The following is a 281,644-nucleotide window of genomic DNA, read 5'->3' as shown; positions in this document are numbered from 1 at the left end:
AAAACCCCAAAAACCAAAAAAAACCAAAAAACCCACAAACCACTAACCAAAAACAAACAAACAAACAAACCAAAACAAAACAAAAAGTAAAAAAACCCCACAAGATGCTTAAGAGAAAAAGGTGCTTTTAAAGTTACAGTGGAAAGTCTTACATGTCTCTTCCAATGCTGGGAAACATGCAAGGATGCAGACCTGGACAGTTCTCTCTGGTAGAGCCACTGCTGTGCAGAATTCTTTGTGGGGAGGTTCAATAGCCTCATTGTTCATCATATCTTCACAGTATTCATCCAAGTAAAACAAATCCATCAGTCTCTTATTGTACAATACTGAATGTTCCAGAGGGTACACTGAGGTTTGCTGGAAGTGTTACACTTTTACACATTCCCGTGGGAACAGGCCCTTACATTACAAAGAGTACACACAGATCGCATTGTTAGTGGCAACACATTGTATACTCAAGTTCAGCAGTTCCTCATGCTAACACACACGCAACCCTACAATCAAAACCTAGTTAAATTCTGCCTAAGATCTCTTGAAAGCCTCTTCTTTACAATACCTTCTGTGTTGGCCCACTGCAGCATTCTTTTTCACCATGTCCCAGCCTCATTCAGGAGTGGGTCCACATTTCCTATTGTAGAAGCATTGCTTGTTTTTCACATCTCTTTACCAGATTCAACTCCAGATGGATTTGGCGTTCCTAACCCCCATCCTTGCACAGTGGCCCTATTCCTTTTGGGTCACCTGTGCTTGTGTCCACCTCCTGCATACTTCCTTTCCATGCTTGAGTTCAGTCAGGCTCTCTTTGCACATCCATGCAAGCCCTCCTGCCATCTTTACAGGTTGTCCTGCACACCAGAATGGACCTTGTAGAAAGTGATTCTTTGTGGGGTAAAAAACCCCAGAAAACCCAAAAAACAGTCAGCTCTTCTGGATCTGTCTTCTTTTCAGGATCATATTTAGTGGATTCACACAAGTAGATCCTTGAACAGGCTGAAGTCTGGCCTCTTGAAGGCCATGACAGTAGTCCTGGCTTTCATCTTCTACCCTCCTTTCAAGATCCTAAAGTCCATTTCAGTGGAGTTCACTTCCAGTAAAATCACTCTTCAGTGGTGAAGAATGCTGAAACCAGCCTTACCAACAATCCTAAATTAATCCCATCACAGGGATATGAAAGACAGACGATTCCTGACAAAGACTGCCACTGAAAAGGATGTGAAAGATGGATGTTTACAGAATGAGAAAAACAAACAAGTGACAATATCTTATTTAAAAATAAAGCACGTTCTCTTGAGTTGACATGACCATGGCTAACCTAGCAACACATGACTGACAACAAATGACTTTGTACTATAAAAGCATGGTCCCATTTTCCAGCAGGGAGGACTTCTAGGATTATGTGTGGAGATTGCTCCCTTAAGGAGGGATACACTTCAAGGTAACTCTGAGTATGAGCAAAAATATTTGCCCACAGTCATCAGCGTGGGTGAGTAACATCAATCCACTTGATAATTCTTAAGACAGCTTTAAAACTACTGTTTTCATAAGTAGTGCACTGTAATTAGTTATAACTATCTATATAGTGTAGTAGAGAATTCTGCTTATGATGTTTTCCTTTTTAATAATCACTGGCATCACTACAATTAAAACACATATTGTATTCATGTTAACATATTTCATTTGCCATATTTAATCCTGCAGAACAAAGTTGCATACAGAATCAATTAGACTTATCACATTTGGGGTTGGAATAGATCCAGGCACACCTAGACCCCTCCTTGAAGTGTTTAAAAATCAAGGGAGTCCTTTCTGAAGCTTGTGCTTATATGCATGTACTTCAGTGACACCCAAGTTGATGATAAAGTCCCCTCTGTTTGCACAAGCCCTCATCTTTTGCTTGATAACCTCATCCACAACTTCTTCATTTGATTGTCATCCTTTCTTGCCCCATCATTCTCAGTTTAAAGCTCTTCCTACCAGACTGAGCAATCCTGTTGGCAAATATGCTCTCCTATCTTAGTCCAGTGTATCCCAGCTCTTCCAAGTGACAGACACTCATCAAAGAGCATCCCATGTTCATAGGAACTAAAACCCCAACAGTTGACCAGCAGGACTAGGGACACACCAGATGGGCCCTTATGCCCCTGACCATCAATCCAGAGCTGTATCATGCTTGATGCTATGCAGGTCTCTCCAGTAATTGGAGAGCATTTGATGATTACATGAAAAAGCAGCAGGGATCAATAATCAGATAGCCAGAGGTGCCTCTGCAGGCATTTCATGCTATTGTAAATCACAGACCCTCAAAAGCAGCAAAGTCCCCCAGGCAACAGGTCAGCAGACAGGCCTGTTCCCTACAGCAGAGCTGTCAGCATCAAGGAAGCAACCCTTAATGCCTCCTTCTGGTGCTCCTGTTGACTGAAAACTGTGTATAAAGAAACTAAGACCCTTTTTTGAGTTTTAGGAAGCAAAGCATTCTTTTATTTTAATTCAGCGTGCTGGATGCACAAGAGAATATTTTCTCTAAACTGTGCAGACCTGAGTTAGAAAAGCCTCCTGCCTTCATTCAGTTACCTGATTAACAACTCCAACATTACCTAATCCTGTCCCTCCCTTTGACAGGAATCCCATTTTGAGTCAGTGGTCCCTTCAGGTACTTGTTCATGACCACCTGGTGGTTGTGCCTCATCTTTTTCACATTATACTTCTCTTGAACTCTCACTTCGGCACATCTTTGTGCCCTTTCGGACTGCGTCAGAGCACGAGGCCAGTTTTGACTTGACCTGCTAGTTCTGTGTTTCTTTTACCAGTTCCACTTCAAAATATGGAGACCTTCTGTCACTTAAAAAACTCATTTCTCTTAAGACTACTGACCTCTAACCACAGGCTTTATAGGTCAAGCTACATGGTTTGCTACATAGTTTTAAGTTACAATCATTGTTCTATACAGATTCATTCCTGCAATGCTCAGGCTCAGCCAGCTCAAATGGTTTAGTTACAAATCATCAGGCAGCACATAATCATTCCTCCCAGCAGCAGGAATCACAGGCTTTCACCATCCTGAGAGTTTTTACTTCTCACCCTTACAGATAGGCTCAGCCTGCCCCTCCTTCAATACATACCTCCACGATTTCTCAAAGCTGGAGCATCTCAGAGAAGATTCAGTCTCTTTAACCACCTCTGATGATGCATAAGCACACCAACCTCATCCTGTAGCACCTTTGTTTAACAAAACACCTCAAAAAGCGTGCTTCTCCCTTCAGGCTAAAGGCAGGGAGACCAGCACCCTCCTCCTGAAGTTCTGTCTTGGGTTGAGACCTCCACTGTTACGGGGGAAATTTTTCCAAGAGCTGCTGAAGACAGCAGACTATAGCACACCCCAACTGCTGCTGAGGAAGTGTGTGCTGTTACAAGATAAGGCATTAGCCCTTTCCCCACCAAATACCCCCAAAGCCTTTGTGCTTTATGCCCAGCTCTTATATAGCCCTCAGCCTGAAAGGGTGCCAGACCCTCCTCAATCAGCATCAGCTGGAACTGAAGCCTCCAAGGGCCATTTAATCAAAGACAGCTGGCAGGGGTTGTTAGCCCTGCTAGACCTTGCTGCCAGTCAGGGCCTCCTGCAGCTCTCTGTTCCCAATAGCAACAGGCAATCTCAAGCTCCTCAAAGGCTTCCCAAAAGGGTTCCTGGAGGTCCTTTGACAGTGATCCCAGAAGAAGGCCCCAGCAGATCTAGAAGCAAGATCCCAGAAACTGCTGTGCTGTTTGCTGCCTCTTCTGAGCTGTACCTAAGAAGGAAGATTTTGCGACTATTAGGTTTTATTAGCAATGGTGTTAAATTTTGTTATTGCTCAGTATTAGCATGACTGAGAATTAAGTAAGGAACAAGGTACCAGAATGCGTGTTGGAATAGTAATTTTAAAGAGTTGAAATGGTTGGAAAGGTATATTGCAATATTATCATGATCTGATCCAACTGGTAGCCTGTGCTGACACCTGGGTACAAAACTAGACTGCCTTGGGGGGATGTCTGACACTGAGTACAGGCAGAGGGTATGTCCTGGGTTTGGCTGGGATAGAGTTAATTTTCTTCATAGTAGCTGGTACACAGCTGTGTTTGGGGTTTAGAAGGAGAATAATGATGGTAACACACTGATGTTTTTGTTGCTGCCAAGCAGGGCTTACATTGACTCAAGGCCCTTTCTGCTTCTCAAGTCACCCCACCAGTGAGTGGACTAGGGTGTGCCTAAGAAGCTGGGAGGGGACACAGCCAGGACAGCTGACCCCAACTGAATCAAGAGATAGTCCATAGTGTCATGCTGAACAATAAAACTGGGGGAAGTTGCCCAGGGAATGGTGGCCCACTGCTCCGGACTAGCCTCAGGAGCTGGATACTAGATCCTACACAAACATTTGTGGTTTGTTTTCTTTAATGATAGCACTTGCAAACAAAACATTAAAGAATGTCAGAGTGATTCTGCATACCTAGTTCTGAAACAATGGCACCCACATTAGTAGTTCATTTTGGAATATAGAGATTGTGCTGTTCCAACACTTGTTATACAATTATTCTTGTCCAAAAGTTATGTGACTCTTATACACTGGCTGGCTGATTTTCCAATAGGGAGTGCCTTTCTTTCTTAGACATCCATCAAGTTATGCTTTTCTAATAACACAGAGTGTTTTCCAGATGTGGCATCTTGACAATCTTTGCCCATGCTACTTATTCATAACGTACATTTTTGTTTTAGGGTCAGTGAAAAGGTTGTGCATGCATTCTTGCCCAAGGTTTGTTAAACTTTTTTAGAGAATATGTACATACACAATGCTTTTGCATTATAGTTATTTCTGCCTACTTATGGCGGTGTTAACTGTCACGTTGATGTATTAGGTTTACTTAAATGTGTTTGATTCCCTTCAGGTTCTGACACCAGATGGACCTATAGTGAAGTGAGTAATCATAAATCTTACTTCATTTGCAATTCAGAGCTCTCTTTGGTGCTTCAGGAGCCAGGAGGTCACTGAGCTCTAAAAAAAAAAAAAAAAAAAAGTTGACAGATGAGTTTAAATATCAGTAAGAGAATTTTATAATTTTCACTCTGTCCTGTTTGAAAGCTTTTTTTTTTTTTTTTTTTGTTTAGTGACAGAGCATTTTGGCTTGGGTCTCCATGCACAAGGTGAGGACATCATTTTCCATGACTTTGAACACCCATGCTTGTGTTGAAGATGAGAGAGCATGTTTTCAAAAATATTTCCTCTATGAGAACAACTCTAGCAGAGTCTTTTGTACCTTAGTTAACAATTGAAAATTCCCTTTGTTTTTCCTGTCTCCAAGTGAACTGTGCTGTGAAAGCTACTGCTTTCACAGGTATTTAGCCAGGGGAACCAACCAGTAGAGTAGAGCTGTGAAGGGGAGAAAGATAGCAAGATTGCAGTGTTGACCTGGATACTTAAAAACAGTTTCTTAGTTATCTCTTCCAAATCTGATAAGCAAGTGAGGGGTCTTGAGAGCTGTAGCCACCCCAGGCAGCTGCAGAGCTTCAGAATGACAGCAGTAATGAGGGACCCACACAGGCATCTCTGTGTGGGAGACTGCACTTTTTGGGCATGGTTAATGCATCACATATACAGGGTGCCTGGAATACTTTGTTGTGAGGGATGAAATCTTTTCCTGTCTCAGAATAAGATACACAGATAAGAGCACATTTGGCTAAATGGTCTCTTAGCAAAGAAGATGCATTTAGACCCCCCAAAGTGATTTTCAACTGATTATTTATTTACAGCTGCCAGACTTTAATTATTCAACAGATCGCATCTTATTCATCTGTCATACTCAGCTTGAAACCTTCAGAATGGCTTCCATTTCTTTAATACTGCAAATCTTGTGACTGTTAACTATCTATTTATTACAGTATTTTTCTCATTTAGTGTCTTTTAGCCCATAGCATGTATCTTGGGAATTTCTAATTTCCCAAGGAAGTTCTGGTTTTCTTGGACTACCCCATATAAAACCACCCTGAGTTCTTCAGAGTGATGCAGCCACTGTAACATGCTCAATTATATTCTTTGAGGTCAAGCAGTGTGGTCTCACTGCACAATTTCATTTTGAAAACAATATTTATGATGCTTCCACGGACAGTTCATCACAGTTCATGTTGGTGCAAATCACATGGCTGCAGCTGTGCTGGCCTGATGAATCAAGGACAGCAGTCCTCACCATCCTTACAAACACTATTGTAAGACAGTGCTTGAACGAATGGTTGGAGAAGTCAGCTTGGTTTTGGTTTTGCAATATAAAATACAAATAGGTCACCCCAATTACTTGCCTAATTACTTCTTAGGGGGCTACAATTGCTCTCTTAGTATCGGGTGTCCTAATTTGATGCATTATCACTTCTCGCATCTTCTTAGCTCTGTATTCTCTGGTCCAGGCAAAACTACGTTCATTGGTCCTGATTACACTACATCCACTGAATCCAAGTACTGACTTGGGCTTTGAGAAGGATATCACTCAGTTAGGAAGTGATTTCAGAAAGCAAGACTGATGATAAACCTGACAAAACAAGAAAACAAAGATGACAGGCAGCAACTTTACTGAAGGCCTAAGGATGCTGTAGGGAGACACGTTCTGAGGCAATCAATTGCTTTTTCTAAAATTACTGCTGATTTCTACAGGATCTGTGTAAAAAAGTAACCAAAGCTGCTGTCATAACAAATCAAGAGGAGGAGCCCAAGGTCAATTAAGAGGAGCCCAAGTAATGCAGAGAAGTCTCCGTAGCTGTTTTGTGACATGCTGGTGATTATGGCGAGGTCCACCCTGATACATCTTGTGTGCTTGAAGTATGAAAGCATGTGTATAAGTGAAATAACTTTTAAATAAAAGTACCCTCCCCTTCCTTAATGTCTCACTGTGAATTTATACATTTATTTTTGGTATTAACAGCTTACAACATAGTCACATAGTGTATTTGATAAATCATCTCAGCTCTTGGACGCTTCCATAACCTAGGAATAAGGCAGCAATGTGTACTATAACTAATCAAGCAATTAATTCTTGAACATTTACTGCTAGGTGAGCTCTGCTAGGCTGGCTTGTACTGACTCCCAGTTCCTGATAGTTAAAGGATATATAGGATGTACTTTATCTCTGATGCCAGAAGGTTTCTCTGCCTGGCAGTCACTAACTGTTCCTGCTTTCTTGTTCATTAATCTGTATGAATTGTAAAATGTTCTTTCCGTGCTAACAGGTAGTATTTCTCGTAGGACACAGCATCTACTGTTCTTAGCCAGTGCAGTGTGTGTCTGATCACGGGACTCTGTCACTTGAAACTGGACTTGATGCACAGCAGTAAGAAAGCAGACCTTGTGTCCTGCTTACTGCAGGTAATGGGAAGACAGTTTGTACAGCCCTCATTTCAGAGCTGGAGCTGGAGCTGAGCTGAGGTGATATTTGTGTAGGAGACCACAAGCACTGCTGGGGTACAGTGAATTTTGCAGTGGGTGAAGTATAGTGTTTCATGTTTTTTATCTCCAGCAACTCCAGTAATGGTCTAACCTAAAGACATAAAGTAAACAGAACTATGTTGGCGAGTAAATGAGAACCTCATTATTCCATACAAAGAGGAAGTGTGGAGAAAGAAGGTGTGATGATACGGAATTTGAGGTGGAAGATAAGTGTTGAAGGCAGACTGTGTTGTGTGTATTTCCCTTTGAGTGGTGTGGAAGAAGATTTGAATGGCTAATCACTGTGTTTCTGAGGAGTTTGCCTACTCTCCAGTAACATATTTATTCGCTATCTACATCACAAAAAATGTGCTCAACTGCAAATTGTAAGTGCCATAAGCCTTTAAGAGGTTGATAGGTGTTCATGAATGGCAAGAGGCTCCTGGAAGATGGAAGACAGTGAAGCAAGATGTGTTAGCTAAAAGGGGGGTTCTCTGCACAAGAGTGGCAAGATCTAGGTTGGAAGCAGCTTTGGATACCTGGAGGCTGAGGCTCAGATTTGGGAAGGATGAATAAGAGCAGTTTAACTAGCAAGTACCTGATATGCTTTATCAGAGGTCTAAGGCTTTAAGGGAAGGGTTTGCAGTTTAACAGTCTGCTGCATAGGGCTGGTTGGCTGGAAGATTTAGCTGAAGAAACCCACTCAATATGCTGAAAGAATTTGTAATCAGACTGAGTAAATAAAATTTGACTTGCAACCCCAGGATATAGCCTCTGGGACTCAAGTTTCTACAGCAGAACTTTGCATAGAAGTCTGCAGTTAGAAAGTTCAGGTTGTTAAGTAGTGTGAATTTTAATCAGTGTGCCTTTAAGATCTGTTTAGAGTAAGTTCAATTAATTAAAGCAGTTTTACATAGAAGAATTTGTGCCAACGTCATTGACTGATATGCAGCAGACAGTAAGAAACCAAGCACTAATGAGTTGCTTAACGCTGGATTGTTTAGCAGTAAGAGTTCAGGTACGAAATTAGGGCAAGAACAGTTCAGAGAGCCAAAGAGCTGAAGCTAATGGATGAGACCAGCAGCACAGAGAAACGTGGCACTGAGATGGATTGTGGGCAGGGCTTGTGAGGGAAGGCTTTGCTGGGGCAGAAGCTGATCAGCCATCCTGAAGCAGCAAGTGGTGTCAGTGTGGTGAGATGTTATAGAGGAGCTGAGGCTCCTGGAGTAGCTTTTCTCTCCTTTCTTCTTCACTCATTTTCCCAGTGGTACCTGGGAGATGTGCTGCACTTGAACTCCTTCCTGAAGCTTTGTGCTCACCCCAATGGTCCTACACACACGCTGTATTTTGCATAATCTCCTTATAATGGTGCAATCAACATTTATCACCCTTGTGCATCTTTAACACACATTTTCCAGCTGTTCTTGTCTCCTCTTATTCTGTAGGTGTTTGACCACTCATGCTGTAGCCCTCGCTTAAAATGCTCAGCCTCCCCTAAACACTTAGGTTCACTCACAAAAAATAGCTATAAGTGCTCCACTGCTTTGTCCAGGTGGGAATATATAATCTACTTCATTTTCATGAGCCCCTGTTGCCAGATGAAGAACTATTTACTCAGCTGGTGTTAATAGAATGCCAATTTTTCAAAACCTCTAGCCTATGGCGACTGCACAATTAAAACTATGTTAAACATCAACCAAGAAGGGGAACAAGATGCTACGCTTTGTTGATCAAGGGACTCCCAAATAATGGACCATGCTGATTTTGCCAACTCTTCTTCATACTTGGGAGGTAACATTGAGTTCATTGAGTGCTCAGTGATAACTCTGGGATTGAACAACCACCAAAGACCACTGGAGGAACACTCAGGACAAGAAGATGCGTGTGCCAGTGGGAGGGGAAATATGCTAATAATTTCAGGGAAAATTATTATCATATGTATATTTCTTCTGGAAAAAATCAATGAATATGTATGTAAAGTATAGGATATAAACACGAGTCTTCTCTGAGCCTTTTCTGTATTTGGGATATGCAATATTTCAGAGGATATATCCCTTTGTGCATCTGGCACCAGATGAAAGATGCCTGTTTCTTAACACTGCATTGGGGTTAAGGAGTTTTTAGACTGTTTTTCAGTAACACTCTCACTAATTCACAAGCCATTGATTGTTTTCTGTCTAGTAAATGACACTGTCTCTGAAATGATGATAAGATGACAACTATAATAATCTCTGTGGTGGTCTGCATTGTAAATGTTTAGATTTTATTTGAACCTCTCTGTTGGGAGTTGATCCCTACAACCACTCATAATTCTTGTGAATTCTGACAAGGGTGTAGAAAAGAGGGCTTTACCACTGAGAATAATAATGTAACTGGCTGTAATGTAAAAGTAGAACAAATTTAAAGCAAAACAGTGTAAATGGGACAGATATGAGAAGGGTCATCATGCAAAGATGAATATGAAATTTAGAAAATCTGCAGTGTCCAGTGAGGGCTTGGAGCTGGCTGACATATTTCTCCTTCCTTCTGTGTGGTGATGTAAATACTGGGGCTGAAGTGTCTGTCAGCAGGAGTGTGTAAGAAGGGCAGCTCCCCAAGACACTCTTCTTGAAACAGAGCAAGGTCTTAAAGGATCAACTAGGATAGGATTGTTACCATGCTCTGGGAGATGCTCTGTTTATGTTGAGCCATAACAGAGATGGCCTGTTCTGTTGTACTGGCTGTATTAAAGTAAGAGCAGCCATAAATAAAGATAAGGTGGGCATCTGAAGGAGATAAGAAGCCCATGAGTCTGGCGGTTTTGCAAGCTCCAGAAACTAGGTTGTTGAACAAAGAAAATTGAAAAGCTCAAGCAAGGAAGAAAAGTGAACGACCCCCAAAAGTGAGGCTGAAGAATGGAACGACCACCCAAAAGTCCTGCCAAAAGACGATTCTAGAAGACTCTGCCTCAAGCTCTGCCTAAACCCTGCCTATTATGAATATGATGATTAGATGTCAAAATCAAATGAATATGTATGTGAAGATATTGTAACCACTCTGTGAAAACTGTATAAATTACCTGACTTTTCACTGAGGACTTCAGAGTTATTTTGTCTGGTGTGAACAGCTAGTTTCCCTGTGCTGCACGAAATAAATACCTTTGCTGCTTAAAGACAAAATTCACCTCTGAGCAGTTATTCTGTACCTTTTTGGCATCATTCTCCCCGGCTGCAGCATGTGGCTTGGGTCATGGGCCCAGAGGTTCCCAGTGCTGAGTGGTAAACAAAGTTTTGTCTGCTAAACTGTGGTTTAGATCTGCCTAGGCACTTCCTAATTTTTCCAGTGGTGTCACAATGTTTAAGTGAAGTGTTTGTGGTTGTTTATGAAGCTGGTTAACTTAAGCTGAACAAGATGCCCCTGCTGTTCAGGTGTTTGTGAATGACAACAGGCAGTAGTAAAGAAACTGTTTGTGAGGAAAATGTAGATCTTCTGTCTGGTTTGCAAGTCTCAAACAAAAGCAAGGCAATGCTGCTCACCTTGTGTGCAAAATATACATCTCCTGGGAAAAGACATGGGCTACTGCTAGGAACTATGCAAGCAAAAGTCAAAGATGATTGAGTATTTGGCACACTGCAAAGGCTCTCAAAGGAGTTAAAACTTGAAAGGCATACCATGTAGATCTGTGAAGGAAGTGGAGAGTAATTGGAGCAATGCAGGTCTTTTTCCATGTTGCTCTATAATTATAAGTCTTAAAACACCTCTAAGAACAATTTGAGGGCCTGATACTGGCTGCAGGTGAGTTCTTCTGATCAGTCTTTGGAAAAAATAATTTCTTTGTTCTGTTCTTTGTGCTTCGCTTGGAAACTGTCAAAGATGACGACGCTTGAGAATTCCTGCAAATAAAGTTCTGTTCTTTAATTAAAATTAGCATAAATCAAACTTTCACCAAACACCCTAGAGTTTACAAGTGATTGCAGAGAAATTGCTGGCAAATTCTGTTGGCTGCCCAAATGGCATGTGAAGCAGAGAAACACGCTCTTCAACATCACTGCTTCTCTGAGGATGGCATCTATCAGGAATTTCTGCCCTTGTCTCCACTCCCCTGCTCTCTGCTTTGCCTCAAGAGCGTTTCTTTAGCTTAAGCTTAACCCTTTGAGACTGCCAGCCCAGCTATCATGTCCTTGCCTTCCCCTTTTAAATCCAATTAGCTCACATACGTTATGTTATGGAGAGAAATTGCATAAGGATCAATCATACTTCCAGACTGATTTGTTTCTGTTAAGTTGGCAGCAAACTTGTAACACTTGCTGCTGAGGGAATAATACACCAGAAACACAGGGAAAGGTGGGTGATGCTGCCTATTCATGCCATACAGAAATGTACATTCTGTGCCAGGTGTTAATACAAACATTTTTAAGCATTGAGTGGTTTCTGGGATATTCTGATTAAAGCAAAAGACAAACTTGCAGAAACAGGTTCTATGGGATGTTTAGTTAATGGTTGCTGTGGGAAAAGCAGTTGAGAGATGGTTGTCAATGCCTGAGGTAGGAGACAACAGTAAAGTGTCATGGAAGAAACCACAGGTGGTAGAGGATGAAGGTCAGAGAGATGCTTTTTGGCATCCACAAAATCTGTAAGAAGTAGTCAAATCTATTTTAGCTTAAATAAGGAGAAACTTCCTATTAGCTGCATAGTTACACAATATTGAAACTGTTGAGAAAAATTTGTTTCAAGTGGTCTTCCTCTTTGGTGGAGGGGGAAAACAAAGAAAAATTTAAGGACTAAAGGTAGCTTATGAAATCTAACCACAAAAAGCAATGGGAAAAGGCTATTTCTACTTCAGAGTAGAATGAGTCAAACTAATTTTAGAAAAGTCTAGTCTTATGACTCCTAACCACTTCGACAAGAACAAGATGCATGTGTCTTTACAAAGAAGCTCTGGGCATCTGCTTGCAGATGCAAGGAAATGGCTATTTGTGGGTAAAGAAATCATTGTTGGTAGAAAAAGAAAGAATTGTTTTAAACAACGAAATGGCTACTTGTGGGTAAAAAATTAGCTCATTTTAGGTGAGAAAATGACTGAAAGAATCACTTAACTTGTAGAAGAATAGTGAGAAAGGGAATAACTTTTTAAGAATAGTGAGAAGAGAAATGAGTGCTTGTAGGTAATAGGCGGTTTTGGGAAGTCTGTGCCTTTTGGGTACTTTAGCCAATGAGGAAAGGAAGAGCATTATACAACCAGGAAAAAGGAGGCTACATCCTCCAGTAATACAAGAGAGATTTTCACTGGGTATGCTCAGTGAGCTCTCCCTTTATTCATGAATAAAGTTACTTTGGCAGAACTCTTCTGTTTCCTCTGTGGACACCAACCTCTGGCAGTGAGAATTTTCTGCACAACTAGCTCACACTTTGCTTCATCTACTGCCTACTTATGTCTTGTGCAAAGCCACATTACCTGTTACAATGCTATATGTCTAAAAATTACTAGGAATGTTGTATTCTAAAGCTACAAGAGCATAAACATTGAGGAATGAGCCTAGAGCAGGTTGGTCAGTGTGTGAGCTGCAGGTTGTGCTCTGGGTGGTGGGAGCTCCAGGCAATGAGATGTGAACTTTGCACAACAAAGGGCACCAGAGGGCCTGTGGTGCAGCCCAGGTGATTGGTTACCCAGAGACGCAGCAGAAGCTGAGAACTCAAAAACCCCAGACTATGCACGTGGACTGGAAGGGTATAAAGGCCCAGGCGTTCCTTTGTTTGAGGTCCCTCCCCTGAGGCACCAGCTAAAGCTGCTCCCCTGTTGCTGCACCACAATTAAATTACTTCTGTGACTCTGCTATAGGAAACCTGGCGCCCAACTGGTGAGGGAAACTCATCTGACTGTGTGGGAGCTGGGTGTGCAGGGAGTCAAGAGGGGCATCTCTCACCTCACTGGAGCTGCCCCTGTGAAGGGGATCGGTCCCAACTGTGAAAGTCTCTGGTGGTGGGAGTGTGACTGCCAGACTGGCTGTTGAATGGTCAGTCAGGGAAGTTTCCTTAACAATATAGTGTTATATGCTATATTCTGTATTCTGTTTTATATTCTACATTCTATACTATATTATACTATATAGAGTATAATAAGTTCTCAGGCTTACCCTCCAGTGATGGGATAATGGGATGGATACACTTGACCCTTGGCTGTACCTTTGTTCAGACTGACCAAGGAGCAACAAGGCCTCGTGTCCTTGGGGTGGTGCACTCACAAGCTGTAAAGCTCCTGGCTCACATACACGAGAGTGAAGGTGTTCTGAAAAAAACATTTCAGAAGATGTTCTCAAAACCCAAAGGTTCAGGATATCCAAAAGCACAGAACAAGATATGAGAGCTAAGACAAGGTATCTGTCTTGCCTACACTGTTGACTAGCAGCCAGCTATTTCACTGTACAAGAATGGGCAGCCCATGCAAAGCTTTGCTGAAGCAACAGGCTGCATGGCAGCAATATTTCCCTGAGCAGGGGTGGCTTCTGAGGTTACTCCTTGAGCTTGAGAGATCCCTTACCCATGGTAGATACTCACAAAGTGACTGAGAGCATGCTGAATTAATGCTCTGAAGCATTACTGATCTGTGTAGCTACTCAGGTGTTATAGTGTGGAAAATGATACCAAATTTGCCCCAAAGAAGCACAGAGAGACTGCTTAGAGACAAAGTTTCATGCTCAAAGCAGGAGATATTTTATTAGCAACGCGTTGGGGAGCTCTCCAGGTCGCCCTGGGCAAAGAGCTCCTCCGTTAACAATTAGAGCAACTCTTTTATACAATTTCTGAGTATGGATTACATCATTATACATGTATATTCATTACATTGTGACATCTACCTGTAATATTCACATATAGGCGGAGTCTGGGTGGGGTCTTCAATTTGGGGAGGTTTGGAGGGGGGAGATCCGGAGCCTTCATCAGGGGAGGTGGTCGTCTGGTTGGTCTTCCTCGGGTTAAACTTTTGAACTCTTCTCAAATCTTTCGTAATTTGGGTAGTTTCCTCATGTTGTTGGCAGGGTCTTGGTGACCTTGGCCCATCTTAAAACTGTTGATGCTACTATATCTTTGTTTTGTGTTATTTTATGGTTTCAGTGTTCTTCTCTGCCAACATGTTCTGTTCCCTCAGACAATTTATTACCTCCGTGGTTTCCTAATGCTAAGCTTTCCTGTAGTGCTTTACATTTTTGTGTTTTAACCTCTTGTTTCTTGAAGACTGCTTCCTTTTGAGTGGCTTCAATAATTCCATTAGATGTGAACCAACTAAGACTGCATCCACTCTACCTATGCTCTGTAAAAGAGCAAAGGGGTCTACTCTGGACTCTGTGACTCAACAAGAGGGTCCTTCTAACACTTCTTGCCTCCAGTCCCTCTATGAGCCATTGTAACTCAATTTTTCTTTGTAGGTTTCCTCCATGCAGTAATTAATAAAGTGAATTTTGCCACTGAACTTTTTTAAGTTCCATCAAACTTTCTCAAATTGTTTTACCTCATTGTTTTTATTGTTTTTAATAAAACTTATTTTTGCTTCTTTCTTTCTAGTGAGGTGCATCCCTCTTCCATGACAGAATCTTCAAATATTTAACTTGATCTTGGAAAGTGGACCCGATTGGTAACTGGCCAGTTTCTAAATGAATGTACTTCACACTTACTGTGAGCACAATAGAAGTAGTAGATGAAATTAGACATTTCATTCAGTCATTAAAGTAAAATTATTCTCCCTTGCTGAAAAAAGCTTTGCAAGATTAATCAGCAGAACTGTAATCACTGAGTTGCAGGGCAGAGTTTACTGGGTGTTACTATTAATCCTTTTGATCTAAGTTTCTTAATTTCTTTTTAACAGTTATTACATATAGTAATGGCTAAAAATGGGGAGTTGCTTTTCAGTCATGATCTGTAGGGCCTGAGTCACCTTGAGTCAAACAACTGACACCCAGTAATGTGGGAAAGAACTATCAGTTTTATTTATGGTGTCTGAACTTCATCATATGAGCACACTGAACTGATTTAGTGCCAAGAATCCCACTCCTGACAAACTGAGTTCATTGTAAGTTCACGAGTCGATTCTTCTGGGCTCAGTCTAACAAAAACCAGAAGTAGGGATGTGAGCATTTAGAACCGTTCTGAACATTTTACAGACTTTATATCCTCCTATTCCTTTCCCATCCACAATGCAAATCAACCTGCGTGGGTATCTTTTTCAGGTGTCTCTCTGGCACACAGCACAGTAGTATGGTTTCCTAGTCCAGTTTAATCTCTTAATAAAGGTTTAAAAATTTAGATGTTGATGTTTTGCTATATTGAATACCATGGGAACCAACAGAGTCCCTGATAAGAGATCAGCTTGCAATGGGATTTCAGTGAAAAAGGTTAGAGAGAGACAAGTAGGTGAATAATCTTTGACAAGGTCAATTGTCAAATTACTGACAAAGATTTTAGAAACATGGTAAGTGATAGCAAAGTGATGCAGCTGCTCTAATATTTATGTTTTGTGTAATGTGTTAAAGATTACCTGTATTTAAAAAAAAAAAAGAAAAAAGAAAAAAAAAAGGATATAGAGTGTATAAAAAGAGTCCTTGTGTTCTTTTATTGCTCCTTTGACTAGTTTAAAGGATTTCAGTATCTTCCCTAATTTGTTGGTTTGGGATTTTTCAGCCTTAATATTTTACCTTAGTTGTGAGATAATGATTGAAAAAGTTATCTAGTCTCTCATGATTTGAACCAAACTTTGTGATATTTTTGTTGTTAATCAGTACCTATGTAGCTATGTCTAGGCAGGCAGGCAGCTGCATTATGAAACTTACTGAAACTTGTAGGCTTCACTGATCCTTTGTTTCCAGGAAAAAGGAGTACAATCCCAAAATGAATTGGCTGGCTGGATTAGAGCCACCAGGAGTGAAGTCAGCAGGACTGAGCAGTAACTGGGGAAAAAAGAAGTTCTGGCAGGAGAGGTTGTGACCACTGACCCACTGCCCACCTACTCAAAATGCACCCCCGACTGAAATAGAGGGAAGAGCTGTGCATGAGGACTAATTAACATGAGAAGTGAGAGATACAACTAGCAAATAAGGGTTTGAGTACTAAATAATGAAAAAGCTATGTAATTTGTAATCAGTTAATGCTGATGCCTTTGTTTGTTAGAATGCATAAATAGCATAAAGTTTTGATGATGGGGAGCCAGACTTTTTGTGCAAAGCTCCCTACTTTGCACAAACTAGAATAAAGAAGAAGAAATACCTCTCCTTGGTGTGTGGATTGGCTGCACAGCAGGTAATGAGCCCATGTTTGGGACAACAAAAGCACAGTGAGGACACAAGAAATATGATAAAACTAACACTGACAGGAGTAAATGTGAAAATTCATTTGCAGTACTAACAATGGTTCCAGCAGGATGGAAAAGGGCTCCTCTCAAGTCAGTTAAACTGGAGATGGTTAAAAGATTGGATTGACCTGAAGAGGCGTTGGTAAGAAAAATACTAGTGCAATCTTGTGTGAACTGCATAGCAAGTAGCCTTGTGAGAACTTACAGGAGGTGACTTTATTTTGGAACAAACTGAAACAAACCTACTTTCATTCTCCCAAACATGTACCAGAGTGTGTGGTGTCCTTGGAGTATGCCCAGAATCCAGATACCAGTGCCTGGGTGTTCAAGCTATCTGACCAGGAGTCTAGGCACCATGATCTTGTGTCCAGGTCTTGTGTTCACATGTGACAGGGAGGACAAGTGATGCTAAGTGTCAAGCACTCCTCCTGACCTATGCGATTCTTAGGTTGATGACCATGGGCAGGGTTTAGATATGTCTTTTTGCAGTTTTGTATGTTAACAGTTTCTGTCTCGGGGGCATCATTAAGAGTCATTACATGCCTCATTGTCCTGTGAAACTGGATGGTTCTTGATGACTTGCTAGTTGGGTGCTGTTTTCCTGATAGGTAGTACACTTTGGCTGAACAGACTTGGTTGTTGTAAGCTAATTGAGTCGCAAAGATAAGACCTAAGGCCAGGCCTACATTCCTTTATTTTGCCTCAGAACAATGTTCATCACCAGGGTGCTTTTTTTTTTTTAATTTTGTGGTGACACAACTGTATTGACAGAAACTAAGGAGCCTTAACTCTATCATTAAAAGTGATTCTGCTAGTGTAATTATGCCACTTGAGGAAACCTATAAATGCTATATATGTCTTCAACTTCTCTTCCTCTTTCTCTTCTTTTTGTAACAGCTATGCTCTGCTTTTGTTATAGTTGCCTCAAAAAACTGGTAGTTATCTGTTCTTGTTATGATAGCTGTCTTCTATGTATCCCATAACTATATCACTTTAACTACAAGAGTAAGGATGCTAGAATAATGCCAAGTCATTATTGTATCTGCTCTTGTCCTTTAGTTATTGTACTTGCATGTTACAGCCTACAGAAACTATTCAAATAGTTGTGGTCAGTCTCTCACCTCGCTCAATAACAGAGCTGAATGATTCTGTTCTTCCCAGCCAGCAACTTTGTGGAGAATGTGAATGCCAATGTAACTTTGCACAGGTAAAATGCTGAGGATTGAAGGGCTGTATCCTCAGGTCAGACTGGTCAGCAAAGAGAAGAGTTGCATTGATGGTGGCTCCCCAGGGATCTGTGAAGAACTAGTGGCTGCTTGTTCCACTGCCAGGCTGATATATATGAGGACAAGGTGCGATGGCTCTTATTGCCCAAAAAGAGAGGTAAGAAATGCTGCACTGCAGTGGTTGTTGTGGAAAGCATGTCAGTAGTTGTTCCTTCCAACAATAATAGGACAAGGCTTTGTATGTAGCAATACTGATCAGGATCCAGACCTTTGCACACCCAGTTCTGAAGAAGACAGGAATCCAAGTGATGCTACACTCACAGCGTAGAGGCATTTCCACCTCTGCTGTAAGAATGATTGGTGGATTTTTCATTGGGAGGTTGGGGCTTTCTTTAACTTCCTTAATCCTGTTTATCTGCGGCTCACCCAATAGAAGACCGTAGCTAACAGTCTCTGTGCAGTTTTGCTAATCAAAATAAGTTTGTTTACTTCAGTTGCAGACTAAGAGTCTTTGCAGAGATGTTGCATAGATGTGATGTTTTCCTGAGTGTGATTCTAGAGAGCCCTAGTAGCTTCTTTGTCTTGTATAGCAGTTTAGAGTTCCCAAATTTCTCAGGGTTCCTATTACACATTTATTATTTAGTTTACAGATTGAGCTGCAAATCGCTGGCAAATCCAAATGTTCCCTCTCCTCCCCTGCCTTCTGAACATGCTTACCTGGCCTTTACTTTATAAGTTCATCAAACAAAACTGTTAAAGCCAAGCAAAATTAAATCCTCTAAAAACCCGTCTGTCTGACCTTTCTTCCTGACATACTCCACTCTGATCATCCAGCCTTTTCCTTCAGAAAAATAAAGAATGAGCTTCACCGATGAAAATTCAACACCCTTGTGTTAATGAATTTGTTTGTTTTTTTCCTAACAAAACTTTTTGCATTGTTGTCTGCTGCTGTATTTCTGTGGTGCACATTGTTTGTGCACAGAAACAGGCTAACCACCTGCCATGGGAAAACCCAGGCACAAGCCTAGGCAGAGGTGATCACTGAATATTTTGCTTATTCATGAAGTGAGAAAGTAAAGGACTGTGAGAATACTGTATCTATATAAATTTTGGTTGGGCTAGTCAGTCTTTAAAGGTCCCTTCCAACCCACTTTGTTATTCCGTGATTTTAGCCTATGTGCCAGGTATTCTGGCAATGTATGACATTTGATTAACAGGTGCAGAAGCTTTAGGTACATGAATAGATGAGTAAACACAGTTTAGCATGAAATAATTGGCTAGTTAATCTATGTTAATCTTTTCCTGTGAGAAAATGTCTTGCTACTGAACTGTATTCTTTTGATAGCAGTGCCTCCCTAAATATATTCAGTGATAATATGTATCCAGGAAAACAATGGGATTTTATCAGTTTGTTCCCATGAGATACAAGTAAATCATGGCTTCTTTGTGCGACCTTGCCTCCCTACCTTGTTTTTCATTTATCAGGGTAGGACAGTTTACACTGTAACATTACTTTGATGTAACATTTAAGAATGAATTCTCCTAGTTTTCCTCTAATGAGCTGTTTTTATTCTAGCAAAGAAAAGCTATTCATGAGAATTCACAGCCAAGACCAAAGCTGTCTTTAGCTCTACAGGAGACAGAAGCTCAATAAAAGAGGCCACATCTGACACAGAGTGATCTCACCAAATCTTCTGAAGCTGCATCTTTTCCCCAGCAGATGACCTTGGACTAAGAGCCATGAGTACATTCAGAGAGTGAAAAATAAAAGTTGTTTGAGAAAATTAGTTCAAATACTGCCTCCACGCTTGGGATCTCCAAGGTCCTGGGTAGCAAGCGTTCAGGTTTAATGTCCAAACTCCTAGTGAGACACACAAGACATGACAGTCAAAATCAGAGTCGCCTTAGATGGAAAATCAAATCCAGCAACATGAATGCCCAAGCATACACAATTTGCTACAGGGACCCTTAAAAATTGTTGCTGCTTGCATGGGTTAAAAGAGTTGCTGCTCAGTGTACATGAAAAGATGCCAGGTGACCTAAAGAGATCAGTAAAGGATTCAAAAACATATTGAGGAGCAATGGTTTCAAAGGCCAGCCTACAGATCTTGGCTAAAAGGCCCATCTTAAATCAAGGACATAAACAACATAATTAACTGCTTTGGCTCAAAAATGGTGTCCTTACAGGAAAAGTAATTCCAGCAGTGGGAGATTGTGACTGCTGACTCATGGGTCATGGACTCACCCTCTGACTCAAAGGATGTGCAGTTATGTCAGATGTGGGACTAGGTAGCAAACATGTAGCCAATCAGTTATGGGTAAACCATGAGCAGGTATTAGGTAGGGAGAGACAGGTAGATCCAAAGTGTATGATTATGCATATGTTCTTCAGATTGTATGTTAGCTTTGTGGAATTACCACCTAGCACCCATTTTCATGGAAGTATGAAATAGGCCAAATATCTCATCTCTGTGTGTGAGACTGTCGTTACACACCGGGTACCAAACCCTCTTTGGAAGACAACAATAATATAGGATTTCTAATAGAAACAAAGCAGCATGTCTTTAGTCAGTTCTTTGTCAATTTAGCAGCGCTCAATTCCATTAAATAGGGCCTATGTCTTCTAGAATTCCTCTGAAAAAGGTCTTGCAAAATGTTTTTTGATGTCAAAATTATCCCATGTTCTTTTTATACTTCCAAATCTAACCAGCAAAAAAGACAATCAGTGGAACAGGCAGCAATTAGCACCCCTTAGTCAAGGACTTCCTGGAACTAACAATCTTTAAGGATGTAGTAAATCAAGATGCTGTTGTATATCAGTAGAACAGTTAGCATCCCTTAGTCAAGGACATTTTGGAACTATCAGGCTTTAAGGATGTAGTAAATCAAGATGCTAATATATGTCTAGGTATACATTGCTAACTTGTCAAAAGACTCAAGTTCCAGGTATCCTAGACCTGAACTATTTTCATTATAAAACTAACAATCACACCCACCGAGCACTCAGGCTTGCAAAGCTCTGAAATAAAGAAATGCATTTACATTGATCCTTATGAAGCCCTTTTAGGCTTACCTGCTCTAACAGAAAGAGGCTCTTTACTTGGAAGCAGTGTTTGGAGCAGCACCGGCAGAGAATGGGGTCCTGGGATGAGTCAGGGAATGGTAGGTGGCTGCTTCTCCTGGGAACAAAAGGGAGAATCATTCCCTTGGAAAGGCCACCCAGGGCAGAGGCATCAGCAGCTAACAGCGTTTTCAGCAGGTAAAAGCTCTTTCTAGCTCGTTCCAGTCACTTGTCTCCCAAAGGAGACCTGTGGTACCATGCCTGGGAGGGGAACTGCACCATGATGCATCCTCAGCCCATGCCCATCAGAGGTACTGGGATTCCTGAGCTGACAGGGAAGGGGCCCAATCGATTCAGAAGCACTGGAGCCTGACTGCTCATCCAGGCCATTTCCTTTTCTTCATTGACAAAGAATCACTCACCCCCAGACAGGGCTGGGCAGCCTTTCCTGCTTAACCCTTGCTGAGCTTCTGTGAGTCAGTGGATTACCCGGGAGCAAGCTGGAGCTCTGTGTTACACAGCAGTTGCTTTCATCCAGGGTTTTTTTCAGGGAGTTTCATTTCCCTCTCAATCAGGTGCCTCTCCAGAAGAGCATTCTCACGATTTTCATAATTTCCTAGTTCTTTATTTATTGATAAACATTTATCACCTGATCTGCGTAGCCCAAGTGTAGTATTAACCTGATGTGTTTAGATTCACTTACTTTTTATTCTGCATTACCTTCTTTTTAGCCCTAATGAGGTCCCTGCCCTACTGTGAAGGGGCAGGAAGATGCACACAGCCAGTAAGATCTAAGAAATATGACAAGTGTTCTCACAGTTTTTCACTCAGCAGAACTGCTGTGAGGGCATGTTCCCTGCACTACCAGACGAAGAATCTAGGAATCTAGGAATTCTACTGCAAAATGCACCTAAAACAAAGGTGATGATGAGCCCAGTCCTATCAGGGAACTATACCTTCTGGCTGTGGTTTCACAAACAGTTGGGACAGGATTATGTCTCACTTCTGCAGACCTCACCTTGCCTCTTATCTCTGTGTTGCCAACCTCACCCTTAAACTGCCACTTCTGATTTCAGTGAGAGCTGATGAAAATAGCCACCTAACTTGTGTGTGGCCCGTTATTTTTCATCATTGTTAATACTTGGTATTGTACCAACTTTGTAGGGTGGATTTTAAAGAGCATGGCAACAGTTAATATAGTGGAGGTGTGGTTTAACACACACACACACACACACACCACACACACACACACACACCCTCCAGGCATAACCACCAGTGGGGGCTGTGGTGGCTGCATCCAGCTTATTCTGGACTTTGGAGGACAGATGGCAACATGGTGAACAAGGGCTCTCTAGAAGAGTGACCCAGATGTCTTGCTGGTCTGCAAATGTGACTATGAGTCAGTCATCCTATTCCACAAATACTGGACAGCCCAGGGCCCACTGAGCCTGCAGGTCGCAGGCTGCACACTGTACCTCCCACTGAGCAAGGATGCCTCTCAGGGTCACTCCTCAGGATTCAGAGGTGGATACCACAGGTTCTCAGTGAGTGATTAATAGCACACTAAACTTTGATATCTTAACTAAATGATACAAAGATTGATCCTTTAGACATAAACACTGACCAAGTCTGGGACTAAGTCTGGATCCAGCCACACTCAGACTCCTCTCTGAGGAGGAATTTAGGCAGCAAGGGGGTCCTTTCTGTACCTTGTGACTCAATGGGAGGATCTCTCTGTCTGACCCTGTTCTCTATGCAATAAATAACAATTGTACCTTGCTACTGAATCTTGTTAAGCCACTGTCACATTTGCTTTGCTAACTCAGTGCTTCATATCGATGAAGTATGTTTTCAGTTCTTTCTTACCAGTGAAGTGCATCATTCCACCCACGACAGTAAGGACCCGAGACAGCCAGGACACAGCTGAAATCCACACCAAGGGCACAGAACTAAATACAAAAGAAAAGTGCCTCACGAGAAAGGTATTTTCCTACAGTGTCTAGGAAATTAGAATAATGATGATGTTCAAGGGAGAGTGAGCTCAGTATTTACGCTGCTGCTTAGAAATTAATAGATTTGCCAGAATGAGGGTACTCTCCTGGGAAAAATACTATGGAAGTGGATTTGCTTTTGATTCAATAGGAGTCAGGTTTAGATTCAAACCTGGGCTGCTGAGCCAGCAGGTCTGCAATAGCAGTTGTTTCCAGTTGTTGACAAACAGCTACGAGAGGAATTTTTGGACACCCAGGGTCCATCAGGCTTTAGATGTGCACCATGTCAGGTTTGCATTCATGTGGCTGTATTCCAGTGGGCCACAGATTATAAGCACCTTCTACTTCTTCAGCCATGCCCAGCAAGAAGGTTACATGCAAAAGCCAGTCTATACTGGAAATTTTATAGTATAAATCTAGTATAGTCATAGAGATATTTATTGATTGAGTAACCAATGATAAAGAGTCATGTGAATTATTGATATTACATATGAATGTTTACGGTGACTAAACACTTGGCAACTTAACATGAAACTTGTGTATTGCTTGATGCCTGGGGCAACTAACTGTCATATAACTTTATCTAACCTTGTGTTTGAAGGAGGGAGGAATCACTACTGATTCCAGGAAGTCCCTTTCAGACCACGATTAACATATGTTGATGTGACTTCAGAGCAAGGTATCTCTCATGCAAGCTTCTTGCATGACAAGAGACATGGATCACCTTGCCTTATCCTCCACACACACCTCCACTTGCTCATCTACTCAGAATTTTGTGCCTAAATCTATCCAAGTTATGTGGTTAAAGCAGGTGCTTTGTGGCTAAATTTGCCTGTGCCAAACACCATAAGATTGGCCAAATGATGTAAAAGAACTCATCATAAATGTGCTGTATGACATAACCTATGTGCACACAACAAATTGTTTGAAAACCCCACAGAAGTGCAGGAACTTTATAGAAGCAGAAAGCCAGTTGTACTGGCCATAGCAGGTAGGAGTTAACCCAGTATTCCTGAAAAAAATCCTCCAAAGAGGCACTAAATACCTTTGCTCAGGGAAAAAAAAACCACAACAAAAAAACAACCAAGTCCCCTCACTAAATACCTATGCTAAGGGAGAAAAAAAAAAAAAAAAACCCAAACACAAGAAAACTTCAATGCCCCGAGGCTTAATTAATCAGATAAGCCACAGCTTTAACAAGCCAAAGGAGAATAGACATTCAGTGCCACAAGATTCATGGTCATCACCATGACATTTGCATCACTTCTGCAGGATTTCTGCAACTACAGTAAGGAGAAATAGCTATTTACCTGTCTTTGTTGATATCATTAACAATTAACTAGATTGAAACTCTTTTAGAAAAGACAGCATGGAGTTTATGTCCTTCCATACCTGACAGAATACATGATTTCCAGATGAGTCATTTTCATAAAATCTAATCATACTGAAACAGAGCAGGACCCTGAAGGAGTTAACTCAGAGTGCATGCTCTGAGTAAAAGAACAAAAAGAACCAAGATTCAAGACTAGTGGAAAGTAACACTTTGCCAAATAATAGGGACACACTGACACAAAAGAACATAAAGTAAAAATACAGGAAAACAGAAATCACTAAAATGCTAACATCCCTACTTAAATAGACATAAAAGAAGGACACCACAGATAAGGAGGAAAGGAGAGGGCCAGAGTCCAGAAACTCCTGCCAAATATATGTTAGAGTCAGCAGAATTAAGGAAAGCTGAAGAGTTCAAAGTGAGGAAGACTTCTGGAATGAGATCCCCTGAGGATGGAGAAAAAGGAACGACTCCTGAAACAGCACTCCAAAAAGAAGACTTCACCCAGACTCCACCCAGACTCCACCTGCTATGAATATTATAATGAAATGTTGCAATATTATAAATATGCATGTAGAAATGATGTAATCTCCCACAAAAATTGTATAAATGGTCACACTGTCCACTGATTACTTCGGAACTCTTTGTCTGGCCAGAGCTGGGGCTTCCCCAACATTGCTTGAATAAATACCTGGCTGCTGAAAGACTTAAACTTGTCTCTGAGCAGTTTCCTATGCCTGCTGGGGCAAAAATTCAGCATCAATACTTCACAGAGGAATTAGTTCAATTGCTTTCTAAAAAAGAGCTTATAAAACACACTTTCATGGTATTAGAAAATCCTCAAGTTGATGGAAACGCAGAGAAATCAAATCAAACCATTAGAAAAACATGAAAGGAAACTGTAACTGCAATATTTAGATTACCACAGATCCCTCTACAAATGCTTGAGCCAAGCTTAGCCTGTCTGAATCAATGACTAAGTGGTAAAGGTACCCCTCAGAGCTGGGATACTCCACACAACCTCAGACTCTTCTCTCAAGAGACCAATGTGCAAATAAACTGGACTGCAAGCTGACCCTTGGAAGACAATTTGCTGTTTAACATTTAGGTAAAAATCAAGTATGTTTAAAGAGGGTTTGTAGGCAGCAAAGGAACAGATCTCTAAGTTACCTCTGAACCTACCCCTGCACCGGCCTAGCTTTGGGACGAAGTATTTCCATCAGACCATGTTGTCACTGAGACTCTTTCATGTGAAAATTATGGAGGCCTAATAGAGGAGCTGAACAAATGGTGATTGGTGTTGCATGTGCAATAAACCCTATCTCTGCAAGATAACCATAGGAAACCAAGAATCAAGGCCCCACTGAGGAGAAGTGAGAACAAGATGATGCTGAAAATCCATCAGACAAGGAGATAACACAGCAACAAAGTGCTGATAAGGCCAAAGAAGAATTTTGCTTGAACTTTCCTTTAGTCATTTGCATAGTAAAATACACCCCCACAGTTTGTAGTATCCCCTTACTCAAATAAGCCCCTTTCCCATAGAGCATGCATGGCAAAAATAAGTGGGTACTGTGCCTTTAAATGAAGGTGAGAAGATGTATTCACAGTGACTGTAGGTTTAGATTGTTGTGTACAGGGGAAATGTTTATCTTTCACTGAAGTGTGAAAAAATGGGTAGCTGGCATACTGAGTGGATGCTAGCTTTGGATTTCCCATTCAACACCCATCTCTGAGTAGACACGAAATAAATAAATAAGTATTTCGACTCCATGTAAATTGGCTTGTTACCTGATGGGTAGAACCCATACTTGGGACTACACTGGGACTGTTGTAGCTGACAGTCACTAGCTTGGTTTTGCTCATGTTTTGTGGTAAAACACTCCTTAATATTTCGAGTTCCCTGCAATGTGTGTGCACACGTGTTCTTCAGAGGGATAAGCCGAGAAAACTGTGACCCTACTTTTAGGGCATTTGATAAGATTCAGCTCTTAGGACACTACATGATCCTAGGTTGATAGGTCCACAAATCCTGAATATGCCTTAGCAAATTTTATGACAGTATATTAGTCTATACTTATTAAAAGGATACAGAAGGACTGGAAAGCATAACAGACAAGACATCACAGAAGCAAAGAGCTTGCCTGTGGTGAGTCCAGCTAGAACTTGCTTGGCAACAGAATAGACAAATACAAACAGCAATTTAACTTACATTATGTTAGTGATTGATAGCATTCATTGAAATCCCACTCTGCAAATGACCCCAAACTTTTATTTGGAACTTATGTAGACGTTTGCATCATCAATACTATGGTTGTTCCGAAAGTGAGGGTAGAAATATGCTTGGGCAAGTGGAAACATGAGAAGAAACAGTAGAACAAGGACTAAAATAATGGCATATATTGTTATCTAAGGTCAGCAGTTCACCTGGATCACAGCACAACCTATGAATGGTTTCATTCAATAACCAGAGAGCAAGAAACGGAAACCACAGATTAAGATGACAGGAGGATAAAGGAACTGGCCTGGAGCCAGAACATAACCAGAAAGGGAAAATAAAAGCAGAGCATTGACACAGCAATGTTGTCTGAAACCCACGTGGAGTAAAACTAGATACTAAGATGATAGGAACTGTTGACTCTCAAAGGTTATCCGAATGCAATTTGTTTTTAGCAATGAAGAGGAACTTAGGACATACAGAGAGAATTCAGTACTGGCATGTCTTGTCCTACACGTTGTGCACAAACTGTCCTGGCCAGGTTACTTAGACACACACATACTGATACTTCTGTTGGTGAAAATATGAGTAAACAGACTCAGCTGATTCAAGAAGTTAAATAAAAATCACTTTCCTTATCTGTGCAGTCTCCTAGTGACTTTTGTTTTCTGTATTGCCACAGAAGTTGGCAGAGAATCCAAAGTGAGAAGGCAAGATGAAATCTTTCCACCATTACCTCTACATTGTGAAATGAAGTGGTTGGATCCATTCACTGCAAAAGAAAAAAGAGGTAGGAACCACACACACAGAGTGACCGATAATTTAGATAGAGATAAAAAGCCAATTTCTATATAGTGGTTGGGTCTGTTGATGCAGAGATTTGTGATAGGAACACTAAGGCTGGTAAATACAAAAGTGTGTCTGAAAGCACCAGCAGAAACAATTTACAGAAGGGCTAAAAGAATAGTGAGTGTTGGTGGCGTAGAGATCAGATAGTTAACAAGACCTCAGAACATCAGTGAGCACACTGGGAAAATGAAGGACAGAACTGAAGATGTGGAGAATGAAAGGAGGATAAAGAACAGGATTTGATATCCGGAGAGGGAGACAAAGGAGGAGTATGTCAGCAAAGTTAGTTCAGGAAGTTTGGACAGGATGAAAAAATAAAAGATTACCATCACTGTCAACTCCAGAATTACCTTGAAGAATGAAAGGCACACTCAAAAAGCAGTTGCTTTTTCCCAGTCAAGAAAGACATTACGACCTCTCTTCATCTGATATTCCTTGTTCTCCTTGTCATATACAAGTAATCTTGGGCAGATCACAGACTGGGATCTGCCAAGATGATTGAATATGACAGGTGCTCTTAGTGTTTGTGAGTTTGATGGTGTAAGATCATGAATGTGGGTTAAATCAGTATTGTTTAAAACAAAAAGCACCCTCTGTTTCTTATTTTCCTACATTAGCAGAAATACAGACTGAAGGGTGGCTTACTGGATAAGGAAAATGATAGCTGTGGGCAGATGAGCTGCAGGTAATAAATAGGTTTAGATATAAAGAAGAGAAAATGAAAGTTATGGGGTGGAACATCCATCCATTCTCCTGAATATAACTGAAGAACAGGGGCCTAGTCACTGGCTTGAAGATGGCATGGCATGCTGCACAGATCCTGTCCATGATGAGATTGGCCAGCTCTGTGGTCACCTGTACTCTTAGAGTGAGTGCTTTGCTCACAATACTGATTCATCAGTCCCAATCGCTATCAGATTTGGGATATGGACTTAGCTTTGGAAACCCCCTTGGCAATATACCCTAATATCCTTATTACATTAATAAACCTACAGTTCCTAAGTAGAATAAATGCAATTGGTGATCAAAGACACACAGTATTTCACATGGACAGGAAAATATACTGCACATGCTGGTGATTAAATACACTGACTAATTACACAATAATTAAATTACATGTGTTAGGCTCATGAATACCATGTGACCATTGCTCAATCCTAACAGGTGTATTTAATGAGTGGAATGGGGTCCTGTCATGGTGCACTGTCACTGCCTCTCCTCTGGCCTGTTTGCACCTTGCTCTGTGGTCTCAATAATTCTTGCCAGGCCTCAGCCTTTGTGTAAGAGCTCAGCAGCGAAGTGGCCCTTGACCCTACTGGGAACTCTTGCAAGCCTAAGGTGGGGGTAGAAATGGCCATATCAGGAACTCCTGCTGCCTGGCCAAGGTGGGAGATGAGAGTGGTGTTGTGGGTTTCTGTGGCTGGGTTTTGGTAGGGTGAGGGGTTGTGGGCTACAGGGGTGGTTGCTGTCAGAAGCTGCTAGAAGCTCCCCATGTCCCATGGAGCCAGTGCCAGCCAATGCCAACTCCAGGACCGACTTCCTGCTGCTGGCCAAGGCTGAGCCAATTAGGAGTAGTAGTAACGCCTCGGTGATAACATACTCAAGAACAGAAGATTATTGAGCAGAAGAAATTCCAGCCAGGGATGAGCGGAGTGAGAACATGGGAACAACTAGGTAAACACCAAGGTCAGTGCAGAAGGAGGGGGAAGAGGAAGAGGACACCAGAGCTGAGGTCCTGTAGCCTGTGATGAAGAATGTGGTAGGGCAGCTGTGCCCCTGCAGCCCATGGGGGACCATTGGGGTGCAGAGACCCCCCTGCAGCCCAGGGAGGAGCCCATGCTGGAGCAGGTGGATGAAGGAGGCTGTGACCCCTTGGGAAGCCCAGGGATGGAGCAGAGTCCTGCAAGAGACCTCTGGCCCATGGAGAGGGAAGGCCACGCTGGAGAAGGTTTTTCCCAGGCAGGACTTGTGGCCCCTGTGGGGGACCCAGATCAATACAGCTCATTGCTGAAGGACTGCACCCCATGGAGGAGTGACCCACGGGACAGCAGTTTGGGAAGAACTGCTGCCTGAGGAATGGACTCACACCAGAGAGGTCCTTCAAAGACTGTCCTCCCATGGGAGGGACCCCACAGGAGCAGGGGAAGGACTCCTCTCCCTGAGCAGTGGCAGAAACAACAACTGATCACAACCCCCATTCCTGTCCCCCTGCACCACTGGGGGGAAGAGGAAGAACATGGAAGGAAAGAGGGGTGGAGGGGAGGAAGGTGTTTTTAAGACTGTTTTATTTCTCACTTTTTGGCTCTTATCCTGTTAGTAATAAATTTAAGTACTATCCCCACTTTGAGTCTGTTTTCCCAGTGAAAGTAATCTGTAAGTGACCTCTGCCAGCTGTTACCTCAACTCATGAATCCTTAGCTGGTTTTTTCCTCTCTCTCCTCTATCCAGTTGCAGAGGGAGAGGGAGAGAGCAGCTTTAGTGGGTACCTGGTATCCAGCCAGGATCAAACCACTACAAGTGGGAATAATCAGTCACCCCTGACAGCCTGGAAAATTCCTTTATCTGAGTTATAGCCTGAGTTAAACAGTACCACCCCTACTGGAATTCTGAAAACTCCAGTAATTGTCAACCCAGGTTGCAGCCAGGAAACTTACTGATGACTAAAGCCAGCTATCTCATGACCCTATAAACAACATTTCTAAGTAAGACCCTGTGAGCTCTTCTGGACTGCAGTGGGCTGCACCCACATCTCCCTCTGAGTGGGACACCTCTCAGAGTGTGTGAACTCTCAGGTTTGCAAAACTTAGAGAACCACTGGATGGTGATGGGACCTGGGCTAATATCCCCACTGCTTGAGGCACAGCCCCTGCCTGTTGAGAAACACCAAAAGGCATCAGATGTGGGTATTTCACTGATTCTCAAGGGGAATTGTTTAATAGGTATACCTTTGTGCATATACATACCCTTGAACACTCTACAGCAAATATAGTATGCACGTTATTGTTACTGTTGTTGTGATTGTAGTTGATTATTGATTAATTTAACATTTAAGGGCTTCTATGATTAAGTCCTGTTAAATCCTTCAGACATATACCATGGACCAAGTCTGAGCCTAAGTTTGGATCCAACCACACCCAAACTCCCCTCTGAGAAGGAATCTAGAAAGCAAGGGGGTCCACTCTGAATCTTGCAACTCAGTGAAGGATCCCCCTTACCCTTTTCTCCCTTAAGCCTTTTAAACCTCTGCTCTCCATATAAATCACTCTAAATTTATTCTAATTTGCTTTTCCTTTATATGTATTATCCATATAATAAATAGTAGAGTGAACCTTTCCATTAAACATCGTTGTGCTTTTGCAAATTCATATTAAAGTTTGGTTTCACTATTACCTTTGATAGTGATTCTTTAAGTGACCTAAACCACCTATTTTGTGACAGGTCCAAAGCAGGAAGAGGCTGTAAAACAATTGAAATTGGAAACCTTTCAGGCTGCAAGGGTAAAAGTGCCAGGTTCAACGCATCCTTCTTAGCCATCATGCCAACCACACAAGTAATAGTTTTGCCACAAAAAAAAATATCAGAAAGGTAAGCTGGTGCCAGCTCCAAACCCTCACCCCTCAAAAAAACCAAACAACCAAACAAAAAACTCCCCCAAAACAAAACACAAACAAACAAAAACCCCACAAACATCAAAACTCCACAAAACACTAGCAGTGAATCAGGTGATACACTCCATGTTTGGAAATCTTTGGACAAAAGAAATATTCCAGGTCAGAGATCCTGAAATCCCCTTTAAGGCTGGCAGGAGACAGACTTTCTTAGATTTGTATTGCTTGAAAAAGCAAATACTCCTAAAAATTCATCTCTTGGCCCACTGCTGCATCCATGTTACAACAGGCTTCAAGCAGAAGTAATCAGAGGCAACACAAACATCAGAGGCGTACTTGCCGTTACTAAGGCAAAACCGAAATGCACAGCACTGTGTGATGTCAGTGATTGAATCTGTACACCCTGAGGCAGTGGTGCCTGTGCCATTTGTAATTATTATTGTAGTGGAGCTATAACCATTAGCCTGCTATAGTGGTATGTTGGTTTCGTTGCTCTTCTTGTTGTTGCAGTCTTAGGTGTCCATCTACCAGTTCTGGTATCAGTTATACACATCCTCAACAGATTCTACACTGGATCATGTTGTGGGTCTCTTATGCAGTGTTTGAATTACAGGCACTTCGGTTTTCTTCAATATTGGGCTGCAATATGTACCATTTGTGCAGACTAAAGATATACGTTGTAGTGAGTACAATTTATTGTTTGAATAACTGAAGTCTCAACAGCAAAGCATTGCTATCAGTCTGGTGACAACTGTACCAACATTAGTAATCTAATTAATATAATTATTACAGAAAAAGCCACATTAATTAGCAGTTAAAACAGATGTATGGAAACTTCCCAGTACCTACCTACCCTGTTCTCTGGTGTAAGAATCACCCTTCCACTACCCCTCTGGCACCAGAGGTTGACAGTGAAAAAGGAGAGTTATGGTGATTTGTTGGTGTCCCTTATTCTTCTTTGGGAGAAATTTGATGCTGTCGGTGGGGACTTCCTTACTCTAGGGTCTGTGCTTGGATTTATTTTTCTATATCCTGTAACATGCACCGCATCTTCCTCTTTCTTTATTGCTTCACAATTCCTTATTATAACAAAATTCACTGTCTGTGGTTTAGTTTATGTCAGATACTTGCTCTTTGTTCTCTCTTTTTTTTTTTTTTTCCTTAAAACCGGTTTTATCCAGCTCCCAAGGCTGCATTCCTTTAGTGACTGGTAATCACTGGTGACTTGTTTATGACCCTGAGATCTCCAGTGTCATCCTGTGCCTGTACTCTCAAGGCCTCTGCTATCATCCTGCACTCGATACTCTTCCAGATGCTTCTAGGTCACAGAAGTAATGACCTATTTGTGCTCCCTATAGTTACATAAAAAGCTGCTATAACAGTATAACGTGCGATTGCATGAAGTTAACTAATGTTAAAACAAGTTAGATAATATTATATGTAATCTGATTGTTAGGCAACTGCTGTTACAGCTAAACAAACAAATGTAAAGCCCCAAGCAGGATAAAACAAGCTGAGCCAAAGCAGCTGTTGACAAATCTCAGCCTCGAAGCAGTACAAAACTAAATCACAGCCTCTGGCCTCTGTAACAAAAATGACACCACCATTTTACTTGGGCTTCAAAGCTACACCATTAAGATACAGTTTCCTGAGAGTATTTCCATTTGTGACCCCATGAGTTTGACTTCTATCAAGATATCCTGGTAACATAGCTCATATTTTCTCTGATGTAGCTTGACATACTTTAATATCTAGTATCCTGATAGTTTTATCTGGGTGTAGAGTCCTAATAGTCTTAGCACATTCCAGTATGGTTCTCTTCTAGGGTTATTGACTAGATACTTCCCTGTTCTAGAAACCTTCAAAATTCACTTTATACATCATTGGTAATACAATACATGCACACAACACTTTTCAACTGCACTTCCTTAATATATGTCTAATTATGGCATATTACTAAGTTTAAATCTGATTCTCTCCAGGTTATGACAGCATGCTCTTAGTAATGAAGGACCAAAGCAAGAATGCCCAGCCACTGTAAAAGAATGCCTTGTGGGTAGAAGAGTTTGAAGTGTGAATGAATAATTTCAGTCCGAGCAAAATCTGGCTGACTGTTGGAAGTTCAGTGTTAAGTGCATTGGATGTGTAGCTGTGAACATCCACGGGGACGAACTTCTGGGCAGGTAATTCCAGTATGCAGTCCTGCAGGTGATTTTGGAGAGGTGACAGAAGGATGAGTAGTTTGAGATTCAGATTATTGTGCGCAGGGAATACGATTCTGGATGTTTGCTTGAGTCAAAACGTGAGAATCAGGAGATGGGAAGATTATTTCAAATAAGGATCCATGTAAAGAGATTGAGAAATGGATGAGTCAGTCTAGGAACCATTTGTGGATCACACATGTGAAAGCTCATCAGAGAAACAGGATTAGGGAACTGAATGAAAGAGTGATGGTTATGCCTGTTAGATTGCCAGCCTGAGGCATGTGATACAATCAATAACAGCAAACATCAGTGACCCACAGAAACACGAAGATTAGGAAAACAGGAAAGGGAAAAGAAGGCAGAGGAATAAAAAAAACACATAATGCATTAACACGATAACTGGAAATACATCCCACATGCGTGACTTCAGGAGTTACTGACCCAGCTGGAGGCCTTTGTTCCGAGGGTTTGGTGACCATGACCAGCCTCCAAGGTCTGAGGATGAAGCAACAGTTGCAAGTGCTGAATGACCTTCAGTCATCCTGACTGCACAAGCAGTGCGTGATAAACATGAAAAGTGTTACAGAGGTATGACAGAAGGCAGTGAACAAGAGGGGGAAGAACTGAAATTACCAGTTATCCCTGACTTTTACAGTTTTAAGAAGCTCAAAGTTGATTGGTGCCTGGGATTTAGTTCTTTGAAACACTTTTCTGCAATGAAGACTCTGTTCATTATGCCCTTACCTTCACTAGAAACTCTTTCAGAGTGAGATATTCTGACCTGGATAACTGGGTTGCATCAGGAATGGTGATAGATATGAAACAAAATAGAAAATTGCTAGAATAGGAATGATAGAAGTGAAAGTGCCCCTCCAAATATATGCATTCGCAGAGGTTGGGGACACAGTTTTGTGTTTGAAGTTGTTGTCAAACACAATTTGCAGGATAAAGGTGGAGGTCCTTCTGTGACTATAAATAGAATGGGTCCTTTGTCATATAAAATCAATGAAATGCCATAATGAAAAATGAGTGTGTGCATCACAGTTAAGGCATATAGAATACTAAAAACATTCTGCTGGTTTATAGCCCTTTGAAAGACATGTTATTCATGGCAAGGTGAGGACTCGGGAGATTGGCGAGGAGTCAAGGACAGGGCTTGGTGTGCATGATCAAGTCTCAGTCCACAAAGTGAACATGCTGTGCCTGCTGATAATCATCAGTTCACAGTGACCCCAGCTTCCAGTTACTGCAACACTGAATTGTTTGATGTGCAACCACGTGAGCGTGATAATCTCCTGTCAAAGAGAAAGGAGTATGTAAGTGGAGGCAGGGACAACCCTGAGCTGAGCCTCAACTGGATGCTTTCCCTGACTGACTGCTTCTCCAAAGGGCAGCAGGGCAGGGCTGGCAGCCAGGGCCATCCTAACACCCCAGCTGGGAAGCAGGGCAGGCGGGGGCAGTCCCAGTGACTGGCACTGGGCAACGCTGATACGTCAGCCCATGGATCAGCATCAGGGCCTGGCCCAGTGAGGGGAACCAGGGTCAGACAAAGCTCCAGGATGGCTGCTCAGGGCCCTGGGTATGGATCCAGGTAGGGACATGATCTAGATCTAGGTAACAAGAAAAAAATGGAAACAGTTTGACAGCATCTCCACAAGTGAAATACTGTTTCTTTCAGTGAAAACAGATTTTTCATCTATTATTGGTGAAGATGATGGAAATAATGAGTCTGTCTGCCTTCACTGTTTTGAGAATTATAGAAAGTCAGTGCAATGGATCAGTAACAGTTTTTCATGTTTCAAGATGCAGGGAACAATACTGTTACTGATGGTGGGTTTTGATTGGAAGAAAATTAACTTGTGTGGACTAACAATGTTAGTGACCTGACCTAGAGTCTATGCAGACTCACTCTTGACAAAAATCAACATAACATAGAGCAATTGTAATGGAATCTGGACATCTAGATGAGCTGAAACATATGAATGAGACATGCCATGGACTGAGATTAAAATGCATGTGACCCCAAGACAGAATGGAAATTGAAACCAGGATGTATTTAGTCCATGGTACCTCCATTTTTGAATACTGCCATTGATAACAACTTGCAATCCTAGTGCCAAAAGATCTCTTCTTTATTCTTTACCTCATGTTATATCTAATTGCCCATTTTCTCTTTCCCTGAGCCCACCTTTTCACTGTCCCTACCCACACCTGCTTGCCTCTGCACAGATTTCTCCCAAAATAAACAATGCTCCCCATATTACTTCTTTCAAATTGGCCTTAATTTGGCTACTCCTGATGTTCTTTTTCAACCTTGGGTTTCCAACACCGTTACCTCAGCAATTTGGCCCAGTGCAGTGTAACTGATATAATTGCTGTATCAGCCTTCAAGAAGAGCAAGCTTATATCCTGACACCACCTTCCAATAATTAATTCATGGTGATTATGTTTCATGGACTCCCTTACTTTTTGAAAGTGCTCTCCTGTCCAAAGTTCAGCCATGGCACACATCAGGGTCATTACACCCAATTCTGGTTTATGTTGCTGATTTTAGGAGCTCTCTAAACACAGGTATAGAGTGTAGTTTAGAAAAGAGACATTGTTCACTCTTTGCAGGGTGCAAGGTGGAGATTCCCACAATTCAAGCACACCACGGGCAAAAAGTAAATACTTTCATGCAGTAAATTTCGCACAAACCCACCTGTCTAATACATATTCTCTGCTTAACAAATTCTCTGCTTAACAAATGCATATTTATTTGAGTGATGTAATCTTAGATTGCTTTATTTGGATGAACCTTACAGGATAAGAAAACCAAAGTTCTTTTCTTCGTTATGCAACTTCTATTGTAGAAGTTATCTGACATGATCAGTTATGCTTATAAAAGATGAGAAAATTCAGCCCGAGGAGGGATTCCACTCAAAGACATGAATTTCATTGTCCTGCTGGTCACACCTCGTTGTAGATAGCTCCTGTTTTTCACAGTATACTCAGCTCTTGACCAAGGAGAGGCTATGTCTCACAGCAGGAGGAAGGGACAGGGATGCTACACAAACAGCACTAGGCTGGGAGGCACGCTCTGGCAACTTGGAATCTGGAGAAGGCAAAGGTCAAGGATCCCCAAAAGGTTAAGCACTGACTGGAAAAGAAACCAAAAAGCCTCAGGCAACAAGAAAACCATTACAGGATAAGCACCTGAAGCCCATCTGCTGCAACAGACTCCTGATTTCTCTGCTGTAATGGGAAGTTGTGGCTGGCGTGCCTGTGAGTGTGTGCAAGGCTAATGAGAAATGCAGCATGATCTTGAGTTTCTCTTAACAAAGAAACAAGTTTTAGTTTCTCACTTGCATTACACATGTTGGGCCCATGAAACCTGGTTGGCATGTTGAGAAGGATATTCAACTCTGTAGCAACTGATTTTCAGATCACAGAATCACAGAACACCTCAAATTAGAAGAGACCCATAAGGATCATCTAGTCCAACTACCTGCTCCTCACAGGACTTTCTAAAACCAAACCACATGACAAGGAATGTTGTTCAGATGGTCCTTGAACTCTGACAGCCTTGGTGACACAGCCACTTTCCTGAGGAGTTTATTCCATTGACTGGGCATCCTCTCAGTGAAGAGCTTTTTCCAAATGTCCAATCTGAACCTCCCTAAGCACAGCTTCATTACATTTCCTATCGCTGGTCACCAGAGAGAGGAGATCAGCACCCCTCCCTCCACTGCTCCCTGTGGTGGTACATTTTCTCCCTTCCTCAGGCTGCTCTACAGTCTTAGGAATTCTCATTAGGACTAAGCCTTGAGCAATGACTTAGGCAATGAAGCTTTCCTCGACCTTATCTCATGCATGACTAAAGCAGGAAGGCACTGTCCACAGCAGGAGCTTCAGTTGGCTTACAAAGGACAAGAGATAGTCAGCCATCCCCTGACAGCCTTGGAACATTACTTGCCTGAATCATCCTGGAGATTGACAGATGACTGAAGCCAAGCATTCTGTGACCCTATAAACAGCAGTCTGAAGTGAGACCCTTGGAGCTCTCCTAGACCTCAGTAGGCTTCGTGTGCCAGCCTCTCACTGTGGGTGGATGCCTCTCAGAGCTGGCCAACTCTAATACTTGGAGGACTGAAAGTCACTGAAATCTAAAAACTGGGTTGATAGCCCCACTCCTCACAGCTCAGCCTTTCACCTGTTGGGAGATGCAAAGGCATTCCACATGAGTATTTCGCTGATCTGGGGGGGCTGTGGTGATGTGGTGTGGTGGAATTTTTAACAGGTACCTCCGAATGTACTGGCTTTGAATACCCTATAACAAGTATAGTATGAATATTGCCGACTCAGGTTTATAATTAAGTTACTTCTGTGCTTATGGTAAACTCTATTGAATCATTTTGTAATGTTAAATTAGATAATTATTAAGCTCCTGAATCCTTTAGACATAAAAACGTTGAATAAAGCCTGATTGACTCAATAGGAGGGTCTCCCTTATCCTTTAGCACTCTTACGTTTTGATCCCAGACTCCGTGAAAATGATTTTAAACAAGTTCTGATCCAGTTTTCCTTTATATGCTTTATCTATGTAGCAATAGAGTGAGCCTTGCCATTTAACTCTCTTAAGTCATGCTTTCACAAAAATATATAAATCCTTCTTTTGTTAATACCTTGGATGCCAAGTGAGGATGGGTGTGTCCTCTTGCTGTGCATGTTTCCTCCAAGATTTTGAGGGTCTTTGATGGTTGTCAGTGGTCACAGATGCTGTCTGTCCCATAGCTTGGGGTCATCCTTCTTTGACTGGTGATATGCATATGAGCAGTTGCTTCCCTTTCACAGTTTGCCAAAGTGGGAATTTTTGTCTGGATGCATTAACTGGGATATGCTAACCAGATCTCCTTCTTCCAGGAATTAGCTCCTTCCTGTTGCTCCCTTCTGTGCTTATCTCAAGTTCCTAGTGTGATGGCTATCACATCTTATCTTATGGCAAGTTCCTTCTCTGGCCTTAACAGTGTTTCAGACAGGCAACTGTGCTCTTTAGCTCCTTATAATCCCTTAATTTGCACATATAACCAGGATTGACCTGTCTCAGCTGGTGAATCCAGCACTTCCTCTTTTTACATATCATACCATTGATGATTGCCAAAGCTCTCCAGTCAATCTAGATCTCTCTCTACCCTTGAGGGAGTCCGCAGCTCCTCCTAATTTAGTACCAGTGGCAAACTTACTTAATGTATGTTTGACCTGTGTGTCCAGATTGTTTATAAAAGTATTGAAGAGCACTGGCCCTAAAACTGAGCCCTGTGGGACCCTGCTGGTGACTGGCTGCCAGCCTGATGTAACCCCACTTACTATAACTCTGAGCCCAGCTGGGCAGCCAATTGTTCATGCAATATATTATGGACTTGTCTAGCTGTGTGCTGGGCATTTTGTCCAGAAGACTACTATGAGATGGTGGGACCATCAATGTTGTTTCTTTGTTGCTGGTGCTACCTCAGTCTCTGAGTAGCCTTTTAATCCTTTATTTCTCTCCCCGCTCTTCCCCCCACCCCCAAGGTTTCTGTTGCCCCTTGTACTTCCCTATATCCTTTAGATTAATTACTAAGTTAGCAAATGTCATACCCACCCACATGAAAGGTCAGAAGGAGGACCCGGCCTGACATTGGTGCCAGGGAAGGTTGTGGAGTAGAGTATCTTGAGTGCCATCATATGGCCCACACAAGACAACCAGGGAATCAGGCTGTCATGTCCCATTCCTAAGAGGAAGATTTGCAGGTGCCTGTGGTTGAAAAGGAACAATAAATGCCAGAGGGTCCAAAAAAGCTCACAAAGTTTTACTAATAAATTATACACTTGGCATGGAAAGTGGTATAAGTTTTGCCTTTATCTTCTAGTAGTAAGAGAAATAGAGAATTAAAGAAAACAAGGAAAAGGTGGGGAGAAGAGAGAAAGAGATGCAGAGAGCACAGATGGGAGAGGAAAGGAGATCATCAGTTCTAGGTCTAGAGTTGATCTAGCTGACAGGGTGTCCAGGGTGCTGGGGGTGCTACCTGAGCTTTGGGGGCTACCTTTTTATAGGTAGTTTTCCCTGCCCTGGGATTAGGTTTCTCACTTTTCCTATAAATGAGTTAGCATGCACAGTCTGTTATTCCAGACCTTTCTGGAAATGGTTTGGGAGACTTTGAGGGTCTTTGTTGGACTCAGTCCTTAGGTCAACAGTTCATGCCTGCCTCTTGACCTCACCTCTGAATTTGTGCTGCTTTTTGTGTTGTTTAGTCTCTACAGACCAGATCAGGGAAGTGGCCCCAGAAAGGTGCTGCTCTGCCTCTGTACAACCCCCCTCTCCAGCCACATCCTTTTCCAGCTTGCACAGTGGTGGTTATTGGTGGCTATAAAAGTGCATTAACTCCTTGTTGTCCAGGTTTCTACACAGGCCTAGACAGCATGGGTTTATGAAAGACAGGTCCTGGTCTCATTTTATGATAAGGCAATCCACTTAGTGGATGAGGGAAAGGCTGTGGTTGTTGTCTACATGGAAAAATAAAAACAACCAAAAAACCAAAACAACAAAACAAAAAACAAAACCACAAATAAAACCCACAAAAAACAAAAAACAAACAAAACCCAAACCCACAAAACCTAAACAAACAAAAAGAGTGGGACTGGGCTATTATAATATAAAGTGATTGACTGTCATTCATACATTTCTTGGCCAGCTGTGTCTGCTCAGTAGCTTTAGATAAGTTATCTGTAGTTTCACTTTTTGGTTCCTTTATCAGGAAGTTTGTATGCCACTTCCTTACCTGTGCCAGTTTCTGCCAGGAATCACTGTTCTTCTCATCCTCAGCATGCTTAACTTTGGGATTGTTGAGTCAGGCTGGTCTTGGCATTCGACACCAAAGCCAGTCTGATCCCCGTTCTTCATCCACTGCCTTTTGCAAATAAAGTCTAAGTTGCTTCACCCCCACTTAGGCAGAGCATCCTGTTTCACCATGTTGCAAATAGTCTGATGAAATAATCAAGATTTGATCATATAGAAGAAGTAGTTGGGATTTAAAGGTAGGAAATTCTGAGGCACAATGTATGGGATTGATAGGAGTGTTGTGTTTGAAGTGTGCATCCATTGAAACCTCAACAAGATGTTACTGGACCCTTTATGCTGCTTGGAAAGCCCCTTACCATTTCCATCTTGATTTCAGTATCAAGGATTCCAATCAGTAGAGCTAAGTAGAATTAACCAATTATTGTTTTAATGTAAAGATATATAAGTAATGGAACCAATCACTGTAAAGCTTAAATGTAAGAAAGGGTTTATGTTGAAGCCACTCACTTAAGGAAGGCTTTGAAACATAAAAGGTTAAAACAAAATTGTAAGAGAAATTTCAAAACCTTAACATTAGGAAATTAGGAAAGAAGGAGTCATAAATTGTCTTGAGGAACAGAACATATTGACTAGATAGAGCAGTCCTTGAGAGATAGCAGCATTCCTCACAGAGATAGCAACTCAGCAAATCCTAGGATGAGCCAAAAGTCAGCCTAACCCTATTATGTTTGCCAAAAACTGCCTTAAAAGGAGAAGATCTAAAGAAAGTTCAGAAGTTTACAGTGAGGAAGACTCACACACGACCCCCGCCCAGAGGAAGGCAACAGGAACCCCCACCGTGAAATCTCCCCAAATTGAAGACTCCGCCCAGACTCCGCCTATATATGAATATTACAAGTAGATGTTGCAATTTAATGAATATGCATGATTGTGTTGTAATCCTATACTCAAAAACTGTATAAAAGAGCTATGCTGATTGTACACGACAGAGCTTTATGGCCAGGGAGACCTGGAAGCTCTCCAACGCGTTGCAATAAAATACCTCCTGCTTTAAAGAAACAAACTTTGTCTCTAAAGCAGTTTCTCCGTGCCTTTTGGGGCAAAATCCGGCATCAATGTAAAAAAAAAAAAAGTATAAAAATGAATGGATTTTGTTGCTTAAGAGAACATGTTGGGAGGAGTGATCCCCCGTGTTCTCAGTGAACTGAATAAAAAAGTTCAAATTGTTATTGGATAACTTTCTTTTAACCCATTTGGTGACAACCAGGTCAGATAGAGTATTGGCCTCCACTGTTCTTTCTCCAAGGATTGAGTGAGTGGCTCAAGTACATTTAAAAGTTAGAGTCTAAATTATGATGATTGCACTGATTATTAAAATTTTGGCCCAATCTAGTTAACAGAAATGTTATGTAATAGGAAAGCATTGCCAATTGCTAGAAAACCTGTGTAACAATAAGCTACGTTGATTGCTAAAATCTTTACATAATAATAAAGCTCTAATTATAACTACAGACTTGTGACCAGTTCTCACTCTACCCAGGATCCTGGAAAGAACCTGCCTGTCACCTTAGGGTTGGGTGACAACCGGCTAGGAGCCAAAAGGTAACTACAAAGGGAAAACAAAAGCTGAGCGTGACTCAGAACCCTTTCCTGAGACTCACGCGGAGGCAGCAACTGTTTGCTTCCAGGAGGTTGTATACATAAGGCCTATCTAAGGGCAGTTTGTTGTCAGCAATGAAGTGAAACTTGTGAGACAGAGAGGGTTCAGCAGCTGCCATGCCCTCCATCACATGCCAGTGCCATATCCTCCAAGTCACACCAGCCGGCTTGGAGACATGCTTCCTGATGCTTGTGTAAGCACGCAGTTTATCTATAAAGCTTAATAAAAATTACTTTCCCTTACTATACAGTTATATAATCAGCTTTGTACCCTTAACTGCTACTCAGGATACGAGATTCAGGTGAGATCTATTCAGTATAGTGTTGTCACCTGTTCAGAACTTTAACTTAGACCTTTTAAGCCTTCTGGTAATTTTGTGAGATAATGTTTAGGTATTGTACTGCTCGAATATGTTTTCTTTCAAACATTTTTTCCCATCTATCTAGCTTTTACAGGGCCTTGTTCAGCCCTCAGTTCTTCTAACAGAAGCCTCAGCCGGTCCCTCAACTCGTGGAAGGATGGGAGAGAGCCACTGTATTTTTCTTAACAAAAAACGTGACGCGCCTGCAGCGGGAAGCTGCGGGATCCCGCTGGACACCTGAGAAGGCAGGAAGGGAGGCAGGGAAAGAGGCAGGGAGGAGGGGCTCAGCCTGGAGGGCTCTGACAAACCGAAAGCCGGGCCTGACGGCGCTGCCAGCACTGCACCCACAGGCACAGGACGTTCCCGGCCCATCCCTGCCCCCGCCGCCTTTGTGGCGCTCCCTCAGCGGGGCCGAGTGGGCGGTGGGAAGCGCCGGCACCGCCTCTCCCTCTGCCCGCCCCGCCCCGGAGCTCCCGCCCCGCCGCCCGACCTCGGCGCCGGGGTCTCCTTCCGCCTCCACCGGGGCCCACGGCCGCTGGCTGCGGGAGGCTCGCCGGCTCCGGGCTGGGTGAGGACGTGCGCGGCGGCGGGCAGGGAGGGGAAGGGCGACAGAAAAAGGAGCGCGGCGAGGGGCGGCGGGGACCGTGCTGTGCCGCGCTCCGCTCCGGCCGCGGGGCCGGGGATGCGGCGGCTGCGAGGAGCGGCTGCCCGGGAGCTGCCGGCCCTGCGGAGGGCTGCGGGCGGCCGCGGGGGCCGGTGCCGTGGCTGGGCCGCGGAGGCGCCGTGGGGAGCGGGGGAGGCCGCGCGGAGCCGCCCGCGGCCCCGGCGGAGCGCGGCCGCGGGGTCGGCGGGGCTCGGGGTTGGGGTGGGGTGGTGCGGGGAGCGGTGGGGTCCGGCTCGGCTGGCAGCTTGCTGCTCGTCTCGTAGCAGCACCCATCGGTCCCGCAGAACCGATTAATGTCAATTAATAAGCGTCCTGCGGGTGCCTGAGCGGGGACAATGCGATCCGCAGGCTCCAGAGGCGTCACCCATCGCCGATCGCCTGAAGGACGCAGAAGTTTATTTACTGTATTTCTCCGTAGGGTATGGCAGTCCAGGGAGATGTTATTGAGAGGTAATATTAAAGAAAAAAGGGGGGGAAAAAATCCCAAACCGAACAAAAAAAGAAAAAAAAGTAATAGCTTTCAGGGTTCTGGACTCGCAGTGTGGGGAATACCAGTCCCTTGTGTTTAAGCTCTGCGATGCAAGTCCTATGTTCGCGATTTTTTGCTTCAGCCTTTCCTGTAGGCATCACAAGGTGTGCGGCAAGGGGCTGGTGCTCTGCCTTGTGCAAGAGGGACACCTGCAGTCCTGTGTTGAGTTTGAATGGATAAAATGAAATGCTAAATAATAAAAAAAAAAGTGGTTTTAAAGAGGTATAGATTTGGTGTTTCTGCCTTCTGAGTTGTCTGAGTAGTGTAGTTAAAAGAATTGTCTTGCTTATTCCATCTGCAGAGGCAGATGGAAATGTGAGAAAAAAATTCGAGTACCCCATCAACGCTTAGCTCTTGGCATCAGTGAAAAACAGAGGCATCAGGTAGAACATGAATTGGTTTTCCCCTGGAGCAGTGGATGTATTTCAGAAGCCCATAGGAATGCTGGTGGTTGTTTTCCTAGAAGGTGTTAGAGGTTGACTCAACTCTTTCTAGGAGCCCTGTGGTAAGGTTGGCCATTTCCCCACTCCTAACTAGCCTCCTGGGAGGACTTGAAAATAAAAGAAAACAAACCTAGCTCATGCGAGTCCTGGTAAATATTTTCTTCCTCTCGCATCTGAGAATGATGGGAGTAACTTGCTACCAACATCAAAAACTCCTGACTGGGCTCTTATCACCCTGTTCCCATGAACTAACCAGCCAGCTTCCCAAAACATTGAGACAGACATTCCTGGCAGAGAAAACAGACTTGGGTTAGTGATCACTTTCATATTGGTGTCCTGTACTCTCTCAGTGGCTGTGTCAGTGTAAAAGTTCCCCTGAGTCTCAAAGCACAGAGTCTTGGCAAACTCACTGAGGTAGTTCTGAAGATGTTTACCAGGGACCATTAGTTCACTGTCTTCATGTGGCTCACTGCAGTGAGCTCGGAGGCACTTCAGTGTTAAAGAATCAAACCCTCCTTGTATTTCAACCTTAAGCAGTATTTATTTTTTTCCCCCAGGAAACAGTGTATTGTCTGATGTTTGGCAGAAGAAAACATTACAGCATGATTCATACCAAGTCTCTTATGGGGTGTTTTGGTTTCCTTCTAAACAGAAGCTAAAACTGTTTCTGCAGTTCACTTGTCTGCCAGGTTTTTAGAAGTTTTATTTTGTCGTTTCGGTTCTGTTCTCTACTTAAAGCACGGGTGCTTTTTTGCTCCTCCCCCCTCATCTTCAAGAAAAACAGCTGTAAATCAGTAAAATACTCTGATTTGCCGGAGGCTGTCTTCCAAACACTTTTTAAAAGCCAACAAATTGTCAACTAATATGTTTTCTGCAGGCAACAGTAGTAGTTGGTAGTACAATATTTTTATATTTTATATTTTATACATTTCTAAAAATTACACTAAAAGGTGTTTCCCAAATATTTTTTGCCCTTTTTTTTTCCTTTTTTTTTCTTTTTTTTTCTCTTCTGTGTGTGTTTGACGAAAACCAATCAAAAGTGGCCTTTTGTTTCGGCTTAGTCACCTCTCATAGAGTAGAGATGCAATATGCACGTGGCCAGGTGAGGGTGGTGTGCTCCTCAGGCAGTTCTTTTGCCCATAGTGGACCACTTGAGCTGCCTGCTGTGACCTTTTGAGCCACTACCTGGTTTTATTGGCTTCTGGCTGTGGGCTGCAAGCAGAGGAAGTGTTTTCTTAAATCCTGCATATGCTGAGCTTGCTCAGTTTCGTTTTCTGCAGCCATGAGCAGTGGGATGGACATGTGAGAGTTTGTCACAGGGTTTGTGGTCTTTCTTGATCCTAATCAGTGCAGTAATTAACCTGTTAGTGTGATGCTGAGCCTCTCTTCTTTTTCTTGAAGACAATAATCATCAGAGAGCAATACTCCCTTCCCCCTAATTTGAAAGGGGTCGCTGAAGACAGCAAAGGAAAAATAAAGCAGCATGAGGCCAAGAAGGTGTGATTCAACTATCTTAATTCCTAGAGCTGTTGATGGTTTGCTAACTATGAGGGCTTGTGAAAAACCAGAGCCTGCTGGTGACTCTTAAGAAGAGGAAAGAAAAAAGAAAAGACAAGGGAAAATTGTGAAAATGTCCGTTGTGGCTTTAGCATTATAGGTGACTGCTAAGATTTGCCTTCATGAACTGATTCTGGGCTCTAATAAAAGGAAACTGTTGCTTCACAGCAAATTGGACTTCAGCACCTGCCAGGAGATCTTCTGATGTGTTATTAGTAATCAGGGACATAGAAGACTCTCCAGTGGTATTGTTGGTACTGGCCATTGCTCCTTTGGGAAAAGCAGCACTTGCAGCTTATTGATTATTGTCCCTTCTAGGAGCAAAGACCAGTGAGGACCTCCTGTTCTTTCAGTGAGTGCTCCACATCTGTCTGAAGAAACACACTAACAAGATTGCTGAAGTAAGTGATTTTTCTTTTTAAATGAAATTGTGGAAGCTGTTTTATCGTCTAGTCTGGTTCACCCTGAAGCACCACAAGTAGTAGCATTGACTGGTGCAACTGAAGATGTAAAAATGAGGAAGAATGTAGGGTTGGGGAAAATGTAAGCTTCTCAACCTGTCTATTACTTCAAGTCTTTCTAAGCTATACTTAAAACTGTTACAGCCACAGTTTTTCACAGAACCTTAGTACTTTCCCTTTGCTGACAGGGAATGGATTTTTTATTTTTTTCACACATTTGATTGCTAGATGTTACTAGGATGTTTCTGTTTTAGTTCTCAACAGTTTTGCATCTGGGCAGTGGAAATATTGAGCGAAAAAGCTGTAGGATTTTATACTTAGAGAAATTGCAAGGAAGCTCATTTAATGGAAGAATTGATAATGTAACTTACATATGCAGGATACTTCATCACTCACCAGAGAAGCTGTACTTCTTAAAAACACTCCTGTGATCTTGAAGCTAGTAATATGCCTTCACCCCGGGTATAAATGATCTCCATAAAATGCAACTATGCCAAAGAGCACTTCTGGTATGTGAGAGATCTCCATGGCTGAAATTCAATGCATTTCAGCCAGTATTCTGCATGTCGGTTGTAAACCTTTCTCCAAATAGTAGTCATTAGGTGTTGAATAACAAGGGAGCAGTACTTTTAAAAGGGGATGTCTACAACTACTGGAGGTGTAAGTTCTTTAAATGTGCCTTAGAACTTGTAAATTCTTCAGAGGTTGAAGCGTGTTTCTCTGAGTATCACTGTTGTTTCTGTGAAGCGTTGACGGTAAGTAGAAAATTTGCAGCTGAAGGCATTTTCTAAAATAAAGTCATTCCATCTAAGAAGCAACTTTTGACTCTGCTTCATTGTTAGCTGACCCTCTTCCATCATAGTGGTACTCAAAACTAAAAAAGCATAAGTTATAGATGTATACAGGTATGTATTTCAGTTACATACATGAGCTATGCTATAGAGGCAAGGATACTCCTGTATAAAGGACTCTGATGGTAGTATTAGAAAAACTTTCATCTGTAGATTTCTGAACAGAATATTTGGTCAATTTGTGTGATGAATCCTGTCTCTGTTATTAATGCCTTTTCTCTGCAAATCTTTTGGTTTTCTTTTAAAAATTACTTTCTCAGGCTTACAGCTGTTTGTCAAAAGTGAACATAAGTTTTTCCCTGAGAAGTGTAAGCAATACATGCCTGGTTGATACCATCAAGCAATCAAATACAATCTTGGAGATTTCATTTTGTTTTGAGCAGTGTTGATGTGTTGCTTGATATCATGGGGAAGTAGAATTTTAAAATTCCTTGTGAAGCATGGCACTTCCCAATACCTTGAGTCCATAGTGCTTGCAGAAAATTCACTTTTATCTTCCAGAATAATCTCTTTGAGCTCAGGTTAGGTGCTGTTTATGACAAATTCAGATTTTTCTGTAGCTAGTACTTCTGGCTGCTGGTATGTGGCATGGTGTTTATCTGTATTATCTCATTCATGGTGAGAAGAATGACCTCTTTCCTCTTGCCCTGTTGACCGCAGTTCCCATGACACTTGTGGCATTGTTACTGGCTGCAGTTCTACAGCTGTGGGACTGTGGATCAGTTGCCAAATGCCACGAAGTGCTTTTTCTTTTTTTTTTATTTTTTTATTTTTGTGCTGTCTCTGAATAAGTTTTAAAATTGAATTACATAATTTTAGTTTCTCAACTGTAGAATTTCCAAGCTCCCTCTAAGTTTTAAGGCACATTCAAAGATTGAAGCATCTCCTCATTACTCTACACTTCACTGTTGTTGCTGTGAAGTGTGATAAGTAGAAATCTGTAGCAGTAGCCCTGCCTCAAACATCCTTATTGAAACATAATTTCAGATTTTTAACATAAGTACTAAACTTGGAAACATGTAAGTGCAGCAGGATGTTCTGTTTAGGTGGGGGTGAAACAGCTTGAACATCACCCTACTTGCAAAAATTGCCAGTGATGAAGGGAGGGTGGTCATGCTGCTCTTGGTGTTGAAGAATGCTGAGACCAGCCTGACTGAAACACCTCAAAATTAAACAATATGAGGATGTGAAGAAACCAGTTTCCTAACAGATGTTTCCTCATAGAGGAACCAGTGAGGGGTAGTACTGATAAATTATTTTAAATGAATTACTCTGCTGAACTAGCATGGCCAGCCTAACAACATAGTACTGACAGTCAATCACTTCATCCTATAAAAGCCCAAGCCCACTTTTTAATGGCAGGGATTTCTAGCACACCCCTTCTAGGAGTGTGTGTAGAGATTCTTTGTTTCAGTGGGGATGCTTCTTAAAGTTATCCTCAGGGCTGACTGAAAGAGATGTTGCCCATGGTCGTAAGTATGGGTTAGCAACATCAGTCTCTCCTTTATAATTATCAAGCTGGCTTTGAAAATAATGATTTAATAAATAGTGCAGTTTAATAGAATTAATAGCTTTCTACACTGAGGAAGGTCATGGAGTAGATCATCTTGAGTGACATCACATGGCACACACAGGACAACCTGGGGATCAGGACCAGCCAGCAGAAAGGCAGATCCTGCCTGACCAACTTGATATCCTTCTATGACAGAGTGATCCACTTAGCAGATAAGGGAGAGGCTGTGGATGTTGTCTACCTGGACCTTCAGTAAAATCACTGACACCTTTTCCCACAGCATCTCCTGGAGAAACTGGCTGCTCATGGCTTGGTCAGGTGCGGTCTTCACTGGGTAAAAAACTGGCTGATGGCTTGGCCCAGAGAGTGAGGGGGAACAGAGTTACACCCAGCTGGTGGCTGGTCACCTGGTGTTTCCCAGGGCTCAGTGTTGGGGCCAGTCCTGGTTAATATCTGATGACAATTTGCATGAGGGAATCAAATGCATCTTTAGTAAATTTGCAGGTGACACCAAGTTGGATGGGAGTGTTGGTCTGCTTGAGAGTAGAAGGGTTCTACAGAGGGATCTAGACAGAGTGGATCAATGGGTGCAACAAGGTGAAGAGCTGGGTCTGGCACTTTGGTCAAAACAACCCCATGCAATGTTGTGGGCTTGGAAGTGAGCGGCTGAAAAGCTGCCTGGTGGAAAAGGACATGGGCGTGCTGGTCGACAGCCAACTGAACATGAGCCAGCAGTGTGCCCAGGTAGCCAAGATGACCAATGGCATCCTGGCCTGTATCAGGAGTATTGTGGCCAGCAGGACCAGGACAGTGATCATCTGCATTTGGCACTGCTAAGGCCATCCTTCAAATACTCTGTTTTGTTTTGGGTCCCTCACTACAGAAAAGACAATGAGGTGCTGCAGCCACTCCAGAGAATAGCACAATAAAATTGGTGAAAGGTCTGGAGCACAAGTCTGATGAGGAGTGATTGAGGGAGCTGGGGTTTAGCCTGGAGTAAAGGAGATTCAGGAAAGACCTTATCACTGTCCACAGCTGCTTGAAAGAGATCGCAGTCAGGGGGCATCCATTCTCTTCTCCCAAGGTAACAAGCGATAGAACAGGGGAAAATGGCCAGTTAGACTGGATATTATGAAAGCTTCCTTCACTGAAGGTGTTGTCAAGCATTGGAACAGGCTGCCCAGGGAAGGGTTGAGTCATGAACCCTGGAGGTATTTAAAGAGGTGTAGATGTGTTGCTTAGGGATATGGCACTTGGCAGTGCTGGGTTAATGGTTGGACTCCATTTTAGAAGTCTCTTCCAACCTCAGTTATTCTGTGATTCTATGTTTTGCAGTAGATAATTTAGATAATTCTCATTCGAGTCCTTTAGTCTAATCATTGCCATCATCAATTGATGTAAATATTTTAAGTATAAATAAATACTATAAATATATTTTGTTTGCCATCCTTTATCCTGCGGGACAAAGTTGTACAAAGAATCAATTACACCTTGTATAATCCTTTAGACATAAACTGTTGTCCAAGCCTGAGACTAGAATTGGATCCAGCCTCACCTAGACTCTTCTTAAAACAAGGACTCGAGGCTTAGGGCCTACAGCACTTAACTACACTTGGCATGAGTATGGCTGCAAAATGGAACCACTAGTTTAGCTTGTAACCGCTTGCAAATAGGGACCTGCCCTACTGACAGGGTGAGATGTGAGCTCAAGAGAAGAGCTTGGCATGTAACAAGCAGTAATCATAGAAGAATGGTCATGTATTGGCCTTAAAAGATATTTGTGGTTATATCAACTATATAATGGTAAGTAGAAGAATAGGTAACCAGATGTACCGTTAGATAAGGAAACCACAAACTGTACTCTGTATGAATGGACTTTTTAAGATAAAACTTTGTAAGTTGTTTGTTCAAGGGTGTAAAACCCCGTGAAAATTGTCACTCGCCGGACACATACATGGAGGTTCGAATGCCTACGTGCTCCTGGTACCAATAAAGGTGTGCTTTACTCTACAGTGTGTACTATGTAGATGATTGGCAGTGATGAAACACCATTTCCAGGACACTGTTTCCAGCAGTAAAATTGGGGAGTGTGTTGAGTGTAAGGGTATCTGTTATTAGAGCATCTTGTGGTACCAGCAACTGAAGTGAGAGGATGTCTGTGTCAGTAGTTGGAAGGACTGTAACTCTAGGGAGCATTTCTGCAGGTCCCACACCTTTGGAGTTCCAGCTTTTTCTGGGTCCATGCAGGGCTACTGGACTTGCAGAGGCTCCATACTGGTGTTTAGAGGGATCTGTGAGCTTCATAAGCACATGGAGTGTGCTTCATAAGCACGTGAGTTGTGCATCTGTTTGCTAATGAGCATCAAGCTGGACAAGCCAGCAAGCAGGAGATCTTCAAAGTGAATAAGGTAGGATCCATGTAGTAATAGCGGATGAGGAGGGGGGCTGTGTTGGTACTTGAGGCTGTGGTCAGCATATGTGTGCTTGTGATTGTAGAGACTGGGGATTTTAGAGGTATTCAGTCCTGATCAGCCAAAGAGGGATTTGTCTGTCTATACCCCTGTTTTATGTGAATCATGTATGTGAGTGCTGGTGAAGGCAGCACCTTATTTGTGGCTGTGTCAATCTTCTTTGAGTGTCTCTGGGCTGTATGCTCAGCCTTGTTGCTTGCTGAGCCTTCAAACAGGAAAGCAGCAGCAGCAGCAGCTGTGTCCATGGGTCTGCATTGGAGACACCTGGATCTGCAGGCTGGGCTCCAGCCTCAGGGCAGGAGGAACCACCAGGTCACAGAGCTGCTGTAGCTGTTCACCTTAACAAGCACTGAAACTATGCTAATGAGAATTTGATGAGGAAGATTTTGTTGAGTTTGCTTTAGTGGCTGTTTCTTGAACTGAAAAGTCTCTGTCCTGTTTCTTCATCTTTTTGGAAAAGGTCCTGTTTGTTCTGATTATTCTTCTTGCTGTGCTAGATTTGGACCTTGAGGACTTTGAGAAATTAAATGTGTTCACTTAAAAAAAATAAATCTCCAAACAAACCAAAAACCTGATAACAAACTGAAAAATACTGTTGAATAATACTGAATAAAGTCACATTATAAGTCCTGGTTTTTGGAGAAGACAGTGCTAAAAACAGAAAGGAAGGCTGTAGAGGAGAGCCTGATACAGCATGAAGTTTATAAGAGTAAAACAGGCCCTTCCCATAAATGTAACACTCATTTGTAACACTCATTTGTAGCAGCAGATGACATTAGGACAGCAAAGTCATGGAATCATAGAATTTGCTGAGTTGGAGGGGACCCATCGGGATCACTGAGTCCAATTCTTAGCCATGCACAGGACACCCCAAGAAGGCTTGATGCTTTGACCAGTTCCTCAGGAAACCTGTTCCAGTGCTCAGCTACCCTCTGGGTGAAAAACCTTTTCCTGATAATCCAACCTAAACTTCCCCCAACTCAACTTCATGCTGTTTCCTCCAGTCCTGTCACTGGTCACTGTGAGAGACTGAAAAGTTACTTGTTAATGGCTCAAACAATTGGCCATTTGCAAAAGCTGCAGGGTGCTTTGCTGAGGCCAGGTTTGCACCCCCCAGCTGAAGGGGAGGAGAGGTTTTAGATGTGATCTGCATAAGAACAGCCCAGGTGACGAGCTGGTAAGCACCTATCCACCTATCGTCAAAGGATGACCATGACAAACCAACCATTGTTTAGGTTTTAAGTCAGATAGTGGAGGAGGCTGATAAGAAGCAGATCCTGCTAGGTGGGATAATGGTTTTTATCATGCCAGTGTCCTCCCTTACACAAATGCCTCAGTTGTAAAACTCTCCTTCCCCCATCCCCCAAAGGTGTTGCGACAGTCAAGTGCTCATAGGATATTCACACTTAGGCCTAAGTGTGAATTCCATTTGATAAGTGTTATGATCCAGTTATTGAAAGTATTAGAGAGATGCCTCTGCCCAAACTGAGTTGCAAACGAGACCATATGCTGAAGTCAATAGCATGGATTTTTATTTAAGAGAAAATTTGAAATAGAGAGGGAAAGAAATGGGGAAAAGAGAGAGGCAGGGGGAGAGCAAGAGGGCAAGAGAGTTAGAGTAGGAAAACGTCACCACTGTGGTTTCTGATGGCGTCCCAGTGGTTTTCTTTTTTTGGTCTTCTCAGTGGTGACAGTCCCAGCCTTGTCAACGTGATGGTTGGAGTGTGGATCCATCAAGGAAGCCCATGAAAACAGAGTCCATGGGAGTTTATATTATGCTCAGGCTGGGTGGAAATGCCTCAGTACCTCCCCTGGGAAGGGAAGTTTTACACTGGATAATGTAATATTGGGTCACAGGACATTTGGGGAGTCTTTGACACCTTCTAAAATGTTACCCCTGCCTGTTTAGCAATGCAGTTGAGTCAATTATGGCTCATCAGGTTTGATAAGCAGGACTTTGGAAACAAAATAATCAAAGCCAACAACAAAGTGTCATTTGGATCAAACATTGCTTTGATGCAGCATGCTAGTGGCCATGGGGAATAATTTGCCATACATGCCTGCTCTGATACAGTTTTCTGAGGTTTAAATACATTGTAACATCCAAAGAGCCCTCCCAAAGATCCACCCACTCCATTACATCATAGACCCATTCTCGTTTCATCTTGCTGTTTCTTCATGGAGCAAGACTGCCATCTAATGTCCTTTTCTGGCAGAAATGTGGGGAGGGGGGCTCGAAAGGGGACTTCTTGGCTTCCTCATCACTAAGTCTTCCTCGTGTCCTTTAAGTGACCTGGTCCCGTTGGCAAGTTCCCTAGCACGTCTGATTAATTTTGCTGACCTCTAACCTCCTATCTGATTGTTCTGACTACTACTAAGACACATTCATCACTAGTTCAAGATAAATCTAAGTCTCTACTTAAACAATTCTTTAATGAATTTACTTCTTAGCAAAACAGTTTCTATTGACTGTGCTTTCTGGAGTGTGCAGTCCTTTTGAGTTAGTTTCCTCCAGGTGTGTCACTTAGCAATGTTTAATTAGCTCAAGTTTTCTATCTTTATACAGGTTTAACAGAAAAACACCTAAAATGGCAAAGTCCAGGGAAACATAAATGTCTTAGTAGATTAGGATACAGCTTATTACAAAGGTCAGAGACCACTGAACTCCTAAGCTGAATGAGACAGAGTCATAGCTTCTCTAATTCACATTTCTCTCATGAACCTGTGCTGGCTGTGGCCGATGACTGTGTTGTCCTCCAGGTGTTTTCCAGTACCTCACAGAATAATGTTTTCCATGATTTTACAGGGTACTAAAGTGAGACAGACCTGTAGTTTCCAGGGCCTTCCTTCTTGACCTTGAAAATCAGGACAACATTCACCAGCTTCTAGTCATCTTGGAGCTCTCTGGATTCCCCAGACTGCTCAGATATCATTAAGAGAGCCTTTGCAATGACATCAGGTAGCTCTTTGAGGTTTCTGGGATGAATCTCATCAGGATTCATCAGAAGTCAATAGGCCAAAGTGGGAAATACACTTTTGGAAATGGTAGAATGGGAATTTGCAAAGAGAAGTGACTACTCTTTATATGCTTAAGGTTACTGTAACTATTCTGTGATTGACTGTCAGTCTGAGATTTAGGTAATTTGCAACAAATTATCTCCTACTTAACTACTAAGAATTCTTGTGGCAAGAAAACCCCTGTGTGCTGGTGCTGCTGTGACATCTAAAATACATTTATGAACAGAAGAAAGTGAGAATTCTTGGTGTGCATGTACTCTTTCCTTTAGGCACCGTTAGTTGATTCGGGCCATCTTTCTATGACACCATAAGTCAAGCATGCTGAATTCATTTTAAATGCCTCAGGTTAAATGTGACTGGCTGCTACAAGTCCAGAAGCAGAAACAGGGGAGCCAAGTTTTGCTGGCCTGCTGCTGAACTTTTGTCCTTTCAGTTCTTGGAATCTTCTGTTTGCTGAAGTCCGTGTTCTGGGGAGGTAGGAAACAACTGTGATCAGGCTGGCATTGAAATACAGATGTATTGTGTTTCTAAAGTTTTGGTCTAATTAAAGGGAGCTTTTACTAATGAATAAGAATATAGTTATTGTGAGTGCCTCAGTTACACTTGTTGTGGATGAGATTTGTACCACTTAAAGGACCACTGCCAAAGGTAGCAGAAAGAGTGATTTTATTGACATAAAATGTTGTAAAAGCAAGGCTTAAGAAGATGCCATGGCAGTGTTTAATCTTAATGTACAGATACAATAATAGTAATAATTCAAAAGTATCAATACATGATCTTAACGCCTTATGATACAAGGTTATGCCCGATATCAGTCACTTACCAAAGATCTGCAGTTGGCAAAGAGTCTTTCAGCCTCAAAGAGTAACTAGGGTAGTAGTTACTCCCCTCTAGTCAACTCCCCCCAGTCAAGGGGAGATTACTGCCATGCAGCTGGCTGCTTAGCAGGAAGAGATGAAAAAAGGCTCATTTGAGCTGTCATATTTGTGGAATGAAGTGGGTGGCTCATAGTCAAATTACATGGGATGGAAAAGGTAGGCATGAAATTCCTTGTACCCACAAGTTCATTTGTTCCTTACTAATTGTTCTTGGAAGAACTGCCTGCTATTCATGTATTACTACCATGGCTGGGTTCCGGTTTCCCAGCTCATGCATCAGAGCTTTCCACCTTGTCAGCCTGTTCCTGTGAGGGTTTTCAAAGAACAGGTTGGAACTAGGCGAGGGATGAGTTCTTGACCTGGTCATGGCCTAGGCCTGTTACTTCCTTGTGAGCCTGGGCCAAACTGTCAATAATTTGATCAAGGAGTCGAGTGCATCTGTCACATCCACCCTGTGACTACAGTCAGTGCACTTTATTGACTCACTGGTAGTACAGTTACCTCTTGCCTCTGTCATAAATATGTGGCGTGTTGCACATAAGTGGTTAAGGTTACAGTTATTTGATGAGTTGCTTATCTTAAGCATTATAATTATTGCTAATTATATACCACAGCACATACACAATCAGTTGATTGCATGTTTATGTGTCAACACATAGCAACAGCTAAGCTTGTGTTTGCATTATATGTAAAGTTTACCAAGAGCTGCCAGGCATGCAGGTGTCATTTGGTGTCAGTGGCATTATTCTGGGCAACTTTTAAGAGTTTCAGGAGGTGGGATTCTCTGTCACCTTCTCTTAAAATTCCAGATACTGCAGCTCATGCCCTTGGCTGCTTGAAGGCAGCTCAGAGCTGAGGAAATGTTCCCTTGGGTTATCCCAAAAGATTTAGTAATAACATGCAATCGCTGTGTTTTGGGCATTGCCATAAAAGTGTAGTGGTTTTGGTCAACCACTGTCCTAGTCCCAACTTAAGTAATGATACCTGTAAGGGAAAGCGAAGATTTTGCAGTGGGGTAGTCACTGTGTAAGTTAGAGGCTTGGGCTAAAATTTCCTCACTTTCATCTGCTACTCTTGCACTGCAGTTGACTTAACTCATAGGTGTCAATGTTTGCCACCACTGTCTGTCTGATCACAGCAGTGACATCTGCTTTGGCGTTCTGTTATGGCCTTGGCCACGGGACAAGAAGAATAGGAATGAATCTGGCTGACAGCTGAAGACTATGCCCATTCATGTACTGTGTTTCTTCACAAAGAATTCAGCAGCAAATTTTCACAATATGGATGTGAAGGATTGTGCTTCCAGTGGTGCACCCTGCAAAAGCAGCCCAGGAGTTGATGTATACCTGGTCATCAGAGGATGACTATGCAAAAGGCCAGGAGTTCAGCCATCTGGGCACTGTAATGGGCAGTGGGGTGTAACAGCTTGGTCATCTGCAGTATGAACAGCAGTGGCATGCCCAAACCAGGCATTATGGCGATGGATTGTGGAGACTCCTGTAAACCACACATCCTTCAGTGGGGCGCTGCAGGGAGAGGCTTCTGGAATAAGTGGGTCTTACCACCCTTTGCTGCCAAAAGAGATTGCCCCTGCTCCTTCCCTGCTCTACCCCAAAAAAGGGTAGAATCCTTGTGACCTGCTTCCTGGAACGGTCACCACAAAGCAGCTTTCACTCTGCTGGACCTTGTCCACAAGTAGGAGTGAGGGGTCCCAAGTACTGATATTGTTGAATACTTTTAGGAGAAGGGTTGGATGTGTTGGTGACTGACATATTCCAATCCCAGGTGGAATGTGTGCACAGCAAGGAACAGAGAGGGTGGCCATCTGACTAAAACCCAGGCCTTATCATGGCAATTAAAGAGCCTAGGAGACTTGATAGTTGCATTTAGAGGAGGGAGTAGGTTGGGTAAAGGAAACAGACTGCCAGACACTTTCAGAAATACCTTTGGTACTGGCATGTAAGAAGACTCCTTTAAAAATAACCCAAACACCTTACTTCTGGGCAGGACCCTGGCATTTACCAGGAAGAATATAAAGTTCCTGATGTTCTTTGAGGGCTGAAATTTGGGATCATATCTTGTGCAAGATTCCCATCTCTCTCTGCTGGGAAAGTCTTCAATATGCTGTGGTGAGAGACATCAGGAGTGGGAGGAGGTCAGGTTGTGTTGCTGTGGCACCAGGGGAGGAATGTGAAGTGGTGTAGAAGCTGTGTGGTCTCATTCTTTGGCTTGATACCAGGAAGTGTTTTGTACAACTGCTACCAAGTGTACCTCCTACCAAGAAATACTCCATACAATGTGACTACAAAGAACAGACGGTTCGACCACAGTCCCACCGACAGCACTTTGCACAATAATGGTTGATAAGGTATAAAAGGATCCTGACTTTTTACCTGACTGGGAGATGAGAATTCAACACCAGAATTGTAGGGACAAGTTGATGGGTTTGTCTTCCTTGTCCTCCCTTTTAGGAGATCTTCTCCACCGTGGAGGTCTAAATTTACAAGCCAGTGCTGAGCCCATGGTGGTGGTAACCCCTCTTCTGTGCTTCTGGTGATTTCTGTTGGCTTTTCCTACTTTTATGTTTTCCTTCTTCTTCCTCTTCTCTCTTTAGAAAATAAAGTTGACTTATCATTTTGGAATCCAGCATCTGGCCTCGTTTGTGTCAATCTCGCTTTCAGGTATATTCAAACTTAATTCCTTTCCACAAGGGAAACTTTACCTCTCCATACCTAAGCAGATTTGAACAGGTGTATTATTCCTTCTTCCCTGGATTGAGCACCTATAACAGTTGGACTTGCTGATCTTTATATAGGTGGCCCGAATTCCCCTCAAATCTTTATGTGGTGTCTCCACAGAGAGATTTAGGGACATTAAATAAGATACAGGCCAGAGACATGCCTAAAACTACCTGATGGAGAAGTCTTTGGGTTGGCATTTTAGTCAGGTAGATTTGTTAAAGAGCTGTGGTGTTACTTCTACATTCAGTGGGGCTGTCTTCATTCCTTTTTGTGTGCTGTCCACCAGAAATTGACAGTTCATTGTGTAGTCATGGCTGATGATTTCTGAGGCTTGTGGTTAAGGTGAGAAGGTAGCAGCTGAACGAGTGAAGCAGGCATGTGTGAGTAGTCTTCTTGTTCTCTTTCCGAGTCTTCAGTGCTGACACTGAACTTCTCAAATGTTCTTCCTAAGACAAGAGCTCTCTGCCAAATATCTTTTTGAAGAAGTGTGTTTCATTGTATTAAAGCTTTACAAGAATTTTTAAGGTTGTGATGAGAATTGCAAACCTAATTTTCATAATCCAACCAATAATGATGATCGACGAACTAAGGTTATAGTCATTTTTATTGTGTTGATAGTGACAGTAATTGGATTTTACTATTGGTGAAGTTGTGTCTTGCATGAAATCAAAGTTCCTCATCTAGCAAGGATTTTGCAGTTGCTACTTGTGGTCATCTTAGTCTTGTTTACTCTGTGAGTCATGTTTCTAAAGAATGTAAATGTCTTAAATTTCTTCAACAGTTGTCTAATTCAAGGACATGATTGTTTTATTCTCTGATGATTTTTCAGGAAATACCCAGTGTAACAGTAGCAGTCTGAAATCTTTATGCTGGATGCAAAAGCCTCTTGTCTCATTTAAGATTCCTGTATCACTGTAAGTATTGCCTTAACACTGCTGTTGATGCTTTTCGCTGATTTCATATGCAACCTTGGTTTGCAGTTTTCTTTTGTTATTGGTATCCTATGAGAGCAGAGGAGGTAAAAGGAAGGGTGATGAAAAATAGACCTGTCTTTGAATCTTGAAAATAACACTTGGAAAATTGTAACACTGAGTCTTATTTTTTATAGGCTAGATATGAGTGCAACTTCTGATTCCCGAGCTTGAAATCAGAAGAGTCTTAAAATCTAAAAGAGGCCGTGAAGGAAAGTAAGGAGCCTTGGGTGATCTGGGAAAGGTGGCATGAAACATTTTGTTGAGAACTGTCTAATACCCTGCACAAAGTGAGGTGTTAATTATGTCCTAGCTGGATTTGACCATACTGAGAGAAACTTGTTGAGATGCAGGCTCCATTCATAGGTTGTCCTTTTGAAGACTGAAATAGGGCTTGGCTTTGAAGATACTCACTCTAACAACTCTACAGAGTAACATGCTCACGCGGCTGGGCCTGTTGGTAATACATGTATGTTCTGGGATGTAACACATGGAGAATTAGAGATACGTGACTTTGTGTTTTGCTGGGGAATGAGGGTCAGCACAACACACACGGACACCAACTCTGAGGAGCAAGTGTGGAAGTTTACTATAGTGCAAAACAGCAAAGAATTACAAAAGGATAAGGCCAGTAATGCACCTAATCATTATTGCAAAGAGTACCTATAGTGATTAATAAAGATACATCACCAGTTACCCTAATAGGTTACCACCACCCAGACCTGCCCATGAGCTGGGGAGCCCTGGTCACAGCAAGGGATTGAAGAACCATTCCCAGTAACTGGGAAATCCCATGCAGTGCATCCACTGGTGGGTGAGGTCTCCATCTTCGCTGTAAGAATGTTCAGCTTTTATATTGTTAAATAAACAAGCTTACATAACTACTACTGTGGAAAAACATCTGTTTTCCTTCTCCTCGTGGGTTCCTCCCAGAGCCTGGCCCAGGGCTCAAGGGGAAAACCAAGGAAGTCAGCCTTGAACATCTACTGCCAAACAAGGCCAGACATCTACTTCCATGGCCTTGACCAGTCTCTAAATACAGAAAGAGAAATGTCATATTTTGCTAACAATCATATGTATTTCATTAATGAACAGATACAAATACTATTTACTAATGAGCGGATACTAATATATCCTACTGATAAGGACACATATTTTGTTAATGAGCAGATACACAGGTGTAGTCTTATCATACTACATGTTTCACTAACAGTTAGGCATATTTGTTTTAGCCAAGGAGTGGATACACAGATAAGTAAGATAAGTATAATGTTGAGTTGGAAGGTTCATCTAGAGGTCAGCTTTGGCTCAGGGCCTGTTCTTCAGGCCTCAGTACTTCACTTTGTAACCTCCTGAAGGTGTATGTACTGCAACAGTAGACGGGATGATGTGATCTCTGTGCTTCCGTGCCTCCTCCCAGCTGTGTAACTTAATGCTACAGCGTTAGAATTATGAGAGCTTTCCTTACAGCTCACCAGAGGTAGAGTTGTATTCCACAAAATTAAAATAAAACTAGTGGACCACATTATTGTGAGAAATTTTTACTAAACCCAAATTCTTGTTGTTGTTGTTGTTGTATTTGAAGGTATAACTGAAATCAGGTCTTCTTGTCTGAAAACTCTGGCCTCTATTTTATGCTGCTGTTGCTTCTCACGCTCAGCTCTTAAGCATTGCTCATTGTGCCATGTTGTACAAATATCTGGGAGGCTTTTTCCATTGTCTTTGGATGAGAAGGTAAATACAGCCATCTATTGTTAAATTAAAAAGTTGAATGATAATAGAATTAGCAGAATAATTGTGAGGTTTTTTTAGTCATTAGACAGTCAATAGAATTGTTAGTTGCTGCTCTTTTTGTATCTTGACAGCATTCTGGTAAATAATTTATGCAACTCGGACACCAAGAGCATTGATGTCCATGGGATGTGCCAGTGGGGTTGCTCTCATACCTAGCAATTTAAGTTCAGCAGTTCTGTTCATAATGCGTTCTGAATCACTTCTTAGTAAGCGAAATAGGTTTTGATCAAAAGATTAGGATTGTAATATTTTTAAACTTTTTTTTTTTAGTGTTTTGGTTTTACCAGAAGAAAAAGAAACCAAGAGAAGATGGACTGGAATGTAGGACCAGTCCAGAATGCTAATGCAAATATGAACCTCCAAAGTGAAGGAGCGTGTCGCACTCAGTTGCTTTCTAATGGACATGCCTTTCCTCAGGCAAATGCCAGCTCCTCTAAAAATGCGTGCACTTATGCTGAAAATAATCAAATCATGTATCTGCCAACTATCAATGTTACCTTCCCTCTTGTGAATGCTGAAGGATTCAAAACTTCTGATCAGACGTTACCAGGAGCATCTGTAACTGGTAATAATTTTTTTATGTCAAAATACTCAGTTAAACAGCATCCACAGATGTACGTAACAGCTCAGAAACCTCCCATTCAGCAGCCACCTTCTCAGGCAGAGATTACTCAGACTTCTTGGCCAGTCTCTAATCCCTACAATTATCCCTGTAGAAATGTACCTCCCCTGTCTTCTCCAATGACTGCTGGAAATAACGTGAGGAGTGTACATCAGGGGCCTCAGTATGCCGCTACAAACACTTACACTGCGCAGCCACAAATACTGCAGCAAAATTCTATGAGACTTGCAGCATTATATCAAAGTAGCCCTCATTCCCAGAATAATTCTGTGTCTTTTGGTACACCTGGGCAACAAGTCCAAAACCAAATATTTCAGTCCAGTGCTCAGTGCAAAGGTTCATACCCAGTGAATCAAAATACTGAAACAAATGTACAGCTCCCACAATTTCAGCCAAGTCAGATGGAATCACAAGCTCCTAGAGGATGTTCTGCGCCATCTTTGTTGCCTGCCAACTGTGTTTCAAGAGCTACTCCACAATCTTCAATAGGTGTACCACAGGAAGTACAAAACATGCCTAATGGATACACCCTTAGCCAACAGAGGAGCCCACTGGATCAAAAAAATTCTTCTGGTTTTAACAGCATTCAGCCACAATTTCAGAAGCAGCAATCTGGAGAAGTCAGTCAATCAGTTAGGAGTTTCTGTAATTCAAGTGGAAGTGTGACAGCAAATGGGTCTTTTAGTGAAATGACTGTGCCATCCCCTGGCATTCCCGAAGACCCGTTTGATATTATAAAAGAAATAGAAGCTCTTTCTTCAAAGCCACCAAGTGATCCTCCTTCAGTTCAAGAAAGCCAGACCAGTAGCTTAATGAATGGGCCTGTTAATTCTCAACTTTATTCAGCAACAGTAGATGAAAGAAAAATTGTAAAGGACAGACTAGCTTGGGAAGCTGAGAGACTGTACAGTATTAAAAAAAAATGTGCCCTGCTTGAAAGGTATTTTAAAAGAAAAGTCTTAGCAGCTTCAAAGTATGACAAAAGCATTCTCCCTCCTCCTCCCAGTTATCACTGTACTGCTGCTAATTGTCTTCCATGGGTGCCCAAACAAAATATACCACCTTCCTCAACTCAAACAGTGATGACAGAGATTTCACATGAAGAAAGAAAGGACAAAAATCCAGCCAATGCTGATAACAGAAGGTTAGAGGGGACTCAAAATAACCCCCAGGTGGCACAGGGAAGCCTTCCATCAAACTTAGCTCCTGTTCCCTCTCAAAGCAAACTCGCAGCTCAATTAAATAATCCTGAGAGCGCTCCCACCTTGGAACAACAGGGTGTGCACGCCTTGGCCTCCTCTCAAGAAACTGCGGTTTCCTCGAACAGTGCTTCATGTTTTAGTCAAGCAGGTAGCTCTACCAAAATTGCTTCAAAGAGTGTGCAAATTAGCCCCGAGAACTCGTCGTTTTTTCAGTTTGTATTAAGCAGCACAAATGTATTGAAAGAGAAGACAGCTGGCGCTACTGCTGATAAAATACTGACCAGTCTCCTGTGTAATGAAAAACAAACGCTAGATACATCTGTCTCAGGTGAAAGCTTGCAAAAAGACACCAGTGAGAGGAATGTAGAAAGATCGAAAGGTGAGCAGGCATCTGTGGTTCACACAAACTCTCCTGTGTCGCAAACAACTAAATCTGATGAAGCTAAGTTGCAGAATGAGGTAGCTCAGAAAAAAATGCCGTTTACTGAAAATACATCCTGTAAACAGATCAATTGTACTTACTCTATGGAAGAGCTAACTGCATGCCTGAGCTTGTGGCGGAAGCATTCATCAGAATCTGTAAATTTGCAAAATAAACAGTCAAGTGAAAGCCCCACGGCAAATCAGATTTCGCCCTCCAGCCAAAACACAAAAAAGAGAGAACAAAATAATGTTCTGGTTAGTATGGATGAAGCAGTTTTGCCCGTAACAACTACCTCTGTAGGACAAAAACTTGATACACTGACTTCCAGTTTGATAAAAAATGTTGAACCTCAGGTTGCAGTTGTCTCTCCTTTAGTACTTTCTGAACAGAGAACACAGAATGAGCAAGCAGACAAAATCCCAACAGCTGAAGATAAAACCTATCCAGTGATTGATTTGGAGAGCTCTTGTAGCTTGCAAGAAGTTGGGGAAAATGGTTTAAATGTGGCAAATACTGACAAAGGAGCAGTAGAAAATGCTTGGTCATCACCCAGTGATTGTGTTCTGGAACAGAAAGTGGACTCCCATTTACAACAGATCAAATTAGGTGATGAAAACAGAAGAGTAAAAACCAGTGTAAATGGAAATGATTCATATAATGAAAACCAAAGGAAGGTTAACCAATCTGCACAAGATTCCAGAGAAAATCTGCAGCTTGGATTACAAAACAAGATTTCTCTTCCTGAACTGGGCATAAATTTTTCTAGTCAAATCTTCCAAGAAGGTGTAAGAGATCATAAAGACAAGCAAACTGTGTTAGAGGCAGGAGATACATCCACAGCTGTGTTGGAAGATCAAATGTTTTGTATTTCTAGTGTATGTTCTCTTGTAGAAGGTGATAAATTTTATAATCCACAAATAGCAGGCATCTTCAGGTCAGCGTATGAGACACATGCATCCGAAGGAAATGGATCGGATGCAAGGGAAAAGGAACAACATCTGGACTTGCATAAAAAAAGGCTGACCAGTAACACTCCCCAGAAAGAGAGCTTGCTGCTAAAGATGTTGGAAGAGCCATCAAACTGCACGAGTAAAGTAGATAAGATTTTGCATGGTAGCACAATGAGTCATTTGGGGAAAGAAAGCAGTGGCAATCCTCTTAAGGTAGTTTCTACCTCAGAACAAAACATGTCATACGAGGCATCTTTCAAGCATCCTGAAAATTGCTTAGAAAATCTTGCCAATATAAACCAGAAGTTAGCTCAAAATTCCCTAGATTCCTCTATCAGCATAACTGCTGGAACAAAGGCATCCACTGTTCCAGGAGGCAACAGTAAACAAAATTTCATGCCCACTAAAAATAGCACAGAAGAGATAAACTCTTTTGGAGGAAAACCTTGTAAATACCTAAGCAATCAGCTGGCTAAACTAGTGAAAGAGTTTCCATATGGCATTGAAAGTGCTGATATGCTAAGAAAAGAACCAGCACAAAGTCATTCTGGGGCTGAAGGGATAGAGAATCAACCTCAAAAAAAGATTAAAATATGTGACAAGAATTCTAATTTGAAGGACCCAGTAAATCAGATAAAAATTGCAGTGTTAAGCTCTGATCAGGTTCAAGAACTTTTTCCTGAACACAAACAGTGCCCCTCTAGTGACAACAAGAGAGCAGTGAGTCAACAGTCAGAAAAAGCTTCAGCTGAGGAGAACCCTGAAGGCAGTGTTCAGCCTACTCAGAGTCTGTGTGAGAAAGAAAAAAAAACTCAAGAAAATTCCAACCCCAGTGAAAAAAACGAAGATTGTTCATTAACGGGTTGTGTATCTGTAGGATGTAAAATGCCACATTGTCCCGGTAAATCAGGAACATCTGGCTCAGAGAAAAATGATTGTCAACTTTCAGAAGCTGAAAATAGCAGCTCTGCAGAGAGACAAGAAAACAACAGTAAATCTGATGCCCTAACAAAGAAAAACTGTGCAGTTGGAACCCAGACAATTTCTGAAGAAATCTCAAACAGTATTAGCGAAAATAAAGAAGATATTTGCAAATACACCTCTGCAATGAACACAAAACCTGGGCTGAACATGAATGATGAACATATACTGCCCACAATAAAACAGGAAAATACTGAACCAGATAATTGTTTTGAAAACCAAGATGCTGATAAATACAAAAGCAGCAGCTGTAAAGAAGAGCTGCAAACTGACAAAGGAACCCCACTGCCAAGCAAAGAATGTCATTCTGACAAAAAAGAACATCAGACAGTCTCAGAAGAAGTGCTGGAGAAAACTAGTCACACACATGCAGACAACATGACAAAGTCATCTGGAAAGAAAGAGAGAGTTTTCAAAACTGAGTTATTTTCAAAAGATAAACCAGGTTTGACCATGAAATCCAGAACTCACATTCACAAATTTAATAAGTCAGAAACTGTAGAAATTAAGCACTCTGAAGTCAATCAAGGGGAAAATATTAAAAGTTGTGAAGAGAACTCAGCTGAAAGACAGAACTGTAGTAAAGAAAAGGAGATGCTTGGGCAAGATGTAGGAATTAATGTCAAAGAGAAAGGTAAGCTACCAGCAGAAATAAAACATAAAAAGCTGAATAGTTACCGAGCTGATGCTGTAAAGTTCTCAAATTTTGGCGCTGTAGACTTTAAGTCAAAAACCTCGAAATACTCTCCACATAAGTCTGTGAAAGTTCATCCTTCGCAGGAGCAGGCGTACAAACGGAAGATGAAGGAAAACCTGATGGGGAAGAGAGAACTTAAGAAAGCAAAGGTGGAAGAGGAAAGACTGAAACAATCTGAAGCAAAGAATTTTAAGCAGGTTGCACATAATTGCGTGATAAATTCTGACAGAGCTAAAAAATTGAATGGAGAAAGTGTCTGGAAACCAAAGAGTTCCTTAGCAGATCACTCTGTGCTTAAACTACAGAGAAAAAGGGCTCTATCTTCTACCATGTCTAAAAACTACTTTTCTAACAAAGAAAGACGTCTCGATGGTCAAAACAAAGACAAGTGCTCTGAGAAAATGTTTCCTGATAAAAACCTGCTATACATAAACAGAAGAAATAACAGACTGAAGTTGCATCTTCAGAAGGAGCCAAAAAAACACTACCTGAACAGGGTTGCGTTTAAACGTACAGCACAGGAACGCATCTATCTGACAAAATTAGAGACATCACCTGTCAGACCCGTCTGGCATAGAAAAAGCAAAGTGTCACAAAACAGTGATTCGAAAAAAGATGCGTCTGCCCCAGCAGTCGAGAAGCCATGCAAGCAGGAAGTACTTGAATTTAAGCTGTGTCCAGAGATACTGTTCAGAAATCCAACCACTGGTGAAGAAAGCTTAGCTGTGAAGAATTCCCTGGAAAGAGATAAAGTCGTCGTAGCAGGTATGACGCTGTCTTGGTTATTAATTTGTAAGTAAGAAGTACGTGCTCCTTTTTAAGTTCACGTTGTCTGAAACCACAGACAGGGGAAACGTGAGACTTTCAGAAGCTGAAGGCTGAGATATCACAGCTAGTTTTCTGACAGACCATAGCCGTGTGTTAAACTGAAAAAGAACATGAGACTTTTCCTTCAATTTTCTCTTGAGTCTTGCAGAATGAAGTTAGAGTAGCTTCAAGTTGCCTTTCTAACCTACTTGTAGAAGACAGCTTGGATTGTTTGTAGAAAGTAGATTCTCTTGGCGTAGTTACCAAAGGTGATCTGATCTGTGTTCGGTGTTCACCTGGATGTAGATAAGTCTGGCTGGGCAGACAATGGAAGGAGAGATCTTTTGTGCCACTGAGGAAGAGAGAGAGGTTGGGTCTGACATTTCCTGCACTAAGTCCCCATTACCTTTACCATCCTTGCTCTAAGCTGCCTTTTTCCCTCCTCTTCTTCCCTGTCCCAAATCTCAACATCTTACATGGGGCATTGTGAAGCATATTTGTGTCAAATTCTGTATTTGATTTTTAAATAAAACCAAATCTTAAGTTGCACATAGCAGCCCTTGCAGTCATTTTCACACCCAAAGGGAATTTCCTAGCATGTGCTAGTATATGTGTGAAAACTTGATGCTGAATAGAGATCAAAACTTGTGATATAAGAACCTCAAAAATATATTTTTTAAAAATTTTATTTTTTAGGTGTCAAGAGTAAAAAAGAAGATTGGTTAAAATGTGAACCACTGAAGCAAAAGAAATTGGAAGAGATCTCTAAAGGTGAAATGCCATCTGAGTATCCAGTTTGAAATATAAGTTAAATACTCTTTGCTTGGTTTTAAGTGTTCCTTTACAGTAGCAAACCTTAATAAAGCATTTCAACTTATTCTTTACTAGTTCTGCTGATTAAATGGTTACTGTAGAGTAGACATAAATTTCAAAGACCTGTGGAGCTTTTTACTGCCTTACAAATATACTGTTGGAGATCATTGAAATTTTCCTGCATACCTGTGTGCAGTTGACTTGGGTGTAGCACTGGTAACAACATTCAAGTACAGTTTTAAATTGTAGGTAAATACCAAGCTAGCTCTTTCACACTTTAAAATGTAGGAAGTGATGTAGCAAAATCCCGTGTGAGACTTTAAAAACAGAAAGTGATTTTTTAATTTTTTAATCTAACTTTCCCAGTATGTTGCTGCTGTCCATGCATATACCTGTGCTCTCAAGTTCCGTGACCTGTGTCCCAGTAGTCTGGTCAAGGTTACTTGTATGACTCATAAAGGAAAAGTGGGGCCACTACTACTTCTTCCTTGTTTTACTTGATTGGCAAATTGCTTTTTGGATGGTCTTTTATACTCTGTAGGAGTCAACTGTTACAATAACTGCATATTTCATCTTGGGATCTTGCTTGTTCCATCCTTTGTGAATCTTGGGTGAGGCTGCTCGCAACTGTCTTTGCTTCTTTGCTTTAAGTGTCTTCCTAGCTATAGTCTTGTTTTTCCACTCATCTGAAAGGAAACAAAGTGGTGCATGCAGCATGCTGTGTAGCCGTGTTGCCATCCGCTTCCTAACTTGTCAGCAGAGGACTTGCATGCTCATATCTGTGTTGTGGTGTTGATGCAAGCAACGTGTTCTGCAACATTTGTATCTTTTAATGCTGTTGCCTGTGTCCTTGGCTATTGGTCTCTGCCATCCTTTTAGCCCTTCCTCTTGCTTCATCTCTTAAGTTTCACAAATGCACGTTTTGTGTCACACCTTTCTTAATATTCTTCGGAAATCTCGGGTGCGACGACACCCAGATGGCCTTTTAGTGCTTAAAGATACACTGGAGATTGATTTAAATCTGAGGTGCCTGCTGCTTTAGGAAGGAAGTTTGTGGAGTCCTTTTTGACACACTGGAGGGCCTTAGATATCATCTGCATAAGGAGTAGAGTCCTTTGACGCTCAGACTCTTGCTTTAACCTGCTTGTCTGTCTTGCAGCTGAGGACAGTATTCCCCTTGATACAGCTTTACAGATCCTGGATGGAGATGGAGAGACTCTTCACATTCCAAGCAAGGACTCAAAAGAGATGTTTCAGACCTACAGGAAAATGTATCTGGAAAAAAAAATGCAAAAGCCTTGATAGCACTCCTGTATCAGAGGTCTTATTCAATATCATTGAGAAAAAAATGCCAACACTAAAATGCTTTTTTTCAGTTTACTTCATATTTCTGAATAATTGTAAAAAACCACAGTTTTTTTGGTAGGTGTTAGAATCTCCCCCCCTATTTTCCTCATATTTGTAAATAATTGACATCTTCTTCTGTATTTATTACACAAATATGCTTTGGTGCTGCAAATGCTGTTGTTAAATGTACTGTTTCTTTAGGCATGTTTGAATTTTTTTTTACTCTTTTTTTTTTTAAGATAGAGGAGTTTTTTGACTCTTGGCCAGAAAAAAAGATCAAACTCATTTAAATTGTCATAGCCTCTTTTCTGATTCTCAAAAACTTTACTTGTGGCATTTTCCATTACTTTTCCATTACTGGCAGTGGAAGAATATTTCTACCGGAAAGGGATTGCAGTGGATTTCCAAGCCTTACACTTTTATTTTCCACTTACGCTAGTCTAATTGTTTTGCTTTTAAAAGGCTTTTGCTTTTGTAGAAACTTTTTTAAACTGGGAATAGAACTTTAAAGCCCTCAAATCAAGCATACAGATCAGGGGTATTTATGAAGTATCTGTGCTGCTACCCTGTTTCGTTACATTTCTTTTTGTGTAACTTGTACAAATTGAACTGAGTTCTTAGTTTGAACTCAGTGCTGTAAACAGTTCTGTAAAGTGTTAGTTCACTGAAGACTTTCTTGTTTTTCTTTCTTTCTCTAGCTTTCTTTACACTTGAGAGAAAAGTGCTGTTGTTGAAGTGCAGGGAGTTTGAATTCACTCTTGTCTGGACCATGTTGCTCAATTTAAACAGACTGTAATTAATTTCTTTTATTATAAAGTGTTAGATAATGTTTCATTTCACATGCACTGTGATAGAAGAGTTATATTTGTTGCTGGGTATCTTTTGTTTAAGTGCCTTTTCATTATTCAAAATTTTGAATCAAAAAATATTTTTTCAGAAATTTGGTACCTGATTCTATCTTGTTAAACCTTTGTGCTGAAAGAAAAACCTGTAGATATTTCATTGAATTACTTTTATACTTGAAATAAACTTTGGAGGACTATGCCTTGTCTTTTTTTGTTTAGTTTAAAAGTATCGAGCTGTGTTGATTGCAGTTAAGTAGGCATTGAAAGTATCCCTTTAGATCAAAAGTAGCTTTAAAATAAATGCTGGATCTTCCTTGTTAAAGGGAAGTAGTTTCAAGTGAGAACTGGACTTAAACCCAAGCTTTTTCTAATGAAATCTTAACAGCATGTTAAGGAAACATCAGAAATGTGTTCTGTCTTCTTCAGCATGTTTTTTTGCATTCCTGCTCTGACTTGGAATTGGGAATTGGCCTGCAAGCTTTCAGTACCAGTTCATTGGTGACTAGGTACGTGTGCAGGCATCTCTAATTATCCAGTGGAGCATAACATCCCAGTATCCTAACTCTCTGTATGCTCAATTAAAAATAGGCTTTTTGGGGAGACAGAAGTCCTCACCTTCCATTCGAATGTATGTTTATTCTGTCAAACTGGGAAACTATTTGGGAAGATTTTAATTCCCTGTCTGGCACAGTGTCCTAGTAACTTAGACTTATGTTTGTTTGTTTGTCTGGCTGGATGCCAAACTATTAGTGTGTGGGGATTGTTGCCTCTGAAGGATTTTGTAATAATGTTGGCAACTCTGAGAAGGTTTTATTTTGCATTTTCATGGGAGTTTAGTTACCTTTATTATACTGCCTGCACTAGAGAAGATTCATTGCAGCCTTAAGTGTACCCAGTACAAACGACACACGGTTCCTGTCAAGAATTTAGTCTGGATTTTGTTCTGCACAATGATATATGAAGCTGACTTAAATGCTTGAGTGAATTCTTTTCAATAGGAAGTTATTGAATCCAGTGACCCATGATGTTTGTATTCCAAATATTTGGAGAAGTTTGCTTGCTGACCTTGTGCATCCAGTAAGTGAGAATGTCAGTCTTGAGTCCCAGTGGGTACAGCTACATCTCCTTCCTCTCATGACAAGGAGTGAATCTTAGCTCTGTGACTCATGTTTACATGGTGGCTTGTGCCAACTGTTTTGGTATGGCTAGGATCTTTGGGATAGAGTGGCCATGTACTTTTTGCCTGGTTCTTATGTTGGTTGGTTACTGTACAGCTCAGTAGCTGTCTTGAAAGCCTTTACTTTGCACTTAGGTCTGGCCTGCAGCCTGTGCTACACTTACTGCATAATTGCTGCATGCATCTGGCACTGAAGGCTCTGCCAGATGCTCTTAATCAGTTGCCATTTCTCTTGTTCCTTATAGTGCTGAAGCCACGATGCTACAGCAAGTGCTTGGCCTTGGATAGGCAAGATGCTGTGTGAAAACGGGCTGTGTTGCTTGAAGTGACAGATGTGAGCAGGAGGGCATTCCCTAGCATTGAAGGTGCCCATCACAGGTGTGACTTGTGCCCATTGTCGGGTTGTTGCCTGTACTTGAAAACACTTGCAGTGTGAAAGTCTCTGGTGGGGTTACTTTGTACAAACCATGGATCCTGTCATGGCTCTGAGAGCACTAATAGGTCTTAATGATCCTCTGTGTCCTCCACCCACACCTCCTGCTCGTGGGCCTGGGTTTGGGGCCTTGGCTGGTTGTGGTGTCTCCCTCGGGTTCTGGCCCCTGCCTTTAGGAGCTGCTGGTTCCTGCTGAGCCCTGGCAGATCCAGAACTGTAGGATGTGGTGTGGAACATCCTCTCTTGTTGGTGTCTGTCTTCTCCTTCCCGTTTCCTTCTAGGAAACTTTCCCTGTCAGTAGGAAGAGCTACCACTTCTATCATTCTTGTCTTTGTGCCCCGAGAGAGTCATGGATGAGCGTGAAAAAAATTTACATGTAATTTGCCACCCATTTTCAAAGACTAAAAGATGATCCACACTGCTACAGGAGACTGGTCAGCCAGCCTGACCTCTTTCTTTGGGACGATTATAGAACAATCCTTGAAGACATGACTACCAAAGTGCAGTAAAGAAAAAATTGAAGTGGTCAGATTGGATTTACAAAGGGTAAATCATACCTGCCCAACCTGATGGCCTTATGATGAGATGGCAGATTCTGTGGACAAATTGTACAAAATGTTGTTTAACAAGACTTTTTACATGGTTTCTCATAGTATTCTTGTAGCCAAATTGAGGAGAGTTAGGATAAGTGACCCGTGCAGTATGTGGAAAATTAGCTCACCAGCTGGGCTTGGAGGGATACTGTCTGTGGTCAGTGGTAAAAAGTCCAGCTAGCAACTGATCATTACTGCATTCTTAAGCAATTGATACTGGAGCTGTCATTACCATCTTCATTAATTAATTGGAGAATGGGATGCAATCAACTTTTGCAGGTTTGCATGGAGGAATGAAGGTCCTCAGGAAACTCAAGACTAACTTAGCGTGGGAGTTGAGAAAAGGCACGCAGTGTCTACCAAGAACATTTGCCTCCTCTTGCTCACTTCCAACAGGTAAAACTAGGGAGACTCAGAAGAGCTGGTTTCTAATAGTGTGATAAGCCATGGCCCTGAAGGATGTCCTGTCCAGGAGATGCCTACCTTTGGCTTGAGGCAGCAACGCCTGTGTAAAAAGGACTCACATCTGCTCCAGAGCCTGATAAGGACCCCCTGCCCTAACATCTAGTGATGTGATGTTCAAGAAGGTCTGTAGGGGTTGAAGTCTGTGTAACAGTGGCCATTTACTTCACATAATTGTCTTGACATGTTGTAAATCACACCTGCTGTCCTGCCATGTGTCCAGTCATACAGTGACCTGTCAACCGTGAATAGAGCAGTGCCTGAAGGAAAGAAAAAACATAACAACCATGCAGGGAAACGTGTATTACAAACTGCTGGGCTTGGAAACATGTTACTACCACATTTGGTATCACCAGTGCTTTCCTTCCCAGGTGTTGTAAGTAATCCTTTTTCCTACTGATGAATGAATGAGTCATTAACAGGAGTGCTAGAAAGGTGTGTGCTCTGTTTTCCAATCAAGAGTGATTTTCTTGATAACCTTGATGACCTAGGTTGTTATCTACATTCAGCCTTTATTTTACATATCTGATCCTATAAGCTAAGCCTTTAAACTTGGCTGTAGTGGCTACACTTACCTCTCCCTGTCGCAGTCCTTGTCTTTCTGCCTTCCTAGACCATGCCTTTGTGAACTCACTTCTTCACCTCCTGAGGCTTCTTGTTTAATTTACAAGGTTGCAATTATCACCTTCTTTTTTAAAATCTTTTTTTGATCTTCCTGGTCTCTGACTTGTCTTCTACTGCCTGCAAGCCTCCAGCCTGTTTTCATCCTGGCAAAGCTCAGTCTTTTCCTGACCTCTTAGCTCCAGTGCTGCCAGCTCAACCATGCAAAGCCTACCTCCGTCTGCACTTAAGCCAGACAGCTTTTTATTTTTATTTTGTTTGCTGTCTGTTCATCAGTATTAAGACTCCAAGGGGAAAGTGGTTCCCTGCTTCCTTCTCTTATGCTCATTACTGTAACATCTTGACAAGAAAAGCAAGGGAGAATGTTTACTTCCTCCCTGCATGCATGGGGTTTGCCCGTGGCAGTGGGAGCTTCTGGAGCACTTAGTTCTGAGATTCAGCAAGTCCCTTTGGGCACATGCAAGCATTATCAACATGGAATAATTAGTCCAGTGGCAGTTATCCTCAAGATATGTCAAGAGCTGTTATGTAGTTGGAATCTGTCAAGCTCCATAACAAATGCCCTTTAAACATAATTTGGGTTCAATGGTTTCAGTAGCACCATATTCAGCTGGTTGCTGTTATTTTAAACTGCTCTATGCAGTTCCAGTCTCCAGTGTATTACCATTGTAGTGATTTTGCCAGTATTGGAATCTCTTTGATAAATTGCTGTGACTCATAAATTGGCCACTGTCCATTCAGACAGCTGCTCAGAAGAAATTACCTGTAGTAGAGAAAGTGTTAGGGCTTCAAGAAGCAGCATTATGGCTACAAGGAGTACCTACAAGGAACAAAAGCCTGGAGACCATCTGCTCCACTGAATAAGCAGTCTGGATACGTTCCATAATTGTCACATGTTAACATGAAACCTCTTATTGTGGACATGCTGGCTTGACAGACCTGCGTAGCAGAGGAGCAGATTCAACTGCCTATTTCACCTGTGGGCATCTCCCACAACTACAGTATAAATGAGCAGCTCGGCAGGAGAGTGAACAGGAAAAGCTTTTCATAGGGAAACCTGATGTTGCTCCTCAGCATTTCTGCTTTGCACCTCATGCAGCTTACTATGGCTGAAACCTGTCCTGTTGTACAAGTACAGCCAAAGCAAATTGCTCCCCAGTAGGACCTTAAGCAGTTACAGGCAAGACTTAAACATGCATGAGTCCCTAAACCTTAAATTTGAAAATGTTGTTATGATAAAAGGATACTCTTTGTAGAAAGAGTATGGGAAAGAGAGCCTAAATAAAGGACAAAATTATGACATGCTTGGTATTTGGAGGCAACTAGGTATATCAATGAGTTCTAAAGGCTTAGTGGCTTTGTAAACTTTGCTGATTTTGTACTATTAATGTTGAAAGACATCTTTATAGTCTGCTATAACAACATATATTCTGGGTAAATCACTTCTGTGTCTCACAGACGTATCTTAAAACACTTCATCCTGATGCAATGAGCAATATGAAAGAGATGCTTAGTAATGACTGGATCTATTTGTGAACCCTACTCCCAGAATGCTTTAGACTCATATTCATTTAGCACTGAGATGATAGTGTAAAGAAAGGCTCTCAGGGAAAAAAAAGTGGAGTAAGATGAGAAGTCCCACTGCTGTCTGGCAGGGAGGCACTCTGTGCTGGTTAGTGCAAGCAGCTTTCAGCTTTTCTGTACTCCTGGGACGTTTTTGTGGCAAAGGAGATAAGAAACTGCAGAGTTGCTCTGCAATTTTGTGATGAGAACCTTCTTACCCCGTTGGTCTGTGTGCTGGGAACAGGAGAAGGGTCAAATGCATAGTCAGTGAGGATTAGACACGTTGCTATAGCTGCAAGTGCTGTTTCCTGTATATGGCTGGTCAGTGGTCTTCCTGGGATTTCAGAAGTCTGTTTTTGTAGCCATGTCTGCTTTGTCGCTCTTAGTTGGGGTACACATTCACAGTTAATTCTGATGTGGATACAATTTGCAGAAAGCACAAAGTGGATTGAAAATGTGCCATTTTACTTCTTGAAACTTCTCTTTTGAAAGATCAGTAATGACTTAGATGTCAACTGCCTGATGAATAAACTCAAAATTAACAAATAGTTTTGGGGGGTCTCCTTGGTTTACTCAGGGGGAGATGTCACTTTTGTTCTGACTCTAGGTGATGTCTTAGTGAGATAAGAGCCTGGGAGAGAATCTGGAATCAAAAACATAGTTAACAGCATGTTAGTGGTTTCTTATTTGATTAATAAGATGCACATATGGATTGGTTTTTGTTTGGTCCCTCCCAGCCCCATAATAGCTATATAATTTTCTGTTGGGTGTCAGTGGCAGAGTTCTGGCAGTGGAGGGGCTGCAGGAGGTGCCTCTGTGTGAGGTCAGGAGATGCCTCCAGCTGGGTCCACAGTGCATCCACTGGAAGACATAGCTGAGCCCACCACTCAAACTGGTGGTGCTCTGGGAAAACATATTTAAGTAAAGGGTAGAAAACACCAAAGAGAAAGAGGAAACAAAAGAGTGAAACAGCACAGGGAACACCAAAGTTGAAGGTGCTCCGTGGTGGGGCAGATATTACCAAAGTGCTGCTCATGGAGGACTCACTGGAGCAGACCCTTCCTCAGAGGGGCTGTGGCACATGGATGAGCCCATGCTGAAATAACTGTCATTATCACCCAAAAGAAACTGCAGCCCATGGAGGAGCTGCACTGGACCATAGGAAAATGCAACAGAGAGAAACTGCTGTGTGCTGACCCCTGCACTGCCTGTTGCCTCAATGAAAGGAATGAGTGTGTTGCACCCTGCAGTGGTAGCAAGGGGGAAAGAGAGGTGCCTGGTGTGATGGAGTGAATCTGGGCCTGGAATGGGGAAGAAAAAGTGTTTTCCCAGTGAGTAAATGTGTTGGGGTTTTTTTGTTTGGTTGGTTTTTTTTTTTTTTTTTTTTTTAAAGAAAAATCCAAACCACTATTCAGTTTTTTATTTTTTGGCAATTAATTAAGTTAAATTCCCTGAGACAAGTCTGTTCTGCCTGTAGCAGGATGCTCTGCCTGGAGTGGGGGTAAAATAATGCGAACACTACCCCTATTTGCAGAGCTATCAGTGGTGAATGGAGAAGGGGTGTCAGGCTGCTTTTGGCACTGAGGAATGCTGAAACCAGCCTGACTCCTAAACATCCTGAGGAAGAACAATGTCTCCTGATAGAAACTGGCACAGGTGAAGATGTGGCAGACCTGATAAAGTGCCTGAAAAAGAACCAAGAAGTGATACTACTGATAACTTATGTAAAGCTGCTGAGCTGACACAGCTGGCCTGGAGACAGAGTACTTACACTGTATAGCAAATAATCCTGATGATGATATTTTAGTCTAATGATCACAGTACATTTAAATAACTTATATAATTATATTTGGCTTGTCATCCTTAATCCTGTGGGACAAAGGTGTGTAAAGGTTTGATTACACCTCTATAGCCCTTTAGACATAAACCACTGATGAAGTCTGGGGCTAGGAATGGATCCAGCCATGCCCAGACTGCTCTCTGAGAAGGAGTTCAGAAAGCAAGGGTGTCCTCTCTGCCTCTCTGCACATCGTGACTCATCAGGAGGGCTTCTCTAATAAACCTTGTCAGAAGCTCCCGTTCTGCCCGTGACACTGCTCATGACAATAACTGGTGAGTGATCTCACTGTCTTTACCTCAACCCAAATTTTCCTCCTTAATTTTTTTTTTAATTTTTTTTTTTAATTTTGTTTTGGTTTGTTTTGTTTTTGCTAGTTCCTTCCCAATCTCACTGAGGGGTGAATGAGCAGGCTGTGGTGCTTCACAAATCTAAAGGATAAAATCGCTGTGCCTTGAGGGAGCAGTAAAATTCTCTGTGAGAGCAGCTCACAAGGAGGTGAAGAAAGTAAAATCTACTCCTTGCCCATGGCCAGGATGTTACATTACCACGTGGTGTCTGTGTCCTCCAATCCTAGGTGTGCTTTGGTTCCCAGGATGCCCTGAAGCTGTGACACCAGAATTCAATGTGTAATGCTACTTACAAGTATAGCAAAAGGAGCTGTTTATTCCCCAGGAGGAAAACAACAGCAGAAGCATGGACACAGAATAGGATCATGTGATCTGTATCTTTTTAAGTGTTGTTGAAGTAATTCCACAAGCAGAGCTCAGAAAGCCCCCCCATAACATCTACTATAGTTCCCACACTGTGACCTTTCACACCCTAGAGGGTTTTTTCTTGGTCATGTAGCCATAGAGAAACTTCTACCAAGGGAGTGGCTGGCAGCCTCTATTCCTCCAGCTGACTCTCCATTTTTCCAGCAAGCAAAGAGTCCACAAGAAATATCAGGTCCTGCTTTCTTCTCAAGGCTGTGTTTACCACTTCTCATCTTTCTCAATGATTCCATTCTCCTATCCCTGTGTGAGAAGCATTTAAGTTTTGTTAGCATGCCTAAAATAGAGAGGTTTCCTTTTTGTTTTGGTTTTGTTTGGTTGGTTTTGTTGTTTTTGTGATGCAAGCAACACCTGTGAAACATAATACTTTACAGCAGAGACACTTAGAGCTCTGCTATTATGATCTTTACTAATGATAATTTACAGAGGTGACACTTTTACTTAGACCAAATCCTACCAGTTGGAAATAGCACAGCAGGACATAGAACCAAAATGAGATGTATCAGAATTGAGACACAGACCAAGACTTCCCCCCCAAAAATGAGCTTAACCACAAGTAACAAAGAAAGTATATACACTTGGCTTACTTGGGAGACTTGGTCTATGTATTCATGATAAGATTACAGAAGGAGAATTTTGTTCTGAAATAACTGTTCTCCTGTCCTGAATTCTGTTATTCCAGTGATCCTTTCAACAAGGATGACTTTCTGTTAAGAGCTTGGTGACAGGGCAGGTTAGCTGTCATTCCAAGAGAGTGGCCACCAGCTGGCAAGATCTAACACAGATGTAATTTCCAGAGGTTGGTTGTAGCTCTTAAGTCATATCTATTACCTACACCAATTTCTGAATCCTTTGCCCTTTATGTGTCATATCCTTCTTTATTTGCTTATCCTCATTAAATTTGATTTGATTTCTTGAAAATTAATTGCTGAAGAAGCCAACTCAGGTTTCTGTAGAGCAAGCAGGTTGACTGATTTCTGCTTTTATCTAAGAGTCAACCATGAATGTGGCAATGGATGTCTTTCTCAGCTAGATAAATGCTGTAGCCTGTTGGAGATACCTGTTTTTCCTCAGAGGCTTATAAAAATTACTATTAAACTGGAACTTTTTATCAGAAATAACCTCAGAATGCACTCATGCAAGAGGTTTTTGATAGAGCCTCTGATGTGAATGCAGAAGCACAGATATAGAGAAGAAAAGCTGGTCTGGAGTTGTGGTTTGTAAACTGTTGGACTAAATGTTTAAAGTTGCATTTCCCATTTCTGCTACACATCAATGGCCTCATATTCTTTTTTTACTACTTCTAGCAAGTCATTTTCTCTTTGTAAGAGAAAAGCTGGAGGCAGTGGAGGGACACAGCCCCCTGCTACAGAAAAGGGATCATTGAGCTGGGATGGGCCAGTGAGAAAATTGCCAAACCAGCACAAACACATTTAGCATTTCTTCTGACAGGAGAGGGACTGGCCAAATCACAGACTTACTTTAATAGTAACCGTTACCATAAAGCAGTAACAGAATTGCTGACCTGGAACTAATATATTTAGCTAATTGCTGATTTAACATCTGGTGGGCCATAGGGTTGATGTTGCAAAATCACAGTGCTTAAAACAGCTGCAGAGCGAGGGAGAAGCGATCAGTTATCTCTGGGTGAGCCTGGGGAGCTGACTCCTCAGGAATGCAGCTGTGGGATGCAAATAGAGTGATGGGTTGCCTCTGGGACAGATTCAGAGCTGACTCCCCAGGAATGATGAGCAATCTGGCTGCATAAATGAGGAAGTACAGAAGGTCACAGGTTACTGAAGCTGAGAGGATAAAAGGGAAAATCAAATACCAAGAGGTAAGTTCAGCAAAATAGGATCACCATTGAAAATCTCACTGTCTGTCTGCAAGTCCACAGCTACAAAGGCAAACATCTTCCCTGGGCCACCTTGACACATGAGGTTGGACTCCTCATGAGCATGGATCTTAAGGACCAACAGCTGCATCTTGCAGACCTCCTTGAAGTGGGAGATCTCAGGATTTTTGGGGTCGTTGCTATGCTAATAACTCCACTTTATTAATATTTATCATACTGATAAGTTTATCACAGTGACATGCTTGTTAGGTTTAGGAAAACGTAGCTGGTATGATTGTGTGTCAGAATTTCCTTACCTCTGTAGTACATGAGTTTATTGGGCAATTTCTCAGAGCAGGAGGCTGCAAACAGTGTTGGGCTGGGGCCTGGAGAGGCAGAGACGGTGTGTGGATACAGACACTCAGTGTGTGCAGCCTGTAGAGGCATCTTTGAAGCCTGCAGGGGTATCCAAGAGGCACCTATGTCACTTATAGTAAATCTCTAAGGGGATTTATTCTGTCTTGCTAAAGCAAGAAACTTCTTTCTACCTTAATGTAAGGAAAAGTTTCAGTCTCCTAAAAGGAAGGAAAAAACGCTCTGCAGTCTAGTAGTGGGGAGCTAGGCTGCCTGGGAATTACTGTAACCCAGAAAAAAAGGGATGGTTGTACAAAGGGTTTAAAATTGAGAGAATAAAGTTAATTTTAAAAGGGCAATCAGAGAGGAGCAATCCCAAGAGAACTGGGTAAGAAAAGGCAGAAACTGCACAGGAAAAAAAAATTTCTCTTCAGTACGTTGAGTGAAATTACAGTGTAGTATTAACTGAGCTGTGGATATTACCACTAAATCCACTAGATGACAGTGTGGAGACTGCATTCAGCACAACAGCAACATCTGTCCTTTTATACTGACATTGTCTCACTGCACTCTGCTATGAAACCAGAGTTTGCAATGTGCCTCTGCTTGTACCCAGGGGCTTCATGTGTGTGGAGAGAAGGTGGCCTTGGTCAATTCTAACAGGATAATAACACTGGCATGAAAGAATTGACTGTCATTTCTCTGGCACTGGTTGTTTTTTCCCAAGCCTAGAGATGTGAGGAGTGATGATGGAAAGTGAACTGAAAGATGGAAGGACACTCACACCTTTGTGCTGTGCCTTGCAACCAGTCACGGAGGGGGACAGACTTTTTAGCAGAGCCTGCTGTGACAGAACAAGGGGGAATGGTTTTAAACTAGTAGAGGGTAGATTCACACTAGATGGGGAAAAGATGAGGGTGGTGAAACACTTGCACAGGTTGCCCAAAGAGGTGGTGGATGCCCCATGCCTGGAAACATTCAAGGCTGAGTTGGATGGGCCTCTGAACCACCTGATGGAGCTGAAGATGTCCCTGCTCCTTGCAGGGGAGCTGGGCTAGATGGCATTTAAAGGTTCCTTCCCATGATTCTGTGGTTCTGTTTGCACACCATGAGCTCTTCCCACCACTGTGTGGTGCCTGGCCCATCTGTCCCCCAGGGACAACCAACTGACACAGCAAGGGGAAGCTGTGAGGAAAAGACTAGGAGATGGCAAGTTGACAGGGATAAGATGCTTGGTACAGTTTTGACTTCTGTGGATTGTCCAGTTTTGTATGAGATAATGGGCAAAACAAGGCAAGAACACCTGGGGATCACAGCAGCTTCCCTTTCATAACACTGGCTTTTCCACACACGTTCTTTCCACCTGGGGTATGGTGTGACCAAGTGTACAGATATTACCACTGTAGCTGTAGACCACTAAAACTTATGACTGAATAGTTCATGCCCAAGTGGGATTTACACTACAACAAAAAGACAATTGAAGCAAAGACTGCATATTAATAAAAATCAGTGCATATTAGGTCAATGTAAACACAGTGCTATACATGTGTAACTTTTATGACAACTCTGCTTTGAAAATGTAGTTTTACTATTGAGGCGAGATAAAGGTTAATGGATGTGCAAACCTTGTTTGCTGTTATTGGCCTTGCATTAACATGTTATCTGTGTTCTTTATCGCTTAGTCCTCTCAAATAACCTTCATTTTGTGGGACAGCACACATTTTCACCCCAATATTTCCTACATTTCACAGCAGTTCCGTGGGTTGCTCTCTGTTCCTTTTTTTGCAACATTAATGGCTTTTAGTCACTCTCCTGCAGTCCAGCCCTGAGAGGTTACAGTGGTGTCTTCTCATGGAGGCCTCCCTGGGGCAGGAGTGTTGTGGGGGGCACAAACTCTCTGGTTAGAGGGCACTAGACCATCTGATTGCTGGCACTCAGGCTAAGCTGATCATCCCTTCCCTTCTGCTCTGTCTCTCTCCTATTAAAAAAAATGCCTCAGTTTGAGAGACATGAAATATTAATCTGTTGTGCCATTTATTGCAGTGCAGCTTACCATGCACCAGAATCCCAAAGTGCCCTGAATTTTGTCTTAGCCTCATACAGATGCCTTGAAACTGGCACTTGGCAATTGTCCTGGCAATGTTATAACACTCAGGGTTTTAGGATTTTTGATTCATGTGCTGCAGAAACTTGTCCTTATATGGGATCACATGAAATTCCACGAGTGAGAACAGATGGATTTTCTTTTGCTCTGCTTTTACTTTCCATCTAGGGGATGATTTGTCAGTGTAATTTTCCTTACTGCCCTTTCTGTAGCTAGAAAGAGGAAAAGAAATACTGTGAGTGATCTCATTTAATAACCACCAGTTTTTCATGGCCTTTGGATCAGGCGGCTCTGTGGAAAAGGATTTAAAATCATCATGTCTGTGAATCTTCCTTTTCTTCTAAATTAACCATATATTGCAATTTCATAAACAATTACTTCAGTCTCTTTACTTCTCAAACACAGTATTATTTATCATTAAAAGCTGCTTTGAACATAAAACTATTCAGATGCCCTTTATTAGAGTGGCTTACTGCAGCTCCCTTTCTAATGAATTTTTTGCTTTATGACTTGCTGGCTGAGTTTGGGCTCTTACTTTAAGTCACACAATTGATTCAGTGTTCAAAGTCAGTTTATCAGACCGTATCTTCATGAAATTGCCTGCCAGCAGAGCAACCGAGGCAATGAAAAACTGGCACAGAAAACAAAGTAACCTTGTTGTTTTTTTTAAATTGTCAAACGTTTGGGGTCTGCTTCTGCAACCCTTAAACCCAGACGGGCGGGGAGCTTCTGACGCCAGCCCGACGAAGCCGAAAACAATCCTCTGGAGTGGCACCGTTTTCCTCTGGAAGGGGCCATGAACAGCCTGGGACTGTGGCAGCTTCTCTGACACGTTCATCACGTGGCAGGCTCCCTCTTCCTGATTTTCAAGTGAGATGTCTGCAAACGCCTACGCTGTAAATTCGTTTTTTCAGTGGAGTGTACAGGGAAGGTGTCAGGCCCCAGGAAAGCCATTGCCAGTGCCATGAACAAGGCATGTGAGTCGCCATGCCCGTCTCATAAAAAAAGACATTTGATGAGATATTGTGGTTGAAGTGTTGATGGAAGACATCGTTGGAGAGGGTGATGTTATGATAGATACTTAAGGAAAAGCTTGGTTTTCTCTGAGCTAGCCTGGTCTTACCCTGCTGAAGCAAACATCCAGGGACGCCAGGAGGGGCTGGGGGTGGTTTGTACATGGGAGATCTGCAGTCACAGAGCCGTAGCATCGTTTATGTTGGAAAAGGCCTTTAAGATCACGGATTCCAAGCATTAACCCAGCACTGCCAAGCCCATGGTGAAACCGACACATCTCAGTGCCACATCTGCACGTCTTTTAAATACCTCCAGGGATGGTGACCCGGCCACTTCCTTGGGCAGCCTGTTCCTAGCGTCAAGGGTAAAAGCTCACCTGCCCCTGGATCAGGCAATCACCTCATCACATCGATAATCAAGTTTATCTGCTTTTGTTTTTCAGCCCATCAGTCACAGCAGCTCAGCTGGGCCAAGGCTTGGGTTCACACACACCTCAGTGGTTTGTAGGCAGGAGCAGAATCTGACCCTTCCACAAAAGAAAATGCCACACTGTAAAATTTCTTGGTACTTATGGATTAAGAATTAGCACAGTAAGTACTTCCTGAATGTGCACATGCTTAATTTGGGAACTTGGACTTTGCAAAGAAAGCCTTGTACTGTGATGCAGTATAAACTCACAAATACTTGACCTCACGATGCTGCCAAAACAATGTTTAATTTGCCAGCAGGACAAAGAGTTAAATAAGTATCAAAAAAACCCCTATTTTTATAGAAATATCTCATTTTGCATCTTCCTTCTCAGAGAAAAATTATGCATATTAAATATGCATCAGATCTTCATGCAATTTTTAGTCACTTTTTATTGATTTTTTTTTTCTTTTAGAAGTATATTGAGATTTGTTTAGTAAAACTCTGTACTTTAGTCCCTTGGTGCTTAAATAAAAACCCCTAGATTGCTATTTATGAAAATTACTTCATTTGTAAGCCACAGTAGAAAGAATAATGACGCAAACTGGGTAAGAAGAGCAGCATCATAAGACAGAGGAGGAGTTCCATAAAAATGCTTTATTTTGGGGGAGACTGATGGCTACCAAGGATCTCAGGAAAAGTACTTGAATCATCAGTGGAGGCTCCAAGGTGGATGTGCAGGTGGAGATATTGGCAGCCCTCTAGTTCAACTCACATGTCAGGCTTTGAGACTGTAAGAGGTAATTTCTAAAGCTGAGTGAGAAAGAGATCAAGAAAACCTGATAACGCAGTATTAGTTTTGACCTAAATAAGAATGCAAGTATGAAGTGTTTTCCCTTCAAGATTTTGTTCTAGAAATGCTAAAAATTTGCATCAAAACAAAGCAGCCTAACATTCCTGCAAGGGAAACACATATTGCTCTAACTTCTTATGAAACTACAGTAACACAGACCAAATTCTGGTTTTAGATAAGGTAATGCAGCCCCACTTTGGTGGGACTGAACACACGACTTGGGTCTATAACACATCAACGCTGCTGCACTGTATAGTAACCATAGGAATAAGTTCAATAAGTCATATTATCTGAAAAATAGTTCTTGATTTAAAGATGCTTTAGAGTGATTTGTCACATTTCCAATATTGTGCACTGTGTTTTGGATGTTGCTTTTCAATAACCTGATGCTCACTATAATGCAGAATTTTCTGGTCAGACACATTTTCCATAGCATTGTGAAAGTCCTGTGGCTCCCACAATGAACCATCCATGTTCTTTAAATAAAGAATGCACTGAATTATGTCAGGGTAACCAAGACATTAAGAATGGAGATTGACACTCCAATTTGTATCATACAAGGCACTGCAATCAGCAATTGAAGTTTATTGGAGAAGTGCTTCAAAGTGAAACATTCTGGGTAACTTGGAAGAATCTTGAGCTCTACTTCAGCTGAAGTATATTCTGCACTGGGTTCAGTGAAGATAATATTTCAGTTATTCTAATTGTAAACAGAAAATTTTCTTAGTGGAAAATTTTTTTGATTCTGTTGCTTTTACATTGGTAAATGAGCAAACTGTTCAATGCCCAAAAGACTTTGTGATCAACTGTTTAGTACAACAGGGTTTTTGTGGCACAAAATACGACCTGTGGTCTTTGATTTTATTTGAGTTTCGTCAGAAAGAAGGAAACATGATGGAGACTACTCTGAACCATAATTAAAATTTGTCCTCCTGTTGACCCAGTTATCAAAAGCTACTTCCTCACGTGAACTGGAAAAATCAAAGTAAGCTTGGTACAACAAAGTGATGCAGCTGGGTTTGGAAATTAGCATGTAGTAACTGTGCTGCTCTAATGGGCCAAAAATAATCAGAAATACATTAATTGTCAATTTGATGGTGCTTGTTGAAAAATGTACAGCAGCGAAAGCAAAAAGAGTCATAATGAATTACTTTAAACTAGAACCTTAGATCTTTGGGTTGCTTTAATGTTTTCTGAAAAGCAAATAAACAAAGACCTAGTAAAAGTAATCAGAATAACTTTGGCTCCTGTCTGAGGAGCTTGTAACAGGCCTTGTGTTATCTGGCAAGGCATGCAAGTCCTCGAGGAAAGCCATCTGGTACCAGAAGGCAGGAAATTTTAAAAAAGGAATTATTTGATGATCCATTTCTGGACAGAGTAAGAAGGTGGAGATCTGGCCTGGAACTGGGTAGAACAAAGCAGAAGTTACCTGCCTGGCAGGTGAGGACTGGAGGCATCAAAAAATCTTATGGAAAGGAACTGCTTGCAGGTGTTGCTGTTAGCAAGCCTTAGCTTTGTGTCATTTCTAGATCAATCCTCAGAGTAAAGCTTGTGTTTAGATGTTCCCCTTAAGGCTCTGTGAATGCCTTGCTCTGTCACATCATCCATGAACAAGAAAAGCAGACACAGCCTGGGGTACTTGGGCTGTGCACAAGCTGCAGGTAAGATGTGAATAAGCCTGTACTGGCTTTTTGGGTTGGGTAAATGAACAACATCAAATTGTTGGCTACAGAGCATTTATCTGGCATGGGAACTGAGAGCCCTGGATTTGAAGGACACAGTGCTGATCAACAGCCAACCCCATTTGCACAAGATACAGGAAAATTGAAGTTTGGACTCAGCATTGTAGCTTTTGCATATGAAGCTTATCCAGGGCTTTAACAATTGAATTAAAGTTTATTAATTCTGGTAAGAAACCGTGGGAGTAGATGATAAATGGAGGAAGAGACAGGAGATGGCAAAGAATTGTTCAAATCTGCAAATCATTATATGAGTGCCTGTTCTGGATTTAAATGTGTTAATATAAATTAATTATGAACTTGCAATCAAAGTGAAAAGATGGAGTATTTATGGAAGGGGTACAAAGTAGTGTAATCTAAAAATAAAGGAGTTTGGGCTGAACTAGAGGAAAAATGGGGCCAAAAACTTCCAGTTATCTATCTCCAGCTTCCATGTGTTAATGATAATTTGTCTGGGTTTGTTCTCCAGTACTGCAGAATATTCTAAGATCAAAAAGGCTGACCCACATGGAAATTTCTGTTGGAAAATAAAAACTATTCCTGCTGCCTTTCTGACACAACTGAGGTCTGATAAATATGCAAATCACAGAAGTACAGAAAAGTGCAGCTGAAGAAAATTATTTGAGGAGAGCTTCTTCCTTTTCCAACATATCTTTCAAATATACATGCACCCTTCTCCATGGGCGCTGACAGCAGGGATACAAATCTTTGGGGGAAGGAAAATCCCATGAAAAGAAGCACATGGATTTTATACAGATTCCTTCCAAAAAATGTATAAATTACACCCTCCCACAAGGAAATATGCTGAAACATTTCAGCTGAAATATGCTGAAAGAAACCCAAAGAAAATATCTACCACCTACTCCTAAGTTTTAGATTCTGAAAGGATTTAAAGAAATGCAGAAATCAAATGGAAGCAAAACTTTTCTTTGTACCTAGGCAAAGTAATTGGGCATTGCATTGTATCAAGATACTACTTGCATCTTCTTATGTGGTAATGTGATTTAAGTTTCAGTAATGTGTGTAGTAACAAAAATTACAAATAATCACTGTGTTTAAAGAATAACATTCTAAAGTTAAAAGGCTTGGTGGAGATATAAAGAATCTCTAGTATGTACCTGAATAATCTGAAGTAGTTTTTAGATTGCAATAATTAATCTTAGTTGTCCTGGGAATGGAGATTAATATTATCTTTCTTAGGCATGTGATATTTGAAGAATGTTTTCTCAAAATCGGTTATAGAGGCACTGAGGTAAACCAGTTCATTATTTTAGCTGAATAAACAGATTTATCTTAGTAATACTAATTTCTTACAGTATCTATCTGTCAAGGTGGCCCTAGTAATTATAATTCCTTATCATAATGGAAATCAGATCTCCTGTTGAATTCCTAATTTATCTTTGCTGCTGTAAATTTACCTTTGGAAGGTAAATTAAATACTGATGCATAAGGGACTACTTTGGTTCAAGTGTGTCTAGAATTCCTTGGCATCACCTTTACAAACAATGCAAAGGAAATGACTGGGTGTACATGGATGTTCCCGTCTTTATTTCTGTTCCGTCTTATAATTTCTGTGCATTTCCTTAGTTTGTAAGATTTATCTACCAAATTCTGAGTTCAGTCAGCTTTTGGGAAAAAAAAAAAAAAGTCTAATTTCTCCTCCTACACCTGGTAAGGGAGAAAAATTGCAGATTGTCATCATTTTGCCCTATTGATTACCCGCAAAGTTTAATGATCCACATGAAATCCTATCCTGCTCCAAACAATGGCAAAACTTATGATCACACTGGAGTGCAGATTTCAACCTTACAGGAGGTCTAGTTCATTGTGTTTTTCTTCCCCCTCCCCCGCCCCCATTTGTACGAATTTCTGTTGTTATCATGTTGCCACTCCTCCAACTTTAAAATTTTGAACTTTCTTTGTGATTCAAGATATGTAGATTTTCTATAAGGGAAAAGCAGTGTTGTTTTTTACATATTTGATGGTCTCATGGAGACAATCAGCATCAATTAATCTAATATAATTTCCCATTTCTGACTACAGAGCATTTGTACATAGTTCTGATGAAACACAGATAAACCACTGTACTATATCACAGCAAGGGTCCATATACCCCATCCTATATAATCCTTTTCTACTATAGCCACTAGTAGTAAAGAAAAAGCTATAAACCCAGGGCAATCTTGGATTCATATTTTTTCCAAGATATTTCTCCAGTTTCCAGCAATTTTTGGTTTAGAAACTTTCTCGTCTGCAGAATGTATCTACATCATGTTGTCTAGCTGTCCTTGACAGACCTTTCCTCTGTGAACCCATCCAGGAGCTTTCAGAATTTATTATACTTTGGGCATCCAAACAAAATAGGATGTTATGTCCTGCAATGCAATTAGGCACTACATGTGCAAGTGCTTTTTTTTCGTCTTTGACCTGCTGCCTGATGATTTCATTTCGTGCCCTGTAGTTCTTGTCTCATGAAAAATAATGACTAATCATTCCCTCGCCACCTGCTCCACATGATTTATGTTTTCCTAGACCTCTATCGTGCCCTCAGTTAATCTCTTTTCCAAACTGAGGAAACCAAATCTTTTGACTTTCTTCTACAGCAGAAATTATTTCCTGTTTCTGACCAATCTGACCCTCCTTATCTGTATCCTTTCTACTTGTAAAATCTCATTTATGAAGTGACCAGAACTTCACACAAGACTGGCTACACCATAGCTTTATAGAGCACCAAATGATGGTTTATATTCCCTTCCAGGTCTTTCTGATGGTCACGGGGTAGGAAGTTTCATCTTCCAAAGAATTATCTGTAATGGTGTAGGAAAATACTTGGTGATAAAAGCTGACAGGAGATCTTGCTATTGGGGACATAGAATTAAGGTCACTCTTCACCATGTCCTTTTCTCTTGCTGCTTTGTTGTCGGTGCAGTACTGGTAGATCTTTCTGTAACTCCTGGCTAGCAAGTTCAATTCTGTATTTCTGAAGCACTAGCCCTCCTGGAAAAAAAAAAAAACAAAACCAATCCCAAAAGTGATAGAGGTTTATATGTCTCATAGAAAAAGGGTTTTATTTTTCCCTTATGGTTGCTTCCAACTGTTAAGCAGCCTAGAGTAAAAGAAACAATAATATAAACAAGAATTCTTTTCTTCTCAACTTGCTTTGCCTTCCATATGATCAGGCAAACGATTTCCTTCAGTTATAAACAGAAGGCAGAAGCTACAGGCAGGTTCCCTGACCGTGGAGTCTTCATGAGTAAAATTTTCAAGAACAGGCTAGAAAGACAGCTGCAAGGAATGGCAGAATAATGCTGGGGATGGGGGAAGACATACCAAAGCTCTGTCTGAGAACTCCTCTGATGCTGCAACTAGAACAGCCTTAGACGTGGGATCGATATGTTCACAACGAGGCCTTGCTGGCTTTGGCACATTTCATTATTCTGAGTGAAAAATAATTGGTCTCATTGGTATATAGCTCTTTTATATGTGTTTTTAAGGATGGAAATACATCACATGTATATTTTATCAGTGTCCTGTCAGTACATAGCAGCTGAACCCAGCAGCGATGACAGTATTACTTAGATTAGAGTTTATATGTAGAAATGCTGTGAATTTTTACTTTTACTTTGCAGGACACAGGTTTCTTGTCTTTTATGCAGTGTAAATATGAAACTAAGTCATTTAAAGAAGTGTAGCTTTTGTTGGACAACTTAGTACTACCAATAGTAGGGTGGCAAGAAAAGCCTGAGGAAAGCAGGGAGTATAAAGCAGAATGGAGGGGAGAGGACAAAAAGAATTGGAATATGCAGAACACAGTCTTGCAGTGTCAAAGGGGGATTAAAAAAAAAAAAAGAACAACTAAGCTGCTCAAAGACCAAACAAGAAGATTTTTTTGTCTCCCAGGGAACCAAATAAAGTTTCTTGGGAACTATCGACATCTAAATCTGTGAGGCAGAACAAAGAGCAGAAATGTAAAGCACTGGTGCCTATGGCAAATAGTTCTTGCAGTAGGCACGAGCTGTCCCTGCCTGCTGCTCCCTGTTGTTCAGAAATGTCTGCAAGTCATGCAGTGGGAAGTGCAGAAACACATCTGGAATTTACCACAGAAACCTACCTTTGCCATCTGAAAGACCAAACACTCACCCTGAGCATTGCCCAGTTCTGCTGTCCTTGGTCAGTGTGGAGCTTGTTTAAGATGACAAGGTGTCCCATGGGTCTGTGGAGCAGGTAAAAGTGATCTTTCATGTACATTGGCAGGTCTGCAACATTCAGCATGAAGTATTGCCTAGAGAAGTACTGATTTATTTCAGATCTCATTCCTAACTCAAGGAATTCTCACCATTAATACAGAACAATCCAGTGAAAACATCAGATCTGCGTGATGAGGGGAAAATGAAACAAAAGATGGCAGAGACCTTTATCTTAAAAGGCTTTTTAAAATTCACACTGACAGTCAGTACCTCACGCTCCAAAGATTTAAGTATTTAGTTGTGTATAGGTTAACTGCAGTCAGAGGAAGCAGTTTAGCCATGCTTAAACGAATCCTAAATTGGGACAGCCTGTCAGTTTAGGTGGGAGGGTGTCTGGGGAGCTGTGCCTCGGGCAGTGCCTGATCCCAGAGTACCAGCATCCCAGCATCCCCATCCTCCCAGCTCCCTGAGCCAGCCTGGCAGCTTGTGATGCTGTGCACTGGACAGGATCAGGGAAGCGATCCACCAGGAAATTCTGGTCACCTTTAATACTTTTTGCTTTTCTCTTTAAGCAGATTACTGGCTAAAAGGAAAACTAGGATTTTCAGAGCAGCTAATGTAACCTCCACCTACATTTATTGCATCCAATCACTACAACCACAGCCGATTAATAGCAACAGTTTAAAGGAAACTTTGCTTAATAGTGAGGTTTCTTTTCCCCTTAGGCTGCCAACAGCTTTCCCATATATAATCTCATTTTTCAACATAGTTTCATCTATCAGGCTGGCTATAATAAGTCTTTTACTTCATTTTTAAGTGCTTAGTCACCCAAGTAAGTTTTCTCTTGATATTTTTGTTCAGACTGCTCTATCAAGACAGTAAAATCTGGAGCACACATCGACCCAGACTGCAGAGAGAGCTGTGTGCTGGAGCAGGCAGCTGGCTTGTCATCTCAAACAGCTCCTTTCCTGACATCTATTTCCCATGAGCAGCAATGTACCACTGGCTGTGTTTCTTGAAGGGCCAGGAAGGGAGGACCCATTTCACTCTCCGGTCATATCCCCAGACGTTACTGACAAGGATCAGATGGCAGATTGCCATCCCTGAAGGTTGTGCTGGGTGGACAAATCCCTACCACCCCAGGCTCTGCCTCTGATCCACCGACAACTCCTTTTTCGGCCGGTCAGTGAAGTCTTACACATTTCCCATACATTTTCTGATTTTATTTTTGTCTTATTGTCATATTGTCAGAGTCATTATTCCATCCCTCTTTCTCCTATTTTCCTGTTTTTCTAGTTCCCATCTGTCACAGGCAGAAGAGAAACACCAGACAATGCGATCCTGACAAGCCCTACTTAGTTCACCAGGCAAGGGACAGGCTGCATCTGGAAGAGCTGCACATATGTGTGCTCGCACCTGCAGAATTAACTGAGACCTTAACCATGCACACTGAGTTGGGGCAGTCAAGCCCAGGGAAATGTGACACTCACCTGTCCCCGTGGCAGGCTCTGGGCAGCAGCTCAGTGTCAACATGTGATGGTTCCACCTTCAGCAATCTGCTTCCATGACACGTTGGACATATTCAGAGCAGTGCCTCCCCCCAGTCTCTATTACTCTTTTGTGCTCAGGGGCTGATAGATGGTGGTCGACACAGGCCACCAGCCAAATCTGTCTACAACAATACCACCTTCCCAGCAGTTTCAGATACTGTTCTCCAATGGCTTGTTGATTCATGGCCCATCCCAGGGCTCATCTCACTTAGCCATTTGTATTATCCTATCAACCATAGGTCATTATGCTCAGTAGCTCAACCTCTATCAAGGTAAAGTCATCATGATCCTGTAACGTTATTTATAAACAAGCGTACAAATAAATGCGTGTCTGAGGGTGTTTAAGTCTTATTTTGATTTTACTTGACACCAAATCTCAACTGCTTGTTGTAGAGACAATGAAAAAAGATATTCTGCTTGTCCTTTTCTCTGGATAACCTTGCAGCATATGTGTGTGTGTGTGTGTCTATTCCAGCTTTCCATGGACTGGAGTCAAAGGATACCAGCTAACAGCCACAGAGGTCAGCCAAGAGGCTTGACTCCCCTGACCATTCCTATGTTCAAAACAAGTCCCTGATCCTGCTAATTCATTTCCAAAAGACGTTTCTACTGTGATAGATCCCTTGCAGAGAGAACCTGTGACAAGTTTGCAAATCAACCTTCCCCTCTGCATCTGTTATCAGTAAATTGCCACATCTCTTAAAATGTAGCAGCTGCCGTTTTCTGACAATATTAAGGAGAGGGAATGCTCTTAAAGAAAAGTAAGGAGGGGAAGGTTAGTATTTGGTTTTCTCCTTTCAGCTGGGCACTTGTATTTTCTTTTCCATGGTGGTGAATTTTGTTATTGAAGGTGTTTCCTGTTTATTCAGTTGCCTGTCAACAACAGCTTTGTGTGATCTGCAGCTGACATCAGAGCAGCTGGAAGCCAGGCAGAAGCAGGAAGACGATCAGGTGCCCACATTTATTTTCCCATGGTTGTATTGAATGCTCCAGAGTACCATCTTTCTTTCAGATAAGTTGATATCTCTGTCTTTGCAGACATTGTTCCATTCATATCCTATAGATAAATGTGACAGTAACAGCTGCATGAATTTTCAGACAGCCTGAAAAACAGAAAGATTCATGAACTTATTAATTTTAAAAGGAATAATAAATGGTAGTCGTCAGGAATCAGTGTTACATAATATCAAGATATATTACCTCTTTGCTCATCAAAGCAGGCAAGAATGAGAGGTGTGATCAGAGAGATGTCAGTAGCAGAAGTGGGATGTTCTGCAGGACTGTGCAGTCTGGTGCCACAGCTATAGTATGATCTCTGCGTGGACTTCGCTTGCAACCAGTTTTTTTCAATGTATCGTCACTCCCATGTATTCATTATGGACATCAGGGAGCAGTTACTTTGCATGTTGTCCTATATAGTTGAGTTGTTTCGGCTTTTCACAAGCCTATTTCGGGACTTACCAAGAGCTGAGCAGAAGTACAGCCCCCCTCCTTGTCATGTCCCCTTCTAAGCGGAGTTACTCTCTCTTCCGTCTTCTCCCAGGCAACCCACACTCACATTTGCCATTCACACTCTCTTTCTGAAGCTTTTCCACATAGTATCTCCAGGAGCTCATGGGGGGAGCAGTAGCAGATGGGTTCCTTGCATCAAAGGAGCTACCATCTGTTATTTCTCTTCCCAATTTTGTGCGATGCTGGCTAGAATTTGACTGTTTCTCCCATTCTTCCTTGATCCTTTGATGCCCAGTTGGGCAAACAAGGGTAGGCAAAATATCAGCATCCCCTTGCCTTTTCCTGTGGTTGTGCCAGGACCTGCTGTGAGCAACGGTAACATTCAGCACCCAAAGGTGGCTGTACCCCCCCTCCACACACTCCCCATGCCAAGCTCCATCTGCTGTGCTTTCACAAACTCCTAATCATCTGAGAAGGAATGAAAAAAGCCTAGCAAGACAACCTTACAGAAACTCCCAATGAACTTTATCCCCCTCCCAAATGGTAGTGTGTATCAGGAAAGGCTCTGGCACTACAGGATTGGTCTACTCTGGTCTTACACTGTATTATGGTTTCCCAGCTAGATACATTCAGATGGCTATTGTTAAAATACAACATGATTGCTTATCCTCACTGACAAGACTTTTGAAAGAAAAATGCTTCACCCAAAAACCTTACCATGTTTCACTCCAGGAGATGGTTTTGGGTCTGTAAGCTCAGGGTTGGCAACTACTTTGTGCTCACTGTGTTTTCCTAATTTGCAGGTTTAGTTACAGTCCATCTCTCCTGGACCTCATTCAATAATCTGTTGGGGTTTTTTACATTTTTAAAAATAAAGCTCCTCATTGTAAGGAAAAGCTGGAACCAGATACAAGCCAATTTTGACCTGGCTCAGAAAGCATAAGACAAATGATAATAGCCCAAAATATTACAGCAAAACAAACTACAAAATAAGTATCCCTAGGAATTGTTATGGGATTCAGCTTTTTTTAAAGGGTTAGATTTCACAACACAGAATTCACATTAAATAAGTTTATGCTGTACTTGTTTCAGCTATTGCAATCCTTGTCTCTGTGTTGAATAATGTGATTATAATCAGAAGTATTTATTTATATTTTTATAAATACAAATATAAATGTATATACCATTTATATAAATGCAATTATTGAAAAAAGTTTTAGAGAGGTTTTTAAGTGGCTAAGTTCGCAGTACCCTGCTTTATGATAGACCACTATTTTCAGCCAAAATATACCAAAAGTGAGTGGGAAAATTCTCACTGAAGGCAATCTCCAGTTCAAGATCTTAATCTCCTAATTGTGCTTTGAATCCTTTCTTAGTTGTGGAAAATAACTGTAGCTTTGATCCAGATGCCTTCTTTGTAATCCATTGTTTTAGTGTTTTCAATACACACCACCCATTCTGTATTAGGTATTTTGATAAAAAACCTAATAAAACACAAGTTTAAAGGACAGTGTCATAAACCTGGCACCTTTCCCACATGCCACACTCACTTAATAGGAATGTAATGTAATTTTCTTTGTGTTATGTGTTCTGTATTCATTGCAATGCTTCTTTAGAAGCTGCATTTGAGAGAAGGCAACAACCAACCTATTTCTGAGTGCTGAAATATTAGCTAATACTGAAAAAAACACTAAGTCATACGCCTTTTTAGTATCTGAATCAAATTTTCCTAATATTATCCACACAACATTACAATTAGATTCCACATAAAAATTTCAGTTGCTCTCTCAGCCATCCATGTCTGTAAATGTTTTTAGTCATTGATGCACAATAAGGAATGTAAGGCAAATGATAACTTCAGCAGAAATAAGTGCTTTTTGGAGCTATATTTAATAGGTGCACTGCAGATCCTAGGCTTTCAATTTCAAGACAAGGCACACTGTTAAATAGAAATTCATTCCTCTCCCACACTAATCACTTCTGAGAAGAAAAATCAGTCAAAATGGGACCATAAGCTGCAGCCTGGTTCCTATTTCATAATCAGTTCACATTTCAAAAATGGGATCTACCTATTATTCTGGTTTTGCCAGCTAATTTTGCCCATGCTGTGTTGGTAGGAGGAAGCCTGGGAACTGAGCAGCTCTGCACATCCACCAGCTCCAAAGATGTTGGCGGGGGCTTGACATAATAAAAGGAAGAAGGAGACTGGAGGAATAATGTATAACCTCATTTCACTTCCCAGAAACACACTAAAGATGATTGAGCAATTGATTTTTGAGAGTCTGGGGAAAAAAGAAAAAAAAAAAAAAGATTTCAAAAGTGCCAGGGTAGAATTGCCAAGAAAAGAAGGCATTGTCCTGTCCCTTTAAGCTTTAAGGACAGCAGCTGGCTGGGGTATAAGCAGCAGTGGGAGGCTTGGAACATTGCTCTGGAGCAAAAAGCCTCTGCTTTATGGAGGGACCAGGTGTTGCAAATTTTCCTGGTCATCTCTACAGGTGTCTGGGGGGGTCATTACTGACAGCTTGATGGGGCTGATCAGGACTGTGAGAAACTGCAGTGGGACAGAAGTGGCCACTAGAAATCAGGGATTGCTGGGGACTGTGGCCAGCAGGCAGATCCTGAGAAATACTCCAGGTATTTACATGTTTTGGAGTATTTCTGCTTAAAAACCCCTCAGCTGTAGCAATGGCAAAAAAATTTGCATGCTTTTAGGGTTTGGTTTGGATTGCAGTTAAATGTGGCAAGCTTACTGTGTGCAGTAGAGAAACCTCCTGATCTGATCCTGCTCTCCAGAATGAAAAGTTTTTAGACAAAGGGCAGTTGATCACATATTTGTATGAAGTTGTTGATACCTCTGTAAAAGAAACATTTGAGGGCCTTTGGAAGGAGGATATTAAAATTTATGTTGACATACTGAATAAGGGGTTCAAAATGAACAAGATGAACCTCAGCAGAAAAAAATGCAAAGATGTAAGTGGATGGAAAAGCAACAGGGGAAAAAAAAATATGATCCCGAAGTTATGGTAGGCTGCAAAGTAGACACTAATTAACAATGTGTTGTGGTTTCTTAAAACACAGAATGGGGTGCTGTGAACTATACAATCACATTAGATAACCCTAACCATGAATGGGCTGGATGCATTTGATCCCACCTACATGTGGGATTAGCTCCAATGGCCTTCTAAGATGTTTTCTAGCCCTCCACGCCTCTAATGCAGAGATAGAAAGGCTTGGGAGTTCTCAGGAGTGAGTGTCAGGCAAAAACGGTGGTGGTGGACCATACAAAGAAGAGGGAAGGTGCAAAGTACATCCAGGGAGCAGTGGAGACACTGTCCTGGTGCTGAAACTCAGAGTGGGGAAGTGGAATTGAACTTGTGACTGCTGAAAGGATCCAGTCTCCCAAACACAAGCTTCCTTCCTTCTCTACATCACCTGCTTCTCAGTGGGTGCAGCAGTGGGTCCTTGGCTTTCAGAGGTTCTGGCAAAAGTAAAAAGGTGTTTCAGGATATAGTTATTTTTCCCTCATCTCTCATATCAATTTGCTACCCTAGACATCTGGGTATTTTGCAGTTTGGCTGAACCCTGGTTGTTGTGGTTTTCCAGAAAATGGATGCTTCTGCTGTATACCTGAGATAAACAGTGTTCTTCCTTCTCCTCCCAGTTTTAAATCTGTCCTATAGGGAAAAGTTTTCACTGTGACACTGATTTATCAAGGCTCAATTGCTGAGAATTTGTTTGGACAAAGTATTCTGAGTGGACAGGTCTTCCTTGTGTCACAGGAAAGTGCCTGGTAGTTTAAATAGGCATAATAATACTTTCTGTGCTTCTTTCAACCATTTTTTGTCTATACTGTAAGTCGTTGCATGGAGTGGAAGAGCTGTGTCCTGGGTCTTGAGCCTGGGGGCAATGCTGTCAATTAAGAGAGTCAGCTTAGATCTGTGGAGCTGAACCAAGACCCATGTGCAACTCTTGCCGAAAGCGACACCCTTTCAGGCTGAAATATTATTCAGTCTAACAGGATAATAATTTACATTCTTTGTTAGAGCCTGTATTTTTTTATATACCGCAGGTATCAGTTTGCTGCTTAGTTATTGCTGACTGTATTTTGTAGTTTTCTTGTAAAACTCATTTTTGGTTCCCTTACTCCTGCTCATTACACACAAAGCATTCTGCCAACTGTTTCTGTACAGCCCTTTCCTGTGATTTTCTTGTAGAAGTGTTCTATTTTATCCCCTCCTTCCTTTGAGATTCCATATGTTCTACATAAGTGATTTTCAACCTTCAGGTTTTTGGAACTGAAAATTATTCTGGTGGAAATGCAGGACCCTGGACACCACATTTAAGTCTACCTGATAATAGGCTTTAAAAATAAGAATTTATTCACCTTTGCAGATCCTTTAAAGGCAGCTCACAGAGGACTCACCTTTGTTTGAAAGCCTTTCTTCTGAATACTGACACTCATGTTAATCAGCATAATGCCATTACTTTTCATTATATGCATTATTGTTTATTAGCTCCCATGTTTAGTTTCTCTTAACATTCTCTCTAAACTAATTTTCTTAAAACCTATTGCCATTTCTATTGCACTAGGATCTTGAAATATCTTTTTTAAATTTCATTTTCTTCTCAGTGTCTCCCTTTTATCTCCAGGCTGGTCATTCATTACAAATGTGGTGCTTATATTCAGCGCTCGAGAAAGATGAAGCTGTGGCAGTATAACAGCCACTGGTTTATTCCCAAACCAGACCCAGCAGTTACCACACTACCTTCCCTCAGTGCTTTTCCCTTCTTTTCACTTCCAGGAAATCAAACCTATTTTTATTAACAATGACAGATTGGTCCTCATACCTCTTTTTTCCCCCCCTTTGGCCAGTCTGGTGAGCCTGCCCAATACCGCTAATTAGCAGGGAGTTAGATTTGGGCTCTGGTCCTCTGAGGTGCTCCATACAAAGGGACTCATGGTGATTTCTGTGTATGCTGTAGGTGCAGGGATTCAGCCATCTGCAATACAGTGCAGGGTGGCTTTTATGTCTGCATTTCTACTAAGGTGTAGAACCAGCGGTTCATTTCATATAGGTCATTAGATGTTTCTTAAATGATCCGAAATTTAAATACTGCATGCTCTTGAGCAAGATAAGAACTGTATAATTTTCCATGTCCTTGAATATCTGATTGTCTCAAAAACATGTGTTATCAGAACAGCATTTTTGGTACTGGAACTTACTATCCTTAGTTTAGGAGTTCACTGGTATCACAATGCCAGGAATTCACATGACAATTTCTGCCCATGAAATGGATGCAATCAGAAGGAAGCTTGTTCTGTGAAGATATGAGGAATGACACGTAGACTGAATTACTTTGGAATGGCTTGAAATATTCATGTGAAAGGGGTGCACAGGGCAAAACGAAGGAGAAATAATAATGCAGGGTGATATGCCTACCTTTAATAAGACCAGGGCAAGCTTTTTGAGCTGGGGGAGGCAAAAAATGTAAGAACATTGTAGCAGGACTTAAACCAACATGAGGTGATCATACCTGGACAGTGAAATCATTTAAAATGCCAATATCATTATTTTAGGGCTGTCCACACTGATAAGTGGGATCCTAAAGGTACCAGAACTGTGAATGAGACCAGCACATTGCTGGCATCACTGTACAGTCACTCGAATCCATACTTTAATATAGGCATTCCAGAAAGTGAGAGATCTTCACCAAAGGAGGTCCCACTGCTTCAGTTACGAGATCCTCACTAGGGAATGACCACCTTTGGGTCATGCTGCAGCACCTCCTTCTTTAACAATGTCTTTTCCTGTAACTTAGATACTATTTATATTATAAAACTGTCCATCTATTCTCATCTCCAGAGAGTCAGGAACAAGGCGAAGCAGGTAAAAGGAGCTTGAATGTTTTTCAGATCCATCAGTGGACTTAGTAGTGCATTAAAAATACAGATGGAGGATCTCGACAATAGAATGTAGGTGCTAGTTTTAAGGCCTAAGAAAAGGTAGAGAAGTTAAAAAGGTAGGATTCATTTAATTATTTATAAATATAAACATCTGTGTCTGTGCTGACCAGCCCAGGCGTAGTCGGTGCAGAGAAACTGACATCTGACAACAGAAGTCCCCCAACAACTGAGGACTTTTAAAATAAGACTTCTGAAGCAGTAGACTTGTAAAACAAAGATGAATATCACCAGGTTGGATATTGTTTATATTTAGGAGGCAAGATGCAGCATAAACAGGTACTAATGGTAGCTATTCATGGGCCTGTGCATGTTTTCAATGTAGAGTAGGTTCAGGACCTCTCAATCACTGAGCTTTGCTGCACAGTGCACAATACCTGGACTTTACTCTGAACTTTTTTTGAGGTATTGCAGAAAAATTGACACATTTTAAGATGCTGGATTTCCTCTCTGGAGAGCAGATGTTCAGACAGGTGGTGAGGCTGCCCTTGGGTTGTGAGAGAGATTGTCAAATAAATGACGTTAAGTGGAGTTACACCAAGACTTGATTAGCTATAGGCATCCAGTTGCTTGGGCCAGTTTCCACACTGTCCTTGACCCAACCACTCATTTTTAGCACTGGTCTTAAGCTATTTATTTTCTGATCCATTCCTGAAAGAATGCTCACAAAACATTTGCTTGTACAGGGGCCTAGGTGCAAAGCTGAGGAAGACAGCTAGAACAGAATTTGCAAAAGCTCTTCAGACAATATTTTGCTTCTGCTTTGGATTTTGGGTGGGCTTTTTCCTTCTGAGTTGTGGAATCCTTCATTCTCTTTTAGGAATAGGATGTTGAGGTTAGCTGCACCATGGGAATTACAACTGGAATAGTGGTGTTTTCCTCTTTGTTTTGACATTTAGTCATCAGTGAGAGCCACTCACTCTCCTTACCTATTAGTATTCACATTTATTTATTTCCTATTAATATTCACATTTGCTTCTACAGTAGAATTTATTAAAGATGTGCATTTTTGAAAGCTGCTTTCAAGGTAAAAATTGACAGAATGTCTATTACTTTGCCTGCTTTTTCCATGTATGTTCTCTAGGCAGTGAGAAGTGTTTATACAGGATGGACTACAATGTATTAGTTATGTATGCATGCACATATATTTATAAATAGATATATGCTATATACTGTATGCATATATTATATAACTAGCGTTAGTCTTCCATTTGCAGATCTCAAATAACTTTGCTGAGGAGTCTAAACATTTCTACCTATTTCTTGGACATGGGGAAGCCCTAGTATAAAGGGTATGTGACCTGTTTAAAACTGCATTATCAGGTCAGCAAGAAAAGGAATCTATGTCTTTGATTTCCAATACAGCACTGCATTGCTGGGCAGTGATATCTATCTTCTAGAGGTAACTTTTGTGTAAAAAACGCACCTTCCTTTCCCTGGAAATTATTACTGAAATGCAATCTTTAAAGAACTAATAGAACTAATATATATTAAAAAAAAAAAAGTTTGTCAAACGTGAAAAACAGATCCTGTTATTACTTAAAGCAAAACTTGATCAATATCAGTTCAGGTTGGTTTGCAGGCCATAGTTTGAAGAAACAGTAAATTTGGGTTTAAGATTCCTCGTACTTAAAAAAAAAAAAAAAAAAAAAAAGCTACGGCATGGTACATTATGACATTGATTCTGGATGAACTCACTCTTCCAGTTCAAATATGTAAAATGCTCCTAATCTGGTGTGTTAACTTTTTACTGGCAGGCTTTGTATGAGATCAGTTACTGTCTGTCTGCACCACTCTAATTTTATGCTGGACAAGTAGCATCTGTCTTTCTGCAGCCAGCAAAAAGCCAGCATAAAACTGACATAATCTATGCATCAGGTCCTCCGGTTAATTTGACAGAGAAACAATGGTGTGACCGCGTCTGAGCTGAATCAGTTTTGTCCCGCTGTCTCATCAGTGGCACAGAGACCTGGTGCTAATGGTGATGGAAGTGACCTGAACCCAAAGCCCCAGCCCCGCTGCTGTTTCGCCTCCAGGTTCCCTTGACCATTCCCATGTGCCTTCATTCACCGGGGAAAGGGAAAGGAGCAGGTAGCTCTTCTTTCCCAGTTTCCCGCAATAACAAGGGGAATACTTGGGGCCATCCCCCCGCTCCCGCAGTTTGCTGGGCTGCACCTCCCTTTCTATTTCTACCCGCACCGCCGCTGCTGTTGTGGCCATGGCTGCAACACGCTGAGAAAATCCGAGAGGCGCTGACACGGCGGAGGGGCGGGGAGGGGGCACCGGGCAGGAGCAGCCCCGCAGGCGCATCCCCGCCATCCCGGCGGGATCCGCGCCGGGCTCTGCCGCTCCCGGAGCCTCTGCCGGTGCCGCCGCGCTTCAGCGCCGCTTCCCCTCTTCTTTCCCGGCGGGAATGCCAGACCTGAGGACGCTGTCATCTTAAAGAGCGCAGGGGAGGGACCGAGTGGAAGGGAGGCGGCGGTGCCGGCGCCGCGGGAAGAGGCGGGCGCCAGCACCAGCATCTCGCCGGGAGCCGCCGGGAGAAGGCGCGCTCCCGGCCGGCCGCCCCGCTCGCCGCCCCGGCCTCCAGCGCGCCGCCCCGGGCAGCGGGGCTCGCCCGCCCGCTCGCCCGCCCGCCAGCCCAGGCGCCCCCGCCGCCGGGGCCGCCGCAGGGCCGGGGAGGCGAGCGCGGCCTCGCCGCGCCCCGGGCGGCCGGCGGGGAGGAGGGGGCCGCGGCTGCGGCGGGGCGGACCGCCCCCTCCAGCTCGGCGGCGCCTGCCGCAGGAGGCTCCGACCCCCGGCGCCGTCCCCGTCCTCGTCCCGATCCCCGCCGCCACCCCCAGGCCGCCGGTGCCGCCCCTCGGCCGCGGCCGCCCCCTGGCTGCCTGGCCCGCGGCGCGGCAGTGCCGGCGGGGCTATGGCTGCGGAGGAGGTGCTGCAGGGCGCGGACCACTACAAGAGCGAGATCGAGCGCCTGACCCGGGAGCTCTCCGAGACGACCCACGAGAAGATCCAGGCGGCGGAGTACGGGCTGGTGGTGCTAGAGGAGAAGCTCACCCTCAAGCAGCAGTACGATGAGCTGGAGGCGGAGTATGACGGCCTCAAGCAGGAGCTGGAGCAGCTGAAGGAGGTGAGCCAGCCCGGGCTTTTGTCTCGGGGGTGCGGGCAGGTGCGGGGGCGCCCCACGCGCGTCCCTCCGCGGGGCCCCGGGCCAGCCCCCTGCAGGTGCGCGGGCAAAGATACGGTGATGTGCGGGCCCCGGAGCGGCTGCGGGGTCCCTGGGGTGGGGAGGAGGGGTTTCCCGGGGCCGAGGATCAGCCGGGACCGTGGAGCTTAAGGACGGATTACACGGGATCGCAAACCCCTTGCCCAGGGAAATTTCCCCGGGGCCGGGGCCGCGCTCCATCCCTTGCCGCCGGCAGCCACAACTTCTGGGGACAGGCGTTTGCGGCAGTGGAGGGTCCCTCAGATCCTACCTGCATCGCATCGCCCATGGCTTTTTTTAGGAAGAAGAAATGAAACAACCCGTAGGATGAGAGCTGGGCAAACCCACTGTATAAGGACTCGGTATCTGTGTAAACAGCTGTCTGCAGTGCGTGAGGAGAGAGACAATTCCTTTTGAAGTTATTTATAGACCCGCTTTATTCTGGCAGTGAGGGGAACCGCTGCCATTAAGGGGGGAGGAGGGAGGAGAAGTAACCATACAACAGTCTCCAGGTCACTCCCCCATCAGTGGAAATTAAACTTCTGCGTCATGCTGAAAGGGTAAAACCCTTGATTGGAGAGGTGATTTGAGGTTATCTTTTAAATGTGTTTTTGTAACATTCCAAGTATAAAGTAGGGTGAGTGCTACATCTTAAGTTTCAGCTCTGCTAAAAATGACTGAAAAATCATCACCGTTCCTGTGTTCATCATTAAGGGAAGTAACTTGAGACTGATATGGTGCACATACACGGGAGCTACAGAAAGGGGTGTGCGTGCACACATCTGCAGCACTCACAGCTCTATGCTTTATGGTATTTTTATGCTACTTTAGAATGTAACTGACTACATGTTTTGTAAAGAGAAGATAAAGTATCAGATGGATACTCTCCCAAATTTAGAATGTATCTTTTTGTTCAAAAAAAAAAAAAAAAAGCTATATGTAATGTGTAAAAATTCTGTTAGAATTAATGAGGTTTCTGTTACATACCATGAACATAATCCATATTAAAGGAAGCCACTTAACATTTTAAGTTATATATGAATATATTCTTTAGAATACTAACTGATGCCCTTTTAGAAGTATTTTTAATAAAATAAAGGTTTCATTTTACTTGCAGGTAAATGAGTTATGCTACAGACTTGGTTCAGTGTCCAGAAGAGTTGAGAACATTATATTTTCTATATGAAGAATAAAGCTTTTTTTTCAGAAAAACCTATTGATCTCCTTAAACTTGATCTCTGCCTCCCCACCCCCTGAGCCTATGCAGTAGGCTCAGGACTTTGAAATCAGTAATCACAGGTTGAGGGATAGAGATACATAACTTGAACTGGCATGAAGGCAGTGCTATTTGAAATGACCTGACATTAACAGAGGAACAGAATTAAGGGGGAAAAGGGCAATGCAAATGCTAGGTAAAGAAAAAAAAGAAGAAGAAGGAGAAGAAAGAGATAAGCAGAGCTGCAGCTAGCTGTTACCCCATCATAAGCATGCACAAAAGAAGACTGATCAGAAGCCAGGAGCACACATGGGTTGCACATAGTCACAGATAGAAGGGCTTGTGCAAGGAATTGAGCTGAAATTATTAAACTAGAGGGATGAGTCAACATGATTAACTGAAATCAAAGATGGGCACAAACTCTCTTCCTGCTTACCTGCCCTTGAAGTCAATGGGATTGCATGGTCTGCAGCCCAGAATGTGTCCCATGGGACCATGGCTTCATGCTGTGCCAACCACACCATGGATATTAAGGGAATATCCATGGAGAGAGGAAGAGGAGAAATCCTGTAGCTTGCCTGATTCCAAGCAAGAGTGGAGCCTCTCCAGTTTCCAGTCCAGGCCTGGGACTCTCATTTCCAGAGTTCTCCTTAGCAGCAGGTAGGGCATTTCTATCCCCCACCTAGACTGCAAGAGATTATTTTTTTTTCCCTTGCTTTTAGCCTTTATAGCATAAACCACAGATTCTTACTGTGCATGCAGCCCCATGAAGGAGAATTTGCTCTTAGCCTTTCTTATTGCTGTAATTTGTTTTCTAGCTTCCGTGTTACCACTCCATTATGACTGTTCCCTCAGCACAAGTCAGAGTCATAATGGTGAGACACAAGCAAGTGGCACCTCTTATGACACTAGGGAGGCAGAATTCAGGTAGTTCAGGCAAACTGTTGTGGAGACTTGGGGTCATAGTATTGGGGACTGTAGGGTTCTGTCTGAAAGCTTTCAAAGTGGCAGAAGTAATCTGAAAACAGCTTTTATTTTTAAATAAAGCTCTGTTCAAAAATGTGGAGAAGGGTCGGGTTCCTGCTCCAGCAAGCCCTACCAAGGACATGCTGGCCAGTGGCAGGACATCAAATGCCATGACTGACTGACTGACTAGGAGGAGCTGGGAAGACTTCCCAGCAGGAATCTCTGCCCCTGCTCTTACCTTGCTACATCTGCAGCCCCTCTGAAGTCATATTGGGGTATAGAAATTAGGCCTCAGGATTGTGCTGAAACAAGTAGTTTGTCCATTCATGAGCAACAGTAGGTGCAAGAGGGTGGGCAGGATTATGTCAGGACTACTACCTCTCCTTCTGCAGACCTTCTCTGAACAGATTCAATTACTGTATTTAAGTTTTGTTGAGGCAAGACTTTATTTTTTAACTCTTTCATTACTGGATTTAGTTCTGTTGTTAGGAGTTCATTGTATTTATTGCTCAGCAAGCAGAGCTGCTTACCAGTCTGGGATCTGAAGTCTTCTCCTGTGCTTCTTGGCAATCCAAAGCTCCAGTGAACTTCAGCAGTCCTTTCCCGTATAGATGGCAATACAGAACCTCAGCTATATGATAATTCCCGTTGTTGGAGAATGAGATGGGAAAGTAAGGCCATTATAGGATGTTGAAGTAAAAGCAAATTGCAATATACTACATTAAATATTAATACTTGTGTACAGGATATATGCTATCTACCATGCAATGTGAATTGTTTTAGTAACCTCTGATGTTACTTCTGCTGTATTCAGAGGTCTGTGCTTTAGCCCAAGACTGTGATGTTTTGGGCCATGAGATTGACTTGTGCTACAAAAACATTATTATTATTTAAAGCTTTATTAATTTTCATAAGGTTTGTTTGGTTTTTTTCTGTCTAAAAATGATGTTTCTTCACTTCAGTGAATTACATCTCAATCTAGTAGAATTTTGGCCCTTTGGTAAAACACTATAGTTTTAGGGCCCCTGTTCAGAAAGTTACTTTAGCAGAAATGCCTTTGAACCTGCACTCCATAAGAATTCTGAGAATGAGACTCATGGGACTAAAGGTAGCTTGTTTTCATTGTCTTGATGAGTTGGGAGTTTATTACCAGCGTATTTTATGGAATACATTTTCTAGTGGTTTTATTATCTGTGTTCTTACATGTTCAAATTGCATTTGCTGTAAGAATAATGTGTGTTGTTAGTTTTATTTCTTCTAAAGAAGTGTAAAATGGCTTCATATTGATCTTCTTGCCTAAGCTGTTTGCTGTAGCTGTCACTGCCTGAGCAATGGGGGGTCCATTCCAGCCTCAACCATTCCATGATTCCCTGATTAGCTACTGGGAACCTGTGGTCCGTAAAGTTTTTAAAGCAGAGAAATATCAAGTCACATTTAGTCATGACAAAATGCAGATGGAAGGCAGCTCTGGTGTCCAAATCTGCAAGCCAGTTAGGCCTGGGAAATCCTAGCAGAGGTTTCTCTTTGGGAATCAAATCATAAACATAGCAGCTGAGTAGATCCTCAAGTTCCTCTCCTTAACGCCCTCTCTGACTGACTAATTTAGGCAATATCTCACTTGGCTGCTTGGCTTTTATGTATTTTATTCTGTGGAGATAAACTCTTCCACTGGCACATAGCACTGGCTATCTGATATCCAGGCTGAAGATGCAGTTTGATGTTTGCTTTACTTTAAACACAGTTATCCTTGGTAAGTTACTGGAAACCAGGCTATTGGTGAGTAGCCCTATCCTTGGCAGATCCTTATTTTCTTTACCTCACAGAAGTGCTGTATCGATGATTGTGAAGTGCTTACTCACAATACTACTTAATAGGGCTTCCAGAAGCAATTAGTCTGTGACTGAAAATGGTTTTTGAGGAATAGGGCTGAAGGTCTCTCTGGCAGGTTCTTTTCTGGGCTGCTCTTCCCTGCTCTGCTTTCACACAGGTGACTCAAGCTCCATCTCTCTTCTGAAGCGATGCTGCCCCACCAGCTCCCCCGCTGTTCTCCAAAATCTCTCACACTCCTACTACTTGAATCACCTCTGCCTCTTCCATTTGTGAAGTGCACATGTGGTGGACTTCTCTGGATCCAAAAAGGGTGGAAGAAGAGGAGACTTCCTATCCCAAATACAGTCCTGTTAAACGGTTGCTCTGCACACCTGTCTGCATCACAAGATGCTTAGGAAAGTGTGAAGTGGCTCATAAATCCCACTGAGATGAATGTGTTCCAAATATGGAGCTTGGGAGCTGTGAAGTGATGCCATCTCAGTATATCTTTACACCTCCTTCCAGTGGCAGTGTCTGTGGGCTTGTGTCGGATGAGGCTGAACATTTTCAGCATGCCATCCTGATCTCATCACTTTTTCCTTGAGGTCTCTTCATGCTGTGTCACTCAGAAAGGCCATGAGGACAGGGCAAGGGTGCGAGGGACCTGCAGACCTAGAGGGACTTTTACTCAGACACTCTCTTGCACTGTTGTCTCCTCCAGAGTCCAGCCAACACTCCCCCTGTCTCTAGGGCATACCGTGCTACTGGAAGAGCAGTTCATTTTGGGATGTGTAGTTATAAGGATGCCTTTGCAAAATCAAGCACCAGCTTGCAAACCTTTTATTCAGTTATTACAGGCTGGGGACTGACTGGGAATCAGGTCTGTGGCAAAGGATTTGGGGATCCTTGAGGGACAGCAAGCTGGATGTGGGACAGCGGTGTGTCCTGACACTGAAAAGGCTAGCAGCATCCTGGACTGTTAGTAGCAGAAGCATAGCTGGTAGATGGAGAGAAGTGATTATCACTTTCAAATTGGCAGGTGTTAAACCATGTCTAGAAAACAGCATTCAGTTTGGGATCCCTTAATACAAGAAAGACATGAATAAACCAGGCCGAGTTCAGCAGAGGACCACCAAAGATGGTCAGGAGCTGAGGGAGGAGAGGCTGAGGGGTCTGAGCTTGTTCAGCCTGGAAAAGAGAAGTCTGTGAGGGACTTAGCAGGTTATTGAGATGACAGAACCAGGCTCTGCACAGTGATGGTTAGAGAGTCTAATTGGAGGTTTGTAACCAGTGGTGTCTGCAGGGGTCGGTACTGGGTCTAGTATTGTGTAACTTACTCATCAGTGACTTGCAAGAAGGGGCAGGTGCCTCCTCAGCAAGTTAACTGATGACACAGTGCAGCCCTGTGCAGCCCTTCAGAAGAACCTCAACAGGCTGGAGCAACGGGCAGAGAAGAACTGTCTAAAATTCAGCAAAGGCAAAGGCAGGGTCCTGCACCTGGGGAAGAATAACCTCATGCACCAGGGCTGATCTGCTGGAAAGCAGCTCTGCAGACAAAGACCTGGGGGTCTTGGTGGACAACCAGCTGTCTGTGAGCCAGCAGTGTGTCCTTGTGGCCAAGAAGGCCGAGGATGTCCTGGGTGCATTAGGAAGAGCATTGCCAGCAGGTCCAGGGAGGTGATCCTGCCCCTCTGCTCCGCCCTGGTGAGGCCACATGTGGAGTGCTGTGTCCAGGTCTGGGCTCCTCAATTCAAGAGAAACAAGAAGCTCCTGGAGGGAGTCCACTGGAGAGCAAGGAGGACGATTAAAGGACTGGAGCATCTCTCTTTTGAAGAAAGACTGAGGGAGCTGGGTCTCTTCAGTCTTGAGATGATTGAGAGGGGACCTCATCAATGTTTATAAATATCTGAAGGGAGAATGTCAAGAGGATAAAGCCAGGCTTCTCTTGGTGGTGCTGAGCAATAGGATGAGAGGGAACAGGCAGAAACTGGAATGCAAGAAATTCCTCCTGAACATGAGGAAGAAGTTTTTTACTGTGCAGGTGACAGTGCACTGGAACAGATTGCCCAGAGAGGTTATGGAGTCTCCCTCACTGGAGATATTCAAAAGCTGTTTGGACACAATCCTGAGTAATGTGCTTTACAGGACCTTGCTTGAGCAGGGAGGTTGGACCACATGGCCTCCAGTGGTCCCTTCCAGCCTTACCCTTTTGGTGAATGGTGGGAAGACAAGAGGCAACTGGCATAAATTGAGGCTAGGGAATTTCAGTCTGGATTCAAGGTAGAACTGTTTCCCCACGAGCACAGGGAGTCCCACAGGTTGCCTGCAGAGGCTGTGCAGTCTCCTTCCACAGGACTTTTCAAGCCCCAGCTGGATACAGCCCTAAGGAACCTGGTCTGAGCTCAGACATGATCCTGCTGAGAGAATGAGTGTAGACTAGGGAAAAATGGAGGTAGATAGCAAGGGACCTTAAGCAATGCAAAGTCTATGAGGATGCCCACTGTGCCTAGTTAAATTCCAGTAGCAGCTTGCTGTGAGTTACCCAATACATAACAGAGTAGTGCCTGGAAACGGTGACCATCAAAAGACCCATAGCCTCACTTCATGCTTGAATTTCATTTTTTATTGCTTGTCATTAAGTCTGCATTGGCCTGGGATTACTAAGGGTGTAATTTGATGTGTCCATCTCTCAACAAGACAATCCTACATCTCCCCCTGTCATTCCTGCCTCTGTTCTGGCTCTCAGCTGTGCAGTTGTTTGTACTGTCACACCAGGGTAGGAAACTAACCTGAGTTAAAAATAACTGAGGAAGGGGTGGATGCTGTCTGTAACCCAGACTGGTTACATGATCTGGTTCACAATACCTTCCTGTAAACTGTTTTACCTGTATTGCCTAAAAGTCAGCATGAGGATAGGAATGAATGCAGGGGAAAGAGAGGGACAGGATGAACTGCTTAAGCGGGTACTGATGTTAAGAGAGATGCTCATCAAATTATGTCAGGATTGCTTCCTCTAAGAGGAAATGAATCCTGTGCATTAGCCTACAGAAAACATAAGCAGCTGAAATCATCTTAGGGGAAATTAGGACTATTGTTGGGCCTTTGGCAGGATGCAAAGAAAAATGTAGATGAACCGTTCCTTTTCCAGGGACCTGTATTGGCAGTTGCTCTCAGTAATTGCACTGTATCATTATGAGCCAGTACAGATGAACATGCAATATTAGTCTTCCTATGATAGCCAGCCCTTTAAGAGTGATGGTCAGCTTTAAACAGTGGAGACTCACATACTCACAAAATAAACAGACTTCAATTTGTTTTCTCACAATAGTTAAATTATTTTCTTACTTTTAGTCTTTCATCAAAGAGATCCCTTTCTATCTAAGAGATTCTGATTAAATCAGTCATCTGGGTTTAACTCCTCAGAGAGAAATGGAAGATGCAACTGGATTTTATGTCATGGAAAAGTAAATTTTCCATAGATTTTCTAGAAAATATTGGATTAGTACCAAATCTAATATGACTGATTGAGGTGTTACTGGGTAAGCCAGGCATTATTATTGTGAGCTGCTTCCTGTCTGAGGCTTAAGAATGTAAAATTAGGGATCAATGAAGAGATTTTAATCTGAAGGTCCACATCTGTTTGGAATTAGGCCTTTTGTAATGAATTTTAAAAAATAACTTCCTTTAGTTGAAATACTTCTCCTTCCCTTTTGTATTGCATCGTGAATTTTCTTTCTCAGGGGCGTGTGTGCAGTCTGTGTGCACAACAGCAGTCAGGTTGAACACCTGGCTTTAATGAAAGTGCAAGTAGGGGCAAAACAATGGTGGAGAAAATCAGATTTGGCATAAAACAGTAATTTGTGAACATTCATCATGATAAAATGGGGAGCATTCTCAAAGTCAGGTGGACAGAGTATATTTGCACCTGGGCAACTTTTATATACCTTATGCACTTGGCAGTTGGAGGAAAATACATGCAAGATCAGGTATTTTTCTGGCTGTATTGAGGGCTTCTTGAAAAAGAGCTTTCTTCTTGAACAAGTTCTGAGTGTTTCAAATGAGCTCAGTGTGTTTGTTTTTCAGCACCTCATTTTCTCTCATGTTTTTGCATCAGTGTTTTTTCCACGTGGACAACGGAAATAAAATCAGAATCACTGCTTGTTCCTGCATCCCTCATGTCTCTACTATGCTGTAGGGCTTTGCTGCCCAGTTGCCTTTGCTATGGATTTCCCTTCCATATTTGTCTGATACCTGAGGGGATAATGTTTAATTTAATGGAATTCTGTACCATACCTTTTTTTAGGGAAGGTTGATTTTAATTTATTCTGGCATACATTCATTTCTGCTGAACTGTCTTACATTTGTGGTGTGACTTTCATAGCCCTCTTCTTGCTTTGCTTCCCTGTGAACTCAACAACACCCTTGTCTTATGGTGAGGGGAGAGAGGGTATTTTGTTAATTTAGAGGAATTGATATGGCATGTAGAGATATGAATGTGCCCTTTGTCCCTTTACCACTGACATCACTAGCAGCAGATGACTATGAGGAGAAACCAGCAATTATTGGTGCTGTACTGTGAATGCAGTCCATGAGTACAGACTAGCTACAGATGGAAGTAGTTAGGACTAGTCAGAAAGCGAAAAATGTATTTGAGCAGGGGCAGGTACCTAAAGCTGAAGTAGGCAGGTAGAAATTAGGGTAGGTTGCAGAATAATGTTTTATTAGGGGCTCTACTTCACTGCAGAGGGTAATATTAAAAATAATTTTGAAATTATAATATTTACATTTCTAAATTTCTTTCACTATCAAAGTTTAATTAACTTAGTAGTTAAAAGAAGAAGCAGGTCACTGTCCTAAATATATGGTTTTGGGACAGACCTGTGAGAGCTATTAACAGCAAAAGGCTTTCACTAAGACTGCATCCAATTCCTTTTTCTTCATCTCTCTTGGGGTTCCTCTCTCTCCGTCTGCAGCCCATCATTTTCTGCCTCATTCTTGTACAGCGTTTGTCTCCTGTCCAAGATGGTTTATATACTTTCAAATCTTTTTTTTTTTTTCAGTCTTTGCCCTCTATCTTAGTTAGTGTTCATTTGTGCTGAATTTTTTATATTAAAGGCCCTTTTTGTCATTTTGTAAACATAGGAAATCTGGCCATTTTTGGCAGATTAGACCTTCCGTGCCATGCTCAGATATTGTAAAGACATGAGAGATTCCTAGAAACACTTAGAAATGTTTAAGCATGGACTAAAAATGAAACAACCAAGGACTTGTCTGCTCTGTTTTGTAGCAGCCTCACCACTAAAATCATTGTTGGAAAGATCACTTTTAGGGCAGCTTTAAAATTGGATTGGCTGTGTGTATACATAGGAAGAAGGCACCATTTTCATAAGGCTTTACAAAACTCAGCTTTTTTTTTCTCCCCCCCTTTTTTTTTTTTTTAATAAGTTGCTGTATGGTTTATGGGCTTGTTTGTTTCTTTAACCCCAGACAAAAAAACTATTGCCCATTGAGGTTAAATAATGCACTCAGTCCTTGTGATTAGCGGTGGGAATGGGGCCCGTTTACCACACGGTCCTGCCATACCCTCTCCATCACCCTTGCTCCTTTGAATCAGACCTGATTTACCTCTGCACTGTGTTCAATCCAGCTACACAGCAAGTCGTTTTCTAGTTCTAGCAGTAATAGATATATAACACTGTGCTTAACCAAGAAGCATAAAAGACGTCCTCAGTTACCAGAGTTAGTGACATTTCTCTCCATTCTGGGGACATTTCAGCTGAATGATATAAACTTCATCTTCCCTTCCTGTTTTTTTTTTTTTTTTGTGTGTGTGTGTGTCTGTGTTTGTTTGTTTTTAATTTTGTATTCTCTCAGAACTCACAGGTGACACACAGTTAACAGGGGCAATGGCATGCATTCCATATGCACCCAGAAGTTTGTCAGCACCAAACAGCCTTTCCTTGGTTCCCCCTAGTCACTCTGGATGGATTTAAATGTCAGCGTACTGAGAATGAACTGCGAAGTGCTGTTTGTCACCACTGACTAATGGCTAATTCCCACCTGGAAGTTGTTAACAGCTGCAGTTTTAACTTGTGTTTTGGATAGTTAGAGGAAGAAAGCCAGCGCCTAGCAGTTGTAAAGCTCAGACAGGAAGACAGAAGGAAGATCGTCAAACTTTTAGGTATAAAGATAGGAATTTGGGTCAGGCAAAAGGAACAGGTGGCTTGCTTGAAATAATTCATTTATAAAAGCTTGGCTGTTGGCCAAACAGGAACACAGCATGATTTGGATTTTGCCTTCTCAGTACTGGAGTATTGTCTACTCACACGCACAAGGCAAGATGCGCTGGAATCCTTGTCCAGAAAGATAGAGCTTTCAACCTTTTGGCATTTGAGTTTGAAGAGAACTGGAGCATTTGGTATGGAGGCACATGGGGAGTTCACAGTTGGGCTAAAGTGTCTGTACAGATATAGCCTCTGGTTCTCAATTTGATGTCTAATCCAAGATATTTAACAACTACTGTCCAACTTGAATCTGCTATTCCTCTTATTAAAAGTGTGCTCCTGATAGCTTCTAGTTCATATAATTCATAGTAGTAATAAAGACAAGTTTGTGGGAGTTTTTTTAGGTGAGTAGGAAAACTTTTTCTCATACCCTGAATACCTCACAGAGTTTGCACGAAGCATTAAAAGGTTACATGGTTCTGGAAAATTCCAGGTGTCTGCACAGCAATGACAAACATGCAGAGCTCACCTGAGCTGAGTTGAGGGGAACATCTGCATTCAATCCTTTCTTTCTTTCTTTGATAACTGCTTGTAATTCCCACCTACAAACAGTTAGGAAAGGTTTGATTTAAGCATCTCACGTGGCGAATGCTGTCTCTTAACAATATATCCCATATTCAGGGTTGCACCTCAAGGTCATTTTGAAGACCAGTGCTGAAGTCCTGGCTACATGGGTAAGTCAAAGATAAAAGGGGGCAATTATTTATTTGAATCTCTGCCCACTGCCTTCTGGCAAACAGCACTGTCATCAAGATGCATGCTGAAAAAGGTGTTATAAACTGAGAATTCAGATTTCTTCCCAGCAAAGAAGGGAGAACTGGCATAACTATAATTACTGGGTCTCAAACTTGTGATCTTACTCTTGCAGTTTAACGAATTGTCATAACTGCTGAGCTTCAGCATGTGTATGCACTTGGCTAGCCCAAATATGTAAGAACAAGGTAAAAGCTCCACCACAACCAAACACAAAAAAACCCAGCAGAAATCTGAAGGAGTTTTAAGCCGACATGTATCTTCCATCTGCAGTAAGCTAAAAATGTGCACTGGATCAATTACTAATCAATAAAACCTCAGTCATGAATCTGGGCCCTTGGCGACAAACTTTTAAGTGAATTGTAAGGATATGGTAACAAGGACTCCTCTTGAAATAAAGGATATGATATAATATATATGTGTGTGTGTATATATATATATATAAAAGAGAAACAGTAGTTAGATGGGCTTTAATTGTCTGTGTATACCAATAAGGGAGATGGAGTCACATGAACATCTCTTAGGGGTGCATTACTCTGAGCATTAGGTAATTCCATTTCTTGGGCATTAGGTAAGCTTTTATTTTTTTTTCTGCCACTTAAGGGCTGACTGTTGCCATCTGATAATAACAAAACTTTCACTTAAGATGCTGTAAGCTCAGCTGTATAAAAATAGTAGCAAATCTGGAGCAACACAGTTGAGCAATAGCATTTCTTTCTGAAGCTGAAGTTAAAATGATGCTGTAGATTCTTAGATGCTTACTATTCCCGAGATGAAATCCATATTAAAGTAATAGAACTGAATTATTGTATTTAGTTACCTGGAATTTTGTCCCTGAAGTCTGCATTTTAGTCTTCATGGAAAACGCTAGGTTTGCTTTATTAAGCAGACTGACCAACCTCATATTGAAACCTACCTGACTTCTTTTGTCCACATACGAAATTACAGATCACATTTGTTTGAGTAACTGTATGTAGATCTTGGGATAGGCTCCTGGCTTTAAACATTTTTGCTGTAATCTATTTTAACATGCCTCATGATTTGTGATTTCAAGTATTTTCTGTCTTCTTGCTTGTGGATAGGTTCAAGAACAGAAAATTCAGTGATGTCTTGCTTATAGTTTTAGCACTTAGTGTTTGAAAAGTAGTTCAGCCAGTTCCCTGGGCTGATGTTAGAGACATTCAGAGTTGTGCCTCTGTTTTTATGACTGTTGAATTTGCTCTTGTAGTAGATTAGACTGATGAGAAGACACTTAAACCTAAAATGAGCATATAAGCCTCGTTTGGGTATAAATAACCCTTGCCCTGGGTATAATAGGAAGAGTTACAGGTAAGGACCGTGCTGTGTACACTTCTTATCCTGTGAAGGTTTCTTGTTTGCAAGATGCTTCTTGAAACGTGGCCCTTGGTTTCTTAATGAGTGAGAACTTGAGTTAGGCACCCCGAGCTGATGCTGGGCTGGCTGCTGACAGCTGCTGCTTTGTTGCTGTTGCTCAAGGATGTGCTTGTTAAATATTCTGCTCTGAAGAAGTTGGTTTGGGAAAGGGGATCCTGCATTCTGCCCCAAAACCCTATGGCAGAGATTCCTCTCCTGCAATCGCTTGTTTTTGTAGCAGAAAGTAATCTACCACTTGAAAAGGAGCCCAAAATCTGATATGCAGCATTTTTAGGAGCTTGCAGTCCAATGCTTTGTGCTGTCTGTGGAGAGAGGAGTTGCAGCTTTGCAAGTGGCAGCGTAATGAATAGTCAAGCACTTACCAGAGCACTGGCACTGGATGGATGCAGGGAAAAGCCAGAGGGAGTGAGTCAGCATGACCTTGGCTGCTACCAGAGGGATGGGTATCACATCCAGCCTCTGTGGTCCTTGACATTGGTCGGGGTCTTTAGCAGAAAGAGACACTGGTGAAATAATGTGTCTGACAGGTGTCACATGTATAGAGTAAAGAAATCATCAACATTAGCCAGTCGTAGTTATTAAAAGGTAATGTAGTTAGTAAACAGGTCTAGAGTTACCCTGTGACAGAACAGACCACACTCCGGGAAAGCGGAAACATTCTGAAAATTCAGAGCACTGCCTGTTTCCTGAGCTGCAGTTTGGCACACTAAGTCTCAGCAGGGTGGGATAAATTGTTATTTATTGCATGACAGTAACACCTGGGGATTCTGCAATGCCTGGCACAAAGAGTTTCAGGCATATAAATAGAAGATTAGGGATTTTACAGTGGAAATAGACAACTTTGTCAGGGATTTGTTATTAAGGAATAATATGGTGAATTTAGAGATGAGTAATAGAGGTTCAGAATCTGTGGAGGGATAGGCTGTTCAGCCATAATTTCCCAGTAAATCTGGCTAAATCACAAGGAAAACACGTATTTTTCTCAGATCTAGTCCAATCATTTATTTTCCAAAATCCTTCCATTTTAAAAAGCTGGTCAACCAGAAAGCCAAAGCAGTCAACTGCCTTGTGCTCACTGCCCAGGGTGTGCAATGGCAGTGTCTCCCACTGGTGCCAGTGTGACCAGTAAGGCCATTTAGGAATGATGTTGCTGGTAGTTTTGCTACTGTAACACAATCAAAACTAAAAGAAAAATGAGGATGAAAAACTCCTTTGTTCCCTAATTCATTATTTGGCAGCATTTCAGTGACAAAGCTCTTGTCATTAGAGACCATCAGCAGCTCTTCTGCATCCCGCCCCCTGTTCACTGTCCTATCTTTTTGTGGTCCCCCTGCCACATACTCTGGTGATCCCAGAGTACATCTTCATCTCTCCCCCGAGTTACCCTTTCTACTTTGCTCTTTCCCCCTTTGGAAGCTGACTTTTCCTGGCTGCCATCCCACTCTTAGTAACCATCTTCCTACTCCTTCCCACTCACCCTTTCAGAACCACAACTATTCTCTGCTGGGACTGAGATTTTCACATCAGCATTTACTAATCCCTACAGCTGGATGAAATGCTTAATTTTTAATTTGCTCTTTCCCCACACCCAACTGTTCATTCTGGGTGGGGGCAGACCAAATTCCAGCCACCTCTCCCTGCAAAGAATGCATCTAGCCTCTCCTTGCCTCCTGTCAGTGGTTAGCCTCATCCCACAAAGTACTCCTTGTTTCTACTGCTGCCTGGGGAAAAGTTAAATGTCAGGCTTTACTGTATTGAGGCCCAGCATGTGGGATGTCCTTTATAATGAGAATACAAGGGAAATCTTCATTTAAATCTGTAATGCATTACTTTTGCAGTTCTTTGGGAGCTTGGGCCAGCTAAAACCTCGTGGGGTGTGCTGAGCACTAGATCAGGCTTTTTTGGAGAGCTGGCAATGGTTAATGTGGAACTTGGACTGGGAGTTTGTAGAGAGAGCAACCTCCATGGGGCAAGGCCTGCCCTTGCCCGCCTGTTTGTATTGAATGAACACAGTGAGGCTCTATTCTTGGCTGGGACAATTAGGTCCTATGGCAATATGAGTAATTAATAATAAAATGGGGCCTCTTCTGTGGATGGGCTGTTAGAAATAATTTTCTTCTGCCAGTTGCTTCTCTAGAATGTGGTTTTGAACTTTGAGATCCTGAAAGAGATAATCGAAACACAAGCAGCTGTCACAAACCTTTAGCTTTGTTTGTGTAGGCAGTGGTGGAAAATCCCAGAACTAAATTGTCAGATGGTTCACTGGTTTGTGCATCTTTTGTTGTAACATCAAGCTCTTATGCAACTGGACCCTTGTGTGATTAAAGACTCTTCTCACTAAAAGTGGGTTTCAGCCGTTGATACTTTTAATAAGGGGAAAAGAAGCAAAATCATGCAAAGCAAACTACTGATCCCCTGGTTGCTCTTCATCCAATTCTCGTATGGTACACACACAGTCATGCTGTGCTGTGCCATCAGTGTGATCCAGCTGTTGCAGCTGCGAGGGGTAGACTCCTGTTTCCAGGTGGGGTGTATGAGGTGGTGGTGACTCTGAATCCTGCCTTCACTCATGTGGCAGCTGGGAACTAAAGGTGGAATAAAGCATTTGGTTGCTTTGGCACATCACAGTCCTTCTGTGGCTGTTCTTCACCCCCTTTGCAGGAGGGGCAGTGTCTGGCCCACAGGTTGCCATGTAGATGAGCCCAGTGAGTGGAGTAGTACAATGTAAGGAACAATGGAACAAGGTTCATTGAGGTCTGAAGGCTCCTTCTGTCCCATCCTCTTCCCCCTATGTAAAGAAAGCTGAACTGTAGAGGCCTCCAGAGACTTCTTTCACAACCTTCTTTGCATCCTTTGTCAGAGCTCTGCCAAAAAAAGGCGTCAATGACTCTGAAATTTAGAGTTAGGTATCCAAGAGATACATTATGGCTCTAAATATTTTACGACTAATAAACCCCTTATTCCTTCAATGAGCACAAACCTGACTTTTTCAGGAAGCTGACAGCTGGTGACATGATGATGAAGATGAGTATTACTGAGAATGTCACATCATAATTCAGGAGTTTTAGAGTACTGGGGTCTCAGTAAGCAATGCAAACATGCAAGTGTCCTCGGTAGGTTGTAGCTAATGAGGAGGAGAGTAATTTCTGGGTTTTTTTCAGTCCGTGTTTTGTTAACCATTGTAATTACACTACAGTTTTGTGGTTTTAACATATCCATGACCAAAACCTCTTCTGGTGGCCAGTTTGTTTTTATTGAGATCGTGTTGTAGCCTGCAGCCAAAGGCAGTGGTGCTAATACAGAATGTGATTTGTCTGTTCTCCTAAGCTATGCAGAGCCAGGTACAGCAAGTATTTTTTCAAAAAAAATTTTTTTTTGTAAATAGAAAACATGGACTCCATGACAACACTGTGAGTTATGATCTGAATTCTCTGCAGCACCTCTCCTGGAATCAACAGAATTGTGCTGGCAAAGAACTTGGCTCTTCATAGTGTTAAGTCACACAGCTCTAATAGTGACTGTCATTATGGTGTTCCCAGAACTATAAGGTGTTTTGATGGGTGGACTTGGCAGCAGACTGGAAGCACTGATGACTCAGTGTGCAATGCTCTGCCTTCTGAGTCAAAAATGACCCGATACCCCAGCAGTGTGGTTTGTAGTTTGGGTTTTGTGTTGTTCTTACGAGATGTAAACCCATCTGTTTTCATAAAATTACTTTTTGAAAAAGAAGAATAATATTCCCACTGCTTTTTTGATAAATTTAATTTTGAGATAGCTACCTCTGACTGTCTGTTTTTACAGAGCTGGCAGGGGAGATTAATCACCTTTGCAGTCTATATCCTTCAGTCAAATTTGGTCATAATTTACCACCAAGAAATTCCAAGTTACTCCATAGAAAACAGGTTAAGAGTTGCTCCTTGTTTGCCCACTGACTGTAGAAGCCAAGAGGGATAACATGGGGATAACAGAGAACCACTTCACCCAAATAGATAACATTCCTTTAAAAGTCTAATTGAAGCAAGGCATTTTAGAGCAATATTAAATTAGCAAAGTAGTGGGTGGTCTTAGACAAAGAGAACCAGGAGACATGGCTTGAGCAGAGGTTTGGACCAGATGACCACCAGTAGTCCCTTACCCCTCAGCTCTGGCGTTGAGCCTGTGAGTCTACACAGAGTTCTTAAAACTGGCTTCAAAACTCATGGTTTACGTGTGAAATCCATGGAGGATCTTTGCTTCTCCATTTGAATTCCCTCATCACTTCCACAAAGATGAAATAGAAGAATATAGAACAAGAGTTCAGATTTGTAAAAGGAGCATCTCACCAGAGAAAGCTGCCCACTGGATCGTGCCCAGCACAATTAGATTTAAGCACCTGTGGATGACCTCCTGAGCTAGCTGGAACTGGGATACAGGTGTTGGATGAGCACAGCACATTCTTTTGCTTTCATTTGTATGATCTCATTGCTAAAGATTTGTTTAACTGTATCTTTGATGGACTATTTCGGGCTTGTTATTTTTCCTCTTTATCCAGTAACAAGTGTAATCTAAATATGAAACTTTGACATATGCAGACCTCTTATCCCACAGGAACAAACAACACTAAGAGGGTAGATAGATATTCATGGAGCAACAGGGAGTCCTAACATGTACATCCACTCCACTGACCTACACAGGGTTGTGTCTGCCACGTCTGTAAATCAGGATGTTCTGTGAGGTCTATAAACCATGACTATCAAGAGAGAAAATGGAGAATGTTGGTTCTCTTTACCTCAACAAACAGCAATAAATAAACAGAACTCCTCTGTCCTGTCTGTCTCTATGTACAGTGATTTATAGAAGTATATAAATGTCAGCAGGAACTGGAATGAGATGGCATCTCAAACAAATGTAAAAATCTTACTCTTTGCAGCAATCATTGTTATATTTGTGATCACAATAACTTTGGCTGTAATGTAGAAGTTAAACAGTTCATTTGTAACTGAGTGAAATGAAAGTTTTTAAATTAAGCTTAAATACAATTTAAAGGAAATTGAATTACCTCCTTTCAGTTCCAGTGGAAGCCTTTTTATTTCCCAAGCTGTCTCAATTTTGTCTACATATCTATGTCATTCAGAATAGGTGGGGTTTTACCTGCTGTAATAGCAGTACAAAGTAGTTTGAGAAAAGGGGAGGGGGGAAGAGGTTTGCAATAGGTGTTCATTTCAAATTAAAATATTATTTGTATCTTCTGCAGCAGGGATTTGTTTGTTTGTTTGGGCTATAATTTCCTGATTTTGGCCATAATAATGTAAAATATTTCTAAAATATTTCTCCTGTCTGTAATATTTTTAGTGGCTTGTGAATGAAAGTGAACTGCATTGCAAGATTTTATTTTCTGTGGTAGTCTTCATAAGATGTGCTGGTAATCATGCTCTGTAATGCATGCAACAGAGGACAAGAAAGCAGCAGAAAAAATAGCTGGAATTTACAGTTGGTAAATTGGGCTGCCTCTGCCAGCGTCAACAAAAAGCTGTTTTGTTTCATATCTGCTAAAGTTCTCGTCCAGAATAATCTAATCAGTTATTATAGGCTTTATAATATTGACATTTTACTGAGGCATCTCTTTGTAAATATTACATTTCCTCACAGTGCTGCATACCTGTAGTAATTACCAGGGCTTAAGGAAGTCTGGTTCATAATTAATGAATGACACGGACGTTCCCGCAAGTTCTGAATGTTGATGTCTTTTGTTGTAGGTACATGCAGACAGTCACAAAGAGGTTTATTTCAAATTCACGTGGATTCAGTAATGCATAAGGTGACAGGTTTTAGTGGCAAGCATGCAAAGAGATGGTCAGGAATATGTGTAGGTGTGAGCATGAAATCTGGTGGTGGCCGCTGCTGCACTGCATGATGCCTCCCTGGAGGTGAAGCCATTCATGTGCTGTTTGGGCTGGGTCCCTCATCTTCTGCATGTAGGAATATCTAGAGAGTTGTCAAATTCTGACAGCGTTTTTTTTCCGAGAGAGCACCTCAGGATAAGAAGCTGGTTTGGAGTGTTTGAAGAAAAGCAGGCTGACCCAGTTTTTCTGCACATTTGGCGTTTACAGGAATGAATTTACAGCAGTTCAAAGAGACCAGGTATTCTCACTCTTCCTGAAGTCCCACCATGACAGCACAGGAATAATTAAGCCTGCAGTCATACACATTATTCCTGCTGTTGTTTTCCCAAAATAAGGGGTTACTACCTTCATCTGTTGAGCTATTGAGGTCATCCTCATTCCTCACTGCCCACTACTGAGTGCTCCTTAATGCAATGCTGGAAAAAGCATGTGAAAAGGAATGTTTCCAGTGCTTAACTACAAATTTTCAGTGATATTGTGTAGACAAGAGATATGTAGGGCTTTTTTGGGTGGGGGAGGGGGCATGGGTGTGACTTAGCAACAGGATCAGGTGAGAAATAAAACAGGCTGTAAAGCAGAAGGGAAAGAAGGTAGGTCTTGAGGGGTAGGGGTGTCCTATGGTTACAACAGAGAAGTTATGGAGATTCTGATTAAAAAGCTACAGACTGATCCTAAGTAATATTCAAGGAGCAATTTCCGTGTCTTAGTTTTCACACCGGAGTTGGTAACTACTGCTTTGATCTGTATGTTTTCAGTGCTATGCAAAGTAAAGAGCAGCTGGGTTTGATAGCTTTAGGCAGTCTGTCTGCTTCAGCTGTGTGTCCCTGAAGGCTGGGCCAGCTCAATAAGGGCCAGCTGACGGCACAGGAGCTGTGATTAAAGATGTGCTTTGGCTCAGGGTCTGTTATGTTTGTTCTGGAGGGTTTTGATGCTTCAGGGAGGTTGAAACAAATAAATAACCAATCCTGCCGTGTTTGCAGTGAAGAAGTGAGATAGACTGTCTCCCAGCTGCCTGTTCTGCTCTGACTTTAACCTCCCCATGCTGAAGTGATGCTGCAATGGCAGGGAGCAGCACTCCTGAGCATTGGCTCTTATTGCAGGTGAAGATGGGTTCACGCTAACGCAGTGGGTTGTAAATTTTGCTGTCTCTTAGGAGGGAGGTTGTTGGGGCTGCCTGCTTTTTAGTGCTGGGCTCTTGAGACTTCTGAGAAGGTTGTGCTGCTTTACTGTGTACGATAAAGACCCATTTCCCAGTAAGAGAAGAAGGGTGAGTGCCCAAGGAAAATAGTGGGCTTGCATTCTGCTTGCTTCTAAGTGCCAGAGCAGTAGGGGTTAGCTGTGTGGGGTGCCTGGGGAGTGTTTATGGAACTGTGACTCCTACTTACCTTGGGAAAAATTTTTGGATTTTTAAAAGCATATATTTGTTTGGCTTTACATCATTGCCCATGTGGTCAGAAATAGTCTTTGTGTAGGACTATGGGAGCTGTCTGGTCATGAGTAGCCCTTCTCTTTGCTATGCTATGAATCTTTGTCTTGACTGTATAAAATGTGTTGCTCCTGCTGGTGGGTCCTGAAAGGCATCCCAATATTCTCGTCCTTCTCTGGGTAAGTTAGGCCTTAAATAATGTTATTTCTTCCATTCTACGCTCTTAGTAGTTCAGCTTGGAAAAACAACTGAGGTGGTAACTGAGCTTCTGGAATCCTTTTTTTCTGAGGCTGTGTGGGAAGTGGTGAACTCTATGACTTTCTTCTCTATTGGCAAGTAGTTTAATGACATTTAGAAAAGTCTTTTTTTTTTTTCTTGTTAACTCTACCATAAAATTCTAAGCACAGAATCCTAAAATGTCAGGTTTTTCTATCCTCTTCCTGAGGGAAAGAGAGGTGGCATTGGAAGAGAAGAACTTAGTAATTCCTGCAAAAATCTGTGCCTTTATTTTAGCTGCAGTCTGGGTTGGATCCCATAGGCTGACCAAGTGAGTGTATGAAACTAGGTGAGGCTTTTGTATTTTGTCAGGTGCTGGATGAATTGGTCAAAGGACTTCAGGGTTAAGGGGTTAGCTTTGTGTACTTCTCCTTGGCTGAACAAGTTGCAGGTTGCAGCCTTCAGTTCATCATGGATGGTCTTGAGAGAGATTTCAACTGATTCTTCAGGATGAAAAGTCTCTTAGAGCCACAAAGCAGCCTGGTTTCTAGGCCTTCAACTTTTTATGTTCTGCTCCATTTGTTTCTGTCTACCTGTATGTATTAAATATGTAAGGTTTACCTTAAGGGCAGCATAGGCTGTTAAGTTCATGATGATTTCTGTAAAAGAAAGCAGGTGAATGCTTACAGATATTTAGAGTTATTGCCCAGCAACAAGTCCCTGTACTAGTGGCTCTGATTAAATGGAAAATATGCTGAAAAAAATTGTTTTCTGCAGTCACATTAAGACATACTTTTGCTTAAAAAATAAATTGTTGATAAGACAGGACGTTCTTCTTAGAAATTAGAGTGCCAGGTTATGGTTTTGTCTTATTTTCCATTAAATAGACCTGGATTTTAGACTGGTCTACAGAGAAGCTTGAAGTTTTAGTCTTGTCCTTATTACTTGCCTGCATGGATAAAACTGCTGCTAGAAACCTAAAATGCAATTCTTCTTCCAAGTTATTATTTAGGTTAAAATGTTAATGGGCACTACAAAGACCACTAATACTGGAGGTATGAATTAAATGTGAATTCATACTGTTCTCATTTCTACTGAAGCAGGTTTTTCTAAACACCAGTTTGGCAGTAATTTTTTAATCTCTGGCTTGATAGTAATTCAGCATTGTTTATGGCATTGTCTGATTTTTTCCTGCCTCTTGAAAGGTGAGACTTTGCCTGCTCAATATCATCTTGTCACTCTTGTCAAGCTACGAATGTATTTTGTACTTTCAAGGACTTGAAGAAAAATGTGGATTTTATTGTGGCTTATTTGAATTTTTTTTTGTTCGGTGTTGTTTGTTTGTGGTTTTTTGTTTTGTTTTTTAAGTTTTTGGTATGGTTTGGTTTTTTTAATTCAGTTGTATCCCAAAGCTCTAGAGTTAGAATTGAAGGAGCCCTCCCTGCATGGGTACAGAAATGTGCCCTCAAAATCAGGCATGCTGGAACTGGGAACAGAACTGGGCTTAACAGATAACAGTAATTTTCATGTTTCAGACCATGTTTGTCTCAACTTCCTCTGACCAAAGAGAGACATCCAGCATGATCTTTTGCAAACCTATAATACCCTGTATCTGTCCTTTAAAATTATCTCTAAGCATCACATAAAACATGCCTCTTCCTTAAAGTTGCAAATAATTGCTGATGCATATGTTTTCTGTCCTTTTTTCCTGCTGTGTCACTTTAGTCCCTTTTTAGTTTCTTGTTCTTTAGTGGCTTTATCCTCTTTTTCCAATTACTAGGATTTTCTCTCCCAAGTGTCTGGAGTAAATCTCTGGAAAACTGCATCATGCACAGCTGTGTAGGTTTTCCAAAATATTTCTTTGGCTTGTATTCAGAGACTTATTTTAGTGGCAAACAAATTAGTGGGCTTGTTCAGAAGTGGAAACGTTTCTTGACTTTATACATGTAAAGGGATATTTAAAATTTTGCATTTAGTTTCAAGAGCTCTTCTTGAAATGAGGCAAGAAATAGCAAGGTGCATGTGTGGGTAATCACATGGCTTGTCTTGTTGGATTTATTTATTTTCTTAGAGGTGGTAGTTAGAAAGGAATCTTATCTAGCAGTTAAGCTGTAAATTTGTGCTGCAGGGGTAACCCATTAGAAATGAGCTGCCATCTCACACTGTTACTATAATATTACTGCTGTGAATTTTCTTAGTTAAGGAAGCACCAGTTCAACTGTGTTCTGCTGCACATGTTAAATATTTAAACCTGTCATTGAGAAAGAAGTGCAAATTACATCATAGTGAAGTATTATTTTTTCTTTAATGGCTGATGGATGAATTCACCACATGCATTTGGGAGAGACATTCTGTACACCTTCATGAGGAATCTCACCCTCTTCCCTTCAGTTTCTCTGGAGTCGTGCTGATGCTGTTTGAACACCGTGTCTATTCTGCCAAATATTGTCTGGTTGTTTCCCTCTGCTCCCCAGGGACCCCATGTATCTCTCTGCTAGTTCTTGTTTTAAACTCTCAGCCCCTGGAGCGGGGGTTTGCCTTTCCACTCCGAGGAACATCCAGCCCTGTTGCATTGACTAAAAGACCAGTATGTGCAACTGCCATACGAGTAATTTGTAATAGGGACAAAAGTCTTGGAGTCACTAAAGCCACAGACAAACCTCTCCTTGTCTTAAGCCAGGCTCAGATTTCGTTGCCTGCATCCAAGTAACCAGTTCATGCTTTTGTCTTTAATAGTGTTACATACTGTCGTGAAATTTTTGTATTCGTCTTGCTCGCTGTCTGTCACCCAAATGTCAAGTGAGTAGCCTTTGGGGCATCCTTCTTACCTAATAGATGTAGAGGGATGGACCAACAGACTGCTGAAGGTTTCTTTTGGAAGTAGCTTTGCTAGGAGGAGCTAGTGGCTGATTTAGGGTGCACAACAAACTTTTAGATGTCTTGATGTTGGGGAAGATAAGTCCCATCCAAAGTGCTTACAGCTGTACCATTCAGATTTGCTCTTGGCTGGATGAATAAATTCATAGAGTGTAAGGGTTAAAAAGCACTCAGGGTTTGCACAGTCTGACCTTGGGAGTAAGAGCTGGAACGTAACTTTCCTATATCAGCTCTGTGCTAAAACCCTATGGCTTACATTTGTCTTGTAAGCATCTTCTGAACAGGCATCCAGTCCAGATGTGAAGACATTAAAAGGCAGACTTGACTGTTTCCTTAGAAATTAATTTTAGTAGTTAACTCCCTCTGTGATTAAAAACTCTACCTACTCTCAGATTTCCATGTCTTGGGTTTTACATTTAAATTCCGGATGGAAGTTCCTTTTTATATGCTTTTCTTTGCTTGAATAAAAAGCCTCAAGGACATTTAAATTTCTGCCTGAGGTGATTTTTTTTTAAATTTTTTTTTTTTTAGATGTTATAGTCATGTCACTGAGCCATCATTGCCTTTCATCTCCTAAACAGAGTGAGCTCCTTACCCTCAGTGCTGAGTTTCCATGTAACCTTGAGACAGTATTGTAATTCTCTGCATCATCTCCAAATTTTCAGTGTCCTTTTTAAATGAGTTATTGGAACTCTTGGTTAATCCTACATCCGTGTAGCTAAAACCTTACTTGGGGAGAAAAATTGTACTTCTTGCTTCCTAATTCCTTTCTATATGTCTGAGGATTACATTTGCTCTTTTCTGACAGAGAATCATATTGAGGCTTGTGCTGAATTGCTCATCCTCTACTATGTCTCATTTCTCTTTAGAGCTTTTGTAGCTGCCAACATAATTCATAAAAATACTGAATAGTGCCAGACCTGGACTTTGTTAATTAGAAACAGTCTTTGCAGTGTGTACTCTTCAGTAGGAAATGGTGGTGGAAGTTTAATGAAAAAGCATGTTTGACCCTGTCTTTTACCTCTTGTATATCCTTTGCCTGCAGTTATGCAGTTTTCACTGGATAAAACACTAACATTGAGGAAATATGAAGATTTTGACAGCTGGTTTCCAAGATTTTTAAATTGCTCTTCAAAAGAATGAATTATGAAAAAATTAGCTGCTTCATATATTTGAGATATAATGGCATGAGTCTGGTAATAAAACCCTTCAAACAGAAGCATGAAAAATACTGATTCATATCTTCGTTCTTCCTTATGGCATAGCTGCAGATAATGATTTTTAATCCTTTTTTTCAGAGTTCTGTAAAAATGTTGTACAGAATTCTAGAGTTTCTTTCATAAAGGTACACAATGAATTTTAAAAAACCCAACCCTGTAAATGCCCAAATAGTGGTGTATTTATCCAACACAATCATATCATTGGCAACACAGTACTCTAAGTTGATTAACTAAGCTAAGAAGGAAACAGCTTTTTGGATAACTAATGTACTTCTTAACCAAATCTGCTTTAAGATGGGGGTGGTGGTGTGCATCTGTAAGTCTGTGTGTTCAAATAATGAGTTCGGGTGTCAATCCAAAACACTGAACAGGAGTTAACTAGGGCTGTTTGAACAGAAGAATTCCATTTGGTGAATGTTATAGTTTGAATCAGAACAAATCTGAGCTTTCTGAGCAATGAAGTTTATTTGGGAGGGGGAGAAAAAGAAGAGATAAAAGGTGTCAAATGAGCTATTACTATAATTGTTGCATCACTCCCAGGTGATCTGAAAGGTCTGAGGTCAAGGACTTCAAAATTAAGCCAAGTGCTAGTGCTATCTTTTTTTTCTCTTCTGTTTTTTTCAGTGGGAATTACTGTTTACTGAGAGAAGAGGAGAGTAGAGGGGGTGAGGGCTGACAAAGGTTCTGACAGCTCTTTAATGAGTAAGCTTGTGAACAGAAGTCCATCAGTGCTCATCAGATGCCAAGTAACTCTTCACTGGAACTGTTCTGTTTCAAATCAAGTCTACCAAAGTTGAAAATTATGGTAATTGAATGCACAATTTCTTAAGCAGCCATTTTCTGTTGTTCTGAGAAGAAATGAATAGGAGCAAAACTCACATTGTATTTGCAGTGAACTCTGCAGTGAACTGGGGCCTCAGGACTTGGCTGGAATTGTCCTGGGGAGGTGCAGTGCAGCCTTTCCTCTTCCTTAAGGTTCCTCAGTCTGACCAACCTTGGGTACTTCAAATTAATGGTCATGGTAACTAAGATGATTGACAGGATGCTACCAGAGGGTAGTTGTGAAAGTTACTGCTAGGTAATAACCTGCCATTATACCTTTAACTCTGTCCTGGAGTAAAACCTTTCTACTGTTAAGTACCATTTAGTGAATCCAAAAAATGTCGTAGTCAACAGGTGGTGGAAACACACCCTTTTGCTGGTGAAGGTGATGGCCTGGGAGTGGCACCTCACATGGTAGCTGATGCTTCTGAAGCTCCTCTCTCCAGCTGAGGGGTGTCCAGCATGGCATTGGCTCCCAGTGGTGTGATGTTGGAGTGGTATGAGCTGTCTGCTGAGCGATGTGAGCAGCACTTGCTTCCCCACTGCCAAGTGTTTGGTGTGCCGCTGTGGAGAGGGTGATGTAGCTGCTTGGTTGAGTGCTTATGAGCTCAGTGTGGCCAGTTGCACCACTCCTCTGAGGCTGGACGTGTTCCTGCTCTAATGTTGGCCCATCACTCATGAAGGAGGTGTTGTTGCTGTTCTGTGCTTTGCAGGCAGTGGATGAGCAGGATGTCAGCACCGTGATGGAGTTCCTTGTCTGTTTTCTGTGTAGAGATTATCTAAGGAAGTTGTGGACTGTGTAAGTTAGCACGTCTCCTTATTTCATGCCTGCCATTTTCTGCTTGGGAAGTTTTATGCTATCATCAGTGTCTGTTGTTTGTGTTATTATGGCCAATGTGATTCTTAGCACTGGAATAATAGCACCTCAACTGATCTAAACACTGTGCAGGCACAGAACCAGGAGATGACTCTCATCCTTGGAATCATAGAATGGTTTGGGTTGGGACCTTAAAGATCATTTAGTTTCAACTCTCCTTCCACTGGAGCAGGTTGTTCAAAGCCCCTTTCAGCCTTTCCTTGAACATAACCAGGGATGAGGCATTTACAGCTTCTCTGCATAACCTGTTCCAGTGCCTCACCACCTCACAGTCAAGAATTTCTTCCTTGCATCTAATCCAAACCTACCTTCTGTTTAAAGCTGTCATTCCCTTGTCCTTTCACTATGTGCCTTGGTAAGAAGTTCCTCACCAGTTCTCTTGTAACCCCTTTAGGTATCAGAAAGGACTCTCCAGAGCCTTTCCTTCTCCAGACTTAACAACACCAACTCTCTGACTGTCTGCATAGGACAAGTGCTCCAGCCCTCTGATCATCTTTGTGGCTTCCTCTGGACCTGCTCCAACAGGTCCACAACTTCCTTATGCTGGGGGCTCCAGGGCTGGGTGCAGCACCCCAGGTGGGGTCTCACCAGAGTGGGATCTTGCACCTCTTCAGGGTACGAACTAATGGTGAAAGTGTTGATTTAACTGGACTCATGTCTTTTTGTGTGAAAACACATTTTGTTGAAATAGTTTTCCTAACACTGGATAAACTGCAAGCTGAGAAGAATCTCATTTGAAGAGAAAAATGTTTTTTATTTGGAAGCAAATTCAGGGTTGCATTTGACTTTAGCAACAGAATAAATACATTTTTATAGGCAAGCACACAGGTGTTAGGGTTGGAATTTTCTTGAAAAGGCTCTCCTGTTACTACTTACCCCTCACCAGCTTCATTTAGCCCTATCATGCTGTTGTCTCACAAGAAGTGAATGGAGGGCTGTAGAGAAACATCTTTTCTTACAAGTCATCAGAAAATACTCTTTTCTAGTTATCACAGGAAGGTCATCAAAGCATCTGCCCTATTTGAAGAAAGTTTGTATGGAGAGGGGTGTGGTGAGTTTGTGGTATCTACTTTGGTACTTAAAGAGAAGAAAACTTCTACAAATAAAAAAAGTGCTGTGCGATCTGATGCAGGAGGAAGAGAAGGGAAAAACCTTCCATAAGTTTAGAAGACAATTGTTCTAGGGTGAAAGGCTTGTGGCCATCACTAGCCAAGGTGTAAATGTAATTAGAGAAGTGGACAACAAGCTCAGTCTCCAGGGAATTGCCATTTGAGTATAATGAAGGCGTAACAGCTCCGTTGTGCTTTCTGTCAAGGGACTGCATAGGAGCAAAGGAATCACAGTAGATGACATCCACCATTTGGCTCAAATTCCAGGGGAATTTTCCTGCAAGGGTCTTGGAATGGAAAAACTAATTGGAAGCACCAAGAGTCCTTTGGGAAGATATTTTTTCTAAGCAGTTGTTTGCACAGGAGCAGTTGCTTCCCTGCCTGAGTTGCAGAATGAGGTAGAAGCAGAAATAAATCGGTATAGTTTATGAACTCATGATTGTTATTTACCCCTTTGAATACTGGTAGTTCTCTACAGGGATAGCTCAGGGTAGGATTCTGGCTGGCAGCTGACTAAGTGTTGCCACATTGAACCTTTTATTTGCAAGGGAACATGCCAAATGTAACAGACTGTGAAGTCCTGCCAATCCAATGAGAATTATAATCCACTGAAATGTAAGTGCTCTTGGTCTGTCTGGGTATTGCTACTCTTGTGCATCACTTAGTGAAAGGTAAGATGTGCACTCTGCCTGAAACCCTGCCTTTATTACTGAGTGTGATTGATTAGGCTCTGGAGCTTCTAACCTTGCTGTTAGAACAGTGTATCGCTGTTTTGGTTTTTATATGTTTAGGTTTTTTTTGACTCAAACTCACTGCAGACAGTGTAACCCACTGGAATTATATGCAGATGCCTGTGAGCCTAAAGATAACTGCCTAATTTGTTAACATACAGTGTGGAAACCCTGGTATGTTTTGACCTCTGCAGCTAACGAGCTTTGCAATCAAACCATAATTTAAATTGCATAAATGTGATGCTTTGTGGGTATTTTAGTGGGGTTTTTTGTTTATTTTTTTAAAATCTAGCATTCAAATCTGTCATTGAGTTAAACATGGCATGTTAACTACAGTGCTGTTTTGTATAGCCTGTAAATGGTTATCACTGCTCAAACAAGATAAAATATTGCAGTTGTTTCAGAAAGGATGTAAACAGTTTAATTGGAATTTAATTAGCTACTAGTTTCTGGTGTTGTGCATTGCTATCAGTTGGAAATTGGAAGTGCTGCTGTTTCTCTGCATTTTAGTCTCTTATTGACATCCTGGAGGTTAGGTGGGTGACCCAGGCTATACCTTTTCACACCAGTAATTCTGCCTATCTCCACTGTTTTTAAAATATCTTTTACAGGTCACTGCTGCATGTATGTATTACTTAAAAAAAAAAGAAAAATTAATGCTGAATGGAAAAATACTCTTTCTGTGTGTGGGGGTTTTAGTGAAGCAGTTTGATATACAGCAAAGCTTCAAAGGATTCCACTGGCCATGCAAACAGGAGACATTGATGTGAACTCTGTTTTGTGACAAAGAAGAGGTGCGTTATAATTTGAGATTATCTCAAGTGGAAGTAGCACATTTCCTCTTCTAGTTTAATTCATCTGCAGCAAAAGGGGCTTTCGCCTTGGCTAGTTCAAAACCTCAGAATATTTTGATTTGGGTTTGATTTTGGGAGATGTAGTGGTTTACCAACGCAAACAAGAAGCTTTCTATAGTGCTCTTAAAAAAACATGGTTATTTCAGTGATTAATGGCATTGCACAGTATATTAGAGTGATAACACTGGACCATGTGATTATAGTTTATATTTCTTCTGCAGTTTCAGTGTGGTTTTTTTTAAATTCCTTTTTTTTTATTTTCTTGTGTGAAGACATATTTTGCTTATTGAACAACCCACTATACCATTAAATACAGAACTTAATTATTTGCTGGTTTGCATCAGCATGGCTGATGTTACTAATACTTGTCAAGTAAAGCTACTGTGAGCGTGTTCTTGCTACCCTGCTGTGACAAAATGCATTCAGTAGCATTTCCAAAACATCCACATAACCTGCAAGCTGTTGTAGTAAATTCTCTTGGGAATATTTATCTGCTTAAAGGTAGACTTTTATTTAAATCTGTGATGAAGGTACTCGAGGCAGAATGAAAACAGTAATGGAAACAAAGTATTAAAGCATCTGCATGAAAACCTGTATTCTATAAGTTAATAAAAAGAGTCTGCAGAGCAAGTGGAGAGTTTCCTACTGTGAAATGAAAGAATCACAAAAGGGATTGTGCATAGGTGCAGTGGTGGCAGCAGGATCTAGATTAGCAGGTTCGTACATAGCTCCAGACCTTCAGCCTTTGGCCAAACCCAAGCAACCTGAGCTTTTTAGCCCATGAGGACCATGTCATCATCATTTAGGTGGGAGTTTTTGTCAGTACTAGAAAAGACTCGAGTCCATGAGGCTGGGCAGTGACTGTTTTGAATGGTGCTTTGAATCAAGTCAAGTAGAAGATAGCAGGACTGAGTGATGAATGCTTTAACTAGTTTATAGATTTGATTTTTTTCTTTAATTAAGGCAGATCATAAAGATGGGGATTTTTCTGTGTGTGATGTGGTTTCATTTCTATGCTGAAAGTCCTCATGCATCTGTACAGAGGCAATGGCTTGTAATGAGTGTGTCTCCAGTCAGACACTGGCCTAGTGGATCATAAGAGTCAAGTGCTTCAGATTTCTTGTGGAAAAGGCAGAATCTGTAACAGCTCTTCTTAGAAATATAACTTTTCCTTCCACCAAGGTATGAAAGAGGTGAGGAAAACAGCATGTGGAACTTCAACCCCTGCCAGTTAAATCTCATCTCTTATTGTGGTTTATTCTGCATTGAACACCTTTGAGTGTGGATGCTTTATTTCTCCAGCCAAGCTGAACAGGACAATTTCCCTTCGATTGGACTGTGCAGTTTTAGTTAATCAGTGAGATGATGATTGCTTTGCTTGCAGAAATCCCTCTCCTGAGGGGTGGAACATGACACCCTTAGTGGTCCTGGCCCTGGCTAAGGGTGAGATGGATTTGATCCCCCTTTCAGATCGAATGGTTTGCTGTGCCTCTAGCACAGCAGCTAGGTAAACTGTGGTTCTGCACAGCTTTGTGTTTGCCTGTGCAAACCCTGATAATTCTGGTTATGCTTATGCACTGGAGACGAGGCTGTTGCTCTCCCTGGAAGCGCTGGTGCACACCTTGCAGCGCGTGCTCCCATCCACACCTGGGTGTGGTGTGTTATTGGCCAGGCTCCAAGGTTCTGCACTGCTTTTGTGCTGGTCACACTTCCCAATTCAGAGGTCCTGCTTCCCCTGTGCTCCTCTAAGAAGCTTCTCCAGCAGGCTGGGTCAGCTGTTCCCGTGGCTGTGCTTTCAGGGAGGGTCTGCACAAAGGTCTCTTTTCACAGGCGCTCCTCAGGAAGGTGTTTTCTCTGAGCTGGGTTAAGACCTAACTCTGAACAGCCAAAGCAATGCTGGTAGTGGCAAAGAGGTGGATCAGCTGCAGGCTCCTCTCCACTCTTCCATTTGCTCCCTAAGACTGTTGGTCACTCCCATCTCCTCTGTGGAAGCATGCCCATTTCTATCTGTGGCTGTGCAAATGATCCTGGAGGGATAAATCAGGAGGAATGCCTGAATGCATGAGAGATGGCAACAATCTGCTTACAGCTCTTTTAATAAAGCTGCAGGTGGTTGTGCTGGTGCCTGAGCCAGTGGGTTTGGTATATGTGGATGGGGATACAGAAATGGATACAGAAGGTAAAGCAATCATGGCAGCCTACCCTGTCTGTAGGTTTTCTATTTCTGTATTTCCTGCATCATTAACTATCCCTGCCTGCATCTCTGTGCTCATCACCCAAACAGCTGATTTCCCGAAAATGCTTCCTCTTTGATTCCAGCCACCTCCAGCTCTCTTGCTTGGATGTTTCTGGAGAGGAGCCCTACCCTCAGCAAGCACTTAAGGATTAATCACAGTGGTGGTGGCTTCCTGCTGGCACTGGAGTCCCAAGTGATGACTCCTTGCTTCCCACACTTTCAGCAAGACTTGGCTTGTTTCTACCAGACAAAGGAACAGCTCCATAACATTGCAGAACAGATCCAAGTTTTTAGTCTGGGATAGTGCAGCTACTCCAGTCCTGTGATGCCAGCTGAGCTGGTCACAGGATTACAGGGAGAAATAAGGCAGCTTCTGTGTCATGGCAACAGCTTGTTCCATGAAGCGTGTGCCTCTTGTTTCTTTTACAGACTGGCTTATGGAAAGAAGGAGAATTGGCAGTAACCTTCTTGCTTCTAGTGTTAACAAAAAAAAAAAAAAAATCACGTATTCAAGTTGTTCAAGCCATTGAGAATCAATCTGGTGACTGAATTGTTTAAAGGAAGATGATTAATGTGTGTAAACCACATTGTCCAGCTGAAACTTGTTTACCACACCAAAATGTCAACATTATTATCTGCTGTTATCTTGAAGTGTTAGTATTTCCGTCTTCAGACAATGCAGCATTGCTAGAATACCGATAAGGCAGATGCAGGGAGGAGTCAGAAGACTTTTGATGCTCATAAATTCTTATATAAATCCATGTGTAAGATTCACTTCTTACCTGCCATTTGGGGAATTAACAAATGAGATTTTTGATGCATGTTTCTCAAAATACATGGTTTTCTCTTCACTATTTTAAGGGACTTTATCCGCATAAGTAGGAATAAAGAAACTTTATGAATCTTGAAATTAGTTGTTATTTAATAGGTACTAGGATGTGACTTATGATCTACAGGTGGGAAAAGAATCTATTTAAAATCATGGATAGTATCAAAAGTTTTTTTTTGCCTTAAATGGTGTGAAGGTGGGTTTCTTGTGTGTGTGTGTGTTTTTTTTTAGCCCCTGCTGGTCTAGTGGTAAAGACGCCGCGCTATCACCGCGGAGACCCGGGTTCGATTACCGGTCAGGGCCACTCCCGGGCAGGTGGGGCTCGTTAGCCCTTAAAGGCAACCCACCTACGTCCTAAGGACCTCGCTGCCACCGTCCAAGCTCGCTTGGCCCCGGCAGATGAACCTTAGGATTAAAGGGTGGGCTCAGTTCCGCGCACACTGTGTCTCACCTAAAAAAATCCAATGCGCAGGCTGGAAGGTGGAAAGACCTTCCCCGGATCTTCGCTCGCGAAGACTGGCCATTATTATTATTGTGTGTTTTTTAATTGTTTGTTTGTATTTTATTTATTACTCTTAAATTCAGTCCTTACCTTGGTTTTAGTGACAAAACACTACTCTGCTTCTTAAGCTTAAGCCATGAAGATACAGCTAAATACTTGTTTTCAGCAGCAGAGTGGTTACTTGTAGATATCTTAAGGGCTTGCCTGTTTAAAGGTCAACCCCTATTTGACCTGTCAACACTTTAAAACTCTGCCAGAAATAGTTCTACTAGTGAATCTTTGTACACAAAAGATGACAGTAAAATCCCAGTATGTGTCAAAGCAGTTACTGCACTTGTAACAAACTTGTCTTTGGAGGCAGGGGGAGACACAAGGCAGTGTCTGGTGAAATTGGTCGGTTCCCAGATCCCAGGAGAAGAGATGGGGGCTGGGGACAAATCCCCCATTAGCCTGGAGGAAGGTTACTGTGAGCAAAGGGATCCACCTGAAGAGGCAGAGTTTCCTGCTTTCTAGCTTTTCCCTTGGTGCAGAAAAAGGAATATTTACGTAGGGTGGGTGGTGTGTGTGCTTGCTGCTCATTATCAAATAACAGAGGTCAAGAGACAAATGTGCCAAGACCTGATGAGACAGACCCACAGGGAGACAGAAGGATGAGCACCTTGAACTGATTTGAAATAGTGTTTCTGGATAATGGATGGCTTTGTAAGGATTGAATGGGAAGGGAAGTGTAGAGCATCTGGTTTTTCTGTTGCTTGCTGTTGAGTAGCTCTGGCTCTTCCACAGTGTTGGATAATTTTCCAAAATCTTCTGTTCTAATAAGGGATTCTTTACTGTGCGGTGCCTTAGGAGACTTCTAAACAATAGCAGAAATTAATGTCTCCTCATCACTTCTAATTTATATTCTTTACAAAAAGCCTCTGAAACTAGATATTTTGAATCCTAGCAACCTTCTTACATGTTCTACTGTGTATCTGATCTGGGGGACAAATAATTGTTTCTGTCTACGGTTGTTACATGTGCATCTCTCAGCCTGATATGGAGGTGAGAATCACTTATTTGATTATGGAAATAACACCTGGTTGCTGCAGGAACTTTGTGATAAAAATTTTGGAAAAAAAATAAGACCAAATCTTAATATCTGAGGGTTGGGCTGAAAATTTGAGCCCAGCCGTATCTAACAGTATATTTTAAATCTTCTTGGAGTTGTTTACAAGAATTGCTGGCTCCAGTGCAAAAGGCTGTGTGAGATTTTTAAGTGCTTGGTCCTCTTGCCTCCAAGTCCTGCCTTAGAGCTGCAGTGTGAGCCTTCTGCCTGCTGGTAAGAGCGAGCCTGCGAAGGAAGAGAATAGTTAAACACCAACCCTCAAAACCCTCCAGGCAGTATGGCACCTGCATTTTCTGGAAACTTCCAGGTATTTCCATTGCATGTTCTCAGTGGGAACTGAATTTTCTGTGTGTGTGTGTGTGTGTGATACATGAGGTGAGTTGGTGCTGCAGAGGAGATGCTGGAGTGCTGACTGAGGTGCTGGAGTGTGGTTTGAGTTGCACAGCTGCTCCTGTAGCCCTCTTCAGTTCAATCTGCTCCTTAGCAATCTCTCTGAGGTGGCAAAATACACTCTGCTGAACCACCTTCAGCTAAATTCAACAGTGTTAAAGGCTCTGAGGGTCTCTTGTAGTGTTTGCTGGTTGTAAAGGGGTTTCTTAATAGCTGACTGCTTTTAGTGCCTTTGCACTCTTAGACCATAAACCTCAGAGAGACAGAGAGAAGGGATAATATAGCTCAGCCTGTGAATGAATTTTAGAAAATGCATCTGTCAGAATACTGGCTGTCAGGGAAACCTTCGCCTTTTGGAAATATTTCTTAGCAATCTCCCTGAATTGCCACTCCAAAATGTTTCCAAGGTTTCCACTGTAATTTTGTTCTATCCATAGTTAAACATCAGTTCTTACAAGACAGCAGTTTGCACTAGGGGCTCCTGTGGTCACTTTGGACAAGAATCAGCGTGTTTCAAATGGGTATTGCAATATGCATTAAGGAGAATCCTGGGCAGAAGTGGTCAGAAAACATTATCTTTGATCTAAACATGAAGATTTAATGATCCTTCTTGGATGAAGTATTGTTGCTTTATTTTCTCTGTCAACCTATGTCTGTCTTTTGATAATTTATAATAGAACATATAGCTTAATATTTTTAAATAGCATCTTCCATACTAAGAGCTTTTGTGTTACAGTGGTCCAGTCAGCAACAATTAATAAACTTTCCTAGCTTTTTCTCAGCTCCCCTCTCCAAATGCCTTAAGACAGTGAGCCTTTAAAAAACTCTCAGTTATGCCTCCTTCTTCCATTATTGTTAATATGATATGCCTTTGCAATCAGTGATTTGTTGTTGTGGCTATAAAAGAAAGTGTTTTAACAATTTTGGGACTTTGAGATTGCTTTGCTGAGCTGGAATATGTAATACCTGCCCATCAGAAAAAAAAAAAAGACAGAAGCCTTAGGGATGGTGGCACATTTAGTTTGAGGTCTAAATAGGAATACCTGCAATATTTAGGAGTCTGGATTTTTAAGTTTTGATATAGGCTGGTATTTTAAACTAAAAGACAGAAAACATTAGATTCTCCCTCTTAGTTCCTTATTATACATTAAATCTGAAGCATACTGGTGTGACTAATCCATCCAAGATATGCATGTTTAGATTATTGTGAACTGACCTTTACAGCACGTGAAGGGCAATAAATATTTAGAAACAATAACTAAAGCTTTATATTGTGATTTGACATACCTAATATAATTTTAGTTGTGCAATGACTTTTCCGAATGAGCTACCTTCTGTGTTATAAGCCAAACAAACCAATTTTTTTCTGCTTCATCTTCGCTGTTGTCTTGCAAATATTTTTTTGAATTAAACTAGGATCAGATAATTTTTGGTGTCAGTGATGAGGGGCTTGGTCCAAACTACTCTTTACATTTGATGCAACTGTGTGTGGTAAACAGAAATGCTGGTTTGGTGGACGTATGTGTCGGAGACAGAATGGAAGCTTCAGACACTTTATCAGGTAGACCCTCCCATTGAGTCATGAGGTGCAGAAAGGACCCCCTTGCATTCCAAATGCCTTCTGATAGAGGAGTCTGGTACATCTGGATCCAATCCTAGCCCTAGACTTAGCTAATGATTTATATCTGAGGTTATAGGTTTATACAGGTGTAATTGAACCTTTTTCCAACCTTTATACAACTTTGTCCTGCAGGATTAGGGATGGCAACCCAATTAAATTTATATAAATAAATTATTTCAACTGATTGTGATAACATTTAGACTGAAATATAATAATCAGGATTGTTTACTCCACAGTATAGCTAGCTGTAACTGCTAGTAATTACAGGGCACTATTTTTGAAGCAATATCGAAGCAATTATATTAAAACTAACAAAAACAATTAGGTAGAGACTGATGCTACTCACCCATGGGTGAGTTCAGTGTCAGCCTCACAGAGTAACCTTGAGGAGTGTCCCCAGTCAAGGGAGGAATCTCCACCCACACTCCAAGAAGGATTATATTTGAAGACCCCACCCTTAAAAAGTGGGACTGGTCTTTTACACTATGAAGTGATTGACGGTCAGTCAGATGTATCTGGGCCAGCTGTGTCAGCTCAGCAGCTTTAGGTAAGTTATCAGTAGGTATCACTTGTTGGTTCCTTTATCAGGTACTTTGTTCTTCCTCAGAATGTTTAACTTTGGAGAAGAGGCTGCTTTTGGTGTTGAAGATTGCTGAAACCAGCCTGACTCATCAACCCCATTCACCACTGGATAGCTCGGCCAATAGGGTATTTTTGGAGTTGTTTTGCCCCCACTCCAGGCACAGCATCCTGCTGCAGAGTGTTGGTTCACAGCAGGTCAGGCGGTCTGTTTGTGCATGTGTTCAATTATTTATTGAAGAACTGCAATAATCCAAATGCAGCATTATAGAATCCCTCTAATTTTCAGGAAGCGTTGCAAAGAAATCGCTGCTATGACACTAAAATTCATAAGCAGTCTTAAAAAATAAATAATTGCATAGAGAGTGATGCTTAGGCTTCTAGCATTAGCCATGTATGCATTCTACGTCCTAACCACAGCAGTATTATTGGATTTGGGAAGCTGCAGAAAAGAACTGATAACTTTTAGTTGGGTTTTCAAAGTAACAGTAATGTTAGTAAGGCTGTAAGAAGTGAGGCAAGGAAGGAAATGCGACAGCTCTTGTTAGAACAGAAGAACAAGTGGTGAAAAGTAAAGAAGCTTTTCAAGAGCCAATCCTTACGCAAATCTGAAACCAAAGCATTAACTTGAAGCAAGCTACAGTCTTGTGTTTAAATAATCAGCCAGTCATGCTGCAGTAGGAGTACTGTGGGATGTGCTACCTGTGAACAAGGCAAATATTTGTCATCTGGCAATATTTCGTGCTGTTCTGGCAAATCCAGGAGCTGTGCTGTGACCTGTGTTGTAGAGTGCCTTCATGTGGCATTGAATTTGTTGATGTTGGTAGAACGCCCATGTAATATTTTTTTAAAGAGGATGTCAGTTGAATAAATTGCATTCATTTAATAAGAAAATTGTGGAGGTATACCTTTTTTCAAGCACAGTTTATTTTGACTCCTGATATACTTTTTATGATGTCTGTCAGTGAAGTGGATAATACACATTATGCTTATGTAGTTAATTGGGGAACTCAGGATTGGTCTCAATAGGGACTTTTTAAAATGGAATTTTAAGATCAAGGAGAAAAGATTAATAAGCAAGTGTATGTATTATACACTCGCTTACAAGTGTATAATAAAGCCTGTGCAGAGAGCAAATTGTAGTCCTTTCTCTGTTTGTTGTTGGGGTTTTTTGTTTGTTTTGTTTTTTCCCCTGTAGTTGTTGTTTGGGGATTTTGTTTGTTTTTTTTTGGGGGTTGGGTTTTTGAAGTGGTTTTTTTTGTGGTTGTTTGGCGTTTTTGGGGTGTTTTTGGTAGAGATGACAAGAAGAAATGTCTTTAAATGTCAGTGGTTTATATCTCTGCCACAAATAAACGTAGTTTTTGAAATTTAAAATTTGTCGATAGCTCTGTTCCTAGGCTTTTCAAGGGGTATCCCAGAAATCTGCAACCCCCCCATATACCTCAGAAAAAAGGTTTAGGTCAACACTGGAAGCACCTTACCGAGAGATTTTGACTCATTTGTTTTAAAAAATAAGTTTTTAATTTCTGGTACTGTGTCTGACTTCTTCCTGTCTGAAAGCAAAGCTGCACCTGTCGCATGGCTGTTTTACAGCTCACGCTCCCCCATTTTAATGGGTTGAGCAGAGGCTCTTGGAAAATGAGGTTCAATCCTTTTATAGCCTTTGTGTTTAATATGTCATGTTAAATTTATTTGTCGCTGTCCGTGTGGCAGTGATAAATGGCTTATTGGATCGAAGGTCTGGGATAAATCAATAAGCAAACTTCTCCTTCAGTATGCATGTATCTGCTGATACCTGGAGGGCTGTTATTGAACATCAGAGATGAACTAAAGGACTCTCTAACAGCTGGCAAGCTGCTGTTTTTAACAGGACAAGAGTCTTGGAGTTAAAAATTTCATTTTAAACAACTTAGATGTAAAGCAGATAAGCAATCACTTCAAGTAACATCTATTAAAGGTTAAGACCTCTTGCATATATCTAAAAGCAAAGGTTCAGTGTTGCTGGGGGAGACTGGAAAGCTTCTCATCCAAGCAATTACCTGTGTCAGCACCTCTTTCTCCACTCAGTAGTATGAATAATTTAGTTCTTTGTTAATGCCAGTAAGAACTGTTTTCAAAGCTTCCTTTACATTAACTTTCTAATCTTAATACATGGGCTCCCCTCCTGCACCCCAAAATTACCTATATGGAGCTGACATCCTCCTTTAGTGGTGGTGCCATTGCAGTGCAGGTGTGGTGGAGAGAGAATTGCATTGGTGATGAAGTGAAGTCTATTCCCATGCTTATTCCTCTGAATTCTGATGCCAGTGGAGGGGCTGTGGCTTCTCTCATAGCACCTTAACCTTTTCTTACATTGCTACTCTGAATCACAAGTGTTGCTCTATACTTTTAGGGTGGTTTTGTGTTGTTCATAGCGATGGAACGCCACTAGAATTTTTATGCAAGATTTAGCTGTAGGGTGTCATCGGGGATTTAGGAGCATCTGCTGCGAGGCAAAAGTAGGGATATTTAATCTCTTTCGTGTTTGTGTTTCTTAATTTCCTGCTCTGATTTTCCAAAACATGGTCTATCTTTAGCTCTGAGAATGGCTCAGGGTTCTCAGAGCCAGAGCTCTTCTAAGTCAAGGGTGGCTGATGTGAAGGAAAGCAGGGGAGTGAAGGGGCTCCCTGGCACTGCTGTTACTGGGGAGATTTGCTTTTAGGTGAGGAATGTTGATGTTGCTGAGAAAAGGGGAAATGAGGCAGCAAAGTTCATTGAGGAGCATGTCAGGGATGGTGTTCTTACCCCTAAAGTAGCAACCCTAGTCTAATAGCAGGAGGATGGGACTTGGTGGTGAGGAAATTGAGTGAAATAATAAGTCATTTCTCTTGTAACATGTCCCATTGAACTGAAAAATATCTTTCCAGACTTTTTGAAGTAAGAGGAAGTATTAAATTATGAGGAATATACTTAAACCAGGTTCTGTCATTCAAGTATGGAGTACCTGGTGACTTGCTTGTTGGGAATTGGAGAGATCGTAGTCATCACAAGGTGTTTGGATAAGCTCCTAAGAAGGGAAGAAGAGAACTCAGTGGTCAAGGTATCTTGCCTGTATCCTTGGCACAGTGGATCCAGAGGTTCTGGGAACAAAACTTTGGCAGTAGCTCCTTTGCCATGCTCTCTGTGTAGGTCCTCTTTTGTCCCTTATCAGTAATTAGGTGGGAAACAGAAAGGAAGAGTGGAATCTGGAATCTAATGGAGTGCTACTTAAACATGCACAAAGGAAAATAAAATCAAACTGTTGTATATGTATTTCTGCACTAATACCAGAAACCAAAGTAGTAAAATGCAGAACATAATGCTTGTCTTTAAAGGGGGATATTGACATAATATGCATCTTAAATGTGGCAGGAGGATGACAAATGCTGGGATAATGCAGAATCAAAGTACAGCGAAAGCTGGACTAGGCTGAGCTGGCAGAGAAACTGTGCTGTATTCTAAAGCTTAAAGTCAAGTCAGATTAGATAAGTAACACAAAATCCCGGTGGGTTTAGGCATAGAAAAGAAAAACAAGGCAATGTTTTGTTGCCATCAGTGTGGTTATGCCAGCAGTGCTATGGAGGAATATGGGAGAGACCATAAGGGGACAGAGTGCAGCAGCTGTGTTGTACTTTTTGCCATGTACCTTTAACATCTGCCTGGGTTGGGTACTTGTCATGTTGGGGTGGGATACTGCAAATAAGCTTTAAACACTGTCAGTGGCAGCTGCATAGGTGAACTGGTGATTCGTGAGGGGAGAGACAGCATCTGGTTCCTGAGCATGCAGAGCAATTTCAAAATGTCACAGCAAAGCCGCCCTGTGGTGGTAGCTACACCACACATAAATTCAGCATCTCTGCAAGGGCAACAAAAGTGAGAAGATTCCCTCCCAAAAGCTAAGGACAAGCCTACTGAGAGAGCAGAAAAGGAGGATGTTTGCTGTGGGGGTTGGTTTGGGTTTTGTGGTGTTTGTTTTTCGCTTGGTTGGTTGTTGATTTTTATTTATTTGTTTGTTTTTAAATGAATGCGGAGAGGTGTAATTAAGGGTCAAATCTTTGTGGTGGTTTAAAGGCATAGTGTTGGAGACTCCAAGAAAAAAGAGTATATCCTGCTAGGAAATAAAATAAAGGAAAAGTGAAAATAGTGTGGTTATATAGCAAGGAAAAAGAGGACATTTTAACAAAAAAAAACCAAAAACCAACCCAAACAAAATCAACTCCCACTCCCACCCAGCAAAACAAAAATAACCCCAAAAACTCCTTTGAAAGTGCAAAATGGAGAGTGTAAGAGGTAACGGAAAGAAACCTGGCACATCAGATTATAAACTTACAGAAAGTATAAATAAATACAGTGTGTGGAGGGATTTTTTTGTTTTGTCTTTGGTTTGTTTTGTTTGTTTGTTTGTGTTTTGTTTTCTTGGGGTTTTTGTTGCAAATACATCAAATACATTGGAAGTAGGAATACTGTTTACTGATTCCCCTGACCTCCCAACAAGGCCAATGGACCGAGGTGGGGAGGGAGGGTGGTGTTGTGGGATGTGTGTATTTGTTCTTTTTTTCAGAAGCATTCAGAGAAATAAGTTGCACTGGTAAAGATCACATTATTTTTTACTTTTGCCATCCCAGTGGAGAACGTTGGAGATTTAAATGCCCCAATATCTGCTCTGTGAAGGAGGTGGGTACCAAAGGATTTGTCTTGGTGCCTACAGAAGAGGTGACTGGAGGAACAACATAGCTAAAATGGATGAAAACATGTCATCACTATCATATAATGTGCCTCGAAGAACAGGAAAACCACTTGTGATATGTAATTGCTCACTTTAAGATGATTCACTTAATAAGATTTTGCATCAGAAGACCAAAAGGGTAGTAAAGGGCAAGGGGGGAGGCAGTTTCCAGGGAAGCCCGAAAGGGCAATTGTCTGTATCAGGGAGATTAACTGAGTTTATTTTTAATACTAGAATTCACCTTTGGGTGAACATGGTGCATAGCAGAGCAATCAGTATGGCTTTTGCAAAAACAAAGATTTGCCCCATTTATTTATCGGGGTTGTTTGAAGCACATGGTGAACATGTGAGCAAATGTGACTGTCAGGAGAGGTGCTGTACTGGGATTTTCGGTAGGTATTTGACAAAATCCCCAACAACACTTCATTTAAAAACAAACAAACAAAAGGCCAAAAAACCCCAATCCAACCCAAACCTCTGCAATGGACCAGAAAGGCAGATCTTCAAATTAATTAATAATGGGTGAAAAGCTAAAAAATGCAGGTATCATGCAGTAAAATGGGCAAATCTCATGGTGAAAGTAAAACCACCAGTAAAGTATTGCAGAGTTCTCTGCTGGAGCCTGTGCAGCTCAATATATTGATGAATTACTTGGGAAAGACAGGGAACAGTGAAGAGACCAAGTTGCTGATGATACTTAATTATTCAGGGTAGTCAGGCTGAGACCTCACTGAAAAATTGCAGACAGGCTTTATGAGTTTGAGCATCTGGGCAATAGAAGGGCACATGAAAATCAATGTATTGATTTGAGCTGCCAGTTTCCCTTCAGGAGTAATGTCTTAAGATTGTAAAAGACATTCTTACGAAAACAGCCTCTCAGCAGTGGACAAAAAACCCCATCCAAACCCCAAATCAATATTTGAGATATTATGGAAGGAGTAGAGAACCAATAGGAAACTTGACAGTGGCCCTGCATAGGGCAGTGGTGCACCCATGTCTTGAATGCTGTGTGCAGTTCTGGCCTCTCTTTCCTGTGTCTGCCATTGCTAAAATGACACAGTCTGAGTGGAGTAGATCTGGACAAGAGCAACAAGGGTGATTTAAAGGCACAGAATGATTTCTGAAAAGGGGATTGATGAACTACAATATCATTTTTCAGGCTGGAAAAGAGCTGCAGTGGCAGGGGTATGATGGAGGTCTGTGTGTTTGTGCCTGCCAGGCGGGAGGTACCCAGGGAATGAGTGTTCCCTGTGCCCTCCAGCACAAGAGGCAGCAGCACTGAGCACGACTGGTAGGCTACAGGTTCAAAGCACGTGAAAGAAATGCTTTTCTGCACAGTGTAGTTGGGCTGTGGAGCTCGTCACGTGGCACTCTGCATTGTTTCACAGAATGGCAGAAGAGGTTTCAGAAAGATCTACTGAAGGCTGTTAAATAGGAAAATGGTATTTCTGGCTCAGGAAGTCCCAGATGCACAAGCTGGTGTGTATTCTGAGGACATGCTGGGGCATGCTCTGCCTTGTTATGAGCAGATTCCCTAAGGCTGAACTGTTGCTGTCTGTAGGAGAGCAAAAGTGGGCTTTTGGCGGGCTTGTACAGCCTTTCATACCTCACTGAAAACAGAAAACAAGTGTTGGACAAATACCTCTGAATTATGCCATTATTCTGTAGCCTTTGTGGTTTATAATAGTAATTACCAATAAATCCTCTCTTCACCCCTTACATTTGTAGGGCTACTTTTAGAGCTGCTGCCTTGAAAGAGGCAGGTGAGAACTCTGCTGTAGGCAAAGAAGGTAGGGCTCTAGATAAAGCTTATCTGACCTATAGCAAGCTTACTAAAGAGTAGACAAGGTCATTGCTGAGTGAAAAGTGAAATAAATGCTGCTTTTTTGGGAGCTTGTTTGAGTTTTGTAATGGGTTGGCGTTTTTGGATCCCTGATCTGGTTGTCGGTACAGCTGCATGAATCCTGCTGCTGATGGGACTGTGAAAGGGGTGGGGAGGACAAGGAATAGGACCAGGGAAGGCATCTGTTCGTGGAAGCAGATGGTGCTTGGCTTATTCTGTCAAGCTGTGCACCATGGCCTGGTTTTGGAAAGCACATGCACTTAATCTTGGCACAAACATAGCATTTATTCAATCAAAATTGCTTTGCTTTTTGAAAACTGGTATAAAATAACTGGTAGACTTTCATAAACCTATGTGAAAATGTTTGCTAACAAATTAGCTTGCGTTAGCAAATACTATCTCAAAGTTAAAATGTTGCTAACAAAACCCAAACTATTATTATTGACAAGAGGTTTTGCAGCAGTTTACAATAGGAGTTTTAAAATTAGTACTTTGTGGTTCGGGCTGCAGATACTTTGTTGTGTCTGTAATTGCTGCAGGGCTTAGAAGCCTCAGGAAAGGTTCTTTAGAAATCTTTCATGTTCTTTCACTGAGAATGTGACCTAGCAACCGTTTAAAGAGCTGGACTCTTTAAATCATTTCTATTTTGGGTGTTTTCAGGGCAGAACAGAAGAATAAGGCTGGTACCAGGAAATATAGGAAGAGACAGGCCATTCACTTGATACAAAATAGGTCAATGTTCCCCGCTGCCCGGGGTAAGCTCTCAGCTCCTCAGCACGAATATCAGCTGTGGATGGGATGGGGAGTGTAAACTCTGGATTGCCCTCTTGGCCAAAGGAGTGAAATGGCTGAGAAACAGAGAGGCTTGTCTGAGGATGGGTAGTGGATGATGAAGTTCACTGGTTAGCTTAAAGAAAAGTTGCATGATTTGCTGTGCCTTAGAGTGGTTGAAGAAAGTCTGTACTGAGTTAACACACACACACTGAGCAGTGTGAGAAGCAGCTTTAGATAATGCAAATATTGCCAGCAGCTAATTAGGAATGGTGATCTATGAAATTGCGTGTTTGTTTTTTTTTTTTTTTTTAATAGCAAAGTGTTTTCCAGTACAGAGTTGAAAAGCATATTATCTTCCCTCAAACATGTGATTAAAGTCTGTTCCTGTGGGTGGATCTTTCTCTTCATGTGGCACATGGGAATTGGTGTTTCTGGTCCCTAACAATTTAGGGTACTGGAAACTCACCTGCATACAGGGTATGTATGTGCAAAATGGATAACTTAAAATCCTAATTTTGAGCAAACCTAGCCAATGTATTTATTTTTCTTTAAAGGAAAAGAACTCAATATGTATTTCTTTAAAAAGCAAAGCTTTTAAGTAATGTGTAAATGCTGACAATATTTACTTAAAGGTAGTGTCTGACAGTGGAGACCTACAGAACAAAACATCAACTGTCCAGATTTAAAATAATTATTACAGTAACTCATAACATTAATGTTCTTAGTAGCTAATGCTTAACATATAATCAGCTTTGTAGTGGTTTTTCACTAATTCTCCTAGTCTAGTTTTGTGTATATTTAATTGAGCTAGCATGGCTAATTCAATGTCTTTTATCAGCTCTACCCGTGGCAGAGGTCTGTGAAGCTGAGCTGGAATGTGAGCAAGACCCTTCCCTCTCCATAAACTGATCAGTTCCTTTAATACCACAAGGTGCCCTGAAACCCATTAGTTGTGCTGCAAAGTACATTTTGATTGAATTACACTGCTGACATTTCTGCCTATACAAGCTCTTTTTTTTTTTTTTTTCAGTTGTCCAGTGAAACCACTAGAAATGCTTTCAGGTTTTGCTTTTTACTTCCCCTGTTATTATTATATTTAATCTTCTGGTTGCACATAAAAGGGTGGGGAGGGAATAAATCCAAGAACTGTGTGGCAGGAGCTACCTGATCCCTGCTAAGCTCCTCTACACGTAGGATGTGCATGGCCACAGTTTGATGAAGCCCATAGTGTAAGCTATTGCTGTGGTGCAGTTATTTTTAATTTTTTTTAATTGCACTTAAACTTTCTTTACTATAGAAACACACCTTCATAAATCATGAAGAATAGAAACTGTTTAGAGAATCTTCTTGAATAAAGGTTCTTGTTTTATGATGGGCAACTTCATTTCCCTGTAGGGGTTCTGGCTCTGTGATGACCCAGGCAATCCTTTGTAGAAAATACTCCAATTATTCTTTTTTTCCTGTACTCACTTCAGTGAAACAGAAATGGACTCCTTGAAACACTTGAGTTGTGATATAAAGCAGGACCAAATCTGACTGACCTAACTAAAATGGAGAGGTAGAGTGCATCTGAGGATTCATTGGTGGCATCTCCGACAGAGGTGTGGAAAAAAAAACCCAACCCAAGACAAAGCACTAAACTGTCACCTCGGATCTTGGAAAAAGAAATGGAAAATTGCAAATACTAGTACATTTTTTAGATTTTTTCTTTTCCTGAGAAAAATAATTGCACACGAAGCAATGAGTGAAATAACATCAGGTTTTCTTCTGAACATCACAAAAAAATCTGTTGTGATACATAAGATTGAAGGGCTTATGCTTGGAGCATAAACTTTTTTCATATGAATCTTCCCTATAGTGTCTTCAGTTCTGTGATAATGTAGCTAATTAGATAGCATTTAAACAGCTAAATAGATGTTTTTTTAAATCTGTTTCCTAAAGTGGAGGTATCAATATTATTACTTTTACAGCAGAGGTTCCTGGGATAAATGAAGAGTTGATGTCCACAAGGCTTTATTTGCTTGAAAGTGTTTGCCATCTTTAAAAAAACAAAAAGCAACTGACAAACAACTTCCCTCCCCTTAAAAAAATCCCAGACTTCCTTGTGGTAACACAAAATCCATGTCTTATGTGTGAATACATGTTAAAACTTGACTACATTTGACTATTCATCTTCAGAGCTGTTTTTCTGCATGAGTTTCTTATTTCTGAAGAAAATAAGGCAGTTTATGAATGCCATAGTTTTTTATGTACTTATAATTACTAACAGAAAAACATTTACACAGTTAACTTCCCTAAGAGGTGAAATATGTTTAACCCACTGCATCCTTCATTTTGGCCATCTGGCAGAGCTCCCTTTACTGACAACTAGTGATTCCTTTTGTCTCTCCCCCCAGGCTTTCACCTATTTGCAGCCAGATCAAGTGCAAACAAACCAAAGTAATCCATATTTGTAGTGAGACATCACCCAAAAATAGTGTTCTGAGCCACAGAACAAGGCAGTTTACTATTTTAGAAAAGATACAGATTTAGCAGGGGGATTTTTTCTGAAGGAAAGTTGTATGATTTCTATAAAAAGTTTCCTGGCTTTATGAATCTGACAGATGGGGGTATCATTTGTTAGGATTATGAGTCATCTTGTATATTCTAACTATAGTTATAATATTTTTTTGAGAGGCATTTCATAATTTATTCTCTGACAGGAGTTATGACAGCTGTCTGCCAGATGAAGATTTTCTCAGCACTTAAAGAAGTAGTTGCCCCACTTTGAGTAGGATCCTGCTCAGGGACCAGCTCTGGATTTCAAAAAACAGGGGTAGATGGATGAAAGATGCATTGTTACAGCTCTTCTCATTGTGTTGGCTTTCCAAACATGCTGTGGATCTCTGCCATTCGCAGAGGAAGTCAGTGGGAGAGGTAACGTGTATCAGATGGGAGGGGGGGGGAAGAAGTGGATAGCTCCAAATACATCAACATGAGGTGTCTGAAATTAAGCAGAAAACTTGGTGAATTATGAGTTTGTCTGCCCGCAGTTACAGCGTAAAAGGAAAATATGATGAATAACCACGAATGTTCCAATTTTTAATACCTAGACAAAAGACTGTTCTTTGGACACCTGGTAGGGGTGCACCTCCAAAAAATTATGTTTGTTAACCTGTCTTTCTCCTTACTGGAAACATGGTTCTATTTAATTATGATGATACAAGAAGGCTGTGAGATGGCAAAGGAGAGCTGGCTGTGATTTGAGGGAGGAAAAGGATGGGATCAGAGTTTTTGTTGTTCTACAGGGGACTGGGGAGAAAAGGATAAGAAGAGGTTTCGGGTTTGGTGAAGAAGCCTAGTTGCAAAACTTTTTGCCAGTAGAATTTCCCTGATCTCTGCAATTAGTTCTGAGTTTCCTGTGTCTGCCACGTGGTAACAGAAATAATACAGCTCTCCCAAAATCAGTGGCAAATGGTCAGTGGTCAGCTTACTTAAAGTGGGTGATCTTGAAACTTAAATACAGCGGATATACAGTTTTAGCCATTTGGTGGAAAAAATAGTGTTTGACTGTATAGTGCGAAGAGATGAATAAAAAGAAGAAAAATTCTGACCTCATGAGCCCTGGATCAGAGCACTGAAATGTTGATTTAGTGCTGCAGAACCTTGTTCTGTAACTCCTGCAACTCTGCCAGCCTTCCTTGCCCCCTTTCTTAGGACATGCCTGCCGTGTTGACGTGTCTTCTCCTTAGATGATATAAGACAGAATGACTGGAATTAAGCATGACCAATTTTCCTCTTAGTACAACTAATGTTAGTGACTGCCTTTGAATGTGGAATTTTAAATATCTTGTGTTCTTTTTTTAAAAAAAAAGGCAACAAAACCCCCAACAGCAAAACAACCCCTCCTTCATAATGATACTGGCTATTGTACTGCGTGACCCTAAGTGTAGTTTACTGTATAACAAAGAGCTGTTTTGCTTCCAGACAGCAGCATGGAGGAACATTAGCGAAATCAATATCACATTAAAGATTCAGGCTGCATTAGGTTGATATGACAGATTATTTTCTCGGAGTGCTGACATCACGTTTCATTACATCCATTCCTGGATCTTCATGGGGTAGTGGTAGAGCTGACTCAGCCCTCCTGAGAACTTCAGTCTCTGAGGAGGTCCTCCCTGTGCCTCCTCCCACGGTGCTGTGCTTCCCAGTGCGGTTGCCCAGTTATCTCTGTGGAGGCTGCAGCCATCGGGATGTCCCAGCATTGCTGACTGTCCTGGGCATGGTGCTGGCTGCGATGCTCAAGGCAGTCCTTGGATAACTCAGATGGCTGAGTTATCCAGAAGGGTAAGGTAGGTTGGAAGTGATCTGTAGGAAGCCAAAAAAGACAGGATGATGTTGGGGAGGTCAACAGGATGGTGGATTTCTTTGTTGTTGTTTCTGTAATGATGTGCATGTTGAGGTGTGGTACAATTACAGGCTACTGGGGCAGGACTAAAGAGCCTCAGCTTTGCTCCTTAGTTTCATCTCTGACTCACTTTGTGGCCTTGAGCAACTTGCACTCAACTTTCCCCAAAGAAGATAATCAAGAAAATAATGCTTCTTTATCTTTTTATAGTACTTTGAGATGCCCAACGGGAAGGTGGTAAGTGTTACTATTCATAGATTCACGTCTTTTTTCCCACTTCTTGCATTAATTTTTATACATTAGAATTAAATATTTACGTCTCTTACTCTGGGAAGATTAATTTCCCACTTGAAGATGATGTTTCGTGCTTGGTGAATTACTGCTTTAATGATAATTATGCCAGTGTGCTGCTGGAGAGGCTACATCAGCAGAAAATGCCAAAATGGTTTGGATTTCAAAGGCACAATATCTTAATGCATTGTGTGCATGTGCAGTGCGTGGTAGGAAGGGACGTCCTGACTGAGTATCCAGCTGTTTTTAGGAAACTGTTGGTCTCAATCAACACAGTTCCTTCAAAGCCCAGGAGTAAAAACTTGTAATGTTGTTTATGCAATTAAAGAGTTATTCCTAATTACATTAGCAGGTCTTGTAAAACTTTTTATCAAGTAGGGGAGGTAAGGCAAGGGTTTGTGAAAGCAGCTGCATAACTGATTTGTCTACAGATCAGAAGATCAGTGATTTAAGTTTCTAACTATAGATTTAGATTGTTTAACTCTGTTAATTTTGGGTGCGTCATTAGAAAACTTCACTACAAAATGTGATTTTAAAATGGCTAATCAGCTGTTCCTTCTCCATCAATGCAGAATTACATCTTCCCCTCAGTAATGAAGTAAATAAATCGATACAAAATGACTTGCAGTCATAAAGTCTACTGAGTTATAAGCTTATGCACCACCACAGAGTCCACAAATGCACCGTTTTAGTGCCTTGTCTCTGGTTTATAAAGCAGCAAGTTGAAAAAGGGAGGTAATAAGGCTTCTGGGAAAGTTGACAAGGCAAAATTTCCTTTCTGGAATGGCTCATTTTGGACTCTTTCCTGCTGTTCTGTTTGGAACGTGTGCTCTGTGGGCTTCCCAACCACTCCTGTCACCCTCCATCAGTAAGTGTGTGAGCTGAGGCTCCCAGGTCCAGTGGTGGTACCCACTGAGGCTTCCCAGCCACCTGTGCTTTGGGCCTCTGCTCCTGCTCACTGTGTCCTCCTGCTGGGAACTGAGATCAGTGTCGTTGTTTGTCTCCCTCTTCTTTTGGACTTTTCAATCACTTCCTGCTTCTGGTACCCTCAGTGTTTTTCCTTTTGAAAAAGGACTGATTCTCTACAGAGAAATGGATTTAACAGTCTGGAGGAAGCAGGTGACCAGGTTTTAATCCTTTACAGGAGAGCTTTTAAAAAGTGCTGAGATGAAGACTTTTTCTGAATCTGATATAGCTTAAAATTTTAATTATTACTGATGTGTTTATTTTTTGTTGGAGCCTGGAGTCTCTGTGCAAGATTATGGCACTGTATAAAATATATAGTAATCTCAAGATAGGAATAGAGTAAACAAAGTGAACTGAAGGCAGAGGACAAGCAGGCAGAAGAGATATGGACTCTGCTGTTCTTTGCTTTCACGTTCTTATTTGCTTAGGTAAAAACATTAACTTCCTGAAATCAGGATATAACATAGTTATATGTTGTTATGAGGTAAGAATTGTTTACTAACATTTTTCTGTCATAGTAAAAACAATTTATGTGTCGTTTGGGTTTGGTGGTGTGGGTTTGGTTTTTTTGTTTCTTTTGTTTGGGTTTTTTTGTTTGTTTTCTGGTTTGGTTTGTTTTGGGGGTTTTTTTGATTGACTTTCAGTAAAGGAAAAACTAATGTTGTGGGTTTGGAGAGCAGTATGTGTTACTCTGGTAATTCTGGCTTTAAAGATTAAATCAATGGGAATTATACAGTGCTCTGGGAATCTTCTAGCCAGCAGTAGCTGAGCAGAGACTTAAAGCCTGCCCAAGCAGTTTCACACCTGCATGAGGAGGTGGTGCAGTGCTGGAGGTGGAGCCCAGCAGTGTGGCTGTAGCAGTGCACGCTCGGTCTGCTAATTGGTCATGGTCTGAGGGATTTCAATTTGTGTCTAGATTGGATCAGCAGCAGAGCCAGGAAGGCAACTTGAATTTTCAGCCTCATTCACTTAGAAAGCTTCAGCTTGATGAAGACTAGAACAAGTTGGGAGCTCTGTTTGACTCACAATCTGATTCAAAAAATTATTTGATAGACTAGTCTGCCGGCAGTTCCTCATTGCATTTAGCATGATGTGTGTCTAGCAGAGCTTGTGCTGTGACTGCTGAACTGCAGCAGCCCTACTTAGTCTGTCTGCTGGTGAGCTGTTGGCTCCTCTAATTTAAATTACAGATTTTGTTTTCTAAAATGGATGTTCCCTCACTTCCTTGGGCACAGCTCTATTTTTGATGGAGTTGTTGAGAGATGCTTGTGTTTAACTGCCCTTTGAGTTTCTTCCACAGTGCAACCCAGTTCACAATACAGTCAGTGATTTCCATGGCCTTTTGTATCCTGCCACAAGAACCACACCAAAAAAACCCCCACAAATCAAAAAGAAACACTGACTTACTAAACCCTGATTAGGAAGAGGAAAAAAAAGGAAATCCCTCACCACCTCCCAACATCAGACTGATGATAAGTGATTGCCACCTGGGGCAGACTGTCCTCCAGTTTAATCACAGAGCTTTGTCATTATGTGGTCTGGGATACCCCTTTGGACAAGTTGGGGTCAGCTGTCCCAACTGCATTCCCTCCCAGCCTCTTGCCTATCCCATTCACTGGGGGAACAAGCTGGGAAACAAAGGTGGCCTTGATGCTCTGCAAGCACTTCTCAGTGATTACCAAAACATTGGTGAGCTACCAACACTGTTTTAGCCACAGATATAAGACCCAACACCATAAGGGCTGCTGTGAAGAAAGTTAACTCTATCCCAGCTGCACTCAGTATATCATCATACAGTTAATTTGAAGATACAATTTGTATTAGCATCTATAAGCTAATATTTAATTGAGGGCAATCCTTAACATTAACAAGCTTTCATTTAACTTACTGTAACTGTGGGTAGTAGGTAGAAAGAAAATACTTGGCTTCCTTTTTGTTGCTCTCTGAAATACAGACTTGGAGCAGATGAAATTAAAGGAATAGAAAGAAAAAATGGTCAATTTTAATAAAAACAAACTTCATACTTTTGCCAAGCATGCAGCTTTCATTGCTGGAATATTTTTTTCCTTTGTGTTTTCTTGGGTATGTACGAATTGTTCATTACCACAGCTGAAATGTTCATATGCAGCATATCTAACAGACAAATTTGGTTCAGATGGCTTTGTAAATGAATTTTGTGTGGAAAGGTTCAGATGAAGGGGCACCGTAACACCTTCTTTAACACCATATTAATTCACTAGGATGCGAGTCTGTCACATCATATAAAATGAAACTCTCTCTTGATGTACACTCCATTCATGATAGCACCTAATATATTGTGTTTCAGTGACAGCTTTAGGGGGAGTCCATTTCCACTCTTCAGCTCTCTGATGATTGTGGGTATTACAGCTCTCTGCATGTTTTAACAGAGAACTTAGACTGCTGTGGTCTTAGCCTGCTTTCTTGGTTAGACTCTGAATAAAGGTTAAATTGGAGTTCATTGATGCAGAGGATGTGGTGCTGTGTTTAGCAGATGGATGAACTTTTACTGGGAAAACTGAAAATAATGTGTTCTGGAAGATACGAGTATCCTTTTCTACCTTTTGTTGTTCTTGCTTCTACTGAAGTAGAGAAGGGAATTTGCACAAGATTTCAAAAACATCACACTAGTTTAGAATTTATAAGGTGAGATTGCAGGGTAAGGTTAAGGACTTTAGCAGATTTAACCTTGCTTTAGATCTGTCTTTCTAAAGATGGTCTTAAGTGCAGCAAGTGCTGTGTCAAAGGAAACATATACCATGCTATCTGCTTCTCCTGTTATTTATGCACTCTTTTGTTTCTCTTTAGCCACATCTTTTAAAACCTCACTAAGGTGGATGGATGATTTTATTTGAGGGGGAGGAAAAGCTGTGCATTTTACTTAAGCTCTGTAGAAGAAGGGGGAAGTAGCTGAAAGGGAGGAGAAAGTGTATTTAACTCCCCCCCTGTTTAACTGGAGGTGTAGAACAGGCTGATGCTCTGTGTGCATGAGAACCTGTTTCCCCACATCCATACCTGCATTGTTCTTCACTGTGTTATTCCTCTTATGTGAATTCCTCTCCAGGCTTTGTGGTACCTCTTCTTATCTTGGAAAGACCAGGGAGGATATAAAGTGTGTCATGGGCACTGCAGAGTCCTCAAGAACAGTCCCATGGTTGGGTGAAACTTGAAGTAAAATTTGGGAATAACTCTACTTTAGCAGCCAGTCCTAACAGGTTGACTGAGGCAAGAAATCTGTAGTTGAATAATCTACCATTAACCAGACTTTCTAACACTTCCTCTGTTGAAGTAGTACAGGACAGAAATTATGTAGTAAATACAATGTTGATCTAATAATTGTCATTGATTTTCTTCTGTCAGCGAAAAAGTGACATGCTGCAAGATGAGGAGAAACAGATCCGGTGCTGCTGGAGATCTGAGTTTAGCATTCTAATATGTCTTTGGATCATGCACTTTGAGTGTTTGCATTCTTCTAGATGGTACTAAAAATTATTTAAGGAAAACTGATCAGTTCATTTTCAGTACTCTCTCTGTAACCGGTGCAATGTAATTGTGTAAGAAATTCCTTGAAATAGAGGCTGGTCCTGTATCTGTTAAAGCAAATGGAGAACAAATCTCATAAGCAAAATCTTCCAGTATTTGGGCCTTCTTGTATTTTTGCATCTTTTTGACTTTTTATTGATAATTGATTTTGGCAAGCATATGCAAAAATCAAGTCATGATGAAATCAATGCCTTGACATAGTATCAGGAACTCTTTGACACATCCAGGTTTCTTAAACTAGTACTTTGGGTCCCGTGGAAAGATGGGAAGGTATAGAAACACAATTAATAGGAGCAGTAGAATGAGAAATTTAGGCTGTTGAAGTATGAGTCTCACCGGTGAGATGCAACTTCTTGGTTCTTTGCCATCTGTGATATAATTACTGTGCTTTACTGTGTGGTTGGAGGAGGTCTGGTTTTTATTTAAACTTCATAAAGACACTCCATTGCTGCTTCAAATCTAGCATCCTCAGTCAAACATGAGAATTTGTTCTTCCTGCAATTATTATGAGGTTTAAAATGTTAATCTTCGATATTTTCATCTCCTTTCCTCTATAGTGAAGTTCATTACCATCAATCTTGGCAGTTAAGTGTTCTATTAGTAAACTCAGTGCATACCCTTAATTGCATTTTAAGCAGAAACAGAATGTCTGGATTGGGACAGTTTTTTCTCTTCACAGTAGCTGGTATGGAGCTGTGTTTTGGATTTGTGCTGGAGGCAGTGCTGGTAGGACCGGGATGTTGTTTTTATTACTGAGCAGTGCTAGCACTGCAAGTGTCAAGGCCTTTTCTGCCTCTCACACTACTCCACCACCGAGTGACCTGGAGGTGCACAAGAAGTTGGGAGGGACACAGCCGGGACATTCCATTCCATGTGTCATCATGCTCAGCATATAGACTAGTAGGAAGAAGACCTTGTTCTGCATTGCTTGTGTGTGTGGATTTTGCTTTACTTGTTCAACTGTCTTGATCTCAACCCATTTTTCTTTTTGCTCTTCCAGTTCTCTCCTCCAACCCACTGGAGGGGAGTAAGAAAGCAGCTGCTTGGGACTTAGTTGCTGTCTGAGGTTAAACCATGACACAGTCATTGATTTAAACCTATAATGGCAAATAATAAAATCAATGGAAAGGCATTTCTTCTATCAAGAGGGGTATGATTGATCTTTTGGGACAGCCAATAAAAATGCTATCCCGTGCCTTCAAATAAGTTTGAGATGGTCAAGTAGAAAACAAAGAAAGATTCTTCATGCCTTCTCTACTGTGAATCTGTGGAAATTCTAGGATGAACTTACCCACCTACCACCCTTGTTGTCTGTACCTCTGAGAACAGCTTCATGTGACATGGCTGAGGTAAAGTCTGTTGTGCTGTATTTAGTGGTTTGACGGTTATTTTAGGCTTAAAATACAAATGTGAATTTTTGACTCTTTTTTTTTTTCTTACGTATGAGACAATGTTCTCCTGCTGAAAGATATAATCAAACCAGTCTTTGATCTCAGACATTGTTAAAACCTATGGAAATTATTCTTTCAGGAGAAGGTTACAGTTAGAGGAGACTAACTGTAGGTGAATATACATCTTGCAAGTGTATGTTCTTTAAACGTACTGAGTTGCATTTTTTTGGTGTATTCTGAATAGATGTTTTTTTAAATCTGTCATTTGATATCCAGAACTCTCCACTTCATGCTTTTAGTAGCGTTTTTCAAATGGTTAAAAGAAAGAGGAAACATTCTCATTACCATGGCCTGGAAGAGAAAAAGTGAATCTCTTAATCTAAAGGGAAGCAAACAGATTACCACGAAAATCCTAGTATTGAGCTGAAACAGAAATGACTGAGCACAAAGAGCTGATTTTCATCTCTCCTGCCTTTTTTAATCAAAATTATTTTTGCCTGAGTTCTGTCACAAACTCTTCTGCAAAAGGAAGGACGAAAGGGTCAGGGCAAGGACGAAAGGCTGAGACCGTGGTGGGGAGCAACAACTGAAAGAGCAGAAGCACTAGAGGTGCTCTTGTGATGAGAGAAGTCCTGAGGATTGGTAAATGTGCAGGGCAGGGTTCAAACACAGACATGAGCTAACTACAGATTTGCAGGCAGTACAAACAAGAAATATTGGCAGCTCTGGGAAGGGCAAAGGCAAGGAAAGCTGTGAGTAGTGTAAGACTAGAAGGACCCAAAGGATGGTTTGTTGTTCTCTCCAGGGATGCTTGAAGCTGCAGAGCTAACATTACCCAGGGCTGCCAGCTCACATCTAGTGTCCTGAAATCATACCATGCCTGGATTACCTTGTCACAAGCTATCACTGCTGAGCCTCAGGAACTAAAATGGAATTGGCATTTTGTCTTTAGTGATATTGCAGGGTTGAATTTCACACGAAATTGAATATATCTGGGATTTTGGGTTTAGAGAATGGTGCAGAGGACCTTAATAATGAAATGGCTGTATTTTAGGCTGGACTTCAAGATGGTCTTCCATGATGGTGTTTGTAACTAATTAACAGAGCTGAGAGATCAGGGAAAGCCAGGTGGAAGCCTGCCCATGTCATTGAACAGTCCTTGGCAAGGGATTTTGTCTTTCCTTAGTCTGATTTCTACATGCCGTAGAGGAAAGGATCGGCAGTACTGTACAAAGAAGTGACTTAAAAAAATTTAAAAAAAAAAAAAAAGCTCTCTGAGTGCCAAATCTATCATCTGTTTTATTAGTATGTTATTTACTGTGTTTACTGAAAATTCCAGTCATGCTGGGAGTTATCCATCCGATATGATGCTTGTTCTGGGACTCCTTCTCTGACTAAATGTGATTTTTATCAGCTTTGTTTACAATATGGAAAAATCATGCAACTTTTGCTAAAGCCTTTACTTTGAAAGAACATCTCAGTTAAGGTATAAACTGGAAATATCAGCTTTGAGAGGATCTTAATGCTAAAAAGGAAACAAGAATTTTTGCCTTTTGGTTAAGAGGAGAACGAAGTTATCAGAGCTGCAGCTGGTATAATTTATGCATTTTTTCAGATAAAGTTGACTAAGAGGGTTAAAACATAAGAGGACAACAGTAAGGGAGAGGGCTCTGTCTTCAACAAACAGACTGAAAACACATTCATACCAGTAATGGAAAGAATCAGTTTAAGAAAGCAACAGGCTTTGAGTAACTTCAGGTGTATTCCATTGCCATGACCCCCCTGAAGCATGTAGCAGAACAGGGAAAAATTAAATACCCAGCTCCTCATCCATAAAATAACTCGTGGAGGATTTTTGTTCAAGAAAGTCCTGGCATTATATTTTATTTTTTCATCTACGTTACTCCAAGCTTAAGTATTCCAGTGATAGTCTTTCAGCTTCCAGACAGATTGGGCTGCAACCTCCTTAAGGCAGAAGTTTATTCAAGACAGTATGTGTGAGATGAGCCCATCAGTGCTGGCATTATAGAATTGAACTGCAATTATAGAAGGGAATATTGATCAGCCATTCCACCAGCCTTGGTAGATCTGTGTCTGGACAGAGACTGCAAGGCTTTTTCCTTGTGTACTCACTTTTGTGCTAGTTCAGGCTAACCCAAGGATCTTCATTAGTACCAGGTAACCCTTACTGCACTGCTTCCCTCTTGTTCCTTATCTGTGGTTTTGAACATGGTTGTGTTTTTAAATATCTGATGAGACAATAACTGTAGCAATCTAACCATCAAAACCTAGGCAACAGAAATGCTCATTATTCTTCCAGACAGAAGCACTGCCTGTGAGTTCCCTCCTTCGCATCTGTGTCCTTATCACGACGGCTTCTTAAATCTCCACTTTTGCCAAGTAAATCAAGGTTGATGCATACAGCTGGTACAGGGCTTTGGATGCTATAATCAAATCATTTTTCTTCATGAGAATGAATTGTATTTTCATCCTTATTTTTGTCTAGTGCTTAAACTTGTCGCAGAAAGAAGCTGACAGGCAGAGGGCACTTTGCTGCTGTTTTTTACAGCTGTAATTGAATTCTGTTGTTATGAAGTAACTGATGGAAAAGAATCTCTGTTCCTTGTGATCAACAAGTGCCATCCTGAGTATATCTCATGGATGGTATTTCCCCAAACAGATCTAGGCACTAGTTGGTTTGTTTCATGGTCTTTTTATATAATCTCACATTACTAGCATCTTACTCAAAAGATTACCTTTGTATAATTTGCTTTTCCTTCTTAAACTGGTTATTAATACAGAAGTGTATCGTTTCAAGTACAGAAGATTTTAGTTCCATAAAAATGCATAACACATTTGAGTTAATAAAAAACTCATCTTCTTGACTTTGAAGTTAATTTCTGCCCCCTAAAAACTTCAAACTTCTATTCTGTTTACAATCAAATGGTAGGAGCTCAGTTGCTCACACGTTGTCTCAAGAATGTCATCCTGCAGTTGTTAGTTGTGGCCAGTGGCTGTAACCTTAAGTCAGAATTCACTAATGGGCTAAAAATAATACATCAATATAGATTGTTATTCCCTTCCATGAGCTCTAGCAGCAATACTACATGAATAGTAGTTAATAAATGAATAAATGTTTGAAACAGATTAATCTGGTTTCTGTGAATTGAAATGGTGAAGTATACAAGAACATTTGAAATATAATAGATGCTCTTGGAGAGCATGTTACTTCTAAATGGGTGGAATAGATGCATAGGCAGGAACTGCAATTCTCCTGTTCCTTGCTCTACGCTCCTGAATTAAAGACGCAAAGCAATCTGCATATGGTTCCTTGAAAATATTAAGGGATGGTAATTCATTAAGTGGTTTCTGAAGAGAAAGCTTTTTACATTGGGCCATTGTCAAATGCATTAATTCTCTTACGAAGGAAACTACAACAAATTTGCTTTCACTTGTGTATTGTTGTTGTGTTTTTTAATAAAGGAGGGAGAAGTGGAATTGTAGACATGTGCCACAAGTATACAAGTTGAGTGAAACATTCTGCCACCTGAGCAGAGGTTTTCTCTGATCCCGCTGAGTGTGTGTTAGTAAAATCAATGCAAATATATTTCTCATGCAATTCTATCTCATAGCCTCAAGTCCTGTAATTTAGCTGACTCCAACACTAGAGAAGCTACAGAAGCATAAATTGACTCAGGAAAAAGCTCTCATCACAAGTAGGTGTTAGATAACTGAGAGGTGCAGTAGAAAGAATTCTTGGACCATGATCTCCAGGCCATGGCTGTCCTTTATACCCTTATTGATCCATAGAGCTATTATATTTTCCACGTTGCTCACTTTGAATCTGCTGTAGTTTGGCCTGTATGAGGGGTAAATAGATGATCGGACCAAAATGAGGAACCTGATGCTATTCTGTATCGTGTTACAGGAAAAGTGATTTCAGGATATACACAAAGAACAGGAAGTTTCACTGAGATAAACAAGTTTGGATTACATTAGAAATATAAAATATTCATCAGCTATATTGATGTGGCTTTTATTCTAGGGATTTATTCAAGATACCCTTGGTAAAGACATAATACACGTATTAAGTGCTTTTCTTGTTGATATTTGGAATTGTTCCTGTCAAATATAGGGCTGTAAAATACTTTAGTTTGTTTGGCTTCTTCCAATGATGATAACAGAGCTCTTAAGCTGTTCTCTCAACTATTGAGAGCCAAGTGTAGAGGTTAAAGTAACCTTTTGTGCATATGAAGAGACAAGCTGTGATGACACAGTAGGACAAATTGAGAAGAAATTTAAGTGCATTTTGTGTTTGCTCAGGATTATATGTTTCCTGAATTTGTTGCTGAAGGAAAACAAATTAACTTGGTTTGAATTTTTACATTTACACCATTTCAGCTTTTTCTTTCAATCGAGCTGTACTAACTTACACTTTTGATACTACTGAAGATGGCAAATTAAACTCAATTAGTCAAAAAAGGATGCTGTAGTCCTATGAGATCATCTAGCAGTGCAGTGAAATAAGGATATTAAGCTTAGTTCTAATGAACACTGCAGGAGCAGAACCACAAAAACCAGCTGGGGTTATCTGGCAGGGGTACACTAGGATACCAACAATTCAGCACATTTTTGGAAGGGTGGGTTACTTGTAGAAAAGTATGGAAAAATCAGCCTTGGCAATAGATATGTGACTGACTGGAATAGATTCCAGTGCTCATGAGAAATAAATTTGTGGAGGAGGGGTAGATTGTGATTTGGATTCCCATCTCAACAGGCAGGGCTGCCCACTTGGAAGGTTATTTACTTTCCCTGATTTCCTAATAGCAGAGTTTTGCTAAAAAACAGGTAGGCATTTGTCTTTCTGTAATAAACTGAACACTAAGCTTCACCAGGGCAAATGGATCAAGAACCCATTTCTTCTGTGTAATATTAATTATTGTATATATACTGTCTCTAAAAGATAGTTTGAGGATCAGCTGTTTTGAAAGAAGTTAAACAATTATCTGCTCCTTCTAAAATAATATCAAGGGGAGACTAAATGTAACTGAAGAATCCAGAATTGTGTTACTTCACCTTTTATTTAGCAGCTTAAAAAAGAAGTTGTTTATAGGTGATACTGTCCTACTCATATTGCATGTTTAGAGTTTGTGTCAGTTTTGCTGCAAACAGAATAACAGAAATTTACAGTTTTAGGATTGTGAAATACACCCAGGATAATATATTGTTTGGTATAGCTGATTGTTTGTTGTTTTTTGTTGTTTTTTTTTTTTAAGCTAATAATGAATCTGTCTGTGAATATCCCAGACCTTATTCAGCCTGAAATAATTACTTGAGTAGCTGTAAGGAGAAAATAAGGAGTTCTTTCCTAATCCAATGAAGCATCTACTTTGTTATTAGTGCCATGGAAACCTGGAGGCCTATTTACATGCTAAGGTTATCACGTGCTTGAGTGCTTTCCTGGATTGAGACCTCTTTTGCATCTTTATTGAAAATCCACTTAAAAAACCCAAATGGATCAATCTTGTTGCCATTCTGGCTCCTACAATAGGGTTTGCAGTGCTACTAATGCTGTCTCTCTTTTGCTCTGCTTTTATTTTTCTTCATGACTTGAAGTGAACCCGCTTCCTTTTTTCAACCCTTTTAGGGTGAAATGCTTTTCTTAAGCCTGAAGGAGGATGATATTGCTGACAACGTCAGTGCAGGGAGCTTATTAACTTTTTTTGCATGCCAAATAAAATCTTCATATGGTCTTTAAGATTGTATATTTTATCAAGTAGAGTTAATTTGCTTCTTAAAATGTCAGCTGAGGTGTCTCAAGCTTCCATTTAAGTTTGGTATGGATGACATTTCTAAAATCCGTGTTAATCCTGAGATGCTTCAGAGCAGTTGTCATTCTCTTGGTTCAGATTAACATAAAAATCATGTTGGACAGAAACATTAGTTATATTTGGGAGGGGGGGAAGTGGGAGGGCAGATGAAATGGAAGAATGTTTGTTTTCTGACATGCACAGCCATGTCCTGAAGAAATAAGATTAATGTGTATATATTCATTCTTACATCTTGAGCCACTAGGGACTTGAGATGCTGCTTCACTGTGGAAATTCAAAGCATAAGTAGAGGTACTAGTCAAGACTTCTGAAAGAACATATGACTTCACCTGTGATTAATCCTGGGCCTAAGCCAGTGGGATGAATCCTCAAAGCTCCCTCAAAAGACTTCAATCAATGTCTTTATTTGAGTATAGTAATTGCTACATCTGACTTGCTCCTGGAATGAGGTCTCTGTATCCACAAAAAATTTTCTCTGCATAGCATATCATGTCTGTAGAGTAGAGGGCATTATCTGTTTCTGTAGTAGTAAAAGGGGTATCTTTAATGGAAAGTTGTCTGATGGGAGGGAGTATTTGTTTGTCATCTGGGAGTTTTTGGAGTGGGTGAAGCAGGGGTGATGTTCCCCCCACTGGGAGAAAATACCTCTGGAAAAGAATTAATCATACCTAAAATTGTGTCACTTGATCTTAGCAATTATTCATTGTCAAACTGTATTTCATGATGTAAAGGAAAACATAGCAAGATAAAATCTGCGGTGCCCAGTAACTTCCAAAAATTTTTGTAATAATGGTTCATGTAATCCAACTGCCTAAATGAGAGCTTGTGAGTGGCTCTGAATGCATGATCTAGTGATGCCTAGCAGCTCTGAAATTAATTCTCTTTGAGGGTGAACGAGTAACTAACCGAAATGTAGCCTTGATGTCAATTGACTTAAATTCACTTTACTGCCAAGTTCTTATAGGTACCAGGAAGAAGATAAATGTGGGAACTTGCTTATCTAAATGGATTCTCAGGATTCTCAAAACCCTATGGATAAACCTCTATTCCAAGATGGCAATGTATAAGGGATGGTAAAAATAGTCTTGAATAAGTAGTGATGATATAACAATGCCAGATATTCTAGTTTCTGATTAAAAACTATTAAAACCAATTTTTTGACAGTTGCCCTGCTTAATTCTCACCTTCTGTCTTGCCTTTCTGCAACTGGTTGGACGAGACGTGTTTGAGACATAATTAGAATTTCTCTTTTTCTTACCTTGCCACTACATTCAGCTGCTCTGTAGCATCAGTTATTTCAGGTGGGCAGATACATTTCCTTTTCTAAAATTAGGCACCTCACAGTCCATATAGCCTTACTTTGAGCCCTGTAAGAATGTGGGCTGTGGGTAGCAAAAACTGCAATTTACCATTTACTTGAAAACTACTTCAGCCAGGAACCTGGAAACATCTGGGAGCATTAAGGGGAACAATATACCAAGCAAAGCTGAAAGTAGGTTGTACTCCTATTTTCTTTAGCAGAACAAATGAAGGCTTCAGGTGTGCCCACCTTCAGTGACTGATTGTTCTACCTTGGCAGAACTGACTTGTTAGTTGACTTTTCGGAGCAACCTGCTTTACTTAATAAGGTGCAGATGACGAGAGGAAAAGCTTTCATGAGATCCCCAGAGATTGAGCAAAGGTCTGGATTTTGTTCTTATGGCTTTCCTTGAGACTGTCCGTGGCTAAAAACTGAAACATTTGTACGTCAGCCTTCCCAAATCCACATCAGCTCTCTGGGAGACTTTTCTGTGATACATGCTCATGCAATGACTCAAGATAGCAACTGCAACAGCGTGGGGAAATGGTTGTCTTCATAAGCAATCTCTCTTTTGGCATGTGTTATGTGCCTTCAGCTTTTAAGTACGTAGATGCTGGACATGCTTTTGAACATTCCTGGAGGTTAATTCCTTTGCCACATCACTAGGAAGTGGTTGCCCGCAGGGGAGTGGTAGATACATCTGCACAGTGAGGTGGCACGGGGAGAGATCCGTGACTGGACCTGTCATGGATTGTGGAAGCAGCAGAGTAGGCTATTGTGGCCCTCCACCAGGTGCCTAATTCACAGTGAGCTCTGAGCCCGTGCTGGCCCCAGCTGTGCCACCTCACACTCATTTTAGTGCCTGAGCCAGCTCGTTCACAGCTAATTGGGTGCGGCCATATGGCACTGGACAGTGTCTGTAGTTCCTCTCTGTTGTGTGCTATCAAAGTGGTGTTCCCAGGGACCCCATCCTCTTGGTGGAGGCTGGTACAAGTACAACCTGTCTCTTTAAACTGTAAGGAAGGCTTTTGTGTCTTTCATAAAGTAGCTTTTATCTTTGTGTCTTTGGGATAATATAAAAAAATAAAACCTCAGTATCAACAAGCAAACAAAAACCGCAAACCAAACCAGAAAAATCAAGCCACCTTTGTCCAGACTTCTTAGCAGAAAACTTTACTTTGAGCACATTCATGTGGTGCCAGATTTTTATCTGTGGCTGGTGCTTCATGCTCACTCTTTCCTTGGAGCCTGAGGGATGTTCTCGGTGGCTGTAGCAGCTTTTCCCAGAGCAATAGGTCAGTCACTTCCTGGGACCATGGGTCTCCTCTGGCTGGCTACCTGAGGAGGTACCTTACTAGGCTACTTTAGGTTTAGTGACTTGTTCTTGCTATGAAGCCTTTTTTCTTGGTTGAGTTCTAAATAGTTGAGCACCTCTTCATCTATCCACATGCTCCTTAGTTCATCCATGGCCAAGGCACGTACTGGGAAGCGGGGGCTGACAGATATCACATCTCCCCTGGCAGAGGTAAGGCTGTGCCCTGCCTTCCTTTAACAGGGCTAAGTGCACAAGGACATGTACAGCAGTTATTTGTAGTCTTTTAGATTCAGAACAATTGGTTTGATTTCTCAAGCCATACGGAGCTCCTTTTTATTGAACTGCCTCATTCACTGAAGTTTCAGGTTGTCTTTGTGATCTTATTTCTTTAGCATTTATCAGTAAATAAAATAATTTTTCTTTCTGTGTTAAATCTTCTTTCCTGCAATTTATCAGGAAGGTCATTCAGTTAGATTTGGTGTTGATGGCAACCACAATTCAATTTTTTTTTTCCCTCCTACTTGTGTCCCTGGAGCTGGTCTGTGACTGAACAGAAGGCTGATAAATCCCTGCTGAATTTCCAGGACTGCTGAATGAATAAATTGTGTAGGGGAGTGAGTGGGAGGGAAAATACTTCTTCTCTGAGGCGGCTTTTTTTTTTGTGTGTGTTAATGAAAAATGTATTCTTTAAAACAGTGAAGCAAATAACTGTAGAAGTGACCAGCACAAACTATAAAATTAGCCGAAAATGTTCAGGGTATAATATCTGAGTATGGTTGTTTTGTAGATAAGCCATATGATTTTTTTTTTTCAGAAGAAGTTAAAAGCAATCCATGCTTAATATATGCATGGAAAATAATCTTTAGTATTTCATTAGGCTATTTTGTATTACAAAGTCAACTTGGACAAAATCCAAGCAGGGAAGGGAGTTCTTACAAGCAATCCTTCCCCTGTCTCCCTCCCCCAGCTCAATTAAGTACAAGATCCAACTACTTAAATGTGTTTTCATGCTCTCACTGCAGTAAATATCTCTGTTTATAATTACTACATCTATCTATCTATATATATACATCCACACATATTAGTATTTATAAATATTAGAAAGTATTCATTACCATTGTCATAAAGCAAACGTTTCTGGTATTATAACTTGATTATTGTAGGATGCTGCTGATGTATACAAGGAAAATAAAAAATAATCCCCAAACTCTGCAGAATTTGATCCTGTCAATTTGATGCTGTGAAAATACAGGCTGTGGAGGCATGAAACCTCTGTGGAATAATAGGACAGATGTTCTGAAGTAATAGAGAGAAAAGGATAGGTGATTCAAAACAGCTTGTTTAGTCAGGGAAGATGAATTCTGTCCCAGACCTTTATAGAAGATCTTGTGAATAAACCCAGAGGGTACCTGCAGAAGGTAATGAGATGGTTTCTGGCTGATAGAGTGAGCGGAGTAATTAGGTGTGAAAGTACACTTATCACAAAGCAGCTTGAAAATATAATTGATGGGTCTCTAACTGACTCCTAGAAGGAAAAGAAGGGACAGTAAATGGAAAGCAAAATACCTGATTTTTTTTTTAATCAAAGATTTTATTTTTAGTGTTGAAATAATAGATTGCAGGCTGACTTGCCCACTGTGTTGACACTGTGAGCATATTTCCAGCTGACCCAGATATCAGGTGCAGTTTTAATATAGGGGAGTGGTCATCTTTGTAGGAGCTTTTCATTTTACCTATTGTGCTGTGAGATTCCAGATGTAAGTTTCAGCTTCATCTAAAAGCCTTGACATGCAGGGAGTGAGTGGCGTTTCATAACTGAAAGCAGAAAATTGGTCTGCAATTGTTAGAAATGCACTTAGAATTACTGAGTGTTTTTCTGTTTACTTCTCATACGTGTTCAGAAATGTGGTTCTTCAGTTATCTTCAATAGGTGAAAACAGAAGTTGAAAACTAACCAGCCTTGAAGCTGAATTTGCTTCAGCTGTGTCAGCATCTCATGTGCTATAAGAAGCAGCCTAACTCCCCATCTTTCTGAAGAGGTGAGGGTGCTTTTGTGGATGAGGAAATGTGACTTTAAATATTTGAGCTTCACTCCTTCTTTCACTTTAAAAATTACAAGAGATCTATGCTAAAGAGGGATCTAGAGTACTCAGCAGTGGTTGAACTTATTTAAAAAAAAACAGTTCAGGGTATTTCCTACAGATACAGTTTTAGAATGGACAGCAGCTTTGTTCAATAAAATTGATCAAGGTGTTAGGATGCACAAATATGCTGCTGTCTCTGTCATGTCAGTGAATGAATTGCTATTGCCATGTAATAGTCTGTGGATTCTGGGTAAGCAGTTTGCTCTTCTCACAAAATGGATGTTAGGTGCACTGTTAGTGAGAAAATGGGGAAAGCAAATACGTGGCTAGAAAGTAACAGTCAAAATGTATATATTCAGGCATGTAACCTCTTTCTTAAAAAGAAATAATTTATTTACATTAGTCCTGGTGAAGAAAAGGAGGGAAATCTGTAGCAGGCACTCCTGGAGCTCTCTGATGTTAATGGGTTCAGTTGGCATTAACCTCCATTTTGCCTTTGTTTCTGCTCCTATAAATGGACTTATGTGTGTATGTATATATTTTTATATATATATATACACACATATGTATATGTAAGTTGTAGTAGATTTTTTCAATTAGTGATACTTTTTTAAGCTCTAATTTTGTGCCTACTGAAAACGTGGCAAAGGCTTGTGATAAAACACTCAATTATAAAATATAATTTATTTTTCCCCATTCTGCTTTCTTCATTTTATTACTATTACCTATTGTCTTCTTGCTGAACCCCTGGAATGAAGATAAAGCAAACTCATGCAAAAGAAACCTAGTGGAAAAAAGAATGAACGTTACTTTACAGAATAATGCCTGAAGATCAGTGATGGAAGTTCCACTAACTGATAATTGGAGAACTGCCCTAAAAAAAAAAACATAGCAAAAAAACCCCTACATGGAGCATGTAGATCCTTGTACATTTGCTAAACTGTATTTTAGGGGAACTGACTGGGTCTTCCTTATGATTTCTGCTTGTTCCACTTGCAATAACAGCTGAATAAAGAATCAGATGGGACTTCAGAGTAAAACCAGAAATAACATCAGGGTTTTTTCTGACCATTCCAAGTTCATGTTTGGTTTGTATTTTCCTTTTGCACTTGTTGCTGATTGCGTTTGAACATATTTTTACGAGCATTTTACTGCAAGGGTTTTGGGGAACTTACAACTTCAACACTGTCCTTCACAACAAACCCCAACTTGAATGTCACCAGTGCTGGCTTTTAATACTCTGATCTTTTAGTGGCCATTGTAAAGTGCTTTGAGATTGCACTAATGGGAGCTCCTTATTACAGGTAGTGTCTTATCTTAAAATGCTTCTAGTAATGTACTGTTATTAACATAAGGGTTTCTTCCTGGTTCAGCAGAAATAATAGGGCAGGCAGCCAGGCCATCACTCACTGTCAGTGTTTTAACAGCTTAAAATCTAATTAGTTTATCTCAAAACTGCTCTCTGCCAATTGAAATTCTGTGTACAGAAATGCACTAACCTTTATGGTTTGGGTAATAGTCACAGTTGACATCCATGGTACTTTGGGGAAAAAACATGGATATTTTCTGCAAATTGTGAAGCTATTTCAGCAGCATTAGAATTGCTTGTGTAACTTTACTGTTATGATTTTTGCCTACTTGGACCACTATTATGTCAACAGAGAATTGTGGTAGCATTTCTGTCCTTCCTGCTATGTGATTTACCTTCAAATACTGATGTGGATTTTCTGAAGCACAATTGCTGCATTAACTGATGACTTGTGCACACACAAACTGCTTACAAAGTGAAGATTTTTTGTAATCTGAGAGAATGTAAAATTTCTGGCTTCTTTTTAAGCGAAATATTTTCTACCATCTCACTTATAAAGAGCATATAACTTTTGAGTATAGACACTTGTAATTTACTGTCACTGGCATTAATAATGCTTATAGCATGTGTCTGTTTCAGAACAGATTAAAAACTTCTGTTCTGGGACTGCTCTTAACAAAAGTTCCATTGAAAGTTAAGCAACCAGACTAAAGACATTAACACATTATCCTAATTGATAATTTAAACACCAAAATCGAAGTATGATAAATAGTGTCACCTTTTTTGAGAAATAGGAAGATGTTTACATAGCTGTGGATTGTCAAGGTGAATGTAGGGAAGGGATTTGGATTCTTTTCCTTTACCAGATCGCAGACTCCATGCTCTTTAAACTGAAAGGTTACTATATATTTTGCGTTTAAAAATATGAAATGTCCTAGATCTAGAAAAGGCTTTCAGTTCCATTTTTTGAGGGGAAATACTAACTAGCATTAATCTTTCCAGGAAACTACCAAAATAACAACATAAATGAATTACTTATGAGTGCCCAGTTTGAAACTAGGTTAGGAGGGACTTCATATTTAGAAAGCACTGACGTCCTGGCTTTTAAGATTCAAAGGCCTTTGAGGCACATAAATATAGATACTTTCTACTCTTGGAAAAATGTTGGGTATTGTCCTCACTTTGGTGTTGAAAAACATCATCAAAATGATGTGCTGATGTTTAAAACCATGATCATTGTGGTATTTACTCAGGGTATAGAATGAGCGTTGATCTATTTCCACCATCCTCCTGACCATATGAACACCATATTCCTGTCAATATGCTATTATTTATTCATACTGAAGTGGTATCTGTAAGTTTCAGCTATCTAGGAGGAAGAATAATTTTTGTTAGTTAATGAATAATTAACTTGGTCAAGTAGTGGAGAGGTGGGCTGACGCACGCAGAGAGGTAATGCAAAAGGAGTGTGGTTACATGGGAAGCTTTTCTGAATTTACAATAAGGTTTCTTAACTTGTAACTCTTCTCTGACTTTTGACTCTCTTCTGGGAAACTCCTTGATGATAGGTGATTTCTACATAGGATGCATTCTTTGCTTATGAATTCTCTTAATAGTCAAGCTAAAAGTTAGGCTTTTGAGGATAGTGACCATGTCAGTATAATTATGATATTAAACCACTACTTTCAGTTAATTGGAATCAACTCAATAGTTACCAGTGTAGGGACTTCAGTGTTAAATTTATGAAAAGAAAGGATAATGAGCTTTTTTCAGATATGTTTTTAAAAGGCCAGGACTGCTCAGAGCAGAGTAAATCTGAAGGCTAGAAGAGTCATTGTATTGATTATCTTAATTTGCTATTAAAGGCCAGGTGAGCAGAGTGTCCATGGAAACATAGCCCCAGTACTAGAAATACATCTCCTTAATAATGGCAATAGCACAGTATATACATATGTAGCAAGACAGACCAGGATATCAGAGTGATGACCTCATACCCAGTTTTGGTGAAGAGAGGACACCAAATGGTGTTCTTGCAGTATCAACAGTCTGGAGGCAATTCTACTGCTTCTGTCAAAGTGATCAAGATGGAATGTCTTGTTTGTTGTGGGGTTTATTTGGTTTTTTTCTCTCTCTCTTCAATTTGCATCCACCTCTGAATATTAGTAACTGAGTGGCTATCAATTATCTTTGTGAGTATAACTGTAGCATGGTAGGTGGACAAAGAGCAGGTGTGCTTAAAAAAGCCTGTGGCATGTTGGGACAGTACTGCTACCCTTGGAACATCAAAACAAATTAGTAGCAACATTGTTTTGTTAACTTTGCTAAATGTACTGCTGAACACCATTTTGCCCCTCCAACATTCATAGTGCTTTGGCTGTTTGTGCTTTAGCTGGAGCTGCTTGTGAAGTGGGAAGGTTTAGGGCTCATTTTATTGGATTTGGGACTGTTCTGGGTATTTAGGATCTAGTCTACTGCCTGCTGCAGCACTCATCAGACTGCAGAGCTGTGTGTGATGCAGGGCCACTTGTTGATCTGCTCTCTCTAATATAAACTGCAGTCCCTCTTCAGCCTCTTAGATATCTGTACTGGCACTGTGGGGCTGGACCAGTAATTAGTACATTCACTTGGACATTCCCACCTTTCTGTTTCTTTTGTGTTGGGCACTATTACTGTCCAGTGTGGGTGAACCATAGAAATCCAGTTCTCACTAACCTCTGTCATAGACACCTGTTCAGCACCAAAATATTGTCCTTCAGAAACAATCTGCCTAGGATGGCTTGTTGTGCTCCTATGTCTTTATTTGGACGTTTATTTGAAATTTATCCCTTGCTAATTACCTGTTGGGTTTTTTTGTTTGTTTTTTGCCCTTAGTAGCTGGAACACCAGGTCCTTTATGTGTTCACGATCTGCTTCTGAACTGCGTCTTCTGTCCATGTAGTTCCTCTTATCCCTTTGGTACTCAAGCCTGTTAAATACTATTTATTCTGGCCCTGGAATCAGTTCATATGCAGGGATGGTTCTGTTTGGGATTTCTTTAGAGTTTTCCTGCCCTCCCAAATTAACGATGACTGCTATCCTAATTTGATTTTTTTTTTCCTGTAACCATCACCTTTGGTATTTCATGTCCCTCAGTTTTCACTGAGACTCTTCACTAAAGCACTGGTTTCTTATCTCAGCTGTATCTTCTCCCATCCCTCTAGTTATTGCCAGATGTTACCCAGTGTTTCAGTTTCTGGTATCATTTAAGGACATGCTCAGAAGTTTTAATGCAGGTTAATTTGCGTATTTTTATTTTGGTTTCCTCTTCATCCATGAAGTTTGCTTTATCTTCATTGTAATAGATTATATCACTTGAACAGGCTCTTCTTCATCCTTATTAAAAAGCATTCAAAAAGCTCATCTTACAGTCTTTCTGTAAAATATTTCAATCTTTCAGAATTTATCTGCAAGTTCTCTCAAGAAAGCTGTTTGTCTGGTGAGGCAATGATCACCTTTAAGAGGCAACTGCATCCTTCATATACTGTTAGTTTGAAGCTGTCTTCATTTTAAATATGTTCCCTCTTGTTCTTGAGCACAAACAGCTGCAGTTCCCAGCATTTTCTTCTTGGTGAAGAGCGATAAGAAAATGCAAGATCTGAGGGATGTATAACATTAAGGCAATCTTGATATTATAGCAAAGCCTTTAAAGCACTGTGGGACTCATCAAGTCCATCTTATTAGCTCATTTTTAGTTATTGGATTAGCTTGCATTTCTGCATTGAGCCCAACTCTGTAATCTATTATTCTGGTTCCTTGAGTAATTTGATTTTGATCTATATTTTACCCTTCCATTGCAAATCACTTGTGTCTCCCTGTTTAAATGCTTAAAGAAATTTGGTACAGTTCTGACTTGATTGGCATCTAATTTCATTTCGGTAATAATTTGCTCATTTCTGCTTTGCTCATGAACCCTGACTCTCTGTATTTCATAATGTGCTCTGTCACAAAGTTTTTGCATTTGGGTTATTTCTGGTCTAGTGGTGTGTGGGGAGAGCATGTACTATATTTAGTTAGACCAAATCCCGCAAGATGCACTCTAGGTGTTTCTGTTCTAGCTGTTTGAATTTCCTCCAACTTTTGTGGCTGTTACTGCATCTGTTTTCCCTGTTAACTTTCTGAACCTGGTATTTGCTTATTACCCAGTATGTGATTAGCAGTCTCCTCCTGATTCTTTTTCGCCTCCAGCATGACATGAATGGCAGTCTGTGCTCCAATTATTGTTAGGTTTTTTCCTGTTTCATTCTTAACTCCTCACTTTAAAAAGATGACTGCCCCTTTTTCTGCTGAAGCCTCCTTTTCCTGCATGTGCCTTAGCACAGTCCTCTTCACAATCCTTCTGCTATTGCATTACATTCTTTGGCTTTGCATTCCTCTGTGTCCTGTTGCAACTTCCACTGCTCTGGGGCTTCAGTACTTTTGGTTTTAATACTATTTTCAGCCTTTTTAAGTCTTATTTTTCTGCTCCTGCGTTTGGCTCCTTTTCTCATACGCTACAATGTCGAAGGCATGCTGTTCAGATGTTGCAAACTCAATTTTCCACTTCCAGTTTATTTTAATGCTCTTGAAAAATCATTCTGCATTTCCTAACTGCCACTTAAAAATATCCTCTGTCCATGAACTGGAACCCCAATGACAGGTCTGTGCTTCGGACGATTTATTTTACCCTTTTTTGGAGATGACGAGACAAAGGATGGAGGTCCTTTCAGTCCATGTTTCGTGGGTGTTGCTGATCAGTTCACCACCCCTGGGTAATTCTGTAATACTCTATTATGTAGATTACTTGAATGTTTCAAACTACCTTACAGTGAAGCACTGAAAGCAAAGCCATTTCATTTCCAGTAATCTCTTAGGCTGTTGAGGCTGCTGCAGACTGTTGTTTTTCTCCTCAGGACAGACTTTCAGCAGTCCTTAATTGTTTGGACTGTTCACAGTCTCTATCAGTTGTTTCATCCAAGCTTTACAAGTAGTCTTCAGAAGCAGGTAATCAGATGTACCAAGTGTAAACAGCAAACTGAAGACCAATACTTGAAATGCATTTGCCTGTGAACGATAGTAGGATAATCCTTTGCAGAATCATTGAATACCAGATTGGAAGGGACCTCAGGGATCATGTGGGTTCCACTGTTCCTGGCAAAAGCACGGTCTGGGCAAGATGGTCCAGCACTGTGTCCAGCTAAATCTTAAAATTGTCCACTGTTGGGAAATCCACCACTTCCCTGGGGAGATGATTCCAATGGCTGTTTGTTCTCATGGTGAAATATTTTCCTCTTGTGTCCAGTTGGAATCTCCCTGGGAGTAACCTGTGCCCATTGTCCCTTGTCTGTTCCACATGACTCATTGTAAAAAGGATGTCACCAGTTCACTGTAGCCAACCCTTTACTGAAGCATGGTGATAAGGTTTCCCCTTAAGCCTTCTTTTTTCGAGGCTGAACAAACACAGTTTGTCAACTTCCATGTTTACTGATACAGACCAGGAACAATTCTGTGGACCCAGTTCTGAAAGAAAAGAAGAATTAAGTGGTAGATTTTGCAGTCTTTTATGAGCAGTCTAAATGAGTTATCAGACTGGTTGTTTTGGGATTTTTTTGTTGTCTTATGCAGGTGCCTGTCTTCATTCAGCTTGTTTACCTATAGACCACCCATCACAGTGCAGGAACTCAATGAGAGACCTCATTGGAAGAGGAAAGTGAGATTTCAGAAAATTAACTTAATTGGTTGAATAATTAATGTAATTGGTTAATTAATGCACTTGCACTCACTTTTTCATAATTATAACTCACATTCTCAAACCCATGTGATGTTTACACCCAGATGCACATGCTAAGTGTCTGGCTACAACTGCTTATGTAGCTCATGTAGGGCATAGAAGGCAAAGGACTCCAGCTATTAACTGAGTCTTCATCATGTATGTTGGGTTCTCTATGACTGATATTAACTAGCAGGTTTTTAGTCAGGTAATTAATTTGTTTATTAATGATGTCATCTTCTTCTGCTCCTTGGGGTTCTCAGATTTCTCAGGTTCCCATGGAAATGTGTGCTACGGAGCAATATTAAAAGAATATGTATGCATAGGTATGGGTGTATATATGGACAGATTCTTCCTAATAACTTATTAACTTCTCTCTAAATACTGCTATGATACTGCTATTTTCATCCTTTACTGGTATTTTCATCCTTTTCAGGTTGTAATACAGTGACTTTGTAATTTTAACATGGAAGAAGCTGTGGTTTTACTAGTTATTTGTTCCATTGCTATCACTTTTTAAAGTATTCATTTCTCATTTTGACTTGTCTAATTTTAACTTCTTTCATTTTTTTGTTAAATAACTCTTGTTTCATGGTATTTTTCTACCCTTGAAATAGATTTACTTCCTTAGGTAAACACCATCTTTTTTGATAGACAAAGTAGACGAGTCCTCTTGCAATTGAAATTAATTGGGAGTAGTTTATAACTAGTTACTTCTATGAAAGCAGAAATGAAAGGGCATAAATATATTTTCCTTTGTTTGATTATTTCCTTTTTCTTTCATCCCCTCTTTCACGTAGTGGTAGTCACGAAGTAGTTGAAAAGAAGTCACAGGGACAAAGTCTGAGTTTTTTCAGAGGTGCGATGGACAAAGGAGTTGGCCAGTCAGAGGACCTGAGTGACCACCTCAGTGCCTTGGAAGGAACTTGGCCAGGTTCTTGTTGAAACAGGCTGGTAGTTCATGTGAAGTGTTGCTTCTGCTTAGATGTATCAAGTGAGTAACATGTTCCCAGGTATTTAACTTACCGTTTTTCACAGCAAGTAATCAGTGTCGCTGAAGGGGATGACTGTCACTGGTTACCTGTCTAAAAGGAGGCTAATAAATTATTTTTTTTTTCTTTAGAGTTGCATTTCTCCATGCCACCACTTAAAATCTTGTACGTAGGAAATGCTTCCAGCAATGCAGGTTGCAAATGAGAATCATTCAGTTGTTAATAATTGTTACAAAGGTTTAGTCTAGTCTTCTTCATAGTGCAGGACATATAAGACCTCTCTCTATGTTGAGCACGTAATCTCAGTCTGAATTGCAGCAAATTTTATGATGGTATCACAATGTGAAGTCTTGCCACTCTTTCTGTGTTTATTTTCAGTGGCTCTGTCCTGAGAAGCCTCGCTCATCAGAGCTTTCAACAAATAGTGTTATTCTGTTTCTACAGATATTTTGTCTCTTACTCTGGCCTTACCTAAACCTCAGACCTTCCTGTCTGATATTTCACTGAAATGAAAAGCTGAAGTCTGCGGGGTTTTTTTCAAATATACCTATTCTTTGTCACTGAGGATTGCTCTGTGCTGTCATTCTAATATTTGTATTCTGTGCTGTATTGCCAGGGTCAGCAATGAAACGTGATTATCTTGGGATCTAATGAAATAGTTTCCTGCCTCCTGTAATTCTCACAGTGGCTCAGACATTTAACCTTTTGACCCATTGGGACTAGTCTCATAATAAATATACTGCTATGACAGCAGAGCTGTCTCAATTGTTTGCTGTTTTTCAAGAAGTCAAATATTTTAAACACTTGAACATTTTGCATTTCTTTTGCTTTTACACGATAGAGCTTTCTGAGCACAGCTCAATAAACCTAGTATGTGTTCAGTTTGAGTTCTTGCACAGTATCTACATGAATTTTATAGTCTGAAATTACAGCATGCCAGGTATTATCTGGAAGAACTTTTAAAGGCAGTAATTCAAATATCTTCTGTTATGCTACATGATTGTTTCTCTTTTTTTTCCCTCTCCACTTTTCTTTACCTTTATCATCTCTCTGTCATTAGCACGTGCATTTAATCAGGAGAGTGGAAGTGGTGAATTTTACCCTAGATGTGGCTATGATGAGGTTCCAGATGCTCGATTCCTCTCCCCTGTATTACTGTTCCTGTGATCTCTCTGGGCACAGTTTCAGCATGTGCCTGTGTTTCTCAGCTGTGAGATGACATGCCACACGTGGCTGGCCCAGCTGAGCCGTAACACGCTCCTACCAAAGAGACCTTCATAAATTTGCTTGAAGCGTATTAGGAAAAATGGATTGGGTAACCCTGAATAAAACCACGTGAGTTGCTGTTTTCAAAGCTGCTTTAGGGTTTTGGACAGCCTTCTAAGTCAAAAATCCATCTCCATTTCCTGGAGCGTTCCAAAATCATCATCACTGGTGTGTTAATAGGTGTATGTGCATGTAAATTCACAACAGTGTCTTGGTGTTATCTGTGTAACAAACAGCACAGCCATGGTAAGTTCGTTTTGTTTTTCCTTTGAACCCTGTCCTAATCGATTTCTTTTAAGAGATCTAGCATTCTAAGTGTGTGAGTTCTGTATATTGCCAGCCTCTTTAATTTGCATTAGGGCAGAAATGTATGAGAACATTATACTAGAAATTTACTAAAAATATTTCAGTTCTGTTCTCCCTTTCCTACATTTTTCCTTCCCAGCCATGCTTTATGGGATCTTGTCACAACTCCCAGTGGTACATTAACAATTTTGGTTTGCAATTCATCCTGTAAAGGGAAACCAACTCTTGAGAATTTTTTGGAGGTTGCTTGGATTCACTAACTCAGTCTTTTGAGCAAAAAAGGCAACTCTTGTCATGAGGGGCCAGCTCAGAAACCATGTATTGTGGGGCAGTGTGGTACAGGGATGGCTGATGAGCTTTCTACAGTGGTGGTCTGGGTTGGCTTGGCCAGTGTGGGATTGGGTGAATCTTGTGGAGCCTTTTGGCTGTGCTCTGCCATTTGAAGGCACTCATCAGCTCGAGTGCAAGATCATACTTCTTGGCCTTCTAAGTCCAGTCTTTTTGTTTTCCTAACAATCCTGTGCAAAACTTGGAGTGCTGGGAAGTGTGGTGCAGAGCAGGTTGGCTGGCGTGGCAGTGGTCAGGCCAGGTCCTGCAGGTTTGGTTCACTTTCTGGTTCACTGCTGCCAACATCCCATCCTGGCTAATGGTGCTGAGCTCCACTAGAGCCTCTTCCCTGCCTTTGCAGGGATCCTGGCTGTGTCAGTGTTGCTGTGCACACAACTGTAGGTACAGGGTTTTCAGAAGTGTGTTGAGGTGTTGAGAAGCACACATCCTTCCATTTTCCCAGGGTCAGGGTCATGTAGGTGAGGTGGCTTTTTTTTTTTTTTTTTTTGTTCTGTGATGTCCCCCTTTGGGTACATGGAGACCTGAAAGTGGTAAAGTTTGTCTTAAACATTATCTGCATAGATTTGATGTGGAGTTACCACTGTCTTTAAAGGTGGCTTACAGATTCCCAACAGTAAATGTAATTATAACTGTATTTTGACACAAAGGAATATCTATGAATCCATTGCAAGAGGAATGTGTTGTTTGATGACCTTATGTATTTTTCACTTAGTGGTTCTTTTTCTATTGATATGTTTCCTACAAATGCACTCACAGATGTGCTGCAGTTCAGAGGTTCAAGTTTGAGACAGGAAAGAAACCATCAACTCTCTCAGGAGTTGCCTCCAAGTGAGAGTCAATAGGGAGCTCTCTGTCTCCTTCTGATGTAGAATACTTAAATTAGCTGACATCCTTTCCCAACGTGGATTTGCCTGACACTCTCCAAAGGCTCTTTGTCCGTGAAGGAGGAATCATTCACCATCATTTGTGGAGAGCACTGATATTTGCATTCTGATGTTGCAATTGTGCAAATGGCCATCAACTTGTACTGGGGTACGTTCCATTACAGTTTACTAAGTATCAAGTTCAGAGACCTGTGAAAGCTTCCTTTCTGGGAAAGAAAAGGAAAGCTCCTGCATCCGGTGCTGGGACAGATTTAGCTGGCTAGCTAAGCACTCCCTTGCTGGCTGCTGACTGAGGTGTTCTCCTGTCTGTGCTGCTGATGCTCTGCTCTGTGGGAGCACGGGCATTGCATCCTGTGGATGGGTGTCAGAGGAGGAAAGAAGGCTTTCTGTTCCACGAGAACTGCTGTTGTGAAAAACAAGACTTTAAAGGGAAAATTCTGATGATGCAGTGGTTCGAAAGCTTCTGTGCAAAATAAGATGACCACTGAAGGAGCTGAGATTGACAGGTTTTGCTGATTTGCAACAAGTTAGGTTTTTAAACTGTTTGTAATGTGCTGGCAACTTCCACGTGAGGAAACATAGTGAATCAGGAACCAGAATACAGCATATCATCTAGAAATAAATACCCAAGGGTAAAATGTGGGCTTTGCTGAAGCTAATGAACTCTTTGGTTACTTTCTCAGTAGAACTAGGTAAGTCAGAGATGCTCAATTTGCATACGCTTATGCAGGTTTTTACAGTCGTGGAAGATAGGTCACCCTGAGACAAAGCTGCTGACAAAGCAAAAGCGTATTATCCTCTTAAACTTGTTATCCTTGGCAAATTGCTTACTGGGAGACAACTTATTTCACAAATGGGAGTTTAGAACATCAGACAGTGCTATGTATGTAACACTGTCCGAGAAGAAGGCTGGGAACTACTCTGAATTCTTGCTGGGGTAAGATGAGCCCATCCTATAAACATGCCTGCAGCCCTGCATGTTGTCTGATTCCTGACTCTCACTGTTTAGCCCGTGGTTTTCAAATCCCAGCCTTGATGCACCAACTTCCTCTGTGTTCATGCAGTAAAAGGCAAGTAGTGCTAGGGACAGCTGAGCCCTTGGGCAAAAGCACTTGGAGAGCTGTGCTTGGACACACGACTTAGTCTGCAGATTTCTTGCTTATAAAGCTAAATCTTTGTTGGGCCTTTTGCTTGTGTTGGGGTGACACGTGGGATCAGTCTGGAGCCCTGCTGCACTTAGACAAGCAGGTATACAAATGCACAGCATGAGGCATGGTCTGCCTTCTTCAATTTATCGTCAGGCTGACTTTAGACAGACACATTTGGTGTGGGTGCAGAGGTACTTGGAGGAGTGCCAGGCCATCTACCCTCTCACGCAACCTCATGTGTCAGGCAAGTCCCTCTCCTCGTTAGTAGATCTCCTGGTCAGCAGTGTACACCAAACCACTTTCACCTACTTTGATTGGATAAATGGGCAGGGTTTTTAGTTAGGTATTTTGGGTTTGTTTGGTTTGGTTTAGTTTGTTTTTATTTCTCACCCTATGCAAAATGAATTCCACCTCTCTAAGGACTGCAGTGGGACAATCTATGGCAATCCCATTCTCTGAGTCTCACTGTTTTTTGGGGCATTAGATAGGCAAGCTGTTGTTGCTGTAAAATGATTATCAGTACCACCATATGCCTTAAAATCTCACTTACTCTGGAGGCAGGAGATTATCCAGCACTTGTAGTAAGCACCCAGCTGCAGTAGCATTGTGTGAAACAGTTGTGTGCACTGCACTGATCGATGCTAATGGAAGCAAAAAGTTCCCCGTGGTAAATCAGTGGCTGGCAGCATTCTAATTAAACCTTCCTTTGAAAATAAATGAGAGGTCTGTAATTTTGGCCTCTTGTTCTGAAGGGCGTGCTTTTATTTGGAGATTTTTCCAACTTAAATTTTTCGGAGGTTCTATAAATGCCTGAAGCAACAGAAATCTCTGAATAGTTTTTCTTTCTCCTTTTAAACCTTTAAGTTTGGAAATTATGTTACTAAAAGTTAATATGTGCCCCCTCCCCATCTAACTTAAGTACTCCAGCTCCAGGAACTGGAACTTGGAGCTCTTCCCTTGCATTCTGTTGTCCAAGATACTTGTGCTAGGTGCAACTCTGGTTACCACATGCTGATGTTTAGCAAGTCATGTGTGGTCACAAGGAGAGAGTTTATTCTTATTAATCACCTATGGAGTAGTGAGAACTGCTGTGCTGGCAATTCACTTAAAGAACTGCAGAGAATAGGAATATTAAGTGGTGCCAGACAAATTAAGGCTTTAAATTTAATAAGCAGGAGTACTTTTGTGGAGTATACAGGAAACATGTATTCTGTAAGTATAGTTGCTCGTGAGATTTTATCAGTTTGGAAGATGATCTTTTACTGCCCTGACTGCTATAGACCTGAACCTCGTCTTGCCTTGTTACTACGACTTTGGCTGAGACTGAGCCCTGCTCTCAGGTTATGATTTTTATGACTGCTACAATAAAACTGCTTGAGAATGCTGGTGTCCCAAAGAGGTAAAATCAAGGCCCGTTTATGCTCGTCATTGAAATTTCCTATCTCCGCGTGTTCCCTTTAAATGATCAAATTTGTTGATTACAGTAAAACCGCAGTGGTCTTGCTTTTGGTCATCTTCACTTTCACACTGGTGTTGAAGACAGCTAAGAAAATGACCAGCCATGAGTCATAGCTCTTTCAACTGTATAGTCCTGGAGAAGTGTGTCCCAGTTTTTCCAGCATATAGAATTGCTCCCTTAATAATAAAAGAATTTAGTTTGGAATAGGTTCCTGAAGGTGATCTTGTCTGTCCCCTGACTGAAGTCTGGAGGTTAAGTGTTGCTCAGGGTCTTGTCCTAGACAAGTTTTGAAAGTCTCCAAGGATGGACATTACACTCTGGCCTCTTATTTTGATGCCATGCCACTCAGAGTGGATTTTCCTTTGTCTTGTGCAAATTTCTGTGGTTTCAGATTGTGAGCGTTGGCTCCTGCGCTTTCCCTGTGCACACTCTTATCTCCCTTCAGGCAAGAGAAGAATGCAAGTAGGTCTCCTTTTCCTTGAGCTTTTTCTACTCAGGCTGAACAAACTCAGTTCCTTCTTCTCTTCTCTGGGAAGCTTTTCAGGCAATGAAACTCACTTTGCTTTCCTGACTGCTGCTCCTCCAGGGCTGCTTGTTTCACAGGGCTATTGATAATAAACCCTAAACAGGGCCATTGCTGTGCCCATAGAGAGTCAGGTTTGCTGCTTCTAATCATGTGAGTTTAACAACATATTTGGTCACTTGGGGCTGCCCGAGCCTTCTGCAACTCTTTGGTCAGCCTTGGCTTTTACTTCCCAGAAGAGCATGATGCTGGATGGCTCTGTAGTGTGAATCCTTTTGCACGCTGGGAATGGATCTCCTGAGAATCCCATCTGAATGCATTTAGCTCTGCAGGTCTGTGCTTGGATCACATTACAAGCAGAAATTTATTGAAGAATTAGTCACAACCGGTTTGGTGTTTTCCAAATGGAGCTGTTACGCTCAGCCTGTTGGTGAGAGGAGAAAGGCACTAAAGGAAATGCTTCTTTTTGAGAAAAATCCCCCCTCTGTTCTCCCATTTCATTTACAAAGAACTATAGGAACAGTCTCTTAAGAGGCTCTGTGAACAGGTTGAAATCCCAAATTGTTGAGGAAAAAATAGCATTTATGAGGATTGGGATGTCAGTGTTTATCTCTGCACATGTTGATTGTAGTCAGTTCTCATCTACTTGGTGACTTGCTGATACAGACAAGCTATTAAGGCATGGTTTGAAAAAGACTGAGAAACACAAAAAAGAGCAGATCAAGTCTTTATGCTCATCTCTAAATGTCACTTGAAGCATAATATACTGCTTCTGATTATCAGAGACCTTTCCTGTAGGTACCAAAAATACTTTAAAGGAGGTAGGGGTTTTTTCTCCTCCTCTTTGCTCATTGTAGCTTCTAATTTCTTTTGTTTGTATGACAAAGGAATATTCTCAGGGTAACGACTTCTGCCCGAGGGTGACACTTTACAGTGCTTTGAGGACAAGATGGCAACTGTATTACTTGTTTTCTTATTCAAGAAGAGGAGTTTCCTGTTCTTTGAGAAGTAAATCCTTAATTTTGCTGCTTAGCAACAATGCCACCACTTCCCTATACTCAGAATCCAGTTTTAGATCCCTGTGGAGGTGGTTTATAGACTCATAGAATGGTTTGGTTTGAAAAGGACCTTTCTTTCATTTTAATTGAAAGAAAACAGTATAAAATACTAAAAGAAGAGAATCTAAACAAAAGAGGTATTCAATTGCTTATAGGACATATGTAAATACAGCTAAGTGTTCTGCAGCAGGAAAACACCATTTCCTTCTGAATTGGAGAACGAATGTCAGAAATCCTCATAAAGTGAGGCCACGCTACTTTAAAGTTTTCAGGTGATTTAATAAGCAGGTGTGTAAGTAGTTCTGTTCTTCGGGGATGGAATGGGAAAATAACAATTAGTTCTTTTTTTAAACTGCATGAATCTATTTGAAAGGCAGCATGAATCTAATATTATGACAATAAAATAAGTTTTCTGCTCATCACTTTTTGTATGTGTTTACATACTGCTTACATCTGCAGCAGTCACTGATACAGAGTTGCTCCATTGTTTTGTTTTGTTTTTTTACTCTAATGTGCAAAGAGCATTATCTTCTAAGCAGCAGCTTTCTTTTTCCTTGTTCCATGCAACTTGATGCTGTTGCATCCTACTCCTTATTTCCTCTTTCTGTGCTGCTCTGGAATAGTCTGAATTGGTTGTGATAGGAGTCCTTGCTTCCTTTCCTTTGTTAAGCCTATGCAGCGGGAAATAATCTTTCCTTCCACATTGAGACTTCTCTCCATCGGGAAATCGTGGCAGAAGAAGCAGCAGCAATGTAGAATGCACTTGGTACACTTCATGTTTTTGGGTTTGTTTTTTTTTTTTTATTCCCTACCAACATGACTTTCCTTAGACCACTCCTAAAATGCTCTAAAAATGTACTCTCACTGTGGAATGTGAGTCTACATATGAGGAGCTAATGTGAAATAACTAGAGTGTCCCAGCAGGCTGACAACTCTTAAAGAATTGTATTTTGGCATGCCTTCTTTACAACTTTTTTCAAGCAAGCACAGGAGACAGAATTGCAATTATCTTAGCTGTTTCGTAGTTAGAAAAAGAGGGGGAAAAAAAAAGAAAAGCAGTTAGAGAAGGGGGAAATAAATTAAAAAATCAAGTTTTGGTAAAAATGGGATTTTGCTGTTTACTACAAAGGTAGTAGGGCCTCCATGGAAGGCATGTTTCATCTCCACCTTCAGATACATTTTGTTAAAAAAAAATAATCTATGACAGTCTTACATGCTTGTTCTGGTAATGCTTCTATTGGTTTTACTTGGAATTTTGTAATAGCTGGATTAGCTGAATAATTGATCCGATAGCAGTGCAAACTCATAAGCACCAATATAGTAATTGGTGCAAATTTTTGAGCCATCTTATGTTTCATTAATAAGGTGTTGAATTTTTTTTTTTTTAATAGAAATGATTTAATTATTGGCCATTTTCATTTCGAACAGAGCTGCTTTAAAATTACCAGCATGAAACTAATTAGTTGTGTTGTAGATAAGTGGTGCTCTTTGTTACAAGCTTCCCCTTTCTTGTGTTTTCTGTGCCTGGAGGGAATGCTCAGGGCTGGGGAATTGAAATCCTCATCTAGAGTGCTGTTAAAGGCAATTAAATGGAAATTCTTATTCACTCCCCCTCTTACTGGATTGCTGATGAACAATGGAGGTTAGCATTGACTGTTCATTTCCATGGTATTGCTTTCTTCTTGTCTATAAACATTTCCTAAACCATCACAATCAGGCATATTTTTGTTCCTTATTTTTAAAAAGGCAGCATGGTTGCCTAAGGCTTCATGTATTGATTGAAATCAGCACACTGTGTACTGGGACTGTAGAAGTGTGGCCGTGCCTGTAGCTGAGTGGAATGTAAATGCTCGTTTCTCTCTGTATTTTCTGAAGGCTTTGTTGATTAGCATCTGATATATGAATTTCAAGAGGACTGTAGACACTGAAGGGATCCACTGAGAACAAACAGAAGCGTCCACATCCTTCACGCTTTTATCCAAAGCTTCCTTGGGGAAAAGCCTATGAATTGTTGACATTTGTCCTACTGCTCTACATTGGTAAACAGACTCAGTATTACTTATGCTTTCTGTGTATCTGATCTCAGTATTTCTGGCACAGCTAAAACCTCCAGCACGTTGGCGTGCAAGTCACTTTTGCAGGTGAAATCTCTCATGCAGATATTAACTTATATTACTTTATCATTGCACCAGCATTTGCATTATTATTGAATTGATTAAGTAAGCTGATGTGTGGAAATAAAGTTAAATGCTTTCTGCCTTTAGATGGTAATAAAATATCTTCTTCAAGTAACATTTATGGGTTTGTATCAGTTACCTATGCTATGCTCATAGAATCATTAAGGTTGAGAAAGATCTGTAAGATTGAGTCCAACCTTTGAACAAACACCCTCTTGCCAACTAAACCACAGCACTAAGTGCCACATCCAGTCGTTTCTTGAATACCTCCAGGAATGGTGAGTCACCACCTCCCTGGGCAGCCCATTCCATTGGCTGTCCCATCTAAACCTCCCCTAGCTTGAGGCCATTTCTTCTTGCCCTGTAGTAATTATAGTATATATATATTTTATTTCAGATCATGAATGGATCTATCATAACACCCTTTTCACTACATAGCAGATACTGCCCTCTACATTTTTCAAATGGGAAGTTGAGGAGTACTTTGCTTAAGGTCATATCAGGTGACCATAGCAAAGCATGAATTGAAAAAACCTGTCTTTTGAAGTTTAATTTTCGCCATTTTCAAAAGACAGAGTGATGCATGAGAAAAAATAAGTAAACTCTAGTTTTCTAGCTTGCTGCAAACCAAGTATAAAACATTTATTTTTTTTTTCTGCAAGATGGGGCATATGAAGTAAAAGGTATGTTGTTACATTAAAAAAATTAAACCCCAAACAAACACAGAAATCCTATTCATGTTGTGTGCCATAGATCATAAAACTGATCATCTTGAGTCTGGAAATTTTGAAATGACCAGTGCTTAGCCAGTTGCTTGGGTACAGTGGAATTTTGATCAGGTACCTCATATTCCTTTTGACTGAGGGACTGGTTAATTCTAGGAACCTTGTTTGTTGTTCTCAGCTGAAAGATAAAATAGTGATGGGGTTGAACATCTTTGTATCTTCTGCCTCTCTGTAGCAGAGTTTTGCATCCTGCTTTCTTGAACACAGGAGCAATTAGACAAATGGGACACTTTCCTAGCTGCAAAATATCAAGCTGTTTTCAGCTAGCTTGTCAACCCAAAAGTTCATGATCTAGTTTTCTTGCCTATATGCCCATGCTGATTCAGCCTGTGTTCTCAATCTGTTTTTGACTTTTCAATCTGCTTCCCTGCATGGGCTGTCCATCTCAGATGCACTATCCACACAATACCTATTAATTTTCTTCTCTGTCATCATTAAGCTTGCATCTGCCTGTGTTTTGATTGCAGTATGCCTGGTATTTACATTTGAAGGTTTTAATCACTTCAATATTGGGTTCCAAAAGGAAACCTGTTGCCTTCTCTCAGCCATCTTAAATGATCATCAGGAGGTCACGTCAACTGTGTAATGATTTAACCTAAATTATGAAAAAAAATTAGAGACCTAAAACTTTCCCATGTTTTAAGAAAGCAGATATAATATGACTGGAGAACATCAGTCATCTCTGCAAAGGTGTTATTTGCTGTTGCACTGCTAAGAAACATGATGGGCTTAGACTTGGTGACTCCTCCTGTGTTCTTCAAGAGTCAAATGCAGTCCCTGTCCAAGACACTGGACAATCTGTGTACCCAGAGTGTGAGGGACCAGGGAATGGCAAACAACCCAGTGATCAGAACTGAGCATTGAGCATCCACCTGTAAGAAAGCCCATGGAGAGAGAGATAACCATTTAGGCTGAAGTCTGGGTTGGATTTACTAGCAAAGAAACTGGTACACACAGGTTGATTTCATCAGCCTTCAGGTATAAAATACTGGAGATAAGTTAAGGAAATAATGTGGCTGAATGGAAATACATCATGTCTTATGGAGGGGGCAATTTTGTACCTGCTGATTTTGAGGGAAGGGCTAGAGCCTGCTCAGCCACTCGCTTCCCTGCTTGGTCTTGTCTAGCGGGGATTCCCTCACAGACCTGTGTCTGCCACTGATTGCTCCTTAGCAGAAAAATTTCAAAGAACCCTGAGGTTTGGTTAATGAATTGTGAAAAAGAAAATTAAAATTTATAAAATGGTGAATTTTTTTTTTTAATATAAAAGCTTAAAACCTCCCATCTTATCTGAGAGACATGGAATTGCAAATGATTAAGGGAATATTCAGTGATAAGTGGGCATTCAAGTTGTGCCATAAAATATAAGACCCGTCCCTGACCTTAACCCCTAACATCCCTAGCAAAGATTTCCATCTGTGGTATCATATTGACATTTGACTAGGAAATATGCTACCCTCTTGGATAATCCCAGGCTGGTTTTTCCCTGCTTTTGTGTTAGGAATGTGGAGGTAACTAATACATAATACATTCTGCTTTGCAGCCAGTTAGCAGCTGAAATAGGCAATCATTTGAACAATTCGATGCTGTTGCATTATGTATCAGAAAAACTACATTAAGTGTCAAAGCCATAAAGGCAGGCTGCCTCATTCTGATAGCAGTCTGGTCATGTTTTATTTCTTATTAATCATCACAGACTAGAAGAATTAATTTCTATGCAAACACTTCAGAATTCCTGTCCCAGGAGGTGGCTAGTAAAAATAAAAGTGAAACTCAGAAATAGCGTTCTTTGTTACCTACTTATGTTTATAACTCATCTTTTGCATATGTGCTGCTTTCTACACCTAAATTAGAAATCTAGCTTCTCTTTTTCCTTTTTTTTAAAGTGTTAAATGTAATTTTTATTTTACAGTCATCATTTCATGTCACTTGCTGCACATTAGCTTTCTACTGCTCTTTATATTTGCATATAAATATGACATGTTGTCTGGAACAGTAATTTTTCCATTGTTCTCTGACAAATCTGTGCCCATTTTGTTCACAGCACTATTTCTGTTGTGCTAGTTTGCTTCTGACACTGGAATTTCCATCTGGGGTTATTTAGAGTTCAACAGTAAATGGCTTTTTCCTCAAAGGTTGCAGTTTTCTCCATGGTCAGACTGACCTTTTCCCTGTGTGTGCCCACTGTTGTCATTCTTTGTCATGACCTCAAATGCTGATGATTATTTTATCGTTCTCAAGGTTCAAATTTTAAGGTGCCTCTAAAAAGTCAGGATGCTTTCACAATTCTCAGGTCTCAGAATATATATATACAACATTTAATTGCATCTTGTTACTCAGCTTTTACGACCAGCTTACAAAAAAGTATCACCTCACTCAGTCAAGAACATCTTTTCAAGAAAAATCATGAAAGAAATTACAGGACTGGTGTAGGATGAAATCAGACTGTTCTCTGCAGGAGCCATAAAGGGCTACACAGCCCTTTCTGAGTTGAAACTTGAATGTGGAAAATGATGTCCTGTGCCGGAAAAGCTCCACACTGTGATTACTGAAACTAAGAGCCACTAAGGGACCAGTAGTGATTTTTAAGTGGTTTTAATGAGGACTCATACCAAGCACAGCAGCACCATACTGAAAAGAGGGGTGGTAAATAACTAACACAGCTGCATAATATAGTACAGCACCTACTTGGAATACTTCATAGAAATCACACAAAGCAAGTGATTTGGGCGCTGTTCCTGCATCTACAGCCGTAGTTCTTGGCTTTCCTGGTTACTTTCTTGAAGGCTAGGTCAGAAAACTCTGTAGCATATGCTGACATACTTGTTCGTAATCCATTTGAAAAGATGAAATGGCATGGAAGAGCCTGTTCCTGTTTTTGTTGTCCTGACATCATCTGAAATTTGACTGAGAGAGAAGCTGCTGTGATACTAATTACAAGAAACAAAGTACTTTCAGGCAGGAATAGCATCTCTTCAGGAGCCAAACTATTTACCTTGGCTGTAAATATCTGAACAAAATGAGCAGCCTGGTTTAGAGGCAGAGGGTTGGTTGGAACTAGGTGATCTTTAAGGTCCCTTCCAACCCAAGCCATTCCATGATTCTATGGAAATACCAGTATTTTATACAATGGTGAATGCAGGGAACATCTGCATCTGCAGACATCTGCAAACATACCAGTCTGTATCCAATAATTGACCTAAATGCAAGTGAACTTTCTTTATCTTGCAGTCCAGGTTGTCAGCTTCTTCTGGTTTGGGCTTCATCTGCTGCTTCTTTCTTCCACACTTGATGCCAATGCCAGTTGCACCTGGTTCTGACAAATGAATGCCTCTGTGCCAAATGCTCCTCCAGTTCCTCTCTTGTCCATTACTGACTTTTGCTAATAGGGATTTCCCTTCTCCTGGGAGCATTTTGAGTCTTTAATGTCCAGCAGGTTCAGGAGGTAATTGTGAAGGCTGGAGGGGGATGTTCCAGCTCTCCCAGCTGCAATCTGTTCCTGCTGTTGGCTGAGCATGGTGTCTGGGCTCTAATGTGTGAGGTGTTTTGTCCCATTCAGGTCTGGAAACCATTTGTTGTTGGAAGACAATCGTTGTGCCTGTTGTAAAGTTAGATGACCTGTAAAGCTTTTCGGGTGACTAACTTTTTCTACTGTGGGGATGGCTTCAGTGAAATAAGTGAGCACAGTTAATTGCAATGTTTACATCATAGAGAACTTATAAGGTTTTAGAAATAGGTGAATTTATCAAACAAATTATTAAAATGTAAAATTAAAAATAGAATGAATATTTGGCTACTAGCTGAAAAAATTTGATATATGCTTTAATTTAAAAGTGATCAATCTCATGCAAGACCTTAAGTGGGTATGTCTGGAAAGTTTAAAGTTTTTGATGTTCTATACAGACCATGAAATACAGAAGCAGAACTTTTTGCTTGCTTTCAATTAAAAGACATCTCATATTTCTCTCCTTGTTTGCAAGGATCTGCATAGTTTGCATGGATCTGCATAATTTCCAACAATATGGAAAGCAAACTATACTTTCTTGCCTTCTTTCCCCTGATTTTGAATGTATTGGTAGCAGTGTAAGAAAGAAACTGAATAATATGATAAAAACAATAATGTTCAAATGTGGGTTCATAGGAAAAAAAAATGTTGGTTTTCTGTAGTCATAAGCACAATGGAATGTGAAATACTCAGTAATTTTCCATTATGCTATGCACACTCCCCAAAATCTGTATTCACTGCCATTCTAAACATCACATCTGCTGAAAATCCACCTTCAAAGTACATTTGAGGAAAATACAGTATGCACCTGCAAGGCTGTCATCACTGTGCTCTGGTATTTAGCTATAGTTAAATGGTAGAGAGGACTTCAGCTCCCATTTATTCATGGGCTTCTCCATCCCTCTTAGTCCTACCTGCTCTTGTGCTGTGTTTTGATTTTACCCCAGGGTCAGCAGCCTTTAAATTTGCCGTGCAGGGTCTTTATTGGCCTGATGCTTTTTGCTCCATCTCAAATTAGGAGCAGTGAGCCGTTGTGTATAATTAAGCAAAGTAAGATATAATTTATTAGCAGTGTTCCTGAAACAGTTATCTTAGATGCACAGATATAGTGACTGAACCAGTGCTTAACAGTTTCATTAAATTGAATTTCTTGTTATTTGGAAAATCCTATTTGGCAAGTTGCTGACGCCTGCTATTTCAGTAACTTACTGGCTTGTGAGAAGACAGCTGGGTTAATACATTATTGAATATTTTTAGCATCCTTTAATGCTGAGTTCACAGGATTCTCTAAGTGAAGCAGACTTAAAAGCTGAGAAGTTTTTGAAGAGGGTTTTACTTTGAAGTTTTTAAGGGGATACTTCAGTTATAGTGCCAGTAAAACTTCGAATGTGTTCTGAAACGCTGTAAATAGCAGCAGTAAAACAATGGATTTAATTTGGCAAGTAGATCTTATCGATAGGTAGGCAAAGGAGGCCACAGCTTGCAGTGGGCACAAATGTGCACTCTGCTTTGTGGTTTCATAGAACTCAGTAGAAATCAGGCTTTTAGGGATAATTTTTCGCTGAAATAACATATTACCGTGACTTAAATCTTTCTGTCATGCATTAGGGAAAAAAATTAAAATCATGGTCTTTCAAATGTGTTCACCTTGAATTAAGATATATGAGACAACTTCTGCCTATGTTATGCCAAATATTCTTAACATTAGATGCCTTTGGTTGTTTGTTTGTTTGTTTTTCCAGAATTAGGTCATGTAACTTTCAGCCAAATGTCTGTTTTTAAAGGTAATACCAACAAATCGGGTTTTGTTTTATTTTATTTTTTGTATTTTTATATTTTATATATTTATCTATAAACATATATTATTATTTATATTATATTTTATTTTATTATTATATTATTTCTGGGATTTCCCCCTCTGTGTTTCATAGCTAAATGGTATCTCCATCATGTCTACTATCATGGCTTGTACTTTGCATCCTTCCCGATTGCTCCAGAGCTGTCAAAAGTAACATCAGAAATTGTCACTGAGAAATACTGCCTTATTAAATTGATCAAATTGATTAGTCTAAGCCAGTAACAAGAAAAGAATCACTAGAAATTATCTATTTACACACTTCTTGAACACTTAAATATTGTTTCTTCTCAGCAGAAAACACTGAACATAAACGAAGAGCTGACAAACTGCGTGTTTGCCAGGGGTGTTGATGGCCGGTCCTTGCTACTCATTTATCTTTCTTTCAGGTTACAGGGTTTTTCTCCATACCATGAGATCAGTTCCTGTAATAAAAGATTGTTGGAAATGGAAAGCAATTAAGAAAGACTTGTCAGCTATTTATGCACTTTAAAACAACACAAACCAGGCGTTTATTTTGCAGAACTAGGGAAGAAAGGAGTTGATGAATTACCGGCTGGCCTCATGCAGGAGAGTTAAACACTGGCGCTAATTAATGGCTAGTTAGCAGAGCACCATCTTGATCTCAGTGGAGGTCGCCTGGATGGGGGCCATAAATCCATACTGCAAATGAGAACAGCTCCAAGATGCTTCATTTCAGCTAAATGAGATGGTGGCCCTCAGCTGCTAGGGAGCTGCTAAGGCAGTGTTTATTAGGTCAGAGTTTGGGACTCGCAGATCTATTTCCTTCCCGCTGGCTATGCAGCTGCTTGTTATTGTTGATAATTTTTCCAGGGCTTCAGTAGTTGTTTTACCGTGCGCTGTTTTCCTCTTGCAGGCGTTTGGACAGTCCTTCTCCTTTCACCGCAAAGTGGCTGAAGATGGAGAAACACGGGAAGAGACTCTGCTCCAGGAATCTGCATCAAAAGAAGCTTATTACCTTGGGAAGATTTTGGAGATGCAGAATGAGCTCAAGCAGAGCAGGGCGGTGGTCACCAACGTTCAGGCAGAGAATGAGAGGCTCACTGCCATTGTCCAAGACTTGAAAGAGGTAAAAGGGGGTGTGCAGGGAGCAAGGGGCTGAATTTTCTTGGAGTATCACATGGCTCTGAGTAAGGAAATCAATACAAGAAGTAAAAATGCTCACCTTCCAGTCTGTGATCATCCCAGAAACCACATGGCCTGAAAAGGCTACAATTCAGAAAAGGAAAAATATAACTCTTATTATTTTTAAACAACAATGACAAATTCTTATGAGTATAATAAAACCCAATTCAGGAACCTGTAATTTCCTAAGCACTCTTAGCAGTTTGCATTCTATTTTATAACAACTACATATAAGTGAATTTTACATAAACGCATTTTCTGCACACTTCTGATTCACGCAACTCCTCTCTTTCTCAGAATTTATGTGATTTCTCAGGTATTCTGGATTGGCTAGAATTAGATAAAGCTTTCACCATTTTTCTTCTACTGTAAAGCAAAATTGAAATACATGCTCATGTTTAGAAAATGGTCACAGTAATAAAGTCAAATGTAGTTAGCGACCATATGAGACACTGAATAATTTCAATGGAAAATTTAGTAATATTTAATAACTTGCCTTTTTTTCCACCTTGAAATCTGGAAGGTATAGCAAGTTACTTTGCTTACTATTGTTTTATATCCCAGGTGATGGAGGACAGATCTAATTTTATGAGTTTATGCTTTCTCTCTTGATGATTGCTATATGAATTATGCCAACTAAAGCTCAACACAAGCCCTACACAAGAGGAAGGTGACTGTTTCCTTTGGCTTTGCTAACAGATTGGCTCTTGCTTCCTTTCTTAGTCTCTTAGACACACACATCTTAGACTCACGGAGATGTGTGTGTCCCACTTTGGCCAGTTAGTTAAGGTGAAATGGAGGATAAGGAATATACTGACCACCAAGTCCTCAGTGTAGGCTGTTTTTCCAATTTGTGTGTCTGAGAAGATGCACATGGAAGTGATCCCACATCTTCCCTGCATTCCCCGGGAATGCTTGAACATGGGGACTCTCCCACTGTCCAGCTGCTAGAAGAGATCTTTCCTAGATGATTCTGGAAAGTGTTTAATGTATTAGTTTGTTAATATTAAAGTTTACTATGTTTTCTGTAGCTGAGTGGAATAACATCCTTTTAACCTATAGAAACCCCAGGAACACGATATCCCTGTAACAGAGTCCTTTAATCCCACTGAATATTCTTATTTAATAGTTGTACTGGACTTGCCCATAATACAGATCAGGCTTCAATAAGAAGTAGATACATGCCATTTATTCACAAGTAACAATTAAAATATATAATTGTAATTACAGTTCCAGTGGTTAACAAAAAAAAAAAAAATCAAATTTATATCTACTTATCCTCAAATCTTCTTGGTGGCAGACAACCAGCTGCTGACACACCTAACTAATCACTTGGTAAAGTTCACAGGCCCTCATGACATGGGGTTCAGTCGCAAATGAACAGTTAGAGAAAATACCCATTTGTCTTTATACTTGATTCCTTCCTCTGGGATCTCCTTGGGATTCCTTCAAATGCAAATCTCCCTTCCGTTTCCTATCCTGGTTATCGATCTGTAGGTTCTCAGGAGGCAGTTTCAGTACCTGTCCTCCCTAGAATATTGATTGTCCTCATTTCCTTGGAGGTAATAGTAAACCCTAGTGTGAAGCCAGCTGCAATTTTTTCCTGCTCTAATGCTAAACAGAAACAAGCCATAGTAGTTAATTAAAGTGCAATAAAGGAATTCACTTGAATAAAAATAAGCCTGATAAACTGACTGTTATCATTAAGATGATGTTGTATCCTGAATATAAAGTCCTTGACTATGTTGAGCTTTTATTTTGTATTACTATAACCAGTGTATCTAAACATAAATGGGATTAGTGCAGTCAGTTCAGTATCCAAATTACACCTCACACAATTATGATTAATTACTTGAATAATAATAACAGATAGAGGGTGATTGACACCTACTTCGGGCTCTTTGGGATCTTGTCACACTGAATTACACTGGCATTTCACTTTGTGCTCAAAGGAGTCTCACCCTTGTACCCAGCCTGGTATACCTTGGTCCAACCACGTAAATCCTATAGCTGTGACATCCAAGTGCCTGCAGAAATGAGATGTCCTTTTTCTGTAAGTGTTTATGAACTTTGTCTGCTTAATTCTGGGTACTGCAAGTAGGAAAAAGCAGGTTTAACTTGCTCCAAACCTTGACGACCACAAAGGTGGGGAAAAAAATTACGACGTTTCTGGTAAATTTTTGGGTAAAGTCAGAATTAGATGCTGCCATGGGTGGATTGCTACAATGAGGAAGCAATTTGTCTCTTTAGCCATTATATTTGAAAATCTAATTAGAGAAAAGAATGAAAGAAAACAGGATGATCTTCATGTGAGCAACTCTACTGAGTGATGTAAAGATAGATTCTGGACATAAGTTACCTGGTTGTATCCTGTCTTTTCCTCTCCCTACCCACCGCCCTCAAGAGAATATTCTTTATAGTTGTTTTTTAAACCTTATTGAGACATCTTATATACTAAGCAACAACAAAAAAATCATTCCTTTCACCTTCAGTCTTAATATAAAAGCTTTGAATAACTGCTGTGTTGTTCTGGGAATAGTGTTTTTGCAGAGATGACAGAAATTTACGATAGTTTATCCATGCACTCGGCCACTTAGGATAGTGCAGACCGATAGCTAGGTTTTTAAAAAATGAACCTTGTTATTGTATCATGTCCCTTAATAATACAATTGGTGCTTCTCCATTCTCTAGCCTGTCATGGGAGTTACCTTATGAATATGTGCTGCTCTCTGAATTTGCACAGAAGTCCACAGTCACGTGAATGTGTATGAGCATTTTGTGAACCGTCAGAATACACTCGTATGAATGCTGATGACTTTTAGGAATCCTGGGAATTCCATAGCCCCAGAGTTTAAAAATTCATGCATTTTAGCAAGTATCTGCCACACAGTCACAGTTGATGTCTGCAGGGCAGCTTGACCTGGATCTCTCTTGCTATAAAAGGGAATGTATCAGGCTCAGGTCTCAGGAGATTGTGCATCTCAATCTGGGAAATCAAACAAACTGATTTCAATACTCATATCTAGAAAAAGACGTATTTTCTTTGAGACCTTGAGCACTTGTTTCACCCTAATGGTGAATAATGAACCGGGAATCTTTGTACAAGATAATTTTCTAGGTTCATGTTAAAATTATTAAAAGAATAAAACACCAGCAGCATTATTTTTGATGTAATAAAAATCACAGGATCACAGAATATGCCGAGTTGAAAGGGACCCACAAGGATAGGAGTTCTATTAACTACTACCTAACTAATAAAACATACATTTTGGAAAGCAGGTAGCCCTTTTCTTTCTTTTCTCCCATCAAGACCTCAGGTAGGGGATGTAAATGGTTCTTTGGAGATTTTTAAAATTGCTTAAACTTGAACCAAAAATGTACTGATTTTAAAACTGAGGCCAGAGAGATCATTTTTAGCAGTCGGAGACCAGATTGACAAAATCTATGTGTCAGGCACCACATAGTTTATGGTAGATGACCTCTCTGTATGGAGAGATCATTATGGTTATTAGCTCATGTAACCTTTTCTAACAGCATATGAATTGTCTGCAGTTATAAATGTTAAAGACATACTTTTTTAAAAGCATTTTTAAAAAATACAATCTTCTATAATTTTCTAATTCTCTGGAGTAGTTTTTTTCCTATTTAAAAACAGTTATAGTTGGGAGATGAGTGACTGTTTTTTCCATTTCTGCCACTGAAAAATCTATTATGGTAACAAAAAACACTTTATAGATGCATAAAGAAGTGAAACCATTACCTTGATAAACTGATAACTGACAGAGGTGGTTGTGCAAGCACAGATGACCCAGCTCAGAGGCTGGAGCAGAGGGAGCTCCATTGTAGGTTGTACTTGATGATTTCAATGGTCTTCTCCAACCTAAGTGGTTCTGTGATATCCATAGTTAGGAGATCTCCAAATATAGGTGATAGCAGTGTCAGTATATAGGAGATCCCATCATGATGCCTTGGAGCTGGGCACCTGACTCAAAACAGGTGGCAACTGGAAAGGGCATGAAGCAAAGAGGAAGCAGGTGAAACTGTAGAAAATAGAGATGAAAGGTGATGGTACTGTTTGAATTTTGTAGGTATTATGAGACCAAGATTAGGAGTTGTGTGAGGTGGGTAGATGAAGGCTTTTGTGTCTGCCAAGGCTGGCAGGTGTGGGTCAGCTCTTTCTTCCCATTAATACTAGTGAAAAGGAGAAAGTCAGGAAGAAAAGGGTTAAAACTCATAGGCTCTCCAATAAATGTCACTGCAGCAGCTGCAGGGATTGCAGAAAGAAATCGACACCTGGGTACCTGCAGTCTGTGAGATAACAGATGAGCAGGGAGGTTTATGTGGTGACAATGTTAATGGGCCATGGAAACAGCACACCTGGGCTTCTGGAGGGCAAAAACAGGAATGAGAGCAGTGGACAAGTGGGTGAAAAGAAGAAAAATACAAATTTATGATATATTATGTGCTGAAACCAGGCAAAAAAAAATCTAAGATGAAGTTGTGCAGCCCTGCTGCCCTTGAAATCAAAGGCTAAACATTTATTCACTTCAGCAGTATGAAAATCTTGTACTCCATGCTAATCAGGAAATGTGTGGGTGTGATAGCCTGGACTTTTTTTGAGGGGAACATATGTTTGAGAAGGGGAAAAAATTTACAGTTATCATCTTCAAGCTGACCTTAATCTAAAAATTTAAATATTTCTATATTAAATATTGCTTAAATTCTAATTGGCTATTTCCTATTTAGAAATTATAGTTTTTCAGTCTGAAGATTTAAGATTTTTTATCATTTTTTACAATTTTGAGTAAAGCCTAAGACTTTTAAATGTGAACACAGATGCAGACTGTCATGGTTTAAGCAGGCCAAACACACCAGTTTCAGGTTCTGGTTTTGTTGGTCTGCTCTTAGACTGTAACAGGGCTTGGTCACATAGTGCTTCCTATATAATGTAGGATGTAGTTAAGTCCAAAACTGGGATCCTTTCAATTGTCATCTAGTATTGGAAGCTTCTGCAGTCATTATGTGCCTACGTTTCTACCTGTAAAATTCTCTGTGGATCTAAAGATCTGTTTCCACATGCAGTCAGGAAGACCTCTGGCTTGGACTGAGGTCTGTTGCTCAACACTGAGCACCTCTGTAGGTGCTACTGGAATCTTCCAAGGAGGTGTTTCCCAGCTGACCTCATCACATAGTTCTGTGATTCCCTCTGGTTCCGTAATTCACTCTGGGTCTGTGACTGTGGCGAGGTTTGGGGCTTCAGTTTCTTCTCCAGCCTAGGATATATGAATCCACTCCTTCCTCTGAAGAAAGTGCTGTAGCAGTCAGTTGGCAGGCTTTTCATTTCTTCAGGTGAAGCTGTTCCATGTTGTTGGGGGATAGTGAGTATTTTGTGGGTCAGGGAGTGTGGAAGGGAGCAAGCTGATGTAGCCTAAAGGCCAGGCCACTCAGCTGGGAATAGGGAACTAGTTCTAGTCCCTATTTCAATTAGTGTTTGGTAAGAAATACTTAAATATTAATTGGGGCAGAGACCAGAACCCCAGTCTCTCCTCTGTGAGGTGGCAGCCCTCTGCAAAGCTGTTTCCATCCTCCAGAGAGAGCGTGATCTTCAGCCTGGATCTCCCATGGCTACCGGTTTGACTGATGAGCTCTTGGAGGGATGTAGCCTCAGGTTACCGAGTGAGGCAGCTTTTACCAACTCTGTGTTGAAAAAAAGACAGAAAAGCCAAGTTTGGAAGAGGAATCACTGCTACTAACCATGTATTGCAGGAAGCACCTTTTAGCTGCTTGGCTGTAGTGACAAAGTTAGTGAACTTTTTGATGTAGCTTACTTTTCCTTGTAGTTGTTTAATTTTTTTCATGCACTGAGTAGGGAACCTGTGATTGTGCTCTGATAATTATCCTAGACAGTGAAGTAATTTGAGTGCAGTGTTGACTCTGACAATGCATGCAGCATCCTTACGTGATCTCTGCTCCCTCGTAGCGATGTCCTGTGCTTCCCAGTGTCTGCATCAGTAGCTTTATCTCAGTTTACTGAAGAATGGAACTCTACTTTGACATCTACACCAATTAAATAAAGCCTGCACTATAAATATTTATCTTCTTGCTAATACTGTGCTGGCACTTTCAGCAGTGGCCTTTGACCAAGGGCTCCAGTGCTCCCTCAATCGGTTTGCAGGTGACATCAAGCTGGGCACAAGTGTTGCTCTGCTGGAGTGTAGGAAGGCTCTACAGAGGGATCTGGACAGGATGGATCCATGGACTGAGGACAAGGGTATTGGGGTTCAACAAGGTGAAGTTCTGGGTCCTGCACTTGGGTCACTACAACTCCCTGTAGCACTACAGGATTGGGAGACAGTAGCTGGAAAGCTGCCCGGTGGAAAAAGACCTGGAGGTGCTGGTTGACAGCAGCTGAACGTGAGCCAGCAGTGTGCCCAGGTGGCTAAGAAGGCCAATGGCATCCTGGCCTGTATCAGAAATAGTGAGGCCAGCAAGATAAAGGCACTGACTGTCCCCCTGTGCTTGGCACTGGTGAGGTTGCACCTCGAATCCTGTGTCAGGTTTGGAGCCCCTCATGATAAGAAAGACGTTGAGGTGCTGGAGGGTGAACAGAGAAGGGCAGCAGTGCTGGTGAAGGGTCTGGAGCACAAGTCTGATGAGGAGTGGCTGAGGGAATGGGGTTTGTTTAACTAGGAGAAAAGGAGGCTCAGAGGGGCCCTTATTGTTCTTTACAACTTCCTGAGAGAGGGTTGGTCTCTTCTCCCAAGTAATAAGTGGTAGGACAAGAGGAAATGGCCTCTTGTTGTTATCAGGGGAGTTTAGATTGAATATTAAGAAAAGATTTCTTCATTAAAAGAGTGGTCAATTACTAGAACAGGCTACCCATGGAGGTGGTGGAGTCACCAACCCTGGTAGTATTTAAAAGACCTGTAGATGTGTAATTTGGGGACACAGTTTAACAGTGGATCATCAGTGCTGGGTTGATGGTTGGACTCAATGATCTTAGAGGTATTTTCTAACCTAAATGATTCTCTGATTTTTAGAAGGAGAATGATTAGGAAAATATGGTGAAATATTCAATGACATTTTCATTAATGTTGTTTGCATCTTAATGTATTTTCATGCAAGCACTGCTTTTTGAAAAGAAGCCATAGGAATGAGATGGTAGAGCAGCCCATGGAGATAACTGTAGGGGTCAGAGCTGTCTGAGAAACAAAGAGAAGCTGGGTGTGATAGAGAGATGGCAGAACTGTTCCTCCTGTCAAGAGAGTGCTCTCATCACAATTTGATCACAATTTGGGGCATTATTATCACAGTATAAATGACAATATTTACATTCCTTTGTTTTGGAAGTTACTGTCAACTGGTTAGAACCAGCACTAAATTAGGCTTATGAATCAATTTGTTACTTTGCCCAGTAAGAGGTGTTTTTTATGTTCTGCCTCCCGTTTTTAGAAAAGCCTGCTGAAGGGAGATTCTCCAGCCTGCTGATGCCAGGCCACCATCATAGATTTTTCTCCCTCCTTTGCTGACAGTGTTAACAGGTGGAGGTTGGCTGCAGAGTTTGCTAAAAATGTATGGCTTCCTTCTGCTTTCAGTTTTCAGATCGAGCTTAATCCAAAATGTCATATCATAGCATAATGCTATATAACATGGGAAATTTCATTAGCTGTTGCTGGCATGCTTCAAATCAAAGTCCAGTATACGCTTGTGTTTTACCTGGACCTCCTAACGCACCTGTTAACAGTTAAAGTGTTGATGCTTTCCCTGTGAAGGCACTTATTTGTGCTCCATGTTCACTATCACTGCAGGCAGTTCCTTTAACCTTTGTTCTGTTTTGTCTTTCTGGTGCTTACACGTGCATTTCCCTTCATCCTGTGTTAATATCAGTATTGCTATTTCTACACAGCACCTACCTCTGCTCTCTTCAGGCTGATGTGGGCTAGGATATGATCCCTGTGAAAGAGAGCCACTGCAGAGTTTCTCCCAACAGGCCACAAAGGTAGTATGCAGATGGGTTTGGTGACCAGTGTCACCGTGGGCTGTGATGAGTCAAAAATAGCAGCAGACCACATTGAAGTGCAGAGGTTTCTGTTTTGCAGCACAGGGCAACCTGGAAGGGGCAAAACTGTGGAGCTTGTCATCGAGGAGTGTTTACTGACAAAACCTTTTTACTCATTTTCATGTAGCTTTTACAGTGGTTTTGTGAGAGTGTTATTTTGTAGCGTTAGATGCTGGTGCTTTCTAATGGTTTCCTCTGCCCTGTGTGCTTACTTTCCCTGTTCACAGAATTCTGACAAGAATCAAAATTACTTTGTCTTGGGGACAGAAAAATAAAGCAAGCTGTAACTGGTAATCCTACCAAATCTTTTCTCATGCTACGAAATTTGTAGGTGTGCTAACAGACTGATTCTATCTATCTGTCAAAGAAAGTGTTTTGAGTATAGGCAGCAAGACCTGTCCAGCATCAAATGCTTCTGAGTGACCTTATTAACAGACAAAGGTTTAATCACAAATCTGCCATTCAACTCCAACTTCTCCTTAGTTAACACTTTCTTCTGGTTCTTGCTTCACAGTTTGGCCAACAATCTACTCAGGTGAAACCAAAGGTGACCATGGTAAAGACTCGTCCTTTTGTTTCCTGAAATGTGGTTTATAATCCTAAATTGCTATAATCACTCATAAAATGATTGCGTTTCCAAGTTCACACTCCTCATAAGCACCAACTGTAATACAATAGGAAGGTCAACAGTGCAGGATGAATTTTGTTTAAATTTGTTAAACATTTTGTTGTGGCACTGTTTACTCAGGGTAATCTTCAACTGCTTGTTCTTCGGTTCTCACCCTGGAATATACCTGCAAGCCACATCTTTGAGCGGTTATGTTTCTTGTTAATGAGCTCAAAACAATGACTTTGGATACAAACTTGTTATCTGACACATTCATAACACTGTTTTCTTTGGCAAGGTTCAGGCATTTAGCTCTGCTGTGAATAAAGTCAAACAATGGACAGTAGGGAGGTCAAAAAAAGGCCAAATGGGATAATGGAGCATAACCGAGGGACTGTTGCATAAATAACATAGTGCCTTATTATAAACACTCAAATTCTCAGCTCCTTCATTCAGAAAGGGTCCTTTGCAGGGCCTCAAATAGAAAATGAAAGAGGGTGCACTTTCAGCTGCACTTCGTAATCTCTGGGCAGTAATTAATCAAATCTGGATCTGGCAGTGCTGGTTCTTACATAAGTTCTTTGAAATAATGACCCCTTATTTTGTAGTTTCAAAGCCCCTTATGTACCCTGCTGTGCAAGGTATCAAGTGAGCATGTGATGAGGAAGCCAGAGGTATTACCTGGGTTTAAAGAAGAGTGAGGCAAATCTCCTGGAGAATGGTGCCATCAGTGCTGCTTATCCCTGAAGATCTGGTCCCAGCATCCAGGGCTAGGTAGGGGATGTCAGGAAAAGTATCATCATATAACATCCCTGTTTCTCAGTTATCTTGCATCAGGGAGTGATGCATAGCCCCTTGGATGTTGGGCTAGCAGCTCTCTGAACTTGTCAAAACATTATTTTTTTGTCTTTGTGGCCTTTACTTTGTAAAAATGTGCTGCCTTGCTCTTTTTCTAGATGAGGAAGCCCTCTTAAGAACTGCTTGTGCTGACTCATTCTTTTCGGTATTAGTTTGCTGGTTAAAAATAACTTGGGCTTTTGTCTATTCAAGTGGTGTGGAGCAAGATGGTTTTTGGCATTGCTGTGATTAGCTGCACTGCCAATTTTTACAGAATCCTTGCAATGTGATCTGGGCTCTCAGGAGCAAGAGCCCAGGAGCTGTGTTGACTTGTACCTTGTGACTTCATTCATTTGCCTAGGATTAAATGGGAAAGGAAGAATACCCTGGGTGGCAGACTTTCTGAAGCTTGAGTCCAAAAGCTTAAGCTTTCTTGCAGATAAAGTAAAGGCATAAGGAGAAGGAGAAATTTTTGCTGAAAGTCCTCTCCACCTGAGTGTGTAAGCAAATAGAGCATATCAGTGACACGTGCCACTGATAAAGAATATTAAATAAAGAATGAAGATAAGTTTGTTGTCCCTGTTCCAATTAATTTCCTTTGATTTTGGTTTTTTTTTTTTTTTTTAAAATATCTTGAGCAGCTTCCAATTAAAAAAAAGTAATCAAAGCTTCTCTTAGAGACTGATGTTGTTCATCCAGTCATTCAGTATTAGAATGTACCTGACAACTGTTGAACATTTTATGCCTTCAGTACTCATTGGGATTACAGAACGTTAATCTTGATGTATTCCCAGCCATCAGTATACGAAGTGGTGCAGTTGCATTTCTCTTCTCCTGGATGTCCCCATGTACATTCTATCTCTGCCTGACTTCAACTTCTATTGTTCATTTTTTTCTCCTGTTCTCTGCGTAGGGATGCATCACTGCCTGTTTTCTGTACCTGCTTGCTCCTAAACCTTTGCTCACGATGAAGCAGTGTAGAACTGATGGCACTGACTAGTCATGGATTCAGAGATGAGAGCCACCAAACTAAACTGAAAAATCTAATAATCTCTTCTGGAGTTGTGATTAGTACTTGGACCTTGAGAGAAACTCATGCATGCTAATCACACGTGCAGAATAATTACCAGCCACGGTACTTGACCTTCTACATCTGCTCTTGTTTGTTCAAAACCTGCATTTATTTTCAGGGTATTTTTTTCCTCTTTTAATCAATACTGATTTATTTGTAAGGGTTTCTCCTGGGATATACTAGGTGATCTGGGGAAAGGGGACTTACCTTTTCCTAGGGATACGTCTTGGTTACCAGGACATGGAGTATTTTCCATGACCTCACCACAGAAGCGGATGATTTGCAAGGTGCAATCACAGTGAGATGGAGCATAACACATCTAATACATGCCTTTGGATAGTTAGCAGCTCCTAAAGATATTTTTGGCAAAAAAACTCACTCTACAAAAAAATAAAAAAGAAACAAAAACATATGAAATCCCCCAAAATATGAGAAAAGTTAACATCTTTGGTTTTTTTTTTTGTTTTTGTCCTCAATATGTTGGCATTTTCTGATTTGGATTCATTCAGCCTACATCTTACAAAAATGAAACCTGTTCTGTCTGGCAATGTGATACTCTCCTTAAAGATGGTCCTCTGTAGAGCAGGTTCTCCAGTTCCCTCCTTCTGCCTCTAAGCCTCAAACTCATTACCAGTTTGTCATTGGTATGCAATCATTAGTAAGTTCTTGGCTTCCATTGTCTGTGCTAATTGTACTTTCTGCAACAAACTCTGTTCTCAAGGGGAAAAATATAAGAGGAAGGTGACAGAAGGGTGAACAGCAAGAACCTCAAATATGCCACCTCTTTTTCTCCCTTTGCCCTTATTACAATGTGTGAGACAAGCTGGTTATTTTTAGTTATTCTCAACAGCCAGTGCCAGTCAGCATCCAGGAGGTGGGCAGCAAGTCAGGCAGAGGTCAGACAGTGTTATCACCCTTTCATTGTGATGGTCAAATCCACTTTTAAGCTTCAGGATTGAGAGAAATGCACTTTTGCTGGCAAATGTTTTAGATGTGTACGTGCAGATGCTCATACATAATCAGAGCTTTTCTGCTTCTGTGAGGTTATTGTTTAAAAAAACCCATCAAATAGGTAGGACTAGATATGAATGCAATTTTTGTCTTCAGTGCTTATTCATTCTGCCTAGATAGCCTTTCCTCTCCTGAAGCACGGTGTGTTGGCTCTTTCAGTTAAATGTGCCTTGAAGGCATCATCATAGATCTGTGATTTTTCACTTCAGTGAAACGGTCAGGATGTCTGCTCTGATACTGGCTGTGAACTGTGGGTGAGGAATGGCTGTGGCATTACAGTGTCAGCTTCAGAGTGAGGTGAGTTAAAAGTGGGCCATTTCCCATCAGTCCTGCGAACCTAGTCACGAAAATGGGATGCAGAGGTACTATGGTTCACAAATGCAATCCTGTGAGTTTTGGCTAACAATACAGGGCATTTTGCATTTGCTACTCATGTTTCCCCACAACTCATTTTCCTAAGGGAAATGGTAACACAACAGCAGCAGCCAGAAAATACTGGATTCTCGTTCTTTGCTTAGTAGCTAGGTGTGATTAAAATGGCAAGGGCAAAACTCTGGTCAGTGTTGAAAGAGGAAAGTGTTTCTCTCAAGTGGTGGTTCACGTGCAGTGACTGTCTGATGAGGCAAGCAAGAGTGCTCGAGGGACATAAGAGAAGCACAGAAGAAAAAGTAAAAGCTAAAAAATAAGTGTGGGCAGGGGCCTGTTGTCAAATAGTTAGGAATATATTGAAGGGAAAAATTCAATATTTTGGCCTATATTGAGGCAGCAATAAGGTTTCCTAAACTTGTTCTGCCTTGTCTTGCTCCAAAAATCTGAGAGGAGAAAGATGGCCTTGTTTTGTTGTGCAAGACATAAATGCAATGTGGAAGAATGACTGAATCCACAGACCCCTTTGCAAGATGCTGGAAAAGAAAGTCAGATTCACAAAGACATCTAAGCGTGTTTGGAAGCAGAAGCATAAAAGATATCCAAGGAAGCCTATGGATAGGGTTTATTCAGAAAAGTTCATAGACATTTTGTAGAGCTGGAGCTCACCTTATTTTGTCAGCAATTCTCATAAACATTTTACTGCACAGTGAAGTTAAGCAAGTAAGACATAACTATAGATATAAATTTATATCATTCGTGTGTTTTTGATGTTAATTTTATTGAAGATCTTTGAGCCATCATCAAAATACTTTTGTTTTGGAGGCTAGGACATACAGCTGTTCTTCGTGCAACTTGGTTTGCCAATGCTCTATAAATGTCCGTGGTGATTTGAAGTCAGTCCCTCGACAGCTTTCATATTTTTTTGCACTGTTTTATGTTTTTGTCCATTGCAAATGCTTTTAAAAAGCCAATTTTGAGTTTTCAATTACCACTTTTCTTGTCCTCTAGAAGTTATGGCTTACTCTTCCTCCTAACCTGACTCCATTAGTTTCTTTTCACCAAATTTGTTGTGAGATGGAGTTTTATGCCAGGGTCATAACTGCCATAAATCTGTTTTAAAGTAAGTCACTTTATAGGCTATAAGTGAAATTGAACCTTAAAATGCTAATAGAATTTTAAAAATACCTCTATATTGTTAGTCCACTTGGAATTATAGTAACATCTTCAGGGGAAAGGAGTAATGGCAGTGGATGTTCTGAAGTTTAAAAGTTTTAGAGCATTGGGAAGGAAAAAGAAAACGAGGTAGGTCTGTAAACTTAAAATAAGAAACATACTACCTTGCTGGTGTTTCTGCTTAAGAAAACCTTCTCCTTTTAGCATGTTATCGGTAGTAATAAACTCTTTATTTTTATGGTCATCTCTAACACAGGGCAGCTGCACCACCTGCCTCCTGCTGAGTGCAGGCTGTGTATTGCCTGGGTGAGTTAAGGACCAGTTTTCAGGAATTCAAGGAATACTAATATTTAGCTTCCCACTGCAGCAATCAGAAAGGCAAGGCAAATCAACCACCAGCTCAGCTTCAGCAACATTTATGTAAATTAATCATTCTTTTACCATTTACTTTGGGGAGTCATATTTCCTTTTCAGATCCAATAAATGCATGTTACAAACTGAAACTCTGAAGTTCCCCTACCACAGTCTACAATTTTGTTCTTAACTGCACTCACAGATAATAATGTTTTGCATAGTCAGAATAACCAGTGCTACGACCTCTGTAACTCTGTGCCTTGAGGCAGAAAGAGCCATAATTATCTATTTAAAGGCAGAATAGTTAGCTAAAAATCTTTGGTTTTGACTACAGCTGGAAATCTCCTTGCTTCCAAAGGTTGCAAATATGTTGGAGATTGTTTTCATCCCTGTTGTCATTTCATTAAAAATCATGGCAATAACTCAGAGTGGACTGGAGAGATAATCTTTCCGTCAAGAAGCAAATGCAAAGACTGGATTACCATTCTGTTTTTCATATTGTATTGCACTGACCTGTTCCTCAGGAGTTGTAAGCAAGCCCAAGACATTAAAAACAAAATAGGCTGGTTTCTTTATTACATGCCTCTGCTTAAGGAAATTTAGCCATGACTATTTCTTTTCTGTCCAACACTGCAACAAAATTCTGGTATATGCTACACCATCCTGCAACGCTTGTCTTATTACTGAAAGCTAAAACCACGATCAGTTTTTGTTGCATGTATTTAAGCATTTTTGTTTAACAGGATTTTTTTTAATGCTGTGTTTTATAAGGAAAGTCTGTGTCTTAGTTGTGCCTTGTAAGAGTGGAGGCAGCTCTAAGCATCATTCCCATCCTAGGTCTGGAGGGTCAAATTATTTTTAAATCTAGTGCTGCAGCTGAAAAACTGTTCAGGCCCTATAAAGGTGTCATTCAATGGTGCCGTAAAATGGGTTGTGGAAACAACAGTAAAGTAAAATAAACACATGTCACTTCCTCCACTGAAGCACATAACTCAGGGGCTGTTGGGGTGCAGAGCCATGTGCCCTCTTCCCTTTTTGCTTTCCATCTCCTGTCTGTAATCCATTAGAAACTTCCATTATTTCCGCATGATCGGGGTCAACTTCTAAACATGATTTATTGCTGCTTTCTCTCATGAATACAGAGATAGAACCTGTGTTTTCAGCTAGGCTGTTCTCCAGTTAAATTTAGGGGTTTTTTTCTTGCTCTAATTTTCACTTTATAGTGTAGGATTTTATTGCACAGCCTTGATAGCCTATTATTGTTCAGCCAAGGGTGGGGAAGAATAATTAGGTCTGAGAGACGTATGAAGTAGACATTTTGATTTTGTTTGTTTTGGGAAGCACTTTCATGTTCTTCAGAAGATAGATTTAAAAAAATATTTAGTATTTTCCTAGAGTTTTCACTTATTTGCTTTTAGAAAATAACAAGAAGCACTGAAACACTAATTGGACCCTTTAGCCAAGTGCACCTGCAATATGAAGTGTCTGTCTCTCTCACCCTCACCTTTCCTCCTGTGCTGCAGCCTCTGATGCCTGTGGTAGTACCCTGTTCATGCAGTTGGCCAACTGAACAACAAGCCCATTGCAGCACTAGTATCTGGAATTTTCACAATGAAAAGCTTTACTGAAAGATAAAAATGTAATTTATTTAAAGAACTTAAGCTATGCAGATAGATAGAGAATAAACAAATTCTTTTAATAGCAGAGATAGTTTTCCCAAGGTGAACATTTTTCTGTATTTATGTACTTAGTGTTTCTCAGAAGAGGCCTCAGACTTCTTTTAAAACAAATTATTCATCACATATTATTGTCACATAGTCCAAGCCACATCCCACCACTTCTCTTGAATCCAGCCAGATTTAAGATACAGTTGTACTGAGAGGTTTAACTGTGGTGATGGAGATGTGTCATGGTGTGCTGAGCTCCCTTGTGCATGGCTGGGCTTTCAGAGGGCACCGACTGCAAGAAATGTGGTCCTAGCAGAGGTTTCCTGTGCTGTCTGGTAGCTGGCTGGCAGCTAGTGGTAGTACTTGGGGCTTATTCGAAGAGGATTTTTCTCCCAGAGGAGAGGGATGAATTTTCTGTGGCTCCGGTGTGGCTTTTCTGGGAGTGGATAAGCAGGACAGCAATCAAGTTCTGAGGGGACGTGGATATGAAAGAACAACCAAAGCATTGATAGATCATCTTTCCCAATTAAGATAATGAACATTAAAAAGATGTCTCTGGATTGACAGGATGGTAGGATTTGGATTGTTTCTCAAGATCATTGCTGTGTAAGGTAAGTAGGATTGGTCATTTTGTGTTTTAAGAGAAGCTAATAAGGGAAAAAACATTCAAAGCTGATACCACCAGGTGTTTTTACCAGCCAGAAAGTGGCTTTTGCAGACCTCAGGCTGTCATTTCTGAGTAAAGGGAGAACTACAGATATGTCTTCTCTTGCCGACTCAAACATCTTTCCTGTGCATCCCTTCCTAGGAGGACTACATTCCTTTCTTTATCTGTGCATTATTGACTTTCATATATTTTGCAGCCTTATACTTCTAATAATTTTGTGCCTTACTCAGGCCAGACACATGCATTTCAATGATCCTCGCTGTAAAACTAGCCTGAAGGCAGACTCAGGCATGTATTCCATCTTCAACTAAGTTAAGAAATTCCTTGTTTAGGGAATGCAGTGGTTTTACCCTTCAGCACTGTGCCATTACAGAAAAATCACCACCCCTCAGCTTTGTACCCTGATTCAAGGACCTTAAACCTCACAGTTACTGTGGAAAAAACTAATGCAGGATTTGCATTGGAATAAAGTTCTGCAACATGGAAAACATTTCCAACCTTCTTACATTGCAAGAATTACCCCGGAAGGCTTTTCTTCTCTGTGGTACAGAGAGCTGGCTACAAGAAGCATTTTACTTGGTGCCAGATAAGACTTGAGAAGCTCTATTCTAGTCTGTGGCCTTATTTGACTTGTTCTTTTTAAATGTTTATGTGAGGGACAGGTTTTTGAGATCTTAAGTGCTCTGTTGTTTTTTTTTTCCCCGACCCCCCACACACCTTTTCCTTATTTTTCTGCCTTTTTTTTCCCCAGAACTGGTCTCATGTAGATATCAAGAGGCATCAAAGACCTGTTTGTCTGCATAGTACTATATTTATAGATTTTGGCCAAAGTTAAGCCTTAAGGCATCACTCTTGACTTCTGCTGAACTAGATCTAATATACATTTACCCCATTGCTTGAAAATTGCTCCTAGAAACATGTAGGTGTTTAACCACTTGCATAGTGGCATGCTAAATCAAAAAAAACCAAGGAGATAAAACCTTCAACACCTCTTTTTGATGAACTAATTTTCCTGTCCTCTGTGTGAAACACTGCGCTTAGAGCTCACAAATGAGGTTTTAGCTGTTAATGATAATAGTGATAAAACCAGTTCCTTTTCTGAAAAGGCTGTGCTGTGCTCTGTAGGCAGGGAAGTACTCCACTAACTGCTCTAATTAAGACGTTTCTCCTTTGGAACATATGGCAGGATGGGATAAATAGGCAGGAAGAAGGAAGCTTTGTTTCTCTCACCAAGGTTTTTTTTTTTTCCCCCTGTGTGTTTCATACAATTGTATAAATTCAAAAAGTGCCACAAACCAGCCATGGTTTACCTTCTGTGGCTAAGGGTTTGGCTGCCCATAAATGCTGTCACACGTGTTTTGGCTGGGCATGCTAATTGTGCTCTAAACTGGTCTTCTTTATTGGCAAGATAAAGGTGCATGTGCTGTTCAAGATAATCTTCTCCAAAAGAAAACCCTGCCTACCAAGAAACCAACCCCGAGGTAGCTACAAGCAGACTGCAGATAGTTCACTTTCATTCTGAATGGTGGTCCTTTAAAAAAGAAAGCCCAGGAATTAGCAGGAATGGGGTATCTGTGTGTGTGATTTCCTTTTATAACTACTAATACTATAATGCTGGACAGTCCATAATCTTTGATTCCAGGGGAAAAAAAGTGATATTTTCTGACTTACCCTCAGAACATTGTATGTCATAGGTGAATCATTTTCTAACACTATGGAAATGATAAAGATCATCTGGATAAGTGAGGACTAGCGATTCCTGGTGCTGCCATCTGTTCAGCTCCCTGCCTACTTGGTGAGAGAATTTAAACAGCCTGTTCTTACAGTACACATTTATCTTATTCATATGAGGGATAAAATACTATGGAAATAAATTCTGTTCGCAATAAGGCTTTTTTTTTTTTTTTGCGAATTTCCAACCTCTCTGTATAAATGCACTCATTGTTTTGACTGCTGATTAAAATTTTGCACTGAGTTTTAAATATGGTTTAAGTTAAGGTGTATAATTTGTACAAATTTGTTATAATGAGATGAATTTTTTCCCCTAGTGGGGATGTTGAGGCACTGAGGCTCAATTTTTATTATGTGGCTAAGAGATCCCCATTTTTAGTAATTGGCTGCCCTCTTGCATTTTTTGGTTCTTCTGACACTTGGTGATCTATGTGAAATGGTGGAGAAAGTTGGTGTTGCATCCTAAAGCTCAGAAATTCCTGGGATTCTTGTATCCACAACACTAACTCAAATTTAGTGCTTTCCCTACCCAAGGTTCAAATACTGTAATCTTTTTTTCCAGTACTCCTGATATTGAAGAGCTTTTAATAGAGTTACTATGCATCTATTTTGTTCATCTTTACATCTTGTGAAAAAAGACCTAGACTCTGTCAGGTGGCAACTGTGTTTCACGTGTATTTTGTGTGCTTAAACACAGAAATATCCAACAACACTCTGTATTTCTTCCCCTGGTGGAGTATTTAAACAACCTATCTTTTGTTTTGTTATTCAATTACAGAGTATTACAACTGTCTTTCTCTTTAAAGAAAAATTTTTCTTTGACTTTTAAGAAATCCCTTCCGTATCAACTCTTTTTCTTCCATTTCCCCATTACTTTCAAAGCTGTGTACCAATGCGAAATCGAAGTTGCCAATTGAGATTCCAAGCAGGAAAAATTGCATAATTGGCTTTTGTTCTCCTGTGAAAGCACATATTATTGGAGACTGCATTATATAAAACAGTCCCCTTTCACCTTTGGAAACAAAGAAGAGTTCCTGTCTGAAACAAGTACTGTGGCATTTCGGTGTTTTTAGAGACCTGTAGTGAGCTTTATGCAGAGCCTTGACTGTCCTTATCAGTGCAATGCACAGTCAGTACCAGTGCTGGTGTGATGAAATACGTGGTACTGCCAGAGTGCCATCTCCAAGCCATTTCCCAGGGCTGGGAGAAGGGGAGCCTTTGGACTTTGTGCAAAGCTTGACAGAGAGATGATGCTTAAGGCCAGTGCAAGAAAATAGCTGTGCCACAGGCTGGTATTTGTTTTGTGATCTGATGCTACCTTACCTATCCCTTCCAATCTTGCCCTTGTCAGAAGCATGGGATCCTAGTAAAAACTCACCAAACTGACAGTGGTTTAAAGCTTCTTGTCTGTATTCTTCCCCTGAATATCTAGGAGTTGAATCAGACTTCTGTAGAAGAGAAAGGGGCTGATGATAGAGCTTGTGGCGTGAGATACCTCTTATCACAGTCTGTTATACCTAATGTGTGTGAAGGTAATTCTGTAGTGAGAGAAAAAAAAAAAAGATTTAGGTGTGATTAGTCAAGCTCTGACTGACCTTGATTTACTACCTTTCATTTCAAGCAAGCATTCAGAGACTTGTCAAACATAAAAAGAATGAAAAGCCATATTATGATATATCTGACAGGAGAGATATATAATATATATGATAGGATATTATGACTGACCTTTTCTGTTGTATGCTTTTAACGTGGGCTAATTAACACACATAAATAAACAGCTTAAAACATTTGTCAAGACCGGGGTACTAGTGCATTTTATTGATGAGGTTTGGCAAAGGAGCAGCCTGCAAGATTAGGAATCCTGTTTGTTTTCTTGCAATCTTTATTAAAAGTTTAAAAAGTTATTAAAAATTTAGCTATTTTAAATTATATGTATGTGTTTTATTAACTCCTGTTTAACCCAAATGACAAATATTGGGGAGAAATTAGCATTAAATGCAGGTTCAGCACACTCATGCCTCTGTTGAAAAAATGGTGAATGAGAAGTAAACATTGGATGGGCAGAAGAACAAAAGATTTTGACAGTCTTTAGTGGGAAGAAAAAGGACTAAAAATGGTAGAGGAGAGAAAAAAATTGAGTTGGTGGTGGTGTTGGGCAGGGTGGGATGTTTTTATTGCTGAGATTAGAACAAGTCAGGGCAGGAAAAGCTTTCAGTGCAATGTTTAGACTTGAGAAAAATTGTTGAAAAAGATTTGCTGGAATTTCTCTGGGTCACCCAAACACTTCCCCAAGAGAACGAGAAAAAAGAAAATGAAAGTCTGTTTGGAACAGAACTGTTCAGTTTTACTTGAAATATGTCTTGTCTGTTAGGAAACTTGCAGACCTACTCTGAAATATGTAGTTTACTGAGTAAAAGCAGTTTCTAAATAAAATACCAGCTTGGTCAGGGTCAAACAGCAACTCATCAGAACAGTGCTACAGCAACTCCAGCCCCTTAATGGCACTGACTGAGGAAAATGTTTAGGCTTTATGGTACATTTATTTGCAGAAAAAAGGCCTGGTAGAAGTGGTTGTGATACCATAGTGTGCTAGGCTAATAACCATGAGTACATCTGCATTCTGTCTGGGTGCTCCTGAAACTCAACTGACATGATTTCTGGGGGACTCAAGAGAGTGCGGAAAAATTATTTAGGATTCAGAGGCTGATGTCTTATCCTTTTGTTGCTATATGAGAGCAGTCTCCAAAAGCTTTCTATTTAGTGATGATAGCTGGGAAGGTCCACAGGGAAAGCCACAGTCCTTACTTTCTGAGGACCAAGGCCAGAAATGGATTTTTAGCTTAAACTTGAGGCTTTGAACTGCACATAGAAAGAAATTCGTACTTCATGGAAACCCAGGGATTTTGACTTGGTACCTCCCACACAATTAACGTCTCTGATTTGTAATGGGGATTTTCTTTTCCTAAAGCAGCTCAGCTCTCTTTCCTGTGCTTGCTGCAGCTATGCCACTCCTGCAGCAGACACCAAACTGCTGCAAAGTGATGGCCACCATACTCTGGAACATGAAAATGGGGGTAGCATTTTAATTTCATATACTGGGGCAGTTTGACCGCTTGGTCTTAAGGACCTTCCATCAAATGAGGGAGGATAAGGGCAAAGAACAGACAGGTATGGCTGCAGGGTTAATTTTTTCTCCTCATTGTTTCTGGCTTTCACAAGAGGCACTTACATTCTGTACAGGGTGAACAGAAATTAACTGTGCTATGGAAGCTTTGATGTGATCAAAGGTGGAGACTATCGGACAAGGGGTAATACACTGCCAAAAGGTGTGATTACATCACAAGTTCTGTTTGGGAGGATTTTTCACATTCTGCCCTTCTATTAAGCAATGTCCTACATTACACCGCACAGAGAGCATGGTGCAGATGTGTAGGTGTGCTGTGAATCCTGTGACCCATATATATATTTACATGTAGGTACACAAGATCAGGAAGATGCCAAGTCCATTCTCCGGTTGAGATGCTGCGTAACCTCAACCTCAGTGTAACAATCAAGAGCTGAAGGAATTGTTAGCAACCCTGGATTGTCTTCCCTGTAGGCACTGGTAGCAGCATTTCAATGATGAAAAACCCGAGAATAGTCCACAACTGTGTGGGTATGACATAGAATATATTGATCAATTAACAAAGGGGAGTTCATAAATCTCATCTTATTCCTGTTGCTTGTCTGAATTCTGACCTAGTTCAAGTGTGATGTTGTTTTTTCTCCCTGAGGATGGCTGTCGTTTTACTAGATGGATTACTCTGCTGCACTTTTTCGCAGTGTAGCACTGAATTCAGTTGTGCTGTATCAAGCCATTGGGCATACAACAGAATAAGAACTGTAAAACTTGCATTTAAATAGTTATTTGATGATGAAACTGATTGAATTTCATTAGTAATGGTGTTACATCAAGATCTTAGTTGAGTGCTTTAAAAACTCTGAGGAGATTTAAGAATACTGTAATGAACTTGGAGGCATCCTCTAATGTTTTGCTATATTTTATATTAAAAATCAGAAGAAAACAAAGAGAGCATGATCTATCATTCAGCAGCGGTCTGATGGGATGGTAGGAAGCAGAGGGACCAGTTAAGGCTTTGGACTGCAATCCTTCACTGCCGTGGAAGTTTCTTAGCAGTATCAGGAGATTTACAGTCCAGCACTCCAGTGTCACACATGGGTGCCCTTGCACCTCGGGGGCATTGCTGCTGAGGGCTGGGTGAGGAAGCTGTCATGCTGCCCTCACCTCCCCCAGGCCACCAAACCTGCCAGGGCTGGGCAGTGGGGTCTGGCACCCCCCGCCCCGTCTAGCCCAGCTGTCACTGGCAGGCTTGAAGGCTTGGGCAGAGGCAGAGTTCAGAATTTGTAAACACTGATATTGAGATAGAGAAGACTTAGGTGAACATGTCTTTGAAATTCGATGTTTTCCCCACTACTTCTCACGTGGACATGTTTTTTTCTACACTTCCGTAAATCTGGAAAGAAAGCAGTTCTTTGTTTATCAAGCTCCTTGAGTGCAACTTGAGCAAGGACAAGAAATCTGCTTCCCTTTCTTGCTAACTTGGGACTCTGCAGCAGCCCAGCTCCAAGAGCTTCCCAGTCCCTTTGCTCACATGTGCTATAATGATCATCATGTCACTCAGTATTTGTCACAAGATACTGGCCTCCTCATGCCACAAGGTGTTTATAGAAAATTATCAGTACTTTAGTGGACATTAGGTTACTGAGGAGCTGTTTGAAGCTTTTTTTTTTGGTGGATGTTCCCAATTCAGTTCTTTTATCTGTATCTTATTATCAATAATCTGTTTTAGCAGAAGTCTGTATCAGGCCAACACCCATCGAGAGCTGGGTGAGAGTCCAGTAGAAACAAATGGTGAAACAAAAACTGCAGTTGTTTGAAGGGGGAATATAAGAGAGTAGGAAAAAAATAGAATTAAACATAATTTTAATATCCATAGCTGAACAATCCCATAACTTGCCTGATATTTTACTCCCGGAGTAAATACAGAATTTTTTTTTTTTTCCATTTTGATGCATTGCAGGCAGTTATATAGTATTCAGTGTTTATTCAATTCCCAAAGGAATAATTTAATTCTAAGGCTTTGCAGCCACAGGCAACATGCTTCAATTATCTCTGTGAGAGTTATGGTATTAATAGTCAGCCCTTGCACTGTGTTCTTATGGCACACATTTGTATTTCAGTTCTGCATGCTAAGCAGCAAGAATCTTGTTTGCTCAGCCCTTTAAGGAGAAGATAGAAAACTGTCAAATAAAAATTACTACTGCTGACTGTAATATATGTATGAGGTAAACATGTGAGTTTTACAGTCCGTATTAAAATTAAAAAAAAAAAAAAGGCAGATTGTAAAAGCCAAGATCAGGTTTCAGACCGATTTATACCGAACAGTTAAGAGTACTACAGTGTTACAGACACAATTCATGAGTACAGGTATTTTCACTGCCCATATCAATAAATTCAAGTAGCATTCAGTGCAGTTTACTTTATCAAGTAGGCATTTGTATTCATGAATCACTGTGTGCTCTGTAATGAGTAAAAATTATGTGTAAAATTCGTCGTAAAGGATGTAGTTCAGACAGATGAGGTACTTATCTTTGACGGTATTTGCCAGCTAAGTCACTCAAATATGTGCTCTAAAATAAAAATCCCAAGTATTTGAGGGAAAAAAAGACATTAGTCATTGAGCCATTTTCATATTTTTAGTTTTAATCAACTGCTGTTTCTGAACTGATGTTTCTGTTCGTGTCACAGAAGAATAAGCGGGGGTGGGTGGGTGCTCTGCACACAAGGTCAAATAAGCTGCAGAATGCTGTGCTGCTTTTTGCAGCAGATGGGTAATGTTACATGGATTTTAATTACTGCAATTGCTCCTGACTTTGAGGAAATACTCTCCCTTAATAATGACAAAATTGGCCACATAATTATATTTAAATTTTGTGGCACAGATGTGTTTGTTTAAAGATGCCATGCCACTGCCCTTCTGGAGAAGGAGAATTACTGAAGTTTATCTTCTTGTTGGTCCTCCTTTCATAGCAACTCTTTATACTGTACTGATATTTTTCAAGGGGAACTTGAAAGAGCCTGTCGTCATTGGGAGGGTGGTGGGTGCAAATTGACAAAGAGCTTTTAAAACACCTCTGCCGCTGACAATCTGCAAGAATAATTTTGTCGAGGAAAGCGCTGCTATGAGCATGGGTTTATGGAGCTCCTTTGATGTTGAGCTCTGGCAGCTCCTCTGCAGCACAACAGAGAATGTGCCAGCAGATGATCACTTGAAATAGATTTGTACCTGTGAATAATTTCTTTGTATCCTTCGGCCCCTTATTCACACTACTTTCTAGAAAGTATTAAAGGTTTCTTTTTTCATTTCTTTCAATGTATTTCTCCTCTCCCAATCCACCGTGAGGAACTGTGAAGGAGTATTGTGTTAATTGGGGTCTCCTATTCTTCTTCTTTCCCCTCCTGCCCTGCCCCACCATCTAGTTTTTGTTGTCCTTAATTGCCCATCTTCCTTGTATGTCTTGCAAGGGCATCCAACGAGTTTGCTCTGTGGTGGGAGCTGTCTGGAATCCTCATTTCTTACATGCCCTTCTGACTGCAGAGGAGAGAGAGGTGGCTGAAGATGGATATGGTGGGCAAATGGAAGTTTCCTACAGAGAGGAGCAGATGCATTTATTTTCCTGCCTCCTGTGTGTAGGAGAGGAAATGCTGTTCTCCTCTTGCAGTGTGAAAGATTCTGGTTCAGATTAACCATTCAAAAGAGATCTTTGACAAAGGTCAAAATAAAACCAGGAAACAAGTTTCTGGGAAAGGTGATGCTTTCTGTCACTAGAAGTGTTTGAGAAAAGATTAGACAGATACCAGGGATGACATAGATGTAGCTGCTCCTATCCTGGGAAAGGTAAATGGACTAGAAGCTGCCCAGGGGCCCCTTTGAGATCCATTTTTTATGATTTTTATGATCTTTGGTGAGCTGAGGATCAGGATTAATTACATGTCTGATTAATTTGAACTCGGCCCACTACTAATTTAGCTGCACTGTCCCAGGGACCAGATTCATTAGTACTGCTGCCCAGCCTATCAACACACTCTCAGCTTTCTGAGCTCTCCCACAGCGCTGCAGTACAGCTCTCCCACAGCAGGAGAAAGCAGAGGCACTTGCTCACAGACATCGATATTGCAATGTCTAGCTGGTGTTTACAGGAGCAAAGATTGGCTTGGTGTGCACATTGAAAACAATCAGGGCTTGAGCAGTATTGTAACACAGTGCAGGATGGGGATGCGGAGCTGAGAGCCTGGGCCTGGCACGTGCATCCCTTGGCAGCATGGCTTGATTACTGGTATAAGGAATATAAGGAAGGTAGGATTGAGCTAGCCAGTGAGCTGTAATTAAAATAGCTCCAAGTCCTAAGGAGGGGAGACAGTTGCCATGGGGAATGGAAAGCTTAAGGGGAGTGTAACTCTGTGCTTGAAATGTGGGAGAATAGAGTCACTGCCCAGCATGCTCTGAGGTGGGTTACTACAGGGAGCACTGAAACCATGCTGACATCAAACGTTAGAAGAAAGCAATCTGAAAGCAAGCAGTTAATAAACAGGGACATATTTTTCCATACTAACCGAGCATAATGAGGCCTAAAATAGTAAAACTCATCCCTCTTACTTGTGTGCTTTAGTGTCTTTTCTCTTTACTCCTTTCCACCCCCAGGAGTTCACTTTACTGCTCCTGGCTCCTCAGCATTTCAGTGCATACAGTGAAATCTTAGTCCTGCTGGAGGCTGTATTAATTTTACACTTTACATCGATGGGAATGGGTTTCCACCTCTGGAACTTGGAACAGATCAGACAGTTGTTGCTGAGCAGTAAGCATATCCAAATTAGAAATGGCATGTTTTTCTATTCCCTACCTCCTGCTAGCACCAGTGTCTGTGTGTCCACCCTGTCAGCAGCGTCAGGGAGCATAAATACCATCAAAACTAGTTTTTCGCTTGTTAGGTTTTTTTTTTATGGGATGGCTTCCTGCCCCTGACCTGGCTGAAAGCTAATGCTGGCCCACAGGAGGGTCAGGACCTAGGAGCAGCAGCTGTGGGACTGCTGAGCTTCAGCTGATCACAGACCTGCACCCCATTAGCACAACTTCTCTTTTGTTGGCTAGCCAGTGCCCCTTCGGGTCTGGAGGGAAATTTGGCATTTTGGACAGGACAGATGGCCTCTCAAAGAGATACATATAACTGGCAGATGCCTCTCCTAAGCGATCAGTTAGGCTTTAAAACCAACTCTTGGCCTCTTGATGAGCTTGAAAAGGCCCATGCAGCTTCTCCATCGAAAAGCTTGCCTTGAGGCATTGTCATGTAGAATCACTGCTGTTGGCTTCTTAAATCGCAGATAGAAAGTGACAACCTTATAGTAAAGATTGTAATTGGGGGGAAAAAAATACAACTTGCCATTCAGTCCAAAATGATCCATATCCACCCCCCCCCCTTTTTTTTTTTTTTCCCCTTGTCAAGTGTGGTAAGAGTAGTTTGAGTTTGGTATCTTTATAATAGTACTTAGCCAGCCACAAGGTAATTGGTGATGTAATGGGCAAGAGCCCTTGCTTCAGAGAGTGCAAACTCAAGTATTTGTTACTCAGGCACTGTTCAGTGCAGTGGGAATAATGAGGCAAAATAATTCAGCTAAAGCATGATGTCTAGAGGTGTCCCTGTCCACCTCTGGCTGCGTGCTCCCATCCTGTGCTTCTCATACGAACCAGAGCCCATCCTGCTCCCACAGCAATGGGGTTGGGCTGATGGCAGCAGTAGCACAGCATGGAGAAAGCTGGTGAAGGGTCTAGAGCATAAGTCTTATGAAGAGCAGATGAGGGTTGTTTAGCCTGGAAAAAAGGAGGGTCAGGGGGTCCTTACTGCTCTCTACAATTATCTGAAAGGAGGTTGTAGGCAGGTGGGGGTCAGATTCTTCTCCCAAGTAATAAGTGATAGGACAAGAGGAAATGGCCTCAAGTTGCACCAGGGAAGGTTTATATTGAATATTAGGAAAAACTTCGTCACTGACAGGGTTGTCAAGCATTGGAACAGGCTGCCCAGGGAAGTGGTTGAGTCACAAATGCTGGAGGTAACTAAAAGATATGTAGGTGTTGCACTTAGGGACACAGTTTAGTGGTGGTCTTAGCAGTGGTCCACGCAATGATGACAAAATACAATCAGGTCTTTGGTCTTCATGTGCATCCTCTTCCCACCAAAACCCCCTCTCTCTTGCCGTCAGAGGGACAGTGTGGTTTGCCGTGTGGGAATCGCAGGAGGAACTCGTCTGGATGCTCATATAGTTTATGTGTTCCAGAGATGGGGGAGCTGTGATGATTGCGATGACTTTGGTGCACTTTGGTAGCCTTTCTGGCACACTCAATTAACAGTTGAACTTGAGGAACTTAGAGGTCTTTTCCAACCTAGATGATTCTATAAGTGGGAGTGGAACTGGCCTTTGAAGTGTGGTTGAACATGGTTTTGTCCATTGGTACCTGGAGAAATTTGAAAACCAGTCTAGGCCTGAATGGCCTGTGGGGAGTGCTGTGTTTGCAGGATATTGTTATCAGCTTGCTCCAAGGTATGGATGTGTCATCATCTTTCTTTTATCCAGTATGGAATTTAGAAATAAATCCTCCCACTTCTCAGCTATGTTTAATACCACTAGAGCTGCAGGAGACGGATGAGTAGCAGAGTTTTAAATTTAAACGAAATGACATCCACAATGTCCTCCTTATGGCAAAACTTCTTCCAGCCAATTGATATTTTGCTATTTGCAGTGATCATATGTTCATGTAATGGTGTCATTCTGCAGATATGCAGAAGGATCATATAAACTGAACTGTTCTGTAAGCCTGGAGTCTGAATTTTCCTTCACACAGTAAAGTTTAGTTTGGTGAAGTTTCTCTTCCTTTGAAGGAATTAAGGATATTACGGCAGTGTTTGTAACAGAATGCTAATATTAATTATAACTAATTATAATTAATACATTAACAGATTATTTATGTCTAATTAATGCAGAGTATGAATGCATTAATTGCTATAAATGCAGTCAAATCAAACAATTAGTTGTCAGCATGCATGATTAGAGATTTGTGGTTCATATCGATTTATAAAGAAGTTATTATCAAATTATGTGGCCATGATACTCAATAGGAAAATTTAATACCTAAACTACCAGAACATTCCTTAGTTCTACCTTTTTATATATACTTTTAGATCAAAGTCAATAAAATAGCTACTTTGTAGGGATTTCTATGTACCAGGATTTACAATGTTAAATATCACAGAGTTTGAAACCCATAATAAGTACATAAATGGGCCATTTAATTGCCCTTGATAGCAATTCACTCTACTTCTTTAGATTTAGCAGTTCCAATTAAATGTGTTGAGCATTTCAGATGATTAAATTATTAGAAGTATTGTAAATGCTTTATTTAAGATCTGTTGCTGGTGAAGGAATTTGAAACCTACGTTATCGTGATCTGGCTTCTATTTAATATGCTATAGCCAACAAATATATGACTTTTTTCATCCTTTTCTTTGATAGTGCAGTCATTCTGCAAGTAAATCCATGGATAGGAAAGATTAAAGGTACCTATGTTATGCTGCAGATATATTTTCAAAAATATCTTATGCTCAATAGTATGTCTAGGCTGTTGGCCTGTTTTTTTTTTTTTTTCTTCATTTTGAGACAATGAGTGATATATCTAAAGCTGAAGAATGTCAGAATCGTACATAATTTCAAAAGTTACTGGTTTCTGATTTTGGACAATAGGGGCTGTATTGTATTTGTATTCTTAAGGCAGTCTGCCAGTACAACTGCTTAGAGCAGATACAATATAATGAACTCTGGTAAAGCCACCTAAATGAAACTTTTGAAAGGATGAGATCAGACAAATTCAGGTTAAAAAGAAGGATGTAGACTTCTAACAGTGGTGAAAAAGAATATTTGATATAATTTATTTTGGGATACAGAGATATCTGTATCAATACACTATATAGTGTATTGAAAGGAAAGTAATAATAGTTCTGTAACAGATGCTCCAGCCCTGCTTAAGGTATGTATGAATCAGGAGGACTGGGCAGCAAACTCTGCAAAAGGGTCAGACCAGATGACATCCACAAAATCCCTTCATGTTTTTAAACCTATCTGGAAGCATGGAAAATGTCATTGTTTCAGTTCAAGCTGAGTATTACCATATATGAGGGAGGGAAACTTTAAGGCTAGTCGAGAGGACTCTAGGGACTTAAAATACTTGATGGCAAATAAAGAAAATCGTTTTTGCTCTTCTATTGCTTTTGGAAATGATATGACTTTCCTAAAATTTTTAAATTAATGGTAGCAGGTAGCTAGGTTTCTTTTCACTAGTTCTTGTCAATGTGATCTTTAAACCACGGAGGCTCTGAGTTTCTCTGGACTTGCTCTGATAAGCTTCAATAAACACAGAGCATGAGGGAGTTGAAGATTGGATCTTAAATTTATGGTCCTTCAAAGACACGTTGGAGTAACCAGAAGATACGGGGGAGATTAACAAAGGCATTACAGCCTGAGGGTTGGAGACTCTCTGTCTGAGGAAGAATGATAAGAGAACCAAAGAATTTGGACAAAATTAGCATTACAGGCGAGAGATCAATAGCCAATAAAGGTTAGAATACTAATTAGTGAAGAGAACTGTGTAACTTAGAACCAATGAATGTTAATTTCTTTGTTTGCTAAAATGTATAAATAAGTGAAAAGCCTTGAAAGGGATATATGTAGCTGGAATGATTTGGCCAGAATAAAGTAATGCCTGGCTCACTAACACTTACAAGGCAGTATGGGAGGGTTTCATTTCTTCCTGAAGATTGTCAGTGACATTGCCACTTTCATCCTCTCTTCTCTCAGCCCCTGTTAAATTGTATTTTCTATAATATCACTATTACTGTTCTTCATAAAAAATACATATTTTATTTTCCTCTGCAGAGTAAAGTAAACGTGGCATACAAATTTACAGTGAGACTTGTCAACAAACACATGAGATCATGGATATTAGGCTGAGCATAAACCTTCTATTATATTCAGTTTACTGCTCATGCAATAAAATTGTCATCAGATCAAATGGGATTTTATACTACAGCAACTATAATACAATGCTATTAAATTGGATGTGTACAATTTTACTGTTGTTCTCTTACTCTCTTGTGAGTTATGAAAATTGAAAAATCACATACACCATCATGCTATGGCTTGCATAGTCTGACAAATAAGAAGGGTTTTAGTCTGAGTAGTTTAGGGTTTGCAATTAATTGATGATTTTAAGGCTGTTTTTCAGTGTGAAAAATAATACATTTTGCTGCAGTAAGGGCCTGAAATCTCTTAATGAAAATTTGATTGAATGGAAAAAGCTCAAAAACCGATTCTCCAGTTTTGTTTGGAATAAAAACCAGAAATACAAAAAAGTCCTTTATGTACTCCAGCATACGGGGGAACCACAGTAGTTAATGGAACTGCATTCACTTTCCAAAACAACTTCAAAACACTGCCATTTTCCAACAAGTTCAGTTTATTTGTTCACATTTCAGGATACCAAAAGCCACTGGGCTTCACTGCTCGCCTTGGAGATGAGAGTAGCCAGCTTCAGGTCTCTCATAACAAGTGGCTTCCTAGGGCAGCACTGGGTGTGTTCTGACATGAAAATTAACCAGAGGACATCATGTATTTTTTCATAGTTCTTTCTCATAGTTTTCATCATGAGCCATTTGCATTCTTTCATTTTAAAGTACCTTCTTGCTTTCAATTAATTGATATTACACAATGCATTACAATGCATACACACACAATTATTACAACGTGCTCTGCTTGTAGCATATGAAATACAGCATTTTAAAAGTCTATGCTGAATCAAAAGTAAATAATATATTCATATACATTTCATTTAATTTGCTAAGAAGTACAAACTTTTTATATTCCAGTGATGCTCAGAGACCTGTCAGGATTAAAGTGATGGTTGGTACTATACAGACATGATCCTTGCCTCTGCAAAACCTGGAGATGTCTTTCACTTTTCATATATGGTAATCCTGAAATTATATCCAAGCGCTACTAGACAGGTGACCTGAACAGACTTTATCTCGACTGAGCCTTCTGTTTTTCGTTTCTCTTGGTCTGTTCCATTATGTGTATGTTCATTAGACGTGCTGTGTGACTGACATCTTTCACAATTAGCGCTCACGTATAATGAGATGCAATGCTGACAAGGACTCTGTTGTTTTCTATAGCTTCACTGAGAGGCCTTTTCCTTCTTCCTTGGCACCGAGCCATTAAAACCATTGCACCGTGTTCAGCTGATGGCTAGGATGGAAAATAATTTTCTGCCGTTAAAACATTGCTCGTGTATCATCAGCTCCACCTCTTGGATTAATTTGGTTTTTACAGACACGCTGCCTAGTTCGTAGGGGAATTCGCTCTGGAAATGTAAAAAGTCCTGAGGCAGTGCCCTCATAAAAGCATCTGGCTCAATTCCTTTGTCCTGCAGGTTTAATGCTCAGTGCTTGTTTACCAGTGAAGTTTAATTACAAATTATTTCCCAAATAATTTGGGTCACGTTGTCCTCTAGTGGCTCATATAGATAACTGCCCTGCTGACAAACTCCTTTTGCCTTGTGTTTTTAAACCCTCTTATATTTTTTTCATAAAAGTCCAAGTCACCTCAGAAGAGGCCAGATAAAAAGTTTGCATCTTACTGCCACTCTATCAGTACATCAAGCTCCCTCCTCTATCACTGCAGATGTTCTGCTAAAGAAATATGTATTTTAAATTGTTCAAAGTAACAATAGAATTGTGAGAAGATAATGTATTTAATCAGAGCATTTGATGAAAACAAATATGTCTTTCTTACTGACAGTAACAGATAATAAATTCAACATGATTTTTTTTCCCAATAGTTTCAGGACTAGTTCTTCCAGATAATACATAGAGGTGTTATGTAAAGGAAATCAAAATAGCCCTCCAGCAGGTCCTGTGGCTACTCACTTTTAAACCTCAATAATGCCAAGCCTTTGCTGAATAACGTGGAATCACCACCTTTCACGGGAAGCAGTGAGAGCACTAGAGCACTTGGCAGCATATAAAGCTGATGTTTGCAGATAGGAGGAGGGATCTGGAGCACAGAGAGTAACTCCAGGGTGTTTGAAGTGACAATATTCACATTTGACATTACTTTGAAAAGGTGAGACCATATTCTGTAATGTGCTGAGTTTGTCTGTGGCAGAGCAGTGGAGTTGCTTCCAGCAGAGGCCTTGGCCCTGGCCATGGGAACTGTGGCAGGCAGGATGCTCCACCTGGCGAGCCTTCCTTTTTCCTACTGTTTCTTTCTTGATGGAATGCTATGAGTAGTGACAAATAGTGGTTGCACTGCAAAGATAATTTCTCTGTGAGCAGGAATATTAAGAGAACTATAAATGGGGTTTTTTTATACCTCCAAGGTTATGTAGGAAGCAGCAGTTACAAGTGAAGAAAAACCGTGGTTGCTCTCTTATGGCAGTGGTGGTGCACTCCAGAAAGGTTGGTAGCTCATGTCTTCTGTTGCTGTTTGCAATCATAAGAGAGACAAAGGAGTACTTGGACCTTACAGAATTAATTTTTAAGGCTTTTTCAAAGTAGCATGCCTTGTACTCAGGGAAATATTGTATCAGGATTCTGTTAAAATTTTGTGTTCACATCCTCCATTTCTGGCCACCTTTTTCATTCATCCCTTTTAGAATAATAGAGTGGTTTGAGTTGAAAAGGACCTTAAAAATCATCTAGTTTCAACTTCCCACCATGGACAAGGAAACCTTCCACTGGACCAGGTTGCTCAAAGCCACATCTAAACTGGTCTTTTGGAGAGGCCTTCTTTTCACCCAGCAACGTTGATAGCAGAGGCAGTTTGGATCACAGGCAGGTCTGTCCTGGCTGGTGCTGGTGGTGAGCTCCCTCAGGGGAGGTGAAGGCAGCACTGCTGGAAAAGGCTCACTGAGCAGAGCTCCTCCGGGCTCCTGTCAGGAGGCTCCTTCTCCCAGGACTCCTGTCAGTGTTGGAGAGATGTCAGCCAGTTCATTCCCTGGGCTGATCATCCTCCAAACACTGGGAGAGTTGCAGAGCAGCTTAATTATACTTGGCATGGTGGAGTCGAGCATTTGGTGTTGTCCACGCACTGCCTCAGACTTGCACATGTACCCACACCTAGCAAGAGTTGGTACTGCCACAGCTGAGGATATGCTGGCAGAAACAAAACATTTAAAGGCATCCTGGGGTATAAAATGCCTTCACCTTGTGAAATCAGCTGTGCTGCTCCTCTTACATCACTCAGAGGTTTATTGGACAGTGATGGATGCAGGAATATTTACCCTGAGTTATTTTATCTAGTGCTCTGTGACTCTACTACCACTGGATCTGTTTAGTTGCCCTCAGAAAAAAAAATTAGGTAGTTTCTTTATTTCGTCTTAATTAGCTGTCAGGAGGAGGGTGATGGTTTTTAGTTTTCTGTAACAGAAAGGCTTCATTTTTAAAAGCACTATGTATCAATGTGTCTTGCATCTATATATATTTTTTATGCTTTGCAAAGTTCTTCTCTGGGGGGTTTGTAATTATTTATTTAACCTACATGCTAAGCAAGTTCTATTTATCCTCAGTTCAGAATGTGGGATTTTATCCTTCACGTACCAAGATGGTGAGTTATGCCAATTGATCGACTTAGAGCTCCCTGACCACAATTTTGCTGTAATGATTTCTTAAACATTTGATCTTTTTTTTGCAGGTAGCTATCTGGCCTGGGAGCTATCAGTGTGGAGTGGTTGCCCTCCCTCCACACTGCAATCTTTTACAGGAACTCAGTATTGCTTCCCAGGTGTGCTCCTTCTGACATGCCAGCAGTGACTGGGCTCTGCCCCATCCATAAGGTCTCTCCAGCAGCTGGTGTGTCAATGCTCAGGATCCTCCTGCAGGCAGGGATAAGATGTGACTGATCACACCTGTTTCTGTTAATCAGACAAGTGCAGGCTTCTCTTCAAAGCAGGGCGTGAGGTTGCTCCTACCAACCGACCGTATCAGTCACTGTTCTCTTCCAGCTGTGTTAACTCCATCTTCCTGTAGTGTATTTTACATAGTGGTTATGTCAGCAGAGTCTGGCCTGACCCTTGATGTCAAACTCAGTCAGAGCTGGAATCTGATGGAGGCAATTTTTGGTGAAACTGATCCCTCACGCCCTCTCTCGTAAGGCTGCCTGGGCACCATGTGGGCTAATGGGGGAAATGAAATAGTGACCTTGTGTGTTCTTGAGTGCTGGATGTGTTTGTCAGGATTTTTGACAAGTGCTTTCCAGCTGTCTGCCTGCCTGCATGCCTCTCGAGTGCCTGCAGGTACAAATGTGTGAGTGCACCTTGCTCCACAGCAGATGTCTTTGCAGAATGGATGGCAGTACTCACTGCTTTTCTGCATGAATGTAGAAAGCATCCTTTGGTGGAAAACAGGTGGTAATTTTATTTAAATCCCACTGCATTATAGAGCAGTGAAACTGATGAGATGCCAAAGCTTTGCCAGGTTTTCTGTTTCAGTAAGCACCTAATCTTGAAAGTGTTTTTAATCAGGCTTCTTTATCAGATGTTCTCATTTCTGCATTGCCACCACCCACCTGAAATTATTGCTTGGCTTCAGATTAATAAGTGATGCCATTTTGATATGCGCTGTTAAATCACTTCAATTTGAGGATTACTCTTTTCTTTGCTGTTTTCTAGAGGTAGTGTTCATCATTAAAGTGCCTGTGCATGAATGGTGATGTACTTGTGTTTCCCTTTGTCAGAATAACGAAATGGTGGAACTGCAGAGGATACGAATGAAGGATGAAATCCGAGAGTACAAGTTCCGAGAGGCGAGACTCCTGCAGGACTACACAGAGCTTGAAGAAGAAAACATCACTTTACAGAAGCTGGTGTCCACACTGAAACAGAATCAAGTAAGCATCAAAAGATTCAAGGCACTATACTGTAAAGTGACACCATTTTCTCCAGTTTCCATAATGTGATCCTGTAAAGTACTGATAGAAGTTTCTTTGTATGGTTTTTTTCAGTTGAGTTTTTCCTGATCACTTGCTCTCAGACAGTGTTACTGGCCATTTTTGAAATATAGGGAGGTCATTAGCTCAGTTTTGAAAAGTTCTGGTGAAATATTTTATTGCAGAACTATGTAATCAGAGAGGAATTTTTAAAATAGATAGAATTGCATCTTTTTGCTTTCTGCTTTTCCTCTCCTCCTTCCCTGTACACTGAACTCCAGTGCCCAGTGGCAAAGTTCAACCCTCTGTTTCCTCTTGTTGGTTTTCTGTACATTTTTTCCTCTTCTGAAGAGCAAAAATAATCCTCTCCTTCTTTTCTTTTCTTTTCTTTTCTTTTTTTTTTTTTATTTTTCTCTTTTTCTTTTTTCCTTTTTGTTTCTTCCTTTCCCTTTCCCTCTTTTCTTCTTTCCTCTTCTTTTCTTCTTTCTCTCTTTTCTTTTCCTGTCCCTTGGGTTTCCTCTGCTGGCATTGCTCTCTTGTCAGCCATGCTAACCCTCAAGTGTAGCAAGCTCCAAAAATAGGCAAAGGGATGTCAGGTGTTCCTAGCTTTTCTTTTGTTTTCCTCATTTGCAGCTGATGGCAAACCAACACTGCAATTCTCACTGCAGTGCTTTTATGGAACCACGACAAACAACAGCCCCACTGCATCCAGGCGTAAGCAGTCATGGGGTCTGTTGTCTCCTCCTTACAAAAGCACAGCTTCCTTTGCTGCTGGCTGTGTATGTGCCCTGAAGAAAGCAATCAAGAACACACTTGTCCTTCAAACTGTACAAAAGAGATTTGGTGTCACATCAGAAGAGTTAACTTGCTGAGATCAATATTGAAGTGTCCAAGTTGGATGATGTAACGCTTTCAGTGTTTCAGGCACTGTCCAGACGAGCATCACATTGCACTCCAGAGCCCCATTTCCTTACCTGCTCCCAGAGGGTCACAGCACTGCACTGCAGCCCCTGCCTTGTGTCCTAACCTGTGCCTAGTGCAGTCAGGGCTTTTATCGAAGAGCCAACCGTGTCACAGTTTCCAGTGGCAGCCTGGGAACAAAGCTGCCTTATTCCTGCAGGAATCAGCAGTGCCATTTCAGCTCCCTTTTACTGCTGCTTTACTGCTCTAGCACAAATGCAATGGAAACAGTTAAAACAACAGAGCTGTGCTGCAGGGAATACACAGGTAATAGAAACGGGTGCATAATTTCCTTATTTATGAAGATGCCTAGACTTTCATGTTCCTGCAGCTGAATTTATAGCAGATCATCTTTGTGTCAGAGTTATTTACCTAGCCAGTAAATTCCCCCTGGAGGCATGGATTTTTTTTCCTCACCAACCTCATAGGAGGCATTTTCACATTATCAGGAAATAAAAGACTCCTTTATGGACTGTTCTAGTTTCCCCCAAAATAAAATCTGTTTGCACGTGTTTGTATTTGTCATGATATTTCATTCTTACTGAAATGGAATGCCAACAGTCTGGAGAGAAAAAGCATTGCCGTATACTGAATAGCTTTAAAAATCAGTCATTTTACATCACATATCCCTGCACTTGCAACTCCTAAAATAACTGTGATCTACAAGATAAAATTTTAAGAGCATTTCATACTTTAATGCTCGAATTTACAAAACCATATGTTGTAAGTCTTGGTGCTAAAATACAATTATCTATGATGGGGTGTTTTTGTAGCTTTTTTAAGCAAGAGTCTATGATAAGGTAACCATATAGATAATACAGATTTGTGGTTTGCATATGGATTTAAAATTGAAAACCCATCAGTTGTTTTGTTGGGTTTGGATTTTTTTCAATGTGCTTAAGTTATAAACATAGCCATTTGTTTGTATTTCATAGTTTTTCAGATGTACCTGTCCCTCCAGTCAAAAAAGATATCAGGTTGCTAAATGGAGATTTGAAACTCTTATGGATTTTCCTTTTGTCTTGAAGAATCCCCAGTATGACTTGGGAACTTTCTTTGTTCTATGTTTCCATTTTCTGTGTTTGAAGATTAGTGCTTTGGTTTTTAAGTTTGTCTTTCCAAAGGTTTGTGAATACAGAACTTTTGACAGGTTGATAAATATTCTGCTCCAGTAAGAACGGTGGATTTTTTTATTTTTGCCAGAATCTTGTTTTAGTTTGTTTAAATATATAGATATGTAAAATAAAACATTTTAGACAATGCCTTAAGATTGTAGATAGTAATGCATACTACTGCATTTGAATTATAAAAGCCTCACTGTAAAAAGGTTTTTTAATGGAAGTATGGAAATTCAGTGTTTCTTTTTCCCTTTCACCAAGCTATAGCAGGAGTGTTGGTCAAAGCATGGACATGAACAAACAAAAGCCTTCCTTTTCATTGCTGTGGGATTTTCCAGCAAGTCCCTCCAGTGCTGGTGAGGCTGCACCAGGTCACTGGGACACACTTCAGGCAGCATGGATGGAGCAACAGGTTGTCACATGCTCCAGAATGGCATCCATACACGAAGTTTAAGGACTATGGGGGGCTGAATGAGCTGTTCACTACATTTTTCTGGTAGTTTAAAAATCTCTTAACAATTTTGGGGCATCTCAGAGTTTCAACTGATTGTAACGAATAGTTTGCTGTTTAATTTTTAAAATTAAATGCTTCTGGAATAATGGAGATTCTTGTAAAATACAGAGAGGAGAGTTGAGGCTTTTCTACTGTTGTTGTGCCTTCTATCCGTATTTTTGAAAACACCAAGATAGCTGTGAGCATTTAAGATACTTGAGAGTGTCTCTGCCTGAGTGACTTTATGTCTAGTAAGAATTTAGATATGAAGTCATCTTCAGAATACTTGCAAATCAGGAACCACGCCATATTAATGGGAGATCTATATGTGCCATGATATACCAACATTGCTTAGGGCAAGTCATAGTAAATCTGTGGCTACCAGGACATCTGCTACTGAACAGCCATCTTTCCATGAAGTACATTGTTTACCATAAGTTACTCAGAGAGAAGTGTCATATTTCTTCATTCTGACATGCTGAAAAAGTGAGTGCTGGAGTATTTGACAGAGTGAGCACCACTTGCCTTTTTTTTGTTCAGTCAGTTCTTTGCAGCTGCAGGCAATGTCTGGTATTTCAAACTGTAGTTTGAAATATTTCAATAGGGCTGATAAATGGCAGGTTTTCATGACTCAAGTTTTAGTATTATGAATGTTCTTTGTCTTGTCTAATTCAGGTTGAATATGAAGGCTTAAAGCATGAGATTAAACGATTTGAGGAGGAGACAGTGTTGCTCAATAGCCAGCTAGAAGATGCCATCCGGCTGAAGGAGATTGCTGAGCATCAGCTGGAGGAAGCTCTGGAAACTTTAAAAAATGAAAGAGAGCAGAAGAACAATCTGAGGAAGGAACTCTCCCAGTATATCAACCTCAATGATAGTATGTATAATAACCATATTAATATATCAGTAGATGGATTGAAGTTTTCAGAGGACGGGGGAGAGCCCAACAATGACGACAAAATGAACGGACACATCCACGGGCCTCTCGTGAAACTCAACGGTGACTACCGAACTCCCACGAGTAGGAAAGGAGAATCTCTGCACCCCGTCTCTGACCTCTTCAGTGAGCTCAACATATCAGAAATACAGAAACTGAAGCAGCAGCTCATGCAGGTAAGAGCTGAATTTAATGTCCTGAAGCGTTTAGACACACATCCTCTGAACCTTAGTGCCAGTTTTAGAGTGAGTATTCCCAGTCATGTTCTTGACCATGTGTACTTTTTTCAGACTTGTACTTTGATGTTTTTTCATATGCAGGTTTTGCTAGAAATATCCCTAATAAACAGAGTATCTGTCTGCAAAAATGTCAGTGTGATCAGAGTAGGTATTTAGTGCAAAGAGGAGAAAGGGACCTAGTTGCTGGGGTTGAGGAAGGTTAGATTCTTTTTTTTTTCCTGCTTTGATAATGGCAGATGTCCCTGAAATTGCAAGTGGAAAAAAGTATTCTTCAATATGACCAAAGCTATCTGGAAAAAAACCCACTAAAAGACAGGCAGGCTTGATCGTGCTCCCTTGCAAGTCAGAGGGAGTTTTTGCCATTGAATTGAGCAGCTTGAACAAGATTTGGCATAGTGTCAAGGGAGAACAAGAGGAGAGGAGCGCTCCTCTTAATAGCCGTGCACTGGGAGAGCATGTGGCGTGTGAGATGTCACAGAGCGCCCTTGTCCGCGCTGGCAGTGCCGGCGGATGCACGGGCTGCAGGGGGTGCCTTGGGGACCGTACAGCCTCTGTTTGTTCTCTGTTCATCCAAGCCCAGCCCAGGCACAACCAGAATAGGAGCCTGGGATGCAAGCCAGAGCAAAACTCAAGCTGCCAGCCTCGATGCTGACATCATCTTAGAAGGGGTACAGTGCCACACAGAGAAAGGGTCCTGCTGCCCGAGCTGTTGAGCATCTTGTCTGCCACAAGAGCTTGAAAGATTTTGGCACCGTCAAAGAAACATCCAGCATTTTCTAGCTTCAGGCTTCTAAATAGTGCTTCTTCTGAAGAGAAGAGTAATTGTGAACCCCTGACTGCTTAAAATGTAAAAGGTGATTTGGAAGTAAAGTAGAGCAAACCCAGTTTTCAGTGCTTGCTGGAGAACAATAAATCCCTATGTCATCTGTCCTATTTGCTGAAGAGTTAATTGTTTTATTTACTTCATTGCCAAACTCACTGTGGGAAGTTTTGATCTGAGCTGTGACATGGTGAACACTGATGACATCTAGTGCTTTTCACAAATAACTCTGATGCAAACCATACATAATTTAAATGGGAAAGCTTGAAATGTAGAATTTTATATAAGTGAAAAATTCTGTCAAAATTTTCCAGCATCAAAATGTACACAGTGTGTATGTTTTGTGTATGTATGCATATAGACAAATATGCATGTGTAAGTACATATACATGTATCTCTATAAAATGTGCACATATGCATTATATGCAGCTTCTAATTTGGTTCAGAAATACACTGTTAAAAATTTTGAAAACACAATTTCAAAGGAAATGCTTTGAAATGTTTATATTTTAAAATACAGTGTAAGCATTTTACATCATAATTTACAATGAAGTTTATGCAATATAAATTTGGAGTGAAAGCTGATCAGAAATGAGAAAAAGAGAAAGGATTGCTTTGGTCATACTTTGTCTTGATTGTGCTAAATTAAATATTGAGCTTGATGAGTCAGCTGGTTTCTTTACTTGAAAGATACCGGAATTGGTGTTATCTTCTCTGACTTAAAAGCTTATTTATTTTACATCTCTTAAACAAAGAGGCAGCCTTCTGTCAGTCACTAGCCACAAACTTAGGACCCCAGAAAATAAATATAGCCATTTTGGTGGTAAAATTTTTTGGTGCTGGGCCCCAGTACCTCCATGCCACCAGTCAACGCCATTGCTTGGCATTCTCATCCTGTTAAAAGGTTTATGGTTTAAAAAGAAAGATTAGACCTAGACTAAAGCCTGATTTCTTTAGATACTGAAAAGACTGACTCCAAACCACTGGTGTGTACGTAGTAAAAGGTGGTCATCTTCACTGTTGGGTTGCATCAGCTCATTTTGGGTCATACAAATTAAATGTGAAAGATTCCTCCAAAAGTTTTCCTTGTGGTAGATAGGAGAACTTAACTGGGTTCAAGTTGACAAAAGGTAATTAAAAAAATTGTTAGATTTTTTTTTTTCCCTCCTCTGTAGTGTCTTTGCCATGTGGTGTTCGTTCAGCCATATCTCAGTATTTGGTACGTGTTCCTTATGCTCCTTCAGTGCAGCTGAAGAGGGTGCACTATGACAGAGTTCCTGAAAGAACTGAACCTTTCTTGGGAACTATTTTTATGTCTACAGGACAGCAAGTTCAATTTTTTGAGAGAAGCAAACTTCAGATTTGCGATTTTGTAAATGTGTGGCATATTTTTTTAACTTCTCAATCTCATGAAGAAACCTATGACAGACCTAATTCCTTCTGCAGCTTTAGGTTGCTGCTGCTTCATGAGCTGTGCTGGTCTCTAGGAGATCTTTATTTGCAACTATTCCCTTTACATATTTTATAACCTCAGTGTAACAAATGTCTTGCTGAAAATTCTCATATTCTGAGATTTTCTCGAGATAGCTCAAGGCTTTCTGCTCTCCATGTTTGTTGCCCAGTGCTTAGGACTCCTCTCTTCCTTCTGTGCTCATGCTTTCCCTGTTCTGAGGCCAACATCATATTTGGAAAACTTATCTTAAGTTCCATTAAGAAAGGAAATTAAAAAACCCCTCATGCAGCCCAGTCTCTGACACGGCTCTTCAGCTGCCTTGTACTCTCTGACAAATATGATATGGCTGAGATTCAGGGTTCTTAAGCTGAGTTCTATTGTTTGTTCCAGAATCCTCTAGGACTTGTTCACTGAAATTCTGATGTTGTTTTAAAAAAATTTAAAAAAAAGGTGGGTGAAATTGGTTTCCATAATTGCAAACTATAGAACAAATTGGGAAGAAAATCTCCTCAAACTGAAATCTTTGAAGGGGAGGATGCATTGCAAAATAAGTACAGATACTTTTAAATTGCTTTTATTTTAAGATTATGAGAAGCCTTTATGCAGCTACCAGTTTCAATGCCTAAAAACCTTCACACCAACTGGGCTGAAAAATAACTGCAATTCCCGTAAGTTTCTGTGGTGGAAATAAGAGTACAGTATTGTTTAGAACAAGAAATATCATTACCATACTTGGGAACAGCAGAGTTATTAATATTCAAAAGGTGTGCTCAGGGCTGAGCTGGAGCTTCGGGGGTTTTTCCCTTGGAAGTGGGAGCATGCATTTAAAATTTTAAACAGAAGCAGATTAGCTTCTATTACTGGGCCAGAATGAATAACATGTAGTAGATCTATGTATTTCCTTTTGCTTATTGTTCAAGTTGATATATGGGTTTTAAAAGTCACGTGTTTTCTCTAGGAAGAATCCTTTCTATTCGAAAAGTAGTATGTTTCCAGAACACATTTACGTTCAGCAGAGAAATTATCATCAGGATCCAAATTAGCTCAGTTACAATTTTTCTTCATGATAGAGTATGATGGCTGAGATCAGTAATCCTGCAGGATCAATTCTGTCTGATTAAATTAAGTGGGGACTGAAGCACTGTGCTGCCTTATCACCCAGTTGTTATCTCAAGGGAAAGGCTCTCTGGCTCTGCAAGCTCTGTATTTATTTTTACACTAGTGCAATCTACAGTGAATTACCTACTTTGGTGTGAACTTACCCACAGTGGACTCATACACTTTATTAAGCCAACTGCCTTTGGTGTGTTCTTTAGTATCTGTACAGTTTCTCACTATAAGGTGAGATGGTCCTTTAAAATAACCAAAACACGGATTTTTCATGAATATGCATCACTCACCTTACCAGCCTGAAGGACTAAATATCTTCATTATCTGACAAGGGTAATGTATCTAACACTGAAGCCTTTCCCGGAAAAGAACCCAGGAAAACTAGTGAAGAGATTTCTGCTGGGTTGATCTCTGAGGTTTCCCAGGACAGATCTGACCCAGAGATCTGTAGGAGGTGGTCCCCTTTTAAGAAGATGCACTTGGCAAAAGGGAATTTTGCCATATTTTTTATTTTCTCAACACGAGTGGACTGACACTGAGGAGGGGGGTGGGGTGGTGAGCAACAAGGAGGGTGGAAAGCACTCAGGGACAGTGACAGGGGAACAACAAATAGAGAAGGGTACCAAAAGGCTTGTGGTTCTTGGCTGTCCTCTTCTGCATAGACTATGTAGTGCCCAAAATGGAACTCATTATATCTAAGGAGATAGACTCTTCCTGATTCATAAAATAATAACGTGGTTTGGCCCTGGTTTTTAGATTCTTAAGTTGTCAGTCCCCTGTTCCCAAAAAAAAAAAACTAGGCTGATTTTTTTTAGATGTTTTCAACATGGCTTCTATTTTTATTCATACAGTTTCTGCCTGCAGCTGATTTCAGATTCTAATGGAGGCCATGGTTTGAAAGCCTGTCTGTAAAACCAGGGGATCACCATATGCTTTAATGTCTTAGTACTTCTGAGCAGCAGCCACTGCTCAAAAGCCTAGTTTTTGAGAAAACAGTAGCCTGAATCATTGCTTGGAATGTTTTTTGAGATGGCATTAATACCCTCTCAGTTTCTTAAAGGCTTTTCTTTTCCTTTACTAAGATCTGTGGTGGCTAATTTGACTCTCTTCCAAATACCACTGATAGGGAAGGAAAGGTTTGGGTTTTTTTTAAAAAAAGGTTCTTTTCAGAACTGAAAGCTTTTAATTCTCAGAATTAGTAATTCCATCACTAATAAAGGGAATGTGAACGATGCCATTTTCACTGCATGTATAAACATACTGCAGCTAGAACAGAGAAAGAGCAGTAAGATTGATAGGCCCAGGGTCCTATGGAAAAGCCATGAAAGCAAGAAGGATCCTATCTCCATATGCCTTCCCCTGCTTCCCAGTTCAAAACTCAGAACAGGACAAAGGCACAGGAAAAAGTTGGAGCATTGCACTTAAAACCTGAAATGCGAGTCTTTCAGGAGTGTTATCACAAGTAGCAAGTAGCTGAGTAGATCAAAGTTGTAAGTTTGTCTTGTTCACTTACTTTAAGGTGCTGTGCATTAAAACTTCAAGAGGTGTCCTCCATGACCTCTTCTCTTGTTCAACATCCACATTTCTATGTGGATATTCAGAAAAGAGCTTACTAGGTCAGAACCAGTGGGTTGTTAGTTATACCACAAGTCCTGGTTTGGCCTTAAACAGAGTGATTTCATTTACAGTTGCGTGGATGGGGATGGGGAGCCCTGGGAGTTGCCTGTGCTCAGTCTCTGATCTGTATTACTTTTCCACACTGCAGGTTATTTAATCTGTGGAAATGTACACAGCTATTTGTTTACTGTATTTGCCATAATGAAAGTTTGCAACAGTTCAAAGATATAAATGAATGTTGTGAAGGATTGGTAGAACTATTAATGGGAAATGTAAATTCAAACTCCACTGAGAAATATACCAGTAGAATGGTTTATAGTTGACAGTGATGCAGTTCCTCTGTTCAGGGAACATATGTCCCAATAAATCACTCAGTGTTTAGTAATTCTTTAGTGGGCAACATGTAAAATTGTGACCTAATGATATTGCAAACTGTAGCAGAGGCTGGGACTTCCCAAACCTCTGAGAGTTACACAGATTTGTGACTTAATTTTATGGTTTAGGTGTATATAGCTAAAATCTCTTGAAAGCAATCAAATTGTGTACACCTTGTGGGAATGCAAGAAATTAATGTGACTTCAGAGCTTGGTGTTCAGTGTGGGTAGGACGAGATCCTGGGTTTCTTACTTTGACTCTCTTACAGGTGGAACGAGAGAAGGCCATTCTCCTGGCCAACCTTCAGGAGTCTCAGACGCAGCTGGAGCACACCAAAGGAGCCCTGACGGAGCAACACGAGCGAGTCCACAGGCTCACGGAGCATGTCAATGCCATGAGGGGACTGCAGAGCAACAAGGAGCTGAAAGCTGAGCTCGACGGTGAGAAGGGCCGAGACCCCGGCGAGGAAGCACACGACTATGAAGTGGACATCAACGGCTTGGAGATCCTAGAATGTAAATACAAAGTAGCTGTTACTGAGGTGATAGACCTTAAAGCAGAAATCAAAGCCTTAAAGGAGAAATATAATAAGTACGTGGAAAACTACACTGAAGAGAAGGCCAAGTATGAGAGCAGAATCCAGACATATGACGAGCAGGTGACAAGCCTGGAGAAGTCGACCAAGGAAAGCCAGGAAAAAATGGTCCACATGGAAAAGGAGTTACAAAGGATGACAAGCATAGCAAATGAAAACCATAATACCCTCAACACTGCCCAGGATGAGTTGGTGACGTTTAGCGAGGAGCTGGCTCAGCTCTACCATCACGTCTGCCTGTGCAACAATGAGACACCAAACAGGGTCATGTTGGACTATTACAGGCAAAGCAGAGTCACCCGCAGCGGGAGCCTGAAAGGACCGGACGACCCTCGAGGTCTCCTTTCCCCACGACTTGCCAGACGGGGGGTGGCATCACCCGTAGAAGCCAGGACCCCAACTGAGCAGGTGACTAAAGAGGCCCCAGAGCCCGGCAAGGAACAGAGCCCAACAAAAACACCTACCATTTCTCCTGTCATCACAGCCCCTCCTTCCTCCCCCGTCTCTGACACCAGTGACATCCGCAAGGAGCCCATGAACATCTACAACCTCAATGCCATAATAAGGGACCAAATCAAGCACTTGCAGAAGGCTGTGGATCGGTCGCTGCAGCTGTCGCGCCAGCGGGCTGCGGCTCGGGAGCTGGCGCCAATGATCGATAAGGACAAGGAGGCCTTAATGGAAGAGATACTGAAACTGAAATCACTCCTGAGTACAAAGCGAGAGCAGATCGCGACCCTGAGAGCAGTGCTGAAAGCCAACAAGCAGGTAAGGTGTTCACAAAACAGCCGGAAGAGTCTGTTATTTACTCGGGTCGCTTACAAGGTCTCCCAGGAGTATTTTGGAGGCGAGGTTTTACTCACAGGTTATTTAGCCTCTCACTCAATCAGGGCAAGGGCAGACCTTTGTTCCCTCCCTCCCTGCCTCCTCTTTAAGCACTTTAGCTCTGCTTTTCTCGTTGGAATGCAAGAGGCTGCAGCATCGTTGTTCCCGGTCGCCTGTGACTTTTCTCATCTAAAAAGTGCAGTGATCACCACGTGGGGGCATGAATCCTGGTTAACAGCTTGGCATACTATTAGCTGATGACAGTGATGGGGTGTTGAAATTCCCAATAGTCAACTATTCTGAAGTTACAATTTTGAGTTTAATTGATTGTTGCATCTGTAACTGCATTTCTAGGATACTGGGGATTTAAATTGCGGCAATATTTCAACATACATTGAGACTTTTATAGCATTTCCCCCCCTCTGATACAACACATGTTAAATATTAACTCAAGTAATTAAATACCATCTCTAGCTAAGCAATAATAGCTTTGAGCAGTTATATGTGAGTTTTCCATGTAATTAAAACGTAATTAAGATGGAATTGATGTATATGGGTTTAGATTATGTGATTCCAAATTAAAGATTTTTCCCATTAGCATAGAGCTATCATTTATTTTTTGCTACTACCAGAAAATCTAGCTCAGTCTCACTCTTTTATTGCTGTCAGAAATAATGCATTATCCTAAGGCGTGCTCACTGAAATGGGAAAGATAGATTTGCTGACAGAGGAGATTCTATTAACTAAACTTTTATTTATTGGATAGCAGCAGAGATATTGGAAACTGTACAATTGGCCACAGAAACTAGCAATACTGTTCACACAAAGCTAGTAACAAATTCCTCAAACTTTCAATTTAAAAGACGTAATAATATAAAGGGAAGGAGAAATTTGAAGTTAGAGTGGGGAGAGTGATTTATTACGTGCCAGCCTCAAGTGGTGGGTGTATCCCAGGACCCAGAGTATATCTCATGTTCAAAAAACCCTAAGTTAAGATTTATCCTCTTCAGCTGTTCCCTTTCAAAAGAACAAGTTTCTAAGCAGCAATATGCTGGGGATACTTCTCCCTTGTGGGTTTCAGTTTAGATGAGCCTACAGAGGGCATCTGCTTCAGTTTTTCACGTTTTCTCTGTGACCACAAGAGCTATTCTTTGGGGTTTTTTTTAAATAAAAGCCTTCCCTGAGTCCAGGTAAAGCTAACATTAATATGAAACTATGTCTTTTCATCTCTTACACAGCATGGTAAGGCACTGCTGGTGCCAAATGTAGCAGTGCAGAGCTGCAGGAAGTCCTTTCAGAGAGATAACCTGGCTTGTCCTCAGCCTCCAGAGCAGGCACATATCACGTCGTTTTGCTCTGTGGCAATACTGTTACAAAACACCTGTATCTGTTGGCACTCCAGACAGAGACACCTTAGGTGAAGCTTTTTTAGTTGAAGTAATATGGGAAAGGAGGATGAGCACAGCCAGATGTACTGTAAAAATGGCAAGACCTGGCCTTCCTCGAGCATCTCACCTTTCAGGTCTGGGTGGAGGGGTGAAGACCAGCAGCAGACCCTGGATCTGAAATTTTGGGCTGTACTTAAGTAGTGAAAAAACACCCTTAAGTAGGGAAGCACAGGCACTATCTAGTTATTACCGTAATATTGTCAAATAAGCATTTTAGTCTTAGGCTGGGCTTAAAAAAGACTGCACAAAACTCTGTAACATAAAAAAAGAGCAAGATTTGCTCTAAGAAGCTGCAAACCTAAGATTGGGAAAATGGATTATTAAATCAATTACTCTTGAAAGCAATGCACAAAAGTCTTGCTTGCTTGCTTGCTTACCTTGTCTTGATTTATGTGTCCATTTGTTTGTAGCCATAATTACCATGTCAGCACCAGGTTGGTGGAGCAAACATTAACAAGTAGCATAAATAAGGAAGTAATATCAAATTAATGATGCTATAACTTTTAGGACCAGTTCAATAATGGGTTTGATTTCGATTTCTAATAGCAATCAGAAAGCAAAGCTGGCTATGATGGGAATTTAATATCCTGAAGTTCTGATAGAGAACTGATTGGTTGTTTTTCATAGGTAAATAATTTTATGAGAAGGAGTTGAGTCAGCAAGATTTTCACAACTGCATTAACAGTAACTATGGTGTCTTCAACTCCCATAACTGAGATGCCCATAAAAGTCCTTCAGAAAAAATAACTTGATAACCCCAGACATACAGAACCTTATCTACAAACAAAAAACCTGATATTATACAGAAAGTATACAGTAGAATTTCTGGGAAAGTGAGGCTCAGTGAAAAGACCTGCTACCATGTACTATTTCAGCACTAAAATAACAGGCTACTTTTATGCTTTCTTTTGTGAAAAATAGAGACTTACCACTGTAGGATTAATTATTCTTTCAGCAACAATTTTTTTAGTTGGTTTGCTTCTCACACTGCTAAAGTAAAGTAAATGGGATACCAAGTCATCTTAGAAAATGAGATTTGTTCATGGACTTCAGGACAAAGGTGGTAACCTTTAGGCAGCAGAGTTTGGGCAAACATCTCTTCTGTAAGGATAGAAGAGTGGCAAAAAAGGATGCTGTCAGTTTTGGCAATGCTTGGGGCCCTGGGGCTCGTGTGTGTGCTCACCTCAGCCTATGCAGCTCCATGGCTGGGTTTTGGGTACAGTGAGAGGGGCTGTGCTCTGCCTGCCCCAGCAATCTTTTTTCCTTTTTAGTGCGTCACACCCTGCTGGAGTCCAGGTGTTGGAGCCTTCTGCTCCCTCCCAGCCTTGCTGTCAATTCTAGGTGACTTCTCCTGCTCTGCAAACACTACATGCTCTGTGAGCCATTAATCCTGTGTCTGCAGGCGGCTCACTGAGAGGCTGAGCAGTCATTTGCCCAGTTCCTCAGCATGACCGTTCTGACAAGAATGTCATTAGCACCTCTGCTGTCTTACTGCATTATTGACTTCAGTGAAGGGTATTCTTGCATTTTTTTCTGTGTTTTCATCTTTTTTCTTGTGCTCTCCATTTCCTTGTTTGTTGATCAGAGGTTGCATTTTTATGTGGAACAAAGTTCTCTGATTTTTCTGATAGAATTTTGTCCTTAACCACAGCTTGAAACCAAATGCTTCAGAAAGAGCTGTTAAAAGCAAAGCCAGGTCCTGGGCATCTGCTTCCTTCTGGCACCCACTAGTTGAAGATGCAGGCTCTTGTTTGCCCCATCCTTCCTGTCTGAGCACCCTCTGAATGCACCATTCTAGATTATCTAAATCTAGATTACCCCATAAAACTGGTTTCAGGCACAATCATACATATGTGGCTCAATGGATACCATTTTGGAGATTGGTGGAGGTGGGGAACAAATAGAAACAATTTCGACAATAGCTGGTGCTGCAAGAAGAGTGACATGAAGCTGTGGCTTCAGTTTGTTTTGTTGCTGTTGGTCTTGGCACAGTCTAACAGTCCAGCTGAGGTGGCCAGGCACATAGGTGTCTCCAAAAGATGAAGGCTGAGTTCCTCTTCTACCCTCAGCCCCACTCCCTGTTACACATTCTGGCTTCAGGGTGATTCAGGCAGGTTTTCTGCCTCTTCAGGCTCCCTAAACTGGCTCACAGTAAGCACAGAAAAAAACCCAGCAGGTGTGCAAAGGGTAGGGGTGGGGAAAAGCTGGGTAATTACTCTTCTGGTGGCAGCTAGCCAGTATAGACTGACTTAGCTGCAGTGTAAAATGGCAGCTTCTGAGCTGAGCAGTCTGACAGAAATTGGCTTCAGTCAGCATCCAGATCCCAAACCCATGAGCTGTGAGTAACCTGAGCATCTGCACCATCCGGTGCCCACTGGCTCTTAAAAGGACTTGCTCAACTTCTCATCTGGCCCTGGCTGCAGCTTTCCAGCAGCACCTTCCTCAGCTTGTGTCCCCCTTCTTTCTCTTGCTGTAAACCCAAATTTTCTGTTAGTTTTATTTGCTTCTGTAGCAGAGCACTTGTGCCCATTTGTTCCTCCCTTTGGAGGCTTTCAGAAGGGAGACCCTTGAGAGCCTGCACAGGGCTGTGCTCAGCATCTTGGCTGGTGCACGGAGAGCCATGAGACACTTTGCATAGGATTTTAAATTTATGCTTTGTTTTATGGGAAAATTTAATAGCAAGGGAAAAAGGTCTGGAGATTTGACACAGTCCTTCCTCTGTTCCTCTTATTCACCAAGTAAATTATATTTCTATGTTATTTTTCATCCTGTAGAGTTTTGTGTCCATTTAACTTACCCTGACATCCAGACTAAAACGTAGGGATCACAATCTGCTTGATCATTGTGCACAGTTTCAGTCATGTGTAAATTACTGGGTTTACGGGGAATATGTAATCCCGCTGCTGAAATAATGCAACAAAATAAAGTATGAATAAGACTAGCATTAGATGGTACTTATCTTTAACTCATTTTCATTTGTACATGAATCCTGTGTTTGAAGACAAGGTGTGATAGGTTAAGGGATATGGGGCTGTATTTCTCTTACAAAGCAAAGACATCTGAATTCCTGCTTTAGGGGCAAAGCAGAGCTCAGTTTGAGCAATAGAGTCCACCTGTGCTCTCATAAATCAATTCTGCCTCATTAATGACCTGAAAATTCAAACAAATTTGATTTAATCATAACTGTTAAATAGGAATTTTTCCTCTGATGCACTCTTTCCTGGATTTCCATTCAAAAAAAGTACTTTTATTAAACATAGTTAATCCTTCCTCTCTATGTTAATTTATGAGCATACATTTTTGGTCGTGGCTGAAAACAGAAGGAAAGCTGATGATTTCTGCTTTATCATCTGCCAAGGCATAGGATGGTGTCTACATTGTACCAAAGCATATATCAGCAAGGTTAAAAAAAGCTGAATGATTTGAATATATCCCTAAGTGATTGATATTTTTAGCATTTTGATGATTTCAAATTTAGATTGGAAAAACACATCTATTTAAAATGGCAGGTGGTTACTACTAGTGACTTTTAAAAATCTTTTCTCTTAATATAAATTAAGAGAAAGCAGAGAAGATATTACTATTTAGTATACAATTACAAAAAATATTTTAATGCTCTTGTTACTAGCCATGCTATTTCGTCAGACACAAATGAATAAAGTTGTATTTTGGTAGGAGATTCTGATATGTCCTTTTGTTAAGAGACATTGTTAGTGGGAAATATATTGAGTTTCAGAAAACTGAGTTTAAAATTGGTTTCCAACTGTTTGGCCATTACCATATATTGTCCTGTTCCCTTGCTGATTGCTTTAAACTAATGTTCTCCTACACTTCTCTCCCCTGGTGATGATTCAAGAATCTACAAAATCACCAGGGGAAATTGATTGCCTATATGAAATGCTGCAACTTATTATGCACTAAACAAAGTCAAAAAAACAACCATAACTCTCTCTGAGTAAACATAAAAGGAAATAAATTTTCCTTTATCACGTTCAAAGGTGATAATTTTAAATGTCTCAAAGCAGCAGTAGGTATAAAGCCTCTATAAAACTATGTATTTTGAATAACTTCAAAACAATACTAAAATCATAGGTAAAGCAGAAAGTTCAAGTCTTGCAGGTTAAGACAAATATAACTGTTAAAAGCCGTAAGGTAGTAAATTAAAGAAATGTAACGGATGAAACTGAAAAAAAAAAACAAAGGAGCAGCAAAAATTTAGGAATAGGACAAATACAAACCTTTTGCTTTCCTGTTAAATGAAAATTGTAATTTACAGGGTTTGTTTGGTTTGGTTATTTGTTTGGTGTTTTTTGTTTTGTTTGGGGGTTTTGTTGGGGTTTTTTTGTTTTGTTTTGTGGTTTTTTTATGTAGTGGTTAAAACTGCCAAAATAATGCTACTTTGCAGTAAGCATTGCCAGTTCTCAGACATAAAAGCAAGCTGTCAGGTCCTGGCTGTCACCATGCCCAAGGAAATGCTCGGCTGGCAGGAGGCGTGAGGCCAAACACTTTGGGTCCTAACTTGGCTGCAGAGGCTGAGCCTCATGTGCTCTGCATCCTGTTTGCACCGTGGCCAGGGGACACACCTGCTTGTTTGTTGCAGCTCAAACAACATGGTAGCAGTTCCTAGAAGCTGCAGTAACATATTCACTTGCCTGAGTCCTCAACCTACAGCTGCACAGTTTTGCAGAGACACCTTAAGTGCTGAGTTGTTGCCTGTGCATTGAAACGGGCCTTGTCCTTTCAACTGTTTTCTCCCTTTCCTGGTTTCATGGAGTACAACTTAAAAGAAGACATTCAAGTGTGCAGTACAATGAAGACCAGGTCTAACTTCTTTTACTGTGTGAATGAAGAAGGACATTAAAACCAAAATCAGGCTTGGCATCTTAGCTGTGATCAGGTATCTGGCTCATTAGCATATATCCTTCTTTGTGTTTTTAGACAGCTGAAGTGGCCCTTGCCAATTTGAAGAATAAATATGAAAATGAAAAAGCAATGGTGACTGAGACCATGACCAAACTACGGAACGAATTAAAGGCTTTGAAGGAAGATGCAGCAACCTTCTCATCCTTGAGAGCAATGTTTGCAACCAGGTAAGGGAAATGGTGTCACCGTCTGGCTCAGCACTGTAAAAACAAATACGTGTGTACTAAATGACAACAGACTTAGCTGTGTATGTTGGGTGCTTAGGAGGAGAGAGAAATTATTTTCTGCAAGGTCAGAGGTTTGCTGGATGAAGGTGAATGAGTCCTAGAATGCACACTGTGCAAAACTTACAAGCTTTCAAGTGCTACTGAGCTGCGTGTCTTGGAAAATAAGCTGGAGAATAGCAATGTCAATACAACCTTGAGTAAAGTGTTATAAATGCCAATATATGCTTGCAGTATATTTGCATTTATAGAGCTTTTTAAAGTGGAAATCAAATAGTAGATTTATGTAGCTGATTTTTCCCATTCAGAGGTACGCAGTGATTCTGTCATGTAAAGCTATCGTGCAGTTAATGATGATCTTCAGAATCCCATGTTTTCATTACGATGAGATTTATTACTTACCACTAGTAAAATCTATTTCATCAACCAGCCTATGCTGTAATCCAGTGCTAATAATTGTAAGGCCACTGTAATTTCCCACTCCAGTATGAATTCTTATTTTCTTCCACTGTGATGTTGAATTTATTATCTTCTCCTTCACAAAATAAGTTTTACTCATCTTCTGTAACATAGTTCATCCTGGCAGGATAGTAATTAATCATCTTTCATCTTTCCTTCTCCCACATCTTCTTCAGAGGAGCTTTTGGTTTTACACTGAATCACAGAATCGAGGAGGTTGGAAAAGACCTCTGAGATCATCAAGTCCAACCTATGACCGGACACCACCGGGTCAACTAGACCATGGCACTGGGTGCCCTGTCTAGTCTTTCTTTAAACACTGCCAGGGATGGTGGCTCCACCACCTCCTTGGGCAGTCCATTCCAATGTCTAATCACCCTTTCTGTGAAGAAATTCTTCCTAATGTACAACCTAAAACTCCCCTGGCTCAGCTTAACACTATGTTACGTAAAAATAAATTTTTTTAAAGATCAGTATTTTCATCAATAAATTCTTAATTCACAACTACACAAGCAAATGATTATCCTGAAGAAGTTATTCTGTTAGATTAAGACTTTTTTCCCCCCTTATGGTCAAATACAATGCAGGTTTCTTCTTTGTGCTTTAGTCCACAAATGATAAGACATGGTGCCTCATGTCAACATCCCTCCAGTGCTCCCTGTCTCACCATTTCCAGCCTTCTAAAGTCCTTTGTTGCCTAGTCACAGTGGCAGCAGCAGCTGGGAGAGGTGGGAAGGAAGGAGGAAGGACATTTATGTGTCGTGACATTGGTGCTGTGTACAAATTCATCATAGGTTCATCGTCGGAAGAGTTCGTGTAGTGGCATAATGGAAATGAAGACCCAACTCAGCAGGTGGTGTGAACCAAGGTAGCCTGATTGATTTCATTGGCATCTAAAGACTTTCTTCAAGAAAGGAAGGCTCTGTGTGTGTATTAGAAATGCATGTGTTGATCTTTACTTGCAAGCTCATTACTCTAGGAGATACATGAATGTACTAACCCTGTAAGAGTCCCTGGAAGGCGGCTAACTCTGGAGGAGAGGAGTGGCATCGTGAGCATAAAGCAAACAAGTGTCTTGCATGGAGCATAAACCATCAACCTAAGAGGTAAAAGTAGTTTGCGAAGATTTAGAAGTTAATTAAAGGGAATGTTAGATTGCTGGTGTACGGAATGCTCCTTATCTTATTTGGGCATCCTGAGTGCATATCCTAAAGCTGGGGGGCAGACAGCAGCATCTCTTCAATGAATATTAGGCTTAAATGATGCCACTGATCCAGGTACCTTTTCTAGATGTCTTGTGTGTTGGATGCAATGAAGCTTCTATTTCTCTTCTATGAACTATAAAGGGAGTCCGGTGACCTGCTGAGTTACAGATTTTCACTTTATAAATATCCAGTGTTATCAGAGATAAACCCCAATCAAAGCATCTACTGCTGTTGGTAAACTCCATGCAGTAGTGATTAAACACTCAGTGTATGGCCTATGGAACATATCCCTGCCCTTGAGGTCGTAAGTTTTGCCCACTATTTTCTCAGCAGAGTTATAAAAAATTATTCACTGCAAGGTCTTGCATATCAGTGTGCTCCTATAGATTTTTCTATTGTAAAATATTCATTTTCCTTCCTTAGCGTGGAGCTTAATGGCCTTTATAATTAAATCAATCTTCCTAAATGTTCAAATCATTGACTCATTCCAAATAGTCCATTTCGAAGAGCATTTGTTTAAATGACAGAAAGCTGATATATTCTAGAAGTCTGCTGAAGGAGAAAAATCTGTTCGAAAATACACTAAGATTCTTGTGCAGTAACATTAGATACAATAGCAAGCTCTAGCATAAAAAAGCAATTGTTTTGTCTTTAGTTGAATAAAACAGTGGTTTCCATGGTTGCAGTGCATCACATGGTACTTACTCCAGAATTTGCACCATAGGGAAATCATCCCTCTGATAGCAGAGTTGTATTAAAAATCTGAAAATGATTGCATATCCTGTTTGATAGAACAATATCCTTCACTTTCATAAACCATCCTTTTCTGTTCATTCAGTCACCAAAATGGATGTTCATTCTGGTGCTGAACTGCATGGTTTCTTCCTTAAATGCACTGGATAAAGGTCACAACATGTTATAAGGAGAGCACAGGACATCTGTTTCTGGTCTGAACAGCAAAGATGGCACTTATCTCCAAAGCTCCCTTATGCAGAAAGCAGGAGCCCTCCTTTTTCTGTGTTTTTCCCTGACACTTGTTCATCCTTCCACTCCTTAATTTCTTTCTTCAGTTCATCTTCCTCTCAAAAGTCCTTCTGTCCTGCTTCTACTTCTGCTTTTCTGTTTTTCCTTTTGGGACTGCTTTTTAACCCGGTCAAAAAACTGATTCAGATCTCTACAGCTTCCTCCTTCCCTCTTCACTACCTTTATGATCCCTTTCTGGGATTTATTTACTTCAGACCTGTCAAGAATGTGTCCTCAATACAGTTCAAGCTCTCCTTTCCCTTAGTACCTCTCAGGAATAAAACAAACAAACAAACAAAAGCATAAAAAAATTTCTTCTGTGGGATACGAGGGTTTGGCAAAGCAGAGTTGAAGTTTCTATTTCATGCCAGAGCCATGTGTTGCCCATCAGATTTGCAGCTCCTGCCTTTAGCCTGCTTGTTTTGTCCTGGGCTGCTTCTGGTATTCCCAGACCAGAGAAAATGGTGAGAGCCTTCCCTGCCCCTCCTGTCATTTCCACTCATTCCATCCCTGAGTTGCTGACCCAGGGTGGGACCTGTGGGAATGTGAGACAGTGAGCAGCACTCTTCCAGGGGAAAATGAAAAATAAAGAATAAACTCTTTCAAATGTTCATTTTCCAGTCTAGATGTTGCCCTGTGAGAGGAAGGGAAGTCCCATGCTGAAGGAGAGAAGGAACTACTTTTAAAGCAGGAACCTACAGAGATTCAGGAAGCTAATTTTACTGAGTCCCTACACATGCTTGCTTTCCTAGTCTAAAAAGAGATACTTAAAAGGAGAGAACAGGAAATATTACTTCTGATATTGCCATAGTCCTGACACTGCAGACATGGATTTTATTCTTCATCCATCAAGATGTTTTCTTACGATTAATATTTAAAGGAAAAAGTGTGCTGAAGAGATGGACTAGGAAGATTGGACAGGTCCTGGAGATGAGGAAACTTTTATTGAGCGGAAGAGAATTATGATTATATGGCTAGAGCAGGGAACTGTCACTGTCACCGGGTTTTAGCTCAAGCTCTGCTGTGATTTATGTTACCTAAATTACACATAAGCCTGACTCGGTATTTGGTTTACATTCCTAGACGAGAGAGGGAGATGGAACTAGAAATCCCTTAAAATCCTATATAAGCTTCTTGAATCAGTTCATAGAAAATAAGTGGGCTTATGTGTCTGTCTGCTTCCTTTCTGAGACAAGAGAAATGAGAAATAGGTGAAACCTTGGCTTTTGCTCTGGCAATAAGTAGACCAGCAGACAGCAAGATAACAGTGCTGGTTATTTAATAGTCGCTTGTAGGCTACACCAGTCCTGGGGCGAGGGAAGAATTAGGAAAGAGCTCCGACTCGGGAGGACATAACTTAACTTTTGTTATTTACCACTATTTGAGTCCTTCTGAAAGACTGTTCAAAGCCCTGGAGCATCCTGGAGATGTGCTTGGAATACAGTGGTCACTATCACGCCAGAAGTCATGTCTTTGAGGAGCTCTTAACCTTTTTCTTCCTCAGTATCCTGTGAGACTTCACAAATGTTTATCAAACGTGGCTGAAAGGCAACATGGATGTGTGTAATGCTTTTTTATTTTTTAATTGGAAACACTTCTCTTTTTATCCCACACTTGCACATAGCTAGGAATGTTTCAGTGAAGGGAAATGCTGTGACTGCAGGCAGTAGTTACCTCCCACTATATGGAATAACCTTCAATGCTGCAAACTTCAGGGAGACCTGAGACTGTTAATTCAGCAGTTTCTAAAGTCAATTATGGCCTGTACTTGACTGATTTGGGTTTAACCTTTCTGAACGCTGTTTCTCAAAAAAGAAAAAAAAAAGCTTGAGCAACAAAACCCAGAGACAATGGACCGTGTGTTTGAGAAAAATAATAGGAACCCTCAAGCTGTGGTGGAGGTCAGATGACTGGAACTGCCCAAACACTGCAGTGAACTGCCAGAAATGTGGGATTCCTGCTATGGGGAGATTTCTAAGAAGGACATATAATTAATTAGATGGGTTGGAAAGTGTGATTGGTTTTGTCTCAAGTGTGAGACCAGCTAACAACATCTAGTATATCAAGATTTCTTGAGCCAGCTTGATATAGTTCACAGCGGGCAACAAAAAGCTTGTTTGTCTAAGTCTGCTTTAGTAATATCCACCTTCATGGCACTTATGTCTCTTAACTGTTGTGCTATTTTACAAACCAGGGGTTACTTTAAAAAATTTTCAACAGAAAACTATTTGGAAAAAAAAAAAGATATCTCCTAGACAAAGAGGAAAGCGGGAGAGAATAAGAGGTGGATACAGGATCCACCTAGTTACAAGAACAAGTCTTTAAGACTCTGGCAACACAGACATTAAAGCCAATTAATTTGAAATAGGAATTACTATAATCTACAGAATGGTGATTTCATTCTAATATCTCTGTCAGGGAAACTGGTTTAAGCATTAATAGACATCTCATGGCTTGGAGCAGAAATAGGTGTGCAAGTTGTCTTTAAGCCAACTACCATTTCATAAATATCTCTGTACTTCAAGGTTTGAATAGCAACAGTCATGCTTATTAAGGTCCTGTGAAAGTAAAGTAATACTGAAACTGTAGATGAAACTGTGTCTGACTTAGTAATTTTGCTTCCAGTGCCTGAATTATTCAAAAGGAGGGTGCAATATATATGTGTTTGTGTGTGAAGAATAACAGCAAATTTTCAAGTATACTTTATTTCTGTTTCCCAAGGGGAAGATTAAAATTTCAGAGAAATTAGTTCCATCCCTCAGTTTGCAATAATTCAAGTTTAATGCATCACACATTTTGATAAGGAAAACTAAAATAATTTTCTATGCTTGTTTTCTGTGAGTGATACTGATAAAGTTACATCCTCATCCATTTACACAATTGCAATTACACAGCAAAGCTACTTGGATTTATACAGATCGCGTGGGAAGGAGATTTGGCAAAAGCTGCATCCCTTAACATGCCTTGGATATTGCCACAAATCTCTGATGGTCAGACAGTATTGCTATCTCTGAATCATCTCTCTGCTGGCGTATATTTATTGCTCTTGGTTCTTACTGATTAGATGGTCTACTGCTAACAAACTGAAGCTACTGCACTTCAGAAAATTACTTAAGACCATCTTGAAATGCCTTGCTTTTCCTGTTAACTTTAGGAATTATTGCTTTAAGCAGAACTAAATTGAATTTGGTCTTAGATATTAACAAAATCATAAGAAAGGTGGTTTTAGTTCTTAGAGTTCGAAAACAAACAAAGGGAGTTTTTCATGCAGATAAAGGAGTAAATGTGAAATAACTCCATATGCAGGGTTTCCTGAATAGTACCTTTTAATCAGTTAACAATGGCAAATAACTGAGGGCTTCTCATTTCCAAAATCCGATGTGTCCATGTCCAGTGTTCACACTAGTTGCAGCCTTCTTTCGTGATATTTTCTTGAAGTGGATTTTACTGTCTATGAAAAATAGTATTAACTAATTAACAGACATTCTTATCTAACTTACTATCTGAACAAGCCCCCAAAATTGTTATTTATCATATAACATGGAGATAATCCCAAGCCTCCCCTCCAATTGCTTATTATCTGCATTAGAAACTTATTACATTATCATAGACCACTCTGTCAATATAGATACAGGTTCTCCTGCTGAATGGGAAGTGCTGGCATTCAGATCCAAGGCCAGATCTATTCAAAGTGGGAACGGAAGAATTCAAGCTGTCTCTGCTCCCAGGATTAGGGTCAGCGAAAGCTTGGATCTGAATCTGCCTCTGTAGCTGAAGCCCAGGAAGGTGCTCACAGGTAGAGTTGGTTCTTGGACCGTTTCCCCAGATTTCTGCCTTGTCTGTCCCCCCAGGTGTGATGAGTACGTCACACAGCTGGATGAGATGCAGCGGCAGCTGGCGGCTGCGGAGGACGAGAAGAAGACCCTGAACTCTCTGTTGCGCATGGCTATCCAGCAAAAACTTGCCCTTACCCAGCGCCTGGAGGATTTAGAGTTCGACCACGAGCAGTCCCGACGCAGCAAAGGCAAGCTTGGAAAGAGCAAGATCGGCAGCCCTAAAGTAAGTGAGGAGGCATCAGCCACCGTGCCAAGCATAGACACTTTCCTCCTGCATAGTCAGGGCCCACAGCAACCAAACTTACTGGTCAGCAGTGGCACTCAGAGGAAAAGGTATGCATGCAGTGATCTTTACAGTACAGTGCAGTAGCCAGACTTTCATTAAAGTCGTTCACTGAATTGTAAACATAATGATTCTTTTTTTCATTATTTTTATGTTTTGTTTTTGTACTTTAACTGGGGAAGAGGAGGTGGGGAGGGTGTGAATATGAAATTCAAAGCCTGGCAACATGTGGTTCTGATCCACCTACTCACTGTTATTTCCTCCTCCTTAATGCAGTGTTCTGAACTATATTCTGTCAGTGTCTTAGTGCATCTTGTATGTCTTTTAATATTAAGTGTGAATGTATTTTCTTTGACAAGTTTTCCTTAAGTTTTCCTTAAAGTTTTCTGTTACGAGCATCTGAAATAAAAAAAGGATTGTGCTCTATGACAATTTCAGTGCTTAACACAAAAGAAACTGCATTTCTTTGTTAAGCTCTGGAGCTCAGTTGTTCTTTATCAGTTCCAAAATCATATGGATGTGTTCACTCAGATCAATTTTTCTACATGGGAGCAAGCAAGCTTTTGAAGGGGAATGGCTGCCATTCATAACCTAATGCAAAAATTTTTCTGTTCAAGCAGTGAGTTCTTGTCTTGTGACTGCCCTGCCAAAGCTCTGCAGGTGTGGGGGCTCTGTTAGAGAAGTCCAGATAATCTTTCCCTTTTCTCATATGCTCTAATCACAACGCAAAACCAAGAGAACATTTAGGGAACCTTGTACATGTCGACTCCAGGATGCTGATATATAACTCAACCTCATCTCCTCCTTCCATATTGTGAACGAGTATTTCCAATGCAGGCAAGGTGTCCTGCTCTGGAAATGACATGGGGTGGCAACACTAGTTGGTTTTTAGCTGTTAAGCAAGTTAACATGATGTTCTCATTCGTGAGGCTTTGAAAGGTAATTAAAGTAAAACTCTTTTGTTTCCATATGTATTTTTCTTGGATCTCCTGCAAGACTATTCTCACCTTCCCTTTGTGATCAGAGCCATCCCAGGACTTCAGGGACCTACCTCCAGAAATTATTAAGAGCCCCCCCTCATCCCGCCTCCACAGAATCATATCTTCTGAGGGGCCCCCCTTCCATGAGTGAATTCATCCATGGGCACCGTCTCAGCAAGGAAAAAAGGTTAACCGTGGCCCTACCAGGTAAACATTTTTTCCTTGGATGCATGTGGTGCTGACTGGTTAGCAGAGCAGGGGACCCTCCCAGCACTGCAAATGCAATCTAATTTGGGCATCTTCTTGGGGACCTGAAGAGCAAAATGTCTCCTCCTACGTCACTTGTGGCAGGAGATGACATTCTGCTGGCAGCCGCCCAAACTGGTTTCAGATGCAGTGGGAAAAGTCCTGCTGTGGTACTGGGTGAGTGCAGTCCCATGGCATCCACAGAGGCTGCACCCCTGTGCCTGGGTGGAGCTTAGTCTGGTGGTGATGTTGGTAGTCCCCTTGGAAGACACAAAGCCAACAGGACAGAGGAGTGAGATGTGTGAGGACCAGCGAGGGAGTGACTGGCAGCGTGCAGGAGCCTGTGCAGCATTTGTCTTCTGCTCACCCTGGAGCGTTCAGTCAGCTTTTTCTGAAGGGTAATGTTAAACTCACAGAAGGCTTAGTTTATATAAATTGAATCATAAGGTTTATCTTTGCAGGAAGCTTTTGCTTCTTATTTCCTGCCAAAATGTAGTATCCGCTTGGAACAAGGGAAAGAAAGGAAATGGAAACTGGAATGCCATTTCAAAGGCTGAGACATCTTTCTTTGCCTGACAGACAAGCTAATAATTACTTTCCTTCTGTGCCTGAGCAGAACCTTTAGCCTTTAAATGTTCACAGTCTTGCCTGGTGGTAATCTTTTTTTTCATTATTTGTTTTGAAATTTGTTTTACACAAAAAAGAATAAGTAGAAAACGTAGAAGCTAAACCCCTAAAGTGGTTTCTGCTCAAGTAAATGCTTATTCTGGAAAGCTGAGCAGTACCCTATACTACGTTAAATTTCTCACCTAGTGCTATCAATACTCAGAGCTGCCTTTGAACTGTGCAAGTAACACCCACTCCAAAGAAAAGTGTAAAACAGCAGAGAGTCTAAACAAGACATTTTCCTAAGGAGTGTTGCAGAAAATAAATCAAAAGAGCTGTCTTCTGAGGAGAAAAAGGTGTAAGTGGGAGGAAAGAATCATCTTGTAGAACATCACAGATGCGTGGACCGCAGATTGAGAAACACTGACACAGTTTTTTTCCCCAGTAACAGAGGACAAAGGATGAAGCAGCCTGAAAAGTGGAATTGTCCAGAAAATTATGTTTGCCTGGAGTCTTACCTGTCACTTTAGGCACATCTCTACATATTCAGAGGATAAGGGTCTTGAGGCAGTACTACTGATTTATGTTATGGTTGTCCTTAGGAATCTACAACAGTCCCAGCTTTCTGAATGCATTTGTCAGAATTTTACACCGTCACATGGCCTTAGGCTCAACCTGTGAGACTGACAGGTTCAAACCTGAGATATTTCTGAGCACTCAGATTTCAGTGTTAGCAGGGCCCATGTTAGAATCAGGTTGAAGATTAAGTAGTGAATTTTTCAGTTGTTACCAGTTTCTGGAAGATTTCTTACTGTTGTTAACAGATGAAAGGAATGATGCAGCAAGTAGGATTTTTTTTTGCCATCTGTCTAATTATCTGTCTCCTGAAGGAACAGTGAAGAATGTTATTCTTCTGCCTTTACAGAGAAAGTTTAAAAGCCTTGTATCAGAAAGAGTTTCTGTTCTCAGATGACTTGTGCAGTCAAGCAAGCCAGCAAGAAATGTAGCAACCCACACCTGCTTCTTCATCAGAGAGGGTGCAAAAGAGCAGCATCCAAACTCAAACACTATGGAGCAAAGTGTAGCTTGGCTTGAGGCTGAGTCCTCAGGAGCGGAGTAAGAATGAATCAAACTTTCATTAAATGGAAACATGTTTTGGTGTTTTTTCTTTTAAATTTGTGAACTATTTCCTTCACACAGATATTTCACCCATATTATGTGAGGGCTTCCCTGTCCTTTCATTAGCTCCCAGCGTTGTGGGGACTGGGAGTTTGTAGCTGGGAATGCATTTGATGGAGACCAAGAGCCAAAATAACTGAAGTTGGCAGAGGGAGAAACAGGGCAGGCTCCCCTGCCCCGTGCTCCCCATGCAATAGCAAGCTGTGCCTGTCTTTCTTTGGCACCTTCTTCTGGACTTGGTGCTTGGCAGAAGGGGTTGCCTTCACTGTGCTCTGGCCCCAGATTTGACTACTGCTAGTAAAGGGAAAGCTGGACTGCTTTTTGCTGCCTTCTTCAGAGGCAGACCAGCTGAATTGAAGATCTCTCAAGAAAGAGATTCTCATTTCCTGCTCAATTTCCATTTGATTGCCCTCACCTTTAAATCAGTAAGCATGTCCCTCTGACATCAAGCTGTGACAGCATGACTTGATCTGGGCTTTCTAATTGAACTAATAGCTCCTAACTGCCCACAGGGGCTAAAAATACCACTCAGTCCTTTTTCAAAGTATCATGTTCTATTTCTCCTAGGTAATGGTAAGCACTTGGCTTTGCTGTGTGTTACTTTTTTGCTTCTGTTCTACTAAGATGTATTTTTACTCTTTCAAGTCCCTATTTCTTTGATAGGCAGAAGCAGCTGGTACATGTCCAGCACAGTTCCAGCCTACCTTTGTATGTGTTTGTGTTTGTTTTCATAACTACATGAAAAAGTCAGGGCATATAGAAAGCCTAATGCTCAGTTCAAATAGTGTGAAACACTATGAAAAATGACCTGTCCTTTGCAGTTATACTGAATTTAAAGTCACTAGGTGCCTCCTAATATACCACAGTTCCAAATATGAAATATGGTTCTCTCAAACTCTTCGAGGAAAGACTAAGACAAAAAAGGTCTCCTGTAGTATCTGCTTTGACGTCACTCTTTTTTCTGTCAGATATTTTAGCGTGGAAATTCTCAACTGAATATAAAGTTCTGTAATTTTAGCTTAAATTTTAATCAAGATCCTTGTGTAGATGATGCACCTGAAGAAAAAGGTTTCCCAACAGGCTTATGTAATGGACAATAACCAATGGCTGCAGCATTCTCCCTTAAATAGGGTCAACAACAGGCCACCTGAGAGTCACCTTTGTTGGAGTGCTCCCCAAACAAAATGTGGTAGATGCTTTTTTTCCTTATTGTTTATGCCTGGTATTTAAAGTCCCACACAGGAAAACACTGCAAAAGGTAAAGCATTTCATGTTTTGAAGGAATTCAGATCATAAGATCATAATGGGCAATCTTTCCTTTTAGAGACTTCTGTATGGTCATATATCTCATTTTATCAAAATAGAAAAAAAGGAAAGTAGCCTTAAAATGTGACACGTTTCTCTCAAATTCCAAGCCTAGCTGAGGTCAGATGTTTAGGTGACATAAGCCAGCCTAGTCCCATGGGTTTAAACAGAACTGTGCTAGTTTACTGCAATCCCAAGTTTTTGTTTTGTAGTATTTAGATTTTATTGTTCTTCATTGTTACAAGAGCATTTCATAAAATGGCTCTTCTGAAAGCTTTAAAAATAAAAACCACTGCAACAGTAAGTAATTTTGTGGAGTTGCTAATTTCTGAAAGCACATTAAACCTGAAAGCCTGCTTGCTTTTTCAGTGTCTTTCAAGAGTGATTTACAGCCTGGCATTTAATTGTTACAAGATGAGACTAATGTGGAAGATAAAGACAGCACAAGGAGTGCTACATAATAGTATAGCAACTGCTCAAGCGCTGAGCTCATCACCTATCATGCATAATTGAGAGTATTTAATAGATACTCTTACAATAAAAGTATTCCAAGATTAATTTCTGCTGTAGCTCTGTGCTTACAGGCAAATCAGATATGAATCATAATATGATACAAATAACTAGCTCTTGTGTGTCAGTTTGTATTCTTACCTTGAAATTTAACCTAATTTATAAAAACTCTATCCCAAAGGAAATTTCTACAGAGTGTCACCAAGAGCTAACTTATACAATCTGTAGGTAGACTGTATTTTTTAAAGCTAACAAGGAAAATGAAAATGCAAAATCTCAATCACCCAAATGCTGAGGTCCTAAGAAGTCTTATAATTGAATCTTTCAGCTGAAACTTGAGGGAAATTGCTTAAGAGTTGTCTTTACAAATTGACCCTTACAGTGGAGTTGGTTTAACATGTGAAGAATAGGTGAGAAACCTAGGAATGCACTGATCTGTTTGATGTAGCACAACCAAAATTTAACACAACAAGGAGCAGAGGGTCTTCTGAGTAGGGTGGCCCTTAGTGTTATAAGGACTTAAAGGCTTTTGATAGGTCATGTGAGGTGTTGAGTAACCTCTCCTGGCTCAAGGGGTGAGGAATTCACTAATGCTACTTTAATTTTTTCTTTCTGGATTTTGAGCTTTTTTAAGGTAGAGTGTGTAGGGTATGATTTTCAGAAATATTCTGTAAAAAGTTATTCTGTGTAATCAGAAGCTCATGTTCCTTCTCCTGTATTTTTCTTAAAATAACGTTAAAGTGGAACTTAACATGTGGGGCAAGATGGTTGGTTTTGGCTCCTCCTTCTTGCTGCTTCATCTTGTTAGGCAGTGTGAAGATACAGGAAAGCATCATCAAAAGGATTGAGTAGAAGCCACTGATAGGAAAGTAAGTTCTCTTTGCCCTCCCCTTTTGGCTGCAGGGGTTGGGAAAATGAGCAGGGAGGCTCAGGCTGACACCGTTCTGCACAGCAGAGGCTGTCTGTAGACATGTGCCTTGTGTACCTTCCCCCCTTGGAAAGGTAGGGGGAACCAATTTTTTATAGCCATTTCATTGTGTGTTGAAAAGGGTTTAAGTTAGAGGTCTTTAGCTGTGCACATTTTTGGGTTTAGTGTGGTGGTTTTTGGTTTTTTGGGGTTTTTTGTGTTTTTTTTTTAAGGAATATTTTGCCAAAAGTAGTTCCAAAAGCTTCGCTTTGAGTTTAAGTACCAATGCCAGAAAGCTCCTCACAGATTTCTAAGTCTTGCTGCTACAGGCATTACTTCAGTACCTCAACTTTGCTTTTTCAGGCATTTCTCAATTTTGAAAACAGCAGGACTGTTAGAAATCTGTACACAGAGGAAAGCACAGCTTCTTTTAAAAAATGGTTATAAAAGAAGTCCTTTGAGGAACACTAACAGCTCAGAACTGAATTTTGTCAGGAGGGTGCTTTGTAGATCTTTATGATTGCTCAGGTCACCCAGTGAAGAGTTTTAAATATTTCTTACTTCTCCTTTGTGAAGGAATTTTATAGATTAATGAAGAGGAAAGTCAACATGACTAGCATCTAGAGACCTCTTTCTATGCTGATTTTATGTTAAATAATTTTATTCTGAGTTCCAAACAGTGTGGATTTTTCTGTATATTAGGTGAAACAGTTTATTCTTGAAAAGCAGGATAGGTGATTAACCAAGGCACCACTACTAAATAAGATATGTAGACATATAATATATAACTAGTCAGGCTAGTCTGCTCTGAATTATTCACTCAGGAAAGTTTGTTTTGATTCATCCAAGCAATCCAAAGCATGAAAGTTCTTCAGAACCAATTTTTTTTCTTTAAAAACCCCACAACGTTACTCTGGCAATGCAAATTTATCCAAGTGCAAATTGCCCTTTGCTTCAGGAGAGATCCGTGGGTGATTCTTCTGAGTCCTTGGCTATGAGTATGTTGTATTTTTATCTACTGAGAATGTACTTGCGTTGATGGTGATCCTGTACCTGCAAGATGTCTCTGAGCTTGTGCAATCAGGCAGGCTACTGACTGTTGTAAGACTCCTGCAATATTTGCCTAATCTGTCTCTTCATGGAAAATGGATTTTATATGTTTTTAGTAGGATTTTTTTAAAAATCAGGTGTAAGAGTTTTTTTAACCTGAACATGATGCTCTTCACAAAAAGGATAATTCAGTCATTTTATACTTATTATGTATGTTCTCTTTTTTGTTCTGCATTGTCCTGTTTTCTGTGGGTTTTGTAAACATCCCATATTTGTGTATATATGTGTTCATTGTTTAATGAGCGGTATTAGTGCATATATACAGATATATGTAAATATCTTCCTGCTCTCAGGGCCGTGTCCTGCATCTGATGTGCTCATTTAACTAAGCTTAATGAGCATTGCATATTTATGCCATTTCAAGCATGGTACGTTGTCCTTGTGGAGGCCGTTTTGAATTTGAAGAACAGTATCCTTGCCAAGGACATTAGTTGGCTGTAGCTGATAAAGAATTCAGCTGGCTAAATGTACTTTTACCTCTTGGTGCCACTGTGAACAGGACCTTTTCTCTCTGTGCTTTTCCTCTCTTGCATTTAGCTTTCCAGTTATCACTGATGAGACCAAACCCATACATTTCATGCTGATCAATATAATTTAGCTACTTCAATATAATTTAGCTATTGTGGCATGAATTCACTGCAGTTTTACAAGTTTAATTTAATTTCTGCTGATTTTTTTTACTAAATGTAGAAAGCAATTCCAAAACAAAACCTATTTTTGATAGAAGCTCCAATCTGTTTGAAAAAGCATAAAAAAACCCAACCAACCAAACAAACAAACAAAAAGATTGCAGTGAAATCCATGCCTTACTTTTGTATATTTTCATTAAAAGGCTATTGACATTTTTCTCTCTGTATCTAAGCTATGACATCATTGCTGGATGGAATGGTTAATATTAGCATCATTTGTTGAAGTTCTCCAGTAAAGCCTTATTAGACCTCTGATTGTTTCTAACTAAACAGGTATGAAGGTGAACACAGCAAATCTTTAAGGTGTGTTTCCAGATATTCCTATGAAAATTTTGGGCTTTGGAGTCCAGTCCCAGCAATTAACTAAAACAGAGATTGAAATATCTTGACAGTGTTGGCAACAAAAGTCAACCATCTTTATCTTCTTTTATGACAAGGTTTAATGTGGTTTCTTGACCTACTGATTTTTGCCATCAAATGCACAGGAATATTCAATATTGGGCTTCTCGCCTCATAAAATAGGCAAAGCTGAAATGAGTTTCTGTTTGAATTAGACATGCTGATATTTTAGCTCCCTAATAGAGCAGTTCCTTGGGATGTTGTGGTGTGTGGAGTAAGCTCACCAGCCATTCTTTAATCAAGATTAGTATCCTTTATTGTAAGTATCTCCCTGTCTGCATCCTTTAGGGGTATGGAGCCTTGTAATTGTAATTTCTGTTGTTTCTTCCAAAGCCTACTAAAGTTACCGTTCCCACTGACTTAAAATTTTGGATCAGGCCCTTCTTTCCCCATACAATAGTGCAAGCATTTTTAATCTGGATGATTTTGTGACCATCTGAAATGTCTCCTTGATTTACGTTTCCATGGTAAATAACAAGATCGAAGTGTGATGAATTTATGTAATTCTAAGACCTTTCTTTTCCTCTTTTGAAATGTTTAAAATGTGTGTGTCTTTTAGTAAGTATTTTGTGAATCATCAGACCTTTTTAAATGTGCCTTTATGAACTGTATAAAAGAAAGCAACTGAAGATATATTTTTCTGCTTCTACCATTTCCATTTCTGCTATTTTACTAACCCATTATTTAACTTCTCAGTAGATTTAATGAGGAATTATTTAAAGCATTCATAGAAACGATTTGAGAAATAACAAACACATCGTGATATAGAAAATATGAAAAAAATCTGCAGAGCTGATAAGAAACCTCTTTATGCTCTTAAACTGGAGAAAAACGCATTTTGCTAATTTTATTAATGACAAGGTATTATTTCTTTTTAAAAAGTTCTTCTTAATGCAAGCTACAGGAAAGGGCAAGGCTGGGATATGGCTTTGTCACTGTACTTTGAGCTAACAGACACATTACCACTGAAACATGGACTGATGAGGGAACAGCTCTCTAGATTTGGGATAATTCAAGTCAAAAAAAAAAAAAAAGTAGAAATTAAGTCACACAGAATAAGTAAATCAATGGGAGAAGCACTTCATATAGTGTAGCTGTTGTATAGATGAAAGAACTCACTAGAACATAGGCCAAGAGACCTGACATGTTCTGGAAAACCACTGAACCAGTGAGCTACTAAACCATGTCTGTCCGTGTTGTGTGCCAGGTAGTGCGTGAAGTTGTTAGTGATGCTCCGTGAGTTGGTCTGTGGAAATCACCAAGATAGAGAGTGTTTCCATAAACACCATAAGCAAATAGCAATTAAATTCCCTACCTGCTCTTACTCTTGAGAAGCATTTGACAGAAAGCCCTCTGGTACGTTGACTCTATCTGACCTTGTCTTAAAGGTAAAGAGCTGAGAAGAGGAAGAGCAAAAGAAGGGCCTGTGTTAGAAACTTGGGAGTGTAGAAACAGTGGGATATTCCTGGACCTCCTTTGCAAGAAAAAGAATGGACATGGGGAGATGACAGGAGATGAGGATTTTAGATTCATCCTACTGCTGGTCTATTGCATCTTGGGGCATTACATAGATATTGGTAGATAATGGGAGTTCAGCAGCGTGCTCACATGTCTTACTCTCCAGATAGTTTTTGAGAACACTAAGAAATAAGTAGTGGAAGAACTGATTGTTGTAGAGCTTCTCCAGTCAAAAGTAATCCTAAGACACCAAGTTTCTCTGAGTAGCAGGCTTAAGATGTGAGTCTCCTGGGTACTTGCAAGACTTGTCATAGGGATTTTATAGTAGATCAGCTTTACTGTGAAGAAAGGCAAAACTGATACTTGGTTGATACATTTGTCTGTCTCCAGTCAATGATCCATTATTCAGTTTAATAGGAGTAACACTCAGATAGTGGGAAATCCCAGGTAATCTGGGTGCTGGGAAATGTGCAGGAGCTAACTTGCACCTGGTGAACTTTATTAAGCTGCCCGTGTGTAGCTGTGCCAGGACAGGGCTGGCTCTCATGGAGTGGTACAATGGCTCAGTCCTCCTGCGCTGCTCCTTTTGCTCCTAGGCCAGGACAAGCTGAGTCAATCCTGCTCTGAGCAAGCTGGGGTTAGTTAGGCCACTCAGGCTCCACATGGAATCCCTGTGGCTGCTCCACTGTAGTCCTCTCCTTCCAGGGACAGCCTGCAGAAACACGGAGCTGCATCCAGTTTGCATCTGACAGACTCATCAGCTGGGGCTGTGTGTAGGACAGAGGTAACTGTGTTATATCCAGACCCAGACTGACCCTGGAAGTAGGAGAAGGGAGAGGCTCTTCTAATCTTTGACCTGTACCATTGTTTGTGGCTTTTTCCGAAGGTGTCACAGCTGTCCTCTCACCAGCTGTTCTTTGTGATGACCATTACCTCCTAAAGTTCCTCTTGGCCTTGAGGAAGGTCAGTTTTCTTGGCATCCATTAGAAAAACAGAGATAAATTATAAATGAAACTAGCTAGTCAAAGAATTGTATAAACTTATGTCCCCATCACCCCTGAATATAAACAGTTTTGGGACTTTTCTCATCTTAGCAGACTGCAGCTTGAAAGCATCTCTACAAATCTCAGCCAGGAGGTCCAATATTTTAGTGCCCTCTGCCCCATTCTTCTTCACATCTCACATTTGTCTTTTGGTTTTGAAATTTTCCTTGTTCTTCATCTTTGAGCAAAGAGGATTGATTTACTGTCTTTGTAGGTCTCGCTCTGTTTCTACCTCTGCACAACTAGAAGACTACAGATTTGTTCTTTGCCCACTGCTTTCAGCTCATGCCATTAACCACTCCTTCTTTCCCATTAAATTGGCACCTCAGGGAAGAAAACTATTCATTACCATATTAATGGAGACAGCTTCTCTTTTCAAGTAAATTGCCAGTAGCAACTTCATAGACTTGTTATCAAATTCCTCAAACTTGATGAAGCAAGTTCAATTGACATTGGGTAGTGTAACACAAAGTGAGAGAGCTTGAGAGCTTTTAACTAGGAAAGAAGGAGTTTCTGTTGGCCTGATGTGGTCCATGGGATTCTAGGGAGGGTTTGTTTTAACAGACTGAAAAAACCTCAATCTCATATTTTGTCATAAGCATTTCTTGACAGCTTTTCATTTATCAAGAACAGATTTTTCCCAAATTTTCATGTCAGAAATGCTAAATATGTAACAGTACCTGTTGATTGGTTTGGTTTTTGACTATCAGTTTTACCCTTAAAGAGGGTAAATAGAGGAAAGGGGGGAAAAAAAACCCTTTTCACTGATTAATGAACTAAACATAGTTAAAAGTACGTTATGCTTAGGTTTGGATTCTGACGAGTCTCAGTCTTTGACAGCACTGTGTAGAGATTAGTAATTTACTGAGTGACAAAATGTGCTGAAATGTTCCATTGCAGTGTGCTGGGTCCTGAGCAGGTGGGACTGAAAATGCTTGCACGTAGGTTTTTTGCTGGGGACATTGCTGATGTCAACAGAAGGCATGCCCATCTCTCAGACAGTAATAACCCAGTAACGCAGACCTCTGGTGATTAGAGTCACCCAGTTCACAGACTGAAGGGCAGAGCACACCTTGTGACACCAGGGAAATGCATTCGATTTGTGGCTGAGCCAAAGGGAAGCACAGGAAAATACCTTTTTTTTTTTTTTTTTTTTTTTTTTTGAGATTTGCTCTCAGCAGATAATTGATAGCAGCACATTCAGTGCTCATGTGAGCAGATGTAGTTTCTCTGAGCTTGTTTTTTTTTTTAATGCTCTTACAGCAGGAGCTGATTAGCCTGATTAGGACTAAGCATTAGATTCCAAAGAAAAATCAGCAGTGGCTAAGCTGTGAGAGAGGAAATCTCTGAGCCCTTTACACCACCACTGCCAGCAAATGGCTAAAATGGTAAGAACTGGAAAGTCGAAACAGGACTAATGCATAGCACAAGTCAAGCCTCAAAGCTCCAACAGATCCAGTGGTGAATGTTGTCTAATGCTGCCACAGGACTATGCAGCCCTAAGTCCTGCTAAATTCAGTGAAAACTGGCATATGAATTTCGATTACAATAGCTCCTCTTTGCCTTCTGTGGTTGAAATGATCACTAAAATTCATTTCTTTGTTATAAGGTTCTTAGAATTGTAAAAGGACTCTTAAGGGATCAGCCAGCCCAGCTGCTGCTCCTAAGTGGTTTCTTTCCTCACAGTAAGTGAAGATGATGGAGAAATAAGATCGTCTGTATTTAATAACTTTCTTAATCATTTTGTTGGTCATAGTCTCAGAAGATACACCAAAAAGTGTAATCTGTGTGTTCTCCAAGTATCTTCTACATAAATGACAAACTGTCCTTTCACTCTGTAGCTTGACTGACAGTCCCTGAGATTTGAAAAATACAGGGAACAGGCTTCTTCCAGTGGAATTTTAAAATTTATTTTTATTTTTCTAATAAAATAACGTATGTCTTTCCTACCTTGTCTTTACGGCATGTGACATTGACCACAGAATTAGCAAAGACGTCTTTGAAACTTTTAGCCCTCAGCACAGTATTTCAGAAAGGAGCAAACTTGATGATTGACTTGATGCAAGCAGGAGTTCCTTAGTAGAAAGAAGTCATTTTACGATTGTCATGACATTAGAGAATAGCGTTATAAACCCTCCAAAATACTTAAAAGGATTAAATATAGAAGGAATAAAGTTAGCTCTGGCACAGCTACTTGAACATAAGTAGATAAGAAGCTCCTTTGAATTTGAAATATGTCTGTGTAAGCCATATGCATTCTGCTTAGCTTTTTCCTGGCATAATCCTCAAAAACTTCACTCCTTGAGGATGTAGGAGTAAGATTCAGTCATCTTAAGACACGTGGATCGCTAGATTTGGTCCTGATGGCAGTGTGAGCCAGGACTGCATGAGCACTGCTGATGCCAGCTAGAATTGCTTCACATGAAGTCAGGGGAGTCTGTTCTTTCGGAAGCAGTTACTATCCAGCTTGAATACTGCTGGCAGAACCTGGCTCGCTATTCCTGCATTCTGCCAAATGTAGCAGATGAAGACAAACCATAAAATATTTGCACCATGTTTGAGATATGAGAATAGGATCATAAATCAGGCATTTGTGTTGTTCCGGAAAAGGCTGTCAGAACAATTTCCTCTGTATTTATGAAACCTGTCCACACTTTTTCATTATACAGCATTCTATTCTTCATTCCTTTTCTCACTGACTACTACCTTGTATAAACTGTCAAGGATGACTTTGCTTTGGACATCTGCAAACTAGTTTGCTTAGAATAAGACATTAATTTCTTTTGTTTTTTACTTTTCAGTAATAATTTTCTTCCTGCACTTAGCCTGATCTGTCTGTTCTCCAGGCACCTCTTATTTTACTTGAGCTTTGTGCTGAACTGACAGACTCTTCTGTTCATGGCTCAAATGCACTGCTCACTCTTGCACTTTTCTGCTTAAAGATGGACTGAGGACTCTAGTGACAACCCTGGTAAATGAGAGAATGACAGAGTATCGTTTCTCATTCCATTTCTGCTTCCAGACACGATGGTGGTAGCACCATCTGTGCACGTATTTTTCTGATGTGGACACCTGTGTACTAGAAAATGAGGCCAAACCTCTCTCCTCTTTGCTGAAGTAGGAAGAAACCAACAGTTTGGGTACACTTGCTTCCACCCACTGGAGGTCAGCACAGATCTTCACAGGAACTAGGAAGAAGCACTCTGGGCTGATAGAAAGGGAAATGTTATGATAGTGGATATGATGCTCAGTGTTGCTAGGAAGGTGTGTTGCTCTGCATTGTACCTGGTACCATCTCAAGACTCCTGACAGCAAATTTACTCGCATATTCTTCCACTCAATTGAGACAAAGAATAGAAGGGGGTTTTGTAAAACATCTACATTGCAAAGAGAAATGATTCCTAGTGTTGAACTTTAAGTAGCAACCAACTGAAAAAAGAACCAGAATCAATTTCTTTCCAAGTACGTGAAGGTCCCCTTTTCTCATTTTTCAGGTTCAAGGGAATCAAAGAGTCAGGTTGAGAATCAGGTTGAAGCAGCCAGCAAGGATGATAGGTCTGCAAATCCTACTGGAGACTAAAAGTAATCTCACGTAGTTTTTCATATGGTCAGAATTTCACTCACAGATTTCAATGTTCGAGAGGACCCTGATGATTGTTGTCTGACAATCTGAATCACACAGACAGTGGAATGAAAGGCCAGACTGCTGCAGGGAAAATGAACTAATCTTGAAATCTGGAAATCTCAGTAGAAACTAGTGAGCTAGAAAGCAAGGTTGTCCTGTTCAACTACTTTCATGAAGCCCCACAAATATTATTGTGTTTAAAGCTGTTTCGAATGTCATAGTAAAAACACAGCAATGAAGGATTATTTGGCCTTTACTGTTATTTAATAAATTAAGAACCAGAATACAGCTTTGCAAGTGATTAATGTGGTAACTGCTTTGGCAGAGAACTAATATAATAATCTAGACAGAACAGTGAAATGGACTGTATCAAGTTCTCCCTTTTCCTCAAAAATAAAAACCAATCTCACAAACACCGTTTGTGAGATGGCATCTGTAATTGATGTTATACTGATATAAGTTCTTTGGATAAATTTTGAGTAGCTTTATTGACACTGGTTCTATTAGATGTAAGAAAAACAACTTCATCACGAGCAGAGGAATGAGAAGTACAAGGTTTAAACCCAAACCCTGAATATAGCCCATTATTGCTGTCTGTTTAAACAAAAATTTGCCAGTGCTAAGGGAAAACAAACATAAATGCTTCCACTGCTTCTTTTAAAAAGAAGAAAAAAGGCAATAGCCAATGTTACTGTTATCAGAAAAAAAGGTGTTTCTGTCAGATAAGGAACCAAGAACACATTCCTCACTAAATCTCTCCATCAGATGCGTAGCCTGTGTACTACCGTTACTAACCCCTTGCTCTGTAATCTCTCTGTATATATGTCTAATTTATCAGTTTCTTGTAGATTGTCAGCAGCCTGCTGCCTCCATACCGCCACACGGCTCACAACTAGCCAGGGGGCCAGATTGCCAGACTGTCAGGTAAACTTAACTAACTCTCTTCTCTTTGCACATAGCTGCATGCACGCCTGTGACTCCCCTCCTCTTCCTCATACAAAAGCTCTTCTACACTTTTCTAACAGCAAACTTTTAACAGCTCGAGGAACAGCGACAATTTCTGCAGTGACAGTACAAACATGAGCCACGGCATTCACGCACTTGCTTCCATGTGAAAATACGGGAAAAAAATGCAAAGTTGGGTCTTGCAGCCCTCATTTGATTTTTTTATGCAGACAGTTTCTCAATGATGCCAAAATAGTAGTGATTTTATTTCTTGCTACATAACTTTTTTTAAATCGGGGGCTTTAAGTTTTAGGGGTAGATGTAGGCTTCCCTTTCATAAGGTGGCATTTTAAAGGCATTTGTGAGATTTTTAGCAGACAGTTCTAAGAAAGTTCTCCCTGACTTGAAAACTCAGACCCGATGCAGTCAGATTTTAATCTTGTTTTTAAAACTAATCTCCTGGTGTCCTTGCTCATAGGTGGTGCAAAGGCCAAATCATGCTTCTCAGATGGCTGAGTTAATCAAGGCACAAACCCAAACCTAAGCAAAAAGAGATACAATATCAGTTCGTGGTACATTCTGTGCACATATTCCCTCGTGCTGATGCTGTCATTTGAAATAGGTTACATTTTTAGACTTTAGCCTGAACTGTAGTGACCAAGTTGGTAAATAGCCAAACATATAATGAAACTACTTCTCACACAGTGCTACACTAAACCTCTCGTGGGGAATTCTGCCATGGTGCCCAAGGGGAAGGGATGTGGTGCAGCTTTCAGACCACACATCAGTCACAGGGGGTCTCTTGGTGGCCTTAAACACCTGCTTCATTAGTACCTCTCTTTGATTGCCTATAAAGTGGAAGTATTATTATCTTCCTTACTATATAATGGTAATATGAAAATTTTACTGAGGAGTTGGGGTAAGCTCATTATAACTGACAAGTATCATTTACTGATTTGCAGTTTGGAGTTTTACAGCATACTGAAAAAAAGTTACAAGTTACATTTAAAATCCTTAAAATGCATGTGGAATGTCTGCTGTATTTGAGATGGTACAGCAATTTGAGGTTATGATTAGGTGCTTTGGATATATGGAAGTTTAATGTCAACAAGCCTTATTTTAACCCTAAATTGTAGCCCTTATTTTAACACCAAATTCTACTCTGTTCTTTCCAGAGCTGCTCTCCTTGTGGAGAATATGCTCTACTGCTAATGTTAATGTCTCTTTAAATGTTAACAAACAATTGCTTCTGCAATTTTAAAAATTCTTCTCAGATTGGAAGACCTACCTGATTTACTACTGACATACATTGGTCTGCAAGGCTTACCTTCTGATAATTTAAAATAAGGTTAATATTTTTAAAAAACTTCAGTCATCCCACAAACAACACACCTGTATACTCAGCTGAAAAACTGACTGGCAAGTGGCTGTGTTTTTTTTACCACTAGATTGATATTCTTCTGGTGAAGGGAAAACAACACACTATTCTTGGTATATTCACACTGTTGCCTTGCTTGCCTCAGCCACAGAGCTGCCCAGCTTTGTAAGGCAGTGAAGCATAACGAGAGATTACAAGCAAGCCAGCATGATGGCATAAATTTTTGAGTTCTTTCAATACAGATCGATTTATTTATTTAAATAGATTTGAAATATGAAATAAAATTTGAAGGTATTTAAAGAACCCGTTAGATTTACTGAGGTTCAGATTTTCTAAATGCAGCAGAGAAGGAAGACGAGCTTGCTCTGCCTTCCTCATCCTCTGACAGCTGGTGCAGGTATGGCATATGCTTTCAATCAAAAAGTGATGCCAAGAGGCAAATGAAAGCTCTGCCCAGCCCTGAAGTCACATATTTTAAGAGAGGGGTATGTTTGTTTTTAAAACCTCTAGCACAATCCTTGCGGTAATGTGACCTCTCAGTGGCATTTTAGTCAGGACCGAACAAGAGCTTGTTAAGGGTTGTGATTCACACAGATGTTCTCCACATCCTGCAATGTCTAATTGTGATCAAACTAGTTAATATGCCTGGCCATAATACAGGTAGATTCACAGAGTATTCCCTCATCCGTTATCTATACTGATTTGTAAGTGGGACTCGTAGAACTCTGGAATTTTTAGTAGTTGTGATTTGAGTGCATAGGCCTTGGTAGATCTCACTAGATAAGCTAGACACAATTTCAAGTTGAATGAAGCCAAAACTTTAGACCCAAGTTATCTATTAGTAAAAAGAAAAAAAAAAAAAAAACCAAAAAAAAATGAAACCAAAACCAAAACAAACACCCCCCCCAGTACTTCAAATGTAATTAATATTACACATTTAATAAGAAATAATGCTTTTCTTTATAAAAAATAGGAAATAGATTTTAAATAAGGTAAAATATTACTGGTTGCATTCTGAAAATATTACTGTTCTGTTTATACTCTCCATTGCTGATTATTTTTTCATTACAATCAATGCCAGACAATATTGCATGTGACTGGCTTTGTTAAGACAGAGAGCAGTGCACATACAAACACTGAAGCATTTTGCACGCTATTTTCCATTGATTTTAGAAATACATAATTAGCATTTTGAGTGCCAGGGGGAAAAAAAGCTGCTTCACACCAGGCAATAATACTAACACAAAAAATGACACAGACTTTATCCATCAATTGAATGAATAGATCCCCAAATGATACCAGCCAGATGTTTACAAAAATGTCTATTAAACCTAATGTTTTAAAAGCTGCACATGTCCCATGGGAGGAATGAAACAATGTTCTTCCTTATTCTCAGTTAATAGTCAACAGCTTCAGGTTCTTCCATGTCTCTCTATTGCTTTGTGTTATTAATCTTACCTGCCATCCTCTACTGCCTGTGACTGTCAATGTGCTCAGCTCCAGAACCTGCTGCCACGAGCACCTATAATGCCTGAAAAGCACACTGAATGCCATATTTTGTGATGTACTTTTGGTTTATATGCTGCTGCAGCAATCTGCATTAATGAACTGGATGTATTATGTTTCTGAAAAGGAGATCATGTAACAGTAGAGTTATAGGAAAAGATTTAAATCTTCTGGGACTAGAAGTCATATGGTTATATATGTTGCTATAAAGGTGCTTGATAGCCGTGTAATTTTTTTTCTCTTCCTAATGGCCCTAATATTTATTATTGGTTGAAAAGGAGATAGTGAGACAGAGTTTTCTCTTTCTTCCGTGCACAGAAGTGTGCTTGTATTTCAAAGTAAGAAGCAATGCAGAATTACCATGAAGAGAAAATTAATATAATTAATATAATATAAAATATATAAGCACAGTGCTTAGAATTGCTAATCTGAGCATAGCCTGGGATAGTTTGTATTACAGTATTTACAGGCAGGGCTGACTTTGTACTGAGGGTCATGCCATAACATTATTATGGTTATGTATATTTGTGTAGAGGAGAATCTTATGTGTCTCAAAAGGTCCTCTTTCAGGCCATTGCTGTACACAAGTAGTTGTAACTATGGCCATTTCCTTATCAGTCCTCTCCTTTGGAGCTCAAACATCATTTGTTGCTTATTTTTAAAGCCGGGAAGGAAGCCCCAAAACACAAACACGTCTCTGTGTGTTGAGTTTCTGTTCCTTTCTGGTAATTATAGGAGCCCTGTTAAAAAAGAAATGGGGCAGCGAGGGAGAAGAGTAAGGTAGACTTTGTAGGGTCACATGACCACCTCTTTGGCTCCCTCCCCCCCCCCCAAATTTGATGTTAAAGTTGTAATTCACTTTTATATCTCTGAAGGACTTAAGACTAGAGCTTCTCCTAAATCTACCTTGAAAACTTAGGAGGTGCTCAAAGCAGGAGCTGGCTCCTGATAAGAAACGTAGACCTTTTGGGTTCATCTGCAGTCACTGCTGACACACTTGTTTGTGTGGAGTAGGCAAAAATCTCAGTCAGATCTCTCTTTAGATGCTGTATCTGCATCTGCATGTGGTAGAATATGGGAGAAGAAAAGGATAGTTATAGCTGTGGAAATAATTACTTAGGGAGTACAGGGTTTAGGTCTTCTCAGAGTGTTTGTTTAAATAAGTCCAACTACTACAAGAAAATATTTTAGATTAAATATTTATGCCTAGGTGCTTAGAGTTAAACTAAATCAATATATAAACTGAGGCGTCTTAGTCCGTAACACTACACACTTTGAGACTGAACCACTCAGACAGCTGAGCATAAAACAAAACTTGTGAGGTCCTGAACTTCTATAACTCACTCTCACCAGCCATTTTACAATTGGGAAACTTCAGGAGCATTAATGTGAAACAGAATCTAACTTAAGACATGCAACTCTATGATCTTCAAATAAACTCAGAGGTGCAAGGACTGTAGCTCCTGCTGGATTGTAATACCTGTGGATTTGTAGTTATAGTCTCCTAGGCTTCTCTGATTTGAAAGTGTAGACGTTGTCACCAACTTACTTAATGGTGATGACACACGCTTCTTTCTGTCTTCAGTCAAATGCAGTGTCATTTCTGTGTTTCCTGAAGTAACTGCTATATGTGAAACTAAAGACATTTTCAGTGCCACTGGCATTTCCAGTGGCAGGTTTTCAAATACCTCTGGCATTTCAAATTGATTCCTTTCCAGCAATAGACTAATTGCATTCCTTCAGCCAGTACACCCATAGTCTGTGCTGCAGAGATAATATGTAAAAGCGTAAAAGAATTGTTTCTAAAAAAGGAAAACAGAAAAGGCAAATTCTCTTGAAGACAAGAGACATAAATGTACTTTATCATATGTCACACTGTTGTGCTTGGAATAACTTCAGGAGTGTAGAACATTTGAAGCATTAAGGAAAAAACTCTTCCCAGACACATTAAAGATCTGAGTTTTGCAGTATTGTTCTTCTCTTTATAAACTACATTTACTTGCATTTTGTTTTGGTATCTTGTTTTGCTGCTTGGAAGTCGGCACCAAGAAGTGGGGTGTGTTTGTGTTAGGTGCCCCTTATCTTGGCTGCTACTCCAGCCCCATCTGGTTTGCTGAAAGCTGGTTCAGACTTCTCTGCATTATGTGACAGTGGATGCTACAAATGCATATCAAGAGCCTTATGGGTGAATGCTGTTATCAGACAAATTGTACATGAAAAACAGTCAAATGACAGAAGTATATGACAGAATAAAGAGAATTCCAGCAGCACAAAACCCAAAAGAAAACTAAACACAAAAAAATCCTGGCCCTTTGGGAGTGTTAATTACAAAATATGTAATGCTTATGTTGCCTGATGAGGAAGGTTACACTGTGTTTGTACAGATGTACTAGTAAATAGGTCCCATTTTCAGTAAAAGATCACATTTTCACAAAGTTTTGAAACCTGATTTCCATCCTGGCACTGTCCTTCATTTCAGTTAGCTGCATATATAAAATCTTTAATACTCACATAAAGATGGCACCTGCATCTTGTCCTTCAAATTTGCTCCCCCATTTCGCATATGCATTCTTGTCTCCACACAGCATTTCTCATCAGAGCATGCAAACAGCATTTGTGTACAGGAACTGGCAAGTGGGATATCTGGACCACTTCACATCTGCATCCAGGTGTCACTGAATGCATGCATACTGAGGATTTTCTTTACATGTACTGTGTGTCTGAGGATACGGATTTAGAGATGAGGCTTCATCCCCTTCTGAAGTTCATTTCCAACCCTGTACTATTTACATGGATGTAAAAAGTTTGCCGTGTATTTTAAGCACTTTTTCTCTTTTCTTTTTGATTTTCAGTCCTAATGCTCTTCCAGAAGAGCAGCCACATTCCAGCTCTCAGTGTGCCCCTCTCAACTGTCTCTCTAAGCCTCCTCCTTACCCCTAATCTTCATATGCAACGTAAGAGAAAATGCAAACAGAGTGGAGTTCGTGCAACAAAGGTTGGGGTTGTTCCCAGCAAGCAGGTGGACAATCCTGCCTTGTTGCTGCATTGGCAAGTCTGGATTCATATCCCCTGCTCTGGCAACTGAGGGAAGGTTGAGAAGAAGAACACAAAGCACAGAGCCCAACCTATCAAGAAGACTTTTTATGGTTCCTCTGATTGTACTCAAACTGTGCTATCACGACTGACGTGTAGTGAAATTTAACATCTCGACAAAAATGTTCCTCCCAGCTGCTTGGCTTTACCTCTGAAATTATGAGAGACTTAAGCCAATGTTAAAATATGTTACAAAAATCCTACCCTCACATACTCCAAGTTCAGCCATAGGAACCAGTTCAAATTTCCTTTTGTCTTCAAGGGTGTGATATTTATTTCTTACTTTATTTGCACCAGAATTTTGTGTTTATAAAATATAGTCTTTTTTTTTCCTTTGTGAGAGTTGTATTTAACTGATTTTATTTTTTAAAACCAAGCAGAAATAGCTTCAGTGAAGAATGACTGTGTTAATATTAAAATGAGGCTTGTTGCATTGGCCAGCATATGGCCAATTTTTATTGCACAAAAATGTTGGAAATGGGTTGAATTGGAATGTTAACAATGACTGTATATTTTGCTGCTGCACTGATATTGTTTATGCACTTGTTTTTTTAATTCCTATTACACTAGCTTCTGGTTTTGTTCTAGCTCTTCACTGAAAGATAATTATTAAGCCTAAGAAGGAGATGAAAGGATAATGTATTGATTTGTTTTCAGTTGTTTGCTTGCATTGTAATTATATTTTTGCATTTCAGACAAGTAGATGAATTGGTGCTGTTTTCTGGGATTACTTTCTATTTGGTATCTGAGAAAGAAAATCTAAAACAAGTAAAATGCTGTGTGCTAATTAAAAACATTCTTTCCTCCCACTCCCACATTCAGGATCCTAGCTCGAGGCCTTACCAGGGAAGGCTAGTACGAATGGCGAACTCGTATGCATTTCGTGTGAAGTATTCTGTGGTGAAAGAACTCATGCAGGTAGGGTTAAAGGTGTGGGTCAGAGTCAGTAGGACTTTACTGTAGTGCATTTTTTCCTTGCCAAAAATCAACAGACACAGAACCTTAGCTCATGTCAGTTTATGACAAATACTCAGGTGATCTACACTACGCAGGCTCTATCGCAACAGTGCACAGTGTTCCTAGTTAAAGATTCTTTCCTGTAAAAGCTGAGTAAGCCTGTTTTTTTCATAAAAGTAGTGAGTTTCAGAACAAAATCAAGGATAGAGGAATTTATTTTGCACAGTGCCTGGCAGCAAGGCAAGCAGCTAAATAAGGGGTTGTGTTTCAGCATCTCTGGGCTTCCCGTCTGGTCATCAGCTAGAAAAACAAGTCTGCAGCACTGCCTACCTGCCTACTTGTTGGTAACTAGCAGGCTCCTTGTTTTGTCAGGTGGCCTTAACTTATTTACAGATGAGAAGCTTAGATATTTCCACGTCTTTATTCCTTCTCTGCAGCACACGTATGACGTACAAGTGGGAAACACAGTACAGCCCGAGGTACAGAGCAGCTGGGGGAAAAAACCAATTGCTGCAGGTGTGGTTGGAACAATTCTTTCAAATTCTGCCTGAAGCTGAGAAAAATGAAGTCAGTTTTCTAGTAACAGTGCTTACCAAATGTTACAATACACAAAACATCAGCAGAGGAGAGAATCGGTGACCACTCAGTGTGCCTAACAAATCATTATTACCATAGTACCAGTAATGAAGGTGCTGTAAATAGAAATATTCTATGTCATCAACAACGTCTGTCGTGTAACCTTGGCAAAGCAGCTGAGCTATTGTAACAAAACATTCAGAGGTAGAGAAAACAGGAACAAACTGATATCCAGTTCTGATCAGATCAAACAGACAACACTCGGCAGTGTTTTGACTTTGGTTTCCATGCGGTTTGCATGATTCTTCTCATAGATGTTTACATCACTATTCAGCCTCATACTTAACCTGTTGTCTTGTCACAGAAAAGTCAAGTGAAACCTTGTTCAGCTCCATCATAATGTCTGGGACTGGGATTAGCTGCTGTTTTGATTGCTATTTTTAAAAACCCAACATTTTGTCTGAGGCAAATTCAGCCTTCAAAAAGCATCTCCAGGTTCCGAACCCCGTTGGCCTGGTGTAAGAATATCATGCAGTGGCCATGTCTGCATCCAGCAAATACAGGTACTGTATATTGTTAACAGGAAAAGGAATTTGTGTAGCACTTTGAATACAATTACCACAGACTGCACTTGGAATAGTTTTTCCTATTTTCATATCCAAAACAAAGGTATTTTCCCTGAACTTTAGTTAAGCAGAAATTCAGTGAAATACATTTCCTTTCTATACAGATACAGATTTACTGGGAAAAAAATGTTGTATCAGGACAGTTTAGAAACATATTTTTATCCAGTTGTGATTTGCAGAGCAATTTTGGGAAATCAAAACATTGTACTGGCATGTCCATGTGCATCAAGGGTTATGAAACAGCATCCAATGCTATAGAAGTTGTGGCCCCATTTTATAGAACTAATAAATTTTTTATTCTCTTAAGTTTTAAATTCTTAATTTCTAAGTTTTTAATTTACATTTTTTTATATGTAAGAAAAATTAAGTGTTGGAAATGTAAGAGAAGTAGAAAAAAACCCAACTTAAATGTACAAATGGTTGTAGTTATTGCATTGTGAGTTATAAAACTATATAGGTCCCTGGCACAACTTTCGTCAGTTAATCAGTACAAAATAAAATACATGCCTTGAACTTAAGATGATAAACTCTTCTTTTGTTACATGTTGATTGATGACATAAAACTTTGTGAGAGATTTTATAGGAAATATTTACATGCAGACAAAACCGGAAACAAAACCCTGTGATTTTTAAGGGTTGCAAAATATGATATTTTGGCCATTTAAAATGAATTTATGTTGTGTTGATATCTATTCTGCTTTTTAAAGATTAAGAAAAATTATACATATATTTTTAATGGTTGAGCATACTCAGAAGCACTGCAATGTGTCATACTCAGTAAGGACGCAAATCCAATCCTGCCCTGGCTTTTGGGTCTGAAATGCAGCTTTTGTTCTCTATGATGACCTTGAAATTTCTTTGGATTTGAAATAGTTACTCAAAATAGGGTCATTTAGGTCAAAATAGGGGCATTTCGGTTTGATTTTATTTTTTCGACTGTAGTGAAAAAATATTCCTTGTTCAGTGAAATGATCTGCTCCTGGAAATACAGTTTATAGTAAATGTGTAGGAAGAAAAAAGAAAAAGAAAGAAATAGCAAAAAATCAGATATTAAGGCAGAAAAAGATGAAGAAATAAATTGTAAAATGTAATAGTATGGAAAATATATTTTCTATCAGTCAGAAGCTACCTGGAGGTTTTACAGAAAGAGGACATATTACCCTTTTTCATGCTAATCGTATAGAATTTTCTGCCTTCTAGAGGGAGGCAATAGTGATATTCTTTCTGATTGATCTGATTGACAGGTTGGCATCTCTGTGCTTTCTCTATCCACATTTTTCACGGTAAATTAATGTAACCATAGTTATACAGTAGAGTTCGTAGAATGAAACTGTAATTAACGCTGCAAGTTTTAATGCCAAGATGATTTTCAGTTTGTTTTTTATTTAAAAACAAATTATAACGTTGTTTAAGCCATTTGCCATATTAATGTGTGTACATAAAGGAGATTATGTTATGAGATATAACCTCACTGATGAAATATGACCTCACCTATGAAGGCTGCTCATGCTAGTTACGTTGGAAATACTTAAGTAAGCTGTTAGTGAAGTCTGACCCAGTCCTTGACACACTGGGAACAACACCCAGAGTCCAGGCCCTTATTTTGATACCAACCTTATTGTTTAGTCATGCAATGCCAAAGTCAGTAGTTGTGCTACCAGTTCCACTGTAGCTGAATTGATCATCATCATCATCATCAGGTATAGATTACATCAGCCTTTCTGAGGTCTGTTCCTTTCTTTGGCAGAAGATGCATATCCACTGAGGTTACAGTAAATTTCTTTCTTTTGTACTTCAGAAACGTTCGTTTGAGAATGGCAGGCACTGATGTTTTACCTTTGAAGTAAGATAATTGCTATAGTTACCTCTTTAAAAATTCCAGTCATCACTTTTCTTCAGTTTTCCTTTGCTGTGTGTGCAGTGAGTCTGAAAAGGATATATACTATTCAGACTTTTTTAGCCATTAAGGGGTTTTTTTAGTATAATTTAAGCATCCTGTGGAAAAGAAATAAAAAAGCAATTGCCTTTTGCCGTCAGGCACAAATGCATCAAAATATGCAATGTAAAATGTGTGCATGAGATTGTTAACATCATGTAGCTTCTCCATATCCTTAACTAAGCTAGAAAATTCTTATTTCTTGTGTGATATGCATATTCCTCTTGCTAGAAGGGCGAGAGAACTATCACAGAGAGTCTGTATCTTTCATTCAGAGGCGCACGGCTTAAATCCTTTAATCTGTTCTTGAAAATCCCCTTTATGAAATGTAATGGCAACCAAGTGACAAACTGACAAAAAGTAAAGGAAAAATCCTATATTTCATGACTGGAGTTAATGTGCAGGCAGACTCTGGGTGATAGAGCCTTGTGTTTCAAAAATGTCTTTCTATGAAGCTCGGTATTTGTTTTGATTATTATGATCTGCTGTAACAGAAGGGGTGGATAAGAGTATGTTTTTTCTCACGTTAGTTTTCTGAGTTCTTATTATGTGGTTACTTGATTTCAGAAATATTTTGGAAATCAATAAACAGAAGGATTTGATAAAAGTTTCAAGTAGACTGGCTTGCTAGCTGAGTTGTTATTTTATCAGCTATGAAAGAGAAATAAGAGTAATCTAGCTTATTTTATTATTATTTCTTCTGTTCACAGATATGGCTATGTGTGCTATGCCAGTGGATAAATTAAGTCCATTTTATTAGTTATTGCCCTATTGATTATCAGCCCTGTGGTTTGACTGTTAAAGGGTTAATTAACTTGATCCTTTGTAAACAATTGAAAAAAAAAAAGAAAACTGATGTTTTGTGACTTTTGTAATCTATTGAATGTTTCCATTTGCATGATGTTCTGTATCTAATGAACCATACAGATTGCTGTGTTCCTTTCAAAAGAGTTTTAACATTGGTGGAGTTTGTGACAAACACAGATTTGTATACTGTATGTTTACTGCTGTAATAACTCAGCTACTCCTATGTTGAATTGACATTATGTTGTCCTGCCTTCTTGGGGTTAAATGATGAAGTGTTTCTAGGTGGTGAAGAAAATATAAAAGTATATATGTTCATTTGCTAAAGACTGAGTATTGGAAACTCTTCTTGTTGTTACTTTATGCTAAAAGCAAAAAAAGTTAAATGATTCTTGTTTCCAAAAGCGCATCATTTGTTTTTAAAATCGAAGTAATTCCCATGTTAACTCTTCCTTGTCCTTGTAGACAATCCTAGATTAATGCCTTGTGAGGGATTCATAAAGTCTGTGCTTGTACATGTGTAATATGATCATGCAGTCAAATGGTTGGGAAAAACACTCTAGTGCTGAAGAAAATAATTAAAAGAAGCTGATATACTGATTCTTACATCTTTATGTTCCAATTAAAATTACAGTGTAATGCATAACTGTTCCAGTGAATAAACTGGCCATTTTTGTTCACTTAACACTATTCTGTCTGGTCTACTTCTATTTACAGAAGTTTACAGTGCTTAGATTTGGCTTAGATTTTCACAGTCATTTAGCTTTTAAAGATCCTTAATTGTAAGTTTAAAAGGTATCAGAGAGGAAATTAAGAATGGAAATCAACATTAAAGGAAAAGGGATTCAAAATTAAAGCAAAGATGCTTCCTCTGTTTTCTGAGTATATACTGAGGAATATTCTGAGTATATTTCTGAGGAAGATACTAAAATACTGTTTCCCATATAGTGTTTCCAACAAATTTGAGTCATCTCTGAAATGCTGCAATATCTGCGTAAAGTTTCAGTAGAAGAATGCTTTGTAAGATGCAAATCTCTACCCTCAGGGCATGTGGAAGCAAAGGAAGAGCTGAAGTTGCCATAAAATTGGCTTGGGAGTGCTGTGTACAGGGTACCATACCTACTTTTTTACAGTAAGAAACATCCTTTTCCCCTGTAGAAGAACCGTGCTCTGAATGCAAGGAGGTGAAAATCCCTCCACACTGATCCAGGAGCTCAGCCCTGGCAGGAGGGTGGCTGCTCTTTACAGGGTCTCTGAGAGGTAGAAAATGTCCAGCTTTCAGAATTTGGTCAGGAAGAGCCTGGAGGAAGGATTGCACCTCCAGGCCTTCTGTGATGTTTGACTCAATTGGAACTATTGGAGGGCTGGGTTTGTTTTTGGCTGGCTGGAGAGGTGCATTGGATAGTAACATGATTTGTGCGTGATGACAGAGTGGAGTTCAAGAGCTGTTGCTTGTCTAAGCTCTTTCCATTTCTCTTTTTTCTTCCTTTTTCTCATCTAACTGGGGAAGGTCTCACACATTATCTGTGCTCACTGCAGAAGTGCCTTTGGCAACAGTCTTCCATGATCATTTTAGCAGGAGTATGACTGCCCTGGATAGAATTTTCTTACACTGGGTGTTCCTCTCCTTCAATTTTAAATTAAAAGAGTTTCTGTGAGTTAAAGAAAAAAAAAAAAGAAGGGGAAAGCAGGCTTTTCTTAGCGTATTTGTTCTGAAATCAGTTTCACAGAGGGGTTTTGTGTGAATATTCTCATTTCAAAGTTGATTTGAGAAATTCTAACCCATGTTGCTCCTTCCTCTTCCTCTGTACCATCCTTTCAGCTGGTCCTGCAGAGCACTCCCAGTTATACCTAAGGGCAGGAGGAGAAGTAGTTTGACTCTCCTAACACCACAAAACACTGACAGGCCACTGGCAACTGAGGTTAAGCAGGCAAAATTACTGCACAAGTTTGAACAGTGTTGAAACCTGGTAAAAAAACAGCAGTAAGAACAGTGATACTAATTATGAGGAGGGCAATATCCAAGGGCCTGACAGTCACATATTCTAGCAGTCCATGAAAGAAAAACACAGAAAAGAAGATTTATATGGAGAACCAAATACAGGGGGGAAATGAAGCTAAAATAGATAGTACTAATTATATGCATGCTGGGAAAAAATATTTGGAATAAAGCCAGTTCTCATCTATTTTTTTATGGTAAAGTCACAGGCACAACTGCTTTCTTCTCAGTGGAAGGTCTGAGTGATTGCCTGAATGAAAGAAGAAAGCCCTAACTTTGCACAAAAATAAGGCCTGGTACTATAGTTGACAACTCAGCAGAAGCTTAATAATGCAGTAAAAAATACTGACCTTTACAAGAATGATTCCTTCTTGACTATTGTATTAGAAAACACACATTTAATTCATTGTTATTTATAAATTCTTTTATATCATATTGGAGGTATCCATATTCAGGAATAAGGTTTGTTGGCTGGTTTTAGAGCAAAAAATGTTTAATTTATTGTAATAATAATTTATGATTGAGAAAATGTTATTTGTGTGAAAACTCTGTGTGAGGGGAAAAGAAGGCCTTTCATATCCCTTAAGTGAGTTATCAGGAAACTTTGGAAATAAATAATGACAGTTGTGTCCATTTAAATTAATTCATAGGATCCCCTACCTGGGGATAGCTTTCATCTTTTTTAAGTGTTGATTATATCTCTCAAGGAAATTGATTTTTGCTATTCAGTGGCATTATATTGGTTAAGTTACTAAAACTGAGGCCATTTACTCAGATTGGAAATACAATATGGAAAGCAACATCAGTACAAAGCTTTCTTGAAGATAAAATTCTGAATGTAGAGGCTGTGGGGGCCAATATTTTGTCCTCCCCACAGAGATGGAAAAGACCTGTGATCACAGGAGAAAAAGAAGTTTTTAAAGCACACAGGTCGTCTTCTATCCCCCTATACAAGACTCTTTAGCTTTGCTATAGAAATAAGAAACCTCTGTCAGAGATAGAGATGGACCTCTGTAATGTCAGGTGGCTCAAAATGACCCATCCAAGGTAGTTCTTTCTATAATGATAATGTTTCTCAGTGTTCTAAGGTGATGTACCAGCTGTTCTTCGTGGATATATGGACGCCACCATCAGGTCCTAGACCTGGGAAGTTACTTTAGAATCAGGTAGGGTTTGACCAACGCTGTTCACATGTGGTTGGGAAATTTGGTTTGACCTGAATGAGTGGACCTGGCATTCAGTTTGTTCCTTTGAAATCTGATTTAAAGATATCCCTGGGTTGGAGTAAAGGCCATGGACTGTAGTGTGCTCCGTCTGGATGTTGGACATTTACGTATGAGGAGCAGATGGCAGGGCTGTGGCCATAGCATGGATTATCTTGTGCAGTTTGAAGATGTGACTGATGAATGCTTTTGTGACCAGCTTGTGATTTAACTTCAGGCAAGCAAGCCATAAAATTAGAACTTATATAAATGCACTTGATACAAATAGCAACCATGTCAAAGTCCTATGCTACTTAAAAAGAAAATGCCTCTGTGAAGCCACTGCTGCTTTCAAAGGTTTTTATCTAAGACAAATACAAAGTAACTCTTTTTATCTTCAGAGCACTCTATGCATATTAATCCCTTTCCAAAAACATCTTTGCAAATTGAGTACTGTTATCTCTCACCTACAGATGGGCAAATTAAGAATGTGATGGGAAAACATCAACACTCAGTAAAGTGAGCCAAGTTTCCTTTTATGTAATCCTTCACCTCTCCACGCTGCACACACACAAATACCAAAGTGGTTTTAGATGCAGTGGCCAGGTGCTCTCAGCAAGGTGAGTTATCTAGTCCACGTGGTGCATACATTGCTCCAGAACCTGCATTCCTTGAGTGCTTGAGTTGGCTCAGAGTTTGTTCTCTATTTCCTCAGTGCTTGATATTAATAGATCCTCACTATAAATAGCTGAAGTTTAACATCCACTTTCTGGGTTTAATTTCTGTAGAACTATGCCCTCCTTCTGACTGTCTGCCAGGCCTGTAAACCAAAATGGCAATTTGACTCACTGGACCCAAGAGGAAAACATTGCCTAAACATGGGAAAACTTTTCTTCCCCCAACAGTGCTAGCTCAGTAAAATATAGATGTTCTTTTTCTGGTAGAGAATTTGGATTTCCTTTAAAGTGACTACAACCCTTTAAATAGTGTATTCAAAACCATGAATATAAATCTGTGACAAAACCCAAATTAAGATTCTGAAAGTTATTAAGTTTCAGACCCTTGTCTGTGCAGTTATGCTTAATTCTCTTTATGCTTGAATATAAATGCATGCACATTTCATCATGGGAAGTTACATACTTTATGTTTTGCAGTGCATAAAGCTTTGGATAGATATACTATAAAGTTTGTTTGAAATACTGAGTTCCAAAATTAGACAATGGTAGGTCTCGGGGGTAAGAATACATTTTTTAAATTTTACGTATGAATAGAATGCTATTTTTGAGATTCAGGATAAAATAGTGGGTTTAAGTGGAATATGACTAGGATTTATATCCTTTTCACAGTCATGTAATAATCACATTTCAGCCCAGAAAGATCCCACAAAGAAATCTGTGGACTGCAGAACAAAATGAAGGAAATCAAGGGAGAAAAACTTAGCGGACTCTGCAAATGCAGCGACAGCTTTGAAGTCTCTCTGTTTTAAGTCACTATAAATTATTCAGAAGCATGCTGGAGCTCCTGTGCGTGTACCATATGCCTTGTTAGATGCAATCTTAAGTACCTGACAGCTTGGTTTTTACAACAAGGAAAAGAAAGTGCAGTATTGCAATATTGAGACTGGTATATTTTCTTACAGGGCTGGAAGTAATAATTATGCCTTTATTTTCACAACATGTTTTATCAGCTAGTTGCTCTCCAGGTGTAGATTTGTTAAGCAGGGAATCAAAACGTTTTGCTTTACTGTTTAGGTAAGCATTCATAGAGAGGCAATGGTTGCTGTTTAATATATACAGCACCTTAGCAGTACGTGACTCTTTAGACAGGCTGAGAGAGCTGGGGCTGTTCAGCCTCGAGATGAGAAGGCTCCTGAGTGCCCTTAGAGCATCTTCCAGTGCCTGAAGGGCTTCTACAAGAGAGCTGGAGAGGGATATTGTACAAGGGCATAGGACAAGGGGTGATGGCTTTAAACTGAAAGAGGGTGGGTTTAGATTAGATGTGGGGAGGAAGTTCTTCACTGTGGGGGTCGTGAGGCACTGGGACAGGTCGTCCAGAGAAGCTGTTCAAGGTGCCCCTGGAAGTGTTCAAGGCCAGGTTGGATGGGGCTCTGGTCTAATGCAAGGTGTCCTTGCCCATGGCAGGGGGTTTGGAACTAGGTGATCTTTAGGCATCTTCAAGCCCAAACCATTCCATTATTCTATGATTCTACAATCCCATACATCATAGCACCAGTGAAAGAGGGCAGGCTTTGGCAATAAATGCAAAGCAATGGCAAAGACCGCTTAGTTTCATGGGCACCCATTTCCATGAGGACAGAGCCCCTGCTCCCAGCTTCAGCCCATCCCAGAGCTTGTGAGTCCCACATAGGGAAAATGCCAGAGGAGCAACTCATAGCAGCCACCATCTCCTTCCACACAAGAAATCCTCTTTTCTCCAGAAGTCTCCACCAACTGTCCCATCACCTAACCAGGTGTGGGCCTCTCTAAGAAAAGGGAAAAGTTGCAGTTTCTCAGGAGAAGAGATCAGTAGATCATTATCAGTAGATTAGCACAGCCCACCACCAGGTCCCCAGGCACGTTTGGGAAAACCACTCCCAGGATCTTGCTGGCATGTATTTTCCTGTTCAATCACAAGGAACTGGTGGGCCATATTATGAGCAGTTTTCCCTAATTTATTAATTCACAATTTTCAACAGTGAATTTAACCTGACCTGGCAAAAAGCTGGATTTGGCATATGGGGTACACCTGAAAGAGTTGTCGCTCTTGCCCTAGGAATCAGACTCCACTAAAATGTTTCAAATTACCATGCTTTTTTGTTTGTTTGTTTTGTTTTGGTGTTTTTTTTTTTTTTGGTAGTGACTGTTGTCAGTGCAGAAGGAAAAAATATATATATGAGAAGAGTAGAACATTTTCTCAAGCATAGCTTGCTTTCTGTCTCCTTTTTGCTAACATGACCTTATGGAAGTTTATTTTCACCTGTAATTAATGCAAATCAAAGCTAAAGCACTGTTGCTAATGGTATCTAAATGTCTGACATCAATTGGATACTGAGAAACATTTCATTAATCTGTGGTGGTGATAATGAAGGATATTCTAATTTCTGAAAGCAATCAGTCTCTGTTAAATGAGTGCTATTTTGCAAGACTTGCCTAACGAAACTGATTAGAGGGAGCAATTACTCCCTCTAAGGAGCAGTCCTTCAGTAAAACTAAGGGATATGTTTGATAGCTTTATCTCATCGTGTTTTTGATAAATTCCAAGAATTTGTTTACAATAGACAAAATAGTTTCATGCAGCAAGAAAGGGGTGAGACAAAATTAACAACAAAGCAACACGTAGAGGAATGTTTCTTCTTTGGTTATCATAGTGTTCTTGCAGGGCTAAAGCTACATGTTGGTGTTCAAGTGTGTGACAGGGAAAGAAGACCCAGCTGTAGGGGGTATAAGTAGGATTCTTTATTACAGGGGCTGGAAGGGGACAAAACCTGCTGCTGGATAGTCCCCATAATTATCTTCAATGGTCTCCAAAATGACAACAGGGAGAAACACAGGAAGAAATAGGGAGATTAAGCACAACATTGTTCCCTCTTACACAGTCAATCAAGGCAGAACAGAGATTTTTATTAGCAGCATTCTTTGGATAAAAAAATCTGAGGGCTATTTACCCTTCCATTTTTGTTCCAGCAGATAATACTTAGGGTTACTTCTGATGTTTAATTCCCAGTTCCTGCTGTTGACCCTGCAGCTCCTTCTCACAGGGAAGTAAAGCCATTCCTAAGATACATCAGTAAGTAAGAAAAGAGCCCAAGTTCATTTTTTGGTGTAAACCAGCATAATGTCACACATTCAGGGTCCCCACCCTATTCTGACACACACACTGGGTGCAAGCACCAGGCTTGAGTCCCTCTCATCTTTGTAAGCCACTCCCCAGGCTAAGAAGCCAGAGTCTGCAGCCTCAGGCTGCAAGTCACATCATGTCTTTCAGTGCTGGATCCTGTGTTTGCCTGCATCATGATTTAAGGGAGGTTAAGTATCTGCCTCGAATTTGCTTGCTTAGTCTGTGTATCTGTTTCACACACTGCAGTTCCTTTGTGCATCAGAACTGCTGCTGCTACTGGAAGAGACTTTTCATCTGGAATGTGCATGAGGGTCTGAGATGATTGAGATTCTTCTCTAATTAGTATCCTACTTGCTCTTTTGCTATACCGGTTCTTGTTCTTCATTATACTTCCCTGCTGGCAGAACTGGTTTGGGGCTTATACCATATACAGTTCACAGAAGATTCAAACTGTTTGATGAGCTGTACACTAACTTAGGCAGGACTTGGCTTGGTTAGCTATGTATTTAAGTATGGATTTCCTATATTATAAGCTGCATTTTAATTCAGTTTTTATTTGGCATTTCATATCTAACAGAGAATGGCACTTTTCTGTCAGATCTCTGAGAAGGTACTGTCCAAATCAGCTACTCCCAGTAAG

General features: G+C 40.7%; 2 protein-coding genes across 7 annotated transcripts; both read left to right on the top strand.

Moving 5' to 3' along the window:
- Positions 1 to 40,677: 40,677 nt before the first annotated feature.
- RESF1 (retroelement silencing factor 1) lies at positions 40,678 to 67,905 on the top strand. 2 transcript variants are annotated; one of them, XM_050323908.1, is made up of 5 exons: positions 40,678 to 41,912; positions 45,592 to 45,674; positions 58,036 to 58,120; positions 60,242 to 65,612; positions 66,351 to 67,616. In XM_050323908.1, exons 4-5 carry the CDS (start codon positions 60,281 to 60,283, stop codon positions 66,452 to 66,454), a joined length of 5,436 nt encoding a protein of 1,811 aa, XP_050179865.1. In that variant the 5' UTR covers positions 40,678 to 41,912; positions 45,592 to 45,674; positions 58,036 to 58,120; positions 60,242 to 60,280; the 3' UTR covers positions 66,455 to 67,616. The 2 variants fall into 2 exon arrangements, with proteins under 2 accessions (XP_050179865.1, XP_050179863.1); XM_050323906.1 differs by lacking the exon at positions 40,678 to 41,912 and adding an exon at positions 67,627 to 67,905 and having other exon boundaries at positions 66,351 to 66,425.
- Positions 67,906 to 100,397: 32,492 nt separating this feature from the next.
- On the top strand, positions 100,398 to 274,651 carry BICD1 (BICD cargo adaptor 1). 5 transcript variants are annotated; one of them, XM_050323986.1, is made up of 11 exons: positions 100,399 to 100,705; positions 189,244 to 189,456; positions 223,954 to 224,106; positions 227,392 to 227,829; positions 233,536 to 234,630; positions 241,074 to 241,225; positions 247,821 to 248,138; positions 249,085 to 249,275; positions 252,015 to 252,023; positions 262,994 to 263,069; positions 268,827 to 274,651. In XM_050323986.1, exons 1-11 carry the CDS (start codon positions 100,493 to 100,495, stop codon positions 268,912 to 268,914), a joined length of 2,946 nt encoding a protein of 981 aa, XP_050179943.1. In that variant the 5' UTR covers positions 100,399 to 100,492; the 3' UTR covers positions 268,915 to 274,651. The 5 variants fall into 5 exon arrangements, with proteins under 5 accessions (XP_050179942.1, XP_050179943.1, XP_050179938.1 ...); XM_050323985.1 differs by lacking the exons at positions 252,015 to 252,023; positions 262,994 to 263,069 and having other exon boundaries at positions 100,398 to 100,705; XM_050323981.1 differs by lacking the exons at positions 249,085 to 249,275; positions 252,015 to 252,023 and having other exon boundaries at positions 100,401 to 100,705; positions 247,821 to 248,028; positions 262,984 to 263,069.
- The last annotated feature ends 6,993 nt before the right edge of the window (positions 274,652 to 281,644 follow it).

The sequence above is a fragment of the Myiozetetes cayanensis genome, unplaced genomic scaffold (assembly GCF_022539395.1).
Source record: "Myiozetetes cayanensis isolate MyiCay16 unplaced genomic scaffold, myiCay2020 scf3, whole genome shotgun sequence".
Lineage (NCBI taxonomy): Eukaryota > Metazoa > Chordata > Aves > Passeriformes > Tyrannidae > Myiozetetes > Myiozetetes cayanensis.
The sequence above is the reverse complement of the archived record's forward strand: the minus strand, read 5'-3'. Positions and strand labels throughout refer to the sequence as shown.

What these genes read in the sequence shown, in the direction of transcription:
- RESF1 (XM_050323906.1), top strand. Translation starts at nt 60,281, where the DNA reads ATGGACTGGAATGTAGGACCAGTCCAGAATGCTAATGCAAATATGAAC. An exon ending in AGATAAAGTCGTCGTAGCAG is followed by an intron (nt 65,613 to 66,350) that starts GTATGACGCTGT and finishes TTTATTTTTTAG; the next exon opens with GTGTCAAGAGTAAAAAAGAA. An exon ending in ATTGGAAGAGATCTCTAAAG is followed by an intron (nt 66,426 to 67,626) that starts GTGAAATGCCAT and finishes TCTGTCTTGCAG; the next exon opens with CTGAGGACAGTATTCCCCTT.
- BICD1 (XM_050323985.1), top strand. Translation starts at nt 100,493, where the DNA reads ATGGCTGCGGAGGAGGTGCTGCAGGGCGCGGACCACTACAAGAGCGAG. An exon ending in TGAAGCAGCAGCTCATGCAG is followed by an intron (nt 227,830 to 233,535) that starts GTAAGAGCTGAA and finishes ACTCTCTTACAG; the next exon opens with GTGGAACGAGAGAAGGCCAT. An exon ending in TGCTGAAAGCCAACAAGCAG is followed by an intron (nt 234,631 to 241,073) that starts GTAAGGTGTTCA and finishes TTGTGTTTTTAG; the next exon opens with ACAGCTGAAGTGGCCCTTGC.